The 276,119-nt window shown below is 49.3% G+C and overlaps 11 protein-coding genes across 34 annotated transcripts in view; 6 read left to right on the top strand and 5 right to left on the bottom strand.

The window, feature by feature from the left end:
• Window positions 1–10,269, top strand: part of LOC310889675 (adenylate cyclase type 10-like) — an 18,297-nt gene extending 8,028 nt beyond the window's left edge. Inside the window, exons 4-18 of the mRNA XM_083817510.1 lie at window positions 543–745; window positions 1,209–1,302; window positions 1,618–1,706; window positions 2,267–2,458; window positions 2,674–2,795; window positions 3,422–3,498; window positions 4,383–4,572; window positions 5,515–5,567; window positions 6,307–6,460; window positions 6,691–6,883; window positions 7,207–7,293; window positions 7,747–8,030; window positions 8,706–8,842; window positions 9,484–9,615; window positions 10,040–10,269. Of these exons, the coding sequence (XP_083673636.1) occupies window positions 543–745; window positions 1,209–1,302; window positions 1,618–1,706; window positions 2,267–2,458; window positions 2,674–2,795; window positions 3,422–3,498; window positions 4,383–4,572; window positions 5,515–5,567; window positions 6,307–6,460; window positions 6,691–6,883; window positions 7,207–7,293; window positions 7,747–8,030; window positions 8,706–8,842; window positions 9,484–9,615; window positions 10,040–10,131 (2,099 nt within the window). The 3' untranslated portion in view covers window positions 10,132–10,269. The remainder of the gene's footprint in view (window positions 1–542; window positions 746–1,208; window positions 1,303–1,617; window positions 1,707–2,266; window positions 2,459–2,673; window positions 2,796–3,421; window positions 3,499–4,382; window positions 4,573–5,514; window positions 5,568–6,306; window positions 6,461–6,690; window positions 6,884–7,206; window positions 7,294–7,746; window positions 8,031–8,705; window positions 8,843–9,483; window positions 9,616–10,039) is intronic.
• A 2,886-nt stretch (window positions 10,270–13,155) lies between these two features.
• On the bottom strand, window positions 13,156–17,639 carry LOC310889687 (maestro heat-like repeat-containing protein family member 7). Of its 2 annotated transcripts, XM_083817551.1 has the most exons (6): window positions 17,530–17,639; window positions 16,829–17,005; window positions 16,174–16,329; window positions 15,227–15,328; window positions 14,712–14,814; window positions 13,156–14,398 (listed from the first exon to the last, which is right to left on the bottom strand). In XM_083817551.1, exons 1-6 carry the CDS (start codon window positions 17,602–17,604, stop codon window positions 14,331–14,333), a joined length of 681 nt encoding a protein of 226 aa, XP_083673677.1. In that variant the 5' UTR covers window positions 17,605–17,639; the 3' UTR covers window positions 13,156–14,330. The 2 variants fall into 2 exon arrangements, with proteins under 2 accessions (XP_083673677.1, XP_083673676.1); XM_083817550.1 differs by having other exon boundaries at window positions 13,156–14,814.
• Window positions 17,640–18,960: 1,321 nt separating this feature from the next.
• On the bottom strand, window positions 18,961–20,349 carry LOC310889690 (uncharacterized protein; the record flags this gene model as incomplete). Of its 2 annotated transcripts, XM_083817555.1 has the most annotated exons (3): window positions 18,961–19,102; window positions 19,191–19,378; window positions 19,957–20,349. In XM_083817555.1, 3 exons carry the CDS (start codon window positions 20,347–20,349, stop codon window positions 18,961–18,963), a joined length of 723 nt encoding a protein of 240 aa, XP_083673681.1. The 2 variants fall into 2 exon arrangements, with proteins under 2 accessions (XP_083673681.1, XP_083673680.1); XM_083817554.1 differs by having other exon boundaries at window positions 19,043–19,378.
• Window positions 20,350–21,651: 1,302 nt separating this feature from the next.
• LOC310889682 (uncharacterized protein) lies at window positions 21,652–23,344 on the bottom strand (the record flags this gene model as incomplete). The annotated part of the gene is made up of 3 exons (XM_083817533.1): window positions 21,652–22,458; window positions 22,704–22,815; window positions 23,259–23,344. The coding sequence occupies 3 exons, from the start codon at window positions 23,342–23,344 to the stop codon at window positions 21,652–21,654; spliced, it is 1,005 nt and encodes a 334-aa protein (XP_083673659.1).
• A 14,092-nt stretch (window positions 23,345–37,436) lies between these two features.
• LOC310889669 (adenylate cyclase type 10-like) lies at window positions 37,437–106,642 on the top strand. Of its 8 annotated transcripts, XM_083817485.1 has the most exons (36): window positions 37,437–39,491; window positions 39,746–39,978; window positions 41,754–41,841; window positions 43,668–43,776; window positions 46,780–46,959; window positions 48,002–48,179; window positions 49,214–49,258; window positions 49,349–49,467; window positions 49,875–50,122; window positions 50,965–52,288; window positions 66,403–66,532; window positions 68,271–68,361; window positions 91,455–91,559; window positions 92,495–92,533; window positions 92,867–93,010; window positions 93,766–93,968; window positions 94,432–94,525; window positions 94,841–94,929; window positions 95,502–95,693; window positions 95,906–96,027; window positions 96,654–96,730; window positions 97,615–97,804; window positions 98,747–98,799; window positions 99,531–99,684; window positions 99,915–100,107; window positions 100,431–100,517; window positions 100,971–101,254; window positions 101,930–102,066; window positions 102,704–102,835; window positions 103,431–103,685; window positions 103,830–104,168; window positions 104,387–104,438; window positions 104,687–104,909; window positions 105,280–105,387; window positions 105,561–105,742; window positions 106,410–106,642. In XM_083817485.1, the coding sequence occupies exons 13-36, from the start codon at window positions 91,541–91,543 to the stop codon at window positions 106,621–106,623; spliced, it is 3,582 nt and encodes a 1,193-aa protein (XP_083673611.1). In that variant the 5' UTR covers window positions 37,437–39,491; window positions 39,746–39,978; window positions 41,754–41,841; window positions 43,668–43,776; window positions 46,780–46,959; window positions 48,002–48,179; window positions 49,214–49,258; window positions 49,349–49,467; window positions 49,875–50,122; window positions 50,965–52,288; window positions 66,403–66,532; window positions 68,271–68,361; window positions 91,455–91,540; the 3' UTR covers window positions 106,624–106,642. The 8 variants fall into 8 exon arrangements, with proteins under 8 accessions (XP_083673611.1, XP_083673613.1, XP_083673612.1 ...); XM_083817487.1 differs by lacking the exons at window positions 37,437–39,491; window positions 39,746–39,978; window positions 41,754–41,841; window positions 43,668–43,776 and having other exon boundaries at window positions 49,875–49,962; window positions 50,055–50,122; window positions 52,117–52,288; XM_083817486.1 differs by lacking the exons at window positions 37,437–39,491; window positions 39,746–39,978; window positions 41,754–41,841; window positions 43,668–43,776 and having other exon boundaries at window positions 52,117–52,288.
• A 1,866-nt stretch (window positions 106,643–108,508) lies between these two features.
• LOC310889673 (maestro heat-like repeat-containing protein family member 6) lies at window positions 108,509–118,808 on the bottom strand. 6 transcript variants are annotated; one of them, XM_083817506.1, is made up of 19 exons: window positions 118,154–118,808; window positions 117,803–117,948; window positions 117,248–117,359; window positions 116,916–117,002; window positions 116,646–116,750; window positions 116,357–116,537; window positions 115,712–115,803; window positions 115,151–115,243; window positions 114,510–114,914; window positions 113,744–113,931; window positions 113,518–113,655; window positions 112,640–112,754; window positions 112,083–112,223; window positions 111,373–111,549; window positions 110,718–110,873; window positions 109,771–109,872; window positions 109,256–109,358; window positions 108,883–108,942; window positions 108,509–108,705 (listed from the first exon to the last, which is right to left on the bottom strand). In XM_083817506.1, the coding sequence occupies exons 1-19, from the start codon at window positions 118,154–118,156 to the stop codon at window positions 108,515–108,517; spliced, it is 2,595 nt and encodes an 864-aa protein (XP_083673632.1). In that variant the 5' UTR covers window positions 118,157–118,808; the 3' UTR covers window positions 108,509–108,514. The 6 variants fall into 6 exon arrangements, with proteins under 6 accessions (XP_083673632.1, XP_083673631.1, XP_083673629.1 ...); XM_083817505.1 differs by having other exon boundaries at window positions 116,357–116,750; XM_083817503.1 differs by having other exon boundaries at window positions 116,646–117,002.
• A 4,656-nt stretch (window positions 118,809–123,464) lies between these two features.
• Window positions 123,465–142,681, top strand: LOC310889685 (fatty acyl-CoA reductase 1-like). 3 transcript variants are annotated; one of them, XM_083817546.1, is made up of 9 exons: window positions 123,465–125,343; window positions 130,507–130,739; window positions 131,921–131,997; window positions 134,131–134,306; window positions 136,939–137,118; window positions 138,161–138,338; window positions 139,368–139,412; window positions 140,197–140,264; window positions 142,260–142,681. In XM_083817546.1, the coding sequence occupies exons 2-8, from the start codon at window positions 130,541–130,543 to the stop codon at window positions 140,257–140,259; spliced, it is 918 nt and encodes a 305-aa protein (XP_083673672.1). In that variant the 5' UTR covers window positions 123,465–125,343; window positions 130,507–130,540; the 3' UTR covers window positions 140,260–140,264; window positions 142,260–142,681. The 3 variants fall into 3 exon arrangements, 2 of the variants coding, with proteins under 2 accessions (XP_083673672.1, XP_083673673.1); XM_083817547.1 differs by lacking the exons at window positions 139,368–139,412; window positions 140,197–140,264; window positions 142,260–142,681 and adding an exon at window positions 138,646–139,239 and having other exon boundaries at window positions 123,468–125,343; XR_014576711.1 differs by lacking the exons at window positions 123,465–125,343; window positions 136,939–137,118; window positions 138,161–138,338; ... (1 more) ...; window positions 140,197–140,264; window positions 142,260–142,681 and adding an exon at window positions 134,679–134,813 and having other exon boundaries at window positions 130,603–130,739; window positions 131,921–132,008.
• A 7,775-nt stretch (window positions 142,682–150,456) lies between these two features.
• LOC310889671 (adenylate cyclase type 10-like) lies at window positions 150,457–191,369 on the top strand. Of its 3 annotated transcripts, none has more exons than XM_083817495.1 (25): window positions 150,457–150,584; window positions 176,189–176,293; window positions 177,229–177,267; window positions 177,601–177,744; window positions 178,490–178,692; window positions 179,156–179,249; window positions 179,565–179,653; window positions 180,226–180,417; window positions 180,633–180,754; window positions 181,381–181,457; window positions 182,342–182,531; window positions 183,474–183,526; window positions 184,266–184,419; window positions 184,650–184,842; window positions 185,166–185,252; window positions 185,706–185,989; window positions 186,657–186,793; window positions 187,431–187,562; window positions 188,158–188,412; window positions 188,557–188,895; window positions 189,114–189,165; window positions 189,414–189,636; window positions 190,007–190,114; window positions 190,288–190,469; window positions 191,137–191,369. In XM_083817495.1, exons 2-25 carry the CDS (start codon window positions 176,275–176,277, stop codon window positions 191,348–191,350), a joined length of 3,582 nt encoding a protein of 1,193 aa, XP_083673621.1. In that variant the 5' UTR covers window positions 150,457–150,584; window positions 176,189–176,274; the 3' UTR covers window positions 191,351–191,369. The 3 variants fall into 3 exon arrangements, with proteins under 3 accessions (XP_083673621.1, XP_083673622.1, XP_083673623.1); XM_083817496.1 differs by lacking the exon at window positions 150,457–150,584 and adding an exon at window positions 154,275–155,459; XM_083817497.1 differs by lacking the exons at window positions 150,457–150,584; window positions 176,189–176,293; window positions 177,229–177,267 and adding an exon at window positions 178,092–178,328 and having other exon boundaries at window positions 177,609–177,744.
• Window positions 191,370–193,235: 1,866 nt separating this feature from the next.
• LOC310889674 (maestro heat-like repeat-containing protein family member 6) lies at window positions 193,236–208,190 on the bottom strand. Of its 3 annotated transcripts, none has more exons than XM_083817507.1 (19): window positions 203,213–208,190; window positions 202,881–202,985; window positions 202,530–202,615; window positions 201,975–202,086; window positions 201,643–201,729; window positions 201,084–201,477; window positions 200,439–200,530; window positions 199,878–199,970; window positions 199,237–199,641; window positions 198,471–198,658; window positions 198,245–198,382; window positions 197,367–197,481; window positions 196,810–196,950; window positions 196,100–196,276; window positions 195,445–195,600; window positions 194,498–194,599; window positions 193,983–194,085; window positions 193,610–193,669; window positions 193,236–193,432 (listed from the first exon to the last, which is right to left on the bottom strand). In XM_083817507.1, exons 2-19 carry the CDS (start codon window positions 202,881–202,883, stop codon window positions 193,242–193,244), a joined length of 2,643 nt encoding a protein of 880 aa, XP_083673633.1. In that variant the 5' UTR covers window positions 202,884–202,985; window positions 203,213–208,190; the 3' UTR covers window positions 193,236–193,241. The 3 variants fall into 3 exon arrangements, with proteins under 3 accessions (XP_083673633.1, XP_083673634.1, XP_083673635.1); XM_083817508.1 differs by having other exon boundaries at window positions 201,084–201,264; window positions 201,373–201,477; window positions 202,530–202,675; window positions 202,881–208,190; XM_083817509.1 differs by having other exon boundaries at window positions 199,237–199,375; window positions 199,487–199,641; window positions 202,530–202,675; window positions 202,881–208,190.
• Window positions 208,191–208,235: 45 nt separating this feature from the next.
• LOC310889686 (fatty acyl-CoA reductase 1-like) lies at window positions 208,236–227,130 on the top strand. Of its 2 annotated transcripts, XM_083817548.1 has the most exons (9): window positions 208,236–210,070; window positions 215,233–215,465; window positions 216,647–216,723; window positions 218,857–219,032; window positions 221,665–221,844; window positions 222,887–223,064; window positions 224,096–224,140; window positions 224,925–224,992; window positions 225,836–227,130. In XM_083817548.1, the coding sequence occupies exons 2-8, from the start codon at window positions 215,267–215,269 to the stop codon at window positions 224,985–224,987; spliced, it is 918 nt and encodes a 305-aa protein (XP_083673674.1). In that variant the 5' UTR covers window positions 208,236–210,070; window positions 215,233–215,266; the 3' UTR covers window positions 224,988–224,992; window positions 225,836–227,130. The 2 variants fall into 2 exon arrangements, with proteins under 2 accessions (XP_083673674.1, XP_083673675.1); XM_083817549.1 differs by lacking the exons at window positions 224,096–224,140; window positions 224,925–224,992; window positions 225,836–227,130 and adding an exon at window positions 223,372–223,969 and having other exon boundaries at window positions 208,238–210,070.
• An 8,053-nt stretch (window positions 227,131–235,183) lies between these two features.
• LOC310889670 (adenylate cyclase type 10-like) overlaps window positions 235,184–276,119 on the top strand; it is a 41,726-nt gene continuing 790 nt past the window's right edge. Inside the window, exons 1-24 of one of the 3 annotated variants that reach the window (XM_083817492.1) lie at window positions 235,184–235,311; window positions 261,729–261,833; window positions 262,769–262,807; window positions 263,141–263,284; window positions 264,030–264,232; window positions 264,696–264,789; window positions 265,105–265,193; window positions 265,766–265,957; window positions 266,173–266,294; window positions 266,921–266,997; window positions 267,882–268,071; window positions 269,014–269,066; window positions 269,806–269,959; window positions 270,190–270,382; window positions 270,706–270,792; window positions 271,246–271,529; window positions 272,197–272,333; window positions 272,971–273,102; window positions 273,698–273,952; window positions 274,097–274,435; window positions 274,654–274,705; window positions 274,954–275,176; window positions 275,547–275,654; window positions 275,828–276,009. In XM_083817492.1, the coding sequence (XP_083673618.1) occupies window positions 261,815–261,833; window positions 262,769–262,807; window positions 263,141–263,284; window positions 264,030–264,232; window positions 264,696–264,789; window positions 265,105–265,193; window positions 265,766–265,957; window positions 266,173–266,294; window positions 266,921–266,997; window positions 267,882–268,071; window positions 269,014–269,066; window positions 269,806–269,959; window positions 270,190–270,382; window positions 270,706–270,792; window positions 271,246–271,529; window positions 272,197–272,333; window positions 272,971–273,102; window positions 273,698–273,952; window positions 274,097–274,435; window positions 274,654–274,705; window positions 274,954–275,176; window positions 275,547–275,654; window positions 275,828–276,009 (3,368 nt within the window). In that variant the 5' untranslated portion in view covers window positions 235,184–235,311; window positions 261,729–261,814. Of the gene's footprint in view, window positions 235,312–239,348; window positions 240,187–261,728; window positions 261,834–262,768; window positions 262,808–263,140; window positions 263,285–263,631; window positions 263,869–264,029; window positions 264,233–264,695; window positions 264,790–265,104; window positions 265,194–265,765; window positions 265,958–266,172; window positions 266,295–266,920; window positions 266,998–267,881; window positions 268,072–269,013; window positions 269,067–269,805; window positions 269,960–270,189; window positions 270,383–270,705; window positions 270,793–271,245; window positions 271,530–272,196; window positions 272,334–272,970; window positions 273,103–273,697; window positions 273,953–274,096; window positions 274,436–274,653; window positions 274,706–274,953; window positions 275,177–275,546; window positions 275,655–275,827; window positions 276,010–276,119 lie in introns of those variants that run through there. The other 2 variants (XM_083817493.1, XM_083817494.1) reach the window with 2 other exon arrangements.

Consider the following 276,119-nt stretch of genomic DNA (forward strand, 5'->3'; position numbering starts at 1 on the left):
GCCTCTGGGAAGCTGCCTCATGTTCCGGCAGCCAAGCAGCCAAGGGTTGGTGTTGCTGAGAAGGATTGTCGCAAATGAGCAGGCGACAGCAGCGGACTGCAGCCTTCCTTACATCACCTGCGTCTCCCTGCTTGTTTTTCTTCCCACCTCTTCACCTCAAGCTCCACCCTTCCCCGCTATCTGAGAGCCTCCCATCTTTCCTTAAGCAGACAACTACAACCTGCGTGCCAGCAAAGAGAGCAGGCACTGATCAAACCTGCTGTTCTGCTGGGCTGGTGGCACAGGCAGCAGGGTGAGATGCCCGGCAGTGCCAACACATCGTCAGCGTCGACTTCTTTGGTGTCTTTGCAGACGCCAATTCTAATTTACAGTAGAATATCTAATGTAAATCTACTTCTTAGTCTAAAACCATTACTCCTCCCCCTCCCTAATGCCTGTCTCCAGGCTGGGTTTCAGCTGAGCTGCTGGCCAGCTGAGGTGCTGGGGGGCCATAGAGGTCAAAAGCTCCCTGGTGTCAGTGCTTCTTCTCGCTCTCTCCCCAGGGATCTCCGCAGGGCAAATGACCTTGCTGACTGCCGGAGACAGGGAGCAGCATTACTTCATCTGCAGCCAGGCCCTGGATGAAGTTATGGAGGCCCAAAGCCTTGCAGTTAAAAGTGAAGTGGTCCTCTCACCCACCTGCTGGGAGCTGTGTGAGCAGGAACAGATCCAGACCAAGCTTCTTGGTGGCAAACGGTCTCTGAAGGTAGGTGGACGGGTTGGCCTCTAGAGCCTTTCTGAAGACCCGCACCCGGAAGGGAAGGAGGCAGGTGCTAGAAGGCTGAGGCGCTGGACGTGGAGAGAGTTGTAGCCGTAAGGGTTGGTGGAGAGCTGAAGCAGTTGCCCCACCACCTCAGGGGTATCTCTGGGTTGTGCTTGCTTGGCGTGAGGGGCCGAGGGAAGCACGGGAAGGGTCTGGGCCCCACCAGCAATGTCCCCCGTGGGTCGCCGCAGCTGTCCTTGAGAGCTGGGGCATGCTTGGGTGATGCCTGCGTGGCTCTGGTCCTTCTGAGTAGGCACTTCTGTCCCAGCTGAAAATCCAGAGAAGTGGGCTTGCTGCACCAAGAGCTTCTGCCCTTCTCTGGAAAGCGAGAGTGGAGGGGCCGGCTGTGTCTCCTGGGGCTCCTTGGGGCGGCCAGTGGCAGTACTTTCCTTCTGCGTGTCTGCAGGTTCTGAAGATGGATCACAGGTCTGGATCAGAACGCCAAGATGCTGCAGGCCGCTTTGACCAACACGCGAAGATGCGGCATTTGGAAAGGATAAGTGAGTCCCTGCTTCACCGTGTTCCGGGACTGGCGGGAAAAATGGGGCCTGCCTGCTTCAGAGTTCCAGGGAGGAACTCCCTCTGCCCTCTTCCACCTTTCAGTCAACGTTCGTGCCTTTGGCCCTCCTGTGCTTCAGCTGAGGCTGTCGCTGCCGCCCCCTCCTGCCAGGGTACGGCTCCGGCCGAGCAGCTGCAGAGGGGAGCAGGAGGAAACACCAAAGAATCTTTGCTCTGCTTTGCCCAGCGCTAGCCCCGTCTTTCAGCCCCCTTCTAGTCCCGTCCTGCTAGTGAAGGCCTGCGTTTGCTTCCCTTAGGGCACCGAAGGCCAGCTCTTATCATGTCCAGTGATCCTACAGTGGCAGCAAGGCTGAAGAAGCACATACCGGCAGCCGCTCTCAGGAAGGTAAGGCCACCGCTGCTGGAGGCTGCATTTTGGGAGGGCAGAAGAAGGTGTGCATTGCAGGGGTGGAGCTCTCGTGAAAACAGACAAAGGAAAGGAAAAGCAGCCTGAGGCGGGAACCCAGGGGAACTGATGCCAGGGCTACTGGTGCTGCATGTGCCAGGAAATTGCCCATTTTGTGCTGCTCCTCAAAGAGGCGCGGGTGGCGGGAGGTGGCCTTCCCTCTGCCTTTTCCAGGACTCTTGTTCTGGACGTGCTGTGGGCACGAGGCAAGGACAAGGGGGCGAGTCTGCTCAAGTCCCTGGGACGTGCCAGAGGGTCGCCCCTCGCGTCCGTACTTGTCACAAGATGGGCTGTTGCTGGAACATTCCCCTCCTTTGTCGTTTGTGCTATGACCTGCCTGCCGCGGGCTGGCCTGCGACTGGCACCGAGCAGAGGACTTACCCTTCCTCCAGTAGTACCTGGTATTGCGAGCACGCCTGCTCTCCCTTGGTACATGGCACGGGCCCAGAGGAACCCCCGGGAGAACAGGCTGGCAAAGCTGTCGTGCTCTTCCCTTCCAGATGGATGAGGATATGCCGCTGCACCTGTGGTCTGAGCTACGGCCAGTCACCAGCCTCTTTGTCCAGCTGCAGTTTTCTGCAGAGGCCAACTTACTGGATCTTAGGAGGGGCCTCTCTAATGCCAACAGGATCATTTCAGCAATCCTCAGTCCTCACAAGGGCGAAATCAACAAAAGCCTCCTGTTTGATAAGGTGAGCGTGGGGGAGCAATCCCACCCCCAGAGGGTGGCCTGTGTCTGTTTAGTGGAGAGGGACTGAGAAGCAGCTCTGCCTTGCCGGTGGGATCAGTCCTCTGTGGCTTTGTGTTGACCTGCAGCTGTGCTGGTCTCCCTGGCGACTGCAGCGGAACGACATTAGCTGCTGGCCACGGGCACTGTAACCAGATGTGTTGCATCCGCCCTCTGCAGGGCTGCACATTCCTCTGTGTGTTGGGACTGTCTGGAGCAAAGCTGCAGCACGAGAGCATCCATGCCTTGGAAAGCGCTCTTCAGATCGTCAGCATGTGCTCCGCGTCGCTGAGGAAACTTGAGTGAGTGTGTGGCAGCGTTGCAGGGCGTGCGTGCTGCCTGGGACAGCGCAAGGGGGCTGACCAGCAAGAGACGTGGCCTCCTGGCTTGGCCTCCTTTGTCCCTGGCAGGATTGAGGCAGCACCCTGAGAGGCAGCAGGCGGCCCCTGGGCTTAGCTCAGGGCAGCCAGGCGCAGGCCCTCCAAGCAGAGCCTGCCAGTCGTGGTGCTGGAGCGAGCCCTCACCAGGGCACGAGGCTCCTTGGTGCCAGAGGCAGGCCCCTCTGGGCAACAGGGCCAGGAACAGGGCTCGGGCCCAGCCCCGTGATCTCAAGTCGCTGGCATTGTAGGTGCTCTGTGGGCAGCACCTGCTTTCCTCCACTAATGAGAGGGGCTGTGGCCTGCTGCAGGTCGCAGCCATCGTGCCTCAGGGGAAGGGTCCAAGCCATCTTGCGTGCGCCCTCCCCGTGTCCCTTGTGAGCGGGGTGTGTTGCGCCCCGAGCTCTCCAAGTCCCCAAGACGCGCCCTGGCTGTGGGACAGCAGGTGGCCCTGGCTGGCGCCAAGGGGAGATGTGGGAAGGGGCGGAGCGGGGCGAGCAGGACTGCGCCTGGGGCGCCACTGACTTTGCGCTTCTCTCCCTGCGTGCCAGGGCAGTGTCCGTCGGGGTCACCAGCGGGACGGTGTTCTGCGGCCTCTGTGGCCACCCTGAGAGGGCCGAACATACAGGTACCGCACCTTAGTCTGAAGAGTGGGAGGCTGGCGTGGGTGCGCTTAAGGATGTCAGTCATGAAGAGATGGGCAGGCTGGGGCAAGCACATATGCCACAGCCTGCCGGTGGCGGCCCAGATGGCACCGGTCTCCACCTGAGGTGGGAGAATGGGCTCAGAGACTTGTGGTTCCCGCTGGGTCCGCTTGCCCTGCCGCTGGGTTGACCTGTGCCTGAGGGTGTAGTCCCAAAGCTGGGGAAAAAAAAAACAAGGAAACCTTGAAGAATATAGGGAGGCCCATAGCTTGTGTAGTCTTTTCTATAGCTCGTATAGTCTTTTAGCTGAGAAAATAAGGGAGCAGAGAGACAGGCAGCCTTGAGCTAGCAGAAGCAAGGAAGATATGGGATAAAAGGTAAAAACAAGAAGGAGAGCAACAGCTCCAGACTGATCTATAGTAACCTTTTGCTCATTAAGGGTCATAAACATATTAAAAAACATACCCATCAAAATGCTAATGTATGCTGATGTGGGATTTGGTGTCCCCTCCTCCCCCGCTCTTCCTCTGTAATGTGCAAACTCAGTAGACATAAGTTAGGTGAGCTGTAATAGCCAATCGAAAGTAGCCAAAGAGATAGCTTTTGCAAGTTTGCTGTGTATAAATAACGGTGATTCAAGTCTGAAGTGTGCTGGCTTTGCAAAAGATCGCCAAGCACCTGACTCTGCAGAGTTATATAATTAGTTAATTAATTAAAAGACCTTCGTGTGGATTTCAGCTCTGTGTGCTTATTGGTGCAGTCCACTGGGCATGCACCTATGGACAACAAGGGGAAGTAGCCCTTGGCCTTGAAGGGTGGGGCAAGGCTGCTTTCCTAACCATGTCAACGTGTTCTCTCTCTGTGGCAGTGATTGGCCATAAGGTGAACTTGGCTGCCCGCTTGATGGTGCACTACCCTAGGCTGGTGTCCTGTGATGAAGCCACCTACGCAGCCTCTCGCCTGCCCGGTTACTTCTTCAAGGAGTTGCCGGAGACAAAGCTGAAAGGCGTTACCAATCCCGGCCATATCTATCAATATGTGGGGATCACCGAGAAGTGGTGAGTGTCTTCCGAGCCATCTGGATGGGGGCACAGGGACCCCAAGGGTGCAACCTTGGCCGGCAAAAAGGAGCTGTGCAGCAAAAGACCAGCCTGGTCTCCCACAGACATCCCTTCCCCGTGGCCAAGAAGATCCAAAGGCCTGGCACGGGTCTGCTTTGTACCTCTCTGCCCTTCTGTCTCCTGCTGCTAAGAGAGCCAGGAGTGATGCCAGTGGGGTGGGGAAGGTTGTCCTGCTTTGGAGACGCACGCTAGCCATGCAGGCTTTGTCCAAGCGGCTTTCCGCTGGGCTCCCTGCGCTGTGCTTGCTCCACTACGTGCAAGGCTATGGCAGAGGTCATTCTGACGCAAGGAGGAATTTTTTCCCAGCTCCTTCTGCGCAGGAAGCTTTGGGTCAGTCATGTCGCCCTGGGGAAAGGTGGGCCACTGGGCCACTCTTCCTCCTGTCTGCCTGCTCAGTTCTCAGGTGTCCCTCTGGGCCAGGGTTGGAGGACCTTCTGAATGTTAACGTTGCTGTCTCTTGAAAACTATCAAAAGACTTGAGCCAAAGGTGCCAGATGCTTGGTGTCCTGAGCCACTAAGTGACACAGGTCCTCCTTTCCAAGAGGCTGCTTTTGCTTGTCCAGGGTGACAAAGCAGTCTACTAGCCTACAGCACACCCTGGCTTCTTTGCCCCATCTGGGTTTTCTTTGATTTCGGCCTCTGGCGGGGGACTCCCAACACCTTCTGCTGTCCCGCCACGGCTGCTGGCCTTCTTTGTGCTTGAAGCTGTCCTGGCATGTCCACTCGAACTTTGGCCGGGGAGCACGCTCCGGATAGCGTGCTGCTGGAAAGAAAAGCAGTTACCTGCGGAGGGTCTCCTCCCCTAACACAGCAGGCTCTATATTCCCTGGCTTCCGACCAACTAAGTGAGACGCATGTTTTGTCTTCTCCCCCTTCTAGCATCTTTGACATGGGTCTCACCAAGGAGAGGTCGGACTATGGCCCCTTGCTGGGTAAGTAGAGAAGTCCTCGCTCTTCAGAACCCCAGCTGCTTCCCTTTGCCCAAAGCTGTGCGCCTTGCTGGAGGTTAACCCCGGCAGGCAGCTGAGCCCAACACAGCCGCTCGCTCCCTTCCTCCCTTCCTCCCTCCTCTAGCCTGCTGGCTGGTGGGGCAGCATGAGAAAGTGCAGAGGCCTTGACACTGTGCCAGCACTGCTCGGCAAGGGTTCAGTGTGTTCTCAGCATTCCTTTGGTGGCAAGTCCACCACATCACAGCTCGATCCAAGCTCCTGTGAAGACAAGGAGCTGTATCGCAGTCAAAACCAGAACAGGCCCGAAGACGCTGCCTTAGCTACAGGGTGCTGGCAAGAGCTCTGGAGCTCAGGGTGCAGTGAGATGTTTGGCATGCCTTTTGGGCGCAGCTTCCTGCAGTGCCTCAAAGTGTGCCCTCCAGTCTTGGGCTGGATCAGTGTGGGGAGCTGCGTCCAGCTGGCTGAATCTCGTTGCCTCTGGGAGGAGAAGCCGAGGTGAAAGAGGTCCTAGGAGCTGCGCCGTGTGGCCAGCGGGCAGGCGGGTCTGTTAGTGCTCTAAGGAAGGCAGTGGTGCCAAAGCTGAGATGAGGGGCTTGGAAGGAGGCCTGGGTGTAGGCAGGCTTGCTGACATGGTGGGGGGAAGCCGCCGTGCCAGCAAAAGGGAATGCCGCCCTGCTTTTCAGCATGCTGCAGCAGCTTGTTTCCTGGTTGGTCTTCACAGGTCGCGAGGTGGAGATTGACCTCTTTGAACGCAGCTTGAAGGCCTATGAGGCTTTGGGACAGCCGCACATCCTGGCGTATGTAGGCATCCTGGGCTCTGGAAAGAGCCACTTACTTACCGAGCTGGCCTTTCTAGGCCAGGCCGCCAGGCACAGGTACGTGGGTTTTTTGAGACCCTTCCCGTGCCCGTCCCCTGACGTTCGTGGAAGACTGCGATGCTTCTGCCCTGTGCCTGGCCCTCCTCCCCCACCCCCGGGACTGCGCACCCTGCGTTCCTTTGCAGTAAGAACCAGGCGGCGTGAATCTCTAGCTCTCCTGTCTTGGCAGGCGTGGGCTACTGGGGGCCTTTTCTGCAGCTCAGGTGCCTTTTGCTTTTGCACCGCAGGGTTGTCACCGTGGAACTGACCGAGGCCAACGTGAGGCAGCCCTTCTCTGCCATCCGTATGCTGGTGGCCAGGGCTCTGGGCCTGCAGGCGGGTGAAACGTGCGAGGACAGGCAGCGCACCCTGCAGGCCAAGCTCCAAGGGGCGATAGAAGAGAGCAGATATTGCCTCCTCAATGACATTTTCCTCGTCAAGGTGAGAGCCAGAGGGAGGCCTCCTGAGGTAGTCTGGTTGTTGTCTGGGTGTTCCGCTGGGCAGGCTTAGCTCCGGGCTGGGAGCTGCGGGGCTCATGGCACCGCGTTCTGATTCCTGGGTCCGGGGAGGCTCCCTGCCTGTGGTGACTTCATGTCCTGTGCATGAGCCAGGTGTCTTGGTCAGCACCCTGGAAAGGCCAGTGAAGAGAGGCTCGTGCTGACCTCATGCAAAAGCAGAGGCGCTTTGCTCTGCCGTCTAGCTTGGTGGATAGGCATGCCTGGTCCCAGGATGATGTTTCTTTCTGACTCCGCTTTCCTGTCCAGTTTGCCATCCCGGACGAGATTCGCAAGATGCATGACACTCCAAGGAAAAGGGAGTTGCACCTGACTTGTACGCAAGTGCTACAGAAGGTGAGCGTTCCTCCTTCCACCTGGGTCAGAGAAAGAAAACAACCCTGCCCGCTGCAGGCTCCACATCAGAGCGGCCTGAGTGGGCAGCAGGACGATGTGCCAGGGTCATCGCCCTTCAGGGCCCAGGAGCCCCTCCTCCCAGAAGCCCCTCTCGAGCCCTCCCCATATGCCTAGTAGCTCGCCTCCTGTTAAGTTGGAGGGTATGTGCCCTGGAGGAGGATTGACGCCTTCTGCGTTCCTTTGCCCAAGTTCCCTCCTTCAGAAGGGCAAGTGATGTCTGAGGAGACCCTAAAGTCTCGCAGAAATGAACAGCCAGTAAGCTTCTGAAGAGGGAAGCGGCTGGGGAGAGACTTCTGAGTATTCTCTGTCTCCGGAGAGAGGGGCTACATTTCCTCCCCTAGAAGACGCTTGAGAATCCGCCAGACCCCACACAGACCCATCTGCTTTTTTCAGACCCTTGGAGGAGAATTCGGCATATTTGTCATCGACAACGCCCACTTCATCGACCCTGCCTCCTGGATTATCATGTGGCCCGTGCTCCAAAGCGTCACGCTCTTTATGGTCATGAGCTTAGCTCCTGGCCACGAGAGAACGGAGAGCTTTTTCAAAGCTGCAGCAGACAGCACAATGTCCCAGAGAATCAGCTGTCTTCATCTGGAAGAGCTGAAACCTGCAGCTGTGGTGCAGAAAGCCTGCCAGGACCTTGGAGTGGTCAGCATCCCCAGGGATCTAGCAAGGTATGTTGCAGGCCAGGGAGTTCTTCCGGAGGGGCTGGACCTACGCCGCCCACGGAAGGAAGTCGCCCCGCAGGAAAGGAAGCACGGGGCCTTCTGGCAGCATCCTTGACTCCAGCAAGGACCTGGGTTTCTCCTTAAGACTCACCACAGCAGGCGTGAGCTAAGAATAGGCAGCTCCCAAGATGCAGCACGTGGGCAGTGACAGCCCTTTGCTGTTGCAGAGGAGGGAGGGCAAGGCAGGGAGGAAAGGGGAGAGAAGAGGAGAGAGGAGAGCAGAGGGAGGTGGGTGCCCAAGCCTTAGCGTGGCTGAGGTGTGAAAAAGGCTTTGACCTATGCGGCCAGGCTGCAGGAGGGATTCCCAGGAGCAGGGGACCAGCCAGCTGCCAGAGCAGATCTGGGCTCCTGAGGACAGGGAAGGTCAGGCTTGCTGTGTTGTGCCTGGGACATTGTCCACGACCATTTCCCCACGGACTCCAGCAAACGGTGTAGGGTCAGGGGGTCCCAAACCAAGGGGGTCCAAGCCAGTGGGAGGACCGCCCCCTTCTGAAGTGCGCCGTAGCTGTGACGAAGAGGCTGGTTACCCTGTGAGGCTGAGTGACTCGCCGCCCGCCCATCAGAACTGTGTCGCACCATACTTCCCTGGTGTTGGTCACTGCTGGCTCTGCTCCTGCCCAGGTTCCTGATCCAAAGAAGCTCTGGCATCCCATATTACTGCGAGGAACTGCTGCGCTGCCTGCGTTGCAACAACATGCTCTTGTTCCACACTGGGAGGCAGGACAAAGAAGCAGAGGATGACTGGGAGGGCTTGGTCGGTAAGCACTCTTGTTGCGCACTGGCTAGACGCTGTTGCACCTCCCTCCCCCGGGCACGACCGTGTCCTGTGGCTCTCCAGTGAGTCTGGGCAGAGTCCGATCTGGCAGCAGGACAGAACTTGATCTGGCTGAGGTGTGGGCTCCTGCACACCTTGCTGTCACCTTGGCAAGCCACCAGCTCCCTTGAGAAGAAAGCCGTTCTGCAGGAGAGGGACAGACCTGGGAAACTGTAATCCAAAACCATAAATGCCTGCAAAGGCGCTGGGAACTGAGGAGCTTGGCAGTAATGCAAGAGCAGTAATTGCAAGAGCAATGCCAAGCAGAGTGCTGTCACCCTGGGGACAGCCTGCATGGGCTTTGCCTTTTGGATTATCACCGGCAATTTCCCTGGCTGTGGGAGGTAGCGCGGTCAAAGGCAGCAACTGCTGCGTTCTGTCGCGGGACGTTCATTCAGTACAGCTGGGCAGCTGGTCTGAAGGCGGAAAAAGAGTTGCAAGGGCGATGCAAACAAAAACACTGCAGTGGAAACCGGTTTGCCCCGCTCACTGACCGCATTCGGTGCGGGCCATGAAGCGCACCCGACCGTGACAGGTTGGACTTGCCCCACCTTGTTCATGCTCTCCCTCTCTCTCTCTACCCAGCTTCTGCAGTCAAGGCTTCACACCTCGTCTCAGCCACCTCAAGCTCCAGTGCTGGGAATAACAGCGGCAGGGTCTGCACCATCAGACCAGACGTCAGCCTGGAGACCACCGTGCTGCCGGCCACCTTGAAAGGTGAGGGGCTGGGTTCGCGGCTGTGCTGGGGTCCTTTCCTGGGGTGCACATGAGAGAGGGGCTGGGCATCGGCATGCTGCGGAGTCACCCGCTCAGCCGGGGGGTCCCTGCCAGGAAAGCGACTCCGGTCTGAGCAGAAAGAGCTCTGTGCTTAAGGGCACAGATGTCCCCCTCCGGGCTGTGGACCAGCTGTGAGCCTACCTGTGAGGCGCACAGCAGTTGCGGGGAGCTCCAAGTCCAGCTCTGAGGTGGTGAAAGCGCTCTCTGTTCTCTGTGTGCACTGCTGGGCGTCAGCCTAGTTCAGCTCTGCTAGGTCGCATCGCGGGTCGCATGTACCCGCAGGATCGTGCCCTCCCCATCCTTGGTGGAGGAGCGCTTGTCTGGGTCTCTCTTATCCCTGGGCCTTGTGGCCTGTGGTTGCCAGAGGAGTGGAGCCATCCTGAAGACATTCCCCTGGGATGCGATTGCCCAGCAGGTGCCATCTTGAGGAAGAGAGGCCAAAGTCTAGCAGTCTAGTCCAGCCCAGCAGGACCGAAGAGAAGGAAGGTGGCGAGTGTTCCTGCAAATGCGAAGCCATCATCGAATCAGTGCTTGTGCCTTTGGCTCGCCACTATGTGGCCATAGGCAACGCTCCCCGAGCCTTCTATTACCTGCTGGAGTGTGCGGCTGCCTACCTGCACGTCTCCAACAGCTACATGGTGAGTGGCCCTGCTTACCAGCACGCACCGCTCCTGGAGTCCACTGCAACAGGACACGCCCGCTAAGGGGCCTCCCAAAAGAAACAGCGGGGGCAGAGCCGGACTGTTTCCTGCGCTTTGCCTCTCCCGCAGCAAGAGACACGGGGCACTGAAGCAGGCCCGTCAGCACAAGCTGCTTTACCTGGGAGGCGGTCTGAAGGCTCCCTTGGTGCCTGAGCTCCGAGCCCACGGGCCACTGTGCTAGGGCAGGGATCGCGTGGGGAGATGCGGGCCCTCCTAAGGCAGGTGCCACAGGAGGCAAGAGGGAAGGACGGAGCTGGCCAGGGGCTCTGCACCGATGCTCACCTGCTGCCTGTGTGCTTGCTCAAAGGCCCTTATGAAGCTCAACGAAGCGGAGGCCCTGAGGAACTCCATGGAGAAGACAGCAACTGCGTTAGACTGCTTTGAGGAGGCGACCTTCTTCAGCCTCAAAGGGGAGGTAAAGCGGCAGGGTGACGCAGAGGGGTGTCCTGGAGGATGGAGCCGGATGCTTTCCCTTCTTGCAGGGGGCGTCCCTGCTATAGCCAGCCCCTGGTACATTTCTGCAGCCTCTGCAGGAGGAGAGGCTTGGGAAAGCGGTCCATGTCTGCCCGTCTCCCTCTTCCTGTGCAGGTCTGCTGTAATCTAGGACGCGTGAAGCTGGCCAAGAAAATGAGCAGGCGGGCGCTGAACCTTCTGAAAAAGCGATTCCCTCAGACGCGCGCTGGAGCCTTTGTCAAGTCTCTGTGGGAAAGGTTTCAGGGTTCTCTTTGTGCCCCAAACAGAAGAACACCCTCCCTTCCGCCAGAGGCTCGGTAAGCAGAAGGGAGCACATGGGAAAGGAAGAGTATTCTGGTGCCAGGCATTCAGGCCCAGGCCTGCCTGGACTTCTGGCCATACCTATGCTGTCCCATAGCTCATTAGCAGGACCGAGGCATTAAGGCACGACGTGTGGGTCAAACAGCGGGCAGTGCAGCCTCACGCTGCCCCCCTGTGCGGTCCCTGGGCCTTTGGGTAGAAAGCAGCTTGTGCCAAGGGATGCACCTGCTGGCACGTTTCAGATGAGGCCAGGGGTGCCTGGGAACAGAGAGATGTGAACAGGGAGGACGGGCTTAACAGGGGAAGGAAGGCAGTCTGGAGTGACCTCCAGGGACGGGATGGGGTTGGGTTAAGGTGTGCGTGCGGGGCGGGGAGCGTGATGATGAGGAGGCGCAGAGTTGCGATAGTCCGTCTGCTGGTGCCTGGCATCACTTCCCCCCCCCCGGTGCCGTAGTGCCAGCACACCCTCTGTAGCGGTCGGCTGCCCCTGGCAGCACTTCTTCATTTGCCCACTTCCATGCCGGCAGCCCTTCCAGCACCAGCTCCCTTCCTCTGAGGAGGCGGACGTGTCTCAGCCGCCACCCCACTTTCCCCTGCCCAGCCTGATTTGGTGCTCTACAGCCGTGCCTCTGGGCTCAGCAGTTTCTCTTGTGTGCCAGGAGGAAGAAGCTCGCCTGGATGCTTCAGCAGACCCGCTGCCTCTCCTTACTGGGGCACCTCTACAGCCTGGAGGGCACATCAGGAGGACGGAGGTTCTCCCGCCTGGCAGCTCTCATGAAAGCCAACACAGACAGGAGAATGGACTCCGCTCAGGAAGAAGACTCCCACTCCGCCAACTGCCTTTGTATCCCTCCTCTTCTTAGCGTGTCTTAATAAAACATCTGCTCTCTTATGGTGGTGGTTGTCGGGGCTCGCCAGGGGAGGTTCAGGTTGGAAATAAGAAGAAAGTTCTTCTCAGAAAGGGAGAGCTCGCTCCCACAGCGAGAGATGCGGGGCACTGAAGAAGGCCCGTCAGCACATTGCTGCACATTGCACACACAGCTGCATTGCCGGGGAGGCGGTCTGAAGGCTCCCTTGGGGCCCGTGTGGGCACCTGGAGGGAGACGGCATGGTCAGGGTGGGACACGGGCAGCTGCCAGGGGCTGGCACCGGTCTGCAGGGCAGGCAGGGCGCTGCTGCCACCGTGCCAGCATTGGCCTCAAGACCGGGTGGGCACGGGCCAGGCTGCTCTGTGCCCACAGAGGCCCGTCCCACCCCCACTGGGGGGCACAGAACCCCCAGCGCTGTTGCGACCGCTGGGCTGGTGCCCGGGCAGCTCAGCCTTCCCCCCCTCCCCGCCCCACTGGGTGTCCCCTCGCCTTCTTCTCCGCTCCCAGTTTGCCATCGGGCAGGTGCCTCCCCTCCAGCCTTGCTCAGGGCAGGTATTTCCTCCCCGAGACGGCGTGGGGTGCGTTTTTCTGCCGTTTTCCTTTGCGGGTCTCCGGGAAAACGGTTTGGGAAGCCGAGGACCCGAGGACCGGCGCGGTTGCGGCCCCCTGCCGCCACCTGCTGGCCGAAAGCCGGTACTGCAGGCTAAGCGGCCCCGCGCATGCGCGGTGGCGCCTGCGCCGCCGGCACTCTCGTCGGTGCCCCTGCCCGCGGCAAAATGGCGGCGCCCTGCTCCGGGGCAGAAGGCGCGTCGGCTCGGCTCGGCTCGGCTCGGCTCGGCTCGGCTCGGCTCGGCTCGGCTCGGCTCGGCTCGGGACGGGACGGGACGGGACGGGACGGGACGAGACACCACACCACACCACAACGGGTTTGGTGGTTGGGGCCGCCCCGGGACGGCGCGCGGGGCGAGGCGGCGGGCGGTCGGGGCGCCGCACGGTCAGCAGCAGTTCCTGGGGCAACGGCCCTTGTGCGGGGCGGGGGGCGCGCCGCGCCGCGCCGCGCCGGACCCGTGCTCCGCGGGGCTGTGGGGTCTGGCGGCGGCGAGCCCGGCTGAAAAGGGGCGGGGGAGGGAGGGAGGGAGAGCGAGGAGAGGGAGAGGAGAGGAGAGGCGGGGAACGGCCCCGGGGGGGGCGTTCTGGAGTCCCCGCGGGGTCACGTGGGCTGCTCCGTCCCGAGGCATGCTGGGAGCTGTAGTCCTGCGCTGCCGGGCGGCCGCCTCGGTCGCTGCGCCGCGACTGACCCCGTCGTCACCGTCGCTTTGGCCCGCGTAAGGCGTGTCACACCCCGGTGTGTGCTCCGGGGGGGTGACAGCTCAGCCTATGTTCCTGCTTTTAGGTAGCGAGTGACTCTAGTCATATGCGTCTTCGTTGTGATTGGTATAAATTTTTCTCGCTTTTGCGTTCGCTCAGGGAAATTCGGAGCGCGTGCTCAGTGAGAGGGAGTTGCACCTTGGAGGCAGGTAGCCTTTGGAACGGAGGTGTATCTGGGCATTTTAATGAGATTATAATGAGCAAAGTTCATGCAGGGGACGTGAGTAGGCTGTCAGCCAGCCTCAGGGCTGGCCATGCAATCTATCGGCTCCGTACCATCGGGCTCGCTCTAAAATTGTGCTGTTCCTAGCCAAATGGCCCGAGGCCCAGGAAGGCCGAGGCGGTGGGTTGCTCTAACACGCTGCGGCCAGGGAAGCAAAAGCTTTCCTTCTCCTTTCTTGGTTTCGCAGCCTAGCAGAGCAGCTTGGTGCCGTGGAGTTTTCTAACCGTCCGGTTTTCGCAGAAAAAATGACACGTTCAAGCGGTGAAGAAAGAGGGCTGTTTCTTTGGGGAAAGCCCAGCAGAGGGCGCAACGAAGGGAGCACACGAAGGGGCAGGCAGGGCCCGAGGGCTGCAGCTGGGCTCAGCGCTGAGCACAGCTGCAGCAGCACAGCCAGCCAGCTCTCGGGACGCGGGGCCTCCTCTCCCACACTCTCCGGAGCCGGTAACGTAGCGCTTGCAGGCTGAATTCAGAGGGAGCTCGCAGGACCAGGATGGTTTCAGCCACCAGGGAGGAGACCGAAGGGCTGCTGTAGCCCTCCGTGCTTCTGAGTGCTGACGTGGAAAGGAAGAGAGCGGAGGTCAGAGCCCGTATCAGTGGGAAGCAAGCCCAGGAACCCCTCCTGCCAAGGCCGCCCCACCTCCTCGGCTGGGGCAGGGGTTGCAGCTCACTGCCCAGGGTCTTTTCTCCTCCCAGCCAGTTCCTGCTGATACCCCACTGCCCTCACTCACCCTCAGTGATGTTCTTCAGCTTCTCCTCGCGCCCATCCACCAAGTGCTGCCCGGCAAGCCCTAGGTACACACAGCCCATCACAGATCCCGCTGGCCAGCTCGGCCCAGACACAGTCCCCCCTCAGCATCCCCGCCGGCTTGGCCACGTGTGCCCAAGCGTGACGACACCCAAGGAGGCTGCGAGGCACCCGCTAAGCTTCCCACCACAACCGCTGCGTGGGCAGGGGTGGGCGAGGGCGGCAGGGAGCCCCACAGGCACTCCAGGCCCACTCTGAGCAGGCAGTGCTCTGCAGCCGCGTGGCTGATTCCACAGCAGCTGGGGCTGGGGCCGAGCTGCTGTGCGGCACAGAGGGCCCGTGGGGTTGTGACTCACCAATGAACCTGACGGCCGCCTCTTGCAGGGGCTCCTGGGGGCTCCACAGGTACGGCAGGCTCTGGCACAGGTAATCATCCACTCTGCTGCTGTGCCTCAGCAGCTGGAAGAGAGCAGTACATGTGGATGCGGCTGGTGCAGCCTCTCCCCTTGGCCAGGCAGGCCCTGTGCCCGGGACTGGCTTCCCCTGCCGGGACACCTGATGCCCAGCCAGCAGCCAGCTGGTGCTGGGGCGAGGCTTTGGAGGGAGCAGGGGGCAGGGTGCTGAGGTGCCACCCCGCTGCCAGGGGTCAGCTGTCGGCATGCCTGGGACCTGGGAGAGCGACGAGGCTGTCGAAGAGCCTGTACTGCTATGTGCTGGGGGGTGGGGGTGGGGGCGCGTGCGTGGCTGCAAGCTGGGGGCTCTGGCCTGCAGCAGTGGCTAGAGGCAAGGGTTACCCACCCCACACCCTGGGCCAGGGCTGGCAGGCCTCGCCTGGGCCAGGTTTTGGGAGCCCTCGGGCAGTTGTCCTTACCAGGCACTTGCCAACCCTCTGTGGCTGCGCTGTCTCCAGCAGGTTCCTGAGCTGCTTCCACTTGAGGAGCTTGGCAGCACCAAGGAGGGCTTCCCGAGAGGCCTGCAGAGCAGCAGAGAGCGGGAGATGAAACAAGTGCGCGTGGGACAGGACCTGGTTGTCCCGCACGTCGTCAAGGCTCGGGGGCTTTCCCGGCCCTTGCTGGGGAGGTGCAGCAGCCGGGGAAGGCGTCTGCCAGAGGGTTCAGTGCTCGAGCAGAGGTGTGGGGCAAGCACCAGGCTTGGCAGTTTGTGCTGCTGGGGCTGCAGGACAGAGGTCCCCCAGAGCTGCTCATCTGCAGCCAAGGCCAGGAGGCAGCCGAAGCGCTGCAGTCACCGAGGCGCCGCGGCAGGAGGCAGCCGGGGGCACCACCCACGGGGACCCCAGCAGGCTGTTCCCTAGGGCCTGGGCTCCAGAGCCCGCCACCGCGGACACAGGGCCAGAGCCCTGCCCTGGCTGCAGCTCCCTTCCCAGGCCGGTGCCCGTGAAAACTCTAGTGCCTAGGTATCCGTGGCTACGCACCACTGCTGAGCACTGCTGGGAGCAGGCAGGGCGGGCCTGGAAAACGCCCGTGCCCACCTTCTCGGCCCCTGACAGCTCTAGGGCTGCAGGAAGCCTCCCAGCGGGCTGTTCTGTGGAGGGCGGCGTGTGGGGCTGGATGTGGGGCAGGGAGAGGCCCCTCCGCTCTGGCCCTTTGTGTGGGTGGAGGCGCAGCAAGGGCAAAACGGCTGTGGTGGGCCTGGTGCACGCACGGAGGGGCTCTGCACCTTTCTTCTGGATTCAGGAGCTTCGGCCCCAGGGTGAGGCACGTTCAGAGGGAGCCTTGCTAACAGCCCGTGCCCCTGATGCGCAGGCCCTCCTGAGGGGTGTTGCCCCCTCAAGCGACCGCTCAGCTTAGAAATCCCCACCTGAGCCACACACTGGTTCTGGTCGTGCAGGTGGAAGAAGAGGGGGAGGAGGGTGCTCTGCACTTGCTTCTTCATCTCCGTTTCATGGGTGCCCTCTGCCACCTCCATGGCGTCCTTGCAGAGAAGGATGGAGAGCTCTCTCACGCAGCTGGACTCCTGGCGAGACAGAACAAGTGAGGACCTCAGTCCAGGCTCTTCCGAGCTCACAGTGAGCAAGGGGTCGGTGTGGCTCATAGGGAGACACGCTCCTGGCTCTCACGCTGCAGTGAGCTGTGGTAGGTAAGGCCAAGCGTGCAGGCAGTGCAAAATGGCTCAGGACGCAGGAAGGGCAAGGCAGTGGGTTGCAGATGCTCCACCCTGGGGCTGGCAAGGGGACACGTGGCAAGGGGAGAAGCTGCCACGGGCAGCGAGGGGCCGAGGAGAAGTTGCCGTTGTGGAGCACACGTCTGCAGGGCTCTGCACAGGGAGGGACTGCCCCAGCAGGAGAGCCCAAGAAGCACCAAGCAAAACGTTTCCAGCACGTGGCCAGGGGTCGTGGTGGGAGAAGAATTCGCAGGCCAGTGAGACACGCGGAGAGGGACGCACCACCCCCAGGCCACGTTCACGTGCCCCGTGGCCACGCTGGCCAAACCTCCCGCTTGCCCACCAGCCTTACGTTTTCAAAGAGGGGCAGGAGCCTCTCCGGCAGCTGCAGAGCGATGGGGCCAGCCACCTGCCCATCTGCCAGCCGGAGTGCGTTGCGGAGGACAGTCAGGGCCTTCATACTGATGTCGCCGTCGGCATCCTGCAGTTGCTGCATGACCTCTGGCAGCAGGCCTTGCAGAGTTACTGCCTGCATGAAACACAGCAGTTCTTTTTCAGAAACACCGAGGACCACTCCAGCAGAAGCCCTTTGCTCACAGCGGGCGCAGCCCAGGGCAGAGGTCTGTCTCCAGGCCAGCACGGAGCATGCTGAGGCCCCTCGGGACAGAAGGCTGCTGCCTTGGGTTGCAGAAGCAGCCACTTGTGTCAGCCTGGCCCCGTGTGGGGGCTCATCTTCCCAACCTCAGCAGGATGACTGCTCTGGGTAGAGTGCTCCTGCAGCTGAGGCAGCCCCGCGCTGGCCGGCCTGGGGCCTGGCATTGACCTCTTCCTGGCACAGCAGGAGGTGCCTTTGAGCGGACACCGGTGCCGCTCTCCTCGTGCTGCACGGTCCAGGGGCTGGCCAGAAGCGCTCAGGGGCCGATGAAGAAGGCAGTGAGAGCAGTGGCGCCCCTCCCGATTCCTGGCAAAGTCCAAGCAAGCCTCTGCGGGCAACAGCGCCTGCAGCCCCGCCCCAGGTGGATGCCGCCACTTGGCCCAGATGCCCCCACTCACTGTCTTGGGTCTCGTAGACAGCACGACGAGGCTTGTGACCGCCATCCTACGCAGCACCAAGGACTGACTGTGCATGTGTGACTGAAGAAGGGTCAGGATGCAGTCGTCGATGTGCTGCTCAAAGTCGACGCAGTCCAGCAACTGAAAGACACCCAGCAGCCCCGTGAGGGCCTGGCCCAGCCGGCAGGACTCCTGGCAGTACGCTGAATCACCCCTCCCACACAGCTCGGGGCAAGGGCCCCGGAGCCAGTCACAGCTCTGCCTCGCGGCACACAGTGCAGCTCCCTCGCCCGCTGCTTCTGCCCGCTGAACCACTTGCAGCCTTTTGCTCCCTGCACTTTCGGAAGAGGTTGTGTGCAGGGAGCTGTCCCCCAGGACGGACAAAATGCAAATGCTTCAGGCTCGGTCCCTCAGTGGAAAAGGCCTCAGTGACTGGGAGGAGAGCGCAGTCACCAGCCCAGCTCCATCAGACTGGCAACTTGGCCCCTCCCCTATCTGCCAGACAGCCCGGAGTTTCAAGACACCTTGGAGAGGCACCACTTGCCGCTAGGCCCTACCTCCGTGAAGACAGCCATGGCGACGATCTCCTTGTGCTTCCGTCTCTGGCAGAGACCCGTGACTGCCTCTTCAAACATCGAGGCGCAGTAGAGTGGTGCTTCGCTTCGCAGAGCCCTGGCCAGGGGAAGAACACATTGGTAGCACCAAGCTGGGCAAACGAACCTCCTTGGGACTGCGCTGCCAGCGCTAGCTGCTATCCCATGGGCCAGGCCAGGGCAAGGCTTGCATTTCTGCGCTCTGCTTCAGCAGCTGGTGCTATCCGCTTGAGGAGAGGCCGCCCGCCCTTCGCCATACACCTTGCCTTTGCAAGCATGGAGGGTGACGAGCATAGATGTGCTCGGTTTACTGAGAGACGCCCCGCCTACACGCAAGTTGTGGCCTTCCAACAGATGCCATTTCCTGACCGCTTTCGATCCCCAGGCCCCCGGGCCTTCCCATGCTCGCTGGCCACCCTTCCGGCTGCTCTGCCACACAGCTGCAGCGCAGGCTGTGGCACTGCCTGCAGAGCCAGCCCCAGCACTCTCCTGTCCCGCTGGTCCCCGAGGAAGGGGCGCTTTGGAAGGTGACAGGTCCTGCGAGTCCTCCTCGTGCACCGGGCAACAGCAGCCCTTCTCCCAGGAACTCTCAGAGGCAGCGGCGTGGAAATCACAGAATGGACCGTAGGATGGCTCGGGTCGGAAGGGACCTTAAAGATCAAAGCGGCCACTCCCCCTGTCGGTCTCTTCTGAGATCCCTCCGTCACCAGCACTCAGGGTCAGCGTTGTCCCTCAGACCCCTGGGCACACCCCAGCAGCCACGAGGAAGGGGATCACGTGGGGCCCTCCACCTCCGGGAGAAGAATGCCAGGGGAGACAAGGACAACTGATGAGGCGCTCACCTAGTCAGCACAGCGACACCTGTGTGGAAGGTCTCAGGGCTTAAAAGCATGTCCCAGCCACCCTGCGTCTGGATGTCTTCAACCAAAGCGGCACCCTTCAGGTGTTGGAAAAGCGCTCTCATGGTCATCACAGCAGTCCTGCATGCAGAGCACAGCGTGCGTCACATGTGGAGCCCCGGCCCTGGCTCTGGCCTGGGGCACAGACCTGGCAGTGGGGATGGAGCACCTGAGAAAGCTGCCCGGGGGCCACATGCGCTCCCCCGTCTGACTGCTGCTCATGCTGAAGTCCTGCAGCGTGCACTCGTGGGTGAAGGAGATCTGGAAGAGCACGGCAACGTAGGACTTGTGGAACAGGGACTGCGCAACGCCTTTGCTGGAGGGCAGCTGGAAGATCTTGTGCATGGCACTGGTTACCTGCAGAAAACAGCCAGGCGCAGCTCTCAGTGCACGGATGTCCCTGCAGCACTGTCAGAGCTTGCGGGTTGGGGGGTGGGGGAGGTGAGGGCGAGGCGCCGCTCTGAGCTGACGGAGACACCAGGGCAGAGCCTGCTGCCTGGCTGCCTGGCCTGGGGCCCAGCCCCAGCGACTCTCTGGGGTCGGCTCTGCTTTGTGTCACGGGCAAGCCAGCTTTTCGTATCCAGAGCAAAGGCCCCAGCAGTCCCCGGGGGTCCTGCCAGCTGCCCTGGGCTCCCTGGGCCACACCTTGCAGCCTGCTTGGGCCAGGGAGCCGCCCTGCCCCGGGCTGCCCAGCAAGGCAGGAGCAGGTGGGGAGGGAGGAGGACGGAGAGTGGCAGCGCCGGGGCGGGCTGCGTGCCTGTGCGCAGTGGGGCCCCAGCAGTGCACGTGGCCCTGCTGGGCTCTGGCTCCCGGGCCCCCTGACTGGGGAGCCCCAGGGGAGGCTGTCGTTCGGGAACAGGGGAAGAGTGGAGGAGGGGACGGGGAGGGGAGTGCAGCCCCGCTGGGGGTGAGCGAGGCCTGCTCCAGGAACTCACAGCCCAGGAGCGGACGCAGCTGTGGTGTGGGCCGAAGCCATCGTGCTCAGGCCCTGTGCGTTGCATCAGCAGGCTTCTCAGCACGTCCTCTGCAACGCGGGGCTCGGAGACCATCGTCTGCCACATGGCCGTGGCAACCCTGCAGAGACAAAGCATGCTGTCGGTGGGGCCACCCCAGCCACCGCCCCTCGGCCTGTGCCGGCCCTGGGCGTCCTGAGCTGTGCCAGAGGTGGATGGGTGGGCCCCATACCTATCGCACCACGGGAAGGCCTCCAGCAGGCCCTGGACCGCATGCTCGGGGTCCAAGGAGGTGATCTGGAAAAGGGTCCTGTTCAGGCTGTCCAGGAGTGACTCCTTGCTGACCGACACCAGGCAGTCGTGGATGATCTGCATGACCCATGGCACCTGGACGAGAGACGAGGGAGAATGGAGCAGAGCACAGCCATGGCCCCAGCTGCCACCAGCAAATGCTTCCCTCCTGTGGCTCTTTGCCAGCCCGAATGGCTGTCGGGGGCTCCCAAGCCCTGGACGCAGACCAGGGGGAACAGCCCCCAAGAGGGAAAAAGCACAGGGAAAAAGCAATCCGTCTGCAGACTGCTAACCTCCTCCATCTGTGAGTCTGTGATCACATCCAACACACGGGCAACCACCTTTGTGTCGGCGACCCTGGGCTGTGTCATGCCCTCCAAGACGGTGAGGACGAAGGCCCTCCTCTCGATGGGGAGGAGGAAGCTGCCAAAGACCTGTGGGAGGGAAGACATGTCACACAGCCTGCCCTGGTGGCGGGGCGCAGCTGAGCGGTGGGGGCAGCTCTGGAGAGGGAGCCAGGGCAGTGCTGGCACTGTGCCCCCAGCACAGGCAGGAGCAAGGGCTGGCCTCGGCTGGGGTGACTGTAGCCTCAGTGGCTGCAGAGAGGGAACCGCCGCGCAGGGTGAAGGCAGGTGGTGGAGGTCAGGGTCGGGGCACACTTGGCTGTGTGTGGGCAACCAGGCCTTGCGGGTGGCCAGGACAGCTGGAGCTGCGGTGCTGATGCTGGCCACTGACCCCAGCCTTTGGCTACTCCCTGCTGAGACATGGTGGGACCCCGCAGCCGGCTTGCTGGTAGGCCGTGACGGACCCTGCCTCCTGCCTACAGTTCCTGGGGCGCTGGTTCATCCAGGTCTCCTGTCAACCTCACAGCCGAGAATCCCAGCGAGGGAGGGGCTGATTACCGTCATCTCGTTAGCAGTCTCCTTGGGCAGGAAGGTGCTTGGGCATTCCTCCTCCAGCCTGAGCTTTGGATGGGCAGGTGTCATCATGTAGCCTGGGCAGCAAGGGAAACAGAGGGTGGGTGAGTGGTAGGAATGACGGAGAAGCTGCTGCTTGGAGAAGACAGCTGAGAACATCAAGGAGAGCTCTGTTTGTGGCAGGGCCCTGTGTCTGGCAAAGAGGGGCACTCTGCGTTGGGTGGGGGTGGGGACAGGAGACATGCCGGGGAGGAAATGGGTCTTCTGTTGCAAGGGGGAGAAGGGCAAACCGCCTCGTAGTCTGCAGAAAGGCCAGAGAGTTTGGTCCGGCTTTCTGCTCTGAAGCAGGAGAGAAGCCCCGCGATGCTGCTACTGCTACAGGCTCTCCAGTCCGCTGGTTCTCAGGAGTGCCACTAAGCCACTGCCCCAGGGGACATCCTGCTGCTCCGACAGGGGCTGTGGGAGCCCCCTAGGGTTGGTGCAGCACAGCTGCTCCCCTGCTCCGCCGTTGGAGGAATTTGCCGCTCCTTCCTCTAGCTGGGGAGGGCGGACAAAGCGGCACAGCACCGTGCCTGGTGTTGACTGGGCCCTTGTGTCTGGAAGGTGCCGGCCCGCCCCAGCCTCTCTTACTCTGTCGCACCATCATGATCCTGTGGATGGCGTGCAGAGCCTCTGCAGACGCGCAGCTGATGTCGTGGTCCTCCTCGGCACAGCACAGGGTGAGGCACCCCATCAGCTGCCCGAGGAGTGGCACAGGCTTCGTCTGGAAGGGGCAAAGGTTGACCGTGCCCGCTCTGTGTCTGGACAAGTCCTGGGGGTGAGAGGATGGACAGCGGTAGCTTGGCTGAGCTGGTGCGCTTGAGACACCAGGAAAGGGTGAGGGGGTGCTCAGAGTTTGCCTGAACCACCAGCTCCTTACCTGCACCAGAGAAGCGGGGACCAGGACCTCGCTCAGTCTGGCAATCCTCCCCACGGCACACCGACGCGCTGCCACTTTCTGGGATTCTGTGAAGGGCAGCAGGGCCTGAGAAGAGAAAAGCTGCTGGTCTGCCTTGGGATGCGGTGGCAGCTCCCATAGCAGCAGTTCTGCGAAACGCCGGGCAGGGTTTACGCAAGGCGCCCAGGCTTCTCCTGAGCAAGAGAAGAGCCTGGAAAGCGGGGCTGCCCCGTCGCGGCCTTGGGGACAGACCTGCAAGATGATCTCCAGGGTGGTGGCAGTGTAGCCTGGCGAAGCACACACCAGCACTTCCAGCACGCTGTCCAGAGATTTCAGAATCTGTAAGGAGGATAGAGCGGGTGGGGCTCTCTTGCTGGTCTTTCCTCATGGGAAGCTGGCTTGAATGCCTGCTGCCTGAGGCAGGCCTCAGCTGCCCAGTGGTGCCAGCAACCTGCCCGGTGGTGTTTCAGGATCTCTGTTGTCTCTCTGCTTCTCCTGTGGTCTTCCAGCAGCCAAAGCTAACTAGGAAGAAGTGCGCGGGAACTGACTGGCAGCAGGCTCTCTGTAGCTCACTCAGTGCTTACCTGAGCATAAACTGAAGCATCCAACTTGCCCCTCTCCCTCTCTGGAGCAAGAGAGCAGATGGTGTTGATGCAGGGGCCGAGGTGCTGTGACAGCACTGCTAGGTTCTCTTTGCTGCAAGGAGAGGAGAGAAGGCGCCCGTTGGATGCTGGCACTAGGAGCAGTGCCCGGATGCCCTGGAAGGGTGACCGTAGATGTCAGGGCCTGGAGTCACCAGGTGGGACCCGTACTGGGTGGGCAAGGCTTGTGTGGAAGCATCTTCTCCCTCTCCCGTGCTGCTGAGCCAGGGACAGAGGGCAGTCATGGCACGCAGTGCCCAAAGCCCTTTCCAGCTCCTGCCTCTCCCTTCAGGGAAAAAAGCCGGGAAGGGAGACGATGGAGAGCCCCTGGGCACGGCACCCTCTGCCCTCCCATCTGTCCCACTGATGGGCAGAGCGCAGGGGAGAGCAGAGGCCCTAAGACAGAGCACCGAAGTCCTGCCGGGAAGGGGGAAGCCTGCTGCTGTCAGGCCCATGCTGTGGAGAGGCCCTGGCCAAGCCAGCGTCTGGGGAAGGTACCTCCTTTCAGTGATGGCGTACGCAGCTTGCCAGCCCAGGAACATCACGGCGCGCAGGTGGGCAGAGGATGACTTAGGCAGTTGCATCTGGAGGGAGACAGCATGGTCAGGATGGGACACGGGAAGCTGCCAGGGGGTGGCACCGATCTGCAGGGCAGGCAGAGCGCTGCTGTCACTATGCCAGCATTGGCGTCAAGACCGAGGGGGGGCACAGGCCAGGCTGCTCTGTGCCCACAGAGGCCCGTCCCACCCTCCCCTGTGCACAGAAACCCCAGTGCTGTTCTGACCGCTGGGCTGGTGCCCGGGCAGCTCAGCCTTCCCCCCCTCCCCGTCCCACTGGGTGTCCCCTCACCATCTTCTCCGCTCCCAGTTTGCCATCGGGCAGGTACCTCCCCTCCAGCCTGGCGCCGCAGAGGGTGCAGATCGAGGCCAGAAACTTCAGCTTCGAGTCCTCTTCCTGACAGTCAGGGAGCAGAGAGACAAACAGGGAGGGTGAGAGGGCGGCAACGTGGCCGGCAGGGCCACTGCACCGCGGGGCGTGCAGTGATGGCACGAGGGGCCAGGAGGGCAGCAGCTCAGCACAGCCAGCAGCCCTCCAAGAGCCTGTGCGTGGGCAGCAAACACGGCGGCTCCCAGCTGGGAGCAGCAGGCTGAGCCTCGCGCACTGACAAAGTCTGCAGTTACCTTTTGGGTGCCAGTGAGAAACGCCCAGAAGTAGTCACAGGCTTCCTTGTCCTTGCCCTCCAGCGGCCTGCTGGAGGCAGCAGAAGCAGCATCTGATTAAGATAGAGTGGGCAGAGCTGTAGGCGGGGCAGGAGGCAGAGGGAAGAGCCGTGCCCTCTCTTCAGCCCTGTGCCCACTGCCCTGCCAACTGCAAGCCCTGGGTCACAGCACCGATGCCCCCTCTCCTCAAGGTTGCCGCTGGCAGCAGAGCAGGAAAGGTGCCTGTCCTGCAGCACCGCAGCCTCCTGCCAGGTGAGCAGCCTTCTGCTGCCTGTCCCCGCAGCAGGAGCTGGGTCCCCTCCCCTCTCTCCCGCTGGGAGCCTCCCCTCCTGCCAGGGGAGGCTGTGCTGGGGCTGGCTCCTGGCTCACAGCCGCCCTGCCCTTCAGGAACCGGCATGCCCCCCGCCGGCTGTACCCCACTGCTGATGTTCCAGGGAAACGGGCTCGTGCTGCAGAACAGGGTGCACTCGCTGACTTTGGTCCCGCCCGGCCCGCTGCGGACCCTCGCTCGCTTGGCTTCCTCAGTGGTGGCAGTGGCATGGCAGTGCCATGCTGCGGCACTCGTCCCTGGCGAAGCCCCGACTGCAGCCTGCTGGGGAGCCTTGGCAACTGGGGCCAGGCTGGACGGGCCCAGTGGTGCCTGCGTACTTACCCTCCTGGAGCAGATGGGTTTCCCCCAGAGAATCGGCAGGAGACCTGCCATCCTTCTCAGCCACCAGGATCCTGGGGGCAACTAATAGCAGCCCTGCCAGGGCAAGATCTTCAATGCCCTTTTGGGCATCTTCAGGAGCCTCACAACTCTTGCCTTGTCCCATTGTGATCCTCCTGGGAACTGTGGGGCTGCCCTGCTGGTGCTGGGTAGTCATGGCTGTCCCAGGGACGAGTCACAAAGGGCCCTGCTGTGACTTGTCACCCGGGTCAGAAGGGGGAAGGCGTCTCCAGGGCGGAGGGCGTGAGGCCCGGGCACCTGAGTCCTCTTGGATGCCCCAAGGCCTCTGTGTGCCCTCACAGCCTCTTGGGACCTCCCCGTGGCTCTGTGGTGCGTCCCAGAGTGCCAGTGTGCCCGAAGGACCTCCCTTTGTCTTCATGGGCACACCAGAGCCTTGCCTCTCCCTCTCAGTGGCCAGAGCGGCCATGGAGGTAACCTGGCAATCCTGGGAGACGTTCTGACAGAAAAGGTCTGCTAAAACACCGGCAGATGCAACTGCCAGGCAGCCTGCAAACTGCTAATCCTTCAGAAGGCCCAGGTGGCCTCTTGGAACTTTAGCTGCGTACCTAAGAAGCAGAAACCTCCCTAGCGACCACTGATAAGGGCAAAAAGGAGGAACTCTAACAGCAGTTTATTGTCTGAAAAGGTGAAAAATACTTTGGGAAAGGGGGAAAGTAGGAATGTCAGCCCCTCTTGGCTCTTTAAGAAAAAGCAAGAAAAGAAAGCAGTTTGGCAAATGTAAGATTTTTCTCTGAGAGAATAGGAAACGTCACTGGTTGTCGCCAGTGAAAGATCACAGAAATTAGCAGCATCTCTTGGCTGATCTAATAGGAGGTGTCCTACACCCTCTTACATCTCTGTGACACAGAAATGACCTGGTCTGGACCAAAAAGGAAGCCTCTCTCTTATAAGAACTTCTCGTGCCATACAAACTCTTGCCGAGGCGACCGGCTCCGGGGCAGACGCGTGCTGCAGCGGAGCGTGGGATCGGGACAGGCAGGGCTATTTTTCGGGCATCGAGCCTACGTGAGGGAGCCGCCAGGCACCGGCAGCCCTCGTGAGGGAGGCTGACGAGGCGTAGGCGGAGCCAGCAGCGTCAGCGACAGCTCCTCCCCCCGGCCGTTCAAAGGCAGCCCTTAGGGAGCGCGAGCGACCAGGAGCGCCACAAACAGGGCCGGCAAACAGGGAGTGACGCGGCAGTTAGCGAGGCAGTTAGCGAGGCAGTTAGCGAGGCAGTTAGCGCGGGCAGGGCGGGCAGGAAGGGCAGACCGCTCACACCCGCCCATAGGGACAACTCCTCCAACGGCACTCTCCCGTCAGCTGGGCTGCGATGGTCTCCACCAGGCACGGTGCTTTCTCTAGGAAGTCAGTGCACACCCAGACCGACTGCCCGTCCAAACATGCGGCAGTTCAGGTCTCCGGATGCGGGGAGTGTCTGAGCCTCTTGCTGCCATCGGCGGGAGGCAGAGAGACTGCTTGCGTGAGGTGCGAGCAGGTGGACGACCTGGTCCGCATGGTGGCGGAACTCAAGGAGGAGGTGCAGAGGTTGAGGGATATCAGGGAGTGCGAGCGGGAGATAGACTGGTGGAGCGACTCCCTGCAGGACCGGAGGGAGGGGGACCAGGGTGAGACGCTCCAAAGGGGGGTGGACCCCCTGCCCTGCCGCCATCGGGCAGAGGGAGGGGACCTGCGAGTTGAGGAGGAATGGAGACAGGTCCTTGCTCGACCTCGCAGGAGATGCCCTCCCCTTCCGGTGCCGCCTTCCCAGGTGCCCTTGAACAATAGGTTTGAGGCCCTGGAGCTTGAGAGACCGGCGGGTGAGGATGAGGTAGGAAGCCTACCCAGGAGGATGCCTGAGGTGAGGAAGTTGACTCCATGCCTCAGGACTGCCTCCACCAAGAAGGAAAGAAGGGTGACTGTTGTGGGCAACTCCCTCCTCAGGGGAACGGAGGGCCCTATTTGTCGGCCTGACCCCACACATAGGGAAGTCTGCTGCCTCCCTGGGGCCAGGGTCAGAGACGTTACCAGGAAGCTTCCCAACCTGGTTCACCCCTCTGACTATTACCCGCTTTTGATAGTCCAGGCTGGCAGTGACGATGTTGAAAAGAGAAGCCTCAAGGCTATCAAACAGGACTATAGGGGGCTGGGACGATTGGTGGAGGGAGCGGGAGTGCAGGTGGTGTTTTCGTCTATCCCTACGGGGGAAGGGAGAGGCACGGAGAGGACACGGAAAGCTCGCGTGGTTAATAGGTGGCTCAGAGGCTGGTGCCAGCACAGAAATTTTGGGTTTTTTCACCATGGGGAGCTTTACTCGGCACCCGGCCTGATGGCCCCAGACGGGTCCCTATCTCCAAGGGGAAAACGGATCCTAGGCCAGGAGCTGGCGGGGCTCGTAGAGAGCGCTTTAAACTAGGTAAGAAGGGGGACGGGGCTCAAACAAGGCTTGTTGGAGCTGTGCCGGGGGAAACAATGGCCCAGCTGAAGTGCATCTACACTAATGCACGCAGCATGGGTAACAAACAGGAGGAGCTGGAAGCCATCGTGCAGCAGGCAGGCTATGACTTGGTTGCCATCACGGAGACGTGGTGGGACCGCTCCCACGACTGGAGTGCTGCAATGCCTGGCTATCGGCTCTTCAGGAGGGACAGGCAGCACAGAGGGGGTGGTGGCGTGGCTCTCTACATTAGAGAATCTTTTGATGTTGTGGAACTCCAGGCTGGGAATGATAAGGTTGAATCCCTGTGGGTTAGGATCCGCGGGAAGGCCAGCAAGGCTAGCATCCTGGTCGGGGTCTGTTATAGACCGCCGAACCAGGATGAGGAGACGGATGAGGAGTTTTATAGGCAACTGACAGAAGTTGCAAAATCGTCGGCGCTTGTCCTCGTGGGGGACTTCAACTTCCCGGACATATCCTGGAAGCACAACACGGCACAGAGAAAGCAGTCTAGGAGGTTTCTGGAGAGCGTGGGAGATAGCTTCCTGACGCAGCTGGTCAGTGAACCTACCAGGGGTGGTGCCCCGCTAGACCTTCTCTTCACAAACAGAGAAGGACTGGTGGGAGATGTGGTGGTCGGAAACTGTCTTGGGCAGAGTGACCACGAAATGGTAGAGTTCTCTATTCTTGGCGAGGCCAGGAAGGGGACCAGTAAAACTGCTGTCTTGGACTTCCGGAGGGCTGACTTTGAGCTGCTCAGGACGCTGGTTGGCCGAGTCCCTTGGGAGGCGGTTCTGAAGGGCAGAGGAGTCCAGGAAGGCTGGGCGCTCCTCAAGAAGGAAATCGTGATGGCACAGGAGCGGTCCGTCCCCACGTGCCCAAAGACGAGCCGGCGTGGAAGAAGACCGGCCTGGCTCAACAGAGAGTTGCGGCTTGTGCTTAGCAGAAAAAAGAGGGTTTATAATCTTTGGAAAAAAGGGCGGGCCACTGAGGAGGACTACAAGGATGTAGCGAGGCTGTGCAGGGAGAAAATTAGAAAGGCCAAAGCTCATCTGGAGCTCAACCTGGCTACTGCCGTTAAAGACAACAAAAAATCCTTTTACAAATATATCAACGCGAAACGGAGGACTAAGGAGAATCTCCATCCTTTACTGGATGCGAGGGGGAACCTAGTTACTAAGGATGAGGAAAAGGCTGAGGTGCTTAATGCCGCCTTTGCCTCAGTCTTTAGCGGCAATACCGGTTGTTCTCTGGATACCCAGTGCCTTGAGCTGGTGGAAGGGGATGGGGAGCAGGATGTGGCCTTCGCTATCCATGAGGAAATGGTTGGCGACCTGCTACGGAGCTTGGATGTGCGCAAGTCGATGGAGCCGGATGGGATGCACCCGAGGGTACTGAAAGAACTGGCGGAGGAGCTGGCCGAGCCGCTTTCCATCATTTATCGGCAGTCCTGGCTATCGGGGGAGGTCCCAGTTGACTGGCGGCTAGCAAATGTGACGCCCATCTGTAAGAAGGGCCGCAGGGCAGACCCGGGGAACTATAGGCCTGTCAGTTTGACCTCAGTGCCAGGAAAGCTCATGGAGCAGCTTATCTTGAGGGTCATCACGCGGCACTTGCAGGGCAAGCAGGCGATCAGGCCCAGTCAGCATGGGTTTATGAAAGGCAGGTCCTGCTTGACGAACCTGATCTCCTTCTATGACCAAGTGACGCGCTTGGTGGATGAGGGAAAGGCTGTGGATGTGGTCTACCTTGACCTCAGTAAGGCTTTTGACACCGTTCCCCACAACATTCTCCTCAAGAAACTGGCTGCTCGGGGCTTGGACTGGCGTACGCTTCGCTGGGTTAGAAACTGGCTGGATAGCCGGGCCCAGAGAGTTGTGGTGAATGGAGTCAAATCTGGTTGGAGGCCGGTCACTAGTGGTGTCCCCCAGGCCTCGGTACTGGGGCCGGTCCTCTTTAATATCTTTATCGATGATCTGGATGAGGGCGTCCAGTGCACCCTCAGTAAGTTTGCAGATGACACCAAGCTAAGTGCGTGTGTCGATCTGCTCGAGGGCAGGAAGGCTCTGCAGGAGGATCTGGATAGGCTGGAGCGATGGGCTGAGGTCAACTGTATGAAGTTCAACAAGGCCAAGTGCCGGGTCCTGCACCTGGGGCGCAACAACCCCAAGCAGAGCTACAGGCTGGGAGATGAGTGGCTGGAAAGCTGCCTGGCCGAGAAGGACCTGGGAGTATTGGTTGATAGTCGGCTGAATATGAGCCAGCAGTGTGCCCAGGTGGCCAAGAAGGCCAACAGCATCCTGGCCTGTATAAGAAGCAGTATGGCCAGCAGGTCTAGGGAAGTGATTGTGCCCCTGTACTCGGCTCTGGTGAGGCCGCACCTTGAGTACTGTGTTCAGTTTTGGGCCCCTCGCTACAGGAAGGACATGGAGGTGCTCGAGCGAGTCCAGAGAAGGGCGACCAAGCTGGTGAGGGGTCTGGAGAACAAGTCTTACGAGGAGCGGCTGAGGGAGCTGGGGTTGTTCAGCCTGGAGAAGAGGAGGCTCAGGGGCGACCTTATCGCTCTCTACAGTTACCTTAAAGGAGGCTGTAAAGAGGTGGGGGTTGGTCTGTTCTCCCACGTGCCTGGTGACAGGACGAGGGGGAATGGGCGAAAGTTGCGACAGGGGAGTTTTAGGTTGGATGTTAGGAAGTACTTCTTTACCGAAAGGGTTATTAAGCATTGGAACGGGCTGCCCAGGGAGGTGGTTGAGTCACCATCCCTGGAGGTCTTTAAAAGACGTTTAGATGTAGAGCTTAGCGATATGGTTTAGTGGAGTACTTAGTGTTAGGTCGGAGGTTGGACTCGATGATCTTGAGGTCTCTTCCAACCTAGAAATCTGTGATACTGTGATACTGTGAAACCTTCCCTTTTCCTCCAGGACTTCCTAAACAAACTGGACCTTCGCTAGGGACACCTGGCTGACTCTGAACTCCCTAAGGCAGGTCATCTTCAAAATGAGACTTGTTATTTTAAGAGGGCCACACCTGGGCCCTCTTTGGGGGGGATGCAGGGGGGGGTTGTGCCTTATGAAGTCCATTTTCCTCATTGACCCTTTTCTGCGGTTGTTTTTCTCAATTAGGCTGTTTTTGAGGTCGGTTTGAGGGATCAGTTTGATCACACCTGATACCGGTAACATTTGGAATACGTGTATATACATGCACGTATAGGGAACCAATCGTAAGTACATTCGCTTCTTTACTAAGGATAGGTTTGTAGTAACCTTTAATATTGATCCTTGAGTATTTTCTCGGGTATTACTACTGATTGCTGCTACCGTTGATTGCTGCTTCTATTGATAATAGAGATGTATATGTGTGCTTCCCTGTTAATAATTCGTAAGAGGTTGAAGTATACCTGCTTTCTTAATCATTGGTATGCTCGTGATTTGTAGTAACTTGTAGTGAAGTAAGGAAGCTCAGGAAAGAAAGCTCCCGTGTGCTTGTGTCCTACAGAATCCTGAAAACTCACCGCTGCAGTCTCTGCACACACGCAGGCCAGGTAACCCTTTAGGCTGTGACGCTTGGCAAAGGTTGCTGTCTAAGATTTACTCAAGCTTAACAGAAATCGTATGTGTATCACTTCATTGTGAGTATGAAAAGCTTTATCAGGAGAAGAGTAAATTCAGTTTGATTTTGAGCAGCATGAGCTCTTCTTAATTCAGTTTGTCTAATGTAAAATCGGTTTAAGAAAAAAGGAAGTAGGTGAAAGCCTAAATGACAGCCAAGCCTCAAGCCAGAGCAGGACATTTAGAGACTTGATTTGCTATTGTTTCTTAGACACTTCTCTAATTTTAGAATGTAAGGAAATTCCGGGCAAGACATTGTGTTGACCTGCTAGAGTCTGCAAGTCAGAAAACGACAAAGGGAATGGAACATCTTTAGTCCAAACTTCTAGTGCTTCTGGCTACAGATTTTAAACAGTCTCGAATTAGATGTGCAGACCTAAAAAAAAAAATTTGGAATTTACTAAATAAAATCATGCTGTACGTTGCACTGCAAGATACATGGGAAATATTTATCGACACAGTAGGGATTGTAAGGAATGGTCCAGCAATTCGTGTCACTAAGGGATTTGAAGAGTTAACATTGAGGCCCGAGTCTAGGTGATAAGAGAAAGGGAGTTTTTAGAGAAAACTGCTGACTACTGCACGAGATGTTGCGAGAGTTTCTGAAATCCAGCCCAGAGGCTGCCAAATAAGGAGGAAGGGGGAGCTGAAGGACGACTGAAGAACAAAAGGGAGGAAGACCACCAGCCTTCAGCCCGAGCGACCCCCGAGAGACCACCAGAGACTGATACGCAGGCGCCCCTGGGAGGGTTTTGGATTCCAGAAAGCAATTACAATAACCCTGCCTCTTCTAGAAGCAGTAATGAATATGTATTAGCCTGGGAGCATCAAAACCAGCCGCCTTACGTAACAGGTGCGCGTCCTGGTGGAGCAGAGACTCCCGGCGCACCCAGCGCTGTTTGCTTGCCTCTATTCGTTTAATAAATGGTAAACTTTGATTGCAATCCTATTTGGGACTCAGTCATTTATAACAGTATTTAAAAATAGTCATCTGTGGAGGCAACTGCTAGCTGTGAACAACAACTTCTCTTCCGCCTACAGTTAAGTTACTTTCTTAGCTAGGCCATCAAAAAAAAGCACTTGTTAAAAAAAGACACACTTCTTTGGCACAGCAGTTGTATCCATGCAGTTTATCGCAGTCTAACAAAACACACTGCTTAACAGGCATCTTACTAGCATAGCTATGTTACTGAAAATAATCATGAGAAGCTGCCAGGGGCTGGCACTGATCTGCAGGGCAGGCAGAGCGCTGCTGTCACTATGCCAGCATTGGCGTCAAGACCCGGGGGGGGGCACGGGCCAGGCTGCTCTGTGAGCACAGAGGCCGGTCCCACCCTCCCCTTTGCACAGAAAGCCCACTGCTGTTCTGACCGCTGGGCTGGTGCCCGGGCAGCTCAGCCTTCCCACCCCTCCTCAGGGGCTGCCTTTGTATGACAGAGGGGGGCACTCCTGGCTGCAGCAAAGCCCCCTCGTGAGGGCTGCTGGCTTCTGGTGGCTCCCTCAGCTGCTTTGAGGGCTGCACGCTGTGATCTCCAGTCCACTGCAGAATACATCTGCCCCGGAGCCCATCGCCTCGGGCGAGTGACTGCTGAATGGCAGTTAACAGTGCTGCCAACAGAAGGCTTTTCATAGTCCACAAATTCCTTTAGCTGCCATTTCACAGCCCCACTTACAAAGGGAGCCCGAGCTTTCTCTCTCCCCAAAACATAACCCTAACCATACCAGAAACCCTGACCTTAACATTAAACCTAATCCTAGTCAACACCCGGGTATTGTTCCAACCCCACCTAAGGCTTACATGAAAAATTGCTCACAAGGGAAGTTTTTTGGTAGACCTCAACTTCATTTTCAGCCCTTTCACAGCCCCATGCATAAGGGTAGTCTGTGCTTTAGCTTTCTCCAAACTCACAAGAGTGGTATGAGCTTTATTTTTCTCCAAACCCTACCCCTGCCTCTAAGTCTAACCCTGGAGAGCAGCCAGTTCCAACACCCACCCCACCCTAGGCCTCCCATGAAACAGCGCTCACATGGGAAAACTTCTGTTAGCTCTCAACTGTCTTTAGAAGCCCTTTCAAAACCCCACTAATAAAGGGAGTCTGCACTTTCTCTCTCTCCAAACCTAACTCTTACCCTAACCCTAACCATGACCCTATGTCCAACACCCACCCCATCTATGGCTCCCAGGAAACAGTGTTCACAATGGAAATCTTTTGGAAGCCCTCAGCCTCCTTTGTCAAACCTTTCACATCCCCATTCCACAAGGCGGTCAGCACTTTCTCCAAACGTGTAAGAAACTAAGTTGTGTTTTTGTGGTAGAGAACTAATTTTCTGTATTCCGAGGTAGCGTGTAGTCATAATAAGGAGAAATGCTAAGTAGATAAGTGGACAGTAGAAGGCCTCACTGTTCCAAAATAAGGCAGAAGCTTGAGAAAAACAGGATGAGCGGTGTGAGAACAGTAAAACAAAGATCACAAGTTCTCAAAACATAAGAAAGGAGAAATTAAAGGGTTGAAAAAAAGAAAACTTGTACATATATGGTATAGAGGAGCGTCGAGTAGCTTGTGAACCTGTAGTACTCAGCCAATGAGGAAACAGGGGAGGTGATCAGGCGTCGGGTAATTGGGAATAAAAGGTTATGATTTGTTTACTAAACTGTGCTCCTAATTGACAGGATGCCCGCCATTGCAATCACAAATAAAATAGCTTCGCAGAAGATCCTGTCTGAAGAAAATTATTTGAGATGTTTCTCACAATCTGGGGGCTCGTCTGGGATCTTGTCACCTGCCAAAGCTTTCTTGCCACCACAGAGAGGAAGGGGCACCCTGCTGACTTCAGCGGTCCCGTCGGGGGTGGTGGGTTGTCTCGGTACGGCCGGCAAAGGACCGAGACCGTTAATCTGAAGACAGGCTCTGCGAAGCTCTGGGGAGAAGGGAGGCCAGCACTGACATACACAGACACAGCCCAGACATAGTCCAGCCCAGATCGGGAACAGGCACAGGCATTACTGCTGATAACCCGGACCGGGAAGCCGTGCACGGACCGCGGTAAGGGCAACTTTACCGTGCCTTGCCTCGAGCTGGGTTCGGGGAGACTCTTGTGTGGAGTGTGAATGAGACGCACTTTTAGTGCGAGGCGAGTGTGGAGTCCCGATCCGCGAGGTTCTGTAGTCCTGCAAGGGGACGAACGAGGTCCCCTCGGCTGGAGAGGGATGAAGCGAAAGAGAGAAGAGCGAAAGAGAGTCTCGGGGGTTTGGGCCCTTAGGTGTATGGTACCCCGAGCACAGTGAAGTGAGGTGCTCGGCAGTACACCCCACCTCTGTCCTAATCCTAGGTGAAGGCGTGTGGTACCCTGTGGGTGGTAAAGTCCACAGCAGCACGTCAGGAAGAGCTGGGGACTAAGGGTTCCAAGAGTCAGCAGGGTGGGGTTGGAGACCCTGGGACTGTGCCTAAAGATAGGCCTTTGGAGAGAATGGTAAGGATTTGGAAAAACAACCCAAAAACTAGGGAAAAAGATTTTTAAAAATATAATTAAAAAATGGTTAAATATTGTGCAATTGTCTGGCCTAAAAAGCTAATAAAAGGAGCTTCGGTATTTTGGCCAAAATACGGGTCTGATGAAAATTCAGGCTTGAAATTTATATGCAAACAATAAGGTTCCTTTTCCAGAGGAGGAATCAAGTTATGCTCCCTATAATGCTAATATTGCACCGGAGGCAGCGGCAGCTGCTCCAGGAGGGGAGACAGGGACTGCAATTGACGCTGTCCCTGGAGAAGTCGCGCCAGGGAGCGAGGAGCGGCAGGAGCGGAGCCGGGGGGGGGTCCCGGTGGGGCCTCGGGGCCGTGCAGGGCCGACCCGGGGCCGGTGCCACTCCCCCCTTACCAGCAGACAGGTTAGGAGTTTTAAGAAGGAAATGAAGCCTTTAAGTGAGGGCCTAGCAGAACAGTCAAATCCGCTTCTAAGGCCTAATTTGTATTCCTGAGAGGGAAATGTCAATCTTGAGTATGTTATTCACTGGAGAGGAATGTTTAGGAGGGAAATGATTTGCCAGGCAGCTATGCAAGAATAGGAAAGAAGTAACACCCCCCCAGACCACGAGTAATTCCGATAGAGCAGAAATATCCGCTTATCCAACTGAAACAGTAACAACCCACAACATAGAAATCATATGAGAGACTCGGGGTCAGAATTAGAAAGTACTCGGGGATGAACCCTGAGGACCCAGTGGCCCAAGGGTTGATACCTGTCCCCTGCTGGTGGTTCTGCGGAGTCCTGCTTTTAGGCACAAAGACCTAGGACCAGCCCTTCAGAAACCCACGCTGGCTGCTTCTGATCCCTCCATTGTCCCGCATGTCAGCTGCAGCGCCTTCCCTGGCCCTGGCTCAGTGCTCATCGCAGCAATGGCTGACATCGCAGGAGAAGCCAGCCCACTCTCTTTGGGCACTCCCTCAATGCATGACTTTTCTCCCTTTGGACCCTCCAGCTCTCTCCCTACTCCCGGTGCAAGGACGGAGTAAGAGAACAGCTGTGTGGTGCTCAGCTGCCTGCTGGGGTTCTAACACGCTGTGGCCAGGGAAGCAAAAGCTTTCCTTCTCCTTTCTTCTTGGTGTGTTCTCCCGGGGGGTGACAGCTCAGCCTCCGGATCCTTACCGAGGAGGAAGCCGGGGGAGAGAGCGAGCAAGATGCACCTGAACCGTGAAATCGTCCCGGCAGCACGCAGAGCGGGAGCTGCGGTGAGTGTCCTGCTGCCTGGCCCCTTTCTTAACCTGTCCCGTGGAACGGTGGAGAACAGGATGGCGGGGGGTGGGGGGGGACCGCTGCTCGGGGAGGGCTGGGCGTCAGTCAGCAGGTGGTGAGCAATAGCATCACGCATCGCTTGCTTTGCAACGTTCCCTCCTCATCGTTGTTATGATTTCCCTGCCTTCTTTGTCCTATTAAACCGTCTTTATCCGACCCCACGAGCTTTGACTACTTTTTCTTCCCGAGTCTCCCACGGTGGGGAGAAAAGCACCACTCAGCCATTCGCTCTGGCTGCCTGCCGGGTTAAGCTGGAACGAGAACACGGATGGGAAAGAGTAGAACGCGCGCCTCCTCGTTTGGCTTTCAAAAGGAAACGGACTAACAAGTTACTCTAGCGAACGGTTTGGGGTTGATTGGGCAAGTTCTCCTGGCTTCGGGAACTTGTCAGGAACCGGTCTTCTCTTTCTAATGTTATTTTTCATAATACCCACCGCAAACCGTTGCCGAATTTGAAAAAGCTACAGGGAGGTCGCCTGTGACGTCTTTGCATGTCTCTGGAAAGGGGGATGCGTTGCGCAGAGGTGCGACTCTTTTTCTGTAATCTCTTGTCAAAACTTTCCGGGTAACCGGATCCTTCAGGCTGTTGGGTACGGACGACCTGCGGGGTTGTCTGCCATTCCCACAATAGGGATAGCTGCAGAGAGGGTACCGAGCAGCGACCCGAGAGGACCAAAATCAGCAGGGGAAGGTGGGATCGGGGAGGTGGGGGGATGTTAGGAATGTTAGGAGGAGCAGCCGACAGGAGCGACTTTTCCCTTTCCTGCGGAGGCAGATGATGGTGGAAAACCTGCCCTGAGGAAACGCTTGCCATTTCCCACTCAGGCTGTAAAGCCACGCGTGCCTCTTCCTGAGAATGGCTGCACGCGCGTGGCGTCGCAGGCCGTGAGCTGCTTGGGCAGGGATCTCTCCGTGCGGGGCGGCGAGTCCCCAGGAAAGCCATCGTCTGGCGGAAGAAAGCCCGGGGGGAACTTCTCAGAGGTAAGAAGCCTTCAAATGTATGGGGACCCCTAACTCGTGCGCCGAGCTTGCGAGACAAACGTCCGTGGCACGAAGATCGAGGACGACTTGTCAGAGGTAAGCAGCTTTCCCTTTGTTCCCCCGTCCTCTCAGGAGCCCTCCTTACGCTCTTTGCGCACGCTTGAGGCCCACAACATTCATTTTCTCCTCTACTTAGCATTCCTAGTCCCTGCCGTGGGGAATAATTGCCTCAGGTGACCTGAAAATTAAACTGATATTCCCATTTTAAAGAAAAGGTACAGTGCTGAAGAAGCTTCCAGGGTGGAGTGTAGCTGCTCTGCATAAAAGATCCCGAGGCCTCCAGCCTTAGATGTTGATCACACTGGGGGAACCTGGCGTGCTGACTCTAAGAGGAACAGAAGTACGGAGTGTAGAGCGGAGCAGAGGCGCCATGGCTAAGCTCTGTGATGAGACGGTGTTATAAATGACTGAGTCCCAAAGAGGATTACAGTCAAAGTTTACAATTTATTAAACGAATAGAGGCAAGCAAACAGCGCTGGGTGCACCAGGAGTCTCTGCTCCACCAGGACGCACACCCGTTACGTAAGGCGACTGTTTTTTATGCTCCTAGGCTAATACATATTCATTACTACTTCTAGAAGAGGCAGGGTTATTATAATTGGTTTCCCGAAAACGAAGTCCTCCCAGGTGCGCCTGCTTATCAGTCTCTATTAGTCCATCGGGGGCCGCTCGGATGGGGAGGCTCATATTCTTCCTCCTTATCTAGTGGTCTCTTGGCCAGATGTCAGAAGTTACTGCACGTCCGTGCAGAGTCAGCGGTTTTTCTCTGAAGAAATCCCTTTGTTCTCTTCTCACCTAAACCCAGGCCTCAATGTTAACCCTTCAAATCCCTTAGTGGCACGAATTGCTGGACCATTCCTTACAACGGGAGCTCGGTTGTTCTTGTGCATAACCGAGACTGATTTCCAGCGGAATAACAGTGCTATTAATGGGGTGCTCTTTTTTCGAGCAATGCCAGCCTCCAGAGGAGGTGTTCGTGTTCCTCTTGCAATATGCAATGAGAGAGGACCAAGCACACCCGGACCTTCTTAATTAAAAAAAAAAAAAAAAAAAAAAAGGGGCAACACAGGGGCAACCTCTGCACTAAGTTGTGTAAACGCATAAAGCTGTGAGTGGCGGTTTTTTTTTGTTAGCTTGTTTGGTTGGTTGGTTTTTGTGGCTCGCACATCAGCGCTGCTCCGGGAAGCCCTGCCTGCGACTCTGCCGCTCTCGCCTGGGGAGGGGGAGCCGGGCGGCACCGCAGGACCCCTGCCCGCGGCAAAATGGAGGCGCCCTTCTCCGGAGCGGGAGCCGGGACGGGCCGTACGCGCCGGGAGGCGCAGGTTGATGCAAGATGCTTGCTCGAGGCACGGGCTCACCAGCTGATTAAATAACTGTCCTGGGGCAGGAGCGTGTGGGACAAAATACTGCAGACAGCACAATCCACGCGTTTGGTTGCGTAATGCCAGTGAGCTATGCTTTCGTAGCAGGAATGTGTCAGAAGTAGTAATCCAGGGAAATGATGCAAACCTGGAGGTAGGCAGTCGGCTTTGTGAGCAGGGAGTGCTGGCGTGGCCCTGCTCCCCTGACTACACCTGTGTGAATCAAGTAGGGGAAGTGAGTATGGGCGCGGTATTTCAGCCCTTTCAGGGAGCTGAACATCACCTGAAAAGATGACGACATCCCTGCCCTGAAGGACCTGCCCACTGCAGTCTGTAGCATTGTGTGCATTTGTAGCTTGATGGGCCTGAGAGTAGGGGACTGTGGGATGCTGGGGCTGGGATTTGATTTGGGGGTTCCCGCCGCAGCCCCACGAGCTTATGTGTTAAGTTTAAGCTTGGAAATGAAGGGGGAGTGAGGGAAGAAAAAAAGCAAAGCCTTGCAGAGCCTCAGCTCCACCGAGGAACGAATAACAGTCTGTTTGCTTCTGGAAGAACTTCCCACTGCTGAGGACGGATGGGGCGGACCCCAAAAGGTAGATGGGGTTGTGTGAGAGCTGGTGATACTGCCAGCAGGACTCCACAGCTGACGAGAGACATCGCTGGTTTTGACGTCCATCACAACGGAAAACGCTCGTTTCATTCAATTGGGGGAAGTCGTATGAAACTCTCAGACAGAAACAGTATCAGTGAGACTCTGTTATGCAGTCATGGTGAAAGCTTAGCATAGCGAAGAAACAGTGTGTATTAGGTAAGGTGAAAAATGGAGTCGCACCTCCAAGAAGTCCCAGTTTGTGATCTTTAAGTTTTTTTTTTGGTGGTGGTGGGGGAAGGGGGAGAGAGACGAATATTACCCACCAGGAAGGTGACCAGATCCATGCCTTAAAAGGTCAGCTGCTAAAAGCTTTTATAAATGATCTTTGCACTGCAAGTTTCAGTTTTCATGAAGCCGAGTTGAGATAAATCCGAAAAGTTCTACGGGTTTAAAAGAACGCTTACTAAAATATTCTTATCATTCACAATAATAATGGAGTGAGTGAACTTGTTCCACACAGTGACCTTACTTTTTTTTTTTTTTTTGTATTCCAGCAAACTGTGTACAATCCCAGGAGCATAGGTACAGTCTTGTGTAGCATTGTCATTCTGCCCCACCACTCTGATATCTAACAAAGTAATACTTTCTGGATGTTGTCTACGAATTCTTTCCTTCCTTATGTATGAGGTCGATGCACGTATCGCCTAGTTTGTCAGAGAGCATTGCTGAAGTACTGTTTTCTTTGTATTTGTGAAGACAGCAGAATGAAAGATAGCAGCTCAGCGACTCCCATCGAGATGGTCATTAGGATAAAACAGTGAAGTTTCTAGCATATATTAAAAAGTCTGGAGGAATTAGCATAGCTTGCAGGAAAGTGTGCTGGAAAGAGATGATATTTGAGAGCAAGCGTGAAAATGTTGTCCTTTTACCAAGAACAATGAGAACTGATGCATCTGCCCGGTGTTTGGATAGGTGAGTGAGTTAAGAGGAGCTGAGCATAGAGTTTGCAGGGGAATTGGGAAATGAGAGATAATTTGACCTCCTTTCCATGCAAGCGTGTGTTTGTTTTTTTTTTAATCCCATACTTTTGTTACTATCCAGAATTTTTAACATAACTCTCCATTTTAACTGGTTTGGTTTTATGGATAGCAGCTAACTATAAAAAGAACTAGGATCCTGAAGTGTCCTTGGAGCCGCTGACTCTACCTCTTTATCTGTTCCCTAAGGAGACGCCCCGGATTTAAAGACGCTATGTATTAAATGAAGTATGAGAAGAAACAGCTTCTTCCGACCCTTGGGCTCCTTTTCTTCAGCTCGTGCAGAAGGCTGACAGCCGGTCTCACTCTCATCAGTGCTATCCCACCAGCTCCTTTAGGAGCTCAGCACCACATTTGGCCTGTTGTGATCTTCCCGATCCCCTCATTTCTGTGCTGCAACACCACCATCCACGAGAAGTCAGGTAGGATCTGAACACATTTGACATTGCTAAAGAATCAAACCTCAGCTGTCAGTTTTAGCCCTTTGTATTCCAGATGTTTGTTTTGCTGGACGATGGTTTCATTTCTGATTTTGTAATATGTTCTTTGTGGAGGTTGTTTTAAGCAGACAAGTAGGTAGCCTCCTTCCTTCAGTGGAATTGCACAGGTTTTAGCTGAGCTTTGCACATTTGAGCGATTGCCCAGTGGTTGTTCTGGTCTTGACGCGTCTCTAAAAACCTTTGTCGCCTCGCCCCTCCTCCTTGTGTATTAAGATGCACATTTGTGCAAAAATTATGTACGCTGTGCATAAGATGCCCAGCGGTTATGGGGCATTCCCAGCGTTTCACAGATAAGGCTCCATGTTTACTTAATCACTTAAGTGTAGTCCTGGCTTTAAGCGTAGGTGTAGCTAACGGTTGTTACTCAAGTGGTTATAAAGTTTAAACTGTTTGTTTGTTATATAAATATATATATACATACATATGTATATGTCTGTATATATATAATGAACTGAGTCCGTGGAGTAAAAGACTTCTCTGCTTGTTGCATATACTCCTGTATGAGCAGACTCATATGCAAACTGATCCAAACTGGGTGCCAAGCTGTGCCTTTTTTGTTGCCTGGGATATGCAATCTGTGCACCTCAGGTGTACCTGGTCTATTAACTATCTCTTACACTGTGCCACCCCGTTAATATCAGTGGATGTACCCAGCACCACCTTGGGGCTACACAGAACGTGGAAGTTTCAAGTCTGTTAATGTAACTCTGTTAACAAAACTGACGTACTGGCCGCTTGCTGTTTCTGTATTTTTTGTTTTTCTTTTCAGTAGTCTCCCCAAAAGTTTTAGTGGACACGTTGTGTATCTTTTCTGTTCTTCCAGGATTCGTTTGTCAGGAAAGGCGACCATGAAATCCGAGGGCTGTGGACAACCATCTACCAGATGGTTGTTGTGTTGGTAATGGAAGATGAAATATACAATATTGCTTAATATGTGTTACATTTGCGATGTGCTGTTCCGGGGCTGCGCTTGGAAGATACAAAATTTATGTGGAAGGATAGCATGAGAGAATGCACCGATTCATGATGAGGAGTAAGGAGGAGGACTAAAAGAATGCCCAATTTGCAAGACACCTAGATAACTGGGGCCTCTCGGACCCTGGGAACTGGATCAAACCAACCTTGCGGTTTGGACTGAGACCGAGGGCTCAGAGAACATGCGTAAGAAGAAAAGGTTAAAAAGTTCAACTCTGATGAAGACATCTTACTTCATCCCAACGACCACAAGAGAGTACTACGCAAGCGCAGAAGAACTGATAAGATAATTAGCATACAAAGCAGGGCTAGGCGGAGCTAGGAGATGAATATGCATAGATGTGTTTTGAAACTTAATGCATATGTAATATCTTAGGAGATAAAAGAGAACTAAGAGAACAAATCAGACGAAGTTAGATATGGGCAGGCATGCCCCTAGCTTCCGGCGCCTAATAGAAGCACCTTCATATAATCACTTTGTGGATTATGTGTCTTTATGAACGCTAACACTTGCAGATGACTTTGGTCACGTTATTTGTCCTTTTAGCTCGCCCTTTTCTTTCTCTTGAGTTGAATTTTTTTGCAGCGCTATGTTTGCAGTGGTAACATTGCTGCCAAAGTGTTTTTGATTAAAAACGATCTTAACTGTAATAGTGAATTCACCGAGCGTGGCTTTGTATAATGACTCCCACGATCATAGCATTTTTTTTCCTTTGTCACAGAGAGGAGAAAAGCTCTTTCCAGCGAGATGGAGAAGGAATTAATGATACCTCTGCCTCATCCTGTGAGACCAGAAGACGTGGAGTAACTGTAAGCTGCGATTCTCAGGAGACACTAAGAGTCTCGGATTCCTTCTCTGCCTGTCTCCCAAGGCCTCAGGGATGAGAAATCTTAGGCTTTATGTTTTTCCCTATGAAATACTGTCGTGTTAAGGGGCGTAGCTGACTAACTGTTACGGGTCTGGTTGGATTCAGGTTACTGAACTATGACGGTCACGGATTCACCAATAATGTAGCACGTCCTTGATGTAGTCGCATTCAATGAGAACTATCACAGCTAGGAACAATGCAATGAAGGGCAGTTTATTACAGCAACAGGGACACAGGTTCTTTGGAGTGCCAGAGATAAATTCACTGTCCGCAAAAGCAAGTGAGCATGCGTGAAATACACAGGCACTCGTCCTGGCTATTAATGCGTTAAAAGGCACAAAGGCTCTAGAGATTTCTAAGTTTCCATGGAGACACCTGGTACAACCAAGCGTTCAAATCTTACCCCATGACATCCCAACGCGGGGGGAAAAGAGGCTCAGCCCGTCGACTGATCCCGGAAGTCAGAAACGTATCCTTCGTGATGGTATCTTCCCTAACATCCCCTTTCACTTAAGCCAATTTACGTTGTCCGCTGATCTGTTCTCTTTAGTGACCAGTGATAGGACCCGCAGGAATGGTGTCAAGCTGCGGCAGGAGAAGTTCAGGCTAGACATCAGGAAGAGGTTCTTCACTGAGAGGGTTGTCGTGCACTGGAACAGTCTCCCCAGGGCGGTAGTCACTGCACCAAGCCTGTTGGAGTTCAAGAAGCGTTTGGACCGTGCGCTTAGTGACATGGTCTGAATTTTTGGGTTGACCTGTGTGGTTCCAGGAGTTGGACTTGACGATCCTTGTGGGTCCCTTCCAACTCAGGATATTCTATGACTCTTTTCTGTCCTTTTAGGTGGAGCTTGAGTGACTCTAGTCAGGCATATCTTGGTTATGATTGGTAGAAAGTTTTCTTGCTTTTGTTTAAAGAAGAAATTCAGAGCGCGTGCTCAGTGAGGGGTGGTCGCACCTTGGAGGCATGGAGCTTTTGGGGTGGAGGTGTGTTTTGATATTATAATGATGATATAATGAGCAAAAGTTCACTAGAGTACAGCGTTTTGTCAAAACCGTGACAGGTCGTTGGCTCAGGGTAGCAAACGTGCAGCTTATCGGTCTCAGTGTGCACAAGAGCATCGGGTCCCCATCTCGTCACAGGGCCTATCCATGATGTCTCCACTCCGCTCTACGCTCTGTACTGTTCCTTAGAGTTAGCACACCGAGTTCCCCTAGTGCGACAGCATGTAAAGTTAGAGGCCTAGGTAACGCTTAGGTAGCGCAGCTACCCTCCACCCTGAAAGCTTCTTCAATGCTGTACATTTTCTTTAAAATGTGAATATTAGTTTAATTTGCCTAGTTACTTCAGGCAATTATTCCACGAGTACCAAAAGTGATACTGAGAAGCCTACTTCCAGCATCTCTGTTGGTAATGATAGCTTCATACTTCTGTGCTTATCCTCGTGGCTTTTCCTTTCGCATACTGGAAAGGCAGAGACTGTTCAACAGAGTCATCTCTGATCCAAAAACTAAAACTCTGATTTCATCCCAAACCAACACTCTCTGATGTCAGTAAGAGTAAAATTGCTATTATTACTCTTGGTCATCCTGGCAGTTGTGTCTCTGTTGGGCTCTCTGTCCAACCCTGTCGGTCACACCTGTCCTACTCCCTGCCCCTGGGTGGTTCTTCTGTCCCTCTGCCCCGCTGGCTGTCCATCCACCCAGTTCCTCTCTTGCTGCTTGTGTCCCGCTTGTAGCCTTTTCCTTTGTTTTCTTCCTCCTTTTCAGAAGTATACATCGAAATCTCACTGCTTTCTGTGCAACGCATGCAATACTTCTGTTTTCACCACTTGGGTTAAAAAGTATACGAACAACTTCATCACTGAATATGTTCATGGTAAGTCAGTAACGTGTTGTAGGACTCCTAAAACACTATCTTAACACTACTGATTTTGAGAAATAAGGCAATATAGTTATATATGGGCAGAAAATGTGTTTTATCTTCACTTATAAAACGTGTCTTTTGTCTTCACTGGCCATTAGTTTGAATTTTTAGTCCTGTTTTTTTTTTTGACAGCTCTTTGACAGGTTGAGAGAGGAGCAGCCTGACTTCAAAGAAAAAATAATAGTAATTACAAGTGAACTTACACAGCCTGAACTGGACCGTAGTAGCCCAATCCAACCAAAACTTATAGACTGTATTAATATCATATTTCATTGTGCTGCTACAGTCAGATTCAATGAAATGCTAAGGGGAGTTTAAAATACTGTATTCTCTAGTTTGGTAAGCTGATGGTATTCAGAGGGAAGGGGTGAATCAGGTGTCTGCAAAATCTTGCAAATATTCAGGCTGTCTGACTACTAATCTCATTTGTTTTTTGTGTGTCTGGTCAATTTAATGATTCCCCCTTGGGTGTTAAACTTTTCTCCCTACCTAAAACTCGCTATTGGGTGTTCATTTGCTTTTCATAGACGGACAGAAGATACGTTATTTAAACCTGCTTTGCCAGCAGTTAGAATACACGATTTGACATGAAAGAAATCACATCTTTTTCAAGCTTTAGGCAAAAAGACATCCATTTTTGGTGCTTAGAAGCAAAACATGACTTTTGTACTGTGTTATAGGCCCCTTGGTGTTTTTACTGAATTCCGGTACCTGAATTTCAAAGGCCTTTTTGAAGGGAAGCTGTTGAGAGAGACTTGAGAACATACTGCTTTTCCAAGTCTTCCTAACATCACGTGTTGCTCTGATTTCTGGGATGGCTGAAGAGGGTATAAATAATCTGAAGCAGTATGTACTGTGCTCACTACTCATATCGGAGCTTCTTTTGTGTAAGAGAACACAAACTATTCCTTTAGCTCCCCTTGTTAGAAAGCAAGTGTATCTTTTCAGAGGATAACTTTTCCCCAAAACTGGGATGGGGCAGAAGCTCTAGTGCTTGCTTTCTTTACTTGATGAACCAACAGCGAATTAAATGTTGCCCAGCCTTCAGAAAGTCCTCCAGTAAGAAGAATGCAAGTTTGCATTGGAGGGTGTAGGGAGAATTAGGTGCAGAGGGAGAAAGCTTAAAACTCAAAATTGAATAACTTCCATCTTGTACAGAGTTTATTAAGGAAATAAAAATAATAAAAAGGGATTCCCAAAAGCAAGAAAAGATATTTGCTTTCTAGAGAAAATGACCTGATTCAGTGTTGAAACACTGGAATAAATAAACAATTTGGAGAAATGACTGTGAAAAATAACTCCAATTTTTATGAATGTAAAGCAACTCTTAGGTAAAGAAAATCTGAGTTGAGAAATATTTTGAGTTGTTAAAATGTTGGCACTACTTCTCTGAGAGTGCTGTACTGTATACTGAAATGACATAAGGTAGCCCCTATTTATCGCTATTTCATGGACCTTCACTGCTAGGGAACTGCCAACCTGTGAAAAGTCTAGAGGAACTTCAATGTGATTGGAAAAACTGGTGGAAAGGTCTTGATACAGCAAGCTTCTGGCAGTTTGCACTTTCCTGGAGGGCCTAGTGCATTGCTTAGCAAAATAGAAAATTAGTTTCTTAGGAAGGATTTGAGGCCGGAGCACAGAGTGCTAGAATGGCGCTTTTTTTTTTTTTTTTTTTTTTTTTTTTTTTTTTTTTTTTGGAGGAACCTGGCAAATCTGAGTATACCTTCCAGCAGCCTTCACATATTTATTACTGGGATTAGTTGATGTAAAGTTCAAAGTATTTAGCTCAGAGTCAGTGGTAGGAATAAAGCCAAGAAAGCAAAATACTTTGGCTTATTTTGGAACCCTTCCTGATTTGTATTGGCTGTGTGTTTCTATATCTTAAAACAATGCTTACAGCTATGATTATGAACCTCTTTCCTTTGACCTCTTTGAAAGAAGCACTGAAGACTTAAAAACCGTTATTTTAGATAAAGTAACTTTTTCCGAGGTAACACTTTCTAGACTTAATTGCCTTGGGACGGGGGTTCCTTGTCCATTGCCCACCTAATGTTTTAGTAATAATGTGCGATAAAGAAGCCTTAAACTGTAACACCAATTACAAAGATTTTGATGAAGTTCTTTTTAGCAGTATTCTTACAGCTTAGTTGATTTGTACATTGTAAACAAGGCTAGTGCTTGTAATAAGTTTTTAGAGGCTGGAGAGAAGATCTGAAATACATAAAAATCATCGTAGCAGTTGGGCCATAAGCTGTGTTCTGATACAGTGCAAAATGTAGAGATATACCTTGCCTCCTACAGTGTACTTAAGGACTCTGTTTTAATGAGAAGCAGTCAGGTTGGAGGGATGAAAGTGTGGATCTTGATTTATTTATTTTTTCCTCCTTTCACTTTTTCTTCCTTCCTGTAATCCTGTTGCACTATTGAGTCTTGTGCTATCTTACATGAAGATGATAATCACTTCCAACTTACTAGCCCCCCCTAAACCTTCATTCTGAGGTCTTGACCTAGGAAGCTCAAAGCTGCTGTTAAAATTGACTGGCATTTATATCATTTGGCAGCTAGGTGTCCTGTTGCAGTTGTTCCATCACATTTTAGGAAAAACTTACTGGATTAGAATTTAGCTTGAGCAGATCGAAGGTACGCTGTCTTTGCCTGTTTAGTAACAGAGCACGAGGATGCCAGTAAGAACAAGGGGAAACTTAGGAAAATTATCCTGAAGACAGAGAGAAATTTCTAGATGGAATGTGTCATGTTGTTCTGAGTAGAAGGTTAGGATACTAACTTCCATAGTGTTTTTGGGGGGTGGAGGAAGGGGTCCAGAATGTTAGAATTACTCTATAAACAGCCACCACTGAAGCATTTAGGAAAGAATTAGGGGATTGACTGGTTATTTCTTTTTGCTTGCTGTTTTCGTTTTGCTTTCTACTAATCAAGTTTCTGTTTAATCAACAGAGATGCTGTTCAGTTAAATGTGCTTTCCGCGAAACAGCTCCTCTCATTGGCACACCGAATGACGAATCTAGAAGTATTCATACGTGTTTCGACTGCGTATGCATATTGCAATCGAAAACACATTGAGGAAATTGTTTATCCACCTCCTGTTGATCCCAAGAAACTGATGGATTCTCTTGAGTATGTGTTATTTTATCAAGTTACTTCAGTAATCTGTAACCACGTGCCTTCCTAGTAATGAAGTACCAACCAATGATTAAGAAACAAAGATGAAGAAACTGGCTGATGGTGTTCTGTTAGTCTAATACATGGCTGATGCTACCCTTTCCTGTAAGGGAAATAGGCTAAGGTTTCATGGTCGCTTTTAAGCTGAGCTAGGTGTGGAGCAGTGCTGAAAGAGGGAGATGCTCCAGGCCATTCCTGAAGCCTCCTGTATGCTGAGACTGGTGGCTCTTCGGCTGTATGAGGAGCTAGATCAGGAGCTATTAAAAACAAACAGAAGAAAGCTGCACTGTTCCAGATGTACTGGTGCTGGTACTGTGAAGGACAGAGAGAACTAAGACAGCAGCTCACCTTTAGCAGCAACCTTCACTACTTCTACCTAAGTCCATTGCAAGATCAGTCTGATATACTGAAATACTTTTAACTGCTCAGAAACAAAAATGTACAAGCAGTTCTGTTAGGTCTTTAATGTTGGTGCTTTCTGAATACCCGTGTTCTATACATTTTTACTCTTAAATTGGATATTACTAGGGGAAAGTTACTTGTTCTGTATTGCCTGTGTACGTTTGCTGTCCTGAGGCCTTATCTAGTAGTCTTATTTAGTAGCTGTCAAGCCCTAAGTGAAATGGGACAAGTATGAGATGAGTCATATACAATGTAATTAATAATAATAATCATATCTCTAAATCAGTCTATCCCTTCCTCCATGTCATAGAAAATCTTACCTTTTGTAAGGTAATCATTTTTAGTTTCATAATTATCAAGGTAAGGAAGACATTTTACTACTTATTATAGATATAACAGCAGTAGCATTAAAAATGAACTGAGGTAATGATAATACTTCCGCGTTTGTTTTCCTGGGTGGTATTTTGAAGAAAAGATTGTATTTTAGTTTTACTTGCAGAATTATTTTTGATTTATCTAGTTATCCTTTTTTCTTCGCTTCCCCAGTAGAATAGTACGCGGTAACTTACACTTGCCTCTTATTTTGTTTTTGTAGGTGGATGGATGATGGCCTGGTGAACGATCTTACACCTAAACTGATTGGCGATAGGCCTAACACTTACACTTATGCAAAAGCCTTAGCCGAATATGTAGTACAGCAAGAAGCTGCAAAAATAAACATAGCCGTTATAAGGCCATCTGTTGTTGGTGCTAGCTGGAAGGAGCCTTTTCCTGTACGTTGAGTTTTCACATGACTCACGCCTGTAAACTGTAGCACGTACTGACAGCTTGTGTATGTAGTGACCTTCATAGAGGAAAATCTTTTAAACTTAAAGCTGTGGCTTGACTGCTTCTGAATAACAACTCTCATACAAAAGATATCAAATACAGCATTCGTATGTGGGAAGCTTAGGGGATAAATTACTTCTAAGCATAGAACAATACACATCTGTCACAATGGGAGATACTGTTTTACACACAAAATAGTTATACAGAATCGTGAAGTAAGAAAGGTAATTTCATCTGTTTTCCCTCTTCGAGGTGCTTTGGTGTGTCAATAGCTGAATAGTATCATTAATGAAACTGGGGTCTGCAGGACGTAAAACTGTTTGGACTCCACTTGTTTTAGCCAAGGCAGGGGATGGCAGAAGCTTTATGAACTCTGTTACATTGATGTATAGTATATATGCTATATGCTTCTTCCAGTATGGGAGATAGCGCTGGAACGGCTTTTCCAGTTCAACGCTGAATATTTCGTAAGCACTTAAAAATACATCAACATCACATGCCTTTTTGAGTAGGTACAATATACATAGATGTCAGACAGTAAGTATATAAATTTTAATTAAGTATGTAATGTTTAAACACTGGCATTGAAGTTGAGTGAAAATGTCTATGTGAAAATTCAAAAAAAAAAAAAAACAACACAAAAGACAGATAAGCAGTTTTGCTATTGACTGTTAAACTGAGTTGATATAAGCTAGTGAAATATTTTCAACAAAATGTATTTATGTAGGAAATACTTTGCGGTTTATTAGCTAAGAAATAACAAGCTAGCTACTCACCTGGAGGGGCCAGTGAAACTACAGGTCGATCTCATGTTTGAGTTGTAGCAAAATCTGATGATATAACAAGTTACTATGGAAGAACTTCATTTAGACACATGGAAATTAGTATTGCTCTCCTGGGTTAACTTGTCAAATTTCCACTTTAAACTGTTGTTGACTTCACTACACGAAAACCTTTCCTTCCTACCTGCTTGTGATAGGGATGGATTGATAACTTCAGTGGACCTAGTGGCCTCTTCATTGCTGTAAGTAATGAAAAAAAATGTTTCTTCCTTTTGGAGACAGCAAAGCTTCTTGCGTTTTACTGGTGCACCTTGTCTTTTTTCTCTTTTAAGGCAGGAAAAGGAATTCTTTGAACAATGAGAGCTACCAATGGTGCAGTAGAAGGTCTTGTTCCAGTAGAGGTTGTTGTCAGTATGACACTGTCTGCAGCCTAGTATTCTGGAGTTAATAGGTACAGCAGGTGACAATTGAAAGCACTGAGTACTTTGAAGTGATGGTACTGTGCATTTTGATAAATCAGTCTTCTGTTGAACTTCTAATCGGTGTCCTGCTATTCATCTAGGACAAAAGGGTTCTAAGGTTTTAACAGCTTTAGTCCAGCAGAGTGTAACTTAGGATAATGGCCAACATTTGACGATGACGAGGACATCACCTATGATACTATTGTATAAGCTATACCTGATTTTTTTTTCCTGGGCCTCAGTGCAATCAGTATGACTTAGAATAATGTAGGCAAAGCCTTCTCTGGGGAAAAATATATACTTTTTTTGTCATGTATATATGTATATACATATATGTATATATACACACAGTTTTATATATATACATAGTTATAATTATAAACTATCATATATACAGATGTTAAAGATGGATTAAAATACTGGAAGGATTCAGGAAGCAAAAAACCTAACGTGAGGCTGACAACTTTTGCTTTATGTAAATGATGGTGAGGGCAAAGATAACTTTAGATATGGCTTTTGATGTGTTTTGTGTGTTTTTTTGTCTTCTGATGTGCTCTTTGGTCTTTTTCCCCTCCAGACCAAGAAATATCATGGTATACAACTGTACAACATGTGGTACCAACGCTTTCCACTGGAGTGAAGTTGGTATGTCATATTTCTTTTTTTATGAGCTTTAATAGAAAAATAAGATCAGTAATAAAAGCACAGGCTATAGTCTGCAGGTCAAATTTTATTTTTATACTTGAAATTAGTATAACAGCCATAACTCAATTTGCAGTGCCTCATGTTTTTTTGTTCTCTTCCGTTGATTTTCTCTCCTTGTAGAGTTATCGCTTCCATTTTGTTCCTGTTTTTTTAATTCAATTTTCTTAAAGTATGGCAGAACTGATTTTTCTGCTTGATGCTTCAACGGCTTAATCTGTAGAGCGTGGGTAGTGTGCAGAGAAAAGCATTGCCGAGAGGAGCAGTACTAATGTTGGGTTTAATGCCAACCTTCCTGTAAATATATGAGTAAAGAGCTCAACATTGGGATTACTTTATACAGCTGCATAACGGAGGGTGTACGACAAGTTTTGCACTTGAAGCTTTTTTGTCGTGTCTAGCTTCAGTTAATTGTCGATTGAGGTGGCTCTTAGTCTTCAGATGGTTACATGAGACTTCCTCTATTCCCGCTGAGGGAAAAGTAATCTCTAAGTATGGCCACTTCTTTTCATCTTAGATATCCCGACTAAAATGTAACCCGCATCTTAAGAGCTCTGTAATAGGCTTAAGAGCTCTGTAATAAATAGCAACGCAAGCTGGCTGGTATGGTAAAGCTGTTAATTAGCTCTACATTTTTTTAGAAATAATTTCTCAGTAAAGATTATTAGTTTTCTTCTTTATCTTAAATACTTAAATCCATATTATATCTCTTGACTACTTTCTTCACCCTTTTTACTTGCTTTTGCTGTTTTATGTATCTATATTTATAAGCCTTATCATTTCAGCTGAAGTTGGAAAGTTGCTGGCTTCATTTATATTACGATTCTAATTGAGGTATTTAAAGGCTTCCTGTAAGCAATGGAATGAAGTTACAAGAGATGACTACAAAGATAAAGTGAATTCTGATGTAGTTTTTTAAGATGTACGTGTCTGCCATGTGAAGAACTTTCAGTTGTCAACGAGAGTTTGACCTGGAGTCCAATCCTAACAATGTTTTTTAAAAAAGCTTGAATATGGGTAATTTGAAATGCACTTCAGATGCTTGCAAAGTCCTCGGCCTACTTTTTTTAAAGTGTTCTTCATTTTAAAGATTAGAATAGCCTTCTTTATGAAATACAGATGGATATTTAAATAGCTTTACATGCTATGTAAACTGAAATTGCTCTGAATTCTCAAAATCAACTGACGGTAGGGAAGAGGACCAGAAAGAGAAGCTACAGTAAAATATTCTGAAGATAAAGGTTTAAAAAACTTCGATATAATAAGAACCAGTTTAACAGTATCTTAGGTTTAAAGCTTATAGCTGTTTTAGTTTTTGTGGTTATTAGAAGAGCTAGGATGGTTACTTAAATAGCATACTAAAGTAAATACTGCACGCTGCAATGTACTTTGAAAACCATTGAACTTTACATATCAAAGCTGTTACGCAGCTTTTCTTTCTCAGAGTACCATGTAATTTCTGCTTTCAAGAGGAATCCTCTTGAACAGGCCTTCAGACGGCCCAGTGTTAATCTAACTTCCGATCACCTTTTATATCATTACTGGATTGCTGTAAGCCATAAGGCCCCAGCATTCCTGTAGGATATCTACCTCAGGATTACTGGAAGAAGCCCAAGGTAATGGTGACTAGCTCTGCCTCTTCTGTTCCTCTTAGATTTAAACAACAAAGCTATGCTTCCACTGTGATGTATATTGATTTCTTCTTCCCCTGAATGCTGTGTGACTAAAACTCACCTTTTCTACTTTTTTCTCTGAGAATAGGTCATTGAATTTGAAGCGAGTTTAAACTTTCTAGCAAAAATGAGGATGTTTTTTGTTGGATATTTTGTTTGGGGGGTTGAGTAATCAAGGTAAACAGAATACAAGATCTAGCAAATTATGTTCATTCTTGAATGATAAATAATTAAAATATGTTGATCCTTATTTTTCTCCTACAGCAAAGCACCTATATTTGAACTACACAACAAATCCGTTAAGCAGTGCAGTAAGGCACCGTAGCATGAGTCTTTGTTCAAACCCCCTTCTGCATCACTGTCGGACCACAGCCTCCCATATATCGCCTGCATTTTTTCACGATGTTTTGCTCAGATTGACAGGTCATAAGCCATGGTAAGAAGGACAGGGCTAAAAATATTTTGATAAGGTGGTGGAGATGAAGACGACACGACAAGGGTACTATTTAGATTTACTAACTATAAGCAATAACAATCCATTGACTGCATTTCTAAGAGATTAATGTCTGACTCACCAACGTTGTCCACGATGTGTCTCGGGTCAGAATCCTAGTCAGTCAGTAAACTCGGGGAAGCGGTTGGCATTAAGATTGTTGTTGCTATTATAAACTGAAAGTGGAAGGGAGGCAGAGTAAATAACTGTGGGTTATTCCTGTAGATGATACAGCTCCATCTGGTATGCTTTGTATCATCTCAACATTCCATTCAGTTTATGATAATTACACCACTAGCTGGCTAACTTCTGAAGTGGTAAAAATTGCATAATTCTGCTAACTAGGCCAAACTAGATTGCATAGAAGGAATATAAGATGTCACTGCAATTTGTTTCAGATCTGCCAAGCCACATGATCTTAACTCATTGCATATATTATGTTTTCAAAAGTATTCATCATCAGACTCTAAAATCTCCACTATGGTGACAGTGTATTAATACAAGTGAGCATTCATTCGTTGTCCTGTAGTCTCGGTCTGTCTTACAAGGAGGGGAAAAATTCTTTAATGCTTAGCACCGGATCAATAAAAGGAAGCAATGTAGGTAGTTCGTAGGCAAAAACTTCTAAACTGCCTTGGGTTCCATTGTTCCAAGCCTACTCAATAGCGTAGCACTCATAGCAACAGTAGGGACAGAGATCTCTGCCTGAGCAGTCATCTCTCCACATTGAAAAGATTTAAGCTCTGTGTATCACAGGAAGGTATTAAGCATGAATTCCTAGCTTTTTAGGTTCTTTTGCAATATAAAATGTTCTTAATAAAAATTAATAGAAATTCCCTGATATACGTCAAGATTCCATCACTTGCTAAAAATAATTATACTACAAATATCAACCTGCTGTCTTCCAAACGGGAAATGATGCTGCCAGAGTCGTGTCAGTCTTTGGAAGTCCAGTCTTTTAAGTATTTGACCTATGGGAGTAAAACAAGGCTATAAATAAACACATTGTTTAGAACGCTCTTACAGGTGTATAACATTGGAAACATTGAATCTTGTTTTTTTGCTTTTTCTGGAGTTCCTGTTTAGTGTTCAAACACAGAATTTAAACCTTAATCGGTACTAGTACAAGAGGTCACGTTAAATGTGTATCTTCTGGCCTGTGAAGTATAAATTATTTGAGTATTCCTAATTAGTTTTCTGTAGTAGTGACTGGATAGGTTTCCTGTCATGCACAAGATTTCAAGTTTGGAGGAAAGATGGGAGGTTCAACTAAATCAAAAAGTGATTCTTCAGTTGCTAAGGTAGCAAACTGTAGCACACTTTATTCAGTTGCTTGGAATTAAAACTTTTTAAGTTTGATGCCCAGCACACTTACAGCAATATAGCTTTCATTATACAGGGATTCTTTAATTTTAAGCCCTTTTAAAAAGAGGGCATTTTTTTCTTTAAAGCGTAATAGAAGGGAACTCTAATCGAGATGCAAAGCAGGCATGCAGTTTTAAATCCTAATGGGTTTCATGCATTATTTAATAATAGCAGAGAAATGAGCCAGATCTTTATTCTTCTGCTTTTTTCTAGTTGTCTGGCTCAAAGTACTTTGAAACCTACTTTAACTGAGGGGCTGGAGATGGCACTAGTATAGGGGTGTACTACTGTTGCTGTTGTCCTTCTGTCTGGTTGACCTCTGGTTTTAATTACCAGGTAGCGTGCACTAGGGAACTTCTAGAGCCTTGGAAAATTAATTGCAGATTTTTAAGCTTGTTATTAGGCTCTTCTGAGTGAAGGGCTAGCTTAATCTAAAATGTGACCTCTCTGCACCACAATTTAGCAAGAAAAACTTGACCAGTGTAGTTGTGGTTTAACCCGGCTGGCAGCTAAACACCACACAGCCGTTCGCTCACCCTCCCCCCTCCCTCTCTGGGATGGGGGAGAGAAACGGGAAAGTGAAGCCTGTGAGTTGAGATAAAGACCGTTTATTAAGACAGGAAAATAATAATAACAATAATAATAATAATAGTGATAATGGTAATAGTATTAACAATAATAATGTGTAAGAAAACAAGTGATGCACAATGCAATTGCTCACCACCCGCTGACCGATGCCCAGCCTATTCCCGAGCAGCCGGCCCCCCCACCCCGGCCAGCCACCCCTATATATTGTTTAGCATGACGTCAGATGGTATGGAATACCCCTTTGGCCAGTTTGGGTCAGCTGTCCTGGGTCTGTCCCCTCCCAGCTCCTGCTGCACCCCCAGCCTGCTCGCTGGCAGGACAGAGCGAGAAGCCGAAAAGTCCTTGGCCTGGTGTAAACACTGCTCTGCAACAATTAAAACATCAGCATGTTATCAGCGCTCTTCTCATCCTAATCCAAAACATAGCACCCTACCAGCTACTATGAGCTACTTAACTCTGTCCTAACTGGAACCAGGACAGATATCCACCCCTTATTCCATACCATTTATGTCATGCTCAGGTTACACTCTGTCCAATACATTCTAATTAATCACCATTTTCATCTATGATATATAGCAATCATGGTAGTGATGACATACATTATTATATAATAATTAACATACTACAATTCAACTCATGGGCTATTCTCACCCAGTATCAAATCCCCTTGAGGTACACACCGGACCTCCCCATTCTTTTGCATTACCCACCAAGTGCATCCAGGTCCCTGAGCAAAAGCAATTCCACGAATGGGTTTGCCTTTTCCTGAGGCAGGAGTAGCCCAGACTGTTTTACCCAGCATGTTTCTTACGTGCACTACAGGAACTTTATCCCCTTCTACAGTGCGTAACAGGTTTGATTGGGCAGGTCCAGCTCGGTTGGCAGATCCCCTGGTATTGACTAACCAGGTGGCCTTTGCCAAATGTGTATCCCAATTTTTGAATGTCCCAGCACCCATTGCTTTCAGTGTAGTCTTCAACAGTCCATTGTATCGTTCAACTTTTCCAGAGGCTGGTGCACGATAGGGGATGTGATACACCCACTCAATACCATGTTCTTTGGCCCAAGTGTCTATAAGGTTGTTTCGGAAATGAGTCCCGTTGTCTGACTCAATTCTCTCTGGGGTGCCATGTCGCCATAAGACTTGCTTTTCAAGGCCCAGGATAGTGTTCCGGGCGGTGGCATGGGGCACAGGATATGTTTCCAGCCATCCGGTGGTTGCTTCCACCATTGTAAGTACGTGGCGCTTGCCGTTGCGGGTTTGAGGGAGTGTGATGTAATCAATCTGCCAGGCCTCTCCATATTTATATTTCAGCCATCGTCCTCCATACCAAAGAGGTTTTGACCATTTGGCTTGCTTGATTGCAGCACATGTTTCACAGTCATGAATAACCTGTGCTATAGTGTCCATGGTCAGGTCCACCCCTCGATCACGAGCCCATCTTTAGGTTGCATCTCTACCTTGATGGCCTGAGGTGTCATGGGCCCATCGGGCTATAAATAATTCACCTTTATGTTGCCAGTCCAGGTCCACCTGAGCCACTTCAATCTTAGCAGCCTGATCCACCTGCTGGTTGTTTTGGTGTTCTTCAGTAGCCCGATTCTTGGGCACATGAGCATCTACATGGCGTACCTTTACAACCAGGTTCTCTACCCGGGCAGCAATATCTTGCCACAATGCCGCAGCCCAGATGGGCTTGCCCCTGCGCTGCCAGTTGTTCTGCTTCCATTGCTGTAACCACCCCCACAGAGCATTTGCTACCATCCATGAATCAGTATAGAGATAGAGAACTGGCCACTTTTCTCGTTCAGCAATATCTAAAGCCAGCTGAATGGCTTTTACTTCTGCAAACTGACTCGATTCACCTTCTCCCTCAGCAGCTTCTGCAACTCGTCGTGTAGGACTCCATACAGCAGCTTTCCATCTCCGATGCTTTCCCACAATACGACAGGACCCGTCAGTGAACAAGGCATATTTCTTCTCATTTTCCGGTAGCTTGTTGTACAGGGGGGCTTCTTCAGCACGAACCACCTCCTCCTCTGATGATATCCCAAAGTATTTGCCTTCTGGCCAGTCCATAATCACCTCCAAGATTCCTGGGCGACTGGGGTTTCCTATTCAAGCCCGCTGAGTAATCAGTGCAACCCACTTGCTCCATGTAGCATCAGTTGCATGATGCGTAGAGGGGACCCTTCCTTTGAACATCCAGCCTAGTACCGGCAGTCGGGGTGCCAGGAGGAGCTGCGCTTCAGTACCGACCACTTCCGAAGCAGATCGAACTCCTTCATATGCTGCCAATATCTCCTTTTCAGTTGGAGTATAGCGGGCTTCAGATCCTCTGTATCCCCGACTCCAAAACCCCAGGGGTCGACCTCGAGTTTCCCCAGGTTCTTTCTGCCAGAGGCTCCAGGTGGGACCATTCTCTCCGGCTGCGGTGTAGAGCACATTCTTTACATCTGGTCCTGTTCGGACTGGCCCGAGGGCTACTGCATGAACTATTTCCTGCTTAATTTGTTCAAAGGCTTGTCGTTGCTCAGGGCCCCATTCAAAAGCATTCTTCTTACGGGTTACTTGGTAGAGCGGGTTTACAATCAGACTGTAATTTGGAATATGCATTCTCCAAAACCCCACGACACCTAGGAAAGTTTGTGTTTCTTTTTTGCTAGTTGGTGGAGACATAGCTGTTATCTTGTTGATCACATCCATTGGGATTTGACGACGTCCATCTTGCCATTTAATTCCTAAAAACTGGATCTCTCGTGCAGGTCCTTTAACTTTATTCTGTTTTATGGCAAAACCGGCCTTCAGAAGGATTTGGACTATTTTCTTCCCTTTCTCGAAAACTTCTTCTGCAGTGTCACCCCACACAATGATGTCATCGATGTACTGCAGGTGTTCAGGAGCTTCCCCCTGCTCCAGCGCAGACTGGATCAGTCCATGGCAAATGGTAGGGCTGTGTTTCCACCCCTGGGGCAGCCGATTCCAAGTATATTGGACTCCCCTCCAAGTGAAAGCAAACTGTGGCCTGCACTGTGCTGCTAGAGGGATGGAGAAAAATGCATTAGCGATATCAATTGTGGCATACCACTTGGCTGCCTTTGATTCCAGTTCATACTGGAGTTCTGGCATGTCCGGCACTGCAGCACTCAGTGGTGGCGTGACTTCGTTCAGGCCACGATAGTCCACTGTTAGTCTCCACTCACCATTAGACTTTCACACTGGCCATATGGGACTATTAAAAGGTGAATGAGTCTTGCTGATCACTCCTTGGCTCTCCAGTTGACGAATCAGCTTATGGATGGGACTCAGGGAGTCTCGGTTGGTGCGATATTGCCGCCGGTGCACAGTTGTGGTAGCGATCGGCACTTGCTGTTCTTCAACCCTCAGCAACCCCACAACAGAAGGGTCCTCTGAGAGACCAGGCAAGGTAGACAACTGTTTAATGTCCTCTGTCTCCAAAGCAGCTATGCCAAAAGCCCAGCGGAACCCTTTTGGGTCCTTGAAATATCCTCTTCTAAGATAGTCTATGCCAAGGATGCACGGAGCATCTGGGCCAGTCACAATACGGTGCTTTTGCCACTCATTACCGGTTAGACTCACTTCAGCCTCCAATACAGTTAACTGCTGGGATCCCCCCGTCACACCATAAATACAGATGGGCTCTGGCCCTTTATAGCTTGATGGCATTAGAGTACATTGTGCACCGGTGTCTACCAAAGCCTTATACTTCTGTGCGTCTGACGTGCCAGGCCACCGAATCCACACAGTCCAATAAACTCGATTGTCCCTTTCCTCCCCCTGGCTGGAGGCAGGGCCCCTCTAGTCCTGGTCAGAATCTTCATTTCTGTGTTTAAAGGACTGCCTGCTGGAAGTTGGAGCAGCAAACCTTTCAGAGAACTCCTTTTTCCCACTTGTTTTCCTTTGCAATTCACGTACCCGTGCCTCTAGGGTCGCAGTAGATTTTCCATCCCATTTTCTCATGTCCTCTCCATGGTCACGTAGGTAAAACCACAGGGTGGCGCGGTGTGTGTGCCCACCATATTGTCTTCCTTGCATAGATGAACGTTTACCCCTAATAGCTGAGACACTGGTTTGTACAGGTGGGGAGGAAAATAATCTCTCTTCAAGTTGGTGGATCTTTTCAGAAAGTTTCTCCAAGGTATTCTCTTTTAGCTGGTGGACACTGGTTCGTTCAGGTGAAGGGGAAGATAATCTTTCTTCAAGTTGGTGGATCTTTTCAGAAAGTTTCTCCAAAGCATTCTCTTTTAGCTGGTGGACACTGGTTCGTTCAGGTGAAGGGGAAGATAATCTTTCTTCAAGTTGGTGGATCTTTTCAGAAAGTTTCTCTAAAGCATTCTCTTTTAGCTGGTGGACACTGGTTCGTTCAGGTGGAGGGGAAGATAAATTCTCTTTAAGTTGGTGGACCTCTTCAGAGAGTTTCTCCACAGCTGAGACACAGGCCTTTAGGGAAGAGGAGAGATTTCCTTCGTACTGCCGGAGTATTTTAGTCACTTCATTCACTGTGGGATTCTCCTCCGCTTTCCAGGCTAGTATTGCCAATGAGCTGGCATATGATGATGGGGCACTCTGTACAAAATTCCGCCACATGGGTAGTGTACACCGGACTGCATCTGGATCTGCGGATGTTTGTGCGTCGTCTAGGTCCTTATAAATTACTTCCCGTACGGCCAATTCCCTCAGGTACTGAATTCCCTTCTCCATGGTGGTGCATTTGCTTGGTAAACATACAAGTTCTTCCTTGAAGGGATACCTTTCCTTCACAGCTGACAGGAGACGCCTCCAGAGGCTGCGAGATTGTGCTCCATCTCCAATTGCTTTGTCAATGCATGCGTCCCTAGCAAGGGATCCCAGCCGCCTGGCTTCCTTGCCCTCCAATTCCACATAATTGGCTCCCGTGTCCCAGCACCGGAGCAGCCAGGTGACAAGCTGCTCGCCTATACAGCGACCAAAATCTTTTCGCACATCTCGTAGCTCACGCTGGTATAGAGTCCGGGTAATTACTGTTGATTTTTCGACATCCTCATCCTCATCTTCAGTCTTCTGCACCTTTGATGGCCGGCGTAGAGTCCGGGTAGTTACTGTTGATTTTCCGACATCCTCATCCTCATCTTCAGTCTCCTGCACCTTTGATGGCTGGTATGGAGTCCGGGTAGTTACTGTTGATTTTTCGCCATTCTCATCCTCATCTTCAGTCTCCTGCACCTTTGATGGCCCAGCCTCGTCTTCACTACGCCCAGACTTAGCAGAAGACTGTCTGCGTTTTAAACGACCTGAGCCTCTATACCATTTTTTCACCTTGTCTACAGGGGCAACTTGCACTGCTACAGCTCGTTTCTCTGACCCAGACACAGGGTCTGCCACAGGGGTTGGAATACCCTCTGCGGGGGCAACTTGCACTGCTACAGCTCGTTTCTCTGACCCAGACACAGGGTCTGCCACAGGGGTTGGAATACCCTCTGCGGGGTCAACTTGCACTGCTACAGCTCGTTTCTCTGACCCAGCCACAGGAGTGGGAGCAGCTGCACGAGCTGGGGCAGCTGCAGGAGCTGGAGCGGCTGCAGGGGCTGGAGCTGGAGCGGCTGCAGGAGCTGGAGCTGGAGCGGCTGCAGGAGCCGGAACGGCTGCAGGAGCTGGAGCGGCTGCAGGAGCTGGAACTGGAACGGCTGCAGGAGCTGGAGCTGGAGCGGCTGCAGGAGCTGGAGCGGCTGCAGTAGCTGGAGCTGGAGCGGCTGCAGGAGCCGGAACGGCTGCAGGAGCCGGAACGGCTGCAGGAGCTGGAGCGGCTGCAGGAGCTGGAGCTGGAGCGGCTGCAGGAGCTGGAGCTGGAGCGGCTGCAGGAGCTGGAGCGGCTGCAGGAGCTGGAGCTGGAGCGGCTGCAGGAGCTGGAGCTGGAGCGGCTGCAGGAGCCGGAACGGCTGCAGGAGCTGGAGCGGCTGCAGGAGCTGGAACTGGAACGGCTGCAGGAGCTGGAGCTGGAGCGGCTGCAGGAGCTGGAGCTGGAGCGGCTGCAGGAGCTGGAGCTAGGTTGCTAGTAGCATCAATTGCAGCTCGATAGGCACAAGCCAGACCCCAGCACGCTACAGTGATTTGTGTCACTTTGGAAGTGCCAGAGTCATGACACCTTTTTTTCAAGCATTCTGCCAGCTTTTTAGGATTTTGCAGTTGTTCAGGGGTGAATGTCCAAAACACTGGAGGTGACCACTGCTCTAGAAACCTGCCCATATCCTCCCACACTCCCTGCCACTCGCAACTATCCCGCCTCAAGACAGATCTCCGGATGAGATTCCTAAGTAGTTGTTTAACCCTCCACAAAATCTGAAGCGCATTCAGGAGACATAGCAACAAGAGCAGGCTGGTCTGAGTATCCCAAGGATATTCAACATCTCGGAGAACCACCGTAACTAACTCGGGGGATAAGAGGGTGGTGAAGGAGAAAGGGAGAGTGAACAGGTAGGGAAACATGTCTTCCCCTGTCCCCTTCACAGATTGGCTCCCTAACGAAAACAGGCAATAGGTGTAATTGCTAATAGTTTCCGAGATATGGGTTCCAAAGTATAGAGTCGACGTCAGTGCTGAGTACAAATACCAGGTTAAAGTCGTGACCAGATATTTCATCATTTCATAAGCCATTGCTACACCGCACAGTACCATAACAATCTTAAACCAGGGCCCGGAAAGGATAAACAGTGCAACAGGGAGCACATACAGAAAGTAACGCACCATAAAACTCAGTTTGGAATACAGGTACAGCAGACTGGAGATTAAGGCAATCAACATCGTGACTAGCAACTATTAAGCAGGTCCAATACTTATACCAATTTTAGTTTAACACACTCTGGTCAGATTTGTCAATATCTCAACCCTTCGGGCCCCACGTTGGGCGCCAAAAGGACTGTTGTGGTTTAACCCGGCTGGCAGCTAAACACCACACAGCCGTTCGCTCACCCTCCCCCCTCCCTCTCTGGGATGGGGGAGAGAAACGGGAAAGTGAAGCCTGTGAGTTGAGATAAAGACCGTTTATTAAGACAGGAAAATAATAATAACAATAATAATAGTGATAATGGTAATAGTATTAACAATAATAATGTGTAAGAAAACAAGTGATGCACAATGCAATTGCTCACCACCCGCTGACCGATGCCCAGCCTATCCCTGAGCAGCCGGCCCCCCCACCCCGGCCAGCCACCCCTATATATTGTTTAGCATGATGTCAGATGGTATGGAATACCCCTTTGGCCAGTTTGGGTCAGCTGTCCTGGGTCTGTCCCCTCCCAGCTCCTGCTGCACCCCCAGCCTGCTCGCTGGCAGGACAGAGCGAGAAGCCGAAAAGTCCTTGGCCTGGTGTAAACACTGCTCTGCAACAATTAAAACATCAGCATGTTATCAGCGCTCTTCTCATCCTAATCCAAAACATAGCACCCTACCAGCTACTATGAGCTACTTAACTCTGTCCTAACTGGAACCAGGACAATTTCTAGGCTCTTTATTGCATATAATGTAGGAAAAACTGATCAGTGAAATTGCCGCGTAGGTTGAACTGCACTATTGTCATACTGTCAGGATATTGTACCGTCACTATATGAGAAATTCCTAGCAAATAGAACTAATTGGTTTTTATAACCCTTTAGGACTAAATGAATGTGCTCATAATTATAAAAAACAAACAAGCAAACAAAAGTCCCTTCTATTGAAGGGTTTGGATTTTTTGAAGCCGTAACCAATTGAAATCTTTATGCAATATGAAATTGTTCTGGTACACTGTACTCGTGGAAGTAGATAAAACTTCTAGTGAGATGGAGAACTTATTTTTCACTGCTTTTGCATCTAGTGAAACACTCTTGAAATTAACAATTCTCTGAGTAAGAGTTAAGGAAAATGAAGGAAGAAAAAATGCATGTAATTCTTCTGAGCTTTGTAGATGGAACAAGTACAATAAGGATCGACTGTCATAATGAGGATTGAATATTTTAAACTACTTAAGTAGACTTTTGTAGTATTGTGCCTCTGTATAAACAGTGGTGATAATTCTCACTGTACAAGTTTGACAGTGTTGTCAGTAGCTTGCTATATGTACTTAGTTGCATAGCAAAGCTTATTAATTGTCTAATATAAGGCATAGTTCTTGCCTGTAACTTTGCACAGGACTTATCACAGCAGAACCATCTCTTCTCAAAAGCAGCTCAGTACGTTTGAAATCTTAAAGCCATTGAAAACACACACCCGGCAGGTCTTTCCAATTACTCTGGAAGAACAAGCACAGGGAGTACTACCTGAATATGACAGGGCCCTTCTTTACTGTGAGGGTGACAGAGCACTGGCACAGGTTGCCCAGAGAGGTTGTAGAGTCTCCTTCTCTGGAGATATTCAAAACCTACCTGGGTGCCATCCTGCACAATGTGCTCTAGGTGATCCTGCTTGGCAGGGGGGTTGGACTGGATGACCTTCAGAAGTCCCTTCCAACCTCAACCATTCTGTGATTCTGTAACAGAAAGTAGCATGAAATATTGAAGCTGTAATTCACGTGTTTCTCCAGCAATGCATTTTCTGCTACTGCTTCTTAGAAAGCTAAAGAGGAGGTAGAGCTGATAAGCGCAGGGAGGCATGAAGAGATCACTTTAGTTAAAGCTTCTTAAAGCTTTACACGAAGCACCCTTGACATAGTCTCTGTCTTACAAACCAGAAATGCGTAAACAGTATGCTTTCATTGAGTAGATGACTGTGGTTTTTCCCCTTGCAAATACTTTGAAAAAAAATTCTGCACTTACAGGAACAACAGAGCTGCTAGAAACAAAGAATTCCTCTTGTCTTACACTTCAACACTTACAGCTAAATAAAAACTTACCATTTTACAAATGTGAATACTTGTATCATATACCTTAGGAGGAATCTTTAATATTTTTTTTTCCAACTGTCTCCAATGCTTATGCAGAGACTTGCGTACTAACGACACAGATCCTCTGAAGGATGTCTTGTATTGGCTTCAGAACTTTTTAGCCTAGAGACAATAGATGGTGTAAGACTTGAAAATGTGGTGACAACCTTAAGCCAGGTTATTTTTTGTCTGCTACAGAAACATGCCCACCTAATTTATGGATACTTGATTCGTCTAACTGTTGCTTAAAACTTAATTTCTGTGATGTGCTTCTTGATCGGTTGTGTTTTGTGTGTATTTTGTGCTAATGACAATAAGGGCTGGCTAGTAGAGGCAAAATTATACCTAGCGTAAGTGAAAGCCTTGCATATTGTCACACCGACTGGCTGACTGCAGCTAGTGTTCAGCTCCTTACGATCAGCAGGTCTGATTTTTCTGTCCTAAGGTTATGAAGGGGTGATGCAGTGTTTGATATTACGCTGACTGGTTATATATAGTTTTGATATTAAAGAATTGTAGCTAACTGCCATCAAGTGTATACATCAATTTCAGGCTGAGAAAGAAAGCTTCATTACATACTTTACACATTCTCCTTTGTCATCTGTATTCCCATTTGCAGGAGGAATGTGGTGCTATTGAAGTCAGAAGATCTCTCTAACAAAGCTTAGTCTGCCAGAATAAGTGTCCAGTAAATGACACTTATTGCTGACATCTCTGAATATAAGAGGTTGTCACCATAATTCCTTTTCTTTTGCCAGGCGGGTGGGAGAGGGAAACATAGTTTCAGGTTGATTTAGTGCAGGCTACCAAGTTGTCACTGGGGAAGCTCCCATCCCTTAGCCACATGTTCACTTCCTTCGAGTCGGATCGAGCAGTTAAGAGAATGTAGAGGCATTTGATTGTTTTGGCTGATATAATGAGAAGCTAATCCTAAAAAAAAATCACACCCAATCAAAATCACGTCCCAATCAATTAGCTGGTTCTGTTGCCAGTCACTAAATGCAATGTGAGACAGAATCTGCAGCTGAGCTAAAAGAATTGTCTTTAGCCACTTGTTTTGAGTGTGTTTGTTTTATTTTTCAAATCAGCTTATCTGTGTTCTAAAACCATCCCCATAAGTAGAGACAGCAGGATTCCCTGCAAATGTTAGAGACTCTTCTTAGAAAACGAAGAGCTAAAAATAATGTCAGGGGCCGGTAGCAAGCTCCAAATCTACACTTACTCAGATTTTTCATTTACACCATTTAGTTTTTTGCAGGGACGCAAGTTTTCTTGTACTGAAGCAGTCTAGGCACTCTAACTAGAATCCAGCTATTCTTCCGGTTTAGCAGAACAAACCGGAGTGGCACAATAAGTTCAACTACATTAAATAAACTTAAGACTGTCAGTGGACAGGCATCCACAGAAGAGTCTAAGCATGTAGCTGCCTTGTCCTGTTTTGCATTATTGTTATCCAGGGCATTTTGCTAAGTGGTCTTTCTGGCTCTTCTGACCAGTGAGCTCTTTGCTTTCCGAGTTTATCTTTTTCTGACTATTTTGGACTTATATCTGTTAAGACAGTTGCTGGAGGATCATTCCTTTTTTTTTGTTTTGGATGTTTAGTTCAGCCTTGTTAGCGCAGGACATGTATTGGACACAGTCTATATTCTTAATTATTTTTTGAATCAGAGGAACTCCAAGTCAGCTCCCATACAGCCAACTTGCCCAGCTGGGGAAACTGTAAATGGGTGTTAGTAGACATTCCTAGATTCTTTCAGATGAAATTAACTGATGGTCTAAAATTGGAATACAGTTCTATAAGTATGCTCCTGTGGAAGGTTTTAAGGAAGTGTTCATATTTTTTGCACTTCAAATACATTTTTCTTTTTCAATGGTCTCGACCGTTTGTAATACTCCGTTTCGTGAGACTTAGAGGCAATTTCACTATTCCCTTAGATAGTGAGATAGCAGTCATTAATGTTAGTCAATATGTTGTAATGGAAGAGTTTCTGGGATTGTGCTGTGTCTCCCCTACAAGTATGAATGTACCAAGGCAACTTTCAGAGAAAAATCGGGGGGTTATATTGCTGCTATGTATTTTACTGAACAAAACTTAGCTTCAGAAAGCCATTTCCTGTTACTGCTGGGTTGTTCTGCTTTCTTTGCTTTTCCTATGTGCCCCTCTGCTTTGCTTAAAATGACCATTGTGCCCTGCTGTGAGGATCAAATTGGAAGCAATTCTGTGAGATGGAAATAGCTCAAGCCCCGTAAGCGGAAATGTAATAGCATTTCATGTCAGTACTAGCTAGTACTTACTAAAGCTGAGGGATCATCTGTAGTTCTGCAACGCTTGCAAAGTTCCCACCTTCACAACAAGGAAATTCTTTCATTTAAGAGTGGATAACTCATGGTTTTTGGGTCTACTTCAGGTATTCTGATCAAAGGGAAACTTGCCCAAATTGATCCTTCTAACAAAATTTCTCTGTACTCCAAGTGATATTTTTACAGAGTTGTCACCCCTGCGTAATAAAGGATAACAGAAGGTATTTCTGCATATTTTGAAGTAGCCTGGCACTGATCACCCAACTAGCAGGATCTATGGTTTACCTGCCCCACTGAATAGGTCCTGCTCTTTGCTGCAGTAACAGTAGGGACAATGGGGCAAAGCTGTATTTCTGGTGCTTCTAAGCCTTGGTCTCTTACCGACCGTAATAAATGGGTTTTCTTTTCTTAGAGATGTGGCCTTGCACAGTGTGCCAGAAGGTTAGGGAAACTTACTCCCTTGCTGTGTTCTGCACTGTGTAACTCTATTTTAAACAAGTTCATCAAGTTAAATTGTTCGGTACAGCTAGATGCTTCAGTTATGCTGAAGTGAAAAGCATTAAGTATCACTGTCCTAAATTACAAAGAAAGGATGGTAAAATGCTGTCTTCTGTTGGCCGCTCTTTTCAGAGAGGAAACTTACTGTTCCATGGGGAAGTAGAATTTAAAAAAAAAAAAGCTGTCCGGTAAGCTCTGCTTTCATATCAGGATTGGACAGCTAAAGTCCAGTAACGTCTCGCTTTAGACTGATAGGATAGTTCTGTATCTGAATAACTTTTTTCATGGTTTGGGTACAGAGTAGGATGGGTTATGTTGAAGTAGAGGTGTGGGGTTATAAAACTTATTGTTTTACTTGTTTGAACTAATACTTACCACTGTAACCTGTTCATTCTATTCCTTGGCCTGTAGGATGTTGAAAACAATATCATGTCTTCATAAGGCCATGATGTTATTAGAATATTTTACGAGCAATTCTTGGGTCTGGAATACCGAAAATATGACTATGCTAATGAATCAGCTAACCCCTGAAGACAAAAAGGTAAGTAGCTGTGTGATATGGAGACTGAAAGTGAAATACAAACTTACTGTTCTAAGATGACACGAGTCAGTAATGCTGCTTACCGCAACGCAGAACTAAGTGTGGTACTAACTCAGTTCTGGATAGTCCTGCCACAGCCATTTGAATGTACCGAGGTGTCTGTACAGGGCTGTGTTGTAAGCCGGATCAGTGATCTGATCGGAGATGAAGAAAGACAGGACCCCTTGAAGGAGGCTGTATACAAAAGATGGTTGTTAGGGTGGCTTGATCGCACATGATCAGGTGTTGCCCTATATGTCAGCCAAGTAGCCAAGCTGTTACTGGTTTTACCTGCATCATGAGTAAAACAAGGCTTTATTTCTTGACCACTGTCTCCTTTTTCTGAGGAACAGGAGGTAGGTTTTGAGGGGCTTTCTTGTTTGCTCTTTGTGTTTCAAACTAGTGACAACTTCTGTGTGTGCTTTTCACGCTTTGGCAATACAGCTACATGTCCTCAAATTCTCTCACTCACTGTGAACTAAAACTGCCCCATGCAGTGGGGAAGTTTACCTAGAAGCAGGATGACGAAAGTCCTGAAGGTGGTTGAGGAAGAACAAAAACTGTTGTTGAACAGAGGACCTGAGTAAGAGTGAACGAAATGTCTCATAAGAAATACCTCACTCTTCCTCCTGTTCCATCCCCTCCCCTCCCAGATTTTGATAGTTTTTCCAGAATTAGGTATGTTATTTTCTGAAGCACAGTGGAACTGTGTATTCATTGTTACTAACTACATTTCATAGCACGAGCTGTAATCGATTTCTGACTTGCCCTGTTTGGTGAAATTTCACTATCGGCTTGTTCAAATGTCATTAAATACAGTATTTTTAGTAGTTAAGCATCAGATTTCCCATTTCTGCTCAATGGATTATTTTTTTCTGCTCTTTTAACGTGTCAAAGCTGATCACTGTGAGCACTGCAAGACGTTTAGTGGGAACATGCAAGCTAGGAGGGATTGGGAACAACAGAGGAGTGAAACTTGCAGAACCAGTAAACAAGCTGTTGTATTAGCTTGCGATTTCATAGAATGGTCGTATTAGGCAGGTTCTTACAGAGCAACGTTTAAATATTTTGTTCAGAAGCTGTGAGCTAGAGGTTTTATTGTCCTCATCGGGACTTAACTGGCTGCTGTAGTATCGTTTGGGATGAAGTAATGGACATCAGTGAGAAAGTGAAGTTGTGAATGTACTGTAGTAACTTCTGCAGTAGATATCCTTATGACTCTTTTTAAAACATAGTGGTACAACTATAAGCACAGTTAAACGAACCGCATCTCTGTCAGTGAACTCGGTACAGAGCAGTGTGCTTATTCTATAGCATGTGAGAATTATTTCCTGGCTGGAAAGGAAACAACACAAAATTGTTACTTCTAGAGTAGAGTTCTTTACAGACAGATGAAATGTGAAACTAGTGCACTTGGAAGCTGAGGGAAGAATATTACTGAAGAGGACAAAATAAGGCATGGAATGGTTGAAACTTGCAGGAGATTGATTGTACGAGGTCACAGATGGATCTAAATGTGAATCATTCTTATGATTAAGGACAAAAAATAATTGTCATTGCAATGAAATTGATCTGATAGAAAGGTAGTTACTTTCTTTACATCTTTATCAGAAATGACTTACTTTCTTGGCAGTTAATAATGAAAGCTTTTATTTTATGCCGGCTTTTAATTTTGATGTTCAACAACTACATTGGGCAGAATACATGGAAAACTACTGCATGGGAACAAAGAAATACGTGCTGAATGAAGAAACGTCTGGCCTCCCTGCAGCTTGGAAACACTTGAATAAGTAAGTGTGCATCTTATTTTTGTTTCTCTGTCCTTGTCAAGTTTTACTTTTCCATTTTATACTATACTGTTCTTAATAGCACTTGTTTAGTTCCACCAGAGTTCTTCTATTCCAGGCATGTCATCTAAAGCGTTTTCTAATGCTTTAGTCAGATGCCATCTTTCTTCTTTCATTTGTAGATCTTGCTTCGTTCTCTGTATTAGTAGTCCTAGTATGTCTGGGTTTATGGCTATAGCTCTGATCACTAGTGTATACTGGAATCCAGGTTTCTGATGTTACTTGTGTATCCTTTTTGGAACATCAAAAAGGTACACAGTAATACAGGGTCAGAATGGTTTGTTCGACTACGGTGGTTTAATACAACAATAATTGTTTCTTTTGGGAACATGACTGCTGGAAGCAGGCAAGTAAACAGGCATGGACTTTCCACCTCAGCGCAGGAAACTTTGATGTTGGTGCTGTAAGACGAAGTCTCTTAGCGTCTTATCTGTGGTTTAACTCCTCCAATTTGAATGCATTGTAATTATTCAGAACTTTACTGGCATAGTTCCATTTGTTTTATTCTTGGGCGATTCATAAAGACAGTTGATAGTCTTTTTGATTTTTCTCTTTAAAGAAAGAAAAAAGAACAATTTATCTTGTTCTGCAATATTGCTTATCTGTTATGCTGACAACCTGAGGGAAAGTGGTCTAGGCCGTCTTCAAAAGAGATTGGCATGGCACAATCTCAGTGAGAATTTTGGCCAAACTTGCCAGTGTTAACCTTACAATAGCACATTCAGAGACACAGCTGTGATACATGCTTGTAATATACACATGGTATAGCAACAAAGTAATCTGAATTTGTGAGAAATTATGGGTTTCAGCTAGATATGTTGTAAGCCTGAATTACACATTTGCAGGCAATTTTTAATGGGAATGAGGGCTTTCTGGATTTTCAGAGAATAATTCTGAATCTTGACCAGGACTTGACCGACAGAATTAAGGCTGATAGCAGAAAAGACTGAAAAAAGTGAGGGATCTAGAGGACTAAGTGAATATCCTTGTATGTTTACTTTTGACTACATTTTTCCTGAATTCTCTTATGATGTGGCTCTTGTCAAAAAAAAAGAAAAAAAGATGAATAAATTTAAAATCTCAAATATACTCTTTAAAGACGGTAATCTTTGATAATGGCGGCCATAGCTGAAGAGGTGTCCCCTTCTAGTTTTGGACTTAGATGCAGTTCAGAAATGCGCTGAACACAAGTGACATTCTTTGTACAAAGGATCGTGCCAAAATAACATGAGAAATAGTCTTATATTGGAACGGCATCTGGTCATCCTATGTTAAGGAAGGCCTGCCGGTAATAACACCCAGTATGCCTGTACAGCAACATAAGGCCAGTGAGTATTTTCTTAAAAAGAGCCGCCTTTCAAATACAAATTGTTATGGTCTACTGAACCAAAGATGTCATGCTCTTTTTAATAAATCTGAGCAAATGCTGGTTTCAAGTCATCTTGCAGCTTCCATTTTTACATGAGAATATGGCTAAAAATCAGAGAGACTCTAAAACAGCACTTCCATTTTCCCCACTTCCTTTCTCCTCATCCTTAAAGGATTAAGAAGGAAGTTCTCTGAGAAGGAGGGAGTTTCCAATTGCCATGGAGACTATGAACTTTGTGGCTGGAAAAATCTTAAACTTTTTTGTCAGCAGTAATAGAAGTTTCTACAAATACATAATTTTAAATACATAATTTTAAATGCTTGGAAGGGAGCTAGGGTGAAATTAGCCTTGTTTTAGGTGAGTGGCTGTCTTGAGGTGAGCCAATGGGTGTGACCTTGGCATTCAAAGGTTTTACCAAGCAACTATGAAGCAGTTGTATATGTAGTTAGCTACAAGGCTGGTTCTATTCCTGAATTTTCACGTTTCTCTTTGAGCAGCAAACAATCAAAAAGGCCTTCTCTGCTTGTTCTTCAACTTACTAGCTTACTTAATACACTAACTTAATACCATTTTAATACAGTATCTTGAGATGAGTAGATGAACAAGTTAAATTCTACATTAGAAGTTATTTTAATGTTCTTTTCCCTGTAGTTCTTCGTACCTTGGCTTTTACATTTTATTTTTCCTTTTTCCCCACTTAAGTTAAGGAATATACGCTATGGATTCAATACAGTTCTTGTGATCCTGATCTGACTTATCTTTATTGCAAGATCACAAATGGCAAGAAATATCTGATACTTTGTGGTTAGTCTGTGTTACAAGTTCCTCCCATACTTCAGAGCCTCCAGTACTATGAGATACTGAAGAAGAGAATTGAGCACTAGGGCATCTATGCATATGGTGGTCTAACTACACAAAGCCTGTAACATAGTCATCTCGCCTTTTGTAAAAGCATAATTTCATCTTAAATTGGAGTGCAAAATATATGGTATGGTATATGTAATGTTAGTTGTCTATCTTCCAGAAGACACAGAAAATAAAACGGTCAAGTGCCGGTCTGAATTGGCGTTAGACAAGCATTTAAATAACTTTAATTCATTGACCTGGGGAGAGAATGTTTTAGACCACTGACCAACATAACTGTGCAATTTGGCACATTTTGATTGAAATCTGCCTTAACATACTTATTTTTTTTCTTTTAATTTTTACACCACATTGAGGAAGGTAAATATTGTCATAGTAATTGCTAGTTTATTGACCTATTTATTTGAAATCCTAAAACTGCAAAGGATTCTGAGTTTCAGAAGTGTACAAATGCTGGTGGATCTCCTGGAAAAACTACTGGAGGACTTCTATAACTTGTCTTTACTTCTGCCGATGCTTCACTTCTCAAAGTAGGGTCATAATGGTGACTACTTTGCTTTTAAAAGGAAAAAAAAATCTCCCTTCTTCATTATGGAAAAGCCTTTTGTCCTGCCTGGTTTTCAGAACGCACTCAGTGATTCAGTTCTGTGCTCAAAATTGGCCCCGTTCTATTTGCGTTTGTCAGCATGAGCGATTTGCTTTTCCAAAAGCAGAACTGATCCTATCGTTGAAAAGATAAAAGGGAACATTACCATGAGGGGGGAGAATAGTCATTGACCATCCTCTTTTTTAATGATTTTTGTTGGGAATACAGAGCCAGCACTTGATAGTTACATTTCTGACTTCAAAAGCTAAATGTATTTAAAAAAAATTTATTATGCCTAGTTGATACTTACATTACTGGTAACTGTAGTTGGATGAAATGTAGGCTTTCATTAAGAGAGACACCCGTTCTTAAGTTCTAAGTAATGTTACAAATACTTCACGAATTAATAGCTTTTTAAAAACTCTGAGCTATGAAATTTGATGCATGGATAGACCAATGCATAAGCACGCTCTCATCTCTGCCCCAATAAAACCCTTTTGTTTCACTGGACAAGCAGAGCAAGAGGCATCTTGCTTCAAAATTTGAAACATGTTAACAGTTTTTTCATCTATTCCTTAGATTTCTTCAGATTTAAACCTAATAATTTAAACTGTTTTTTTCTGTGTAATTTGTTTTGGTAGGTAAAACTCAGACAAACAACAAGTTGTAAGAAAAGCCTGAGTCCCAGTTTAAGGCAATACATAAAGATTCCTTGAAACTCTGGTTGCACAGAATTCTATCTGCGAACACTGTGATGTTGCTCTTACTGATGCACTGACCAGCACCCTTGTCCAGTGTTTGTTCATTAAAATCAGTTTATACTGTATGTGAATACGTTCTTGAATCTGCTTGGAAAGGCAAATAATGACTTAATTACACAGTATAATACATTATACTTGCCCTTGGTAGTTTTTTGTCCGACTTGAATTAAGTATGTAAAGAACTTATTTTGCCATTCTTGTGGAAACTTACTTTAAAGAGAACACCTTTCATGCAGGTGTATATCGTTTTGAAAAGACAATGGCTTCCTTGTTGAAGCTTAGGTATTCTGTAGTAAGTAGTTAAGCTGTAATTCCTTTTTAAAATGACCTGTGTATATATATATATAAAGCTAGAGATGGAAAGCCTAAATGGTCTAGGACCACACCTCGTGTGAGAGACCTGACTGTGGCTGAAAATAAATTATGGCTTCTGTGACTGAAGATGGTATACTTTAACAAATACATTAGATATGTTGCATTTTTAGTTACCTCCGCAAGCATCTTACTAGATCTGAAAGTATGCTTAAGCATTCCTGCACTGCAGGCTTTTTTTCAGAGGTACCTACAATCCAATGATGTCCCTCTTCCCGTGTTGGCATGTGACTGAAGTTTGCAATAAGACATGCACCATAGTCTGAAAATTATTTCTGTGAAGCAATTCACTTAGAAGTTTTGTTCTTTATCACCATTACACGTGATACTTTTAATGTTGATTTGTTAATGCTGGGAACTATGAAGCCAATTAATTGATTATTTCTGATCCATGCTACTTAGGAATCTATTCTGTTGAATATGTAACAGAAGAAAAGGATTGCTTCAAATGTAAGGATACTTAACCTCTACTCTTTCAACACTTGGCAGTTTAGAAAACCACCTTTCTCTTTGGAGGCTGTGGTTATCTGTTGACTATTGGTATCTTAGACTCATAGAATCATAGAATATCCCGAGTTGGAAGGGGCCCATAAGGATCATCGAGTCCAACTCCTGGCACCGCACAGGTCTACCCAAAAGTATAGACCACGTGACTAAGTGCACAGTCCCATCGCTTCTTAAATTCAGACAGGCTTGGTGCAGTGACTACTTCACTGGGGAGCTTGTTCCAGTGTGCGACCAACCTCTCAGTGAAGAACCTCTTCCTGATGTCCAGCCTAAACTTCCCCTGCCTCAGCTTAACACGGTTCCCGCGGGTTCTGTCACTGGTGATTACGGAGAATAGCTCATCTGCCTCTCCACTCCCCCTCGCGAGGAAGTTGTAGACTGCCATGAGGTCCCCCCTCAGCCTCCTCTTCTCCAGGCTGAACGGGCTTCACAGGTGCTTGGCATGCAGGTTTAGTAATTAACCTTTTTATGTCTTCCATCTCTTGGAGTAAACTGGATATGAAGCTGGATGTCATGGTAAGATAGCTTGCCTGAAAAGGCCATCTCTGTCAGTCACCTGTGGTGGGGAGAGCAGAAAAACCCAAAACACCTAGAATAGCCATGCAAGGTGGAAAGCCAGTGTCAATGCAGTGTCACTCACTGTATACTTAAAGTAGTAGCCTTTGTAACTCCTGAGGCGGTGTTACCACCCATGAATGTTTTTGTATTTGAATGTTTTGCTCCGAGACCTGTTAAAACATAAGTGAGGATGATGACTTGCATCTCGATTATAAGATTTAAAGCATGAAATCTCTTTCAGGACATCTATCTCTTAATTCTTCTTCCCACCAATGAAAGCATTGGATGGCTCCTATGTTAGGACAGATTGCCTTAGAAACCCAGGTGGGAGAGTTTAGAAGAGGTACTTAGCATCTGTTTTTGTAAAAAGACACAGGCATTGCACATAATTAACTGCCTGGGGCTCTGATATGGAACAAGAAGCCCACCTGGGCCTCGAGTCCTGGTGAAAGAATGGGCTGCCACTGCTTTCAGCCGAAAGTATCTGTTGTTAGTCTTTCTGCACAGTTTGCTTCCCATTCCTTTCATTCCTTGATCTTCAAGGTTGTTTGCTGCTGCCTCTTCTCAATCACTTTTAGAAGCTTTTGCTTGCCGTCTTCTTCAGCAGTTTCATAAGGTTCCATAGGGATGGACACAGGCTTTCAGGTAAGGCAGAAGCACAAATGAGTGTTGTCTCTCCACAAGGAGAGAACAGAGAAAGGCTGAGATGTTCTTCTGAATAGCAGCTTGGTTGAACTGACCCACGGTGAACTCCTTGCCGATCTGCCTCTTTTATCTTCTCCACGTAATGGACATGCCTCTCCATGCTGGCTTGTAAACAGTTGCTTCCAGAATGGCTGTTTGCTTCCTCTACTTCACTGCATGTAATTAAAGCATTTGTTCTCAAATGCAGGCCTTTTGGCAAGCATAGCTCTTTTGAGATGACAGCATTTTTTTTCTGTTGGAATATATATTGTGTTAGCTGGCATTCAAATTTATTTAATGGATTTTGGGTTTTGTAGAGCTTCTCAACTGTCCTAATAGATAGACTGCAAATGACTTCCTTTATGTAGTCCTTTATCAGTTCAGTGCTTCAGCGTCCTTAGCTTGACTGGCCGTGGAGATGTAGTTCACCAGAAAAACACTGATGGGATTTCTTGTGCACAGTCAGCCATCTGTAAGGTAAAACAGATTTTTTTTAACGTGAAAAGTTGTGTACTGAGAAATGACTCTTTGACTTCTTTCTTCCAGAAAGAAGTGCGCTATTTCTTAATTGTTAGGTTTTATGTGACATGCAGTACATATAGTTTCTGTTGTCCAGCCTTCTGGATTATTGCTCTTCTATTTACACTCCTTGGAAATAGTCTTTGGCAGAAAATAGTCTTTGGCAGAACTTGATTTGGAACAGATATATCCAGAGCAGATTTGAGTTGTCTTGTTTCTTTGAAGTATTACTCACCTGCGTTAATTACAATGCAGAAACTAATACTAATTTGCGCGCATAGTATAGTAATATAAGAAATTTCCAAAATGTGAAATGTGTGCGTGTCTCATCTCAATATTCATGCGCGTGCATATAAAGAACAACATATATATGGCCAGTTTTTCTCTGCTCTGTTTTTATTCAGAGCTTCTGTTTTGCTGTTCTATCAGGGACCATTTTTGGCAATAAGGGAGGAAACAAACGTTTTCAAAACCTAGTTGCTTGACTAGAAGGCTGCTTATACAATGCCTATGGTAACTCGTGTGAACTGTTGGATACCCGGCTTGTGTCAAAACCGCTAGTCTGTGTTGTATGAAAGAGCACCCTCTGGTCTGAGGAGAAAACACAAAGTCGGCCTGGGCACGGCATTACTTGAAACTTCTGGGCTGCTGACTTGATGGTGCGATGTAGAATTAAACACTCTTAAGCACGTGTCTGCCAGGAATCTTCTAAAGAAGGCCTTTGAAGCATACACAATTAATAGCTGTTAAAATGTTAATGGGTTTGTTTAACTGTTAGTTTACTGGGGGCAGGAGGACTGAAGTGTGAGGGAAGCACAGATTGTCACCTGGTATCTCCAGTATGTTGATGTAAAGCGAAGGAAGGGAAAGAAGCCTTTTACCTTTATTGCAGAAATTACTTCCCAAGACTCCTGTAAAGCCTTCTGCCCTGCCACCTTTTGAAAGTAAGAAGCACGGGAGCTTAAAAGAAAAAATCGGGAAGTGGTTAGAAAGTGTGTTATTTTATACAACTGGATTAATACAACTTGTATAGCTCGCGGTAATATCTTCACTTGTCCAAAGGAGAAGTGGAAAATGCAAGTTAAAATGGAAGCTGGATGATGAATCAGCTCTTACAGTATTTCTACTGTTGTTCTTTTAGGGTGGACAATATGAGATTTCTTTTGAAAGTAAATACTCGTACTAAGTTATTTCGAACACTGATTTTGCTCAATCGTAGTTCATTACTAAAATTGCTGTTGGATGATTTTTCTTGGGCTTTTTAATTCTGTTCTGCCAAAATAAGGTATCTGTTGGAAGAGAAAACTTTAAAAGGCTGTAGTTGAAATTTGGATTGTACGGTCGGTTTTGATCAACAGACTTCTGGGCACTGGCTGGGATTGCTTGGAGCTAAAGTAACTTGCGTACGTGTGGTGTTAATTGGTACACTCTGCTTAGATTTAACCGCTGTATCAGTATCAGCGTGCATTAATAAGCATACCAGAAGAGCAATGGTCAGTGTTCTAAGGAAGCAACACAATAATTGTCGTTATGAACTCGCACTGTAAGATTATCACAGTAGATTTTCTGACATCCCTGTTCTTTCACCTTTTTTTCTGTTAGAATAAAAGAATGACTGTGAAGATTAGTTGTTGGAAACTGTAAGAAACAGATCCCAGATCTCTCTTACCTGGCAGTTAACTTCTTTAGGAAAGAGTCTTGCTTCAGAAGACTGTAAGTGATGCATGTCTGCCCTTACAAGGTTTTTAAAAGTACTGCAATAAGTCATCTATACCGTCAGTATTTTTTTCAAATAAATTGAAATTTAGCGCTGTATGGACAATACCTGCCGTATTGTGATTTTGGCAGAAAGCTCTAACTTTATTTCAATTAAACAACTTCCATGTCATTAGTGACTAAAATAGTAGCCCAAACTTAAGTATTTCCACATAAAACTCATCCTCTAAAATTCATGACTTCCTTATTTTTGTCCGAACTCTAAGCATGCGTATCCATATAGGAACGGCTTTTCAGTGTTGATCTCTAGCAAAGTCTTAAATGTTTGCAGCGCAAGGTGTATGAGAGGATTTTCACCGCTTTACAGAACTGAGGTTTATCATTATAGGTATATTAAATGTAGTATGCAGTTTAGACCCATATCATTGTATTTTTATGATATATTATTAGCTATTGCATATAGAGACAGTGGCGCATATTGTTGATAAGTTCTGCTCCAAAACAATTGAATTTTGAATAACAAAGTATCAATAGAGCCTGGAAATATTAAAAGCTGCAAGTAATAAGAACTACTTTTTTTGACTGCAGTAAGATATGTAGGCCCTAGTTTATTTACCGTTGGGTTTGAATGTTTGATGACTAGTAAATAAACCTGCACGGAGGCTATCAGAATTTTAAAAACACTTGCTACATGCTTAAGCAGGTAGCAGTAAATGGAAAGGTGAGAGAAGAATAGCAAGTTCAGCTGCAATCCACGAAAGGCACTTTCCTGCTGCCAGTTAATGAAAACAACCTGGGAGCTTGTAACTAACTGCACATGCACACCTTGCTTGTGTGTATCATTTTAGTTTTATTTTTTCCTACAGCTCTGTAGAAGCTGTATTCTAGGATTAATTTTTAGAGCAATTGAAGTATACATCTAAGCAGAAGCTGAGTGAAAGTGCTGATACACCAATAATGATATAGCAGAGGCTGCTGCTTCAGTGAGTTTGTGGACTGGCAATTCATTCGAATTGAGACAGCATGCCAAAGGAGGAGGTTTTAAAACAGGGATCATACAGTGGACTGTTGTTGCACTGCAAACTGTCAGGTAAGCAGTGATAAATAGACTGAGTGCATGTCAACGGCAATTACTGTGTGCCGTTTTGAAAATGTGTGTTAAAATCAGCCCGGTTAAATCAGCCACTGCAGTAGTAATGCTGTATTAGACTGTTGTCTGACTTCCCTGGCATAACAGAATTCCCTGATGTTGGATACCTTGAGACAGGTATTTAATTTTTTGTTTCATATACCTGTTCATCTCTTGTTACCTGGTAATGCTTACACTCTTAACAGCTGGCATGGCTGTGAACGTCGTGCTCTGCAGAGATGAGAAATTCGGATGTCTGGCTCCAAGTTGCTGATGTTTTTGCGACGTCGCTCCAAGCCCCCTGTTGTTACAAAACTGTTTCTACAGTAAACTCCAGGTCTGCTGCCTGCCTTCAGGGTGGAACTTGGCCAGGCCTGATTTTGCTGCCACTGATATCAACTGCAGGATCGTGAACCAAAAGAGGGAGTAGGGTCTTCTGAGAGGTTTGACACAGATTCTGCATCACGGATACTTTACACGGCAAAGCCAACCCTTTCCAAGGTTTTGTGTGCATGCACATGCGCACACAAAACATCTTTCTGGGGAAGAGGATTGTTCTGATTAAAGGTAATTTTCCCAACAGAGGGGGGAGGAAAAATGACCAAGCAGGCAAACAGCGCAGCTCAAATGCTGTTTGAGGCTGACGGCTGATTAAAGCCACAGTGCAGCAGATGACTTTGCCTAGCAAACAGTGAGTCTACAAGTATCTTCCGTGACTCGAGGAATCATAAGCTACTGTAGAGAACTTCATGTTAGTGAAGACTGCAGTGCTTGCTGGGAGTTTGTGTACACAAAGTATTCCAGCTGTGACAAAATGGAGCTTTCTGTGGGCTTGATTGTTCTGATAAGAAGTCAAGAGTTTGGGATATTGACACTTCTGGGTGATCAAATGGTCAATGTGTGTAAAATGACGTGCAACGTAAGAGTGATGTTACAGTGTTTCTGAATTTGTTTTTTTCTTCTCTCTGATTCTAAGTTAATTTAGCCATTTGTGCTGTTCTAACCTTTGCAGTGGCCACTTGTGCAAAGTTAATTCTGAGAGATGAAATTCTGGCTGTATTTAATTGTATCCTTTAATAATAGGGTTTTGTACAGGAAACTGGATATTTCAACATGAGTATGTGAGGAACGACAGAGGGTAACTAAAAAAAAAAAAATCTCAATTTTAAGAAGTCTTTAAGCTGAAGTGTTTCTAGATCCTGTTCTCAAGGTTTTTCCACATTTGTGAAGTTTAAACAGTTGCTTTGTGCATTTCAAGCTTATTTTTTTCTAGGAAGTAGAAGAATCTAGGCTAAACACAGCTCACAAGTGAAGGTCTGTGAAAGCACCGAAAACTGGAATGTAAGTGGAAGCTTCTTGTTCTCAGTGTTACATCCAGTCCATAGGATAGGCTTTGTGGCACAGCAGTGTCAAACACACTGATTTATCTTGGGTTTAGAAATGACTCACAGTGAACACATCTGTTAAGTAACTGAGAGAGGGAGTTAGGAGAATCTTATCAAGTAGAGAGAGAGCGCTGACGGCATTAAACTAGGATGCTACTTAGTGTCTTTGCTAACTATGGTGCGTTGTGCAAATTACCTAAAGCAAGAAGCCTTGGGCCCCTTACCAAGGTCAGTCTCCTAATAAGAGAGTGAGCCTGTCTTAAGAAACTGGGAGAAACTGGTCCTGCAGATGGACAAGAGCCAAGGAGCCACTGAGTCTGTGCAAAGACAAGAGGTCAACTAGCGGTGACGAGGAAGAGTCATCAATCTTCATCCCCATGACCCCCGACGACCACCACCAGAATACACTGCGCAAGCGCAGATGGGAGGAGCTTATGGAAATGACTCCTTGGAACTAATTTTAATATGAAGCGGGGACAGGTTAGGAATATGTATAGGCGTATTGTGAAACTTCATGCGTATGTAACTCTTTGCTGCATATAACCAAGGCAAGTTGTCGCGTCAGGCGCGCACGACTTTGGTGGGACTACCCCCCGTGCTGCCCAGCGCTGAATAAACATACCTACTTCACAATCTTACTGATTGTGAGTCCGTTTTCCTCAAGTCATAACCAGTAGTTTCTTGCATGATTCTTTACTGCCTGTAACAATGAAAATGCTGGACACCAGTTGAATTATTAACTCTTCATGGTCTTAAATCTGGAATCCTTCTGGCAAGGTGAGATGGGGGCTGAAACTACAGAAACCTTTTGGTTTGCTTTCTTGCACATGGCAACAGTTCAGGACTCCAAAGAATGTATTAGGTGCGTGGAAGAACTCTAAAATAGTCAAAACAGTGTGGGAAGAAAATGGCTCTGTTTGTTTTGGTGGAGAAAAGCATGCAAAATCGGCTATCCTGATGGGGTTGTCTATTTGTAATATCTACTTGAATGTCAATGGTAGTGCTTCCGTTGGCTGTCTTCTGATGTTTAGCCCACAGCCCTGGTACATCTCCTGCTGTTTTCAACTCCATACGATCTCAGTGTCAGGAAAATTTTTTTTTTTTTTTGCTTACTCTGCAGCTTAAGATGTGCCTCACTGAAATTTGCTATACTTAGGTTACAGGTTTATCTAGCCTATCCCATTTCCTTTCATCCATCCGTTCCCACGTGTGTACACACAGTTTGAGTGATACATAGATACACACATTTTGTTGAATGAGAAAATAACAAAAGCTATAGTTTACCTCTGACCTCTGTGCTGAAGAAGGCAGAAAGTTCATGACCCATGAATTAGTGATCTAACCCTATGCATATTGCATTAGGGCAAGGAACAGTGCAGCAAGTGATGTACTGTAATTCAATATAACCTAGCACGTAGTGGCACAAAACTACAGTATTCTGCAGTATTTGTGAGCTGCAGTGTTCTAGGGGCTTGACATAGCACTTTTCTACACAAAAAGGGTTGCACTGTGTACAAAGTTGTGAAAGAAACACTGCCACTCAGTGTTCTTCAGCTGTTTATCTGTAGGGAGTTAGTAGTGGCTGTCTAGTTTTTTTTGTGGAACTGGCCAGAGATCTTGCATGATCAGCATGGTGCTGCTCACAAATGTGTGGCAGACCCCTGTGGCAATGTAGTGTAAGTCAAGCACGTACAGAATTCGTGGGTGTTTTTGTTCTGTCTCCTCTTCTAGTTTTTATTTCCTTAAGATCAACTTAAGAATAAAAGTCGCGTATTCTAATTGAAAACTGCTTCTGTATTGGTTGAATTCACATCGTTTTGAGCTTGTAATAAATACGAACTGCCAACATAGCATTATTCCAGAAATCTTGTAAGTTGAAGAAAGAGTTGACATGAAACCTTAGGTGGCCTATATTTCAGTTGTTCTGCGTAGAAAGAATTTCGCTGCTTCGACTATTGCTGATTGTGTGGAATATCACGCATATGCTGATTAAAGGCAAATGCCTCTTTGAACGTAATGTGTTTTTTTGTAGCGTTGTGATGTTCATTAAAGGCCTTCAGTTTCTGACTGTAGTGCTTTAACAGAATTGACCAGTGATGTGGTTCAATTTTCATCATACTAAGGTCTCATATCAGCACTGGAACTCGTTTAAAATTAATTTTCTTTAGCTATTAAGAATCTCCTATGATCATTTTGTTGCCATGTGCTGCCTGGAGCTTGTTCTGGCCTGTCATTGCAGATATGATGGCAGTAATTTAAACCCTCAAACTCTGTCATCTGCCAAATCTTGCTGAGACAGCTGAAATTCACCCCCTCCAAAGCGCGGTTGAGAGGGAATGAATGGCCGTACATCCATGTCATCTCTTCACAGCATGCACGATCACACTTCTGGTGTACAAAACATTTTAGTAGCTGCATTATTTAGCTCTTTCATATTGCACCCAGAGTATTTGATGGAAGCTCTCTGCATTTACTGGCTGTTCAGCGGCCTCAGCGTACTCGAATGCTTCTTCTAGTGTTTCCTAAGCTCCTCTTTCCAAAGAAAGACCACTGTTTGTCGTGAATTCATTAAGACACTTACCCAGCGTGTAACAGACCTGAAGTCTCAGCTCCGCCTGTTTTAAAAGCGGGGACCTGGACTTCATCCCAGATACCAGTTCTTGCTGCTGGTTGTTCTTGCCTCGTCTCTCCACAATTCTTTTTGCAAAAACCTCAGTTGTTGTGTTTACATATCCAAAACACTTAAAACGCTTAATATCTTGCAAGACAGACTTCTAAGTTCCTTCTTTGTACTCATAGCTACATCTACTACTGCAGAGACAGGGAATGTGTCTCCTTGGCTTCATTAGAAGGGTTTCGTACTTCCCCTCTTTAATCCTCCTGTGTGGTATGTACTGCCGCAGAGCATGCGCAGTAAGTTTCGCTAAAAGGGAGAACTAGTAGTTCCATTGCTGGTTGATAATACCTAAGCAGTGAGTGCCCTGTGGCAGAAAATACCACTGCAGGTGGTTGTAGTGGTAGAAGCAGCTTGCCACTGCTTTGCTTCCTGGAGGCAGAGGGCTAGTTATGGAAGTGGGAAAGAAGTGGGAAAGTAGGCATGTTAATCCAGTTAGGAAATTTTAAGCTAGCTAAAAATGAAACAATTCCAGAAAACTTGGACAATGCTGTATCAGTGCATATTCACATGCTAGGATTATCCACGTGCTAGGATGAATCCTGCTTAGATTTGTCAAGGGGAGAAACGATTCAGAAATGACTGTCGCTGCAGTCAGCATGGGTAAGATACAAATGGCAAAGCCATACAAAAATCATGTAGGAAGAGCTGCGTTGATTGTGTCACTGTTATTTTCCTTCTGATTAGATAGCATTTTAGGCTTCTTGGTTTTCTTCAAGCTCTCTCTGCTGTCACGGAAACAGTTTAGAACTGACTCTTTGAAAGTCTGTTAAGAGGATTATGAACAAGACTTTTGATCAGTCTTTCATACTTTCATAGCTGCGTGCTATGAAATAATAAGCTACAATACTTTCATAGCTGCGTGTTTGCAGCAACTGTCAGACTGTGAGCTGTAGCTCAACTACACCTATGACAGAAATGGTGTTGCTCTGCCACCTTACGGCAGAGCTGAAGCCAGAACACACCACTTCCTACTTCAGTTTCAATGGAGATTACTGTGTGTGTATTGATGTGTGGAAGCTAGAGCAATAAATATGAGTGCAGATGCTTCTGAAAGGGGCTGTGTCTTAATTATAAATAAACAATTTTATATTTTGTCTTATCAGTGTTCTTACTAACTTTTCCCATCTCTACTAAATGGCCTGCTCTGTGGGCTTGGGCTGACCTTCCTGGTACTTCCTGTATTCCTGTGTTACTATGATAGTGTGAGATAAGAACAGAACTGTCTACTGGCTCTGTTAAAGATTTCTTCTCTGGCTTTTCTGTCTCTGTTTCCCTGTTTAAAGATAGGGACTGTAATTTCTGCTATCTTTCACCAAACATAAAAAAAAAAAACAACAAATAAAAACCTACTGCACCCCCTGCGCCCCCCCCCCCCCCCCCCCCAAACAAGAACAAACAAAACCACCACCCTGCTCTGATTTCAGTCTGAAAATTACCCCTAAAATTTTAAAATCTGCCTTTCTACAGTTCTGGCACAAAAACTTTTCTGGGCATGCTTCTTTCGCCTTTCTCTTCTTTTCTTGCTGGACCTCTTGGTCTAAACCAGTAGCTGCAGGCTGTTACCCAGCTCTCTGCTTCTTCCTGGGCTGACTGCATTGCATACTGGGTCCCGAAAATAAGCTATTAAGCCACAGAGACCAAGTGTGGTCAAGAGCATGTAGACCATGGTTATGTGCCACTTTTCTGTGATAGTGGAAGCTGTCTCATCAACTGCTCAAGAGCAAATACATGGATTACTTTAGGATCTCTTGCTCCTGGAATTTTAATCTACTTTGACAAATCTTTCATCTCTAATACCATCTCATTTGGACTTGGTTTCACCTCTGCACTAGTAAAGCAGTGATACCCTCACTGAGATCAGCTGCACAATGATACTGAGTTTTAGACTTAGTATGTTGGACTTAACGGGACCATGGAGTGTGGTCCTTTTGTGTCCTCATGTTGATGTGATGTGAAGTACAGACATCACACTGGCAGCATATCCACACTAATGTGCTACACATTTATCTTTAGTATGTTTCTGAAAGAATATGCAAGAATTTATCTAATTGCTGTTTGACCGAGATGGAACGGTCATGTATTTTGAGCATATTTCTTAGCACTGTAGTGCTGTAACTGCTTTTCCCACGTGTTAAAATCAGACATTAGAATGTGTGTTCACTATGGTCTCTGAAAATCAAGTCATTTGTTGGCTTTATTTTGGATGATATGTCTGTCATGCATCAGTTTAATAAGAGATGTGCAATTTAATGAGAGATGTTCTCCTTTTAGGCCTCGCTCTCTTGTATGTGTGCAAAACCGCAGACTGAGACAGCTGGTGGGAATGGAGGGCCTGTTTCTTCAGTGTCAACCATTTATCTTTTGCAGCTGAGATGCCTGCTGAGTGGGGAGATGCCCCGTGCCCTTTGTGCTCATAATAACTGCAGTACAAGGCCTCGTGAGCTCAGGTTCATTGCGTTTCAGGCTTTGTCCTTCTGGATTTGAGAGGGTGCTAAGTATAAGTTCTAGATGCCTGCAGAGGAGGAAACAAAAACAAAACCAATAAAAGCTAGTATGTTAGCTCAGCATGCGGTAGCACAGTTGCATGAAAGTAATGCTTTAGTGTTCCTACATTTGTTCTTGGACTATGTATTTCATTAGTAACAATACATTCCTGAGGAGATACTATATGTCTGGGAGCTAAGCAACCAGGGTACTTCTGACCAGCACTGATTTCCTTAGTAGATACGGCAGTCTTTCCTTAGCTAAAAAAGGGTAGTATTCATCTTCTCTTACGAAGCGTGTTGAGATACTCTGGCCAAATACTTAAGCTAAGCCCAATTTTGTTCCCTTTCTCTTTCTTCATTTGTCCTTTACCAATTAATCAGTTATGCTCTAGGTCTAAGGCTGGACTTTATCCAAGGAAAGCTTTGGCCTCTTTCTTAACATGTCATGCTTTTTATAGTCTGCAGTGTTTTTGCATTTGTTGACATCGTTCATCTTGATTGGTTTTGATCTTGTTTGCTCGGAAGGGTAAAATCATCATCAGTTAGAAGGCTTAGCCACTGAGGGAAAATGTATTTCACGGCATTATCCATTACAGATACAAGTAACTGAGCGTACATCTACGATACCCATATACTGCTGAGTTCTGAAAGCAGGAATAACAGAGCTACTGTGAAAAGTGGGAAAATGCTAGCAGGTGTTGTTTCTTTTGGTTTCTGGTCACTTTTGGCTAGTATAGCAACTATTCCGCTTTGCTTTGCATAATGAAAAAGAGCTTAATGCGTTTTCTTTTGAAGTTGCACTATTCCTTTGCACAGGAAACTCAAATAGATTTTGATGTATATCCAGAAGTTTGAAATAAAGATTAAATGTCCCGAGGAAAGAAAGTTTTGGGGCACTTCTGTGGGTTTTTGTTCCACCAAGCACTCATTTGAACATTCTTGCTATTGTGCGCTTTGTTTTGTGCCTTGACAGGTCAACTTAAGAATTTAGAAGGATGTATCAAGTTAAAGTAAAAACGCTATCAAAAGCCAGCCTTTCTTGTTTTACCGCTCCCTCCGAGTCCTTGCCTTAGTTAATTAGAAGCAATAAAACATAACTAAATGCCTCTCTGTGAGGCAAGAACACTGGCCCTTTCAGTTGTGCTTAAGGCTGTAATGGGAGCACAGTGGTAGCGGGGGAGGAAAGGATGAAAGCACAAAGTCTTAGAAAGTCGTCTGTATCTAAGGGAATTTGATATACTGGGCTGACTAATACTTGGGAGGATGAGGAGTGGGTGTAAGCTGTGCAGGGGTGGTAGCAACTATCCTGTTGGAGCTATGGAGATACGGGGTGACCGTGCCCTTTAACTTTTGTTACGCTACTAAAAATTTATTAGGATGCTTTGTCCTTTCAGGAATCTTCATGCTCTAAGAAAAAGAACTTTTTAGTTAAAGAACTTTTTAGTTCCCAGAGTGTGGTAGTTGAGAGTTAAATATCGCCGAATGTTCAGCTCAGATGTGTTTGCTAACCAGAACCAGATAGGAGGTCGTGGCAAAGCTTAGAACAGAACTGAAAGCTCTAAGTCTGGTTTTAGGACAATATCACGTCTAAAGTCCAGTCTGGCTTCAGTTTCATGGTTGGTTTAAGTATTCTTAATTATGGAGGTTGCAATCAAAAGTGGAGGCTGCAATCCAAAAGAATGAACTGATCTGTTCAATGCATGCATTCATTCCTCCTCCTTTGAACGCTTGTGCCAACGCAATTTTTGAGTAACAGTTTTAATCAAGAAGCCAATCCAGCTACGTCAAAAAAGAAGAGTATTCAGCTCTCCACACAGCCTGACCAGAACTGGGGCTAGCGCAAGGGGAATAGCAGCAACAGGGGCTTTTTTTGGAGATTGGCACAGCTGTCTTTTTGGTAGCAGCCTGAACTTGGGTTCGTTTAAAGCAACTGTGAACCTACAAGCACAATGGGAACATACTTACCACTTGTGAAGAATTTACCTTGTGTGTTTTTAACAGTTTGTCCTTGGTAGAGTAGCAATCCATCACCAGCACTGTTTTTGTTAATAGATTTAGGATGGTCCTTGCTGAACACTTTTATCTCTGGCCATTTTTTATAAATATTTCTGTGATAAGTTTTCAGTCAAAATCTGGCTTCCTAAAAATGTTCTAACTGAAAAAACATGGGTATGAATCTTTCTGGAAAATGAGTTGATAGCATTATGAGCATTATTTAGCAAAATTTTAGTTTGTAGATCTTTTCAGCAATGTTTGCCAAGCTTAGCTATAATCATAAACCATAAAATAGCTGAACTAGGAGCTGCAGGATTGATGTGGGAATGTTGAGGTGAAACTCTGTGGTTTGCAGTATGCAGGAGGTCAAAAGAATTTATTGAATGATCTCTGCTGGTCTAAAAGTAATCTCAACCCTTGAGCCCTTTTCATTGTATTTTCTCCCTGTTCCTCTTTGAGGAGGGGGAGTGAGAGAGTAGTTGTGGTGGAGCTCGGCCGCCCACCTGAGTAAAAGCACCACAGTCCTTTTTGGTGCCCAACGTGGGGCTCGAGGAATTTGAGATGATGATAGTTGAGAGAATTAACGGGCAAAACATGGACTGGATGATTGTTATGAATGTAATAATTGTGAAGAGTCTAAGAAAGCAGTAATTGTGAAGGAATATGTTTCATGTTAGTGTGGTGAAGGGACGAGGGGTGGTGTGTATGTAAATTGTCCACCTCGTCGGTGTTGTGATGTTATGCTTATTTTGGTGTGGGGAATTCTTCTTCTTTTTTAATGTAAGTCAAGTTTGAGAAGATTGTGATGATTGTAAAGTGAGAGAATATTGTGATTATTCTTAAATATGCTTTTCACAGAAGCGAGGGGTGGAATGTAGTGGGTTTACATGGCAAGGCTTTGGTAGCAGGGGGCCATAGGCGTGGCTTCCGTGAGAAGAATCTAGAAGCTGCCCCATGTTAGGTAAGGGCCCCACTGCTGTCCAGAGCCGAGCCAGTAAGCGATGTTGTTTTGCGCCTCTGTGAGAGCATATTTAAGACAGGGGAAAAAAAAAACGCTGGGCCACACAGCAGCTGGGAGAGTGAGAGGAGTGAGGAACAGCCTTGCTGTGTGCTTGCTCACTTCTCTAGCTCGTTAGTAATCAGCAATAAATCTTACTATCTCCCTATGCTGAGTCTGTTTTGCCCGTCACAATAATTCCTGCGCGATCTCTCTGTCCTTATCTCAACCCTTGAGCCCTTTTCATTGTATTTTCTCCCTGTTCCTCTTTGAGGAGGGGGAGTGAGAGAGTAGTTGTGGTGGAGCTCGGCCGCCCACCTGAGTAAAAGCACCACAGTCCTTTTTGGTGCCCAACGTGGGGCTCGAGGAATTTGAGATGATGATAGTTGAGAGAATTAACGGGCAAAACATGGACTGGATGATTGTTATGAATGTAATAATTGTGAAGAGTCTAAGAAAGCAGTAATTGTGAAGGAATATGTTTCATGTTAGTGTGGTGAAGGGACGAGGGGTGGTGTGTATGTAAATTGTCCACCTCGTCGGTGTTGTGATGTTATGCTTATTTTGGTGTGGGGAATTCTTCTTCTTTTTTAATGTAAGTCAAGTTTGAGAAGATTGTGATGATTGTAAAGTGAGAGAATATTGTGATTATTCTTAAATATGCTTTTCACAGAAGCGAGGGGTGGAATGTAGTGGGTTTACATGGCAAGGCTTTGGTAGCAGGGGGCCATAGGCGTGGCTTCCGTGAGAAGCATCTAGAAGCTGCCCCATGTTAGGTAAGGGCCCCACTGCTGTCCAGAGCCGAGCCAGTAAGCGATGTTGTTTTGCGCCTCTGTGAGAGCATATTTAAGACAGGGGAAAAAAAAAACGCTGGGCCACACAGCAGCTGGGAGAGTGAGAGGAGTGAGGAACAGCCTTGCTGTGTGCTTGCTCACTTCTCTAGCTCGTTAGTAATCAGCAATAAATCTTACTATCGCCCTATGCTGAGTCTGTTTTGCCCGTCACAATAATTCCTGCGCGATCTCTCTGTCCTTATCTCAACCCTTGAGCCCTTTTCATCGTATTTTCTCCCTGTTCCTCTTTGAGGAGGGGGAGTGAGAGAGTAGTTGTGGTGGAGCTCGGCCGCCCACCTGAGTAAAAGCACCACAGTCCTTTTTGGTGCCCAACGTGGGGCTCGAGGAATTTGAGATGATGATAGTTGAGAGAATTAACGGGCAAAACATGGACTGGATGATTGTTATGAATGTAATAATTGTGAAGAGTCTAAGAAAGCAGTAATTGTGAAGGAATATGTTTCATGTTAGTGTGGTGAAGGGACGAGGGGTGGTGTGTATGTAAATTGTCCACCTCGTCGGTGTTGTGATGTTATGCTTATTTTGGTGTGGGGAATTCTTCTTCTTTTTTAATGTAAGTCAAGTTTGAGAAGATTGTGATGATTGTAAAGTGAGAGAATATTGTGATTATTCTTAAATATGCTTTTCACAGAAGCGAGGGGTGGAATGTAGTGGGTTTACATGGCAAGGCTTTGGTAGCAGGGGGCCATAGGCGTGGCTTCCGTGAGAAGCATCTAGAAGCTGCCCCATGTTAGGTAAGGGCCCCACTGCTGTCCAGAGCCGAGCCAGTAAGCGATGTTGTTTTGCGCCTCTGTGAGAGCATATTTAAGACAGGGGAAAAAAAAAACGCTGGGCCACACAGCAGCTGGGAGAGTGAGAGGAGTGAGGAACAGCCTTGCTGTGTGCTTGCTCACTTCTCTAGCTCGTTAGTAATCAGCAATAAATCTTACTATCGCCCTATGCTGAGTCTGTTTTGCCCGTCACAATAATTCCTGCGCGATCTCTCTGTCCTTATCTCAACCCTTGAGCCCTTTTCATCGTATTTTCTCCCTGTTCCTCTTTGAGGAGGGGGAGTGAGAGAGTAGTTGTGGTGGAGCTCGGCCGCCCACCTGAGTAAAAGCACCACAGTCCTTTTTGGTGCCCAACGTGGGGCTCGAGGAATTTGAGATGATGATAGTTGAGAGAATTAACGGGCAAAACATGGACTGGATGATTGTTATGAATGTAATAATTGTGAAGAGTCTAAGAAAGCAGTAATTGTGAAGGAATATGTTTCATGTTAGTGTGGTGAAGGGACGAGGGGTGGTGTGTATGTAAATTGTCCACCTCGTCGGTGTTGTGATGTTATGCTTATTTTGGTGTGGGGAATTCTTCTTCTTTTTTAATGTAAGTCAAGTTTGAGAAGATTGTGATGATTGTAAAGTGAGAGAATATTGTGATTATTCTTAAATATGCTTTTCACAGAAGCGAGGGGTGGAATGTAGTGGGTTTACATGGCAAGGCTTTGGTAGCAGGGGGCCATAGGCGTGGCTTCCGTGAGAAGAATCTAGAAGCTGCCCCATGTTAGGTAAGGGCCCCACTGCTGTCCAGAGCCGAGCCAGTAAGCGATGTTGTTTTGCGCCTCTGTGAGAGCATATTTAAGACAGGGGAAAAAAAAAACGCTGGGCCACACAGCAGCTGGGAGAGTGAGAGGAGTGAGGAACAGCCTTGCTGTGTGCTTGCTCACTTCTCTAGCTCGTTAGTAATCAGCAATAAATCTTACTATCTCCCTATGCTGAGTCTGTTTTGCCCGTCACAATAATTCCTGCGCGATCTCTCTGTCCTTATCTCAACCCTTGAGCCTTTTCATCATATTTTCTCCCTGTTCCTCTTTGAGGAGGGGAGTGAGAGAGTAGTTGTGGTGGAGCTCGGCCGTCCACCTGAGTAAAAGCACCACACTGCTAAAATGGGGATCAACTCTAGATTTCTAGCACACAGTAATTTTGGAAAACTTGGGTAGTCCCACCAAAGTCGTGCACACCTGACGCAGCAACTTGCCATGGTTATATGCAGCAAAGAGTTACATATGCATGAAGTTTCACAATGCGCCTATACATAGTCATAACCTGTCCCCTCTTCATCTTAAAATTAGTTCAAGAAGTCATTTCCATAAGCTCCTCCCATCTGCGCTTGCGCAGTGTCTCCTGGTGGTGGTCGCCAGGGTTCATGGGGATGGAGGTTGGTGACTCTTCCTCGTCACCGCTAGCTGACCTCTTGTCTTTGCGCAGACTCAGTTGCTCCTTGGCTCTTGTCCACCCTCAGGACCGGCTTCTGCCAATTCTTTAAGATAGGCTCACACTTTTATCAAGAGACTAACCTTGGTAAGGGGCCCAAAGCTTCTTGCTTTAATTAATTTGCACAATGCACAATAGTTAGCAAAGACATTAAGTAGCATCCACTAGTTTAATCCTATCAGCGCTCTAACTCTACCTGATAAGATTCTCCTAACTCCCTCTCTCACAGGAGCCGAGGTGCTGTGACAGCAGTGCTAGGTTCTCTTCATGCATATGTAACTCTTTGCGGCATATAACCATGGCAAGTTGCTGCGTCAGGTGCGCATGACTTTGGTGGAACTACCCCCCTGTGCTGCCCAGAGCCGAATAAACATACCTACTTTACAGTCTTACTGGTTGTGGAGTCTGTTTTCCGCAAGTCAGAAGGAGCCACCATGCTGGGAAGGTGGCAACAGGCTGTGCAACTGCAGGGGTGGGACTGGTGTTAGCAAATGGGTGTGCGTGGGGGAGGCAGTGTGTGAGGCCCTGGGAGCCGGGAAATGGCAACTGGCTGTGTGCAGAGGCTATGCAAGCTCAGCACTGCCTTGAGTAAGTGAGGCCACGGAGTCCTTGGAGGCCATGGCTCGGCGTAAACGAGAACGCCTGGGTCACAGGGTCACAATGGCTGCTGCTCAGCAGGCAGTGAGCTGTGGAGGATGGCACTGTTAGCCCACGGTGTTGCTGGAGGGCAGCCAATAAGTAAGCGATGACCTATGAACGACATCACAGCCAGGTGATTGTGATGACCCATGGCGGCAGAGACTAAACTGTCCTTCAAGAAAGCCCCAGGCTCACTGCACCATCCGGTGCTGAGGGGTCTTCATCTCCTCCCTCCCAGCTGGGCATGGTCATCTTCTGCTGAGGTACCCCGGTACCACAGGGCGCTGACCATGGCATCTGCCGGGGAGAGGAAATACCGCTACTCTGAGCTGGGGAAAAGAACCGTGCTCCTCCCCGATCTCCTTCTTTCTGAGGACTTCATCTGGGACAACTTGGTCCCCACGGTTATCGGGGGAGTGCTGTTCTTAGCGGATTTTGCAGGTGGGCTGGGCACGGTGGAGCCTCCACAGAAACGAGCCACCAGGCCCTCGGGAGCCCTGGCCCGTAGATGGCACAGCTGTTTTGTCACTGTTGAGGACTCCTGCTGTGATGGCTAAAGAGAGCATGGGTTGGCTTCTCTTGTGACGCAGCGACTGACGGGCGCTTGGGCTTGGCAGAACGGGACTGGCTGCCAGGTCCTTTGGCCCACGTAGACATGTCCTGATTTCTGTGTGTCCTTCCTGCAGGTTTCACTGCGTTTTCAGAGAAGTGCGTCCAGCAGAGCGGCGCAGACAGAGGTGCTGACGAGCTGGCGCAAACGCTCAATGACTACATGTGTGACATTTTGGAGGGTAAGAGCCATGCTGCCAGGCTGTTGGACATCGGGCCCTGAGGGTGCTTGCCGAGGGCAGAGGCAGCCTTGCTGCTCCGCCTGCTCCTGCCTCCTTGGAAGGGCTGTGGAGCTCACTGTGGCCTGGGGGGACAGTGGGAGCCGTGGGGCTGCCGTGGCGAGGCAGGAGCGCAGCAGGTCTCTTCTGCTGCCCACTGTGACCAGGGAGGCCCCAGCGGACTGGAGGCTGGCAGACGTGCCTCCAGGCGACAGGAAGGGCTGGAAGGACTTTCCAGGGAATTACAGGCCTGTCAGTCTGACGTCGGTATCAGATACTGGCCTACTGAGTCGATATGGACATCCAGGTGGATGGTCGGACTTGATGATCTTGAAGGCCTTTTCCAACCTAGATCATTCTCTGATAGCATGAGCAAGGGGACACCCTCTTTCTCAGCATCTGCCTCTGTGCTTGCAGAGAGACAGTTCCAGTTCCACGATGGAACACCGCTTTGGTGCCATTAGGATCCCGGGCAGGCTGGGGGCATCCAGTGAGTGCCAGCGTGCCAGTGACCTAGGGATGCTGGCACTGACATCTGTGTGTGGCCCTCATGAGCCCCTTATGCTGGGGGATGTCTCTGACCGCGAGCATGTGGTGGCCACCACTTTGGCAGCATTTGCAAGTGTCCCCGCTCAGAGATATTCACCAGGCATCTGGACGTGGCCCCAGGCAGGTGGCTCTTGGTGGCTCGGCTTGAGTGGAGACGGGGGTGCGGGACTGGAGCAGATAATCTCCAGAGGTGCCTTCCAGCTTGCAGCGTACTGTGCTTGTGTAGCATCCCACGGCACTGCCTCCCAACTCGCTGTGCAGGGGCCAGGGCTGTGGCCACAGTGGCTTGCCCCATGGCTTCCAGAAGAAGGCACCCCCATAACTCTGCCTCCCCTTCTCTTTCTCCGCAGATGTGCTGAATTTTGGAGGAGACATCCTGAAGTTTGGAGGTGTGTCCTTAGGAGGAGGCTGCCTCCGTGTCCTGCTGCTGTGCAGTGTTTCCCGCGGGAGCCGCTTGCTCTGTGCTCTGGCGTGATGGAGCAGCTCTCTGGCCGCTGCAGCTGCAGAGGAGTGCCGGGCAGAGGGTCCCCCCGCCACCCACCCTCTTCCTCTGCCGCCCTGGCTGGTGCTGTGGCTGGCCCGGCAGAGGGGAGGGGTCCCTGTGGCCAGGGTGCCGTCCCTCAGGAGGATGCCCTCCCACAAGCCCATCTTCCTCTGCACGCCGGCTGGCCGCTTGCTGCTGTCCCTCAGGAGAGCCTTCACCTTCCCCTCCCTTTCCCCAGGGGATGCTGTGCTGGTGCTGTGGAGAGCATCGGAAGCTCAGCTGCCTCAGACCATCGGCCTGGTGCTGCAGTGTTGCCAGCAAATCCAGAAGAAGCATGGCACTCGTGACACGCACGTGGGTGTGAAGCTCCAACTGAAGATAGGTATGGGCGCTGCTGGGTCAGCTGTGCCACGTGCACAGCCCTGGCACTCTCCAGTGCTGCTGGCTGCTTCTTGCCTCCAGAGCAAGGCTGGCACCTCTGCAGGGGCCAGCGCCAATGGAAAGCCTCCCCTGCCAGCATTCCACACCGAGTCCCTGCACAGGCACTTTTGCCCTGCCTGCCGCTTGGGTAAGGCACGCGTCGCCTCTGGGAAGCTGCCTCATGTTCCGGCAGCCAAGCAGCCAAGGGTTGGTGTTGCTGAGAAGGATTGTCGCAAATGAGCAGGCGACAGCAGCGGACTGCAGCCTTCCTTACATCACCTGTGTCTCCCTGCTTGCTTTTGTTCCACCTCTTCACCACCTCTTCACCTCAAGCTCCACCCTTCCCCGCTATCTGAGAGCCTCCCATCTTTCCTTAAGCAGACAACTACAACCTGCGTGCCAGCAAAAAGAGCAGGCACTGATCAAACCTGCTGTTCTGCTGGGCTGGTGGCACAGGCAGCAGGGTGAGATGCCCGGCAGTGCCAACACATCGTCAGCGTCGACTTCTTTGGTGTCTTTGCAGACGCCAATTCTAATTTACAGTAGAATATCTAATGTAAATCTACTTCTTCTTAGTCTAAAACCATTACTCCTCCCCCTCCCTAATGCCTGTCTCCAGGCTGGGTTTCAGCTGAGCTGCTGGCCAGCTGAGGTGCTGGGGGGCCATAGAGGTCAAAAGCTCCCCGGTGTCAGTGCTTCTTCTCGCTCTCTCCCCAGGGATCTCCGCAGGGCAAATGACCTTACTGACTGCCGGAGACATGGAGCAGCATTACTTCATCTGCAGCCAGGCCCTGGATGAAGTTATGGAGGCCCAAAGCCTTGCAGTTAAAAGTGAAGTGGTCCTCTCACCCACCTGCTGGGAGCTGTGTGAGCAGGAACAGATCCAGACCAAGCTTCTTGGTGGCAAACGGTCTCTGAAGGTAGGTGGACGGGTTGGCCTCTAGAGCCTTTCTGAAGACCCGCACCCGGAAGGGAAGGAGGCAGGTGCTAGAAGGCTGAGGCGCTGGACGTGGAGAGAGTTGTAGCCGTAAGGGTTGGTGGAGAGCTGAAGCAGTTGCCCTTCCACCTCAGGGGTATCTCTGGGTTGTGTTTGCTTGGCGTGAGGGGCCGAGGGAAGCACGGGAAGGGTCTGGGCCCCACCAGCAATGTCCCCCGTGGGTCGCCGCAGCTGTCCTTGAGAGCTGGGGCATGCTTGGGTGATGCCTGCGTGGCTCTGGTCCTTCTGAGGAGGCACTTCTGTCCCAGCTGAAAATCCAGAGAAGTGGGCTTGCTGCACCAAGAGCTTCTGCCCTTCTCTGGAAAGCGAGAGTGGAGGGGCCAGCTGTGTCTCCTGGGGCTCCTTGGGGCGGCCAGTGGCAGTACTTTCCCTCTGCGTGTCTGCAGGTTCTGAGGATGGAGCACAGGTCTGGATCGGAACGCCAAGATGCTGCAGGCCGCTTTGACCAACACGCGAAGATGCGGCATTTGGAAAGGATAAGTGAGTCCCTGCTTCACCGTGTTCTGGGACTGGCGGGAAAAATGGGGCCTGCCTGCTTCAGAGTTCCAGGGAGGAACTCCCTCTGCCCTCTTCCACCTTTCAGTCAACGTTCGTACCTTTGGCCCTCCTGTGCTTCAGCTGAGGCTGTCGCTGCCGCCCCCTCCTGCCAGGGGACGTCTCCGGCCGAGCAGCTGCAGAGGGGAGCAGGAGGAAACACCAAAGAATCTTTGCTCTGCTTTGCCCAGCGCTAGCCCCGTCTTTCAGCCCCCTTCTAGTCCCGTCCTGCTAGTGAAGGCCTGTGTTTGCTTCCCTTAGGGCACCGAAGGCCAGCTCTTATCATGTCCAGTGATCCTACAGTGGCAGCAAGGCTGAAGAAGCACATACCGGCAGCCGCTCTCAGGAAGGTAAGGCCACCGCTGCTGGAGGCTGCATTTTGGGAGGGCAGAAGAAGGTGTGCATTGCAGGGGTGGAGCTCTCGTGAAAACAGACAAATGAAAGGAAAAGCAGCCTGAGGCGGGAACCCAGGGGAACTGATGCCAGGGCTACTGGTGCTGCATGTGCCAGGAAACTGCCCATTTTGTGCTGCTCCTCAAAGAGGCGCGGGTGGCGGGAGGTGGCCTTCCCTCTGTCTTTTCCACGACTCTTGTTCTGGGACGTGCTGTGGGCACGAGGCGAGGACAAGGGGGCGAGTCTGCTCAAGTCCCTGGGACATGCCAGAGGGTCGCCCCTCGCGTCCGTACTTGTCACAAGATGGGGTGTTGCTGGAACATTCCCCTCCTTTGTCGTTTGTGCTATGACTGTGCTATGACCTGCCTGCCGCGGGCTGGCCTGCGATTGGCACCGAGCAGAGGACTTACCCTTCCTCCAGTAGTACCTGGTATTGCGAGCACGCCTGCTCTCCCTTGGTACATGGCACGGGCCCAGAGGAACCCCCGGGAGAACAGGCTGGCAAAGCTGTCGTGCTCTTCCCTTCCAGATGGATGAGGATGTGCCGCTGCACCTGTGGTCTGAGCTACGGCCAGTCACCAGCCTCTTTGTCCAGCTGCAGTTTTCTGCAGAGGCCAGCTTACTGGATCTTAGGAGGGGCCTCTCTAATGCCAACAGGATCATTTCAGCAATCCTCAGTCCTCACAAGGGCGAAATCAACAAAAGCCTCCTGTTTGATAAGGTGAGCGTGGGGGAGCAATCCCACCCCCGGAGGGTGGCCTGTGTCTGTTTAGTGGAGAGGGACTGAGAAGCAGCTCTGCCTTGCCGGTGGGATCAGTCCTCTGTGGCTTTGTGTTGACCTGTAGCTGTGCTGGTCTCCCTGGCGACTGCAGCGGAACGACAGCTGCTGGCCACAGGCACTGTAACCAGATGTGTTGCATCCGTCCTCTGCAGGGCTGCACGTTCCTCTGTGTGTTGGGACTGTCTGGAGCAAAGCTGCAGCACGAGAGCATCCATGCATTGGAAAGCGCTCTTCAGATCGTCAGCATGTGCTCCGCGTCGCTGAGGAAACTTGAGTGAGTGTGTGGCAGCGTTGCAGGGCGTGCGTGCTGCCTGGGACAGCGCAAGGGGGCTGACCAGCAAGAGACGTGGCCTCCTGGCTTGGCCTCCTTTGTCCCTGGCAGGATTGAGGCAGCACCCTGAGAGGCAGCAGGCGGCCCCTGGGCTTAGCTCAGGGCAGCCAGGCGCAGGCCCTCCAAGCAGAGCCTGCCAGTCGTGGTGCTGGAGCGAGCCCTCACCAGGGCACGAGGCTCCTTGGTGCCAGAGGCAGGCCCCTCTGGGCAACAGGGCCAGGAACAGGGCTCGGGCCCAGCCCCGTGATCTCAAGTCGCTGGCATTGTAGGTGCTCTGTGGGCAGCACCTGCTTTCCTCCACTAATGAGAGGGGCTGTGGCCTGCTGCAGGTCGCAGCCATCGTGCCTCAGGGGAAGGGTCCAAGCCATCTTGCGTGCGCCCTCCCCGTGTCCCTTGTGAGCGGGGTGTGTTGCGCCCCGAGCTCTCCAAGTCCCCAAGACACGCACTGGCTGTGGGACAGCAGGTGGCCCTGGCTGGCGCCAAGGGGAGATGTGGGAAGGGGCGGAGCGGGGCGAGCAGGACTGCGCCTGGGGCGCCACTGACTTTGCGCTTCTCTCCCCGTGTGCCAGGGCAGTGTCCGTCGGGGTCACCAGCGGGACGGTGTTCTGCGGCCTCTGTGGCCACCCTGAGAGGGCCGAACATACAGGTACCGCACCTTAGTCTGAAGAGTGGGAGGCTGGCGTGGGTGCGCTTAAGGATGTCAGTCATGAAGAGATGGGCAGGCTGGGGCAAGCACATATGCCACAGCCTGCCGGTGGCGGCCCAGATGGCACCGGTCTCCACCTGAGGTGGGAGAATGGGCTCAGAGACTTGTGGTTCCCGCTGGGTCCGCTTGCCCTGCCGCTGGGTTGACCTGTGCCTGAGGGTGTAGTCCCAAAGCTGGGGAAAAAAAAAACAAGGAAACCTTGAAGAATATAGGGAGGCCCGTAGCTTGTGTAGTCTTTTCTATAGCTCGTATAGTCTTTTAGCTGAGAAAATAAGGGAGCAGAGAGACAGGCAGCCTTGAGCTAGCAGAAGCAAGGAAGATATGGGATAAAAGGTAAAAACAAGAAGGAGAGCAACAGCTCCAGACTGATCTATAGTAACCTTTTGCTCATTAAGGGTCATAAACATATTAAAAAACATACCCATCAAAATGCTAATGTATGCTGATGTGGGATTTGGTGTCCCCTCCTCCCCCGCTCTTCCTCTGTAATGTGCAAACTCAGTAGACATAAGTTAGGTGAGCTGTAATAGCCAATCGAAAGTAGCCAAAGAGATAGCTTTCGCAAGTTTGCTGTGTATAAATAACGGTGATTCAAGTCTGAAGTGTGCTGGCTTTGCAAAAGATCGCCAAGCACCTGACTCTGCAGAGTTATATAATTAGTTATTTAATTAAAAGACCTTCGTGTGGATTTCAGCTCTGTGTGCTTATTGGTGCAGTCCACTGGGCATGCACCTATGGACAACAAGGGGAAGTAGCCCTTGGCCTTGAAGGGTGGGGCAAGGCTGCTTTCCTAACCATGTCAACGTGTTCTCTCTCTGTGGCAGTGATTGGCCATAAGGTGAACTTGGCTGCCCGCTTGATGGTGCACTACCCTAGGCTGGTGTCCTGTGATGAAGCCACCTACGCAGCCTCTCGCCTGCCCGGTTGCTTCTTCAAGGAGTTGCCGGAGACAAAGCTGAAAGGCGTTACCAATCCCGGCCATATCTATCAATATGTGGGGATCACCGAGAAGTGGTGAGTGTCTTCCGAGCCATCTGGATGGGGGCACAGGGACCCCAAGGGTGCAACCTTGGCCGGCAAAAAGGAGCTGTGCAGCAAGAGACCAGCCTGGTCTCCCACAGACATCCCTTCCCCGTGGCCAAGAAGATCCAAAGGCCTGGCACGGGTCTGCTTTGTACCTCTCTGCCCTTCTGTCTCCTGCTGCTAAGAGAGCCGGGAGTGATGCCAGTGGGGTGGGGAAGGTTGTCCTGCTTTGGAGACGCACGCTAGCCATGCAGGCTTTGTCCAAGCGGCTTTCCGCTGGGCTCCCTGCGCTGTGCTTGCTCCACTACGTGCAAGGCTACGGCAGAGGTCATTCTGACGCAAGGAGGAATTTTTTCCCAGCTCCTTCTGCGCAGGACGCTTTGGGTCAGTCATGTCGCCCTGGGGAAAGGTGGGCCACTGGGCCACTCTTCCTCCTGTCTGCCTGCTCAGTTCTCAGGTGTCCCTCTGGGCCAGGGTTGGAGGACCTTCTGAATGTTAACGTTGCTGTCTCTTGAAAACTATCAAAAGACTTGAGCCAAAGGTGCCAGATGCTTGGTGTCCTGAGCCACTAAGTGACACAGGTCCTCCTTTCCAAGAGGCTTCTTTTGCTTGTCCAGGGTGGCAAAGCAGTCTACTAGCCTACAGCACACCCTGGCTTCTTTGCCCCATCTGGGTTTTCTTTGGTTTTGGCCTCTGGCGAGGGACTCCCAACACCTTCTGCTGTCCCGCCACGGCTGCTGGCCTTCTTTGTGCTTGAAGCTGTCCTGGCATGTCCACTCGAACTTTGGCCGGGGAGCACGCTCCGGATAGCGTGCTGCTGGAAAGAAAAGCAGTTACCTGCGGAGGGTCTCCTCCCCTAACACAGCAGGCTCTATATTCCCTGGCTTCCGACCAGCTAAGTGAGACGCATGTTTTGTCTTCTCCCCCTTCTAGCATCTTTGACATGGGTCTCACCAAGGAGAGGTCGGACTATGGCCCCTTGCTGGGTAAGTAGAGAAGTCCTCGCTCTTCAGAACCCCAGCTGCTTCCCTTTGCCCAAAGCTGTGCGCCTTGCTGGAGGTTAACCCCGGCAGGCAGCTGAGCCCAACACAGCCGCTCGCTCCCTTCCTCCCTCCTCTAGCCTGCTGGCTGGTGGGGCAGCATGAGAAAGTGCAGAGGCCTTGACACTGTGCCAGCACTGCTCGGCAAGGGTTCAGTGTGTTCTCAGCATTCCTTTGGTGGCAAGTCCACCACATCACAGCTCGCTCCAAGCTCCTGTGAAGACAAGGAGCTGTATCGCAGCCAAAACCAGAACAGGCCCGAAGACGCTGCCTTAGCTACAGGGTGCTGGCAAGAGCTCTGGAGCTCAGGGTGCAGTGAGATGTTTGGCATGCCTTTTGGGCGCAGCTGCCTGCAGTGCCTCAAAGTGTGCCCTCCAGTCTTGGGCTGGATCAGTGTGGGGAGCTGCGTCCAGCTGGCTGAATCTCGTTGCCTCTGGGAGGAGAAGCCGAGGTGAAAGAGGTCCTAGGAGCTGCGCCGTGTGGCCAGCGGGCAGGCGGGTCTGTTAGTGCTCTAAGGAAGGCAGTGGTGCCAAAGCTGAGATGAGGGGCTTGGAAGGAGGCCTGGGTGTAGGCAGGCTTGCTGACATGGTGGGGGGAAGCCGCCGCGCCAGCAAAAGGGAATGCCGCCCTGCTTTTCAGCATGCTGCAGCAGCTTGTTTCCTGGTTGGTCTTCACAGGTCGCGAGGTGGAGATTGACCTCTTTGAACGCAGCTTGAAGGCCTATGAGGCTTTGGGACAGCCGCACATCCTGGCGTATGTAGGCATCCTGGGCTCTGGAAAGAGCCACTTACTTACCGAGCTGGCCTTTCTAGGCCAGGCCGCCAGGCACAGGTAAGTGGGTTTTTTGAGACCCTTCCCGTGCCTGTCCCCTGACGTTCGTGGAAGACTGCGATGCCTCTGCCCTGTGCCTGGCCCTCCTCCCCCACCCCCGGGACTGCGCACCCTGCGTTCCTTTGCAGTAAGAACCAGGCGGCGTGAATCTCTAGCTCTCCTGTCTTGGCAGGCGTGGGCTACTGGGGGCCTTTTCTGCAGCTCAGGTGCCTTTTGCTTTTGCACCGCAGGGTTGTCACCGTGGAACTGACCGAGGCCAACGTGAGGCAGCCCTTCTCTGCCATCCGTATGCTGGTGGCCAGGGCTCTGGGCCTGCAGGCGGGTGAAACGTGCGAGGACAGGCAGCGCACCCTGCAGGCCAAGCTCCAAGGGGCGATAGAAGAGAGCAGATATTGCCTCCTCAATGACATTTTCCTCGTCAAGGTGAGAGCCAGAGGGAGGCCTCCTGAGGTAGTCTGGTTGTTGTTTGGGTGTTCTGCTGGGCAGGCTTAGCTCCGGGCTGGGAGCTGCGGGGCTCATGGCACCACGTTCTGATTCCTGGGTCCGGGGAGGCTCCCTGCCTGTGGTGACTTCATGTCCTGTGCATGAGCCAGGTGTCTTGGTCAGCACCCTGGAAAGGCCAGTGAAGAGAGGCTCGTGCTGACCTCATGCAAAAGCAGAGGCGCTTTGCTCTGCCGTCTAGCTTGGTGGATAGGCATGCCTGGTCCCAGGATGATGTTTCTTTCTGACTCCGCTTTCCTGTCCAGTTTGCCATCCCGGACAAGATTCGCAAGATGCATGACACTCCAAGGAAAAGGGAGTTGCACCTGACTTGTACGCAAGTGCTACAGAAGGTGAGCGTTCCTCCTTCCACCTGGGTCAGAGAAAGAAAACAACCCTGCCCGCTGCAGGCTCCACATCAGAGCGGCCTGAGTGGGCAGCAGGACGACGTGCCAGGGTCATCGCCCTTCAGGGCCCAGGAGCCCCTCCTCCCAGAAGCCCCTCTCGAGCCCTCCCCATATGCCTAGTAGCTCGCCTCCTGTTAAGTTGGAGGGTATGTGCCCTGGAGGAGGATTGACGCCTTCTGCGTTCCTTTGCCCAAGTTCCCTCCTTCAGAAGGGCAAGTGATGTCTGAGGAGACCCTAAAGTCTCGCAGAAATGAACAGCCAGTAAGCTTCTGAAGAGGGAAGCGGCTGGGGAGAGACTTCTGAGTATTCTCTGTCTCCGGAGAGAGGGGCTACATTTCCTCCCCTAGAAGACGCTTGAGAATCCGCCAGACCCCACACAGACCCATCTGCTTTTTTCAGACCCTTGGAGGAGAATTCGGCATATTTGTCATCGACAACGCCCACTTCATCGACCCTGCCTCCTGGATTATCATGTGGCCCGTGCTCCAAAGCGTCACGCTCTTTATGGTCATGAGCTTAGCTCCTGGCCACGAGAGAACGGAGAGCTTTTTCAAAGCTGCAGCAGACAGCACAATGTCCCAGAGAATCAGCTGCCTTCATCTGGAAGAGCTGAAACCTGCAGCTGTGGTGCAGAAAGCCTGCCAGGACCTTGGAGTGGTCAGCATCCCCAGGGATCTAGCAAGGTATGTTGCAGGCCAGGGAGTTCTTCCGGAGGGGCTGGACCTACGCCGCCCACGGAAGGAAGTCGCCCCGCAGGAAAGGAAGCACGGGGCCTTCTGGCAGCATCCTTGACTCCAGCAAGGACCTGGGTTTCTCCTTAAGACTCACCACAGCAGGCGTGAGCTAAGAATAGGCAGCTCCCAAGATGCAGCACGTGGGCAGTGACAGCCCTTTGCTGTTGCAGAGGAGGGAGGGCAAGGCAGGGAGGAAAGGGGAGAGAAGAGGAGAGAGGAGAGCAGAGGGAGGTGGGTGCCCAAGCCTTAGCGTGGCTGAGGTGTGAAAAAGGCTTTGACCTATGCGGCCAGGCTGCAGGAGGGATTCCCAGGAGCAGGGGACCAGCCAGCTGCCAGAGCAGATCTGGGCTCCTGAGGACAGGGAAGGTCAGGCTTGCTGTGTTGTGCCTGGGACATTGTCCACGACCATTTCCCCACGGACTCCAGCAAACGGTGTAGGGTCAGGGGGTCCCAAACCAAGGGGGTCCAAGCCAGTGGGAGGACCGCCCCCTTCTGAAGTGCGCCGTAGCTGTGACGAAGAGGCTGGTTACCCTGTGAGGCTGAGTGACTCGCCGCCCGCCCATCAGAACTGTGTCGCACCATACTTCCCTGGTGTTGGTCACTGCTGGCTCTGCTCCTGCCCAGGTTCCTGATCCAAAGAAGCTCTGGCATCCCATATTACTGCGAGGAACTGCTGCGCTGCCTGCGTTGCAACAACATGCTCTTGTTCCACACTGGGAGGCAGGACAAAGAAGCAGAGGATGACTGGGAGGGCTTGGTCGGTAAGCACTCTTGTTGCGCACTGGCTAGACGCTGTTGCACCTCCCTCCCCCGGGCACGACCGTGTCCTGTGGCTCTCCAGTGAGTCTGGGCAGAGTCCGATCTGGCAGCAGGACAGAACTTGATCTGGCTGAGGTGTGGGCTCCCGCACACCTTGCTGTCACCTTGGCAAGCCACCAGCTCCCTTGAGAAGAAAGCCCTTCTGCAGGAGAGGGACAGACCTGGGAAACTGTAATCCAAAACCATAAATGCCCGCAAAGGCGCTGGGAACTGAGGAGCTTGGCAGTAATGCAAGAGCAGTAATTGCAAGAGCAATGCCAAGCAGAGTGCTGTTGCCCTGGGGACAGCCTGCATGGGCTTTGCCTTTTGGATTATCACCAGCAATTTCCCTGGCTGTGGGAGGTAGCACTGTCAAAGGCAGCAACTGCTGTGTTCTGTCGCGGGACTTTCATTCAGTACAGCTGGGCAGCTGGTCTGAAGGCGGAAAAAGAGTTGCAAGGGCGATGCAGACAAAAACACTGCAGTGGAAACCGGTTTGCCCCGCTCACTGACCGCATTCGGTGCGGGCCATGAAGCGCACCCGACCGTGACAGGTTGGACTTGCCCCACCTTGTTCATGCTCTCTCTTTCTCTCCCCAGCTTCTGCAGTCGAGGCTTCACACCTCGTCTCAGCCACCTCAAGCTCCAGTGCTGGGAATAACAGCGGCAGGGTCTGCACCATCAGACCAGACGTCAGCCTGGAGACCACCGTGCTGCCGGCCACCTTGAAAGGTGAGGGGCTGGGTTCGCGGCTGTGCTGGGGTCCTTTCCTGGGGTGCACATGAGAGAGGGGCTGGGCATCGGCATGCTGCGGAGTCACCCGCTCAGCCGGGGGGTCCCTGCCAGGAAAGCGACTCTGGTCTGAGCAGAAAGAGCTCTGTGCTTAAGGGCACAGATGTCCCCCTCCGGGCTGTGGACCAGCTGTGAGCCTACCTGTGAGGCGCACAGCAGTTGCGGGGAGCTCCAAGTCCAGCTCTGAGGTGGTGAAAGCGCTCTCTGTTCTCTGTGTGCACTGCTGGGCGTCAGCCTAGTTCAGCTCTGCTAGGTCGCATCGCGGGTCGCATGTACCCGCAGGATCGTGCCCTCCCCATCCTTGGTGGAGGAGCTCTTGTCTGGGTCTCTCTTATCCCTGGGCCTTGTGGCCTGTGGTTGCCAGAGGAGTGGAGCCATCCTGAAGACATTCCCCTGGGATGCGATTGCCCAGCAGGTGCCATCTTGAGGAAGAGAGGCCAAAGTCTACCCTGTTTCCCGTGGTGGAAATGTCCAGCCTCTCCAAGCTCAGGCTGTGGGACACAAAAGAGAGAGACGTTTTGCTTCTTCTTGACAGAGATTGCGCTGGCTGAGCTGGACCGGATCACGCTGATGAAGCAGACGGTTTTGAAGTTTGCGGCCATCATAGGGCCGGTGTTTACCACCCAGCTGCTGGCTCACATCCTTCCCACCTGCATCAGGCAGCAGATGAATTACTTGTTGGACGTGCTGGTGGGCGACAACATCATTAAGTGGCTGAAGAACACAGGGGTGCCCAGAGACGTCCAAGATGCTAGAGAGGGGCCGGCCACCTCTCAGCAGGCAGGGAGCGGTAAGTGGTGGCAGTAACGTAGACCCAGGAGCGCTGTAGCTGAAAGGGGCCTTCCCCCACCAGCTTTGCGCAGAGGGAAATTCCCAGCGGCTGTTGAGAATGCCTTTACCACTCTGTCTGAGGCCACGATCCATTGCCTTGCAGGGGCGGAGAGGCCGTCTATGAGCGAGGAGCCCACGGAGTGGCGGGCTGGCGTCCTGGCCTTCTGTGCCCCGCTGCTGCGGGAGGCAGCCTACGAGCTGTGGCCGGAGAGGCAGAGGGCCAACGCGCAGCGCAAGTGTGCTGCGTTCCTGGAGAAGCACGCGCACAAATGCCGGAGCTGCCACGGAGGGGACTTTGTGGCCTTCCACCGCTTTGCCGTCCCCAGTCCCCAGGATGGGGAAGACTGCCAGGGCTCTGCTGACGAGGATGACTGGCACAGCTGGGAGGCCTTGGTGCTCGCTGGAGAACAGCTGAAGAAGGACAGGACTCACACCCCTGAGGGTAGGCTGTGTGCGTGCTGCGGAGCCCCCTCCCTCTGGAAGCCCAGGCCCATGTGCTGGGGACCTGGTGGGCCCCAGCTTGCCAGGGATGAGCCAGGGGACGAGGATGATCACCGCAGCTCTTGTGCCCTGGGTCTGCTCGGCAGGAGCCTTGCAAGCCCGCAGCTCTTAGCCCGGGCTACGTGGGGAGGCCCTTGACACGCTCTCTCTTCTTCCCAGGTAGTGCAAATGTCCTGCAGCAGCAGCAGGCTTTCTCGGAGGAGGAGTTGAGGTGAGGAGACAAGGTTCTGATGATTGTGGAAACCAGTGAGCTCCAGAGCAGACAGATGGAGCTCTACCGTTTGGCTGCTGGCTGGGACTCCAGCTCTGGGAGGAGGAGGCTGGCTGTGGGGTGGGAGCTGGGATGAGACAGCAGGAAACTGGGCTTTTGTTGCTACCTGTAGGGAGAGCAGGGTCATCTCAGGTGATGCTCATCCGCTCTTTGCTCTCTTCTTTTCCTGGCATCCTGCCGCTGACCAGAGCGTCAGAGCAGTTTCCACCAGAGGGCGAAGGGACAACTGCGCAGCCCAGCAGGACCGAAGAGAAGGAAGGTGGCGAGTGTTCCTGCAAATGCGAAGCCATCATCGAATCAGTGCTTGTGCCTTTGGCTCGCCACTATGTGGCCATAGGCAACGCTCCCCGAGCCTTCTATTACCTGCTGGAGTGTGCGGCTGCCTACCTGCACGTCTCCAACAGCTACATGGTGAGTGGCCCTGCTTGCCAGCACGCACCGCACCTGGAGTCCACTGCAACAGGACACGCCCGCTAAGGGGCCTCCCAAAAGAAACAGCGGGGGCAGAGCCGGACTGTTTCCTGCGCTTTGCCTCTCCCGCAGCAAGAGACACGGGGCACTGAAGCAGGCCCGTCAGCACAAGCTGCTTTACCTGGGAGGCGGTCTGAAGGCTCCCTTGGTGCCTGAGCTCCGAGCCCACGGGCCACTGTGCTAGGGCAGGGATCGCGTGGGGAGATGCGGGCCCTCCTAAGGCAGGTGCCACAGGAGGCAAGTGGGAAGGACGGAGCTGGCCAGGGGCTCTGCACCGATGCTCACCTGCTGCCTGTGTGCTTGCTCGAAGGCCCTTATGAAGCTCAACGAAGCGGAGGCCCTGAGGAACTCCATGGAGAAGACAGCAACTGCGTTAGACTGCTTTGAGGAGGCGACCTTCTTCAGCCTCAAAGGGGAGGTAAAGCGGCAGGGTGACGCAGAGAGGTGTCCTGGAGGATGGAGCCGGATGCTTTCCCTTCTTGCAGGGGGCGTCCCTGCTATAGCCAGCCCCTGGTACATTTCTGCAGCCTCTGCAGGAGGAGAGGCTTGGGAAAGCGGTCCATGTCTGCCCGTCTCCCTCTTCCTGTGCAGGTCTGCTGTAATCTAGGACGCGTGAAGCTGGCCAAGAAAATGACCAGGCGGGCGCTGAGCCTTCTGAAAAAGCGATTCCCTCAGACGCGCGCCGGAGCCTTTGTCAAGTCTCTGTGGGAAAGGTTTCAGGGTGCTCTTTGTGCCCCAAACAGAAGAACACCCTCCCTTCCGCCAGAGGCTCGGTAAGCAGCAGAAGGGAGCACATGGGAAAGGAAGAGTATTCTGGTGCCAGGCATTCAGGCCCAGGCCTGCCTGGACTTCAGGCCATACCTACGCTGTCCCATAGCTCATTAGCAGGACCGAGGCATTAAGGCACGACGTGTGGGTCAAACAGTGGGCAGTGCAGCCTCACGCTGCCCCCCTGTGCGGTCCCTGGGCCTTTGGGTAGAAAGCAGCTTGTGCCGAGGGATGCACCTGCTGGCACGTTTCAGATGAGGCCAGGGGTGCCTGGGAACAGAGAGGTGTGAACAGGGAGGACGGGCTTAACAAGGGAAGGAAGGCAGTCTGGAGTGACCTCCAGGGACGGGATGGGGTTGGGTTAAGGTGTGCGTGCGGGGCGGGGAGCGTGATGAGGAGGCGCAGAGTTGCGATAGTCCTTCTCCTGCTGGTGCCTGGCATCACTTCCCCCCCCCTCGGTGCCGTAGTGCCAGCACACCCTCTGTAGCGGTCGGCTGCCCCTGGCAGCACTTCTTCATTTGCCCACTTCCATGCCGGCAGCCCTTCCAGCACCAGCTCCCTTCCTCTGAGGAGGTGGACGTGTCTCAGCCGCCACCCCACTTTCCCCTGCCCAGCCTGATTTGGTGCTCTACAGCCGTGCCTCTGGGCTCAGCAGTTTCTCTTGTGTGCCAGGAGGAAGAAGCTCGCCTGGAAGCTTCAGCAGACCCGCTGCCTCTCCTTACTGGGGCACCTCTACAGCCTGGAGGGCACATCAGGAGGACGGAGGTTCTCCCGCCTGGCAGCTCTCATGAAAGCCAACACGGACAGGAGAATGGACTCCGCTCGGGAAGAAGACTCCCACTCCGCCAACTGCCTTTGTATCCCTCCTCTTCTTAGCGTGTCTTAATAAAACATCTGCTCTCTTATGGTGGTGGTTGTCGGGGCTCGCCAGGGGAGGTTCAGGTTGGAAATAAGAAGAAAGTTCTTCTCAGAAAGGGAGAGCTCGCTCCCACAGCGAGAGATGCGGGGCACTGAAGAAGGCCCGTCAGCACAAGCTGCATTGCCGGGGAGGCGGTCTGAAGGCTCCCTTGGGGCCCGTGTGGGCACCTGGAGGGAGACGGCATGGTCAGGGTGGGACACGGGCAGCTGCCAGGGGCTGGCACCGGTCTGCAGGGCAGGCAGAGCGCTGCTGCCACCGTGCCAGCATTGGCCTCAAGACCGGGGCGGGGAGCCACGGGCCAGGCTGCTCTGTGCCCACAGAGGCCCGTCCCACCCCCACTGGGGGGCACAGAACCCCCAGCGCTGTTGCGACCGCTGGGCTGGTGCCCGGGCAGCTCAGCCTTCCCCCCCTCCCCGCCCCACTGGGTGTCCCCTCGCCTTCCTCTCCGCTCCCAGTTTGCCATCGGGCAGGTGCCTCCCCTCCAGCCTTGCTCAGGGCAGGTATTTCCTCCCCGAGACGGCGTGGGGTGCGTTTTTCTGCCGTTTTCCTTTGCGGGTCTCCGGGAAAACGGTTTGGGAAGCCGAGGACCCGAGCACCCGAGGACCGGCGCGGTTGCGGCCCCCTGCCGCCACCTGCTGGCCAAAAGCCGGTACTGCAGGCTAAGCGGCCCCGCGCATGCGCGGTGGCGCCCGCGCCGCCGCCACTCTCGTCGGTGCCCCTGCCCGCGGCGAAGTGGCGGCGCCCTGCTCCGGGGCAGAAGCCGCGTCGCCTCGGCTCGGCTCGGTTCGGGACGGGACGGGACACCACACCACACCACACCACACCACACCACAACGGGCTTGGTGGTTGGGGCCGCCCCGGGACGGCGCGCGGGGCGAGGCGGCGGGCGGTCGGGGCGCCGCACCGTCAGCAGCAGTTCCTGGGGCAACGGCCCTTGTGCGGGGCGGGGGGCGCGCCGCGCCGCGCCGGACCCGTGCTCCGCGGGGCTGTGGGGTCTGGCGGCGGCGAGCCCGGCTGAAAAGGGGCGGGGGAGGGAGGGAGGGAGAGCGAGGAGAGGGAGAGGAGAGGAGAGGCGGGGAACGGCCCCGGGGGGGGGCGTTGCGGAGTCCCCGCGGGGTCACGTGGGCTGCTCCGTCCCGAGGCATGCTGGGAGCTGTAGTCCTGCGCTGCCGGGCGGCCGCCTCGGTCGCTGCGCCGCGACTGACCCCGTCGTCACCGTCGCTTTGGCCCGCGTAAGGCGTGTCACACCCCGGTGTGTGCTCCGGGGGGGTGACAGCTCAGCCTATGTTCCTGCTTTTAGGTAGCGAGTGACTCTAGTCATATGCGTCTTCGTTGTGATTGGTATAAATTTTTCTCGCTTTTGCGTTCGCTCAGGGAAATTCGGAGCGCGTGCTCAGTGAGAGGGAGTTGCACCTTGGAGGCAGGTAGCCTTTGGAACGGAGGTGTATCTGGGCATTTTAATGAGATTATAATGAGCAAAGTTCATCCAGGGGACGTGAGTAGGCTGTCAGCCAGCCTCAGGGCTGGCCATGCAATCTATCGGCTCCGTACCATCGGGCTCGCTCTAAAATTGTGCTGTTCCTAGCCAAATGGCCCGAGGCCCAGGAAGGCCGAGGCGGTGGGTTGCTCTAACACGCTGCGGCCAGGGAAGCAGAAGCTTTCCTTCTCCTTTCTTGGTTTCGCAGCCTAGCAGAGCAGCTTGGTGCCGTGGAGTTTTCTAACCGTCCGGTTTTCGCAGAAAAAATGACACGTTCAAGCGGTGAAGAAAGAGGGCTGTTTCTTTGGGGAAAGCCCAGCAGAGGGCGCAACGAAGGGAGCACACGAAGGGGCAGGCAGGGCCCGAGGGCTGCAGCTGGGCTCAGCGCTGAGCACAGCTGCAGCAGCACAGCCAGCCAGCTCTCGGGACGCGGGGCCTCCTCTCCCACACTCTCCGGAGCCGGTAACGTAGCGCTTGCAGGCTGAACTCAGAGGGAGCTCGCAGGACCAGGATGGTTTCAGCCACCAGGGAGGAGACCGAAGGGCTGCTGTAGCCCTCCGTGCTTCTGAGTGCTGACGTGGAAAGGAAGAGAGCGGAGGTCAGAGCCCGTATCAGTGGGAAGCAAGCCCAGGAACCCCTCCTGCCAAGGCCGCCCCACCTCCTCGGCTGGGGCAGGGGTCGCAGCTCACTGCCCAGGGTCTTTTCTCCTCCCAGCCAGTTCCTGCTGATAGCCCACTGCCCTCACTCACCCTCGATGATGTTCTTCAGCTTCTCCTCGCGCCCATCCACCAAGTGCTGCCCGGCAAGCCCTAGGTACACACAGCCCATCACAGATCCCGCTGGCCAGCTCGGCCCAGACACAGTCCCCCCTCAGCATCCCCGCCGGCTTGGCCACGTGTGCCCAAGCGTGACGACACCCAAGGAGGCTGCGAGGCACCCGCTAAGCTTCCCACCACAACCGCTGCGTGGGCAGGGGTGGGCGAGGGCGGCAGGGAGCCCCACAGGCACTCCAGGCCCACTCTGAGCAGGCAGTGCTCTGCAGCCACGTGGCTGATTCCGCAGCAGCTGGGGCTGGGGCCGAGCTGCTGTGCGGCACAGAGGGCCCGTGGGGTTGTGACTCACCAATGAACCTGACGGCCGCCTCTTGCAGGGGCTCCTGGGGGCTCCACAGGTACGGCAGGCTCTGGCACAGGTAATCATCCACTCTGCTGCTGTGCCTCAGCAGCTGGAAGAGAGCAGTACATGTGGATGGGGCTGGTGCAGCCTCTCCCCTTGGCCAGGCAGGCCCTGTGCCCGGGACTGGCTTCCCCTGCCGGGACACCTGATGCCCAGCCAGCAGCCAGCTGGTGCTGGGGCGAGGCTTTGGAGGGAGCAGGGGGCAGGGTGCTGAGGTGCCACCCCGCTGCCAGGGGTCAGCTGTCGGCATGCCTGGGACCTGGGAGAGCGACGAGGCTGTCGAAGAGCCTGTACTGCTATGTGCTGGGGGGTGGGGGTGGGGGCGCGTGCGTGGCTGCAAGCTGGGGGCTCTGGCCTGCAGCAGTGGCTAGAGGCAAGGGTTACCCACCCCACACCCTGGGCCAGGGCTGGCAGGCCTCGCCTGGGCCAGGTTTTGGGAGCCCTCGGGCAGTTGTCCTTACCAGGCACTTGCCAACCCTCTGTGGCTGCGCTGTCTCCAGCAGGTTCCTGAGCTGCTTCCACTTGAGGAGCTTGGCAGCACCAAGGAGGGCTTCCCGAGAGGCCTGCAGAGCAGCAGAGAGCGGGAGATGAAACAAGTGCGCGTGGGACAGGACCTGGTTGTCCCGCACGTCGTCAAGGCTCGGGGGCTTTCCCGGCCCTTGCTGGGGAGGTGCAGCAGCCGGGGAAGGCGTCTGCCAGAGGGTTCAGTGCTCGAGCAGAGGTGTGGGGCAAGCACCAGGCTTGGCAGTTTGTGCTGCTGGGGCTGCAGGACAGAGGTCCCCCAGAGCTGCTCATCTGCAGCCAAGGCCAGGAGGCAGCCGAAGCGCTGCAGTCACCGAGGCGCCGCGGCAGGAGGCAGCCGGGGGCACCACCCACGGGGACCCCAGCAGGCTGTTCCCTAGGGCCTGGGCTCCAGAGCCCGCCACCGCGGACACAGGGCCAGAGCCCTGCCCTGGCTGCAGCTCCCTTCCCAGGCCGGTGCCCGTGAAAACTCTAGTGCCTAGGTATCCGTGGCTACGCACCACTGCTGAGCACTGCTGGGAGCAGGCAGGGCGGGCCTGGAAAACGCCCGTGCCCACCTTCTCGGCCCCTGACAGCTCTAGGGCTGCAGGAAGCCTCCCAGCGGGCTGTTCTGTGGAGGGCGGCGTGTGGGGCTGGATGTGGGGCAGGGAGAGGCCCCTCCGCTCTGGCCCTTTGTGTGGGTGGAGGCGCAGCAAGGGCAAAACGGCTGTGGTGGGCCTGGTGCACGCACGGAGGGGCTCTGCACCTTTCTTCTGGATTCAGGAGCTTCGGCCCCAGGGTGAGGCACGTTCAGAGGGAGCCTTGCTAACAGCCCGTGCCCCTGATGCGCAGGCCCTCCTGAGGGGTGTTGCCCCCTCAAGCGACCGCTCAGCTTAGAAATCCCCACCTGAGCCACACACTGGTTCTGGTCGTGCAGGTGGAAGAAGAGGGGGAGGAGGGTGCTCTGCACTTGCTTCTTCATCTCCGTTTCATGGGTGCCCTCTGCCACCTCCATGGCGTCCTTGCAGAGAAGGATGGAGAGCTCTCTCACGCAGCTGGACTCCTGGCGAGACAGAACAAGTGAGGACCTCAGTCCAGGCTCTTCCGAGCTCACAGTGAGCAAGGGGTCGGTGTGGCTCATAGGGAGACACGCTCCTGGCTCTCACGCTGCAGTGAGCTGTGGTAGGTAAGGCCAAGCGTGCAGGCAGTGCAAAATGGCTCAGGACGCAGGAAGGGCAAGGCAGTGGGTTGCAGATGCTCCACCCTGGGGCTGGCAAGGGGACACGTGGCAAGGGGAGAAGCTGCCACGGGCAGCGAGGGGCCGAGGAGAAGTTGCCGTTGTGGAGCACACGTCTGCAGGGCTCTGCACAGGGAGGGACTGCCCCAGCAGGAGAGCCCAAGAAGCACCAAGCAAAACGTTTCCAGCACGTGGCCAGGGGTCGTGGTGGGAGAAGAATTCGCAGGCCAGTGAGACACGCGGAGAGGGACGCACCACCCCCAGGCCACGTTCACGTGCCCCGTGGCCACGCTGGCCAAACCTCCGGCTTGCCCACCAGCCTTACGTTTTCAAAGAGGGGCAGGAGCCTCTCCGGTAGCTGCAGAGCGATGGGGCCAGCCACCTGCCCATCTGCCAGCCGGAGTGCGTTGCGGAGGACAGTCAGGGCCTTCATACTGATGTCGCCGTCGGCATCCTGCAGTTGCTGCATGACCTCTGGCAGCAGGCCTTGCAGAGTTACTGCCTGCATGAAACACAGCAGTTCTTTTTCAGAAACACCGAGGACCACTCCAGCAGAAGCCCTTTGCTCACAGCGGGCGCAGCCCAGGGCAGAGGTCTGTCTCTAGGCCAGCACGGAGCATGCTGAGGCCCCTCGGGACAGAAGGCTGCTGCCTTGGGTTGCCGAAGCAGCCACTTGTGTCAGCCTGGCCCCGTGTGGGGGCTCATCTTCCCAACCTCAGCAGGATGACTGCTCTGGGTAGAGTGCTCCTGCAGCGGAGGCAGCCCCGCGCTGGCCGGCCTGGGGCCTGGCATTGACCTCTTCCTGGCACAGCAGGAGGTGCCTTTGAGCGGACACCGGTGCCGCTCTCCTCGTGCTGCACGGTCCAGGGGCTGGCCAGAAGCGCTCAGGGGCCGATGAAGAAGGCAGTGAGAGCAGTGGAGCCACTACCGCCCCTCCCGATTCCTGGCAAAGTCCAAGCAAGCCTCTGCGGGCAACAGCGCCTGCAGCCCCGCCCCAGGTGGATGCCGCCACTTGGCCCAGATGCCCCCACTCACTGTCTTGGGTCTCGTAGACAGCACGACGAGGCTTGTGACCGCCATCCTACGCAGCACCAAGGACTGACTGTGCATGTGTGACTGAAGAAGGTTCAGGATGCAGTCGTCGATGTGCTGCTCAAAGTCGACGCAGTCCAGCAACTGAAAGACACCCAGCAGCCCCGTGAGGGCCTGGCCCAGCCGGCAGGACTCCTGGCAGTACGCTGAATCACCCCTCCCACACAGCTCGGGGCAAGGGCCCCGGAGCCAGTCACAGCTCTGCCTCGCGGCACGCAGCGCAGCTCCCTCGCCTGCTGCTTCTGCCCGCTGAACCACTTGCAGCCTTTTGCTCCCTGCACTTTCGGAAGAGGTTGTGTGCAGGGAGCTGTCCACGAGGACGGACAAAATGCAAATGCTCCAGGCCCGGTCCCTCAGTGGAAAAGGCCTCAGTGACTGGGAGGAGAGCGCAGTCACCAGCCCAGCTCCATCAGACTGGCAACTTGGCCCCTCCCCTATCTGCCAGACAGCCCGGAGTTTCAAGGCACCTCGGAAAGGCACCACTTGCCGCTAGGCCCTACCTCCGTGAAGACAGCCATGGCGACGATCTCCTTGTGCTTCCGTCTCTGGCAGAGACCCGTGACTGCCTCTTCAAACGTCGAGGTGCAGTAGAGTGGCGCTTTGCTTCGCAGAGCCCTGGCCAGGGGAAGAACGCATTGGTAGCACCAAGCTGGGCAAACGAACCTCCTTGGGACTGCGCAGCCAGCGCTAGCTGCTATCCCATGGGCCAGGCCAGGGCAAGGCTTGCATTTCTGCCCTCTGCTTCAGCAGCTGGTGCTATCCGCTTGAGGAGAGGCCGCCCGCCCTTCGCCATACACCTTGCTTTTGCAAGCATGGAGGGTGACGAGCATAGATGTGCTCGGTTTACTGAGAGACGCCCCGCCTACACGCAAGTTGTGGCCTTCCAACAGATGCCATTTCCTGACCGCTTCGGATCCCCAGGCCCCCGGGCCTTCCCGTGCTTGCTGGCCACCCTTCCGGCTGCTCTGCCACACAGCTGCAGCGCAGGCTGCGGCACTGCCTGCAGAGCCAGCCCCAGCACTCTCCTGTCCCGCTGGTCCCCGAGGAAGGGGCGCTTTGGAAGGTGACAGGTCCTGCGAGTCCTCCTCGTGCACCGGGCAACAGCAGCCCTTCTCCCAGGAACTCTCAGAGGCAGCGGCGTGGAAATCACAGAATGGACCGTAGGATGGCTCGGGTCGGAAGGGACCTTAAAGATCAAAGCGGCCACTCCCCCTGTCGGTCTCTTCTGAGATCCCTCCGTCACCAGCACTCAGGGTCAGCGTTGTCCCTCAGACCCCTGGGCACACCCCAGCAGCCACGAGGAAGGGGATCACGTGGGGCCCTCCACCTCCGGGAGAAGAATGCCAGGGGAGACAAGGACAACTGATGAGGCGCTCACCTAGTCAGCACAGCGACACCTGTGTGGAAGGTCTCAGGGCTTAAAAGCATGTCCCAGCCACCCTGCGTCTGGATGTCTTCAACCAAAGCGGCACCCTTCAGGTGTTGGAAAAGCGCTCTCATGGTCATCACAGCAGTCCTGCATGCAGAGCACAGCGTGCGTCACATGTGGAGCCCCGGCCCTGGCTCTGGCCTGGGGCACAGACCTGGCAGTGGGGATGGAGCACCTGAGAAAGCTGCCCGGGGGCCACATGCGCTCCCCCGTCTGACTGCTGCTCATGCTGAAGTCCTGCAGCGTGCACTCGTGGGTGAAGGAGATCTGGAAGAGCACGGCAACGTAGGACTTGTGGAACAGGGACTGCGCAACGCCTTTGCTGGAGGGCAGCTGGAAGATCTTGTGCATGGCACTGGTTACCTGCAGAAAACAGCCAGGCGCAGCTCTCAGTGCACGGATGTCCCTGCAGCACTGTCAGAGCTTGCGGGTTGGGGGGTGGGGGAGGTGAGGGCGAGGCGCCGCTCTGAGCTGACGGAGACACCAGGGCAGAGCCTGCTGCCTGGCTGCCTGGCCTGGGGCCCAGCCCCAGCGACTCTCTGGGGTCGGCTCTGCTTTGTGTCACGGGCAAGCCAGCTTTTCGTATCCAGAGCAAAGGCCCCAGCAGTCCCCGGGGGTCCTGCCAGCTGCCCTGGGCTCCCTGGGCCACACCTTGCAGCCTGCTTGGGCCAGGGAGCCGCCCGGCCCCGGGCTGCCCAGCAAGGCAGGAGCAGGTGGGGAGGGAGGAGGACGGAGAGTGGCAGCGCCGGGGCGGGCTGCGTGCCTGTGCGCAGTGGGGACCCAGCAGTGCACGTGGCCCTGCTGGGCTCTGGCTCCCGGGCCCCCTGACTGGGGAGCCCCAGGGGAGGCTGTCGTTCGGGAACAGGGGAAGAGTGGAGGAGGGGACGGGGAGGGGAGTGCAGCCCCGCTGGGGGTGAGCGAGGCCTGCTCCAGGAACTCACAGCCCAGGAGCGGACGCAGCTGTGGTGTGGGCCGAAGCCATCGTGCTCAGGCCCTGTGCGTTGCATCAGCAGGCTTCTCAGCACGTCCTCTGCAACGCGGGGCTCGGAGACCATCGTCTGCCACATGGCCGTGGCAACCCTGCAGAGACAAAGCATGCTGTCGGTGGGGCCACCCCAGCCACCGCCCCTCGGCCTGTGCCGGCCCTGGGCGTCCTGAGCTGTGCCAGAGGTGGATGGGTGGGCCCCATACCTATCGCACCACGGGAAGGCCTCCAGCAGGCCCTGGACCGCATGCTCAGGGTCCAAGGAGGTGATCTGGAAAAGGGTCCTGTTCAGGCTGTCCAGGAGTGACTCCTTGCTGACTGACACCAGGCAGTCGTGGATGATCTGCATGACCCATGGCACCTGGACGAGAGACGAGGGAGAATGGAGCAGAGCACAGCCATGGCCCCAGCTGCCACCAGCAAATGCTTCCCTCCTGTGGCTCTTTGCCAGCCCGAATGGCTGTCGGGGGCTCCCAAGCCCTGGACGCAGGCCAGGGGGAACAGCCCCCAAGAGGGCAAAAGCACAGGGCAATCTGTCTGCAAACTGCTAACTTCCATCTCTGAGTCTGTGATCATATGCAACACATGGGCAATCACCTTTGTGTCAGCGACCCTGGGCTGTGTCATGCCCTCCAAGACGGTGAGGATGAAGGCCCTCCTCTCGATGGGGAGGAGGAAGCTGCCAAATACCTGTGGGAGGGAAGACATGTCACACAGCCTGCCCTGGTGGCGGGGCGCAGCTGAGCGGTGGGGGCAGCTCTGGAGAGGGAGCCAGGGCAGTGCTGGCACTGTGCCCCCAGCACAGGCAGGAGCAAGGGCTGGCCTGGGCTGGGGTGACTGTAGCCTCAGTGGCTGCGGAGAGGGAACCGCCGCGCAGGGTGAAGGCAGGTGGTGGAGGTCAGGGTCGGGGCACACTTGGCTGTGTGTGGGCAGCCAGGCCTTGCGGGTGGCCAGGACAGCTGGAGCTGCGGTGCTGATGCTGGCCACTGACCCCAGCCTTTGGCTACTCCCTGCTGAGACATGGTGGGACCCCGCAGCCGGCTTGCTGGTAGGCCGTGACGGACCCTGCCTCCTGCCTACAGTTCTTGGGGCGCTGGTTCATCCAGGTCTCCTGTCAACCTCACAGCCGAGAATCCCAGCGAGGGAGGGGCTGATTACCGTCATCTCGTTAGCAGTCTCCTTGGGCAGGAAGGTGCTTGGGCATTCCTCCTCCAGCCTGAGCTTTGGATGGGCAGGTGTCATCATGTAGCCTGGGCAGCAAGGGAAACAGAGGGTGGGTGAGTGGTAGGAATGACGGAGAAGCTGCTGCTTGGAGAAGACAGCTGAGAACATCAAGGAGAGCTCTGTTTGTGGCAGGGCCCTGTGTCTGGCAAAGAGGGGCACTCTGCGTTGGGTGGGGGTGGGGACAGGAGACATGCCGGGGAGGAAATGGGTCTTCTGTTGCAAGGGGGAGAAGGGCAAACCGCCTCGTAGTCTGCAGAAAGGCCAGAGAGTTTGGTCCGGCTTTCTGCTCTGAAGCAGGAGCGAAGCCCCGCGATGCTGCTACTGCTACAGGCTCTCCAGTCCGCTGGTTCTCAGGAGTGCCACTAAGCCACTGCCCCAGGGGACATCCTGCTGCTCCGACAGGGGCTGTGGGAGCCCCCTAGGGTTGGTGCAGCACGGCTGCTCCCCTGCTCCGCCGTTGGAGGAATTTGCCGCTCCTTCCTCTAGCTGGGGAGGGCGGACAAAGCGGCACAGCACCGTGCCTGGTGTTGACTGGGCCCTTGTGTCTGGAAGGTGCCGGCCCGCCCCAGCCTCTCTTACTCTGTCGCACCATCATGATCCTGTGGATGGCGTGCAGAGCCTCTGCAGACGCGCAGCTGATGTCGTGGTCCTCCTCGGCACAGCACAGGGCGAGGCACCCCATCAGCTGCCCGAGGAGTGGCACAGGCTTCGTCTGGAAGGGGCAAAGGTTGACCGTGCCCGCTCTGTGTCTGGACAAGTCCTGGGGGTGAGAGGATGGACAGCGGTAGCTTGGCTGAGCTGGTGCGCTTGAGACACCAGGAAAGGGTGAGGGGGTGCTTAGAGTTTGCCTGAACCACCAGCTCCTTACCTGCACCAGAGAAGCGGGGACCAGGACCTCGCTCAGTCTGGCAATCCTCCCCACGGCACACCGACGCGCTGCCGCTTTCTGGGATTCTGTGAAGGGCAGCAGGGCCTGAGAGGAGAAAAGCTGCTGGTCTGCCTTGGGATGCGGTGGCAGCTCCCGTAGCGGCAGTTCTGCGAAACGCCGGGCAGGGTTTACGCAAGGTGCCCAGGCTTCTCCTGAGCAAGAGAAGAGCCTGGAAAGCGGGGCTGCCCCGTCGCGGCCTTGGGGACAGACCTGCAAGATGATCTCCAGGGTGGTGGCAGTGTAGCCTGGCGAAGCACACACCAGCACTTCCAGCACGCTGTCCAGAGATTTCAGAATCTGCAAGGAGGATAGAGCGGGTGGGGCTCTCTTGCTGGTCTTTCCTCATGGGAAGCTGGCTTGAATGCCTGCTGCCTGAGGCAGGCCTCAGCTGCCCAGTGGTGCCAGCAACCTGCCCGGTGGTGTTTCAGGATCTCTGTTGTCTCTCTGCTTCTCCTGTGGTCTTCCAGCAGCCAAAGCTAACTAGGAAGAAGTGCGCGGGAACTGACTGGCAGCAGGCTCTCTGTAGCTCACTCAGTGCTTACCTGAGCATAAACTGAAGCATCCAACTTGCCCCTCTCCCTCTCTGGAGCAAGAGAGCAGATGGTGTTGATGCAGGGGCCGAGGTGCTGTGACAGCACTGCTAGGTTCTCTTTGCTGCAAGGAGAGGAGAGAAGGCGCCCGTTGGATGCTGGCACTAGGAGCAGTGCCCGGATGCCCTGGAAGGGTGACCGTAGATGTCAGGGCCTGGAGTCACCAGGTGGGACCCGTACTGGGTGGGCAAGGCTTGTGTGGAAGCATCTTCTCCCTCTCCCGTGCTGCTGAGCCAGGGACAGAGGGCAGTCATGGCATGCAGTGCCCAAAGCCCTTTCCAGCTCCTGCCTCTCCCTTCAGGGAAAAAAGCCGGGAAGGGAGACGATGGAGAGCCCCTGGGCACGGCACCCTCTGCCCTCCCATCTGTCCCACTGATGGGCAGAGCGCAGGGGAAAGCAGAGGCCCTAAGACAGAGCACCGAAGTCCTGCCGGGACGGGGGAAGCCTGCTGCTGTCAGGCCCATGCTGTGGAGAGGCCCTGGCCAAGCCAAGGTCTGGGGAAGGTACCTCCTTTCAGTGATGGCGTACGCAGCTTGCCAGCCCAGGAACATCACGGCGCGCAGGTGGGCAGAGGATGACTTAGGCAGTGGCATCTGGAGGGAGACAGCATGGTCAGGATGGGACACGGGAAGCTGCCAGGGGGTGGCACCGATCTGCAGGGCAGGCAGAGCGCTGCTGTCACTATGCCAGCATTGGCGTCAAGACCGAGGGGGGGCACAGGCCAAGCTGCTCTGTGCTCACAGAGGCCCGTCCCACCCTCCCCTGTGCACAGAAACCCCAGTGCTGTTCTGACCGCTGGGCTGGTGCCCGGACAGCTCAGCCTTCCCCCCCTCCCCGCCCCACTGGGTGTCCCCTCACCATCTTCTCCGCTCCCAGTTTGCCATCGGGCAGGTACCTCCCCTCCAGCCTGGTGCCGCAGAGGGTGCAGATCGAGGCCAGAAACTTCAGCTTCGAGTCCTCTTCCTGACAGTCAGGGAGCAGAGAGACAAACAGGGAGGGTGAGAGGGCGGCAACATGGCCAGCAGGGCCACTGCACCGCGGGGCGTGCAGTGATGGCACGAGGGGCCAGGAGGGCAGCAGCTCAGCACAGCCAGCAGCCCTCCAAGAGCCTGTGCGTGGGCAGCAAACACGGCGGCTCCCAGCTGGGAGCAGCAGGCTGAGCCTCACGCACTGACAAGGTCTGCAGTTACCTTTTGGGTGCCAGTGAGAAACGCCCAGAAGTAGTCACAGGCTTCCTTGTCCTTGCCCTCCAGCGGCCTGCTGGAGGCAGCAGAAGCAGCATCTGATTAAGAAAGAGTGGGCAGAGCTGTAGGCCGGGCAGGAGGCAGAGGGAAGAGCCGTGCCCTCTCTTCAGCCCTGTGCCCACTGCCCTGCCAACTGCAAGCCCTGGGTCAGAACACCGATGCCCCCTCTCCTCAAGGTTGCCGCTGGCAGCAGAGCAGGAAAGGTGCCTGTCCTGCAGCACCGCAGCCTCCTGCCAGGTGAGCAGCCTTCTGCTGCCTGTCCCCGCAGCAGGAGCTGGGTCCCCTCCACTCTCTCCCGCTGGGAGCCTCCCCTCCTGCCAGGGGAGGCTGTGCTGGGGCTGGCTCCTGGCTCACAGCCGCCCTGCCCTTCAGGAACCGGCATGCCCCCCGCCGGCTGTACCCCACTGCTGATGTTCCAGGGAAACGGGCTCGCGCTGCAGAACAGGGTGCACTCGCTGACTTTGGTCCCGCCCGGCCCGCTGCGGACCCTCGCTCGCTTGGCTTCCTCAGTGGTGGCAGTAGCATGGCAGTGCCATGCTGCGGCACTCGTCCCTGGCGAAGCCCCGACTCCAGCCTGCTGGGGAGCCTTGGCAACTGGGGCCAGGCTGGACGGGCCCAGTGGTGCATGCGGGTGTGAGGCCCGGGCACCTGAGTCCTCTTGGATGCCCCAAGGCCCCTGTGTGCCCTCACAGCCTCTTGGGACCTCCCCGTGGCTCTGTGGTGCGTCCCAGAGTGCCAGTGTGCCCGAAGGACCTCCCTTTGTCTTCATGGGCACACCAGAGCCTTGCCTCTCCCTCTCAGTGGCCAGAGCGGCCATGGAGGTAACCTGGCAATCCTGGGAGACGTTCTGACAGAAAAGGTCTGCTAAAACACCGGCAGATGCAACTGCCAGGCAGCCTGCAAACTGCTAATCCTTCAGAAGGCCCAGGTGGCCTCTTGGAACTTTAGCTGCGTACCTAAGAAGCAGAAACCTCCCTAGCGACCACTGATAAGGGCAAAAAGGAGGAACTCTAACAGCAGTTTATTGTCTGAAAAGGTGAAAAATACTTTGGGAAAGGGGGAAAGTAGGAATGTCAGCCCCTCTTGGCTCTTTAAGCTGCAAGAAAAGAAAGCAGTTTGGCAAATGTAAGATTTTTCTCTGAGAGAACAGGAAACGTCACTGGTTGTCGCCAGTGAAAGATCACAGAAAGTAGCAGCATCTCTTGGCCGATCTAATAGGAGGTGTCCTACACCCTCTTACATCTCTGTGACACAAAAATGACCTGGTCTGGACCAGAAAGGAAGCCCCTCTCTCTCTCTAAGAACTTCTCGTGCCACACAAACTTTCCCTTTTCCTCCAGGACTTCCTAAACAAACTGGACCTTCGCTAGGGACACCTGGCTGACTCTGAACTCCCTAAGGCAGGTCATCTTCAAAATGAGACTTGTTATTTTAAGAGGGCCACACCTGGGCCCTCTTTGGGGGGGGGGGGCGGGTTGCCTTCTGAAGTCCATTTTCTTCATTGACCCTTTTCTGTGGTTGTTTTTCTCAATTAGGCTGTTTTTGAGGTCGGTTTGAGGGATCAGTTTGATCACACCTGATACCGGTAACATTTGGAATACGTGTATATACATGCACGTATAGGTAACCAATCGTAAATACATTCGCTTCTTTACTAAGGATAGGTTTGTAGTAACCTTTAATATTGATCCTTGAGTATTTTCTCGGGTATTACTACTGATTGCTGCTACCGTTGATTGCTGCTTCTATTGATAATAGAGATGTATATGTGTGCTTCCCTGTTAATAATTCATAAGAGGTTGATGTATACCTGCTTTCTTAATCATTGGTATGCTCGTGATTTGTAGTAACTTGTAGTGAAGTAAGGAAGCTCAGGAAAGAAAGCTCCCGTGTGCTTGTGTCCTACAGAATCCCGAAAACTCACCGCTGCAGTCTCTGCACACTCGCAGGCCAGGTAACCCTTTAGGCTGTGACGCTTGGCAAAGGTTGCTGTCTAAGATTTACTCAAGCTTAACAGAAATCGTATGTGTATCACTTCATTGTGAGTATGAAAAGCTTTATCAGGAGAAGAGTAAATTCAGTTTGATTTTGAGCAGCATGAGCTCTTTTTAATTCAGTTTATCTAATGTAAAATCAGTTTAAGAAAAAAGGAAGTAGGTGAAAGTCTAAATGACAGCCAAGCCTCAAGCCAGAGCAGGACATTTAGAGACTTGATTTGCTATTGTTTCTTAGATCCTTCTCTAATTTTAGAGTGTAAGGAAATTCCAGGCAAGACATTGTGTTGACCTGCTAGTCTGCAAGTCAGAAAACAACAAAGGGAATGGAACATCTATAGTCCAAACTTCTAGTGCTTCTGGCTACAGATTTTAAACAGTCTCAAATTAGATGTGCAGACTTCAAAAAAAAAATTAAATTTACTAAATAAAATCATGCTGTACGTTGCACTGCAAGATACATGGGAAGTATTTATTGACACAGTAGGGATTTAAAAATAGTCATCGGTGGAGGGAACTGCTAGTGGAGGGAACTGCTGTGAACAACGACTTCTCTTTCGCCTACAGGGGTGGTGGGGTGGGCATGGGCGAGGCTGCTCTGTGCCCACAGAGGCCGGTCCCACCCTCCCCTTTGCACGGAAACCCCAGTGCTGTTCTGACCGCTGGGCTGGTGTCCGGACACCTCAGCCTTCCTACCCCTCCACCCCCACTCAGGGGCTGCCTTTGTATGACAGAGGGGGGCACTCCTGGCTCCAGCAAAGCCCCCTCGTGAGGGCTGCTGGCTTCTGGTGGCTCCCTCAGCTGCTTTGAGGGCTGCACGCTGTGATCTCCACTCCACTGCAGAATACATCTGCCCCGGAGCCCATCGCCTCGGGCGAGTGACTGCTGAATGGCAGTTAACAGTGCTGCCAACAGAAGGCGTTTCATAGTCCACAAATTCCTTTAGCTGCCATTTCACAGCCCCACTTACAAAGGGAGCCCAAGCTTTCTCTCTCTCCAAACCATAACCCTAACCATACCAGAAACCCTGACCTTAACATTAAACCTAATCCTAGTCAACACCCGGGTATTGTTCCAACCCCACCTAAGGCTTACATGAAAAACTGCTCACAAGGGAAGTCTTTTAGTAGACCTCAACTTCATTTTCAGCCCTTTCACAGCCCCATGCATCAGGGTAGTCTGTGCTTTAGCTTTCTCCAAACTCACAAGAGTGGTATGAGCTTTATTTTTCTCCAAACCCTACCCCTGCCTCTAAGTCTAACCCTGGAGAGCAGCCAGTTCCAACACCCACCCCACCGTAGGCCTCCCATGAAACGGCGCTCACATGGGAAAACTTCTGTTAGCTCTCAACTGTCTTTAGAAGCCCTTTCAAAACCCCACTAATAAAGGGAGTCCGCACTTTCTCTCTCTCCAAACCTAACTCTTACCCTAACCCTAACCATGACCCTACGTCCAACACCCACCCCACCTATGGCTCCCAGGAAACAGTGTTCACAATGGAAATCTTTTGGAAGCCCTCAGCCTCCTTTGTCAAACCTTTCACATCCCCATTCCACAAGGCGGTCTGCACTTTCTCTCCCTCCAAACATGTAAGAAACTAAGTTGTGTTTTTGCGGTAGAGAACTAATTTTCTGTATTCAAAGGTAGCTGTGTAGTCATAATAAGGAGAAATGCTAAGTAGATAAGTGGACAGTAGAAGGCCTCACTGTTCCAAAATAAGGTAGAAGCTTGAGAAAAACAGGATGAGCAGTGTGAGAACAGTAAAACAAAGATCACAAGTTCTCAAAACATAAGAAAGGAGAAATTAAAGGGTTGAAAAAAAGAAAACTTGTACATATATGGTATAGAGGAGCGTCGAGTAGCTTGTGAACCTGTAGTACTCAGCCAATGAGGAAACAGGGGAGGTGATCAGGCGTCGGGTAATTGGGAATAAAAGGAGCCGGGGGGGGGTCCCGGTGGGGCCTCGGGGCCGTGCAGGGCCGACCCGGGGCCGGTGCCACTCCCCCCTTACCAGCAGAGAGGTTAGGAGTTTTAAGAAGGAAATGAAGCCTTTAAGTGAGGGCCTAGCAGAACAGTCAAATCCACTTCTAAGGCCTAATTTGTATTCCTGAGAGGGAAATGTCAATCTTGAGTACGTTATTCACTGGAGAGGAATGTTTAGGAGGGAAATGATTTGCCAGGCAGCTATGCAAGAATGGGAAAGAACTAACACCCCCCCAGACCAAGAGTAATTCCGATAGAGCAGAAATATCCGCTTATCCAACTGAAACAGTAACAGCCCACAACACAGAACTCATATGAGAGACTCGGGGTCAGAATTAGAAAGTACTCGGGGATGAACCCTGAGGACCCAGTGGCCCAAGGGTTGATACCTGTCCCCTGCTGCTGGTTCTGCGGAGTCCTGCTTTTAGGCACAAAGACCTAGGACCAGCCCTTCAGAAACCCACGCTGGCTGCTTCTGATCCCTCCATTGTCCCGCATGTCAGCTGCAGCGCCTTCCCTGGCCCTGGCTCAGTGCTCATCGCAGCAATGGCTGACATCGCAGGAGAAGCCAGCCCACTCTCTTTGGGCACTCCCTCAATGCATGACTTTTCTCCCTTTGGACCCTCCAGCTCTCTCCCTACTCCCGGTGCAAGGACGGAGTAAGAGAACAGCTGTGTGGTGCTCAGCTGCCTGCTGGGGTTCTAACACGCTGTGGCCAGGGAAGCAAAAGCTTTCCTTCTCCTTTCTTCTTGGTGTGTTCTCCCGGGGCGTGACAGCTCAGCCTCCGGATCCTTACCGAGGAGGAAGCCGGGGGAGAGAGCGAGCAAGATGCGCCTGAACCGTGAAATCGTCCCGGCAGCACGCAGAGCAGGAGCTGCGGTGAGTGTCCTGCTGCCTGGCCCCTTTCTTAACCTGTCCGGTGGAACGGTGGAGAACAGGATGGCGGGGGGTGGGGGGGGACCGCTGCTCGGGGAGGGCTGGGCGTCAGTCAGCAGGTGGTGAGCAATAGCATCATGCATCGCTTGCTTTGCAACGTTCCCTCCTCATCGTTGTTATGATTTCCCTGCCTTCTTTGTCCTATTAAACTGTCTTTATCCGAACCCACGAGCTTTAACTACTTTTTCTTCCCGAGTCTCCCACGGTGGGGAGAAAAGCACCACTCAGCCATTCGCTCTGGCCGCCTGCCGGGTTAAGCTGGAACGAGAACACAGATGGGAAAGAGTAGAACGCGCGCCTCCTCGTTTGGCTTTCAAAAGGAAACGGACTAACAAGTTACTCTAGCGAACGGTTTGGGGTTGATTGGGCAAGTTCTCCTGGCTTCGGGAACTTGTCAGGAACCGGTCTTCTCTTTCTAATGTTATTTTTCATAATACCCACTGCAAACCGTTGCCGAATTTGAAAAAGTTACAGGGAGGTCGCCTGTGACGTCTTCTCGTCTCTCTGGAAAGGGGGATGCGTTGCGCAGAGGTGCGACTCTTTCTGTAATCTCTCGTCAAAACTTTTCGGGTAACCGGATCCTTCAGGCCTTTGGGTACGGACGACCTGCGGGGTTGTCTGCCATTCCCACAATAGGGATAGCTGCAGAGAGGGTACCGAGCAGCGACCCGAGAGGACCAAAATCAGCAGGGGAAGGTGGGATCGGGGAGGTGGGGGGATGTTAGGAATGTTAGGAGGAGCAGCCGACAGGAGCGACTTTTCCCTTTCCTGCGGAGGCAGATGATGGTGGAAAACCTGCCCCGAGGAAACGCTTGCCATTTCCCACTCAGGCTGTAAAGCCGCGCGTGCCTCTTCCTGAGAATGGCTGCACGCGCGTGGCGTCGCAGGCCGTGAGCTGCTTGGGCAGGGATCTCTCCGTGCGGGGCGGCGAGTCCCCGGGAAAGCCATCGTCTGGCGGAAGAAAGCCCGGGGGAACTTCTCAGAGGTAAGAAGCCTTCAAATGTACGGGGACCCCTAACTCGTGCGCCGAGCGTGTGGGACAAACGTCCGTGGCACGAAGATCGAGGACGACTTGTCAGAAGTAAGCAGCTTTCCCCTTGTTCCCCCGTCCTCAGGAGCCCTCCTTATGCTCTTTGCGCACGCTTGAGGCCCACAACACTCGTTTTCTCCTCTACTTAGCATTCCTAGTCCCTGCCGTGGGGAATAATTGCCTTAGGTGACCTGAAAATAAAACTGATATTCCCATTTTAAAGAAAAGGTACAGTGCTGAAGAAGCTTCCAGGGTGGAGCGTAGCTGCTCTGCATAAAAGATCCCGAGGCCTCCAGCCTTAGATGTTGATCACACTGGGGGAACCTGGCGTGCTGACTCTAAGAGGAACAGCAGTACGGAGCGTAGAGCGGAGCAGAGGCGCCGTGGCTAAGCTCTGTGAGGAGACGGGAACTCTGTTGTTCTTGTGCATAACCAAGACTGATTTCCAGCCGAATAACTGTGTTATTAATGGGGTGCTCTTTTTTTGAGCAATTCCAGCCTCCGGAGGAGGTTTTCTTGTTCCTCTTGCAATATGCAATGAGAGAGGACAAAGCACACCCGACCTTCTTAACAACAACAAAAAAAAAGGGCAACACGGGCAATCTCTGCCCTAAGTTGCGTAAACGCATAAAGCTGTGAGTGGCATGCTTTTTTTTTTTTTTTTTTTTTTGTGGCTCGCACATCAGCGCTGCTCCGGGAAGCCCTGCCTGCGACTCTGCCGCTCTCGCCTAGGGAGGGGGAGCCGGGCGGCGCCGCAGGACCCCTGCCCGCGGCAAAATGGAGGCGCCCTTCTCCGGAGCGGGAGCCGGGACGGGCCCGGACGGGACGGGCCGGGCCGCCGAGGCGCGGTGCCGCAACGAGGTTGGTGGTCGGTGCTGCCCCCAGAAAGGACGGGGCAGGGCGGGCGGTCGGGGCGCCACGCGGTCGGCGGCTTCTGCGGAAAGGCCGTTCCGCGGGGCGGGGGCGGCGCCGCGCCGCGGCACACCGGACCGGGCCGAGTGTGCTGCGGGGTCTGCGCTGCGCGGGGCTTCGGGGGGCTGGGGGAGAGGGAGGCGGAGCGGCGGGGGGGGGGTTGTGTATGCTTGGCCGACTTTCCTCTGGGTTGGATGGACTGCTCCGTCCCGCGGCATGCTGGGAGCTGTAGTTCTGTGGTGCCGGGCGGCCACGTGGGCTCCGGGGCGCGCGGCCGGTCGTTCCCCGAGCCGGGGCCGGGGCCGGGGCCGGGGCCGGGCCGTGCGCGCCGGGAGGCGCAGGTTGCCGCTGGCTGCGAGCGCGGCTGCCGGCGGTGAGGCGAGCCAGAGCCTTCGGGGGCGCTTCCCCGGAGCGTCGGGCCGGGAGGGGTGGGGGCTGCGGCGGCCGGGCGCGGGTCCTCGCCGCGCTTGATCGTTGGACTGCGCCTCGGAGGTTTTCCTCTCCCTGCGTTCTGACAACCGGTTCTCTAAGCGATCTTGTATTTCTCTAAGCGATATTGTATATTTCATCTTCCATTACCAACGCTACCGAAGATCCCATCGGTTACAAACGGCAGTAGTAACCTTGCAGTTTCTACGTTCTGTAGCAAAATATACTGGCAGATGAATAAATGAGCAGGTACACATACACGTGACTCTACAGCTGAGATTATATAACGTGTAGTTTTTTCTGTGTTTCATCTTTCAAAGCACATTGTTGCCGAGCGCCTGAGCTTTTTGCTCACGTTACCGACGAAAGGAATGGCTGCGCTTCTCCCCCACCTCTTTTTTTTCTCTCCTCTTCTCCCTCAGTGACGGGGACTTGAAATGTTTTTCTTGGATGTCCATGTGAAAATTCAAAAAAAATGCTGATGGTGAACACTGACAGAATTGGGTGACTTTTTCAAGGTAGAGGGCAAATAACGTGGAAATTTCTGGTACGTTAGTGTTACTCTGTTAACAAAACCAACGTACTAGCCGCTTGCTGTTCCTAGTTTTTTGGTTTGCCTTGGTTTTCCTTTCAGTAGTCTTCCCAAAGGCCTTTGTGGACAAAACTTTGTCCCGCTTCAGCTTTAAGAATTATCCTAGAAATAATGAACAAGTGCTTGCAGGGCTTTCCAGAATGCTAGTTGTGGTTGGTCAAAAAAGACTTGGGAGGCAATTCCTTTCACGGAATCGTAGAGTGGTTTGGGTTGGAAGGGACACTTGAAGATCATCTAGTCCATCTCCCTTGCCTCGATCAGCATCGTCTTTCACTAGGTCAGGTTGCTCAAAGCCCAGTCCAGCCCAGCTTTGAGCGCCTCCAGTAATGGGGCCTCCACAACTTCTCTGGGCAGCCCGTTCCAGTGTCTTACTACCCTCATCGTGAAGAATTTCTTCCTTTTGTCCGATCTAAATCTGTCCTCTTTCAGTTTATAGCTGTTGCCTTGCCCTGTCACTACAGGCCCTGGTAAAAAGTCCTTGCCTGTCTTTTTTTGTGAGTCCATTATACGTGTTTAAAAGTAGTAATGAGGTCTCCCCAGAGCCTCCTCTTCTCCGGGCCGAAGCGTGACAGAGCCCTGCTGCTGGTGCTGGCTTGCAGGTCAGTGCCGAGATACCAGAAGGAGGCTTTTATGTACTTTTCCACTTCCTTCAAAGGGAAGCTGAAGCACAGACAAGCTGACTGAGAGCCCCCCAAAGTGGTAGACGTGAGACTTCTTGTAGGACGCCAGGTCTTTTCCCCTGTGAGCGGAAGGAAAGCTTGTTTGGGCACAGGTATCTATCACAGAGGGATGCAGCTCTCTCGTTACCACTTCTGCTGACTCCTGAAGCGATCCTCTGCGCTGGTCTGATATCCCTGCCCGTCTGTGGCAAAAGAGTTTGACCCTCAGATTGCAGAAGCAGCATTGTGGAATTCAGGTTTTGGTAGGTATCGAGGTTGTATCCCTGAAATCTCATCTATCTCAAGGTACTACCTATCCTTGCAAACCTTGCTTCTCTGAAATCCAAGTCATTGTCCTTACCCCAGTAATACCGAAGGGAGAAATGCTCCATTGAGAAATTATCAGAGAGACAGAATCTGTTTTGGCAAGCCTCCCTCCCTTGGAACCCGTGGATTCCTTAAACTGGCCCTGGCATGAGTATTTGAAGCAAACGCTATCCAAGAAAGAAAAATTATTTTATCTCTCATTTATCATTCTGTTATAGTTCCAGCTGACTTTGGTGACAGCATAATAGCGAAAGTGATTTCGCTCTCTACCAAATAAAACCATAAATTACTTCTTTTGACTGTCTTGAAAGAATGGTACTAATAATAAATAGGTGGGAAAACCAGAACTGTTGCATTTCAGGAATTTTAGGTGGCCTGAGAAACACACAGCATGCACTAGGGTAGCAGCACAAAAGTATCTGAAAAACGGGCTCCTGCAAACAGAAAGACCTTTGGGAGGTCACTGACATTTGGTCAGAGTGGGCTGACTGAGCCATCCTTCTGCCTTCGTAATATTTCATAGCAGTTTTGCGATATTGCAGGTCTTCAGCTTAAGGAAGACTTTTCTTCCAGGGGTTTTCCCTACTGCTTTTACTTCAACCATTACCAGGAAACAAAGTTGGAAGTTCTCACGTGTCCCCTCAAGGCTAGGAGCTGGTTACCCAGCAAGATGCTTGCTCGAGGCACGGGCTCACCAGCTGATTAAATAACTGTCCTGGGGCAGGAGCGTGTGGGACAAAATACTGCAGACAGCACAATCCACGCGTTTGGTTGCGTAATGCCAGTGAGCTATGCTTTCGTAGCAGGAATGTGTCAGAAGCAGCAGTAATCCAGGGAAATGATGCAAACCTGGAGGTAGGCAGTCGGCTTTGTGAGCAGGGAGTGCTGGCGTGGCCCTGCTCCCCTGACTACACCTGTGTGAATCAAGTAGGGGAAGTGAGTATGGGCGCGGTATTTCAGCCCTTTCAGGGAGCTGAACATCACCTGAAAAGATGACGACATCCCTGCCCTGAAGGACCTGCCCACTGCAGTCTGTAGCATTGTGTGCATTTGTAGCTTGATGGGCCTGAGAGTAGGGGTGATTAGGGAAGCTGAGGCGATTCCAGATAAGAAAGGGTTAAGAATGTAACTATTAAAGGAGAACAGAACATTAGGTGTAGGGCAGGAAACAGATGTATGGACAATGTATCTCGAAAGAGGACATATACGGGCAATATATCTCGAACAAGACATTGGAATCCAAGATAAGAAAATAACAAGCAGAAGAATCGAAGAAAAAAAAACAGTCCTTGCGGTTAGGAAGAAAGCTAACTCAGCAGAATCCTGACCAAGGGTGAAAAGTACACTGTGAGGAAGACTTATGGCCTTCCTCTCTGAGACCACCGACCACAGCTCGACGACCCCTGCCCAAGACCACCGAGAGGATCTGCGCAGGCGCAGGACACAAAAAACTGATTAGCATGAGAAGCGAGAGTAGGCGGGGTTAGATAATGAATATGTATAGGCGTTAATAAAATATTATTCACTGTGATGTATAAATTTGGGACGGCTTTTCACTTCGGGATGCACGATAGGCGGAAAGATCCCCCGTGCATCCGGCGCCGTCAATAAAGAATAAATCACTTAAAGAAATTGGATTTATGATCTTTGAATCAGGGGACTGTGGGATGCTGGGGCTGGGATTTGATTTGGGGGTTCCCGCCGCAGCCCCACGAGCTTATGTGTTAAGTTTAAGCTTGGAAATGAAGGGGGAGTGAGGGAAGAAAAAAAGCAAAGCCTTGCAGAGCCTCAGCTCCACCGAGGAACGAATAACAGTCTGTTTGCTTCTGGAAGAACTTCCCACTGCTGAGGACGGATGGGGCGGACCCCAAAAGGTAGATGGGGTTGTGTGAGAGCTGGTGATACTGCCAGCAGGACTCCACAGCTGACGAGAGACATCGCTGGTTTTGACGTCCATCACAACGGAAAACGCTCGTTTCATTCAACTGGGGGAAGTCGTATGAAACTCTCAGACAGAAACAGTATCAGTGAGACTCTGTTATGCAGTCATGGTGAAAGCTTAGCATAGCGAAGAAACAGTGTGTATTAGGTAAGGTGAAAAATGGAGTCGCACCTCCAAGAAGTCCCAGTTTGTGATCTTTAAGCTTTCTTTTTGGTGGTGGGGGGCAAAGGGGGAGAGAGACGAATATTACCCACCAGGAAGGTGACCAAATCCATGCCTTAAAAGGTCAGCTGCTAAAAGCTTTTATAAATGATCTTTGCACTGCAAGTTTCAGTTTTCATGAAGCCGAGTTGAGATAAATCCGAAAAGTTCTACGGGTTTAAAAGAACGCTTACTAAAATATTCTTATCATTCACAATAATAATGGAGTGAGTGAACTTGTTCCACACAGTGACCTTACTTTTTTTTTTTTTTTTGTATTCCAGCAAACTGTGTACAATCCCAGGAGCATAGGTACAGTCTTGTGTAGCATTGTCATTCTGCCCCACCACTCTGATATCTAACAAAGTAATACTTTCTGGATGTTGTCTACGAATTCTTTCCTTCCTTATGTATGAGGTCGATGCACGTATCGCCTAGTTTGTCAGAGAGCATTGCTGAAGTACTGTTTTCTTTGTATTTGTGAAGACAGCAGAATGAAAGATAGCAGCTCGGCGACTCCCATCGAGATGGTCATTAGGATAAAACAGTGAAGTTTCTAGCATATATTAAAAAGTCTGGAGGAATTAGCATAGCTTGCAGGAAAGTGGGCTGGAAAGAGATGATATTTGAGAGCAAGCGTGAAAATGTTGTCTTTTTACCAAGAACAATGAGAACTGATGCATCTGCCCGGTGTTTGGATAGGTGAGTGAGTTAAGAGGAGCTGAGCATAGAGTTTGCAGGGGAATTGGGAAATGAAAGAGATAATTTGACCTCCTTTCCATGCAAACGTGTGTTTGTTTTTTTTTTTTTTAATCCCATACTTTTGTTATTATCCAGAATTTTTAACATAACTCTCCATTTTAACTGGTGTGATTTTATGGATAGCAGCTAACTACAAAAAGAACTAAGATCCTGAAGTGTCCTTGGAGCCGCTGGCTCTACCTCTTTATCTGTTCCCTAAGGAGACGCCCCGGATTTAAAGACGCTATGTATTAAATGAAGTATGAGAAGAAACAGCTTCTTCCGACACTTGGGCTCCTTTTCTTCAGCTCGTGCAGAAGGCTGACAGCCTGTCTCACTCTCATCAGTGCTATCCCACCAGCTCCTTTAGGAGCTCAGCACCACATTTGGCCTGTTGTGATCTTCCCGATCCCCTCATTTCTGTGCTGCAACACCACCATCCACGAGAAGTCAGGTAGGATCTGAACACATTTGACATTGCTAAAGAATCAAACCTCAGCTGTCAGTTTTAGCCCTTTGTATTCCAGATGTTTGTTTTGCTGGACGATGGTTTCATTTCTGATTTTGTAATATGTTCTTTGTGGAGGTTGTTTTAAGCAGACAAGTAGGTAGCCTCCTTCCTTCAGTGGAATTGCGCAGGTTTTAGCTGAGCTTTGCACATTTGAGCGATTGCCCAGTGGTTGTTCTGGTCTTGACGCGTCTCTAAAAACCTTTGTCGCCTCGCCCCTCCTCCTTGTGTATTAAGATGCACATTTGTGCAAAAATTATGTACGCTGTGCATAAGATGCCCAGCGGTTATGGGGCATTCCCAGCGTTTCACAGATAAGGCTCCATGTTTACTTAATCACGTAAGTGTAGTCCTGGCTTTAAGCGTAGGTGTAGCTAACGGTTGTTACTCAAGTGGTTATAAAGTTTAAACTGTTTGTTTGTTATATAAATATATATATACATACATATGTATATGTCTGTATATACGTAATGAAACTGAGTCTGTGGAGTAAAAGACTTCTCTGCTTGTTGCATATACTCCTGTATCAGCAGACTCATATGCAAACTGATCCAAACTGGGTGCCAAGCTGTGCCTTTTTTGTCGCCTGGAATATGCAATCTGTGCACCTCAGGTGTACCTGGTCTATTAACTATCTCTTACATTGTGCCACCCCGTTAATATCAGTGGATGTACCCAGCACCACCTTGGGGCTACACAGAACGTGGAAATTTCTAGTATTTTAATGTTACTCTGTTAACAAAACTGACGTACTGGCCGCTTGCTGTTTCTATTTTTTTTGTTTTTCTTTTCAGTAGTCTCCCCAAAAGTTTTAGTGGACACGTTGTGTATCTTTTCTGTTCTTCCAGGATTCGTTTGTCAGGAAAGGCGACCATGAAATCCGAGGGCTACGGACAACCATCTACCAGATGGTTGTTGCAGATGCCTTTGGTCACGTTATTTGTCCTTTTAGCTCGCCCTTTTCTTTCTCTTGAGTTGAATTTTTTTGCAGCGCTATGTTTGCAGTGGTAACATTGCTGCCAAGGTGTTTTTGATTAAAAACGATCTTAACTGTAATAGTGAATTCACCGAGCGTGGCTTTGTATAATGACTCCCACGATCATAGCATTTTTTTTCCTTTGTCACAGAGAGGAGAAAAGCTCTTTCCAGCGAGATGGAGAAGGAATTAATGATACCTCTGCCTCATCCTGTGAGACCAGAAGACGTGGAGTAACTGTAAGCTGCGATTCTCAGGAGACACTAAGAGTCTCGGATTCCTTCTCTGCCTGTCTCCCAAGGCCTCAGGGATGAGAAATCTTAGGCTTTATGTTTTTCCCTATGAAATACTGTCCTGTTAAGGGGCGTAGCTGACTAACTGTTACGGGTCTGGTTGGATTCAGGTTACTGAACTATGACGGTCACGGATTCACCAATAATGTAGCACGTCCTTGATGTAGTCGCATTCAATGAGAACTATCACAGCTAGGAACAATGCAATGAAGGGCAGTTTATTACAGCAACAGGGACACAGGTTCTTTGGATTGCCAGAGATAAATTCACTGTCCGCAAAAGCAAGTGAGCATGCGTGAAATACACAGGCACTCGTCCTGGCTATTAATGCGTTAAAAGGCACAAAGGCTCTAGAGATTTCTAAGTTTCCATGGAGACACCTGGTACAACCAAGCGTTCAAATCTTACCCCATGACATCCCAACGCGGGGGGAAAAGAGGCTCAGCCCGTCGACTGATCCCAGAAGTCAGAAAGGTATCCTTCGTGATGGTATCTTCCCTAACATCCCCTTTCACTTAAGCCAATTTACGTTGTCCGCTGATCTGTTCTCTTTAGTGACCAGTGATAGGACCCGCAGGAATGGTGTCAAGCTGCGGCAGGAGAAGTTCAGGCTAGACATCAGGAAGAGGTTCTTCACTGAGAGGGTTGTCGTGCACTGGAACAGTCTCCCCAGGGCGGTAGTCACTGCACCAAGCCTGTTGGAGTTCAAGAAGCGTTTGGACCGTGCGCTTAGTGACATGGTCTGAATTTTTGGGTTGACCTGTGTGGTTCCAGGAGTTGGACTTGACGATCCTTGTGGGTCCCTTCCAACTCAGGATATTCTATGACTATTTTCTGTCCTTTTAGGTGGAGCTTGAGTGACTCTAGTCAGGCATATCTTGGTTATGATTGGTAGAAAGTTTTCTTGCTTTTGTTTAAAGGAGAAATTCAGATTGCACGCTCAGTGAGGGGTGGTCGCACCTTGGAGGCATGGAGCTTTTGGGGTGGAGGTGTGTTTCGGTATTATAATGATGATATAATGAGCAAAAGTTCACTAGAGTACAGCGTTTTGTCAAAACCGTGACAGGTCGTTGGCTCAGGGTAGCAAACGTGCAGCTTATCGGTCTCAGTGTGCACAAGAGCATCGGGTCCCCATCTCGTCACAGGGCCTATCCGTGATGTCTCCACTCCGCTCTACGCTCTGTACTGTTCCTTAGAGTTAGCACACCAAGTTCCCCTAGTGCGACAGCATGTAAAGTTAGAGGCCTAGGTAACGCTTAGGTAGCGCAGCTACCCTCCACCCTGAAAGCTTCTTCAATGCTGTACATTTTCTTTAAAATGTGAATATTAGTTTAATTTGCCTAGTTACTTCAGGCAATTATTCCACGAGTACCAAAAGTGATACTGAGAAGCCTACTTCCAGCATCTCTGTTGGTAATGATAGCTTCATACTTCTGTGCTTATCCTCGTGGCTTTTCCTTTCGCATACTGGAAAGGCAGAGACTGTTCAACAGAGTCATCTCTGATCCAAAAACTAAAACTCTGATTTCATCCCAAACCAACACTCTTTGATGTCAGTAAGAGTAAAATTGCTATCATTACTCTTGGTCATCCTGGCTGTCGCAGTTGTGTCTCTGTTGGGCTCTCTGTCCAACCCTGTCGATCACATCTGTCCTACTCCCTGCCCCTGGGTGGTTCTTCTGTCCCTCTGCCCCGCTGGCTGTCCGTCCACCCAGTTCCTCTCTTGCTGCTTGTGTCCCGCTTGTAGCCTTTTCCTTTGTTTTCTTCCTCCTTTTTAGAAGTATACATCGAAATCTCACTGCTTTCTGTGCAACGCATGCAATACTTCTGTTTTCACCACTTGGGTTAAAAAGTATACGAACAACTTCATCACTGAATATGTTCATGGTAAGTCAGTAACGTGTTGTAGGACTCCTAAAACACTATCTTAACACTACTGATTTTGAGAAATAAGGCAATGTAGTTATATATGGGCAGAAAATGTGTTTTATCTTCACTTATAAAACATGCGTCTTTTATCTTCACTGGCTATTAGTTTGAATTTTTAGTCCTGGTATTTTTTTGACAGCTCTTTGACAGGTTGAGAGAGGAGCAGCCTGACTTCAAAGAAAAAATAATAGTAATTGCAAGTGAACTTACACAGCCCGAACTGGACCGTAGTAGCCCAATCCAACCAAAACTTACAGACTGCATCAGTATTATATTTCATTGTGCTGCAACAGTCAGATTCAATGAAATGCTAAGGTGAGTTTAAAATACTGTATTCTCTAGTTTGGTAAGCTGATGGTATTCAGAGGGAAGGGGTGAATCAGGTGTCTGCAAAATCTTGCAAATATTCAGGCTGTCTGACTACTAATCTCATTTGTTTTTTGTGTGTCTGGTCAATTTAATGATTCCCCCTTGGGTGTTAAACTTTTCTCCCTACCTAAAACTCGCTATTGGGTGTTCATTTGCTTTTCATAGACGGACAGAAGATACGTTATTTAAACCTGCTTTGCCAGCAGTTAGAATACACGATTTGACATGAAAGAAATCACATCTTTTTCAAGCTTTAGGCAAAAAGACATCCATTTTTGGTGCTTAGAAGCAAAACATGATTTTTGTACTGTGTTATAGGCCCCTTGGTGTTTTTACTGAATTCCGGTACCTGAATTTCAAAGGCATTTTGAAGGGAAAAAATTGAGAGAGACTCGAGAACATACTGCTTTTCCAAGTCTTCCTAACATCACGTGTTGCTCTGATTTCTGGGATGGCTGAAGAGGGTATAAATAATCTGAAGCAGTACGTACTGTGCTCACTACTCATATCGGAGCTTCTTTTGTGTAAGAGAACACAAACTATTCCTTTAGCTCCCCTTGTTAGAAAGCAAGTGTATCTTTTCAGAGGATAACTTTTCCCCAAAACTGGGATGGGGCGGAAGCTCTAGTACTTGCTTTCTTTAGTTGATGAACCAACAGCGAATTAAATGTTGCCCAGCCTTCAGAAAGTCCTCCAGTAAGAAGAATGCAAGTTTGCGTTGGAGGGTGTAGGGAGAATTAGGTGCGGAGGGAGAAAGCTTAAAACTCAAAATTGAATAACTTCCATCTTGTACAGAGTTTATTAAGGAAATAATAATAATAAAAAAAGGATTCCCAAAAGCAAGAAAAGATATTTGCTTTCTAGAAAAAATGACCTGATTCAGTGTTGAAACACTGGAATAAATAAACAATTTGGAGAAATGACTTTGTGAAAAATAACTCCAATTTTTATGAATGTAAAGCAACTCTTAGGTAAAGAAAATCTGAGTTGAGAAATATTTTGAGTTGTTAAAATGTTGGCACTACTTCTGTGAGAATGCTGAACTGTATACTGAAATGACATAAGGTAGCCCCTATTTATCGCTATTTCATGGACCTGCACTGCTAGGGAACTGCCAACCTATGAAAAGTCTAGAGGGACTTCAATGTGATTGGAAAAACTGGTGGAAAGGTCTTGATACAGCAAGCTTCTGGCAGTTTACACTTTCCTGGAGGGCCTAGTGCATTGCTTAGCAAAATAGAAAATTAGCTTCTTAGGAAGGATTTGAGGCCGGAGCACATAGCAGATGTGCTAGAATGGCATTTTTTTTGTTTTTCTGAGGAACATGACAAATCTGAGTATCACTTCCAGCAGCCTTCACATATTTATTACTGGGATTAGTTGATGTAAAGTTCAAAGTATTTAGCTCAGGGTCAGTGGTAGGAATAAAGCCAAGAAAGCAAAATACTTTGGCTTATTTTGGAACCCTTCCTGATTTGTATTGGCTGTGTGTTTCTATATCTTAAAACAATGCTTACAGCTATGATTATGAACCTCTTTCCTTTGACCTCTTGAAAGAAGCACTGAAGACTTAAAACCCGTTATTTTAGATAAAGTAACTTTTTCCGAGGTAACACTTTCTGGACTTAATTGCTTTGGGACGGGGGTTCCTTGTCCATTGCCCACCTAATGTTTTAGTAATAATGTGTGATAAAGAATCCTTAAACTGTAACACCAATGCAAAGATTTTGATTTGATTTGATTTTTTTTTAGCAGTACTCTTAAAACTTAATTGATTTGTACATTGTAAACAAGGCTAGTGCTTGTAATAAGTTTTTAGAGGCTGGAGAGAAGATCTGAAATACATAAAAATCATCGTAGCAGTTGGGCCATAAGCTGTGTTCTGATACAGTGCAAAATGTAGAGATATACCTTGCCTGCTACAGTGTACTTAAGGACTCTATTTTAATGAGAAGCAGTCAGGTTGGAGCGATGAAAGTGTGGATCTTGATTTATTTATTTTTTCCTCCTTTCACTTTTTCTTCCTTCCTGTAATCCTGTTGCACTATTGAGTCTTGTGCTATCTTACATGAAGATGATAATCACTTCCAACTTACTAGCCCCCCTAAACCTTCATTCTGAGGTCTTGACCTAGGAAGCTCAAAGCTGCTGTTAAAATTGACTGGCATTTATATCATTTGGCAGCTAGGTGTCCTGTTGCAGTTGTTCCATCACATTTTAGGAAAAACTTACTGGATTAGAATTTAGCTTGAGCAGATCAAAGGTACGCTGACTTTGCCTGTTTAGTAACAGAGCACGAGGATGCCAGTAAGAACAAGGGGAAACTTAGGAAAACTATCCTGAAGACAGAGAGAAATTTCTAGATGGAATGTGTCATGTTGTTCTGAGTAGAAGGTTAGGATACTAACTTCCATAGTGTTTTTGGGGGGTGGAGGAAGGGGTCCAGAATGTTAGAATTACTGTATAAACAGCCACCACTGAAGCATTTAGGAAAGAATTAGGGGATTGACTGGTTATTTCTTTTTGCTTGCTGTTTTCGTTTTGCTTTCTACTAATCAAGTTTCTGTTTAATCAACAGAGATGCTGTTCAGTTAAATGTGCTTTCCGCGAAACAGCTCCTCTCATTGGCACACCGAATGACGAATCTAGAAGTATTCATACGTGTTTCGACTGCGTATGCATATTGCAGTCGAAAACACATTGAGGAAATTGTTTATCCACCTCCTGTTGATCCCAAGAAACTGATGGATTCTCTTGAGTATGTGTTATTTTATCAAGTTACTTCAGTAATCTGTAACCACGTGCCTTCCTAGTAATGAAGTACCAACCAATGATTAAGAAACAAAGATGAAGAAACTGGCTGATGGTGTTCTGTTAGTCTAATACATGGCTGATGCTACCCTTTCCTGTAAGGGAAATAGGCTAAGGTTTCATGGTCGCTTTTAAGCTGAGCTAGGTGTGGAGCAGTGCTGAAAGAGGGAGATGCTCCAGGCCATTCCTGAAGCCTCCTGTATGCTGAGACTGGTGGCTCTTCGGCTGTATGAGGAGCTAGATCAGGAGCTATTAAAAACAAACAGAAGAAAGCTGCACTGTTCCAGATGTACTGGTGCTGGTACTGTGAAGGACAGAGAGAACTAAGACAGCAGCTCACCTTTAGCAGCAACCTTCACTACTTCCACCTAAGGCCATTGCAAGATCGGTCTGATATACTGAAATACTTTTAACTGCTCAGAAACAAAAATGTACAAGCAGTTCTGTTAGGTCTTTAATGTTGGTGCTTTCTGAATACCCGTGTTCTATAGATTTTTACTCTTAAATTGGATGTTACTAGGGGAAAGTTACTTGTTCTGTATTGCCTGTGTACATTTGCTGTCCTGAGGTCTTATCTAGTAGTCTTATTTAGTAGCTGTCAAGCCCTAAGTGAAATGGGACAAGTATGAGATGAGTCATATACAATGTAATTAATAATAATAATCATATCTCTAAATCAGTCTATCCCTTCCTCCATGTCATAGAAAATCTTACCTTTTGTAAGGTAATCATTTTTAGTTTCATAATTATCAAGGTAAGGAAGACATTTTACTACTTATTATAGATATAACAGCAGTAGCATTAAAAATGAACTGAGGTAATGATAATACTTCCGCGTTTGTTTTCCTGGGTGGTATTTTGAAGAAAAGATTGTATTTTAATTTTACTTGCAGAATTATTTTTGATTTATCTAGTTATCCTTTTTTCTTCGCTTCCCCAGTAGAATAGTACGCGGTAACTTACACTTGCCTCTTATTTTGTTTTTGTAGGTGGATGGATGATGGCCTGGTGAACGATCTTACACCTAAACTGATTGGCGATAGGCCTAACACTTACACTTATGCAAAAGCCTTAGCCGAATATGTAGTACAGCAAGAAGCTGCAAAAATAAACATAGCCGTTATAAGGCCATCTGTTGTTGGTGCTAGCTGGAAGGAGCCTTTTCCTGTACGTTGAGTTTTCACATGACTCACGCCTGTAAACTGTAGCACGTACTGACAGCTTGTGTATGTAGTGACCTTCATAGAGGAAAATCTTTTAAACTTAAAGCTGTGGCTTGACTGCTTCTGAATAACAACTCTCATACAAAAGATATCAAATACAGCATTCGTATGTGGGAAGCTTAGGGGATAAATTACTTCTAAGCATAGAACAATACACATCTGTCACAATGGGAGATACTGTTTTACACACAAAATAGTTATACAGAATCGTGAAGTAAGAAAGGTAATTTCATCTGTTTTCCCTCTTCGAGGTGCTTTGGTGTGTCAATAGCTGAATAGTATCATTAATGAAACTGGGGTCTGCAGGACGTAAAACTGTTTGGACTCCACTTGTTTTAGCCAAGGCAGGGGATGGCAGAAGCTTTATGAACTCTGTTACATTGATGTATAGTATATATGCTATATGCTTCTTCCAGTATGGGAGATAGCGCTGGAACGGCTTTTCCAGTTCAACGCTGAATATTTCGTAAGCACTTAAAAATACATCAACATCACATGCCTTTTTGAGTAGGTACAATATACATAGATGTCAGACAGTAAGTATATAAATTTTAATTAAGCATGTAATGTTTAAACACTGGCATTGAAGTTGAGTGAAAATGTCTATGTGAAAATTCAAAAAAAAAAAACCAACACAAAAGACAGATAAGCAGTTTTGCTATTGACTGTTAAACTGAGTTGATATAAGCTAGTGAAATATTTTCAACAAAATGTATTTATGTAGGAAATACTTTGCGGTTTATTAGCTAAGAAATAACAAGCTAGCTACTCACCTGGAGGGGCCAGTGAAACTACAGGTCGATCTCATGTCTGAGTTGTAGCAAAATCTGATGATATAACAAGTTACTATGGAAGAACTTCATTTAGACACATGGAAATTAGTATTGCTCTCCTGGGTTAACTTGTCAAATTTCCACTTTAAACTGTTGACTTCACTAGACGAAAACCTTTCCTTCCTACCTGCTTGTGATAGGGATGGATTGATAACTTCAGTGGACCTAGTGGCCTCTTCATTGCTGTAAGTAATGAAAAAATGTTTCTTCCTTTTGGAGACAGCAAAGCTTCTTGCGTTTTACTGGTGCGTCTTGTCTTTTTTCTCTTTTAAGGCAGGAAAAGGAATTCTTTGAACAATGAGAGCTACCAATGGTGCAGTAGCAGGTCTTGTTCCAGTAGAGGTTGTTGTCAGTATGACACTGTCTGCAGCCTAGTATTCTGGAGTTAATAGGTACAGCAGGTGACAATTGAAAGCACTGAGTACTTTGAAGTGATGGTACTGTGCATTTTGATAAATCAGTCTTCTGTTGAACTTCTGATCGGTGTCCTGCTATTCATCTAGGACAAAAGGGTTCTAAGGTTTTAACAGCTTTAGTCCAGCAGAGTGTAACTTAGGATAATGGCCAACATTTGACGATGAGGAGGAAGACATCACCTATGATACTATTGTATAAGCTATACCTGATTTTTTTTTTCCTGGGCCTCAGTGCAATCAGTATGACTTAGAATAATGTAGGCAAAGCCTTCTCTGGGGAAAAATATATACTTTTTTTGTCATTTATGTATGTATATATACACACAGTTTTATATATATACATAGTTATAATTATAAACTATCATATATACAGATGTTAAAGATGGATTAAAATACTGGAAGGATTCAGGAAGCAAAAAACCTAACGTGAGGCTGACAACTTTTGCTTTATGTAAATGATGGTGAGGGCAAAGATAACTTTAGATATGGCTTTTGATGTGTTTTGTGTGTTTTTTTGTCTTCTGATGTGCTCTTTGGTCTTTTTCCCCTCCAGACCAAGAAATATCATGGTATACAACTGTACAACATGTGGTACCAACGCTTTCCACTGGAGTGAAGTTGGTATGTCATATTTCTTTTTTTATGAGCTTTAATAGAAAAATAAGATCAGTAATAAAAGCACAGGCTATAGTCTGTAGGTCAAATTTTATTTTTATACTTGAAATTAGTATAACAGCCATAACTCAATTTTGCAGTGCCTCATGTTTTTTTGTTCTCTTCCGTTGATTTTCTCTCCTTGTAGAGTTATCGCTTCCATTTTGTTCCTGTTTTTTTAATTCAATTTTCTTAAAGTATGGCAGAACTGATTTTTCTGCTTGATGCTTCAACGGCTTAATCTGTAGAGCGTGGGTAGTGTGCAGAGAAAAGCATTGCCGAGAGGAGCAGTACTAATGTTGGGTTTAATGCCAACCTTCCTGTAAATATATGAGTAAAGAGCTCAACATTGGGATTACTTTATACAGCTGCATAACGGAGGGTGTACGACAAGTTTTGCACTTGAAGCTTTTTTGTCGTGTCTAGCTTCAGTTAATTGTCGATTGAGGTGGCTCTTAGTCTTCAGATGGTTACATGAGACTTCCTCTATTCCCGCTGAGGGAAAAGTAATCTCTAAGTATGGCCACTTCTTTTCATCTTAGATATCCCGACTAAAATGTAACCCGCATCTTAAGAGCTCTGTAATAGGCTTAAGAGCTCTGTAATAAATAGCAACGCAAGCTGGCTGGTATGGTAAAGCTGTTAATTAGCTCTACATGTTTTTAGAAATAATTTCTCAGTAAAGATTGTTAGTTTTCTTCTTTATCTTAAATACTTAAATCCATATTATATCTCTTGACTACTTTCTTCACCCTTTTTACTTGCTTTTGCTGTTTTATGTATCTATATTTATAAGCCTTATCATTTCAGCTGAAGTTGGAAAGTTGCTGGCTTCATTTATATTACGATTCTAATTGAGGTATTTAAAGGCTTCCTGTAAGCAATGGAATGAAGTTACAAGAGATGACTACAAAGATAAAGTGAATTCTGATGTAGTTTTTTAAGATGTACGTGTCTACCATGTGAAGAACTTTCAGTTGTCAACGAGAGTTTGACCTGGAGTCCAATCCTAACAATGTTTTTTAAAAAAGCTTGAATATGGGTAATTTGAAATGCACTTCAGATGCTTGCAAAGTCCTCGGCCTACTTTTTTTAAAGTGTTCTTCATTTTAAAGATTAGAATAGCCTTCTTTATGAAATACAGATGGATATTTAAATAGCTTTACATGCTATGTAAACTGAAATTGCTCTGAATTCTCAAAATCAACTGACGGTAGGGAAGAGGACCAGAAAGAGAAGCTACAGTAAAATATTCTGAAGATAAAGGTTTAAAAAACTTCGATATAATAAGAACCAGTTTAACAGTATCTTAGGTTTAAAGCTTATAGCTGTTTTAGTTTTTGTGGTTATTAGAAGAGCTAGGATGGTTACTTAAATAGCATACTAAAGTAAATACTGCACGCTGCAATGTACTTTGAAAACCATTGAACTTTACATATCAAAGCTGTTACGCAGCTTTTCTTTCTCAGAGTACCATGTAATTTCTGCTTTCAAGAGGAATCCTCTTGAACAGGCCTTCAGACGGCCCAGTGTTAATCTAACTTCCGATCACCTTTTATATCATTACTGGATTGCTGTAAGCCATAAGGCCCCAGCATTCCTGTAGGATATCTACCTCAGGATTACTGGAAGAAGCCCAAGGTAATGGTGACTAGCTCTGCCTCTTCTGTTCCTCTTAGATTTAAACAACAAAGCTATGCTTCCACTGTGATGTATATTGATTTCTTCTTCCCCTGAATGCTGTGTGACTAAAACTCACCTTTTCTACTTTTTTCTCTGAGAATAGGTCATTGAATTTGAAGCGAGTTTAAACTTTCTAGCGAAAATGAGGATGTTTTTTGTTGGATATTTTGTTTGGGGGGTTGAGTAATCAAGGTAAACAGAATACAAGATCTAGCAAATTATGTTCATTCTTGAATGATAAATAATTAAAATATGTTGATCCTTATTTTTCTCCTACAGCAAAGCACCTATATTTGAACTACACAACAAATCCGTTAAGCAGTGCAGTAAGGCACCGTAGCATGAGTCTTTGTTCAAACCCCCTTCTGCATCACTGTCGGACCACAGCCTCCCATATATCGCCTGCATTTTTTCACGATGTTTTGCTCAGATTGACAGGTCATAAGCCATGGTAAGAAGGACAGGGCTAAAAATATTTTGATAAGGTGGTGGAGATGAAGACGACACGACAAGGGTACTATTTAGATTTACTAACTATAAGCAATAACAATCCATTGACTGCATTTCTAAGAGATTAATGTCTGACTCACCAACGCTGTCCACGATGTGTCTCGGGTCAGAATCCTAGTCAGTCAGTAAACTCGGGGAAGCGGTTGGCATTAAGATTGTTGTTGCTATTATAAACTGAAAGTGGAAGGGAGGCAGAGTAAATAACTGTGGGTTATTCCTGTAGATGATACAGCTCCATCTGGTATGCTTTGTATCATCTCAACATTCCATTCAGTTTATGATAATTACACCACTAGCTGGCTAACTTCTGAAGTGGTAAAAATTGCATAATTCTGCTAACTAGGCCAAACTAGATTACATAGAAGGAATATAAGATGTCACTGCAATTTGTTTCAGATCTGCCAAGCCATATGATCTTAACTCATTGCATATATTATGTTTTCAAAAGTATTCATCATCAGACTCTAAAATCTCCACTATGGTGACAGTGTTTTAATACAAGTGAGCATTCATTCGTTGTCCTGTAGTCTCGGTCTGTCTTACAAGGAGGGGAAAAATTCTTTAATGCTTAGCACCGGATCAATAAAAGGAAGCAATGTAGGTAGTTCGTAGGCAAAAACTTCTAAACTGCCTTGGGTTCCATTGTTCCAAGCCTATTCAATAGTGTAGCACTCACAGCAACAGTAGGGACAGAGATCTCTGCCTGAGCAGTCATCTCTCCACATTGAAAAGATTTAAGCTCTGTGTATCACAGGAAGGTATTAAGCATGAATTCCTAGCTTTTTAGGTTCTTTTGCAATATAAAATGTTCTTAATAAAAATTAATAGAAATTCCCTGATATACGTCAAGATTCCATCACTTGCTAAAAATAATTATACTACAAATATCAACCTGCTGTCTTCCAAACGGGAAATGATGCTGCCAGAGTCGTGTCAGTCTTTGGAAGTCCAGTCTTTTAAGTATTTGACCTATGGGAGTAAAACAAGGCTATAAATAAACACATTGTTTAGAACGCTCTTACAGGTGTATAACATTGGAAACATTGAATCTTGTTTTTTTGCTTTTTCTGGAGTTCCTGTTTAGTGTTCAAACACAGAATTTAAACCTTAATCGGTACTAGTACAAGAGGTGACGTTAAACGTGTATCTTCTGGCCTGTGAAGTATAAATTATTTGAGTATTCCTAATTAGTTTTCTGTAGTAGTGACTGGATAGGTTTCCTATCATGCACAAGATTTCAAGTTTGGAGGAAAGATGGGAGGTTCAACTAAATCAAAAAGTGATTCTTCAGTTGCTAAGGTAGCAAACTGTAGCACACTTTATTCAGTTGCTTGGAATTAAAACTTTTTAAGTTTGATGCCCAGCACACTTACAGGAATATAGCTTTCATTATACAGGGATTCTTTTCTTTAATTTTAAGCCCTTTTAAAAAGAGGGCATTTTTTTCTTTAAAGCGTAATAAACTCTGATCGAGATGCAAAGGAGACATGCAGTTTTAAATCCTAATGGATTTCATGCATTATTTAATAATAGCAGAGAAATGAGCCAGATCTTTATTCTTCTGCTTTTTTCTAGTTGTCTGGCTCAAAGTACTTTGAAACCTACTTTAACTGAGGGGCTGGAGATGGCACTAGTATAGGGGTGTACTACTGTTGCTGTTGTCCTTCTGTCTGGTTGACCTCTGGTTTTAATTACCAGGTAGCGTGCACTAGGGAACTTCTAGAGCCTTGGAAACTTAATTGCAGATTTTTAAGCTTGTTATTAGGCTCTTCTGAGTGAAGGGCTAGCTTAATCTAAAATGTGACCTCTCTGCACCACAATTTAGCAAGAAAAACTTGACCAGTGTAGTAAAAAAATGATGAAATCAGCACAAGCAAATCCGAACATTGTGCTAACTTGACTTCACCTGGTCTACAGCCTGCCCTCTGTGAAGAATCTGAATACATTTCTAGGCTCTTTATTGCATATAATGTAGGAAAAACTGATCAGTGAAATTGCCGCGTAGGTTGAACTGCACTATTGTCATACTGTCAGGATATTGTACCGTCACTATATGAGAAATTCTTAGCAAATAGAACTAATTGGTTTTTATAACCCTTTAGGACTAAATGAATATGCTCATAATTATAACAAAGAAACAAGCAAACAAAAGTCCCTTCTATTGAAGGGTTTGGATTTTTTGAAGCCGTAACCAATTGAAATCTTTATGCAATATGAAATTGTTCTGGTACACTGTACTCGTGGAAGTAGATAAAACTTCTAGTGAGATGGAGAACTTATTTTTCACTGCTTTTGCATCTAGTGAAACATTCTTGAAATTAACAATTCTCTGAGTAAGAGTTAAGGAAAATGAAGGAAAAAGTAATGCATGTAATTCTTCTGAGCTTTGTAGATGGAACAAGTACAATAAGGATCGACTGTCATAATGAGGATTGAATATTTTAAACTACTTAAGTAGACTTTTGTAGTATTGTGCCTCTATATAAATAGCGGTGATAATTCTCACTGTACAAGTTTGACAGTGTTGTCAGTAGCTTGCTATATGTACTTAGTTGCATAGCAAAGCTTATTAATTGTCTAATATAAGGCATAGTTCTTGCCTGTAACTTTGCACAGGACTTATCACGGCAGAACCATCTCTTCTCAAAAGCAGCTCAGTACGTTTGAAATCTTAAAGCCATTGAAAACACACACCCGGCAGGTCTTTCCAATTACTCTGGAAGAACAAGCACAGGGAGTACTACCTGAATATGACAGGGCCCTTCTTTACTGTGAGGGTGACAGAGCACTGGCACAGGTTGCCCAGAGAGGTTGTAGAGTCTCCTTCTCTGGAGATATTCAAAACCTACCTGGGTGCCATCCTGCACAATGTGCTCTAGGTGATCCTGCTTGGCAGGGGGGTTGGACTGGATGACCTTCAGAAGTCCCTTCCAACCTCAAGCATTCTGTGATTCTGTAACAGAAAGTAGCATGAAATATTGAAGCTGTAATTCACGTGTTTCTCCAGCAATGCATTTTCTGCTACTGCTTCTTAGAAAGCTAAAGAGGAGGTAGAGCTGATAAGCGCAGGGAGGCATGAAGAAATCACTTTAGTTAAAGCTTCTTAAAGCTTTACACGAAGCACCCTTGACATAGTCTCTGTCTTACAAACCAGAAATGCGTAAACAGTATGCTTTCATTGAGTAGATGACTGTGGTTTTTCCCCTTGCAAATACTTTGAAAAAAAATTCTGCACTTACAGGAACAACAGAGCTGCTAGAAACAAAGAATTCCTCTTGTCTTACACTTCAACACTTACAGCTAAATAAAAACTTACCATTTTACAAATGTGAATACTTGTATCATATACCTTAGGAGGAATCTTTAATATTGATATTAAAGAATTATTGATATTAAGGAATCTTTGATATTAAAGAATTGTAGCTAACTGCCATCAAGTGTATATATCAATTTCAGGCTGAGAGAGAAAGCTTCATTACATACTTTTCACATTCTCCTTTGTCATCTGTACTCCCATTTGCAGGAGGAATGTGGTGCTACTGAAGTCAGAAAATCTCTCTAACAAAACTTAGTCTGCCAGAATAAGTGTCCAGTAAATGACACTTATTGCTGACATCTCTGAATATAAGAGGTTGTCACCATAATTCCTTTTCTTTTGCCAGGCGGGTGGGAGAGGGAAACATAGTTTCAGGTTCATTTAGTGCAGGCTACCAAGCTGTCACTGGGGAAGCTGCCATCCCTTAGCCACATGTTCACTTCCTTCGAGTCGGATCGAGCAGTTAAGAGAATGTAGAGGCATTTGATTGTTTTGGCTGATATAATGAGAAGCTAATCCTAAAAAAAAAAATCACACCGCAAACAACACTGTTTTCTGATGATGAACTCAATTAGCTGGTTCTGTTGCCAGTCACTAAATGCAATGAGAGACAGAATCTGCAGCTGAGCTAAAAGAATTGTCTTTAGCCACTTGTTTTGAGTGTGTTTGTTTTATTTTTCAAATCAGCTTATCTGTGTTCTAAAACCATCCCCATAAGTAGAGACAGCAGGATTCCCTGCAAATGTTAGAGACTCTTCTTAGAAAACGAAGAGCTAAAAATAATGTCAGGGGCCGGTAGCAAGCTCCAAATCTACACTTACTCAGATTTTTCATTTACACCATTTAGTTTTTTGCAGGGACGCAAGTTTTCTTGTACTGAAGCAGTCTAGGCACTCTAACTAGAATCCAGCTATTCTTCCGGTTTAGCAGAACAAACCGGAGTGGCACAATAAGTTCAACTACATTAAATAAACTTAAGACTGTCAGTGGACAGGCATCCACAGAAGAGTCTAAGCATGTAGCTGCCTTGTCCTGTTTTGCATTATTGTTATCCAGGGCATTTTGCTAAGTGGTCTTTCTGGCTCTTCTGACCAGTGAGCTCTTTGCTTTCCGAGTTTATCTTTTTCTGACTATTTTGGACTTATATCTGTTAAGACAGTTGCTGGAGGATCATTCCTTTTTTTTTGTTTTGGATGTTTAGTTCAGCCTTGTTAGCGCAGGACATGTATTGGACACAGTCTATATTCTTAATTATTTTTTGAATCAGAGGAACTCCAAGTCAGCTCCCATACAGCCAACTTGCCCAGCTGGGGAAACTGTAAATGGGTGTTAGTAGACATTCCTAGATTCTTTCAGATGAAATTAACTGATGGTCTAAAATTGGAATACAGTTCTATAAGTATGCTCCTGTGGAAGGTTTTAAGGAAGTGTTCATATTTTTTGCACTTCAAATACATTTTTCTTTTTCAATGGTCTCGACCGTTTGTAATACTCCGTTTCGTGAGACTTAGAGGCAATTTCACTATTCCCTTAGATAGTGAGATAGCAGTCATTAATGTTAGTCAATATGTTGTAATGGAAGAGTTTCTGGGATTGTGCTGTGTCTCCCCTACAAGTATGAATGTACCAAGGCAACTTTCAGAGAAAAATCGGGGGGTTATATTGCTGCTATGTATTTTACTGAACAAAACTTAGCTTCAGAAAGCCATTTCCTGTTACTGCTGGGTTGTTCTGCTTTCTTTGCTTTTCCTATGTGCCCCTCTGCTTTGCTTAAAATGACCATTGTGCCCTGCTGTGAGGATCAAATTGGAAGCAATTCTGTGAGATGGAAATAGCTCAAGCCCCGTAAGCGGAAATGTAATAGCATTTCATGTGAGTACTAGCTAGTACTTACTAAAGCTGAGGGATCGTCTGTAGTTCTGCAACGCTTGCAAAGTTCCCACCTTCACAACAAGGAAATTCTTTCATCTAAGAGTGGATAACTCATGGTTTTTGGGTCTACTTCAGGTATTCTGATCAAAGGGAAACTTGCCCAAATTGATCCTTCTAACAAAATTTCTCTGTACTCCAAGTGATATTTTTACAGAGTTGTCACCCCTGCGTAATAAAGGATAACAGAAGGTATTTCTGCATATTTTGAAGTAGCCTGGCACTGATCACCCAACTAGCAGGATCTATGGTTTACCTGCCCCACTGAATAGGTCCTGCTCTTTGCTGCAGTAACAGTAGGGACAATGGGGCAAAGCTGTATTTCTGGTGCTTCTAAGCCTTGGTCTCTTACCGACCGTAATAAATGGGTTTTCTTTTCTTAGAGATGTGGCCTTGCACAGTGTGCCAGAAGGTTAGGGAAACTTACTCCCTTGCTGTGTTCTGCACTGTGTAACTCTATTTTAAACAAGTTCATCAAGTTAAATTGTTCGGTACAGCTAGATGCTTCAGTTATGCTGAAGTGAAAAGCATTAAGTATCACTGTCCTAAATTACAAAGAAAGGATGGTAAAATGCTGTCTTCTGTTGGCCGCTCTTTTCAGAGAGGAAACTTACTGTTCCATGGGGAAGTAGAATTTAAAAAAAAAAAAGCTGTCCGGTAAGCTCTGCTTTCATATCAGGATTGGACAGCTAAAGTCCAGTAACGTCTCGCTTTAGACTGATAGGATAGTTCTGTATCTGAATAACTTTTTTCATGGTTTGGGTACAGAGTAGGATGGGTTATGTTGAAGTAGAGGTGTGGGGTTATAAAACTTATTGTTTTACTTGTTTGAACTAATACTTACCACTGTAACCTGTTCATTCTATTCCTTGGCCTGTAGGATGTTGAAAACAATATCATGTCTTCATAAGGCCATGATGTTATTAGAATATTTTACGAGCAATTCTTGGGTCTGGAATACCGAAAATATGACTATGCTAATGAATCAGCTAACCCCTGAAGACAAAAAGGTAAGTAGCTGTGTGATATGGAGACTGAAAGTGAAATACAAACTTACTGTTCTAAGATGACACGAGTCAGTAATGCTGCTTACCGCAACGCAGAACTAAGTGTGGTACTAACTCAGTTCTGGATAGTCCTGCCACAGCCATTTGAATGTACCGAGGTGTCTGTACAGGGCTGTGTTGTAAGCCGGATCAGTGATCTGATCGGAGATGAAGAAAGACAGGACCCCTTGAAGGAGGCTGTATACAAAAGATGGTTGTTAGCGTGGCTTGATCGCACATGATCAGGTGTTGCCCTATATGTCAGCCAAGTAGCCAAGCTGTTACTGGTTTTACCTGCATCATGAGTAAAACAAGGCTTTATTTCTTGACCACTGTCTCCTTTTTCTGAGGAACAGGAGGTAGGTTTTGAGGGGCTTTTTTGTTTGCTCTTTGTGTTTCAAACTAGTGACAACTTCTGTGTGTGCTTTTCACGCTTTGGCAATACAGCTACATGTCCTCAAATTCTCTCACTCACTGTGAACTAAAACTGCCCCATGCAGTGGGGAAGTTTACCTAGAAGCACGGTGACGAAAGTCCTGAAGGTGGTTGAGGAAGAACAAAAACTGTTGTTGAACAGAGGACCTGAGTAAGAGTGAACGAAATGTCTCATAAGAAATACCTCACTCTTCCTCCTGTTCCATCCCCTCCCCTCCCAGATTTTGATAGTTTTTCCAGAATTAGGTATGTTATTTTCTGAAGCACAGTGGAACTGTGTATTCATTGTTACTAACTACATTTCATAGCACGAGCTGTAATCGATTTCTGACTTGCCCTGTTTGGTGAAATTTCACTATCGGCTTGTTCAAATGTCATTAAATACAGTATTTTTAGTAGTTAAGCATCAGATTTCCCATCTCTGCTCAATGGATTTTTTTTTTCTGCTCCTTTAACGTGTCAAAGCTGATCACTGTGAGCACTGCAAGACGTTTAGTGGGAACATGCAAGCTAGGAGGGATTGGGAACTACAGAGGAGTGAAACTTGCAGAACCAGTAAACAAGCTGTTGTATTAGCTTGTGATTTCATAGAACGGTCGTATTAGGCAGGTTCTTACAGAGCAACGTTTAAATATTTTGTTCAGAAGCTGTGAGCTAGAGGTTTTATTGTCCTTATCGGGACTTAACTGGCTGCTGTAGTATCGTTTGGGATGAAGTAATGGACATCAGTGAGAAAGTGAAGTTGTGAATGTACTGTAGTAACTTCTGCAGTAGATATTCTTATGACTCCTTTTAAAACATAGTGGTACAACTATAAGCACAGTTAAACGAACCGCATCTCTGTCAGTGAACTCGGTACAGAGCAGTGTGCTTATTCTATAGGATGTGAGAATTATTTCCTGGCTGGAAAGGAAACAACACAAAATTGTTACTTCTAGAGTAGAGTTCTTTACAGACAGATGAAATGTGAAACTAGTGCACTTGGAAGCTGAGGGAAGAATATTACTGAAGAGGACAAAATAAGGCATGGAATGGTTGAAATTTGCAGGAGATTGATTGTACGAGAAGCTGGTTGGGTCACAGATGGATCTAAACGTGAATCATTCTTATGATTAAGGACAAAAAAAATTGTCATTGCAATGAAATTAATCTGATAGAAGGGTAGTTACTTTCTTTACATCTTTATCAGAAATGACTGACTTTCTTGGCAGTTAATAATGAAAGCTTTTATTTTATGCAGGCCTTTAATTTTGATGTTCGACAACTACACTGGGCAGAATACATGGAAAACTACTGCATGGGAACAAAGAAATACGTGCTGAATGAAGAAATGTCTGGCCTCCCTGCAGCTCGGAAACACTTGAATAAGTAAGTGTGCATCTTATTTTTGTTTCTCTGTCCATGTCAAGTTTTACTTTTTCCATTTTATACTATACTGTTCTTTATAGCACTTGTTTAGTTCCACCAGAGTTCTTCTATTCCAGGCATGTCGTCTAAAGCGTTTTCTAATGCTTTAGTCAGATGCCATCTTTCTTCTTTCATTTGTAGATCTTGCTTTGTTCCCTGTATTAGTAATCCTAGTAGGTCTGTTTTTATGGCTATAGCTCTGATCACTAGTGTATACTGGAATCCAGGTTTCTGATGTTACTTGTGTATCCTTTTTGGAACATCAAAAAGGTACACAGTAATACAGGGTCAGAATGGTTTGTTCGACTACGGTGGTTTAATACAACAATAATTGTTTCTTTTGGGAACATGACTGCTGGAAGCAGGCAAGTAAACAGGCATGGACTTTCCACCTCAGCGCAGGAAACTTTGATGTTGGTGCTGTAAGACGAAGTCTCTTAGCGTCTTATCTGTGGCTGAACTCCTCCAGTTTGAATGCGTTGTAATTATTCAGAACTTTACTGGCATAGTTCCATTTGTTTTATTCTTGGGCGATTCATAAAGACAGTTGATAGTCTTTTTGATTTTTCCCTTTAAAGAAAGAAAAAAGAACAATTTATCTTGTTCTGCAATATTGCTTATCTGTTATGCTGTCAACCTGAGGGAAAGTGGTCTAGGCCGTCTTCAAAAGAGATTGGCATGGCACAATCTCAGTGAGAATTTTGGCCAAACTTGCCAGTGTTAACCTTACAATAGCATATTCAGAGACACAGCTGTGATACATGCTTGTAATATACACATGGTATAGCAACGAAGTAATCTGAATTTGTGAGAAATTAAGCGTTTCAGCTAGATGTGTCGTAAGCCTGAATTACACATTTGCAGGCAATTTTTAATGGGAATGAGGGCTTTCTGGATTTTCAGAGATTAATTCTGAATCTTGACGAGGACTTGACCAACAGAATTAAGGCTGATAGCAGAAAAGACTGAAAAAAGTGAGGGATCTAGAGGACTAAGTGAATATCCTTGTATGTTTACTTTGACTACATTTTTCCTGAATTCTCTTATGATGTGGCTCTTGTCAAAAAAAAGAAAAAAAGAAGAAGAAATTTAAAATCTCAAATGTACTCTTTAAAGATGGTAATCTTTCTTTGATAATGGCGGCCATAGCTGAAGAGGTGTCCCCTTCTAGTTTTGGACTTAGATGCAGTTCGGAAATGCGCTGAACACAAGTGACATTCTTTGTACAAAGGATCGTGCCAAAATAACATGAGAAATAGTCTTATATTGGAATGGCATCTGGTCATCCTATGTAAAGGAAGGCCTGGCTGTAATAACACCCACTATGCCTGTACAGCAAGATAAGGCCAGTGAGTATTTTCTTAAAAAGAGCTACCTTTCAAATACAAATTGTTATGGTCTACTGAACCAAAGATGTCATGCTCTTTTTAATGAATCTGAGCAAATTCTGGTTTCAAGTCATCTTGCAGCTTCCATTTTTACATGAGAAGATGGCTAAAAATCAGAGAGACTCTAAAACAGCACTTCCTTTTTCCACACTTCCTTTCTCCTAATCCTTAAAGGATTAAGAAGGAAGTTCTCTGAGAAGGAGGGAGTTTCCAATTGCCATGGAGACTATGAACTTTGTGGCTGGAAAAATCTTAAACTTTTTTGTCAGCAGTAATAGAAGTTTCTACAAATACATAATTTTAAATACATAATTTTAAATGCTTGGAAGGGAGCTAGGGTGAAATTAGCCCGGTTTTAGGTGAGTGGCTGTCTTGAGGTGAGCCAATGGGTGTGACCTTGGCATTCAAAGGTTTTACCAAGCAACTATGAAGCAGTTGTATATGTAGTTAGCTACAAGGCTGGTTCTATTCCTGAATTTTCACGTTTCTCTTTGAGCAGCAAACAATCAAAAAGGCCTTCTCTGCTCATTCTTCAACTTACTGGCTTACTTAATGCACTAACTTAATACCATTTTAATAAAGTATCTTGAGATGAGTAGATGAACAAGTTAAATTCTACATTAGAAGTTATTTTAATGTTCTTTTCCCTGTAGTTCTTGGTACCTTGGCTTTTACTTTTTTTTTTTTTTTTTCCCTTTTTCCCCACTTAACTTAAGGAATATACGCTATGGATTCAATACAGTTCTTGTGATCCTGGTCTGACTTATCTTTATTGCAAGATCACAAATGGCAAGAAATACCTGGTACTTTGTGGTTAGTCTGTGTTACAAATTCCTCTTGTACTTCAGAGCCTCCAGTACTATGAGATACTGAAGAAGACAATTGAGCACTAGGCATCTATGCATATGGTGGTCTAACTACACAAAGCCTGTAACATAGTCATCTCACCTTTTGTAAAAGCATAATTTCATCTTAAATTGGAGTGCAAAATATATGGTATGGTATATGTAATGTTAGTTGTCTATCTTCCAGAAGACATAGAAAATAAAACGGTCAAGTGCCGGTCTGAATTGGCGTTAGACAAGCATTTAAATAACTTTAATTCATTGACCTGGGGAGAGAATGTTTTAGACCACTGACCAACATAACTGTGCAATTTGGAACATTTTGATTGAAATCTGCCTTAACATACTTATTTTTTTTCTTTTAATTTTTACACCACATTGAGGAAGGTAAATATTGTCATCGTAATTGCTAGTTTATTGACCTATTTATTTGAAATCCTAAAACTGCAAAGGATTCTGAGTTTCAGAAGTGTACAAATGCTGGTGGATCTCCTGGAAAAACTATTGCAGGACTTCTATAATTTGTCTTTACTTCTGCCGATTCTTCACTTCTCAAAGTAGGGTCATAATGGTGACTACTTTGCTTTTAAAAGGAAAAAAAAAAATCTTAATTACAGAGACTTAATAGACTTAATTACGCAGGAGCTACATTATACTTGCCCTTGGTAGTTTTTTGTCCGACTTGAATTAAGTATGTAAAGAACTTATTTTGCCATTCTTGTGGAAACTTACTTTAAAGAGAACACCTTTCATGCAGGTGTGTATCATTTTGAAAAGACAATGGTTTCCTTGTTGAAGCTTAAGTATTCTGTAGTAAGTAGTTAAGCTGTAATTCCTTTTTAAAACGACCTGTGTATATATATATATAAAGCTAGAGATGGAAAGCCTAAATGGTCTAGGACCACATCTCGTGTGAGAGACCTGACTGTGGCTGAAAATAAATTATGGCTTCTGTGACTGAAGATGGTATACTTTAACAAATACATTAGATATGTTGCATTTTTAGTTACCTCCGCAAGCATCTTACTAGATCTGAAAGTATGCTTAAGCATTCCTGCACTGCAGGCTTTTTTTCAGAGGTACCTACAATCCAATGATGTCCCTCTTCCCGTGTTGGCATGTGACTGAAGTTTGCAGTAAGACATGCACCATAGTCTGAAAATTATTTCTGTGAAGCAATTCACTTAGAAGTTTTGTTCTTTATCACCATTACACGTGATACTTTTAAGGTTGATTTGTTAATGCTGGGAACTATGAAGCCAATTAATTGATTATTTCTGATCCATGCTACTTAGGAATCTATTCTGTTGAATATGTAACAGAAGAAAAGGATTGCTTCAAATGTAAGGATACTTAACCTCTACTCTTTCAACACTTGGCAGTTTAGAAAACCACCTTTCTCTTTGGAGGCTGTGGTTATCTGTTGACTATTGGTATCTTAGACTCATAGAATCATAGAATATCCCGAGTTGGAAGGGACCCATAAGGATCATCAAGTCCAACTCCTGGCACCGCACAGGTCTACCCAAAAGTATAGACCACGTGACTAAGTGCACAGTCCCATCGCTTCTTAAATTCAGACAGGCTTGGTGCAGTGACTACTTCACTGGGGAGCTTGTTCCAGTGTGCGACCAACCTCTCAGTGAAGAACCTCTTCCTGATGTCCAGCCTAAACTTCCCCTGCCTCAGCTTAACACGGTTCCCGCGGGTTCTGTCACTGGTGATTACGGAGAATAGCTCATCTGCCTCTCCACTCCCCCTCGCGAGGAAGTTGTAGACTGCCATGAGGTCCCCCCTCAGCCTCCTCTTCTCCAGGCTGAACGGGCTTCACAGGTGCTTGGCATGCAGGTTTAGTAATTAACCTTTTTATGTCTTCCATCTCTTGGAGTAAACTGGATATGAAGCTGGATGTCATGGTAAGATAGCTTGCCTGAAAAGGCCATCTCTGTCAGTCACCTGTGGTGGGGAGAGCAGAAAAACCCAAAACACCTAGAATAGCCATGCAAGGTGGAAAGCCAGTGTCAATGCAGTGTCACTCACTGTATACTTAAAGTAGTAGCCTTTGTAACTCCTGAGGCGGTGTTACCACCCATGAATGTTTTTGTATTTGAATGTTTTGCTCCGAGACCTGTTAAAACAAAAGTGAGGATGATGACTTGCATCTCGATTATAAGATTTAAAGCATGAAATTTCTTTCAGGACATCTATCTCTTAATTCTTCTTCCCACCAATGAAAGCATTGGATGGCTCCTATGTTAGGACAGATTGCCTTAGAAACCCAGGTGGGAGAGTTTAGAAGAGGTACTTAGCATCTGTTTTTGTAAAAAGACACAGGCATTGCACATAATTAACTGCCTGGGGCTCTGATATGGAACAAGAAGCCCACCTGGGCCTCGAGTCCTGGTGAAAGAATGGGCTGCCACTGCTTTCAGCCGAAAGTATCTGTTGTTAGTCTTTCTGCACAGTTTGCTTCCCATTCCTTTCATTCCTTGATCTTCAAGGTTGTTTGCTGCTGCCTCTTCTCAATCACTTTTAGAAGCTTTTGCTTGCCGTCTTCTTCAGCAGTTTCATAAGGTTCCATAGGGATGGACACAGGCTTTCAGGTAAGGCAGAAGCACAAATGAGTGTTGTCTCTCCACGAGGAGAGAACAGAGAAAGGCTGAGATGTTCTTCTGAATAGCAGCTTGGTTGAACTGACCCACGGTGAACTCCTTGCTGATCTGCCTCTTTTATCTTCTCCACATAATGGACATGCCTCTCCATGCTGGCTTGTAAACAGTTGCTTCCAGAATGGCTGTTTGCTTCCTCTACTTCACTGCATGTAATTAAAGCATTTGTTCTCAAATGCAGGCCTTTTGGCAAGCATAGCTCTTTTGAGATGACAGCATTTTTTTTCTGTTGGAATATATATTGTGTTAGCTGGCATTCAAATTTATTTAATGGATTTTGGGTTTTGTAGAGCTTCTCAACTGTCCTAATAGATAGACTGCAAATGACTTCCTTTATGTAGTCCTTTATCAGTTCAGTGCTTCAGCGTCCTTAGCTTGACTGGCCGTGGAGATGTAGTTCACCAGAAAAACACTGATGGGATTTCTTGTGCACAGTCAGCCATCTGTAAGGTAAAACAGATTTTTTTTAACGTGAAAAGTTGTGTACTGAAAAATGACTCTCTGACTTCTTTCTTCCAGAAAGAAGTGCGCTATTTCTTAATTGTTAGGTTTTATGTGACATGCAGTACATATAGTTTCTGTTGTCCAGCCTTCTGGATTATTGCTCTTCTATTTACACTCCTTGGAAATAGTCTTTGGCAGAAAATAGTCTTTGGCAGAACTTGATTTGGAACAGATATATCCAGAGCAGATTTGAGTTGTCTTGTTTCTTTGAAGTATTACTCACCTGCGTTAATTACAATGCAGAAACTAATACTAATTTGCGCGCATAGTATAGTAATATAAGAAATTTCCAAAATGTGAAATGTGTGCGTGTCTCATCTCAATATTCATGCACGTGCATATAAAGAACAACATATATATGGCCAGTTTTTCTCTGCTCTGTTTTTATTCAGAGCTTCTGTTTTGCTGTTCTATCAGGGACCATTTTTGGCAATAAGGGAGGAAACAAACGTTTTCAAAACCTAGTTGCTTGACTAGAAGGCTGCTTATACAATGCCTATGGTAACTCGTGTGAACTGTTGGATACCCGGCTTGTGTCAAAACTGCTAGTCTGTGTTGTATGAAAGAGCACCCTCTGGTCTGAGGAGAAAACACAAAGTCGGCCTGGGCACGGCATTACTTGAAACTTCTGGGCTGCTGACTTGATGGTGCGATGTAGAATTAAACACTCTTAAGCACGTGTCTGCCAGGAATCTTCTAAAGAAGGCCTTTGAAGCATACACAATTAATAGCTGTTAAAATGTTAATGGGTTTGTTTAACTGTTAGTTTACTGGGGGCAGGAGGACTGAAGTGTGAGGGAAGCACAGATTGTCACCTGGTATCTGCAGTATGTTGATGTAAAGCGAAGGAAGGGAAAGAAGCCTTTTACCTTTATTGCAGAAATTACTTCCCAAGACTCCTGTAAAGCCTTCTGCCCTGCCACCTTTTGAAAGTAAGAAGCACGGGAGCTTAAAAGAAAAAATTGGGAAGTGGTTAGAAAGTGTGTTATTTTATACAACTGGATTAATACAACTTGTATAGCTCGCGGTAATATCTTCACTTGTCCAAAGGAGAAGTGGAAAATGCAAGTTAAAATGGAAGCTGGATGATGAATCAGCTCTTACAGTATTTCTACTGTTGTTCTTTGAGGGTGGACAATATGAGATTTCTTTTGAAAGTAAATACTCGTACTAAGTTATTTCGAACACTGATTTTGCTCAATCGTAGTTCATTACTAAAATTGCTGTTGGATGATTTTTCTTGGGCTTTTTAATTCTGTTCTGCCAAAATAAGGTATCTGTTGGAAGAGAAAACTTTAAAAGGCTGTAGTTGAAATTTGGATTGTACGGTCGGTTTTGATCAACAGACTTCTGGGCACTGGCTGGGATTGCTTGGAGCTAAAGTAACTTGCGTACGTGTGGTGTTAATTGGTACGCTCTGCTTAGATTTAACCGCTGTATCAGTATCAGCGTGCATTAATAAGCATACCAGAAGAGCAATGGTCAGTGTTCTAAGGAAGCAACACAATAATTGTCGTTATGAACTCGCACTGTAAGATTATCACAGTAGATTTTCTGACATCCCTGTTCTTCCACCTTTTTTTCTGTTAGAATAAAAGAATGACTGTGAAGATTAGTTGTTGGAAACTGTAAGAAACAGATCCCAGATCTCTCTTACCTGGCAGTTAACTTCTTTAGGAAAGAGTCTTGCTTCAGAAGACTGTAAGTGATGCATGTCTGCCCTTACAAGGTTTTTAAAAGTACTGCAATAAGTCATCTATACCGTCAGTATTTTTTTCAAATAAATTGAAATTTAGCGCTGTATGGACAATACCTGCCGTATTGTGATTTTGGCAGAAAGCTCTAACTTTATTTCAATTAAACAACTTCCATGTCATTAGTGACTAAAATAGTAGCCCAAACTTAAGTATTTCCACATAAAACTCATCCTCTAAAATACATGACTTCCTTATTTTTGTCCGAACTCTAAGCATGCGTATCCATATAGGAACGGCTTTTCAGTGTTGATCTCTAGCAAAGTCTTAAATGTTTGCAGCGCAAGGTGTATGAGAGGATTTTCACCGCTTTACAGAACTGAGGTTTATCATTATAGGTATATTAAATGTAGTATGCAGTTTAGACCCATATCATTGTATTTTTATGATATATTATTAGCTATTGCATATAGAGACAGTGGCGCATATAATGTTGATAAGTTCTGCTCCAAAACAATTGAATTTTGAATAACAAAGTATCAATAGAGCCTGGAAATATTAAAAGCTGCAAGTAATAAGAACTACTTTTTTTGACTGCAGTAAGATATGTAGGCCCTAGTTTATTTACCGTTGGGTTTGAATGTTTGATGACTAGTAAATAAACCTGCACGGAGGCTATCAGAATTTTAAAAACACTTGCTACATGCTTAAGCAGGTAGCAGTAAATGGAAAGGTGAGAGAAGAATAGCAAGTTCAGCTGCAATCCACGAAAGGCACTTTCCTGCTGCCAGTTAATGAAAACAACCTGGGAGCTTGTAACTAACTGCACATGCACACCTTGCTTGTGTGTATCATTTTAGTTTTATTTTTTCCTACAGCTCTGTAGAAGCTGTATTCTAGGATTAATTTTTAGAGCAATTGAAGTATACATCTAAGCAGAAGCTGAGTGAAAGTGCTGATACACCAATAATGATATAGCAGAGGCTGCTGCTTCAGTGAGTTTGTGGACTGGCAATTCATTCGAATTGAGACAGCATGCCAAAGGAGGAGGTTTTAAAACAGGGATCATACAGTGGACTGTTGTTGCACTGCAAACTGTCAGGTAAGCAGTGATAAATAGACTGAGTGCATGTCAACGGCAATTACTGTGTGCCGTTTTGAAAATGTGTGTTAAAATCAGCCCGGTTAAATCAGCCACTGCAGTAGTAATGCTGTATTAGACTGTTGTCTGACTTCCCTGGCATAACAGAATTCCCTGATGTTGGATACCTTGAGACAGGTATTTAATTTTTTGTTTCATATACCTGTTCATCTCTTGTTACCTGGTAATGCTTACACTCTTAACAGCTGGCATGGCTGTGAACGTCGTGCTCTGCAGAGATGAGAAATTCGGATGTCTGGCTCCAAGTTGCTGATGTTTTTGCGACGTCGCTCCAAGCCCCCTGTTGTTACAAAACTGTTTCTACAGTAAACTCCAGGTCTGCTGCCTGCCTTCAGGGTGGAACTTGGCCAGGCCTGATTTTGCTGCCACTGATATCAACTGCAGGATCGTGAACCAAAAGAGGGAGTAGGGTCTTCTGAGAGGTTTGACACAGATTCTGCATCACGGATACTTTACACAGCAAAGCCAACCCTTTCCAAGGTTTTGTGTGCATGCACATGCGCACACGAAACATCTTTCTGGGGAAGAGGATTGTTCTGATTAAAGGTAATTTTCCCAACAGAGAGGGGAGGAAAAATGACCAAGCGGGCAAACAGCGCAGCTCAAATGCTGTTTGAGGCTGACGGCTGATTAAAGCCACAGTGCAGCAGATGACTTTGCCTAGCAAACAGTGAGTCTACAAGTATCTTCCGTGACTCGAGGAATCATAAGCTACTGTAGAGAACTTCATGTTAGTGAAGACTGCAGTGCTTGCTGGGAGTTTGTGTACACAAAGTATTCCAGCTGTGACAAAATGGAGCTTTCTGTGGGCTTGATTGTTCTGATAAGAAGTCAAGAGTTTGGGATATTGACACTTCTGGGTGATCAAATGGTCAATGTGTGTAAAATGACGTGCAACGTAAGAGTGATGTTACAGTGTTTCTGAATTTGTTTTTTTCTTCTCTCTGATTCTAAGTTAATTTAGCCATTTGTGCTGTTCTAACCTTTGCAGTGGCCACTTGTGCAAAGTTAATTCTGAGAGATGAAATTCTGGCTGTATTTAATTGTATCCTTTAATAATAGGGTTTTGTACAGGAAACTTTGGATATTTCAACATGAGTATGTGAGGAACGAAAGAGGGTAACTAAAAAAAAAATCTCAATTTTAAGAAGTCTTTAAGCTGAAGTGTTTCTAGATCCTGTTCTCAAGGTTTTTCCACATTTGTGAAGTTTAAACAGTTGCTTTGTGCATTTCAAGCTTATTTTTTTCTAGGAAGTAGAAGAATCTAGGCTAAACACAGCTCACAAGTGAAGGTCTGTGAAAGCACCGAAAACTGGAATGTAAGTGGAAGCTTCTTGTTCTCAGTGTTACATCCAGTCCATAGGATAGGCTTTGTGGCACAGCAGTGTCAAACACACTGATTTATCTTGGGTTTAGAAATGACTCACAGTGAACACATCTGTTAAGTAACTGAGAGAGGGAGTTAGGAGAATCTTATCAAGTAGAGAGAGAGCGCTGACGGCATTAAACTAGGAAGCTACTTAGTGTCTTTGCTAACTATGGTGCGTTGTGCAAATTACCTAAAGCAAGAAGCCTTGGGCCCCTTACCAAGGTCAGTCTCCTAATAAGAGAGTGAGCCTGTCTTAAGAAACTGGGAGAAACTGGTCCTGCAGATGGACAAGAGCCAAGGAGCCACTGAGTCTGTGCAAAGACAAGAGGTCAACTAGCGGTGACGAGGAAGAGTCATCAATCTTCATCCCCATGACCCCCCGACGACCACCACCAGAATACACTGCGCAAGCGCAGATGGGAGGAGCTTATGGAAATGACTCCTTGGAACTAATTTTAATATGAAGCGGGGACAGGTTAGGAATATGTATAGGCGTATTGTGAAACTTCATGCATATGTAACTCTTTCCTGCATATAACCAAGGCAAGTTGTCGCGTCAGGCGCGCACGACTTTGGTGGGACTACCCCCCGTGCTGCCCAGCGCTGAATAAACATACCTACTTTACAATCTTACTGATTGTGAGTCCGTTTTCCGCAAGTCATAACCAGTAGTTTCTTGCATGATTCTTTACTGCCTGTAACAATGAAAATGCTGGACACCAGTTGAATTATTAACTCTTCATGGTCTTAAATCTGGAATCCTTCTGGCAAGGTGAGATGGGGGGCTGAAACTACAGAAACCTTTTGGTTTGCTTTCTTGCACATGGCAACAGTTCAGGACTCCAAAGAATGTATTAGGTGCGTGGAAGAACTCTAAAATAGTCAAAACAGTGTGGGAAGAAAATGGCTCTGTTTGTTTTGGTGGAGAAAAGCATGCAAAATCGGCTATCCTGATGGGGTTGTCTATTTGTAATATCTACTTGAATGTCAATGGTAGTGCTTCCGTTGGCTGGCTTCTGATGTTTAGCCCACAGCCCTGGTACATCTCCTGCTGTTTTCAACTCCATACGATCTCAGTGTCAGGAAACTTTTTTTTTTTTTTTTGCTTACTCTGCAGCTTAAGATGTGCCTCACTGAAATTTGCTATACTTAGGTTACAGGTTTATCTAGCCTATCCCATTTCCTTTCATCCATCTGTTCCCACGTGTGTACACACAGTTTGAGTGATACATAGATACACACATTTTGTTGAATGAGAAAATAACAAAAGCTATAGTTTACCTCTGACCTCTGTGCTGAAGAAGGCAGAAAGTTCATGACCCATGAATTAGTGATCTAACCCTACGCATATTGCATTAGGGCAAGGAACAGTGCAGCAAGTGATGTACTGTAATTCAATATAACCTAGCACGTAGTGGCACAAAACTACAGTATTCTGCAGTATTTGTGAGCTGCAGTGTTCTAGGGGCTTGACATAGCACTTTTCTACACAAAAAGGGTTGCACTGTGTGCAAAGTTGTGAAAGAAACACTGCCACTCAGTGTTCTTCAGCTGTTTATCTGTAGGGAGTTAGTAGTGGCTGTCTAGTTTTTTTTGTGGAACTGGCCAGAGATCTTGCATGATCAGCATGGTGCTGCTCACAAATGTGTGGCAGACCCCTGTGGCAATGTAGTGTAAGTCAAGCACGTACAGAATTCGTGGGTGTTTTTGTTCTGTCTCCTCTTCTAGTTTTTATTTCCTTAAGATCAACTTAAGAATAAAAGTTGCGTATTCTAATTGAAAACTGCTTCTGTATTGGTTGAATTCACATCATTTTGAGCTTGTAATAAATACGAACTGCCAACATAGCATTATTCCAGAAATCTTGTAAGTTGAAGAAAGAGTTGACATGAAACCTTAGGTGGCCTATATTTCAGTTGTTCTGCGTAGAAAGAATTTCGCTGCTTCGACTATTGCTGATTGTGTGGAATATCACGCATATGCTGATTAAAGGCAAATGCCTCTTTGAACGTAATGTGTTTTTTTGTAGCGTTGTGATGTTCATTAAAGGCCTTCAGTTTCTGACTGTAGTGCTTTAACAGAATTGACCAGTGATGTGGTTCAATTTTCATCATACTAAGGTCTCATATCAGCACTGGAACTCGTTTAAAATTAATTTTCTTTAGCTATTAAGAATCTCCTATGATCATTTTGTTGCCATGTGCTGCCTGGAGCTTGTTCTGGCCTGTCATTGCAGATATGATGGCAGTAATTTAAACCCTCAAACTCTGTCATCTGCCAAATCTTGCTGAGACAGCTGAAATTCACCCCCTCCAAAGCGCGGTTGAGAGGGAATGAATGGCCGTACATCCATGTCATCTCTTCACAGCATGCACGATCACACTTCTGGTGTACAAAACATTTTAGTAGCTGCACTATTTAGCTCTTTCATATTGCACCCAGAGTATTTGATGGAAGCTCTCTGCATTTACTGGCTGTTCAGCGGCCTCAGCGTACTCGAATGCTTCTTCTAGTGTTTCCTAAGCTCCTCTTTCCAAAGAAAGACCACTGTTTGTCGTGAATTCATTAAGACACTTACCCAGCGTGTAACAGACCTGAAGTCTCAGCTCCACCTGTTTTAAAAGCGGGGACCTGGACTTCATCCCAGATACCAGTTCTTGCTGCTGGTTGTTCTTGCCTCGTCTCTCCACAATTCTTTTTGCAAAAACCTCAGTTGTTGTGTTTACATATCCAAAACACTTAAAACGCTTAATATCTTGCAAGACAGACTTCTAAGTTCCTTCTTTGTACTCATAGCTACATCTACTACTGCAGAGACAGGGAATGTGTCTCCTTGGCTTCATTAGAAGGGTTTCGTACTTCCCCTCTTTAATCCTCCTGTGTGGTATGTACTGCCGCAGAGCATGCGCAATAAGTTTCACTAAAAGGGGGAACTAGTAGTTCCATTGCTGGTTGATAATACCTAAGCAGTGAGTGCCCTGTGGCAGAAAATACCACTGCAGGTGGTTGTAGTGGTAGAAGCAGCTTGCCACTGCTTTGCTTCCTGGAGGCAGAGGGCTAGTTATGGAAGTGGGAAAGAAGTGGGAAAGTAGGCATGTTAATCCAGTTAGGAAATTTTAAGCTAGCTAAAATTGAAACAATTCCAGAAAACTTGGACAATGCTGTATCAGTGCATATTCACATGCTAGGATTATCCACGTGCTAGGATGAATCCTGCTTAGATTTGTCAAGGGGAGAAACGATTCAGAAATGACTGTCGCTGCAGTCAGCATGGGTAAGATACAAATGGCAAAGCCATACAAAAATCATGTAGGAAGAGCTGTGTTGATTGTGTCACTGTTATTTGTAGTCATTTTCCTTCTGATTAGATAGCATTTTAGGCTTCTTGGTTTTCTTCAAGCTCTCTCTGCTGTCACGGAAACAGTTTAGAACTGACTCTTTGAAAGTCTGTTAAGAGGATTATGAACAAGACTTTTGATCAGTCTTTCATACTTTCATAGCTGCGTGCTATGAAATAATAAGTTACAATACTTTCATAGCTGCGTGTTTGCAGCAACTATCAGACTGTGAGCTGTAGCTCAACTACACCTATGACAGAAATGGTGTTGCTCTGCCACCTTATGGCAGAGCTGAAGCCAGAACACACCACTTCCTACTTCAGTTTCAATGGAGATTACTGTGTGTGTATTGATTTGTGGAAGCTAGAGCAATAAATATGAGTGCAGATGCTTCTGAAAGGGGCTGTGTCTTAATTATAAATAAACAATTTTATATTTTGTCTTATCAGTGTTCTTACTAACTTTTCCCATCTCTACTAAATGGCCTGCTCTGTGGGCTTGGGCTGACCTTCCTGGTACTTCCTGTATTCCTGTGTTACTATGATAGTGTGAGATAAGAACAGAACTGTCTACTGGCTCTGTTAAAGATTTCTTCTCTGGCTTTTCTGTCTCTGTTTCCCTGTTTAAAGATAGGGACTGTAATTTCTGCTATCTGTCACCAAACATAAAAAAAAACCAACAAATAAAAACCTACTGCACCCCCTGCGTGCCCCCCCCCCCCAAACAACAACAAACAAAACCACCACCCTGCTCTGATTTCAGTCTGAAAATTACCCCTAAAATTTTAAAATCTGCCTTTCTACAGTTCTGGCACAAAAACTTTTCTGGGCATGCTTCTTTCGCCTTTCTCTTCTTTTCTTGCTGGACCTCTTGGTCTAAACCAGTAGCTGCAGGCTGTTACCCAGCTCTCTGCTTCTTCCTGGGCTGACTGCATTGCATACTGGGTCCTGAAAATAAGCTATTAAGCCACAGAGACCAAGTGTGGTCAAGAGCATGTAGACCATGGTTATGTGCCACTTTTCTGTGATAGTGGAAGCTGTCTCATCAACTGCTCAAGAGCAAATACATGGATTACTTTAGGATCTCTTGCTCCTGGAATTTTAATCTACTTTGACAAATCTTTCATCTCTAATACCATCTCATTTGGACTTGGTTTCACCTCTGCACTAGTAAAGCAGTGATACCCTCACTGAGATCAGCTGCACAATGATACTGAGTTTTAGACTTAGTATGTTGGACTTAACGGGACCATGGAGTGTGGTCCTTTTGTGTCCTCATGTTGATGTGATGTGAAGTACAGACATCACACTGGCAGCATATCCACACTAATGTGCTACACATTTATCTTTAGTATGTTTCTGAAAGAATATGCAAGAATTTATCTAATTGCTGTTTGACCGAGATGGAACGGTCATGTATTTTGAGCATATTTCTTAGCACTGTAGTGCTGTAACTGCTTTTCCCACGTGTTAAAATCAGACATTAGAATGTGTGTTCACTATGGTCTCTGAAAATCAAGTCATTTGTTGGCTTTATTTTGGATGATATGTCTGTCATGCATCAGTTTAATAAGAGATGTGCAATTTAATGAGAGATGTTCTCCTTTTAGGCCTCGCTCTCTTGTATGTGTGCAAAACCGCAGACTGAGACAGCTGGTGGGAATGGAGGGCCTGTTTCTTCAGTGTCAACCATTTATCTTTTGCAGCTGAGATGCCTGCTGAGTGGGGAGATGCCCCGTGCCCTTTGTGCTCATAATAACTGCAGTACAAGGCCTCGTGAGCTCAGGTTCATTGCGTTTCAGGCTTTGTCCTTCTGGATGTGAGAGGGTGCTAAGTATAAGTTCTAGATGCCTGCAGAGGAGGAAACAAAAACAAAACCAATAAAAGCTAGTATGTTAGCTCAGCATGCGGTAGCACAGTTGCATGAAAGTAATGCTTTAGTGTTCCTACATTTGTTCTTGGACTATGTATTTCATTAGTAACAATACATTCCTGAGGAGATACTATATGTCTGGGAGCTAAGCAACCAGGGTACTTCTGACCAGCACTGATTTCCTTAGTAGATACGGCAGTCTTTCCTTAGCTAAAAAAGGGTAGTATTCATCTTCTCTTACGAAGCGTGTTGAGATACTCTGGCCAAATACTTAAGCTAAGCCCAATTTTGTTCCCTTTCTCTGTCTTCATTTGTCCTTTACCAATTAATCAGTTATGCTCTAGGTCTAAGGCTGGACTTTATCCAAGGAAAGCTTTGGCCTCTTTCTTAACATGTCATGCTTTTTATAGTCTGCAGTGTTTTTGCATTTGTTGACATCGTTCATCTTGATTGGTTTTGATCTTGTTTGCTCGGAAGGGTAAAATCATCATCAGTTAGAAGGCTTAGCCACTGAGGGAAAATGTATTTCACGGCATTATCCATTACAGATACAAGTAACTGAGCGTACATCTACGATACCCATATACTGCTGAGTTCTGAAAGCAGGAATAACAGAGCTACTGTGAAAAGTGGGAAAATGCTAGCAGGTGTTGTTTCTTTTGGTTTCTGGTCACTTTTGGCTAGTATAGCAACTATTCCGCTTTGCTTTGCATAATGAAAAAGAGCTTAATGCGTTTTCTTTTGAAGTTGCACTATTCCTTTGCACAGGAAACTCAAATAGATTTTGATGTATATCCAGAAGTTTGAAATAAAGATTAAATGTCCCGAGGAAAGAAAGTTTTGGGGCACTTCTGTGGGTTTTTGTTCCACCAAGCACTCATTTGAACATTCTTGCTATTGTGCGCTTTGTTTTGTGCCTTGACAGGTCAACTTAAGAATTTAGAAGGATGTATCAAGTTAAAGTAAAAACGCTATCAAAAGCCAGCCTTTCTTGTTTTACCGCTCCCTCCGAGTCCTTGCCTTAGTTAATTAGAAGCAATAAAACATAACTAAATGCCTCTCTGTGAGGCAAGAACACTGGCCCTTTCAGTTGTGCTTAAGGCTGTAATGGGAGCACAGTGGTAGCGGGGGAGGAAAGGATGAAAGCACAAAGTCTTAGAAAGTCGTCTGTATCTAAGGGAATTTGATATACTGGGCTGACTAATACTTGGGAGGATGAGGAGTGGGTGTAAGCTGTGCAGGGGTGGTAGCAACTATCCTGTTGGAGCTATGGAGATACGGGGTGACCGTGCCCTTTAACTTTTGTTACGCTACTAAAAATTTATTAGGATGCTTTGTCCTTTCAGGAATCTTCATGCTCTAAGAAAAAGAACTTTTTAGTTAAAGAACTTTTTAGTTCCCAGAGTGTGGTAGTTGAGAGTTAAATATCGCCGAATGTTCAGCTCAGATGTGTTTGCTAACCAGAACCAGATAGGAGGTCGTGGCAAAGCTTAGAACAGAACTGAAAGCTCTAAGTCTGGTTTTAGGACAATATCACGTCTAAAGTCCAGTCTGGCTTCAGTTTCATGGTTGGTTTAAGTATTCTTAATTATGGAGGTTGCAATCAAAAGTGGAGGCTGCAATCCAAAAGAATGAACTGATCTGTTCAATGCATGCATTCATTCCTCCTCCTTTGAACGCTTGTGCCAACGCAATTTTTGAGTAACAGTTTTAATCAAGAAGCCAATCCAGCTACGTCAAAAAAGAAGAGTATTCAGCTCTCCACACAGCCTGACCAGAACTGGGGCTAGCGCAAGGGGAATAGCAGCAACAGGGGCTTTTTTTTGGAGATTGGCACAGCTGTCTTTTTGGTAGCAGCCTGAACTTGGGTTGGTTTAAAGCAATTGTGAACCTACAAGCACAATGGGAACATACTTACCACTTGTGAAGAATTTACCTTGTGTGTTTTTAACAGTTTGTTCTTGGTAGAGTAGCAATCCATCACCAGCACTGTTTTTGTTAATAGATTTAGGATGATCCATGCTGAACACTTTTATCTCTGGCCATTTTTTATAAATATTTCTTTGATAAGTTTTCAGTCAAAATCTGGCTTCCTAAAAATGTTCTAACTGAAAAAACATGGGTATGAATCTTTCTGGAAAATGAGTTGATAGCATTATGAGCATTATTTAGCAAAATTTTAGTTTGTAGATCTTTTCAGCAATGTTTGCCAAGCTTAGCTATAATCATAAACCATAAAATAGCTGAACTAGGAGCTGCAGGATTGATGTGGGAATGTTGAGGTGAAACTCTGTGGTTTGCATTATGCAGGAGGTCAAACGAATTTATTGAATGATCTCTGCTGGTCTAAAAGTACACGAATCCCAGCCATGTAAATCCCAGCTGAAGGTATAATAACATGGCAGAGTAGCATGGTTCTGCTCTGAGATGAGACGTAATTTGTGGAGGAAGAGGAGAAAAGGTGTTTGTGAGTAGATGAATTACTGAACGTTTTGACTCTAGGAATGGGTGATTTCAAGGAGGGAGCTCCTTCAGCTTTTCAATACATTGCTCTCTGAAGTAAGATGAAGGTTTTGTCTGAAAAAAAAGTGAACAAAAAGTTAACCATTCATGTGTGTGGGTTTGTGTGTGTGGTTTGTTTGTTTTTATGCACATTAAAAATGAAGTGACTGGTTTTGTGCTGGTTACGTGCGGTGTCTTTTATATGCATCTAAATTACTTTTACTTTGGGAAAATGTTAGGCAATAATGGAATAATGAGAGTTAAACTTGATTTTGTTGTTACATCAGACTGAAGCATGATTTGAATGAAGTAATTGGAATTACAGTAGGCTAAAATTGCTGAAAAATGAGTTTGGAAAGTTGAAATACATTTATTTTCTATTGAACCTTAATTAAGACATTTGGTTCTGTTTTCAGTTAAGAACTACTGGATTCATAAACGTAATACACAAATTATAACGTTTATGAAGTTTAGTATTTAAACGGTATCATTTTCAAAATACAGAATTGTTAATTTTATTGAACAAGTTTTCCAGTTTTCAGGCAGTGACCTTGCAAACAGTTCAGATGATCGGTGACCCTTAAAAGCACAAGCCAGTGTTTTCAAAACAAAACAAAACAAAACAAATCTCCTATTTAAATATCTCTTTTCTAGTGATCTTCTAAGAGGTTAATTACTAACCAGCATTTGCTGCTTATGTTACCATCCTCATCCTCCATCCTTCACTCCTTATCTCTTCTTCTCTTAAACTTCACGTTGTCACTGTTATTTTCCACCTTTCTTCTTGGATGGATGGAACAACATGAAACAACTTTTCTAGCCAGAATAGAATAATTTCTGAATTTTATTTATGTATTTGCATTTTTCAGTCTGGTCGTGTCAGTGGTCCACTGACCTTAACTGAACAGCAGCCTGCATTCCCTGCCCCCAGCCCCCAGCCGCCCCCCCAGACCAGAAGAACTGAGCAACCATTCTGGAAGGTTCTGGTGATGAATGTTATCTATATTCTTTGCCTTCTTCCAGTCTTAAACTTATTTCTACTTTTTTTTTTTATTTTTTTTTTATAACCTCATAGGAAGAAGTAGCTATATACATTTCTACAGCATTAAGCTGTATCCTATGGAGAATAAAATATTTGTAAATCAAATGTACAGCAAAAGAAGAGACAGGACAGACCGACTGTTATTGATTCGCGCTGTTACTCTGTGGCTAGGGACTGGATCTACCTGCTTGTAGCGGGTTTACGTGGCAAGGCTTTGGTAGCAGGGGGCCATAGGCGTGGCTTCCGTGAGAAGCATCTAGAAGCTGCCCCATGTTAGGTAAGGGCCCCACTGCTGTCCAGAGCCGAGCCAGTAAGCGATGTTGTTTTGCGCCTCTGTGAGAGCATATTTAAGACAGGGGAAAAAAAAAACGCTGGGCCACACAGCAGCTGGGAGAGTGAGAGGAGTGAGGAACAGCCTTGCTGTGTGCTTGCTCACTTCTCTAGCTCGTTAGTAATCAGCAATAAATCTTACTATCTCCCTATGCTGAGTCTGTTTTGCCCGTCACAATAATTCCTGCGCGATCTCTCTGTCCTTATCTCAACCCTTGAGCCCTTTTCATTGTATTTTCTCCCTGTTCCTCTTTGAGGAGGGGGAGTGAGAGAGTAGTTGTGGTGGAGCTCGGCCGCCCACCTGAGTAAAAGCACCACAGTCCTTTTTGGTGCCCAACGTGGGGCTCGAGGAATTTGAGATGATGATAGTTGAGAGAATTAACGGGCAAAACATGGACTGGATGATTGTTATGAATGTAATAATTGTGAAGAGTCTAAGAAAGCAGTAATTGTGAAGGAATATGTTTCATGTTAGTGTGGTGAAGGGACGAGGGGTGGTGTGTATGTAAATTGTCCACCTCGTCGGTGTTGTGATGTTATGCTTATTTTGGTGTGGGGAATTCTTCTTCTTTTTTAATGTAAGTCAAGTTTGAGAAGATTGTGATGATTGTAAAGTGAGAGAATATTGTGATTATTCTTAAATATGCTTTTCACAGAAGCGAGGGGTGGAATGTAGTGGGTTTACATGGCAAGGCTTTGGTAGCAGGGGGCCATAGGCGTGGCTTCCGTGAGAAGAATCTAGAAGCTGCCCCATGTTAGGTAAGGGCCCCACTGCTGTCCAGAGCCGAGCCAGTAAGCGATGTTGTTTTGCGCCTCTGTGAGAGCATATTTAAGACAGGGGAAAAAAAAAACGCTGGGCCACACAGCAGCTGGGAGAGTGAGAGGAGTGAGGAACAGCCTTGCTGTGTGCTTGCTCACTTCTCTAGCTCGTTAGTAATCAGCAATAAATCTTACTATCTCCCTATGCTGAGTCTGTTTTGCCCGTCACAATAATTCCTGCGCGATCTCTCTGTCCTTATCTCAACCCTTGAGCCCTTTTCATCCTATTTTCTCCCTGTTCCTCTTTGAGGAGGGGGAGTGAGAGAGTAGTTGTGGTGGAGCTCGGCCGCCCACCTGAGTAAAAGCACCACAGTCCTTTTTGGTGCCCAACGTGGGGCTCGAGGAATTTGAGATGATGATAGTTGAGAGAATTAACGGGCAAAACATGGACTGGATGATTGTTATGAATGTAATAATTGTGAAGAGTCTAAGAAAGCAGTAATTGTGAAGGAATATGTTTCATGTTAGTGTGGTGAAGGGACGAGGGGTGGTGTGTATGTAAATTGTCCACCTCGTCGGTGTTGTGATGTTATGCTTATTTTGGTGTGGGGAATTCTTCTTCTTTTTTAATGTAAGTCAAGTTTGAGAAGATTGTGATGATTGTAAAGTGAGAGAATATTGTGATTATTCTTAAATATGCTTTTCACAGAAGCGAGGGGTGGAATGTAGTGGGTTTACATGGCAAGGCTTTGGTAGCAGGGGGCCATAGGCGTGGCTTCCGTGAGAAGCATCTAGAAGCTGCCCCATGTTAGGTAAGGGCCCCACTGCTGTCCAGAGCCGAGCCAGTAAGCGATGTTGTTTTGCGCCTCTGTGAGAGCATATTTAAGACAGGGGAAAAAAAAAACGCTGGGCCACACAGCAGCTGGGAGAGTGAGAGGAGTGAGGAACAGCCTTGCTGTGTGCTTGCTCACTTCTCTAGCTCGTTAGTAATCAGCAATAAATCTTACTATCTCCCTATGCTGAGTCTGTTTTGCCCGTCACAATAATTCCTGCGCGATCTCTCTGTCCTTATCTCAACCCTTGAGCCCTTTTCATCGTATTTTCTCCCTGTTCCTCTTTGAGGAGGGGGAGTGAGAGAGTAGTTGTGGTGGAGCTCGGCCGCCCACCTGAGTAAAAGCACCACAGTCCTTTTTGGTGCCCAACGTGGGGCTCGAGGAATTTGAGATGATGATAGTTGAGAGAATTAACGGGCAAAACATGGACTGGATGATTGTTATGAATGTAATAATTGTGAAGAGTCTAAGAAAGCAGTAATTGTGAAGGAATATGTTTCATGTTAGTGTGGTGACGGGACGAGGGGTGGTGTGTATGTAAATTGTCCACCTCGTCGGTGTTGTGATGTTATGCTTATTTTGGTGTGGGGAATTCTTCTTCTTTTTTAATGTAAGTCAAGTTTGAGAAGATTGTGATGATTGTAAAGTGAGAGAATATTGTGATTATTCTTAAATATGCTTTTCACAGAAGCGAGGGGTGGAATGTAGTGGGTTTACATGGCAAGGCTTTGGTAGCAGGGGGCCATAGGCGTGGCTTCCGTGAGAAGAATCTAGAAGCTGCCCCATGTTAGGTAAGGGCCCCATTGCTGTCCAGAGCCGAGCCAGTAAGCGATGTTGTTTTGCGCCTCTGTGAGAGCATATTTAAGACAGGGGAAAAAAAAAACGCTGGGCCACACAGCAGCTGGGAGAGTGAGAGGAGTGAGGAACAGCCTTGCTGTGTGCTTGCTCACTTCTCTAGCTCGTTAGTAATCAGCAATAAATCTTACTATCTCCCTATGCTGAGTCTGTTTTGCCCGTCACAATAATTCCTGCGCGATCTCTCTGTCCTTATCTCAACCCTTGAGCCCTTTTCATCCTATTTTCTCCCTGTTCCTCTTTGAGGAGGGGGAGTGAGAGAGTAGTTGTGGTGGAGCTCGGCCGCCCACCTGAGTAAAAGCACCACAGTCCTTTTTGGTGCCCAACGTGGGGCTCGAGGAATTTGAGATGATGATAGTTGAGAGAATTAACGGGCAAAACATGGACTGGATGATTGTTATGAATGTAATAATTGTGAAGAGTCTAAGAAAGCAGTAATTGTGAAGGAATATGTTTCATGTTAGTGTGGTGAAGGGACAAGGGGTGGTGTGTATGTAAATTGTCCACCTCGTCGGTGTTGTGATGTTATGCTTATTTTGGTGTGGGGAATTCTTCTTCTTTTTTAATGTAAGTCAAGTTTGAGAAGATTGTGATGATTGTAAAGTGAGAGAATATTGTGATTATTCTTAAATATGCTTTTCACAGAAGCGAGGGGTGGAATGTAGTGGGTTTACATGGCAAGGCTTTGGTAGCAGGGGGCCATAGGCGTGGCTTCCGTGAGAAGAATCTAGAAGCTGCCCCATGTTAGGTAAGGGCCCCACTGCTGTCCAGAGCCGAGCCAGTAAGCGATGTTGTTTTGCGCCTCTGTGAGAGCATATTTAAGACAGGGGAAAAAAAAAACGCTGGGCCACACAGCAGCTGGGAGAGTGAGAGGAGTGAGGAACAGCCTTGCTGTGTGCTTGCTCACTTCTCTAGCTCGTTAGTAATCAGCAATAAATCTTACTATCTCCCTATGCTGAGTCTGTTTTGCCCGTCACAATAATTCCTGCGCGATCTCTCTGTCCTTATCTCAACCCTTGAGCCCTTTTCATCATATTTTCTCCCTGTTCCTCTTTGAGGAGGGGGAGTGAGAGAGTAGTTGTGGTGGAGCTCGGCCGCCCACCTGAGTAAAAGCACCACAGTCCTTTTTGGTGCCCAACGTGGGGCTCGAGGAATTTGAGATGATGATAGTTGAGAGAATTAACGGGCAAAACATGGACTGGATGATTGTTATGAATGTAATAATTGTGAAGAGTCTAAGAAAGCAGTAATTGTGAAGGAATATGTTTCATGTTAGTGTGGTGAAGGGACGAGGGGTGGTGTGTATGTAAATTGTCCACCTCGTCGGTGTTGTGATGTTATGCTTATTTTGGTGTGGGGAATTCTTCTTCTTTTTTAATGTAAGTCAAGTTTGAGAAGATTGTGATGATTGTAAAGTGAGAGAATATTGTGATTATTCTTAAATATGCTTTTCACAGAAGCGAGGGGTGGAATGTAGTGGGTTTACATGGCAAGGCTTTGGTAGCAGGGGGCCATAGGCGTGGCTTCCGTGAGAAGAATCTAGAAGCTGCCCCATGTTAGGTAAGGGCCCCACTGCTGTCCAGAGCCGAGCCAGTAAGCGATGTTGTTTTGCGCCTCTGTGAGAGCATATTTAAGACAGGGGAAAAAAAAAACGCTGGGCCACACAGCAGCTGGGAGAGTGAGAGGAGTGAGGAACAGCCTTGCTGTGTGCTTGCTCACTTCTCTAGCTCGTTAGTAATCAGCAATAAATCTTACTATCTCCCTATGCTGAGTCTGTTTTGCCCGTCACAATAATTCCTGCGCGATCTCTCTGTCCTTATCTCAACCCTTGAGCCCTTTTCATCGTATTTTCTCCCTGTTCCTCTTTGAGGAGGGGGAGTGAGAGAGTAGTTGTGGTGGAGCTCGGCCGCCCACCTGAGTAAAAGCACCACAGTCCTTTTTGGTGCCCAACGTGGGGCTCGAGGAATTTGAGATGATGATAGTTGAGAGAATTAACGGGCAAAACATGGACTGGATGATTGTTATGAATGTAATAATTGTGAAGAGTCTAAGAAAGCAGTAATTGTGAAGGAATATGTTTCATGTTAGTGTGGTGAAGGGACGAGGGGTGGTGTGTATGTAAATTGTCCACCTCGTCGGTGTTGTGATGTTATGCTTATTTTGGTGTGGGGAATTCTTCTTCTTTTTTAATGTAAGTCAAGTTTGAGAAGATTGTGATGATTGTAAAGTGAGAGAATATTGTGATTATTCTTAAATATGCTTTTCACAGAAGCGAGGGGTGGAATGTAGTGGGTTTACATGGCAAGGCTTTGGTAGCAGGGGGCCATAGGCGTGGCTTCCGTGAGAAGAATCTAGAAGCTGCCCCATGTTAGGTAAGGGCCCCACTGCTGTCCAGAGCCGAGCCAGTAAGCGATGTTGTTTTGCGCCTCTGTGAGAGCATATTTAAGACAGGGGAAAAAAAAAACGCTGGGCCACACAGCAGCTGGGAGAGTGAGAGGAGTGAGGAACAGCCTTGCTGTGTGCTTGCTCACTTCTCTAGCTCGTTAGTAATCAGCAATAAATCTTACTATCTCCCTATGCTGAGTCTGTTTTGCCCGTCACAATAATTCCTGCGCGATCTCTCTGTCCTTATCTCAACCCTTGAGCCTTTTCATCGTATTTTCTCCCTGTTCCTCTTTGAGGAGGGGAGTGAGAGAGTAGTTGTGGTGGAGCTCGGCCGTCCACCTGAGTAAAAGCACCACACTGCTAAAATGGGGATCAACTCTAGATTTCTAGCACACAGTAATTTTGGAAAACTTGGGTAGTCCCACCAAAGTCGTGCACACCTGACGCAGCAACTTGCCATGGTTATATGCAGCAAAGAGTTACATATGCATGAAGTTTCACAATGCGCCTATACATAGTCATAACCTGTCCCCTCTTCATCTTAAAATTAGTTCAAGAAGTCATTTCCATAAGCTCCTCCCATCTGCGCTTGCGCAGTGTCTCCTGGTGGTGGTCGCCAGGGTTCATGGGGATGGAGGTTGGTGACTCTTCCTCGTCACCGCTAGCTGACCTCTTGTCTTTGCGCAGACTCAGTTGCTCCTTGGCTCTTGTCCACCCTCAGGACCGGCTTCTGCCAATTCTTTAAGATAGGCTCACACTTTTATCAAGAGACTAACCTTGGTAAGGGGCCCAAAGCTTCTTGCTTTAATTAATTTGCACAATGCACAATAGTTAGCAAAGACATTAAGTAGCATCCACTAGTTTAATCCTATCAGCGCTCTAACTCTACCTGGTAAGATTCTCCTAACTCCCTCTCTCACAGGAGCCGAGGTGCTGTGACAGCAGTGCTAGGTTCTCTTCATGCATATGTAACTCTTTGCGGCATATAACCATGGCAAGTTGCTGCGTCAGGTGCGCATGACTTTGGTGGAACTACCCCCCTGTGCTGCCCAGCGCCGAATAAACATACCTACTTTACAATCTTACTGGTTGTGGAGTCTGTTTTCCGCAAGTCAGAAGGAGCCACCATGCTGGGAAGGTGGCAACAGGCTGTGCAACTGCAGGGGTGGGACTGGTGTTAGCAAATGGGTGTGCGTGGGGGAGGCAGTGTGTGAGGCCCTGGGAGCCGGGAAATGGCAACTGGCTGTGTGCAGAGACTATGCAAGCTCAGCACTGCCTTGAGTAAGTGAGGCCACGGAGTCCTTGGAGGCCATGGCTCGGCGTAAACGAGAACGCCTGGGTCACAGGGTCACAATGGCTGCTGCTCAGCAGGCAGTGAGCTGTGGAGGATGGCACTGTTAGCCCACGGTGTTGCTGGAGGGCAGCCAATAAGTAAGCGATGACCTATGAACGACATCACAGCCAGGTGATTGTGATGACCCATGGCGGCAGAGACTAAACTGTCCTTCAAGAAAGCCCCAGGCTCACTGCACCATCCGGTGCTGAGGGGTCTTCATCTCCTCCCTCCCAGCTGGGCATGGTCATCTTCTGCTGAGGTACCCCGGTACCACAGGGCGCTGACCATGGCATCTGCCGGGGAGAGGAAATACCGCTACTCTGAGCTGGGGAAAAGAACCGTGCTCCTCCCCGATCTCCTTCTTTCTGAGGACTTCATCTGGGACAACTTGGTCCCCACGGTTATCGGGGGAGTGCTGTTCTTAGCGGATTTTGCAGGTGGGCTGGGCACGGTGGAGCCTCCACAGAAACGAGCCACCAGGCCCTCGGGAGCCCTGGCCCGTAGATGGCACAGCTGTTTTGTCACTGTTGAGGACTCCTGCTGTGATGGCTAAAGAGAGCATGGGTTGGCTTCTCTTGTGACGCAGCGACTGACGGGCGCTTGGGCTTGGCAGAACGGGACTGGCTGCCAGGTCCTTTGGCCCACGTAGACATGTCCTGATTTCTGTGTGTCCTTCCTGCAGGTTTCACTGCGTTTTCAGAGAAGTGCGTCCAGCAGAGCGGCGCAGACAGAGGTGCTGACGAGCTGGCGCAAACGCTCAATGACTACATGTGTGACATTTTGGAGGGTAAGAGCCATGCTGCCAGGCTGTTGGACATCGGGCCCTGAGGCTGCTTGCCGAGGGCAGAGGCAGCCTTGCTGCTCCGCCTGCTCCTGCCTCCTTGGAAGGGCTGTGGAGCTCACTGTGGCCTGGGGGGACAGTGGGAGCCGTGGGGCTGCCGTGGCGAGGCAGGAGCGCAGCAGGTCTCTTCTGCTGCCCACTGTGACCAGGGAGGCCCCAGCGGACTGGAGGCTGGCAGACGTGCCTCCAGGCGACAGGAAGGGCTGGAAGGACTTTCCAGGGAATTACAGGCCTGTCAGTCTGACGTCGGTATCAGATACTGGCCTACTGAGTCGATATGGACATCCAGGTGGATGGTCGGACTTGATGATCTTGAAGGCCTTTTCCAACCTAGATCATTCTCTGATAGCATGAGCAAGGGGACACCCTCTTTCTCAGCATCTGCCTCTGTGCTTGCAGAGAGACAGTTCCAGTTCCACGATGGAACACCGCTTTGGTGCCATTAGGATCCCGGGCAGGCTGGGGGCATCCAGTGAGTGCCAGCGTGCCAGTGACCTAGGGATGCTGGCACTGACATCTGTGTGTGGCCCTCATGAGCCCCTTATGCTGGGGGATGTCTCTGACCGCGAGCATGTGGTGGCCACCACTTTGGCAGCATTTGCAAGTGTCCCCGCTCAGAGATATTCACCAGGCATCTGGACGTGGCCCCAGGCAGGTGGCTCTTGGTGGCTCGGCTTGAGTGGAGACGGGGGTGCGGGACTGGAGCAGATAATCTCCAGAGGTGCCTTCCAGCTTGCAGCGTACTGTGCTTGTGTAGCATCCCACGGCACTGCCTCCCAACTCGCTGTGCAGGGGCCAGGGCTGTGGCCACAGTGGCTTGCCCCACGGCTTCCAGAAGAAGGCACCCCCATAACTCTGCCTTCCCTTCTCTTTCTCCGCAGATGTGCTGGATTTTGGAGGAGACATCCTGAAGTTTGGAGGTGTGTCCTTAGGAGGAGGCTGCCTCCGTGTCCTGCTGCTGTGCAGTGTTTCCCGCGGGAGCCGCTTGCTCTGTGCTCTGGCGTGATGGAGCAGCTCTCTGGCCGCTGCAGCTGCAGAGGAGTGCCGGGCAGAGGGTCCCCCCGCCACCCACCCTCTTCCTCTGCCGCCCTGGCTGGTGCTGTGGCTGGCCCGGCAGAGGGGAGGGGTCCCTGTGGACTGGGTGCCGTCCCTCAGGAGGATGCCCTCCCACAAGCCCATCTTCCTCTGCACGCCGGCTGGCCGCTTGCTGCTGTCCCTCAGGAGAGCCTTCACCTTCCCCTCCCTTTCCCCAGGGGATGCTGTGCTGGTGCTGTGGAGAGCATCGGAAGCTCAGCTGCCTCAGACCATCGGCCTGGTGCTGCAGTGTTGCCAGCAAATCCAGAAGAAGCATGGCACTCGTGACACGCACGTGGGTGTGAAGCTCCAACTGAAGATAGGTATGGGCGCTGCTGGGTCAGCTGTGCCACGTGCACAGCCCTGGCACTCTCCAGTGCTGCTGGCTGCTTCTTGCCTCCAGAGCAAGGCTGGCACCTCTGCAGGGGCCAGCGCCAATGGAAAGCCTCCCCTGCCAGCATTCCACACCGAGTCCCTGCACAGGCACTTTTGCCCTGCCTGCCGCTTGGGTAAGGCACGCGTCGCCTCTGGGAAGCTGCCTCATGTTCCGGCAGCCAAGCAGCCAAGGGTTGGTGTTGCTGAGAAGGATTGTCGCAAATGAGCAGGCGACAGCAGCGGACTGCAGCCTTCCTTACATCACCTGTGTCTCCCTGCTTGCTTTTCTTCCCAGCTCTTCACCTCAAGCTCCACCCTTCCCCGCTATCTGAGAGCCTCCCATCTTTCCTTAAGCAGACAACTACAACCTGCGTGCCAGCAAAGAGAGCAGGCACTGATCAAACCTGCTGTTCTGCTGGGCTGGTGGCACAGGCAGCAGGGTGAGATGCCCGGCAGTGCCAACACATCGTCAGCGTCGACTTCTTTGGTGTCTTTGCAGACGCCAATTCTAATTTACAGTAGAATATCTAATGTAAATCTACTTCTTCTTAGTCTAAAACCATTACTCCTCCCCCTCCCTAATGCCTGTCTCCAGGCTGGGTTTCAGCTGAGCTGCTGGCCAGCTGAGGTGCTGGGGGGCCATAGAGGTCAAAAGCTCCCCGGTGTCAGTGCTTCTTCTCGCTCTCTCCCCAGGGATCTCCGCAGGGCAAATGACCTTACTGACTGCCGGAGACAGGGAGCAGCATTACTTCATCTGCAGCCAGGCCCTGGATGAAGTTATGGAGGCCCAAAGCCTTGCAGTTAAAAGTGAAGTGGTCCTCTCACCCACCTGCTGGGAGCTGTGTGAGCAGGAACAGATCCAGACCAAGCTTCTTGGTGGCAAACGGTCTCTGAAGGTAGGTGGACGGGTTGGCCTCTAGAGCCTTTCTGAAGACCTGCACCCGGAAGGGAAGGAGGCAGGTGCTAGAAGGCTGAGGCGCTGGACATGGAGAGAGTTGTAGCCGTAAGGGTTGGTGGAGAGCTGAAGCAGTTGCCCTTCCACCTCAGGGGTATCTCTGGGTTGTGTTTGCTTGGCGTGAGGGGCCGAGGGAAGCACGGGAAGGGTCTGGGCCCCACCAGCAATGTCCCCCGTGGGTCGCCGCAGCTGTCCTTGAGAGCTGGGGCATGCTTGGGTGATGCCTGCGTGGCTCTGGTCCTTCTGAGGAGGCACTTCTGTCCCAGCTGAAAATCCAGAGAAGTGGGCTTGCTGCACCAAGAGCTTCTGCCCTTCTCTGGAAAGCGAGAGTGGAGGGGCCAGCTGTGTCTCCTGGGGCTCCTTGGGGCGGCCAGTGGCAGTACTTTCCCTCTGCGTGTCTGCAGGTTCTGAGGATGGAGCACAGGTCTGGATCGGAACGCCAAGATGCTGCAGGCCGCTTTGACCAACACGCGAAGATGCGGCATTTGGAAAGGATAAGTGAGTCCCTGCTTCACCGTGTTCTGGGACTGGCGGGAAAAATGGGGCCTGCCTGCTTCAGAGTTCCAGGGAGGAACTCCCTCTGCCCTCTTCCACCTTTCAGTCAACGTTCGTACCTTTGGCCCTCCTGTGCTTCAGCTGAGGCTGTCGCTGCCGCCCCCTCCTGCCAGGGGACGTCTCCGGCCGAGCAGCTGCAGAGGGGAGCAGGAGGAAACACCAAAGAATCTTTGCTCTGCTTTGCCCAGCGCTAGCCCCGTCTTTCAGCCCCCTTCTAGTCCCGTCCTGCTAGTGAAGGCCTGTGTTTGCTTCCCTTAGGGCACCGAAGGCCAGCTCTTATCATGTCCAGTGATCCTACAGTGGCAGCAAGGCTGAAGAAGCACATACCGGCAGCCGCTCTCAGGAAGGTAAGGCCACCGCTGCTGGAGGCTGCATTTTGGGAGGGCAGAAGAAGGTGTGCATTGCAGGGGTGGAGCTCTCGTGAAAACAGACAAATGAAAGGAAAAGCAGCCTGAGGCGGGAACCCAGGGGAACTGATGCCAGGGCTACTGGTGCTGCATGTGCCAGGAAACTGCCCATTTTGTGCTGCTCCTCAAAGAGGCGCGGGTGGCGGGAGGTGGCCTTCCCTCTGTCTTTTCCACGACTCTTGTTCTGGGACGTGCTGTGGGCACGAGGCGAGGACAAGGGGGCGAGTCTGCTCAAGTCCCTGGGACGTGCCAGAGGGTCGCCCCTCGCGTCCGTACTTGTCACAAGATGGGGTGTTGCTGGAACATTCCCCTCCTTTGTCGTTTGTGCTATGACTGTGCTATGACCTGCCTGCCGCGGGCTGGCCTGCGATTGGCACCGAGCAGAGGACTTACCCTTCCTCCAGTAGTACCTGGTATTGCGAGCACGCCTGCTCTCCCTTGGTACATGGCACGGGCCCAGAGGAACCCCCGGGAGAACAGGCTGGCAAAGCTGTCGTGCTCTTCCCTTCCAGATGGATGAGGATGTGCCGCTGCACCTGTGGTCTGAGCTACGGCCAGTCACCAGCCTCTTTGTCCAGCTGCAGTTTTCTGCAGAGGCCAGCTTACTGGATCTTAGGAGGGGCCTCTCTAATGCCAACAGGATCATTTCAGCAATCCTCAGTCCTCACAAGGGCGAAATCAACAAAAGCCTCCTGTTTGATAAGGTGAGCGTGGGGGAGCAATCCCACCCCCAGAGGGTGGCCTGTGTCTGTTTAGTGGAGAGGGACTGAGAAGCAGCTCTGCCTTGCCGGTGGGATCAGTCCTCTGTGGCTTTGTGTTGACCTGCAGCTGTGCTGGTCTCCCTGGCGACTGCAGCGGAACGACATTAGCTGCTGGCCACAGGCACTGTAACCAGATGTGTTGCATCCGTCCTCTGCAGGGCTGCACGTTCCTCTGTGTGTTGGGACTGTCTGGAGCAAAGCTGCAGCACGAGAGCATCCATGCATTGGAAAGCGCTCTTCAGATCGTCAGCATGTGCTCCGCGTCGCTGAGGAAACTTGAGTGAGTGTGTGGCAGCGTTGCAGGGCGTGCGTGCTGCCTGGGACAGCGCAAGGGGGCTGACCAGCAAGAGATGTGGCCTCCTGGCTTGGCCTCCTTTGTCCCTGGCAGGATTGAGGCAGCACCCTGAGAGGCAGCAGGCGGCCCCTGGGCTTAGCTCAGGGCAGCCAGGCGCAGGCCCTCCAAGCAGAGCCTGCCAGTCGTGGTGCTGGAGCGAGCCCTCACCAGGGCACGAGGCTCCTTGGTGCCAGAGGCAGGCCCCTCTGGGCAACAGGGCCAGGAACAGGGCTCGGGCCCAGCCCTGTGATCTCAAGTCGCTGGCATTGTAGGTGCTCTGTGGGCAGCACCTGCTTTCCTCCACTAATGAGAGGGGCTGTGGCCTGCTGCAGGTCGCAGCCATCGTGCCTCAGGGGAAGGGTCCAAGCCATCTTGCGTGCGCCCTCCCCGTGTCCCTTGTGAGCGGGGTGTGTTGCGCCCCGAGCTCTCCAAGTCCCCAAGACGCGCCCTGGCTGTGGGACAGCAGGTGGCCCTGGCTGGCGCCAAGGGGAGATGTGGGAAGGGGCGGAGCGGGGCGAGCAGGACTGCGCCTGGGGCGCCACTGACTTTGCGCTTCTCTCCCTGCGTGCCAGGGCAGTGTCCGTCGGGGTCACCAGCGGGACGGTGTTCTGCGGCCTCTGTGGCCACCCTGAGAGGGCCGAACATACAGGTACCGCACCTTAGTCTGAAGAGTGGGAGGCTGGCGTGGGTGCGCTTAAGGATGTCAGTCATGAAGAGATGGGCAGGCTGGGGCAAGCACATATGCCACAGCCTGCCGGTGGCGGCCCAGATGGCACCGGTCTCCACCTGAGGTGGGAGAATGGGCTCAGAGACTTGTGGTTCCCGCTGGGTCCGCTTGCCCTGCCGCTGGGTTGACCTGTGCCTGAGGGTGTAGTCCCAAAGCTGGGGAAAAAAAAAACAAGGAAACCTTGAAGAATATAGGGAGGCCCGTAGCTTGTGTAGTCTTTTCTATAGCTCGTATAGTCTTTTAGCTGAGAAAATAAGGGAGCAGAGAGACAGGCAGCCTTGAGCTAGCAGAAGCAAGGAAGATATGGGATAAAAGGTAAAAACAAGAAGGAGAGCAACAGCTCCAGACTGATCTATAGTAACCTTTTGCTCATTAAGGGTCATAAACATATTAAAAAACATACCCATCAAAATGCTAATGTATGCTGATGTGGGATTTGGTGTCCCCTCCTCCCCCGCTCTTCCTCTGTAATGTGCAAACTCAGTAGACATAAGTTAGGTGAGCTGTAATAGCCAATCGAAAGTAGCCAAAGAGATAGCTTTTGCAAGTTTGCTGTGTATAAATAACGGTGATTCAAGTCTGAAGTGTGCTGGCTTTGCAAAAGATCGCCAAGCACCTGACTCTGCAGAGTTATATAATTAGTTAATTAATTAAAAGACCTTCGTGTGGATTTCAGCTCTGTGTGCTTATTGGTGCAGTCCACTGGGCATGCACCTATGGACAACAAGGGGAAGTAGCCCTTGGCCTTGAAGGGTGGGGCAAGGCTGCTTTCCTAACCATGTCAACGTGTTCTCTCTCTGTGGCAGTGATTGGCCATAAGGTGAACTTGGCTGCCCGCTTGATGGTGCACTACCCTAGGCTGGTGTCCTGTGATGAAGCCACCTACGCAGCCTCTCGCCTGCCCGGTTACTTCTTCAAGGAGTTGCCGGAGACAAAGCTGAAAGGCGTTACCAATCCCGGCCATATCTATCAATATGTGGGGATCACCGAGAAGTGGTGAGTGTCTTCCGAGCCATCTGGATGGGGGCACAGGGACCCCAAGGGTGCAACCTTGGCCGGCAAAAAGGAGCTGTGCAGCAAAAGACCAGCCTGGTCTCCCACAGACATCCCTTCCCCGTGGCCAAGAAGATCCAAAGGCCTGGCACGGGTCTGCTTTGTACCTCTCTGCCCTTCTGTCTCCTGCTGCTAAGAGAGCCGGGAGTGATGCCAGTGGGGTGGGGAAGGTTGTCCTGCTTTGGAGACGCACGCTAGCCATGCAGGCTTTGTCCAAGCGGCTTTCCGCTGGGCTCCCTGCGCTGTGCTTGCTCCACTACGTGCAAGGCTATGGCAGAGGTCATTCTGACGCAAGGAGGAATTTTTTCCCAGCTCCTTCTGCGCAGGAAGCTTTGGGTCAGTCATGTCGCCCTGGGGAAAGGTGGGCCACTGGGCCACTCTTCCTCCTGTCTGCCTGCTCAGTTCTCAGGTGTCCCTCTGGGCCAGAGTTGGAGGACCTTCTGAATGTTAACGTTGCTGTCTCTTGAAAACTATCAAAAGACTTGAGCCAAAGGTGCCAGATGCTTGGTGTCCTGAGCCACTAAGTGACACAGGTCCTCCTTTCCAAGAGGCTGCTTTTGCTTGTCCAGGGTGACAAAGCAGTCTACTAGCCTACAGCACACCCTGGCTTCTTTGCCCCATCTGGGTTTTCTTTGGTTTTGGCCTCTGGCGAGGGACTCCCAACACCTTCTGCTGTCCCGCCACGGCTGCTGGCCTTCTTTGTGCTTGAAGCTGTCCTGGCATGTCCACTCGAACTTTGGCCGGGGAGCACGCTCCGGATAGCGTGCTGCTGGAAAGAAAAGCAGTTACCTGCGGAGAGTCTCCTCCCCTAACACAGCAGGCTCTATATTCCCTGGCTTCCGACCAGCTAAGTGAGACGCATGTTTTGTCTTCTCCCCCTTCTAGCATCTTTGACATGGGTCTCACCAAGGAGAGGTCGGACTATGGCCCCTTGCTGGGTAAGTAGAGAAGTCCTCGCTCTTCAGAACCCCAGCTGCTTCCCTTTGCCCAAAGGTGTGCGCCTTGCTAGAGGTTAACCCCGGCAGGCAGCTGAGCCCAACACAGCCGCTCGCTCCCTTCCTCCCTTCCTCCCTCCTCTAGCCTGCTGGCTGGTGGGGCAGCATGAGAAAGTGCAGAGGCCTTGACACTGTGCCAGCACTGCTCGGCAAGGGTTCAGTGTGTTCTCAGCATTCCTTTGGTGGCAAGTCCACCACATCACAGCTCGCTCCAAGCTCCTGTGAAGACAAGGAGCTGTATCGCAGTCAAAACCAGAACAGGCCCGAAGACGCTGCCTTAGCTACAGGGTGCTGGCAAGAGCTCTGGAGCTCAGGGTGCAGTGAGATGTTTGGCATGCCTTTTGGGCGCAGCTGCCTGCAGTGCCTCAAAGTGTGCCCTCCAGTCTTGGGCTGGATCAGTGTGGGGAGCTGCGTCCAGCTGGCTGAATCTCGTTGCCTCTGGGAGGAGAAGCCGAGGTGAAAGAGGTCCTAGGAGCTGCGCCGTGTGGCCAGCGGGCAGGCGGGTCTGTTAGTGCTCTAAGGAAGGCAGTGGTGCCAAAGCTGAGATGAGGGGCTTGGAAGGAGGCCTGGGTGTAGGCAGGCTTGCTGACATGGTGGGGGGAAGCCGCCGTGCCAGCAAAAGGGAATGCCGCCCTGCTTTTCAGCATGCTGCAGCAGCTTGTTTCCTGGTTGGTCTTCACAGGTCGCGAGGTGGAGATTGACCTCTTTGAACGCAGCTTGAAGGCCTATGAGGCTTTGGGACAGCCGCACATCCTGGCGTATGTAGGCGTCCTGGGCTCTGGAAAGAGCCACTTACTTACCGAGCTGGCCTTTCTAGGCCAGGCCGCCAGGCACAGGTACGTGGGTTTTTTGAGACCCTTCCCGTGCCCGTCCCCTGACGTTCGTGGAAGACTGCGATGCCTCTGCCCTGTGCCTGGCCCTCCTCCCCCACCCCCGGGACTGCGCACCCTGCGTTCCTTTGCAGTAAGAACCAGGCGGCGTGAATCTCTAGCTCTCCTGTCTTGGCAGGCGTGGGCTACTGGGGGCCTTTTCTGCAGCTCAGGTGCCTTTTGCTTTTGCACCGCAGGGTTGTCACCGTGGAACTGACCGAGGCCAACGTGAGGCAGCCCTTCTCTGCCATCCGTATGCTGGTGGCCAGGGCTCTGGGCCTGCAGGCGGGTGAAACGTGCGAGGACAGGCAGCGCACCCTGCAGGCCAAGCTCCAAGGGGCGATAGAAGAGAGCAGATATTGCCTCCTCAATGACATTTTCCTCGTCAAGGTGAGAGCCAGAGGGAGGCCTCCTGAGGTAGTCTGGTTGTTGTCTGGGTGTTCCGCTGGGCAGGCTTAGCTGCGGGCTGGGAGCTGCGGGGCTCATGGCACCGCGTTCTGATTCCTGGGTCCGGGGAGGCTCCCTGCCTGTGGTGACTTCATGTCCTGTGCATGAGCCAGGTGTCTTGGTCAGCACCCTGGAAAGGCCAGTGAAGAGAGGCTCGTGCTGACCTCATGCAAAAGCAGAGGCGCTTTGCTCTGCCGTCTAGCTTGGTGGATAGGCATGCCTGGTCCCAGGATGATGTTTCTTTCTGACTCCGCTTTCCTGTCCAGTTTGCCATCCCGGACAAGATTCGCAAGATGCATGACACTCCAAGGAAAAGGGAGTTGCACCTGACTTGTACGCAAGTGCTACAGAAGGTGAGCGTTCCTCCTTCCACCTGGGTCAGAGAAAGAAAACAACCCTGCCCGCTGCAGGCTCCACATCAGAGCGGCCTGAGTGGGCAGCAGGACGACGTGCCAGGGTCATCGCCCTTCAGGGCCCAGGAGACCCTCCTCCCAGAAGCCCCTCTCGAGCCCTCCCCATATGCCTAGTAGCTCGCCTCCTGTTAAGTTGGAGGGTATGTGCCCTGGAGGAGGATTGACGCCTTCTGCGTTCCTTTGCCCAAGTTCCCTCCTTCAGAAGGGCAAGTGATGTCTGAGGAGACCCTAAAGTCTCGCAGAAATGAACAGCCAGTAAGCTTCTGAAGAGGGAAGCGGCTGGGGAGAGACTTCTGAGTATTCTCTGTCTCCGGAGAGAGGGGCTACATTTCCTCCCCTAGAAGACGCTTGAGAATCCGCCAGACCCCACACAGAACCGTCTGCTTTTTTCAGACCCTTGGAGGAGAATTCGGCATATTTGTCATCGACAACGCCCACTTCATCGACCCTGCCTCCTGGATTATCATGTGGCCCGTGCTCCAAAGCGTCACGCTCTTTATGGTCATGAGCTTAGCTCCTGGCCACGAGAGAACGGAGAGCTTTTTCAAAGCTGCAGCAGACAGCACAATGTCCCAGAGAATCAGCTGCCTTCATCTGGAAGAGCTGAAACCTGCAGCTGTGGTGCAGAAAGCCTGCCAGGACCTTGGAGTGGTCAGCATCCCCAGGGATCTAGCAAGGTATGTTGCAGGCCAGGGAGTTCTTCCGGAGGGGCTGGACCTACGCCGCCCACGGAAGGAAGTCGCCCCGCAGGAAAGGAAGCACGGGGCCTTCTGGCAGCATCCTTGACTCCAGCAAGGACCTGGGTTTCTCCTTAAGACTCACCACAGCAGGCGTGAGCTAAGAATAGGCAGCTCCCAAGATGCAGCACGTGGGCAGTGACAGCCCTTTGCTGTTGCAGAGGAGGGAGGGCAAGGCAGGGAGGAAAGGGGAGAGAAGAGGAGAGCAGAGGGAGTGGGTGCCCAAGCCTTAGCATGGCTGAGGCGTGCAAAAGGCTTTGACCTATGTGGCCAGGCTGCAGGAGGGATTCCCAGGAGCAGGGGTCCAGCCAGCTGCCAGAGCAGATCTGGGCTCCTGAGGACAGGGAAGGTCAGGCTTGCTGTGTTGTGCTTGGGACATTGTCCACGACCATTTCCCCACGGACTCCAGCAAACGGTGTAGGGTCAGGGGGTCCCAAACCAAGGGGGTCCAAGCCAGTGGGAGGACCGCCCCCTTCTGAAGTGCGCCGTAGCTGTGACAAAGAGGCTGGTTACCCTGTGAGGCTGAGTGACTCGCCGCCCGCCCATCAGAACTGTGTCGCACCGTACTTCCCTGGTGTTGGTCACTGCTGGCTCTGCTCCTGCCCAGGTTCCTGATCCAAAGAAGCTCTGGCATCCCATATTACTGCGAGGAACTGCTGCGCTGCCTGCGTTGCAACAACATGCTCTTGTTCCGCACTGGGAGGCAGGACAAAGAAACAGAGGACGACTGGGAGGGCTTGGTCGGTAAGCACTCTTGTTGCGCACTGGCTAGACGCTGTTGCACCTCCGTCCCCCCGGCACAACCGTGTCCTGTGGCTCTCCAGTGAGTCTGGGCAGAGTCCGATCTGGCAGCAGGACAGAACTTGATCTGGCTGAGGTGTGGGCTCCCGCACACCTTGCTGTCACCTTGGCAAGCCACCAGCTCCCTTGAGAAGAAAGCCCTTCTGCAGGAGAGGGACAGACCTGGGAAACTGTAATCCAAAACCATAAATGCCCGCAAAGGCGCTGGGAACTGAGGAGCTTGGCAGTAATGCAAGAGCAGTAATTGCAAGAGCAATGCCAAGCAGAGTGCTGTTGCCCTGGGGACAGCCTGCATGGGCTTTGCCTTTTGGATTATCACCAGCAATTTCCCTGGCTGTGGGAGGTAGCGCTGTCAAAGGCAGCAACTGCTGTGTTCTGTCGCGGGACTTTCATTCAGTACAGCTGGGCAGCTGGTCTGAAGGCGGAAAAAGAGTTGCAAGGGTGATGCAGACAAAAACACTGCAGTGGAAACCGGTTTGCCCCGCTCACTGACCGCATTCGGTGCGGGCCATGAAGCGCACCCGACCGTGACAGGTTGGACTTGCCCCACCTTGTTCATGCTCTCTCTCTCTCTCCCCAGCTTCTGCAGTCGAGGCTTCACACCTCGTCTCAGCCACCTCAAGCTCCAGTGCTGGGAATAACAGCGGCAGGGTCTGCACCATCAGACCAGATGTCAGCCTGGAGACCACCGTGCTGCCGGCCACCTTGAAAGGTGAGGGGCTGGGTTCGCGGCTGTGCTGGGGTCCTTTCCTGGGGTGCACATGAGAGAGGGGCTGGGCATCGGCATGCTGCGGAGTCACCCGCTCAGCCGGGGGGTCCCTGCCAGGAAAGCGACTCCGGTCTGAGCAGAAAGAGCTCTGTGCTTAAGGGCACAGATGTCCCCCTCCGGGCTGTGGACCAGCTGTGAGCCTACCTGTGAGGCGCACAGCAGTTGCGGGGAGCTCCAAGTCCAGCTCTGAGGTGGTGAAAGCGCTCTCTGTTCTCTGTGTGCACTGCTGGGCGTCAGCCTAGTTCAGCTCTGCTAGGTCGCATCGCGGGTCGCATGTACCCGCAGGATCGTGCCCTCCCCATCCTTGGTGGAGGAGCTCTTGTCTGGGTCTCTCTTATCCCTGGGCCTTGTGGCCAGGGGTTGCCAGAGGAGTGGAGCCATCCTGAAGACATTCCCCTGGGATGCGATTGCCCAGCAGGTGCCATCTTGAGGAAGAGAGGCCAAAGTCTACCCTGTTTCCCGTGGTGGAAATGTCCAGCCTCTCCAAGCTCAGGCTGTGGGACACAAAAGAGAGAGACGTTTTGCTTCTTCTTGACAGAGATTGCGCTGGCTGAGCTGGACCGGATCACGCTGATGAAGCAGACGGTTTTGAAGTTTGCGGCCATCATAGGGCCGGTGTTTACCACCCAGCTGCTGGCTCACATCCTTCCCACCTGCATCAGGCAGCAGATGAATTACTTGTTGGACGTGCTGGTGGGCGACAACATCATTAAGTGGCTGAAGAACACAGGGGTGCCCAGAGACGTCCAAGATGCTAGAGAGGGGCCGGCCACCTCTCAGCAGGCAGGGAGCGGTAAGTGGTGGCAGTAACGTAGACCCAGGAGCGCTGTAGCTGAAAGGGGCCTTCCCCCACCAGCTTTGCGCAGAGGGAAATTCCCAGCGGCTGTTGAGAATGCCTCTACCACTCTGTCTGAGGCCACGATCCATTGCCTTGCAGGGGCGGAGAGGCCGTCTATGAGCGAGGAGCCCATGGAGTGGCGGGCTGGCGTCCTGGCCTTCTGTGCCCCGCTGCTGCGGGAGGCAGCCTACGAGCTGTGGCCGGAGAGGCAGAGGGCCAACGCGCAGCGCAAGTGTGCTGCGTTCCTGGAGAAGCACGCGCACAAATGCCGGAGCTGCCACGGAGGGGACTTTGTGGCCTTCCACCGCTTTGCCGTCCCCAGTCCCCAGGATGGGGAAGACTGCCAGGGCTCTGCTGACGAGGATGACTGGCACAGCTGGGAGGCCTTGGTGCTCGCTGGAGAACAGCTGAAGAAGGACAGGACTCACACCCCTGAGGGTAGGCTGTGTGCGTGCTGCGGAGCCCCCTCCCTCTGGAAGCCCAGGCCCATGTGCTGGGGACCTGGTGGGCCCCAGCTTGCCAGGGATGAGCCAGGGGACGAGGATGATCACCGCAGCTCTTGTGCCCTGGGTCTGCTCGGCAGGAGCCTTGCAAGCCCGCAGCTCTTAGCCCGGGCTACGTGGGGAGGCCCTTGACACGCTCTCTCTTCTTCCCAGGTAGTGCAAATGCCCTGCAGCAGCAGCAGGCTTTCTCGGAGGAGGAGTTGAGGTGAGGAGACAAGGTTCTGATGATTGTGGAAACCAGTGAGCTCCAGAGGAGACAGATGGAGCTCTGCCGTTTGGCTGCTGGCTGGGACTCCAGCTCTGGGAGGAGGAGGCTGGCTGTGGGGTGGGAGCTGGGATGAGACAGCAGGAAACTGGGCTTTTGTTGCTACCTGTAGGGAGAGCAGGGTCATCTCAGGTGATGCTCATCCGCTCTTTGCTCTCTTCTTTTCCTGGCATCCTGCCGCTGACCAGAGCGTCAGAGCGGTTTCCACCAGAGGGCGAAGGGACAACTGCGCAGCCCAGCAGGACCGAAGAGGAGGACGGTGGCGAGTGTTCCTGCAAATGCGAAGCCATCATCGAATCAGTGCTTGTGCCTTTGGCTCGCCACTATGTGGCCATAGGCAACGCTCCCCGAGCCTTCTATTACCTGCTGGAGTGTGCGGCTGCCTACCTGCACGTCTCCAACAGCTACATGGTGAGTGGCCCTGCTTACCAGCACGCACCGCACCTGGAGTCCACTGCAACAGGACACGCCCGCTAAGGGGCCTCCCAAAAGAAACAGCGGGGGCAGAGCCGGACTGTTTCCTGCGCTTTGCCTCTCCCGCAGCAAGAGACACGGGGCACTGAAGCAGGCCCGTCAGCACAAGCTGCTTTACCTGGGAGGCGGTCTGAAGGCTCCCTTGGTGCCTGAGCTCCGAGCCCACGGGCCACTGTGCTAGGGCAGGGATCGCGTGGGGAGATGCGGGCCCTCCTAAGGCAGGTGCCACAGGAGGCAAGTGGGAAGGACGGAGCTGGCCAGGGGCTCTGCACCGATGCTCACCTGCTGCCTGTGTGCTTGCTCGAAGGCCCTTATGAAGCTCAACGAAGCGGAGGCCCTGAGGAACTCCATGGAGAAGACAGCAACTGCGTTAGACTGCTTTGAGGAGGCGACCTTCTTCAGCCTCAAAGGGGAGGTAAAGCGGCAGGGTGACGCAGAGGGGTGTCCTGGAGGATGGAGCCGGATGCTTTCCCTTCTTGCAGGGGGCGTCCCTGCTATAGCCAGCCCCTGGTACATTTCTGCAGCCTCTGCAGGAGGAGAGGCTTGGGAAAGCGGTCCATGTCTGCCCGTCTCCCTCTTCCTGTGCAGGTCTGCTGTAATCTAGGACGCGTGAAGCTGGCCAAGAAAATGAGCAGGCGGGCGCTGAGCCTTCTGAAAAAGCGATTCCCTCAGACGCGCGCCGGAGCCTTTGTCAAGTCTCTGTGGGAAAGGTTTCAGGGTGCTCTTTGTGCCCCAAACAGAAGAACACCCTCCCTTCCGCCAGAGGCTCGGTAAGCAGCAGAAGGGAGCACATGGGAAAGGAAGAGTATTCTGGTGCCAGGCATTCAGGCCCAGGCCTGCCTGGACTTCAGGCCATACCTACGCTGTCCCATAGCTCATTAGCAGGACCGAGGCATTAAGGCACGACGTGTGGGTCAAACAGCGGGCAGTGCAGCCTCACGCTGCCCCCCTGTGCGGTCCCTGGGCCTTTGGGTAGAAAGCAGCTTGTGCCGAGGGATGCACCTGCTGGCACGTTTCAGATGAGGCCAGGGGTGCCTGGGAACAGAGAGGTGTGAACAGGGAGGACGGGCTTAACAAGGGAAGGAAGGCAGTCTGGAGTGACCTCCAGGGACGGGATGGGGTTGGGTTAAGGTGTGCGTGCGGGGCGGGGAGCGTGATGAGGAGGCGCAGAGTTGCGATAGTCCTTCTCCTGCTGGTGCCTGGCATCACTTCCCCCCCCCTCGGTGCCGTAGTGCCAGCACACCCTCTGTAGCGGTCGGCTGCCCCTGGCAGCACTTCTTCATTTGCCCACTTCCATGCCGGCAGCCCTTCCAGCACCAGCTCCCTTCCTCTGAGGAGGCGGACGTGTCTCAGCCGCCACCCCACTTTCCCCTGCCCAGCCTGATTTGGTGCTCTACAGCCGTGCCTCTGGGCTCAGCAGTTTCTCTTGTGTGCCAGGAGGAAGAAGCTCGCCTGGAAGCTTCAGCAGACCCGCTGCCTCTCCTTACTGGGGCACCTCTACAGCCTGGAGGGCACATCAGGAGGACGGAGGTTCTCCCGCCTGGCAGCTCTCATGAAAGCCAACACGGACAGGAGAATGGACTCCGCTCGGGAAGAAGACTCCCACTCCGCCAACTGCCTTTGTATCCCTCCTCTTCTTAGCGTGTCTTAATAAAACATCTGCTCTCTTATGGTGGTGGTTGTCGGGGCTCGCCAGGGGAGGTTCAGGTTGGAAATAAGAAGAAAGTTCTTCTCAGAAAGGGAGAGCTCGCTCCCACAGCGAGAGATGCGGGGCACTGAAGAAGGCCCGTCAGCACAAGCTGCATTGCCGGGGAGGCGGTCTGAAGGCTCCCTTGGGGCCCGTGTGGGCACCTGGAGGGAGACGGCATGGTCAGGGTGGGACACGGGCAGCTGCCAGGGGCTGGCACCGGTCTGCAGGGCAGGCAGAGCGCTGCTGCCACCGTGCCAGCATTGGCCTCAAGACCGGGGCGGGGAGCCACGGGCCAGGCTGCTCTGTGCCCACAGAGGCCCGTCCCACCCCCACTGGGGGGCACAGAACCCCCAGCGCTGTTGCGACCGCTGGGCTGGTGCCCGGGCAGCTCAGCCTTCCCCCCCTCCCCGCCCCACTGGGTGTCCCCTCGCCTTCCTCTCCGCTCCCAGTTTGCCATCGGGCAGGTGCCTCCCCTCCAGCCTTGCTCAGGGCAGGTATTTCCTCCCCGAGACGGCGTGGGGTGCGTTTTTCTGCCGTTTTCCTTTGCGGGTCTCCGGGAAAACGGTTTGGGAAGCCGAGGACCCGAGCACCCGAGGACCGGCGCGGTTGCGGCCCCCTGCCGCCACCTGCTGGCCAAAAGCCGGTACTGCAGGCTAAGCGGCCCCGCGCATGCGCGGTGGCGCCCGCGCCGCCGCCACTCTCGTCGGTGCCCCTGCCCGCGGCGAAGTGGCGGCGCCCTGCTCCGGGGCAGAAGCCGCGTCGCCTCGGCTCGGCTCGGTTCGGGACGGGACGGGACACCACACCACACCACACCACACCACACCACAACGGGCTTGGTGGTTGGGGCCGCCCCGGGACGGCGCGCGGGGCGAGGCGGCGGGCGGTCGGGGCGCCGCACCGTCAGCAGCAGTTCCTGGGGCAACGGCCCTTGTGCGGGGCGGGGGGCGCGCCGCGCCGCGCCGGACCCGTGCTCCGCGGGGCTGTGGGGTCTGGCGGCGGCGAGCCCGGCTGAAAAGGGGCGGGGGAGGGAGGGAGGGAGAGCGAGGAGAGGGAGAGGAGAGGAGAGGCGGGGAACGGCCCCGGGGGGGGGCGTTGCGGAGTCCCCGCGGGGTCACGTGGGCTGCTCCGTCCCGAGGCATGCTGGGAGCTGTAGTCCTGCGCTGCCGGGCGGCCGCCTCGGTCGCTGCGCCGCGACTGACCCCGTCGTCACCGTCGCTTTGGCCCGCGTAAGGCGTGTCACACCCCGGTGTGTGCTCCGGGGGGGTGACAGCTCAGCCTATGTTCCTGCTTTTAGGTAGCGAGTGACTCTAGTCATATGCGTCTTCGTTGTGATTGGTATAAATTTTTCTCGCTTTTGCGTTCGCTCAGGGAAATTCGGAGCGCGTGCTCAGTGAGAGGGAGTTGCACCTTGGAGGCAGGTAGCCTTTGGAACGGAGGTGTATCTGGGCATTTTAATGAGATTATAATGAGCAAAGTTCATCCAGGGGACGTGAGTAGGCTGTCAGCCAGCCTCAGGGCTGGCCATGCAATCTATCGGCTCCGTACCATCGGGCTCGCTCTAAAATTGTGCTGTTCCTAGCCAAATGGCCCGAGGCCCAGGAAGGCCGAGGCGGTGGGTTGCTCTAACACGCTGCGGCCAGGGAAGCAGAAGCTTTCCTTCTCCTTTCTTGGTTTCGCAGCCTAGCAGAGCAGCTTGGTGCCGTGGAGTTTTCTAACCGTCCGGTTTTCGCAGAAAAAATGACACGTTCAAGCGGTGAAGAAAGAGGGCTGTTTCTTTGGGGAAAGCCCAGCAGAGGGCGCAACGAAGGGAGCACACGAAGGGGCAGGCAGGGCCCGAGGGCTGCAGCTGGGCTCAGCGCTGAGCACAGCTGCAGCAGCACAGCCAGCCAGCTCTCGGGACGCGGGGCCTCCTCTCCCACACTCTCCGGAGCCGGTAACGTAGCGCTTGCAGGCTGAACTCAGAGGGAGCTCGCAGGACCAGGATGGTTTCAGCCACCAGGGAGGAGACCGAAGGGCTGCTGTAGCCCTCCGTGCTTCTGAGTGCTGACGTGGAAAGGAAGAGAGCGGAGGTCAGAGCCCGTATCAGTGGGAAGCAAGCCCAGGAACCCCTCCTGCCAAGGCCGCCCCACCTCCTCGGCTGGGGCAGGGGTCGCAGCTCACTGCCCAGGGTCTTTTCTCCTCCCAGCCAGTTCCTGCTGATAGCCCACTGCCCTCACTCACCCTCGATGATGTTCTTCAGCTTCTCCTCGCGCCCATCCACCAAGTGCTGCCCGGCAAGCCCTAGGTACACACAGCCCATCACAGATCCCGCTGGCCAGCTCGGCCCAGACACAGTCCCCCCTCAGCATCCCCGCCGGCTTGGCCACGTGTGCCCAAGCGTGACGACACCCAAGGAGGCTGCGAGGCACCCGCTAAGCTTCCCACCACAACCGCTGCGTGGGCAGGGGTGGGCGAGGGCGGCAGGGAGCCCCACAGGCACTCCAGGCCCACTCTGAGCAGGCAGTGCTCTGCAGCCACGTGGCTGATTCCGCAGCAGCTGGGGCTGGGGCCGAGCTGCTGTGCGGCACAGAGGGCCCGTGGGGTTGTGACTCACCAATGAACCTGACGGCCGCCTCTTGCAGGGGCTCCTGGGGGCTCCACAGGTACGGCAGGCTCTGGCACAGGTAATCATCCACTCTGCTGCTGTGCCTCAGCAGCTGGAAGAGAGCAGTACATGTGGATGGGGCTGGTGCAGCCTCTCCCCTTGGCCAGGCAGGCCCTGTGCCCGGGACTGGCTTCCCCTGCCGGGACACCTGATGCCCAGCCAGCAGCCAGCTGGTGCTGGGGCGAGGCTTTGGAGGGAGCAGGGGGCAGGGTGCTGAGGTGCCACCCCGCTGCCAGGGGTCAGCTGTCGGCATGCCTGGGACCTGGGAGAGCGACGAGGCTGTCGAAGAGCCTGTACTGCTATGTGCTGGGGGGTGGGGGTGGGGGCGCGTGCGTGGCTGCAAGCTGGGGGCTCTGGCCTGCAGCAGTGGCTAGAGGCAAGGGTTACCCACCCCACACCCTGGGCCAGGGCTGGCAGGCCTCGCCTGGGCCAGGTTTTGGGAGCCCTCGGGCAGTTGTCCTTACCAGGCACTTGCCAACCCTCTGTGGCTGCGCTGTCTCCAGCAGGTTCCTGAGCTGCTTCCACTTGAGGAGCTTGGCAGCACCAAGGAGGGCTTCCCGAGAGGCCTGCAGAGCAGCAGAGAGCGGGAGATGAAACAAGTGCGCGTGGGACAGGACCTGGTTGTCCCGCACGTCGTCAAGGCTCGGGGGCTTTCCCGGCCCTTGCTGGGGAGGTGCAGCAGCCGGGGAAGGCGTCTGCCAGAGGGTTCAGTGCTCGAGCAGAGGTGTGGGGCAAGCACCAGGCTTGGCAGTTTGTGCTGCTGGGGCTGCAGGACAGAGGTCCCCCAGAGCTGCTCATCTGCAGCCAAGGCCAGGAGGCAGCCGAAGCGCTGCAGTCACCGAGGCGCCGCGGCAGGAGGCAGCCGGGGGCACCACCCACGGGGACCCCAGCAGGCTGTTCCCTAGGGCCTGGGCTCCAGAGCCCGCCACCGCGGACACAGGGCCAGAGCCCTGCCCTGGCTGCAGCTCCCTTCCCAGGCCGGTGCCCGTGAAAACTCTAGTGCCTAGGTATCCGTGGCTACGCACCACTGCTGAGCACTGCTGGGAGCAGGCAGGGCGGGCCTGGAAAACGCCCGTGCCCACCTTCTCGGCCCCTGACAGCTCTAGGGCTGCAGGAAGCCTCCCAGCGGGCTGTTCTGTGGAGGGCGGCGTGTGGGGCTGGATGTGGGGCAGGGAGAGGCCCCTCCGCTCTGGCCCTTTGTGTGGGTGGAGGCGCAGCAAGGGCAAAACGGCTGTGGTGGGCCTGGTGCACGCACGGAGGGGCTCTGCACCTTTCTTCTGGATTCAGGAGCTTCGGCCCCAGGGTGAGGCACGTTCAGAGGGAGCCTTGCTAACAGCCCGTGCCCCTGATGCGCAGGCCCTCCTGAGGGGTGTTGCCCCCTCAAGCGACCGCTCAGCTTAGAAATCCCCACCTGAGCCACACACTGGTTCTGGTCGTGCAGGTGGAAGAAGAGGGGGAGGAGGGTGCTCTGCACTTGCTTCTTCATCTCCGTTTCATGGGTGCCCTCTGCCACCTCCATGGCGTCCTTGCAGAGAAGGATGGAGAGCTCTCTCACGCAGCTGGACTCCTGGCGAGACAGAACAAGTGAGGACCTCAGTCCAGGCTCTTCCGAGCTCACAGTGAGCAAGGGGTCGGTGTGGCTCATAGGGAGACACGCTCCTGGCTCTCACGCTGCAGTGAGCTGTGGTAGGTAAGGCCAAGCGTGCAGGCAGTGCAAAATGGCTCAGGACGCAGGAAGGGCAAGGCAGTGGGTTGCAGATGCTCCACCCTGGGGCTGGCAAGGGGACACGTGGCAAGGGGAGAAGCTGCCACGGGCAGCGAGGGGCCGAGGAGAAGTTGCCGTTGTGGAGCACACGTCTGCAGGGCTCTGCACAGGGAGGGACTGCCCCAGCAGGAGAGCCCAAGAAGCACCAAGCAAAACGTTTCCAGCACGTGGCCAGGGGTCGTGGTGGGAGAAGAATTCGCAGGCCAGTGAGACACGCGGAGAGGGACGCACCACCCCCAGGCCACGTTCACGTGCCCCGTGGCCACGCTGGCCAAACCTCCGGCTTGCCCACCAGCCTTACGTTTTCAAAGAGGGGCAGGAGCCTCTCCGGCAGCTGCAGAGCGATGGGGCCAGCCACCTGCCCATCTGCCAGCCGGAGTGCGTTGCGGAGGACAGTCAGGGCCTTCATACTGATGTCGCCGTCGGCATCCTGCAGTTGCTGCATGACCTCTGGCAGCAGGCCTTGCAGAGTTACTGCCTGCATGAAACACAGCAGTTCTTTTTCAGAAACACCGAGGACCACTCCAGCAGAAGCCCTTTGCTCACAGCGGGCGCAGCCCAGGGCAGAGGTCTGTCTCTAGGCCAGCACGGAGCATGCTGAGGCCCCTCGGGACAGAAGGCTGCTGCCTTGGGTTGCCGAAGCAGCCACTTGTGTCAGCCTGGCCCCGTGTGGGGGCTCATCTTCCCAACCTCAGCAGGATGACTGCTCTGGGTAGAGTGCTCCTGCAGCGGAGGCAGCCCCGCGCTGGCCGGCCTGGGGCCTGGCATTGACCTCTTCCTGGCACAGCAGGAGGTGCCTTTGAGCGGACACCGGTGCCGCTCTCCTCGTGCTGCACGGTCCAGGGGCTGGCCAGAAGCGCTCAGGGGCCGATGAAGAAGGCAGTGAGAGCAGTGGAGCCACTACCGCCCCTCCCGATTCCTGGCAAAGTCCAAGCAAGCCTCTGCGGGCAACAGCGCCTGCAGCCCCGCCCCAGGTGGATGCCGCCACTTGGCCCAGATGCCCCCACTCACTGTCTTGGGTCTCGTAGACAGCACGACGAGGCTTGTGACCGCCATCCTACGCAGCACCAAGGACTGACTGTGCATGTGTGACTGAAGAAGGTTCAGGATGCAGTCGTCGATGTGCTGCTCAAAGTCGACGCAGTCCAGCAACTGAAAGACACCCAGCAGCCCCGTGAGGGCCTGGCCCAGCCGGCAGGACTCCTGGCAGTACGCTGAATCACCCCTCCCACACAGCTCGGGGCAAGGGCCCCGGAGCCAGTCACAGCTCTGCCTCGCGGCACGCAGCGCAGCTCCCTCGCCTGCTGCTTCTGCCCGCTGAACCACTTGCAGCCTTTTGCTCCCTGCACTTTCGGAAGAGGTTGTGTGCAGGGAGCTGTCCACGAGGACGGACAAAATGCAAATGCTCCAGGCCCGGTCCCTCAGTGGAAAAGGCCTCAGTGACTGGGAGGAGAGCGCAGTCACCAGCCCAGCTCCATCAGACTGGCAACTTGGCCCCTCCCCTATCTGCCAGACAGCCCGGAGTTTCAAGGCACCTCGGAAAGGCACCACTTGCCGCTAGGCCCTACCTCCGTGAAGACAGCCATGGCGACGATCTCCTTGTGCTTCCGTCTCTGGCAGAGACCCGTGACTGCCTCTTCAAACGTCGAGGTGCAGTAGAGTGGCGCTTTGCTTCGCAGAGCCCTGGCCAGGGGAAGAACGCATTGGTAGCACCAAGCTGGGCAAACGAACCTCCTTGGGACTGCGCAGCCAGCGCTAGCTGCTATCCCATGGGCCAGGCCAGGGCAAGGCTTGCATTTCTGCCCTCTGCTTCAGCAGCTGGTGCTATCCGCTTGAGGAGAGGCCGCCCGCCCTTCGCCATACACCTTGCTTTTGCAAGCATGGAGGGTGACGAGCATAGATGTGCTCGGTTTACTGAGAGACGCCCCGCCTACACGCAAGTTGTGGCCTTCCAACAGATGCCATTTCCTGACCGCTTCGGATCCCCAGGCCCCCGGGCCTTCCCGTGCTTGCTGGCCACCCTTCCGGCTGCTCTGCCACACAGCTGCAGCGCAGGCTGCGGCACTGCCTGCAGAGCCAGCCCCAGCACTCTCCTGTCCCGCTGGTCCCCGAGGAAGGGGCGCTTTGGAAGGTGACAGGTCCTGCGAGTCCTCCTCGTGCACCGGGCAACAGCAGCCCTTCTCCCAGGAACTCTCAGAGGCAGCGGCGTGGAAATCACAGAATGGACCGTAGGATGGCTCGGGTCGGAAGGGACCTTAAAGATCAAAGCGGCCACTCCCCCTGTCGGTCTCTTCTGAGATCCCTCCGTCACCAGCACTCAGGGTCAGCGTTGTCCCTCAGACCCCTGGGCACACCCCAGCAGCCACGAGGAAGGGGATCACGTGGGGCCCTCCACCTCCGGGAGAAGAATGCCAGGGGAGACAAGGACAACTGATGAGGCGCTCACCTAGTCAGCACAGCGACACCTGTGTGGAAGGTCTCAGGGCTTAAAAGCATGTCCCAGCCACCCTGCGTCTGGATGTCTTCAACCAAAGCGGCACCCTTCAGGTGTTGGAAAAGCGCTCTCATGGTCATCACAGCAGTCCTGCATGCAGAGCACAGCGTGCGTCACATGTGGAGCCCCGGCCCTGGCTCTGGCCTGGGGCACAGACCTGGCAGTGGGGATGGAGCACCTGAGAAAGCTGCCCGGGGGCCACATGCGCTCCCCCGTCTGACTGCTGCTCATGCTGAAGTCCTGCAGCGTGCACTCGTGGGTGAAGGAGATCTGGAAGAGCACGGCAACGTAGGACTTGTGGAACAGGGACTGCGCAACGCCTTTGCTGGAGGGCAGCTGGAAGATCTTGTGCATGGCACTGGTTACCTGCAGAAAACAGCCAGGCGCAGCTCTCAGTGCACGGATGTCCCTGCAGCACTGTCAGAGCTTGCGGGTTGGGGGGTGGGGGAGGTGAGGGCGAGGCGCCGCTCTGAGCTGACGGAGACACCAGGGCAGAGCCTGCTGCCTGGCTGCCTGGCCTGGGGCCCAGCCCCAGCGACTCTCTGGGGTCGGCTCTGCTTTGTGTCACGGGCAAGCCAGCTTTTCGTATCCAGAGCAAAGGCCCCAGCAGTCCCCGGGGGTCCTGCCAGCTGCCCTGGGCTCCCTGGGCCACACCTTGCAGCCTGCTTGGGCCAGGGAGCCGCCCGGCCCCGGGCTGCCCAGCAAGGCAGGAGCAGGTGGGGAGGGAGGAGGACGGAGAGTGGCAGCGCCGGGGCGGGCTGCGTGCCTGTGCGCAGTGGGGACCCAGCAGTGCACGTGGCCCTGCTGGGCTCTGGCTCCCGGGCCCCCTGACTGGGGAGCCCCAGGGGAGGCTGTCGTTCGGGAACAGGGGAAGAGTGGAGGAGGGGACGGGGAGGGGAGTGCAGCCCCGCTGGGGGTGAGCGAGGCCTGCTCCAGGAACTCACAGCCCAGGAGCGGACGCAGCTGTGGTGTGGGCCGAAGCCATCGTGCTCAGGCCCTGTGCGTTGCATCAGCAGGCTTCTCAGCACGTCCTCTGCAACGCGGGGCTCGGAGACCATCGTCTGCCACATGGCCGTGGCAACCCTGCAGAGACAAAGCATGCTGTCGGTGGGGCCACCCCAGCCACCGCCCCTCGGCCTGTGCCGGCCCTGGGCGTCCTGAGCTGTGCCAGAGGTGGATGGGTGGGCCCCATACCTATCGCACCACGGGAAGGCCTCCAGCAGGCCCTGGACCGCATGCTCAGGGTCCAAGGAGGTGATCTGGAAAAGGGTCCTGTTCAGGCTGTCCAGGAGTGACTCCTTGCTGACTGACACCAGGCAGTCGTGGATGATCTGCATGACCCATGGCACCTGGACGAGAGACGAGGGAGAATGGAGCAGAGCACAGCCATGGCCCCAGCTGCCACCAGCAAATGCTTCCCTCCTGTGGCTCTTTGCCAGCCCGAATGGCTGTCGGGGGCTCCCAAGCCCTGGACGCAGGCCAGGGGGAACAGCCCCCAAGAGGGCAAAAGCACAGGGCAATCTGTCTGCAAACTGCTAACTTCCATCTCTGAGTCTGTGATCATATGCAACACATGGGCAATCACCTTTGTGTCAGCGACCCTGGGCTGTGTCATGCCCTCCAAGACGGTGAGGATGAAGGCCCTCCTCTCGATGGGGAGGAGGAAGCTGCCAAATACCTGTGGGAGGGAAGACATGTCACACAGCCTGCCCTGGTGGCGGGGCGCAGCTGAGCGGTGGGGGCAGCTCTGGAGAGGGAGCCAGGGCAGTGCTGGCACTGTGCCCCCAGCACAGGCAGGAGCAAGGGCTGGCCTGGGCTGGGGTGACTGTAGCCTCAGTGGCTGCGGAGAGGGAACCGCCGCGCAGGGTGAAGGCAGGTGGTGGAGGTCAGGGTCGGGGCACACTTGGCTGTGTGTGGGCAGCCAGGCCTTGCGGGTGGCCAGGACAGCTGGAGCTGCGGTGCTGATGCTGGCCACTGACCCCAGCCTTTGGCTACTCCCTGCTGAGACATGGTGGGACCCCGCAGCCGGCTTGCTGGTAGGCCGTGACGGACCCTGCCTCCTGCCTACAGTTCTTGGGGCGCTGGTTCATCCAGGTCTCCTGTCAACCTCACAGCCGAGAATCCCAGCGAGGGAGGGGCTGATTACCGTCATCTCGTTAGCAGTCTCCTTGGGCAGGAAGGTGCTTGGGCATTCCTCCTCCAGCCTGAGCTTTGGATGGGCAGGTGTCATCATGTAGCCTGGGCAGCAAGGGAAACAGAGGGTGGGTGAGTGGTAGGAATGACGGAGAAGCTGCTGCTTGGAGAAGACAGCTGAGAACATCAAGGAGAGCTCTGTTTGTGGCAGGGCCCTGTGTCTGGCAAAGAGGGGCACTCTGCGTTGGGTGGGGGTGGGGACAGGAGACATGCCGGGGAGGAAATGGGTCTTCTGTTGCAAGGGGGAGAAGGGCAAACCGCCTCGTAGTCTGCAGAAAGGCCAGAGAGTTTGGTCCGGCTTTCTGCTCTGAAGCAGGAGAGAAGCCCCGCGATGCTGCTACTGCTACAGGCTCTCCAGTCCGCTGGTTCTCAGGAGTGCCACTAAGCCACTGCCCCAGGGGACATCCTGCTGCTCCGACAGGGGCTGTGGGAGCCCCCTAGGGTTGGTGCAGCACGGCTGCTCCCCTGCTCCGCTGTTGGAGGAATTTGCCGCTCCTTCCTCTAGCTGGGGAGGGCGGACAAAGCGGCACAGCACCGTGCCTGGTGTTGACTGGGCCCTTGTGTCTGGAAGGTGCCGGCCCGCCCCAGCCTCTCTTACTCTGTCGCACCATCATGATCCTGTGGATGGCGTGCAGAGCCTCTGCAGACGCGCAGCTGATGTCGTGGTCCTCCTCGGCACAGCACAGGGCGAGGCACCCCATCAGCTGCCCGAGGAGTGGCACAGGCTTCGTCTGGAAGGGGCAAAGGTTGACCGTGCCCGCTCTGTGTCTGGACAAGTCCTGGGGGTGAGAGGATGGACAGCGGTAGCTTGGCTGAGCTGGTGCGCTTGAGACACCAGGAAAGGGTGAGGGGGTGCTTAGAGTTTGCCTGAACCACCAGCTCCTTACCTGCACCAGAGAAGCGGGGACCAGGACCTCGCTCAGTCTGGCAATCCTCCCCACGGCACACCGACGCGCTGCCGCTTTCTGGGATTCTGTGAAGGGCAGCAGGGCCTGAGAGGAGAAAAGCTGCTGGTCTGCCTTGGGATGCGGTGGCAGCTCCCGTAGCGGCAGTTCTGCGAAATGCCGGGCAGGGTTTACGCAAGGTGCCCAGGCTTCTCCTGAGCAAGAGAAGAGCCTGGAAAGCGGGGCTGCCCCGTCGCGGCCTTGGGGACAGACCTGCAAGATGATCTCCAGGGTGGTGGCAGTGTAGCCTGGCGAAGCACACACCAGCACTTCCAGCACGCTGTCCAGAGATTTCAGAATCTGCAAGGAGGATAGAGCGGGTGGGGCTCTCTTGCTGGTCTTTCCTCATGGGAAGCTGGCTTGAATGCCTGCTGCCTGAGGCAGGCCTCAGCTGCCCAGTGGTGCCAGCAACCTGCCCGGTGGTGTTTCAGGATCTCTGTTGTCTCTCTGCTTCTCCTGTGGTCTTCCAGCAGCCAAAGCTAACTAGGAAGAAGTGCGCGGGAACTGACTGGCAGCAGGCTCTCTGTAGCTCACTCAGTGCTTACCTGAGCATAAACTGAAGCATCCAACTTGCCCCTCTCCCTCTCTGGAGCAAGAGAGCAGATGGTGTTGATGCAGGGGCCGAGGTGCTGTGACAGCACTGCTAGGTTCTCTTTGCTGCAAGGAGAGGAGAGAAGGCGCCCGTTGGATGCTGGCACTAGGAGCAGTGCCCGGATGCCCTGGAAGGGTGACCGTAGATGTCAGGGCCTGGAGTCACCAGGTGGGACCCGTACTGGGTGGGCAAGGCTTGTGTGGAAGCATCTTCTCCCTCTCCCGTGCTGCTGAGCCAGGGACAGAGGGCAGTCATGGCATGCAGTGCCCAAAGCCCTTTCCAGCTCCTGCCTCTCCCTTCAGGGAAAAAAGCCAGGAAGGGAGACAATGGAGAGCCCCTGGGCACGGCACCCTCTGCCCTCCCATCTGTCCCACTGATGGGCAGAGCGCAGGGGAGAGCAGAGGCCCTAAGACAGAGCACCGAAGTCCTGCCGGGACGGGGGAAGCCTGCTGCTGTCAGGCCCATGCTGTGGAGAGGCCCTGGCCAAGCCAAGGTCTGGGGAAGGTACCTCCTTTCAGTGATGGCGTACGCAGCTTGCCAGCCCAGGAACATCACGGCGCGCAGGTGGGCAGAGGATGACTTAGGCAGTGGCATCTGGAGGGAGACAGCATGGTCAGGATGGGACACGGGAAGCTGCCAGGGGGTGGCACCGATCTGCAGGGCAGGCAGAGCGCTGCTGTCACTATGCCAGCATTGGCGTCAAGACCGAGGGGGGGCACAGGCCAGGCTGCTCTGTGCCCACAGAGGCCCGTCCCACCCTCCCCTGTGCACAGAAACCCCAGTGCTGTTCTGACCGCTGGGCTGGTGCCCGGGCAGCTCAGCCTTCCCCCCCTCCCCGTCCCACTGGGTGTCCCCTCACCATCTTCTCCGCTCCCAGTTTGCCATCGGGCAGGTACCTCCCCTCCAGCCTGGTGCCGCAGAGGGTGCAGATCGAGGCCAGAAACTTCAGCTTCGAGTCCTCTTCCTGACAGTGAGGGAGCAGAGAGACAAACAGGGAGGGTGAGAGGGCGGCAACATGGCCAGCAGGGCCACTGCACCGCGGGGCGTGCAGTGATGGCACGAGGGGCCAGGAGGGCAGCAGCTCAGCACAGCCAGCAGCCCTCCAAGAGCCTGTGTGTGGGCAGCAAACACGGCGGCTCCCAGCTGGGAGCAGCAGGCTGAGCCTCACGCACTGACAAGGTCTGCAGTTACCTTTTGGGTGCCAGTGAGAAACGCCCAGAAGTAGTCACAGGCTTCCTTGTCCTTGCCCTCCAGCGGCCTGCTGGAGGCAGCAGAAGCAGCATCTGATTAAGAAAGAGTGGGCAGAGCTGTAGGCCGGGCAGGAGGCAGAGGGAAGAGCCGTGCCCTCTCTTCAGCCCTGTGCCCACTGCCCTGCCAACTGCAAGCCCTGGGTCAGAACACCGATGCCCCCTCTCCTCAAGGTTGCCGCTGGCAGCAGAGCAGGAAAGGTGCCTGTCCTGCAGCACCGCAGCCTCCTGCCAGGTGAGCAGCCTTCTGCTGCCTGTCCCCGCAGCAGGAGCTGGGTCCCCTCCACTCTCTCCCGCTGGGAGCCTCCCCTCCTGCCAGGGGAGGCTGTGCTGGGGCTGGCTCCTGGCTCACAGCCGCCCTGCCCTTCAGGAACCGGCATGCCCCCCGCCGGCTGTACCCCACTGCTGATGTTCCAGGGAAACGGGCTCGCGCTGCAGAACAGGGTGCACTCGCTGACTTTGGTCCCGCCCGGCCCGCTGCGGACCCTCGCTCGCTTGGCTTCCTCAGTGGTGGCAGTAGCATGGCAGTGCCATGCTGCGGCACTCGTCCCTGGCGAAGCCCCGACTCCAGCCTGCTGGGGAGCCTTGGCAACTGGGGCCAGGCTGGACGGGCCCAGTGGTGCATGCGGGTGTGAGGCCCGGGCACCTGAGTCCTCTTGGATGCCCCAAGGCCCCTGTGTGCCCTCACAGCCTCTTGGGACCTCCCCGTGGCTCTGTGGTGCGTCCCAGAGTGCCAGTGTGCCCGAAGGACCTCCCTTTGTCTTCATGGGCACACCAGAGCCTTGCCTCTCCCTCTCAGTGGCCAGAGCGGCCATGGAGGTAACCTGGCAATCCTGGGAGACGTTCTGACAGAAAAGGTCTGCTAAAACACCGGCAGATGCAACTGCCAGGCAGCCTGCAAACTGCTAATCCTTCAGAAGGCCCAGGTGGCCTCTTGGAACTTTAGCTGCGTACCTAAGAAGCAGAAACCTCCCTAGCGACCACTGATAAGGGCAAAAAGGAGGAACTCTAACAGCAGTTTATTGTCTGAAAAGGTGAAAAATACTTTGGGAAAGGGGGAAAGTAGGAATGTCAGCCCCTCTTGGCTCTTTAAGCTGCAAGAAAAGAAAGCAGTTTGGCAAATGTAAGATTTTTCTCTGAGAGAACAGGAAACGTCACTGGTTGTCGCCAGTGAAAGATCACAGAAAGTAGCAGCATCTCTTGGCCGATCTAATAGGAGGTGTCCTACACCCTCTTACATCTCTGTGACACAAAAATGACCTGGTCTGGACCAGAAAGGAAGCCCCTCTCTCTCTCTAAGAACTTCTCGTGCCACACAAACTTTCCCTTTTCCTCCAGGACTTCCTAAACAAACTGGACCTTCGCTAGGGACACCTGGCTGACTCTGAACTCCCTAAGGCAGGTCATCTTCAAAATGAGACTTGTTATTTTAAGAGGGCCACACCTGGGCCCTCTTTGGGGGGGGGGGGCGGGTTGCCTTCTGAAGTCCATTTTCTTCATTGACCCTTTTCTGTGGTTGTTTTTCTCAATTAGGCTGTTTTTGAGGTCGGTTTGAGGGATCAGTTTGATCACACCTGATACCGGTAACATTTGGAATACGTGTATATACATGCACGTATAGGTAACCAATCGTAAATACATTCGCTTCTTTACTAAGGATAGGTTTGTAGTAACCTTTAATATTGATCCTTGAGTATTTTCTCGGGTATTACTACTGATTGCTGCTACCGTTGATTGCTGCTTCTATTGATAATAGAGATGTATATGTGTGCTTCCCTGTTAATAATTCATAAGAGGTTGATGTATACCTGCTTTCTTAATCATTGGTATGCTCGTGATTTGTAGTAACTTGTAGTGAAGTAAGGAAGCTCAGGAAAGAAAGCTCCCGTGTGCTTGTGTCCTACAGAATCCCGAAAACTCACCGCTGCAGTCTCTGCACACTCGCAGGCCAGGTAACCCTTTAGGCTGTGACGCTTGGCAAAGGTTGCTGTCTAAGATTTACTCAAGCTTAACAGAAATCGTATGTGTATCACTTCATTGTGAGTATGAAAAGCTTTATCAGGAGAAGAGTAAATTCAGTTTGATTTTGAGCAGCATGAGCTCTTTTTAATTCAGTTTATCTAATGTAAAATCAGTTTAAGAAAAAAGGAAGTAGGTGAAAGCCTAAATGACAGCCAAGCCTCAAGCCAGAGCAGGACATTTAGAGACTTGATTTGCTATTGTTTCTTAGATCCTTCTCTAATTTTAGAATGTAAGGAAATTCCAGGCAAGACATTGTGTTGACCTGCTAGTCTGCAAGTCAGAAAACAACAAAGGGAATGGAACATCTTTAGTCCAAACTTCTAGTGCTTCTGGCTACAGATTTTAAACAGTCTCAAATTAGATGTGCAGACTTCAAAAAAAAAATTAAATTTACTAAATAAAATCATGCTGTACGTTGCACTGCAAGATACATGGGAAGTATTTATTGACACAGTAGGGATTTAAAAATAGTCATCGGTGGAGGGAACTGCTAGTGGAGGGAACTGCTGTGAACAACGACTTCTCTTTCGCCTACAGGGGTGGTGGGGTGGGCATGGGCGAGGCTGCTCTGTGCCCACAGAGGCCGGTCCCACCCTCCCCTTTGCACGGAAACCCCAGTGCTGTTCTGACCGCTGGGCTGGTGTCCGGACACCTCAGCCTTCCTACCCCTCCACCCCCACTCAGGGGCTGCCTTTGTATGACAGAGGGGGGCACTCCTGGCTCCAGCAAAGCCCCCTCGTGAGGGCTGCTGGCTTCTGGTGGCTCCCTCAGCTGCTTTGAGGGCTGCACGCTGTGATCTCCACTCCACTGCAGAATACATCTGCCCCGGAGCCCATCGCCTCGGGCGAGTGACTGCTGAATGGCAGTTAACAGTGCTGCCAACAGAAGGCGTTTCATAGTCCACAAATTCCTTTAGCTGCCATTTCACAGCCCCACTTACAAAGGGAGCCCAAGCTTTCTCTCTCTCCAAACCATAACCCTAACCATACCAGAAACCCTGACCTTAACATTAAACCTAATCCTAGTCAACACCCGGGTATTGTTCCAACCCCACCTAAGGCTTACATGAAAAACTGCTCACAAGGGAAGTCTTTTAGTAGACCTCAACTTCATTTTCAGCCCTTTCACAGCCCCATGCATCAGGGTAGTCTGTGCTTTAGCTTTCTCCAAACTCACAAGAGTGGTATGAGCTTTATTTTTCTCCAAACCCTACCCCTGCCTCTAAGTCTAACCCTGGAGAGCAGCCAGTTCCAACACCCACCCCACCGTAGGCCTCCCATGAAACGGCGCTCACATGGGAAAACTTCTGTTAGCTCTCAACTGTCTTTAGAAGCCCTTTCAAAACCCCACTAATAAAGGGAGTCCGCACTTTCTCTCTCTCCAAACCTAACGCTTACCCTAACCCTAACCATGACCCTACGTCCAACACCCACCCCACCTATGGCTCCCAGGAAACAGTGTTCACAATGGAAATCTTTTGGAAGCCCTCAGCCTCCTTTGTCAAACCTTTCACATCCCCATTCCACAAGGCGGTCTGCACTTTCTCTCCCTCCAAACATGTAAGAAACTAAGTTGTGTTTTTGCGGTAGAGAACTAATTTTCTGTATTCAAAGGTAGCTGTGTAGTCATAATAAGGAGAAATGCTAAGTAGATAAGTGGACAGTAGAAGGCCTCACTGTTCCAAAATAAGGTAGAAGCTTGAGAAAAACAGGATGAGCAGTGTGAGAACAGTAAAACAAAGATCACAAGTTCTCAAAACATAAGAAAGGAGAAATTAAAGGGTTGAAAAAAAGAAAACTTGTACATATATGGTATAGAGGAGCGTCGAGTAGCTTGTGAACCTGTAGTACTCAGCCAATGAGGAAACAGGGGAGGTGATCAGGCGTCGGGTAATTGGGAATAAAAGGAGCCGGGGGGGGGTCCCGGTGGGGCCTCGGGGCCGTGCAGGGCCGACCCGGGGCCGGTGCCACTCCCCCCTTACCAGCAGAGAGGTTAGGAGTTTTAAGAAGGAAATGAAGCCTTTAAGTGAGGGCCTAGCAGAACAGTCAAATCCACTTCTAAGGCCTAATTTGTATTCCTGAGAGGGAAATGTCAATCTTGAGTACGTTATTCACTGGAGAGGAATGTTTAGGAGGGAAATGATTTGCCAGGCAGCTATGCAAGAATGGGAAAGAACTAACACCCCCCCAGACCAAGAGTAATTCCGATAGAGCAGAAATATCCGCTTATCCAACTGAAACAGTAACAGCCCACAACACAGAACTCATATGAGAGACTCGGGGTCAGAATTAGAAAGTACTCGGGGATGAACCCTGAGGACCCAGTGGCCCAAGGGTTGATACCTGTCCCCTGCTGCTGGTTCTGCGGAGTCCTGCTTTTAGGCACAAAGACCTAGGACCAGCCCTTCAGAAACCCACGCTGGCTGCTTCTGATCCCTCCATTGTCCCGCATGTCAGCTGCAGCGCCTTCCCTGGCCCTGGCTCAGTGCTCATCGCAGCAATGGCTGACATCGCAGGAGAAGCCAGCCCACTCTCTTTGGGCACTCCCTCAATGCATGACTTTTCTCCCTTTGGACCCTCCAGCTCTCTCCCTACTCCCGGTGCAAGGACGGAGTAAGAGAACAGCTGTGTGGTGCTCAGCTGCCTGCTGGGGTTCTAACACGCTGTGGCCAGGGAAGCAAAAGCTTTCCTTCTCCTTTCTTCTTGGTGTGTTCTCCCGGGGGGTGACAGCTCAGCCTCCGGATCCTTACCGAGGAGGAAGCCGGGGGAGAGAGCGAGCAAGATGCACCTGAACCGTGAAATCGTCCCGGCAGCACGCAGAGCGGGAGCTGCGGTGAGTGTCCTGCTGCCTGGCCCCTTTCTTAACCTGTCCCGTGGAACGGTGGAGAACAGGATGGCGGGGGGTGGGGGGGGACCGCTGCTCGGGGAGGGCTGGGCGTCAGTCAGCAGGTGGTGAGCAATAGCATCATGCATCGCTTGCTTTGCAACGTTCCCTCCTCATCGTTGTTATGATTTCCCTGCCTTCTTTGTCCTATTAAACTGTCTTTATCCGAACCCACGAGCTTTAACTACTTTTTCTTCCCGAGTCTCCCACGGTGGGGAGAAAAGCACCACTCAGCCATTCGCTCTGGCCGCCTGCCGGGTTAAGCTGGAACGAGAACACAGATGGGAAAGAGTAGAACGCGCGCCTCCTCGTTTGGCTTTCAAAAGGAAACGGACTAACAAGTTACTCTAGCGAACGGTTTGGGGTTGATTGGGCAAGTTCTCCTGGCTTCGGGAACTTGTCAGGAACCGGTCTTCTCTTTCTAATGTTATTTTTCATAATACCCACTGCAAACCGTTGCCGAATTTGAAAAAGTTACAGGGAGGTCGCCTGTGACGTCTTCTCGTCTCTCTGGAAAGGGGGATGCGTTGCGCAGAGGTGCGACTCTTTCTGTAATCTCTCGTCAAAACTTTTCGGGTAACCGGATCCTTCAGGCCTTTGGGTACGGACGACCTGCGGGGTTGTCTGCCATTCCCACAATAGGGATAGCTGCAGAGAGGGTACCGAGCAGCGACCCGAGAGGACCAAAATCAGCAGGGGAAGGTGGGATCGGGGAGGTGGGGGGATGTTAGGAATGTTAGGAGGAGCAGCCGACAGGAGCGACTTTTCCCTTTCCTGCGGAGGCAGATGATGGTGGAAAACCTGCCCCGAGGAAACGCTTGCCATTTCCCACTCAGGCTGTAAAGCCGCGCGTGCCTCTTCCTGAGAATGGCTGCACGCGCGTGGCGTCGCAGGCCGTGAGCTGCTTGGGCAGGGATCTCTCCGTGCGGGGCGGCGAGTCCCCGGGAAAGCCATCGTCTGGCGGAAGAAAGCCCGGGGGAACTTCTCAGAGGTAAGAAGCCTTCAAATGTACGGGGACCCCTAACTCGTGCGCCGAGCGTGTGGGACAAACGTCCGTGGCACGAAGATCGAGGACGACTTGTCAGAAGTAAGCAGCTTTCCCCTTGTTCCCCCGTCCTCAGGAGCCCTCCTTATGCTCTTTGCGCACGCTTGAGGCCCACAACACTCGTTTTCTCCTCTACTTAGCATTCCTAGTCCCTGCCGTGGGGAATAATTGCCTTAGGTGACCTGAAAATAAAACTGATATTCCCATTTTAAAGAAAAGGTACAGTGCTGAAGAAGCTTCCAGGGTGGAGCGTAGCTGCTCTGCATAAAAGATCCCGAGGCCTCCAGCCTTAGATGTTGATCACACTGGGGGAACCTGGCGTGCTGACTCTAAGAGGAACAGCAGTACGGAGCGTAGAGCGGAGCAGAGGCGCCGTGGCTAAGCTCTGTGAGGAGACGGGAACTCTGTTGTTCTTGTGCATAACCAAGACTGATTTCCAGCCGAATAACTGTGTTATTAATGGGGTGCTCTTTTTTTGAGCAATTCCAGCCTCCGGAGGAGGTTTTCTTGTTCCTCTTGCAATATGCAATGAGAGAGGACAAAGCACACCCGACCTTCTTAACAACAACAAAAAAAAAGGGCAACACGGGCAATCTCTGCCCTAAGTTGCGTAAACGCATAAAGCTGTGAGTGGCATGCTTTTTTTTTTTTTTTTTTTTTTGTGGCTCGCACATCAGCGCTGCTCCGGGAAGCCCTGCCTGCGACTCTGCCGCTCTCGCCTAGGGAGGGGGAGCCGGGCGGCGCCGCAGGACCCCTGCCCGCGGCAAAATGGAGGCGCCCTTCTCCGGAGCGGGAGCCGGGACGGGCCCGGACGGGACGGGCCGGGCCGCCGAGGCGCGGTGCCGCAACGAGGTTGGTGGTCGGTGCTGCCCCCAGAAAGGACGGGGCAGGGCGGGCGGTCGGGGCGCCACGCGGTCGGCGGCTTCTGCGGAAAGGCCGTTCCGCGGGGCGGGGGCGGCGCCGCGCCGCGGCACACCGGACCGGGCCGAGTGTGCTGCGGGGTCTGCGCTGCGCGGGGCTTCGGGGGGCTGGGGGAGAGGGAGGCGGAGCGGCGGGGGGGGGGTTGTGTATGCTTGGCCGACTTTCCTCTGGGTTGGATGGACTGCTCCGTCCCGCGGCATGCTGGGAGCTGTAGTTCTGTGGTGCCGGGCGGCCACGTGGGCTCCGGGGCGCGCGGCCGGTCGTTCCCCGAGCCGGGGCCGGGGCCGGGGCCGGGGCCGGGCCGTGCGCGCCGGGAGGCGCAGGTTGCCGCTGGCTGCGAGCGCGGCTGCCGGCGGTGAGGCGAGCCAGAGCCTTCGGGGGCGCTTCCCCGGAGCGTCGGGCCGGGAGGGGTGGGGGCTGCGGCGGCCGGGCGCGGGTCCTCGCCGCGCTTGATCGTTGGACTGCGCCTCGGAGGTTTTCCTCTCCCTGCGTTCTGACAACCGGTTCTCTAAGCGATCTTGTATTTCTCTAAGCGATATTGTATATTTCATCTTCCATTACCAACGCTACCGAAGATCCCATCGGTTACAAACGGCAGTAGTAACCTTGCAGTTTCTACGTTCTGTAGCAAAATATACTGGCAGATGAATAAATGAGCAGGTACACATACACGTGACTCTACAGCTGAGATTATATAACGTGTAGTTTTTTCTGTGTTTCATCTTTCAAAGCACATTGTTGCCGAGCGCCTGAGCTTTTTGCTCACGTTACCGACGAAAGGAATGGCTGCGCTTCTCCCCCACCTCTTTTTTTTCTCTCCTCTTCTCCCTCAGTGACGGGGACTTGAAATGTTTTTCTTGGATGTCCATGTGAAAATTCAAAAAAAATGCTGATGGTGAACACTGACAGAATTGGGTGACTTTTTCAAGGTAGAGGGCAAATAACGTGGAAATTTCTGGTACGTTAGTGTTACTCTGTTAACAAAACCAACGTACTAGCCGCTTGCTGTTCCTAGTTTTTTGGTTTGCCTTGGTTTTCCTTTCAGTAGTCTTCCCAAAGGCCTTTGTGGACAAAACTTTGTCCCGCTTCAGCTTTAAGAATTATCCTAGAAATAATGAACAAGTGCTTGCAGGGCTTTCCAGAATGCTAGTTGTGGTTGGTCAAAAAAGACTTGGGAGGCAATTCCTTTCACGGAATCGTAGAGTGGTTTGGGTTGGAAGGGACACTTGAAGATCATCTAGTCCATCTCCCTTGCCTCGATCAGCATCGTCTTTCACTAGGTCAGGTTGCTCAAAGCCCAGTCCAGCCCAGCTTTGAGCGCCTCCAGTAATGGGGCCTCCACAACTTCTCTGGGCAGCCCGTTCCAGTGTCTTACTACCCTCATCGTGAAGAATTTCTTCCTTTTGTCCGATCTAAATCTGTCCTCTTTCAGTTTATAGCTGTTGCCTTGCCCTGTCACTACAGGCCCTGGTAAAAAGTCCTTGCCTGTCTTTTTTTGTGAGTCCATTATACGTGTTTAAAAGTAGTAATGAGGTCTCCCCAGAGCCTCCTCTTCTCCGGGCCGAAGCGTGACAGAGCCCTGCTGCTGGTGCTGGCTTGCAGGTCAGTGCCGAGATACCAGAAGGAGGCTTTTATGTACTTTTCCACTTCCTTCAAAGGGAAGCTGAAGCACAGACAAGCTGACTGAGAGCCCCCCAAAGTGGTAGACGTGAGACTTCTTGTAGGACGCCAGGTCTTTTCCCCTGTGAGCGGAAGGAAAGCTTGTTTGGGCACAGGTATCTATCACAGAGGGATGCAGCTCTCTCGTTACCACTTCTGCTGACTCCTGAAGCGATCCTCTGCGCTGGTCTGATATCCCTGCCCGTCTGTGGCAAAAGAGTTTGACCCTCAGATTGCAGAAGCAGCATTGTGGAATTCAGGTTTTGGTAGGTATCGAGGTTGTATCCCTGAAATCTCATCTATCTCAAGGTACTACCTATCCTTGCAAACCTTGCTTCTCTGAAATCCAAGTCATTGTCCTTACCCCAGTAATACCGAAGGGAGAAATGCTCCATTGAGAAATTATCAGAGAGACAGAATCTGTTTTGGCAAGCCTCCCTCCCTTGGAACCCGTGGATTCCTTAAACTGGCCCTGGCATGAGTATTTGAAGCAAACGCTATCCAAGAAAGAAAAATTATTTTATCTCTCATTTATCATTCTGTTATAGTTCCAGCTGACTTTGGTGACAGCATAATAGCGAAAGTGATTTCGCTCTCTACCAAATAAAACCATAAATTACTTCTTTTGACTGTCTTGAAAGAATGGTACTAATAATAAATAGGTGGGAAAACCAGAACTGTTGCATTTCAGGAATTTTAGGTGGCCTGAGAAACACACAGCATGCACTAGGGTAGCAGCACAAAAGTATCTGAAAAACGGGCTCCTGCAAACAGAAAGACCTTTGGGAGGTCACTGACATTTGGTCAGAGTGGGCTGACTGAGCCATCCTTCTGCCTTCGTAATATTTCATAGCAGTTTTGCGATATTGCAGGTCTTCAGCTTAAGGAAGACTTTTCTTCCAGGGGTTTTCCCTACTGCTTTTACTTCAACCATTACCAGGAAACAAAGTTGGAAGTTCTCACGTGTCCCCTCAAGGCTAGGAGCTGGTTACCCAGCAAGATGCTTGCTCGAGGCACGGGCTCACCAGCTGATTAAATAACTGTCCTGGGGCAGGAGCGTGTGGGACAAAATACTGCAGACAGCACAATCCACGCGTTTGGTTGCGTAATGCCAGTGAGCTATGCTTTCGTAGCAGGAATGTGTCAGAAGCAGCAGTAATCCAGGGAAATGATGCAAACCTGGAGGTAGGCAGTCGGCTTTGTGAGCAGGGAGTGCTGGCGTGGCCCTGCTCCCCTGACTACACCTGTGTGAATCAAGTAGGGGAAGTGAGTATGGGCGCGGTATTTCAGCCCTTTCAGGGAGCTGAACATCACCTGAAAAGATGACGACATCCCTGCCCTGAAGGACCTGCCCACTGCAGTCTGTAGCATTGTGTGCATTTGTAGCTTGATGGGCCTGAGAGTAGGGGTGATTAGGGAAGCTGAGGCGATTCCAGATAAGAAAGGGTTAAGAATGTAACTATTAAAGGAGAACAGAACATTAGGTGTAGGGCAGGAAACAGATGTATGGACAATGTATCTCGAAAGAGGACATATACGGGCAATATGTCTCGAACAAGACATTGGAATCCAAGATAAGAAAATAACAAGCAGAAGAATCGAAGAAAAAAAAACAGTCCTTGCGGTTAGGAAGAAAGCTAACTCAGCAGAATCCTGACCAAGGGTGAAAAGTACACTGTGAGGAAGACTTATGGCCTTCCTCTCTGAGACCACCGACCACAGCTTGACGACCCCTGCCCAAGACCACCGAGAGGATCTGCGCAGGCGCAGGACACAAAAAACTGATTAGCATGAGAAGCGAGAGTAGGCGGGGTTAGATAATGAATATGTATAGGCGTTAATAAAATATTATTCACTGTGATGTATAAATTTGGGACGGCTTTTCACTTCGGGATGCACGATAGGCGGAAAGATCCCCCGTGCATCCGGCGCCGTCAATAAAGAATAAATCACTTAAAGAAATTGGATTTATGATCTTTGAATCAGGGGACTGTGGGATGCTGGGGCTGGGATTTGATTTGGGGGTTCCCGCCGCAGCCCCACGAGCTTATGTGTTAAGTTTAAGCTTGGAAATGAAGGGGGAGTGAGGGAAGAAAAAAAGCAAAGCCTTGCAGAGCCTCAGCTCCACCGAGGAACGAATAACAGTCTGTTTGCTTCTGGAAGAACTTCCCACTGCTGAGGACGGATGGGGCGGACCCCAAAAGGTAGATGGGGTTGTGTGAGAGCTGGTGATACTGCCAGCAGGACTCCACAGCTGACGAGAGACATCGCTGGTTTTGACGTCCATCACAACGGAAAACGCTCGTTTCATTCAACTGGGGGAAGTCGTATGAAACTCACAGACAGAAACAGTATCAGTGAGACTCTGTTATGCAGTCATGGTGAAAGCTTAGCATAGCGAAGAAACAGTGTGTATTAGGTAAGGTGAAAAATGGAGTCGCACCTCCAAGAAGTCCCAGTTTGTGATCTTTAAGCTTTCTTTTTGGTGGTGGGGGGCAAAGGGGGAGAGAGACGAATATTACCCACCAGGAAGGTGACCAAATCCATGCCTTAAAAGGTCAGCTGCTAAAAGCTTTTATAAATGATCTTTGCACTGCAAGTTTCAGTTTTCATGAAGCCGAGTTGAGATAAATCCGAAAAGTTCTACGGCTTTAAAAGAACGCTTACTAAAATATTCTTATCATTCACAATAATAATGGAGTGAGTGAACTTGTTCCACACAGTGACCTTACTTTTTTTTTTTTTTTGTATTCCAGCAAACTGTGTACAATCCCAGGAGCATAGGTACAGTCTTGTGTAGCATTGTCATTCTGCCCCACCACTCTGATATCTAACAAAGTAATACTTTCTGGATGTTGTCTACGAATTCTTTCCTTCCTTATGTATGAGGTCGATGCACGTATCGCCTAGTTTGTCAGAGAGCATTGCTGAAGTACTGTTTTCTTTGTATTTGTGAAGACAGCAGAATGAAAGATAGCAGCTCGGCGACTCCCATCGAGATGGTCATTAGGATAAAACAGTGAAGTTTCTAGCATATATTAAAAAGTCTGGAGGAATTAGCATAGCTTGCAGGAAAGTGGGCTGGAAAGAGATGATATTTGAGAGCAAGCGTGAAAATGTTGTCTTTTTACCAAGAACAATGAGAACTGATGCATCTGCCCGGTGTTTGGATAGGTGAGTGAGTTAAGAGGAGCTGAGCATAGAGTTTGCAGGGGAATTGGGAAATGAAAGAGATAATTTGACCTCCTTTCCATGCAAACGTGTGTTTGTTTTTTTTTTTTTTAATCCCATACTTTTGTTATTATCCAGAATTTTTAACATAACTCTCCATTTTAACTGGTGTGATTTTATGGATAGCAGCTAACTACAAAAAGAACTAAGATCCTGAAGTGTCCTTGGAGCCGCTGGCTCTACCTCTTTATCTGTTCCCTAAGGAGACGCCCCGGATTTAAAGACGCTATGTATTAAATGAAGTATGAGAAGAAACAGCTTCTTCCGACACTTGGGCTCCTTTTCTTCAGCTCGTGCAGAAGGCTGACAGCCTGTCTCACTCTCATCAGTGCTATCCCACCAGCTCCTTTAGGAGCTCAGCACCACATTTGGCCTGTTGTGATCTTCCCGATCCCCTCATTTCTGTGCTGCAACACCACCATCCACGAGAAGTCAGGTAGGATCTGAACACATTTGACATTGCTAAAGAATCAAACCTCAGCTGTCAGTTTTAGCCCTTTGTATTCCAGATGTTTGTTTTGCTGGACGATGGTTTCATTTCTGATTTTGTAATATGTTCTTTGTGGAGGTTGTTTTAAGCAGACAAGTAGGTAGCCTCCTTCCTTCAGTGGAATTGCGCAGGTTTTAGCTGAGCTTTGCACATTTGAGCGATTGCCCAGTGGTTGTTCTGGTCTTGACGCGTCTCTAAAAACCTTTGTCGCCTCGCCCCTCCTCCTTGTGTATTAAGATGCACATTTGTGCAAAAATTATGTACGCTGTGCATAAGATGCCCAGCGGTTATGGGGCATTCCCAGCGTTTCACAGATAAGGCTCCATGTTTACTTAATCACGTAAGTGTAGTCCTGGCTTTAAGCGTAGGTGTAGCTAACGGTTGTTACTCAAGTGGTTATAAAGTTTAAACTGTTTGTTTGTTATATAAATATATATATACATACATATGTATATGTCTGTATATACGTAATGAAACTGAGTCTGTGGAGTAAAAGACTTCTCTGCTTGTTGCATATACTCCTGTATCAGCAGACTCATATGCAAACTGATCCAAACTGGGTGCCAAGCTGTGCCTTTTTTGTCGCCTGGAATATGCAATCTGTGCACCTCAGGTGTACCTGGTCTATTAACTATCTCTTACATTGTGCCACCCCGTTAATATCAGTGGATGTACCCAGCACCACCTTGGGGCTACACAGAACGTGGAAATTTCTAGTATTTTAATGTTACTCTGTTAACAAAACTGACGTACTGGCCGCTTGCTGTTTCTATTTTTTTTGTTTTTCTTTTCAGTAGTCTCCCCAAAAGTTTTAGTGGACACGTTGTGTATCTTTTCTGTTCTTCCAGGATTCGTTTGTCAGGAAAGGCGACCATGAAATCCGAGGGCTACGGACAACCATCTACCAGATGGTTGTTGCAGATGCCTTTGGTCACGTTATTTGTCCTTTTAGCTCGCCCTTTTCTTTCTCTTGAGTTGAATTTTTTTGCAGCGCTATGTTTGCAGTGGTAACATTGCTGCCAAGGTGTTTTTGATTAAAAACGATCTTAACTGTAATAGTGAATTCACCGAGCGTGGCTTTGTATAATGACTCCCACGATCATAGCATTTTTTTTCCTTTGTCACAGAGAGGAGAAAAGCTCTTTCCAGCGAGATGGAGAAGGAATTAATGATACCTCTGCCTCATCCTGTGAGACCAGAAGACGTGGAGTAACTGTAAGCTGCGATTCTCAGGAGACACTAAGAGTCTCGGATTCCTTCTCTGCCTGTCTCCCAAGGCCTCAGGGATGAGAAATCTTAGGCTTTATGTTTTTCCCTATGAAATACTGTCGTGTTAAGGGGCGTAGCTGACTAACTGTTACGGGTCTGGTTGGATTCAGGTTACTGAACTATGACGGTCACGGATTCACCAATAATGTAGCACGTCCTTGATGTAGTCGCATTCAATGAGAACTATCACAGCTAGGAACAATGCAATGAAGGGCAGTTTATTACAGCAACAGGGACACAGGTTCTTTGGATTGCCAGAGATAAATTCACTGTCCGCAAAAGCAAGTGAGCATGCGTGAAATACACAGGCACTCGTCCTGGCTATTAATGCGTTAAAAGGCACAAAGGCTCTAGAGATTTCTAAGTTTCCATGGAGACACCTGGTACAACCAAGCGTTCAAATCTTACCCCATGACATCCCAACGCGGGGGGAAAAGAGGCTCAGCCCGTCGACTGATCCCAGAAGTCAGAAAGGTATCCTTCGTGATGGTATCTTCCCTAACATCCCCTTTCACTTAAGCCAATTTACGTTGTCCGCTGATCTGTTCTCTTTAGTGACCAGTGATAGGACCCGCAGGAATGGTGTCAAGCTGCGGCAGGAGAAGTTCAGGCTAGACATCAGGAAGAGGTTCTTCACTGAGAGGGTTGTCGTGCACTGGAACAGTCTCCCCAGGGCGGTAGTCACTGCACCAAGCCTGTTGGAGTTCAAGAAGCGTTTGGACCGTGCGCTTAGTGACATGGTCTGAATTTTTGGGTTGACCTGTGTGGTTCCAGGAGTTGGACTTGACGATCCTTGTGGGTCCCTTCCAACTCAGGATATTCTATGACTATTTTCTGTCCTTTTAGGTGGAGCTTGAGTGACTCTAGTCAGGCATATCTTGGTTATGATTGGTAGAAAGTTTTCTTGCTTTTGTTTAAAGGAGAAATTCAGATTGCACGCTCAGTGAGGGGTGGTCGCACCTTGGAGGCATGGAGCTTTTGGGGTGGAGGTGTGTTTCGGTATTATAATGATGATATAATGAGCAAAAGTTCACTAGAGTACAGCGTTTTGTCAAAACCATGACAGGTCGTTGGCTCAGGGTAGCAAACGTGCAGCTTATCGGTCTCAGTGTGCACAAGAGCATCGGGTCCCCATCTCGTCACAGGGCCTATCCGTGATGTCTCCACTCCGCTCTACGCTCTGTACTGTTCCTTAGAGTTAGCACACCAAGTTCCCCTAGTGCGACAGCATGTAAAGTTAGAGGCCTAGGTAACGCTTAGGTAGCGCAGCTACCCTCCACCCTGAAAGCTTCTTCAATGCTGTACATTTTCTTTAAAATGTGAATATTAGTTTAATTTGCCTAGTTACTTCAGGCAATTATTCCACGAGTACCAAAAGTGATACTGAGAAGCCTACTTCCAGCATCTCTGTTGGTAATGATAGCTTCATACTTCTGTGCTTATCCTCGTGGCTTTTCCTTTCGCATACTGGAAAGGCAGAGACTGTTCAACAGAGTCATCTCTGATCCAAAAACTAAAACTCTGATTTCATCCCAAACCAACACTCTCTGATGTCAGTAAGAGTAAAATTGCTATTATTACTCTTGGTCATCCTGGCTGTCGCAGTTGTGTCTCTGTTGGGCTCTCTGTCCAACCCTGTCGATCACATCTGTCCTACTCCCTGCCCCTGGGTGGTTCTTCTGTCCCTCTGCCCCGCTGGCTGTCCGTCCACCCAGTTCCTCTCTTGCTGCTTGTGTCCCGCTTGTAGCCTTTTCCTTTGTTTTCTTCCTCCTTTTTAGAAGTATACATCGAAATCTCACTGCTTTCTGTGCAACGCATGCAATACTTCTGTTTTCACCACTTGGGTTAAAAAGTATACGAACAACTTCATCACTGAATATGTTCATGGTAAGTCAGTAACGTGTTGTAGGACTCCTAAAACACTATCTTAACACTACTGATTTTGAGAAATAAGGCAATGTAGTTATATATGGGCAGAAAATGTGTTTTATCTTCACTTATAAAACATGCGTCTTTTATCTTCACTGGCTATTAGTTTGAATTTTTAGTCCTGGTATTTTTTTGACAGCTCTTTGACAGGTTGAGAGAGGAGCAGCCTGACTTCAAAGAAAAAATAATAGTAATTGCAAGTGAACTTACACAGCCCGAACTGGACCGTAGTAGCCCAATCCAACCAAAACTTACAGACTGCATCAGTATTATATTTCATTGTGCTGCAACAGTCAGATTCAATGAAATGCTAAGGTGAGTTTAAAATACTGTATTCTCTAGTTTGGTAAGCTGATGGTATTCAGAGGGAAGGGGTGAATCAGGTGTCTGCAAAATCTTGCAAATATTCAGGCTGTCTGACTACTAATCTCATTTGTTTTTTGTGTGTCTGGTCAATTTAATGATTCCCCCTTGGGTGTTAAACTTTTCTCCCTACCTAAAACTCGCTATTGGGTGTTCATTTGCTTTTCATAGACGGACAGAAGATACGTTATTTAAACCTGCTTTGCCAGCAGTTAGAATACACGATTTGACATGAAAGAAATCACATCTTTTTCAAGCTTTAGGCAAAAAGACATCCATTTTTGGTGCTTAGAAGCAAAACATGATTTTTGTACTGTGTTATAGGCCCCTTGGTGTTTTTACTGAATTCCGGTACCTGAATTTCAAAGGCATTTTGAAGGGAAAAAATTGAGAGAGACTCGAGAACATACTGCTTTTCCAAGTCTTCCTAACATCACGTGTTGCTCTGATTTCTGGGATGGCTGAAGAGGGTATAAATAATCTGAAGCAGTACGTACTGTGCTCACTACTCATATCGGAGCTTCTTTTGTGTAAGAGAACACAAACTATTCCTTTAGCTCCCCTTGTTAGAAAGCAAGTGTATCTTTTCAGAGGATAACTTTTCCCCAAAACTGGGATGGGGCGGAAGCTCTAGTACTTGCTTTCTTTAGTTGATGAACCAACAGCGAATTAAATGTTGCCCAGCCTTCAGAAAGTCCTCCAGTAAGAAGAATGCAAGTTTGCGTTGGAGGGTGTAGGGAGAATTAGGTGCGGAGGGAGAAAGCTTAAAACTCAAAATTGAATAACTTCCATCTTGTACAGAGTTTATTAAGGAAATAATAATAATAAAAAAAGGATTCCCAAAAGCAAGAAAAGATATTTGCTTTCTAGAAAAAATGACCTGATTCAGTGTTGAAACACTGGAATAAATAAACAATTTGGAGAAATGACTTTGTGAAAAATAACTCCAATTTTTATGAATGTAAAGCAACTCTTAGGTAAAGAAAATCTGAGTTGAGAAATATTTTGAGTTGTTAAAATGTTGGCACTACTTCTGTGAGAATGCTGAACTGTATACTGAAATGACATAAGGTAGCCCCTATTTATCGCTATTTCATGGACCTGCACTGCTAGGGAACTGCCAACCTATGAAAAGTCTAGAGGGACTTCAATGTGATTGGAAAAACTGGTGGAAAGGTCTTGATACAGCAAGCTTCTGGCAGTTTACACTTTCCTGGAGGGCCTAGTGCATTGCTTAGCAAAATAGAAAATTAGCTTCTTAGGAAGGATTTGAGGCCGGAGCACATAGCAGATGTGCTAGAATGGCATTTTTTTTGTTTTTCTGAGGAACATGACAAATCTGAGTATCACTTCCAGCAGCCTTCACATATTTATTACTGGGATTAGTTGATGTAAAGTTCAAAGTATTTAGCTCAGGGTCAGTGGTAGGAATAAAGCCAAGAAAGCAAAATACTTTGGCTTATTTTGGAACCCTTCCTGATTTGTATTGGCTGTGTGTTTCTATATCTTAAAACAATGCTTACAGCTATGATTATGAACCTCTTTCCTTTGACCTCTTGAAAGAAGCACTGAAGACTTAAAACCCGTTATTTTAGATAAAGTAACTTTTTCCGAGGTAACACTTTCTGGACTTAATTGCTTTGGGACGGGGGTTCCTTGTCCATTGCCCACCTAATGTTTTAGTAATAATGTGTGATAAAGAATCCTTAAACTGTAACACCAATGCAAAGATTTTGATTTGATTTGATTTTTTTTTAGCAGTACTCTTAAAACTTAATTGATTTGTACATTGTAAACAAGGCTAGTGCTTGTAATAAGTTTTTAGAGGCTGGAGAGAAGATCTGAAATACATAAAAATCATCGTAGCAGTTGGGCCATAAGCTGTGTTCTGATACAGTGCAAAATGTAGAGATATACCTTGCCTGCTACAGTGTACTTAAGGACTCTATTTTAATGAGAAGCAGTCAGGTTGGAGCGATGAAAGTGTGGATCTTGATTTATTTATTTTTTCCTCCTTTCACTTTTTCTTCCTTCCTGTAATCCTGTTGCACTATTGAGTCTTGTGCTATCTTACATGAAGATGATAATCACTTCCAACTTACTAGCCCCCCTAAACCTTCATTCTGAGGTCTTGACCTAGGAAGCTCAAAGCTGCTGTTAAAATTGACTGGCATTTATATCATTTGGCAGCTAGGTGTCCTGTTGCAGTTGTTCCATCACATTTTAGGAAAAACTTACTGGATTAGAATTTAGCTTGAGCAGATCAAAGGTACGCTGACTTTGCCTGTTTAGTAACAGAGCACGAGGATGCCAGTAAGAACAAGGGGAAACTTAGGAAAACTATCCTGAAGACAGAGAGAAATTTCTAGATGGAATGTGTCATGTTGTTCTGAGTAGAAGGTTAGGATACTAACTTCCATAGTGTTTTTGGGGGGTGGAGGAAGGGGTCCAGAATGTTAGAATTACTGTATAAACAGCCACCACTGAAGCATTTAGGAAAGAATTAGGGGATTGACTGGTTATTTCTTTTTGCTTGCTGTTTTCGTTTTGCTTTCTACTAATCAAGTTTCTGTTTAATCAACAGAGATGCTGTTCAGTTAAATGTGCTTTCCGCGAAACAGCTCCTCTCATTGGCACACCGAATGACGAATCTAGAAGTATTCATACGTGTTTCGACTGCGTATGCATATTGCAGTCGAAAACACATTGAGGAAATTGTTTATCCACCTCCTGTTGATCCCAAGAAACTGATGGATTCTCTTGAGTATGTGTTATTTTATCAAGTTACTTCAGTAATCTGTAACCACGTGCCTTCCTAGTAATGAAGTACCAACCAATGATTAAGAAACAAAGATGAAGAAACTGGCTGATGGTGTTCTGTTAGTCTAATACATGGCTGATGCTACCCTTTCCTGTAAGGGAAATAGGCTAAGGTTTCATGGTCGCTTTTAAGCTGAGCTAGGTGTGGAGCAGTGCTGAAAGAGGGAGATGCTCCAGGCCATTCCTGAAGCCTCCTGTATGCTGAGACTGGTGGCTCTTCGGCTGTATGAGGAGCTAGATCAGGAGCTATTAAAAACAAACAGAAGAAAGCTGCACTGTTCCAGATGTACTGGTGCTGGTACTGTGAAGGACAGAGAGAACTAAGACAGCAGCTCACCTTTAGCAGCAACCTTCACTACTTCCACCTAAGGCCATTGCAAGATCGGTCTGATATACTGAAATACTTTTAACTGCTCAGAAACAAAAATGTACAAGCAGTTCTGTTAGGTCTTTAATGTTGGTGCTTTCTGAATACCCGTGTTCTATAGATTTTTACTCTTAAATTGGATGTTACTAGGGGAAAGTTACTTGTTCTGTATTGCCTGTGTACATTTGCTGTCCTGAGGTCTTATCTAGTAGTCTTATTTAGTAGCTGTCAAGCCCTAAGTGAAATGGGACAAGTATGAGATGAGTCATATACAATGTAATTAATAATAATAATCATATCTCTAAATCAGTCTATCCCTTCCTCCATGTCATAGAAAATCTTACCTTTTGTAAGGTAATCATTTTTAGTTTCATAATTATCAAGGTAAGGAAGACATTTTACTACTTATTATAGATATAACAGCAGTAGCATTAAAAATGAACTGAGGTAATGATAATACTTCCGCGTTTGTTTTCCTGGGTGGTATTTTGAAGAAAAGATTGTATTTTAATTTTACTTGCAGAATTATTTTTGATTTATCTAGTTATCCTTTTTTCTTCGCTTCCCCAGTAGAATAGTACGCGGTAACTTACACTTGCCTCTTATTTTGTTTTTGTAGGTGGATGGATGATGGCCTGGTGAACGATCTTACACCTAAACTGATTGGCGATAGGCCTAACACTTACACTTATGCAAAAGCCTTAGCCGAATATGTAGTACAGCAAGAAGCTGCAAAAATAAACATAGCCGTTATAAGGCCATCTGTTGTTGGTGCTAGCTGGAAGGAGCCTTTTCCTGTACGTTGAGTTTTCACATGACTCACGCCTGTAAACTGTAGCACGTACTGACAGCTTGTGTATGTAGTGACCTTCATAGAGGAAAATCTTTTAAACTTAAAGCTGTGGCTTGACTGCTTCTGAATAACAACTCTCATACAAAAGATATCAAATACAGCATTCGTATGTGGGAAGCTTAGGGGATAAATTACTTCTAAGCATAGAACAATACACATCTGTCACAATGGGAGATACTGTTTTACACACAAAATAGTTATACAGAATCGTGAAGTAAGAAAGGTAATTTCATCTGTTTTCCCTCTTCGAGGTGCTTTGGTGTGTCAATAGCTGAATAGTATCATTAATGAAACTGGGGTCTGCAGGACGTAAAACTGTTTGGACTCCACTTGTTTTAGCCAAGGCAGGGGATGGCAGAAGCTTTATGAACTCTGTTACATTGATGTATAGTATATATGCTATATGCTTCTTCCAGTATGGGAGATAGCGCTGGAACGGCTTTTCCAGTTCAACGCTGAATATTTCGTAAGCACTTAAAAATACATCAACATCACATGCCTTTTTGAGTAGGTACAATATACATAGATGTCAGACAGTAAGTATATAAATTTTAATTAAGTATGTAATGTTTAAACACTGGCATTGAAGTTGAGTGAAAATGTCTATGTGAAAATTCAAAAAAAAAAAAAACCAACACAAAAGACAGATAAGCAGTTTTGCTATTGACTGTTAAACTGAGTTGATATAAGCTAGTGAAATATTTTCAACAAAATGTATTTATGTAGGAAATACTTTGCGGTTTATTAGCTAAGAAATAACAAGCTAGCTACTCACCTGGAGGGGCCAGTGAAACTACAGGTCGATCTCATGTCTGAGTTGTAGCAAAATCTGATGATATAACAAGTTACTATGGAAGAACTTCATTTAGACACATGGAAATTAGTATTGCTCTCCTGGGTTAACTTGTCAAATTTCCACTTTAAACTGTTGACTTCACTAGACGAAAACCTTTCCTTCCTACCTGCTTGTGATAGGGATGGATTGATAACTTCAGTGGACCTAGTGGCCTCTTCATTGCTGTAAGTAATGAAAAAATGTTTCTTCCTTTTGGAGACAGCAAAGCTTCTTGCGTTTTACTGGTGCGTCTTGTCTTTTTTCTCTTTTAAGGCAGGAAAAGGAATTCTTTGAACAATGAGAGCTACCAATGGTGCAGTAGCAGGTCTTGTTCCAGTAGAGGTTGTTGTCAGTATGACACTGTCTGCAGCCTAGTATTCTGGAGTTAATAGGTACAGCAGGTGACAATTGAAAGCACTGAGTACTTTGAAGTGATGGTACTGTGCATTTTGATAAATCAGTCTTCTGTTGAACTTCTGATCGGTGTCCTGCTATTCATCTAGGACAAAAGGGTTCTAAGGTTTTAACAGCTTTAGTCCAGCAGAGTGTAACTTAGGATAATGGCCAACATTTGACGATGAGGAGGAAGACATCACCTATGATACTATTGTATAAGCTATACCTGATTTTTTTTTTCCTGGGCCTCAGTGCAATCAGTATGACTTAGAATAATGTAGGCAAAGCCTTCTCTGGGGAAAAATATATACTTTTTTTGTCATTTATGTATGTATATATACACACAGTTTTATATATATACATAGTTATAATTATAAACTATCATATATACAGATGTTAAAGATGGATTAAAATACTGGAAGGATTCAGGAAGCAAAAAACCTAACGTGAGGCTGACAACTTTTGCTTTATGTAAATGATGGTGAGGGCAAAGATAACTTTAGATATGGCTTTTGATGTGTTTTGTGTGTTTTTTTGTCTTCTGATGTGCTCTTTGGTCTTTTTCCCCTCCAGACCAAGAAATATCATGGTATACAACTGTACAACATGTGGTACCAACGCTTTCTACTGGAGTGAAGTTGGTATGTCATATTTCTTTTTTTATGAGCTTTAATAGAAAAATAAGATCAGTAATAAAAGCACAGGCTATAGTCTGTAGGTCAAATTTTATTTTTATACTTGAAATTAGTATAACAGCCATAACTCAATTTTGCAGTGCCTCATGTTTTTTTGTTCTCTTCCGTTGATTTTCTCTCCTTGTAGAGTTATCGCTTCCATTTTGTTCCTGTTTTTTTAATTCAATTTTCTTAAAGTATGGCAGAACTGATTTTTCTGCTTGATGCTTCAACGGCTTAATCTGTAGAGCGTGGGTAGTGTGCAGAGAAAAGCATTGCCGAGAGGAGCAGTACTAATGTTGGGTTTAATGCCAACCTTCCTGTAAATATATGAGTAAAGAGCTCAACATTGGGATTACTTTATACAGCTGCATAACGGAGGGTGTACGACAAGTTTTGCACTTGAAGCTTTTTTGTCGTGTCTAGCTTCAGTTAATTGTCGATTGAGGTGGCTCTTAGTCTTCAGATGGTTACATGAGACTTCCTCTATTCCCGCTGAGGGAAAAGTAATCTCTAAGTATGGCCACTTCTTTTCATCTTAGATATCCCGACTAAAATGTAACCCGCATCTTAAGAGCTCTGTAATAGGCTTAAGAGCTCTGTAATAAATAGCAACGCAAGCTGGCTGGTATGGTAAAGCTGTTAATTAGCTCTACATGTTTTTAGAAATAATTTCTCAGTAAAGATTATTAGTTTTCTTCTTTATCTTAAATACTTAAATCCATATTATATCTCTTGACTACTTTCTTCACCCTTTTTACTTGCTTTTGCTGTTTTATGTATCTATATTTATAAGCCTTATCATTTCAGCTGAAGTTGGAAAGTTGCTGGCTTCATTTATATTACGATTCTAATTGAGGTATTTAAAGGCTTCCTGTAAGCAATGGAATGAAGTTACAAGAGATGACTACAAAGATAAAGTGAATTCTGATGTAGTTTTTTAAGATGTACGTGTCTGCCATGTGAAGAACTTTCAGTTGTCAACGAGAGTTTGACCTGGAGTCCAATCCTAACAATGTTTTTTAAAAAAGCTTGAATATGGGTAATTTGAAATGCACTTCAGATGCTTGCAAAGTCCTCGGCCTACTTTTTTTAAAGTGTTCTTCATTTTAAAGATTAGAATAGCCTTCTTTATGAAATACAGATGGATATTTAAATAGCTTTACATGCTATGTAAACTGAAATTGCTCTGAATTCTCAAAATCAACTGACGGTAGGGAAGAGGACCAGAAAGAGAAGCTACAGTAAAATATTCTGAAGATAAAGGTTTAAAAAACTTCGATATAATAAGAACCAGTTTAACAGTATCTTAGGTTTAAAGCTTATAGCTGTTTTAGTTTTTGTGGTTATTAGAAGAGCTAGGATGGTTACTTAAATAGCATACTAAAGTAAATACTGCACGCTGCAATGTACTTTGAAAACCATTGAACTTTACATATCAAAGCTGTTACGCAGCTTTTCTTTCTCAGAGTACCATGTAATTTCTGCTTTCAAGAGGAATCCTCTTGAACAGGCCTTCAGACGGCCCAGTGTTAATCTAACTTCCGATCACCTTTTATATCATTACTGGATTGCTGTAAGCCATAAGGCCCCAGCATTCCTGTAGGATATCTACCTCAGGATTACTGGAAGAAGCCCAAGGTAATGGTGACTAGCTCTGCCTCTTCTGTTCCTCTTAGATTTAAACAACAAAGCTATGCTTCCACTGTGATGTATATTGATTTCTTCTTCCCCTGAATGCTGTGTGACTAAAACTCACCTTTTCTACTTTTTTCTCTGAGAATAGGTCATTGAATTTGAAGCGAGTTTAAACTTTCTAGCGAAAATGAGGATGTTTTTTGTTGGATATTTTGTTTGGGGGGTTGAGTAATCAAGGTAAACAGAATACAAGATCTAGCAAATTATGTTCATTCTTGAATGATAAATAATTAAAATATGTTGATCCTTATTTTTCTCCTACAGCAAAGCACCTATATTTGAACTACACAACAAATCCGTTAAGCAGTGCAGTAAGGCACCGTAGCATGAGTCTTTGTTCAAACCCCCTTCTGCATCACTGTCGGACCACAGCCTCCCATATATCGCCTGCATTTTTTCACGATGTTTTGCTCAGATTGACAGGTCATAAGCCATGGTAAGAAGGACAGGGCTAAAAATATTTTGATAAGGTGGTGGAGATGAAGACGACACGACAAGGGTACTATTTAGATTTGCTAACTATAAGCAATAACAATCCATTGACTGCATTTCTAAGAGATTAATGTCTGACTCACCAACGCTGTCCACGATGTGTCTCGGGTCAGAATCCTAGTCAGTCAGTAAACTCGGGGAAGCGGTTGGCATTAAGATTGTTGTTGCTATTATAAACTGAAAGTGGAAGGGAGGCAGAGTAAATAACTGTGGGTTATTCCTGTAGATGATACAGCTCCATCTGGTATGCTTTGTATCATCTCAACATTCCATTCAGTTTATGATAATTACACCACTAGCTGGCTAACTTCTGAAGTGGTAAAAATTGCATAATTCTGCTAACTAGGCCAAACTAGATTACATAGAAGGAATATAAGATGTCACTGCAATTTGTTTCAGATCTGCCAAGCCATATGATCTTAACTCATTGCATATATTATGTTTTCAAAAGTATTCATCATCAGACTCTAAAATCTCCACTATGGTGACAGTGTTTTAATACAAGTGAGCATTCATTCGTTGTCCTGTAGTCTCGGTCTGTCTTACAAGGAGGGGAAAAATTCTTTAATGCTTAGCACCGGATCAATAAAAGGAAGCAATGTAGGTAGTTCGTAGGCAAAAACTTCTAAACTGCCTTGGGTTCCATTGTTCCAAGCCTATTCAATAGTGTAGCACTCACAGCAACAGTAGGGACAGAGATCTCTGCCTGAGCAGTCATCTCTCCACATTGAAAAGATTTAAGCTCTGTGTATCACAGGAAGGTATTAAGCATGAATTCCTAGCTTTTTAGGTTCTTTTGCAATATAAAATGTTCTTAATAAAAATTAATAGAAATTCCCTGATATACGTCAAGATTCCATCACTTGCTAAAAATAATTATACTACAAATATCAACCTGCTGTCTTCCAAACGGGAAATGATGCTGCCAGAGTCGTGTCAGTCTTTGGAAGTCCAGTCTTTTAAGTATTTGACCTATGGGAGTAAAACAAGGCTATAAATAAACACATTGTTTAGAACGCTCTTACAGGTGTATAACATTGGAAACATTGAATCTTGTTTTTTTGCTTTTTCTGGAGTTCCTGTTTAGTGTTCAAACACAGAATTTAAACCTTAATCGGTACTAGTACAAGAGGTGACGTTAAACGTGTATCTTCTGGCCTGTGAAGTATAAATTATTTGAGTATTCCTAATTAGTTTTCTGTAGTAGTGACTGGATAGGTTTCCTATCATGCACAAGATTTCAAGTTTGGAGGAAAGATGGGAGGTTCAACTAAATCAAAAAGTGATTCTTCAGTTGCTAAGGTAGCAAACTGTAGCACACTTTATTCAGTTGCTTGGAATTAAAACTTTTTAAGTTTGATGCCCAGCACACTTACAGGAATATAGCTTTCATTATACAGGGATTCTTTTCTTTAATTTTAAGCCCTTTTAAAAAGAGGGCATTTTTTTCTTTAAAGCGTAATAAACTCTGATCGAGATGCAAAGGAGACATGCAGTTTTAAATCCTAATGGATTTCATGCATTATTTAATAATAGCAGAGAAATGAGCCAGATCTTTATTCTTCTGCTTTTTTCTAGTTGTCTGGCTCAAAGTACTTTGAAACCTACTTTAACTGAGGGGCTGGAGATGGCACTAGTATAGGGGTGTACTACTGTTGCTGTTGTCCTTCTGTCTGGTTGACCTCTGGTTTTAATTACCAGGTAGCGTGCACTAGGGAACTTCTAGAGCCTTGGAAACTTAATTGCAGATTTTTAAGCTTGTTATTAGGCTCTTCTGAGTGAAGGGCTAGCTTAATCTAAAATGTGACCTCTCTGCACCACAATTTAGCAAGAAAAACTTGACCAGTGTAGTAAAAAAATGATGAAATCAGCACAAGCAAATCCGAATATTGTGCTAACTTGACTTCACCTGGTCTACAGCCTGCCCTCTGTGAAGAATCTGAATACATTTCTAGGCTCTTTATTGCATATAATGTAGGAAAAACTGATCAGTGAAATTGCCGCGTAGGTTGAACTGCACTATTGTCATACTGTCAGGATATTGTACCGTCACTATATGAGAAATTCTTAGCAAATAGAACTAATTGGTTTTTATAACCCTTTAGGACTAAATGAATATGCTCATAATTATAACAAAGAAACAAGCAAACAAAAGTCCCTTCTATTGAAGGGTTTGGATTTTTTGAAGCCGTAACCAATTGAAATCTTTATGCAATATGAAATTGTTCTGGTACACTGTACTCGTGGAAGTAGATAAAACTTCTAGTGAGATGGAGAACTTATTTTTCACTGCTTTTGCATCTAGTGAAACATTCTTGAAATTAACAATTCTCTGAGTAAGAGTTAAGGAAAATGAAGGAAAAAGTAATGCATGTAATTCTTCTGAGCTTTGTAGATGGAACAAGTACAATAAGGATCGACTGTCATAATGAGGATTGAATATTTTAAACTACTTAAGTAGACTTTTGTAGTATTGTGCCTCTATATAAATAGCGGTGATAATTCTCACTGTACAAGTTTGACAGTGTTGTCAGTAGCTTGCTATATGTACTTAGTTGCATAGCAAAGCTTATTAATTGTCTAATATAAGGCATAGTTCTTGCCTGTAACTTTGCACAGGACTTATCACGGCAGAACCATCTCTTCTCAAAAGCAGCTCAGTACGTTTGAAATCTTAAAGCCATTGAAAACACACACCCGGCAGGTCTTTCCAATTACTCTGGAAGAACAAGCACAGGGAGTACTACCTGAATATGACAGGGCCCTTCTTTACTGTGAGGGTGACAGAGCACTGGCACAGGTTGCCCAGAGAGGTTGTAGAGTCTCCTTCTCTGGAGATATTCAAAACCTACCTGGGTGCCATCCTGCACAATGTGCTCTAGGTGATCCTGCTTGGCAGGGGGGTTGGACTGGATGACCTTCAGAAGTCCCTTCCAACCTCAAGCATTCTGTGATTCTGTAACAGAAAGTAGCATGAAATATTGAAGCTGTAATTCACGTGTTTCTCCAGCAATGCATTTTCTGCTACTGCTTCTTAGAAAGCTAAAGAGGAGGTAGAGCTGATAAGCGCAGGGAGGCATGAAGAGATCACTTTAGTTAAAGCTTCTTAAAGCTTTACACGAAGCACCCTTGACATAGTCTCTGTCTTACAAACCAGAAATGCGTAAACAGTATGCTTTCATTGAGTAGATGACTGTGGTTTTTCCCCTTGCAAATACTTTGAAAAAAAATTCTGCACTTACAGGAACAACAGAGCTGCTAGAAACAAAGAATTCCTCTTGTCTTACACTTCAACACTTACAGCTAAATAAAAACTTACCATTTTACAAATGTGAATACTTGTATCATATACCTTAGGAGGAATCTTTAATATTGATATTAAAGAATTATTGATATTAAGGAATCTTTGATATTAAAGAATTGTAGCTAACTGCCATCAAGTGTATATATCAATTTCAGGCTGAGAGAGAAAGCTTCATTACATACTTTTCACATTCTCCTTTGTCATCTGTACTCCCATTTGCAGGAGGAATGTGGTGCTACTGAAGTCAGAAAATCTCTCTAACAAAACTTAGTCTGCCAGAATAAGTGTCCAGTAAATGACACTTATTGCTGACATCTCTGAATATAAGAGGTTGTCACCATAATTCCTTTTCTTTTGCCAGGCGGGTGGGAGAGGGAAACATAGTTTCAGGTTCATTTAGTGCAGGCTACCAAGCTGTCACTGGGGAAGCTGCCATCCCTTAGCCACATGTTCACTTCCTTCGAGTCGGATCGAGCAGTTAAGAGAATGTAGAGGCATTTGATTGTTTTGGCTGATATAATGAGAAGCTAATCCTAAAAAAAAAAATCACACCGCAAACAACACTGTTTTCTGATGATGAACTCAATTAGCTGGTTCTGTTGCCAGTCACTAAATGCAATGAGAGACAGAATCTGCAGCTGAGCTAAAAGAATTGTCTTTAGCCACTTGTTTTGAGTGTGTTTGTTTTATTTTTCAAATCAGCTTATCTGTGTTCTAAAACCATCCCCATAAGTAGAGACAGCAGGATTCCCTGCAAATGTTAGAGACTCTTCTTAGAAAACGAAGAGCTAAAAATAATGTCAGGGGCCGGTAGCAAGCTCCAAATCTACACTTACTCAGATTTTTCATTTACACCATTTAGTTTTTTGCAGGGACGCAAGTTTTCTTGTACTGAAGCAGTCTAGGCACTCTAACTAGAATCCAGCTATTCTTCCGGTTTAGCAGAACAAACCGGAGTGGCACAATAAGTTCAACTACATTAAATAAACTTAAGACTGTCAGTGGACAGGCATCCACAGAAGAGTCTAAGCATGTAGCTGCCTTGTCCTGTTTTGCATTATTGTTATCCAGGGCATTTTGCTAAGTGGTCTTTCTGGCTCTTCTGACCAGTGAGCTCTTTGCTTTCCGAGTTTATCTTTTTCTGACTATTTTGGACTTATATCTGTTAAGACAGTTGCTGGAGGATCATTCCTTTTTTTTTGTTTTGGATGTTTAGTTCAGCCTTGTTAGCGCAGGACATGTATTGGACACAGTCTATATTCTTAATTATTTTTTGAATCAGAGGAACTCCAAGTCAGCTCCCATACAGCCAACTTGCCCAGCTGGGGAAACTGTAAATGGGTGTTAGTAGACATTCCTAGATTCTTTCAGATGAAATTAACTGATGGTCTAAAATTGGAATACAGTTCTATAAGTATGCTCCTGTGGAAGGTTTTAAGGAAGTGTTCATATTTTTTGCACTTCAAATACATTTTTCTTTTTCAATGGTCTCGACCGTTTGTAATACTCCGTTTCGTGAGACTTAGAGGCAATTTCACTATTCCCTTAGATAGTGAGATAGCAGTCATTAATGTTAGTCAATATGTTGTAATGGAAGAGTTTCTGGGATTGTGCTGTGTCTCCCCTACAAGTATGAATGTACCAAGGCAACTTTCAGAGAAAAATCGGGGGGTTATATTGCTGCTATGTATTTTACTGAACAAAACTTAGCTTCAGAAAGCCATTTCCTGTTACTGCTGGGTTGTTCTGCTTTCTTTGCTTTTCCTATGTGCCCCTCTGCTTTGCTTAAAATGACCATTGTGCCCTGCTGTGAGGATCAAATTGGAAGCAATTCTGTGAGATGGAAATAGCTCAAGCCCCGTAAGCGGAAATGTAATAGCATTTCATGTGAGTACTAGCTAGTACTTACTAAAGCTGAGGGATCGTCTGTAGTTCTGCAACGCTTGCAAAGTTCCCACCTTCACAACAAGGAAATTCTTTCATCTAAGAGTGGATAACTCATGGTTTTTGGGTCTACTTCAGGTATTCTGATCAAAGGGAAACTTGCCCAAATTGATCCTTCTAACAAAATTTCTCTGTACTCCAAGTGATATTTTTACAGAGTTGTCACCCCTGCGTAATAAAGGATAACAGAAGGTATTTCTGCATATTTTGAAGTAGCCTGGCACTGATCACCCAACTAGCAGGATCTATGGTTTATCTGCCCCACTGAATAGGTCCTGCTCTTTGCTGCAGTAACAGTAGGGACAATGGGGCAAAGCTGTATTTCTGGTGCTTCTAAGCCTTGGTCTCTTACCGACCGTAATAAATGGGTTTTCTTTTCTTAGAGATGTGGCCTTGCACAGTGTGCCAGAAGGTTAGGGAAACTTACTCCCTTGCTGTGTTCTGCACTGTGTAACTCTATTTTAAACAAGTTCATCAAGTTAAATTGTTCGGTACAGCTAGATGCTTCAGTTATGCTGAAGTGAAAAGCATTAAGTATCACTGTCCTAAATTACAAAGAAAGGATGGTAAAATGCTGTCTTCTGTTGGCCGCTCTTTTCAGAGAGGAAACTTACTGTTCCATGGGGAAGTAGAATTTAAAAAAAAAAAAGCTGTCCGGTAAGCTCTGCTTTCATATCAGGATTGGACAGCTAAAGTCCAGTAACGTCTCACTTTAGACTGATAGGATAGTTCTGTATCTGAATAACTTTTTTCATGGTTTGGGTACAGAGTAGGATGGGTTATGTTGAAGTAGAGGTGTGGGGTTATAAAACTTATTGTTTTACTTGTTTGAACTAATACTTACCACTGTAACCTGTTCATTCTATTCCTTGGCCTGTAGGATGTTGAAAACAATATCATGTCTTCATAAGGCCATGATGTTATTAGAATATTTTACGAGCAATTCTTGGGTCTGGAATACCGAAAATATGACTATGCTAATGAATCAGCTAACCCCTGAAGACAAAAAGGTAAGTAGCTGTGTGATATGGAGACTGAAAGTGAAATACAAACTTACTGTTCTAAGATGACACGAGTCAGTAATGCTGCTTACCGCAACGCAGAACTAAGTGTGGTACTAACTCAGTTCTGGATAGTCCTGCCACAGCCATTTGAATGTACCGAGGTGTCTGTACAGGGCTGTGTTGTAAGCCGGATCAGTGATCTGATCGGAGATGAAGAAAGACAGGACCCCTTGAAGGAGGCTGTATACAAAAGATGGTTGTTAGCGTGGCTTGATCGCACATGATCAGGTGTTGCCCTATATGTCAGCCAAGTAGCCAAGCTGTTACTGGTTTTACCTGCATCATGAGTAAAACAAGGCTTTATTTCTTGACCACTGTCTCCTTTTTCTGAGGAACAGGAGGTAGGTTTTGAGGGGCTTTTTTGTTTGCTCTTTGTGTTTCAAACTAGTGACAACTTCTGTGTGTGCTTTTCACGCTTTGGCAATACAGCTACATGTCCTCAAATTCTCTCACTCACTGTGAACTAAAACTGCCCCATGCAGTGGGGAAGTTTACCTAGAAGCACGGTGACGAAAGTCCTGAAGGTGGTTGAGGAAGAACAAAAACTGTTGTTGAACAGAGGACCTGAGTAAGAGTGAACGAAATGTCTCATAAGAAATACCTCACTCTTCCTCCTGTTCCATCCCCTCCCCTCCCAGATTTTGATAGTTTTTCCAGAATTAGGTATGTTATTTTCTGAAGCACAGTGGAACTGTGTATTCATTGTTACTAACTACATTTCATAGCACGAGCTGTAATCGATTTCTGACTTGCCCTGTTTGGTGAAATTTCACTATCGGCTTGTTCAAATGTCATTAAATACAGTATTTTTAGTAGTTAAGCATCAGATTTCCCATCTCTGCTCAATGGATTTTTTTTTCTGCTCCTTTAACGTGTCAAAGCTGATCACTGTGAGCACTGCAAGACGTTTAGTGGGAACATGCAAGCTAGGAGGGATTGGGAACTACAGAGGAGTGAAACTTGCAGAACCAGTAAACAAGCTGTTGTATTAGCTTGCGATTTCATAGAATGGTCGTATTAGGCAGGTTCTTACAGAGCAACGTTTAAATATTTTGTTCAGAAGCTGTGAGCTAGAGGTTTTATTGTCCTTATCGGGACTTAACTGGCTGCTGTAGTATCGTTTGGGATGAAGTAATGGACATCAGTGAGAAAGTGAAGTTGTGAATGTACTGTAGTAACTTCTGCAGTAGATATTCTTATGACTCCTTTTAAAACATAGTGGTACAACTATAAGCACAGTTAAACGAACCGCATCTCTGTCAGTGAACTCGGTACAGAGCAGTGTGCTTATTCTATAGGATGTGAGAATTATTTCCTGGCTGGAAAGGAAACAACACAAAATTGTTACTTCTAGAGTAGAGTTCTTTACAGACAGATGAAATGTGAAACTAGTGCACTTGGAAGCTGAGGGAAGAATATTACTGAAGAGGACAAAATAAGGCATGGAATGGTTGAAATTTGCAGGAGATTGATTGTACGAGAAGCTGGTTGGGTCACAGATGGATCTAAACGTGAATCATTCTTATGATTAAGGACAAAAAAAATTGTCATTGCAATGAAATTAATCTGATAGAAGGGTAGTTACTTTCTTTACATCTTTATCAGAAATGACTGACTTTCTTGGCAGTTAATAATGAAAGCTTTTATTTTATGCAGGCCTTTAATTTTGATGTTCGACAACTACACTGGGCAGAATACATGGAAAACTACTGCATGGGAACAAAGAAATACGTGCTGAATGAAGAAATGTCTGGCCTCCCTGCAGCTCGGAAACACTTGAATAAGTAAGTGTGCATCTTATTTTTGTTTCTCTGTCCATGTCAAGTTTTACTTTTTCCATTTTATACTATACTGTTCTTTATAGCACTTGTTTAGTTCCACCAGAGTTCTTCTATTCCAGGCATGTCGTCTAAAGCGTTTTCTAATGCTTTAGTCAGATGCCATCTTTCTTCTTTCATTTGTAGATCTTGCTTTGTTCCCTGTATTAGTAATCCTAGTAGGTCTGTTTTTATGGCTATAGCTCTGATCACTAGTGTATACTGGAATCCAGGTTTCTGATGTTACTTGTGTATCCTTTTTGGAACATCAAAAAGGTACACAGTAATACAGGGTCAGAATGGTTTGTTCGACTACGGTGGTTTAATACAACAATAATTGTTTCTTTTGGGAACATGACTGCTGGAAGCAGGCAAGTAAACAGGCATGGACTTTCCACCTCAGCGCAGGAAACTTTGATGTTGGTGCTGTAAGACGAAGTCTCTTAGCGTCTTATCTGTGGCTGAACTCCTCCAGTTTGAATGCGTTGTAATTATTCAGAACTTTACTGGCATAGTTCCATTTGTTTTATTCTTGGGCGATTCATAAAGACAGTTGATAGTCTTTTTGATTTTTCCCTTTAAAGAAAGAAAAAAGAACAATTTATCTTGTTCTGCAATATTGCTTATCTGTTATGCTGTCAACCTGAGGGAAAGTGGTCTAGGCCGTCTTCAAAAGAGATTGGCATGGCACAATCTCAGTGAGAATTTTGGCCAAACTTGCCAGTGTTAACCTTACAATAGCATATTCAGAGACACAGCTGTGATACATGCTTGTAATATACACATGGTATAGCAACGAAGTAATCTGAATTTGTGAGAAATTAAGCGTTTCAGCTAGATGTGTCGTAAGCCTGAATTACACATTTGCAGGCAATTTTTAATGGGAATGAGGGCTTTCTGGATTTTCAGAGATTAATTCTGAATCTTGACGAGGACTTGACCGACAGAATTAAGGCTGATAGCAGAAAAGACTGAAAAAAGTGAGGGATCTAGAGGACTAAGTGAATATCCTTGTATGTTTACTTTGACTACATTTTTCCTGAATTCTCTTATGATGTGGCTCTTGTCAAAAAAAAGAAAAAAAGAAGAAGAAATTTAAAATCTCAAATGTACTCTTTAAAGATGGTAATCTTTCTTTGATAATGGCGGCCATAGCTGAAGAGGTGTCCCCTTCTAGTTTTGGACTTAGATGCAGTTCGGAAATGCGCTGAACACAAGTGACATTCTTTGTACAAAGGATCGTGCCAAAATAACATGAGAAATAGTCTTATATTGGAATGGCATCTGGTCATCCTATGTAAAGGAAGGCCTGGCTGTAATAACACCCACTATGCCTGTACAGCAAGATAAGGCCAGTGAGTATTTTCTTAAAAAGAGCTACCTTTCAAATACAAATTGTTATGGTCTACTGAACCAAAGATGTCATGCTCTTTTTAATGAATCTGAGCAAATTCTGGTTTCAAGTCATCTTGCAGCTTCCATTTTTACATGAGAAGATGGCTAAAAATCAGAGAGACTCTAAAACAGCACTTCCTTTTTCCACACTTCCTTTCTCCTAATCCTTAAAGGATTAAGAAGGAAGTTCTCTGAGAAGGAGGGAGTTTCCAATTGCCATGGAGACTATGAACTTTGTGGCTGGAAAAATCTTAAACTTTTTTTGTCAGCAGTAATAGAAGTTTCTACAAATACATAATTTTAAATACATAATTTTAAATGCTTGGAAGGGAGCTAGGGTGAAATTAGCCCGGTTTTAGGTGAGTGGCTGTCTTGAGGTGAGCCAATGGGTGTGACCTTGGCATTCAAAGGTTTTACCAAGCAACTATGAAGCAGTTGTATATGTAGTTAGCTACAAGGCTGGTTCTATTCCTGAATTTTCACGTTTCTCTTTGAGCAGCAAACAATCAAAAAGGCCTTCTCTGCTCATTCTTCAACTTACTGGCTTACTTAATGCACTAACTTAATACCATTTTAATAAAGTATCTTGAGATGAGTAGATGAACAAGTTAAATTCTACATTAGAAGTTATTTTAATGTTCTTTTCCCTGTAGTTCTTGGTACCTTGGCTTTTACTTTTTTTTTTTTTTTCCCTTTTTCCCCACTTAAGTTAAGGAATATACGCTATGGATTCAATACAGTTCTTGTGATCCTGGTCTGACTTATCTTTATTGCAAGATCACAAATGGCAAGAAATACCTGGTACTTTGTGGTTAGTCTGTGTTACAAATTCCTCTTGTACTTCAGAGCCTCCAGTACTATGAGATACTGAAGAAGACAATTGAGCACTAGGGCATCTATGCATATGGTGGTCTAACTACACAAAGCCTGTAACATAGTCATCTCACCTTTTGTAAAAGCATAATTTCATCTTAAATTGGAGTGCAAAATATATGGTATGGTATATGTAATGTTAGTTGTCTATCTTCCAGAAGACATAGAAAATAAAACGGTCAAGTGCCGGTCTGAATTGGCGTTAGACAAGCATTTAAATAACTTTAATTCATTGACCTGGGGAGAGAATGTTTTAGACCACTGACCAACATAACTGTGCAATTTGGAACATTCTGATTGAAATCTGCCTTAACATACTTATTTTTTTTCTTTTAATTTTTACACCACATTGAGGAAGGTAAATATTGTCATCGTAATTGCTAGTTTATTGACCTATTTATTTGAAATCCTAAAACTGCAAAGGATTCTGAGTTTCAGAAGTGTACAAATGCTGGTGGATCTCCTGGAAAAACTATTGCAGGACTTCTATAATTTGTCTTTACTTCTGCCGATTCTTCACTTCTCAAAGTAGGGTCATAATGGTGACTACTTTGCTTTTAAAAGGAAAAAAAAAAATCTTAATTACAGAGACTTAATAGACTTAATTACGCAGGAGCTACATTATACTTGCCCTTGGTAGTTTTTTGTCCGACTTGAATTAAGTATGTAAAGAACTTATTTTGCCATTCTTGTGGAAACTTACTTTAAAGAGAACACCTTTCATGCAGGTGTGTATCATTTTGAAAAGACAATGGTTTCCTTGTTGAAGCTTAAGTATTCTGTAGTAAGTAGTTAAGCTGTAATTCCTTTTTAAAACGACCTGTGTATATATATATATAAAGCTAGAGATGGAAAGCCTAAATGGTCTAGGACCACATCTCGTGTGAGAGACCTGACTGTGGCTGAAAATAAATTATGGCTTCTGTGACTGAAGATGGTATACTTTAACAAATACATTAGATATGTTGCATTTTTAGTTACCTCCGCAAGCATCTTACTAGATCTGAAAGTATGCTTAAGCATTCCTGCACTGCAGGCTTTTTTTCAGAGGTACCTACAATCCAATGATGTCCCTCTTCCCGTGTTGGCATGTGACTGAAGTTTGCAGTAAGACATGCACCATAGTCTGAAAATTATTTCTGTGAAGCAATTCACTTAGAAGTTTTGTTCTTTATCACCATTACACGTGATACTTTTAAGGTTGATTTGTTAATGCTGGGAACTATGAAGCCAATTAATTGATTATTTCTGATCCATGCTACTTAGGAATCTATTCTGTTGAATATGTAACAGAAGAAAAGGATTGCTTCAAATGTAAGGATACTTAACCTCTACTCTTTCAACACTTGGCAGTTTAGAAAACCACCTTTCTCTTTGGAGGCTGTGGTTATCTGTTGACTATTGGTATCTTAGACTCATAGAATCATAGAATATCCCGAGTTGGAAGGGACCCATAAGGATCATCAAGTCCAACTCCTGGCACCGCACAGGTCTACCCAAAAGTATAGACCACGTGACTAAGTGCACAGTCCCATCGCTTCTTAAATTCAGACAGGCTTGGTGCAGTGACTACTTCACTGGGGAGCTTGTTCCAGTGTGCGACCAACCTCTCAGTGAAGAACCTCTTCCTGATGTCCAGCCTAAACTTCCCCTGCCTCAGCTTAACACGGTTCCCGCCCGTTCTGTCACTGGTGATTACGGAGAATAGCTCATCTGCCTCTCCACTCCCCCTCGCGAGGAAGTTGTAGACTGCCATGAGGTCCCCCCTCAGCCTCCTCTTCTCCAGGCTGAACGGGCTTCACAGGTGCTTGGCATGCAGGTTTAGTAATTAACCTTTTTATGTCTTCCATCTCTTGGAGTAAACTGGATATGAAGCTGGATGTCATGGTAAGATAGCTTGCCTGAAAAGGCCATCTCTGTCAGTCACCTGTGGTGGGGAGAGCAGAAAAACCCAAAACACCTAGAATAGCCATGCAAGGTGGAAAGCCAGTGTCAATGCAGTGTCACTCACTGTATACTTAAAGTAGTAGCCTTTGTAACTCCTGAGGCGGTGTTACCACCCATGAATGTTTTTGTATTTGAATGTTTTGCTCCGAGACCTGTTAAAACAAAAGTGAGGATGATGACTTGCATCTCGATTATAAGATTTAAAGCATGAAATTTCTTTCAGGACATCTATCTCTTAATTCTTCTTCCCACCAATGAAAGCATTGGATGGCTCCTATGTTAGGACAGATTGCCTTAGAAACCCAGGTGGGAGAGTTTAGAAGAGGTACTTAGCATCTGTTTTTGTAAAAAGACACAGGCATTGCACATAATTAACTGCCTGGGGCTCTGATATGGAACAAGAAGCCCACCTGGGCCTCGAGTCCTGGTGAAAGAATGGGCTGCCACTGCTTTCAGCCGAAAGTATCTGTTGTTAGTCTTTCTGCACAGTTTGCTTCCCATTCCTTTCATTCCTTGATCTTCAAGGTTGTTTGCTGCTGCCTCTTCTCAATCACTTTTAGAAGCTTTTGCTTGCCGTCTTCTTCAGCAGTTTCATAAGGTTCCATAGGGATGGACACAGGCTTTCAGGTAAGGCAGAAGCACAAATGAGTGTTGTCTCTCCACGAGGAGAGAACAGAGAAAGGCTGAGATGTTCTTCTGAATAGCAGCTTGGTTGAACTGACCCACGGTGAACTCCTTGCTGATCTGCCTCTTTTATCTTCTCCACATAATGGACATGCCTCTCCATGCTGGCTTGTAAACAGTTGCTTCCAGAATGGCTGTTTGCTTCCTCTACTTCACTGCATGTAATTAAAGCATTTGTTCTCAAATGCAGGCCTTTTGGCAAGCATAGCTCTTTTGAGATGACAGCATTTTTTTTCTGTTGGAATATATATTGTGTTAGCTGGCATTCAAATTTATTTAATGGATTTTGGGTTTTGTAGAGCTTCTCAACTGTCCTAATAGATAGACTGCAAATGACTTCCTTTATGTAGTCCTTTATCAGTTCAGTGCGTCAGCGTCCTTAGCTTGACTGGCCGTGGAGATGTAGTTCACCAGAAAAACACTGATGGGATTTCTTGTGCACAGTCAGCCATCTGTAAGGTAAAACAGATTTTTTTTAACGTGAAAAGTTGTGTACTGAAAAATGACTCTCTGACTTCTTTCTTCCAGAAAGAAGTGCGCTATTTCTTAATTGTTAGGTTTTATGTGACATGCAGTACATATAGTTTCTGTTGTCCAGCCTTCTGGATTATTGCTCTTCTATTTACACTCCTTGGAAATAGTCTTTGGCAGAAAATAGTCTTTGGCAGAACTTGATTTGGAACAGATATATCCAGAGCAGATTTGAGTTGTCTTGTTTCTTTGAAGTATTACTCACCTGCGTTAATTACAATGCAGAAACTAATACTAATTTGCGCGCATAGTATAGTAATATAAGAAATTTCCAAAATGTGAAATGTGTGCGTGTCTCATCTCAATATTCATGCACGTGCATATAAAGAACAACATATATATGGCCAGTTTTTCTCTGCTCTGTTTTTATTCAGAGCTTCTGTTTTGCTGTTCTATCAGGGACCATTTTTGGCAATAAGGGAGGAAACAAACGTTTTCAAAACCTAGTTGCTTGACTAGAAGGCTGCTTATACAATGCCTATGGTAACTCGTGTGAACTGTTGGATACCCGGCTTGTGTCAAAACCGCTAGTCTGTGTTGTATGAAAGAGCACCCTCTGGTCTGAGGAGAAAACACAAAGTCGGCCTGGGCACGGCATTACTTGAAACTTCTGGGCTGCTGACTTGATGGTGCGATGTAGAATTAAACACTCTTAAGCACGTGTCTGCCAGGAATCTTCTAAAGAAGGCCTTTGAAGCATACACAATTAATAGCTGTTAAAATGTTAATGGGTTTGTTTAACTGTTAGTTTACTGGGGGCAGGAGGACTGAAGTGTGAGGGAAGCACAGATTGTCACCTGGTATCTGCAGTATGTTGATGTAAAGCGAAGGAAGGGAAAGAAGCCTTTTACCTTTATTGCAGAAATTACTTCCCAAGACTCCTGTAAAGCCTTCTGCCCTGCCACCTTTTGAAAGTAAGAAGCACGGGAGCTTAAAAGAAAAAATTGGGAAGTGGTTAGAAAGTGTGTTATTTTATACAACTGGATTAATACAACTTGTATAGCTCGCGGTAATATCTTCACTTGTCCAAAGGAGAAGTGGAAAATGCAAGTTAAAATGGAAGCTGGATGATGAATCAGCTCTTACAGTATTTCTACTGTTGTTCTTTGAGGGTGGACAATATGAGATTTCTTTTGAAAGTAAATACTCGTACTAAGTTATTTCGAACACTGATTTTGCTCAATCGTAGTTCATTACTAAAATTGCTGTTGGATGATTTTTCTTGGGCTTTTTAATTCTGTTCTGCCAAAATAAGGTATCTGTTGGAAGAGAAAACTTTAAAAGGCTGTAGTTGAAATTTGGATTGTACGGTCGGTTTTGATCAACAGACTTCTGGGCACTGGCTGGGATTGCTTGGAGCTAAAGTAACTTGCGTACGTGTGGTGTTAATTGGTACGCTCTGCTTAGATTTAACCGCTGTATCAGTATCAGCGTGCATTAATAAGCATACCAGAAGAGCAATGGTCAGTGTTCTAAGGAAGCAACACAATAATTGTCGTTATGAACTCGCACTGTAAGATTATCACAGTAGATTTTCTGACATCCCTGTTCTTCCACCTTTTTTTCTGTTAGAATAAAAGAATGACTGTGAAGATTAGTTGTTGGAAACTGTAAGAAACAGATCCCAGATCTCTCTTACCTGGCAGTTAACTTCTTTAGGAAAGAGTCTTGCTTCAGAAGACTGTAAGTGATGCATGTCTGCCCTTACAAGGTTTTTAAAAGTACTGCAATAAGTCATCTATACCGTCAGTATTTTTTTCAAATAAATTGAAATTTAGCGCTGTATGGACAATACCTGCCGTATTGTGATTTTGGCAGAAAGCTCTAACTTTATTTCAATTAAACAACTTCCATGTCATTAGTGACTAAAATAGTAGCCCAAACTTAAGTATTTCCACATAAAACTCATCCTCTAAAATACATGACTTCCTTATTTTTGTCCGAACTCTAAGCATGCGTATCCATATAGGAACGGCTTTTCAGTGTTGATCTCTAGCAAAGTCTTAAATGTTTGCAGCGCAAGGTGTATGAGAGGATTTTCACCGCTTTACAGAACTGAGGTTTATCATTATAGGTATATTAAATGTAGTATGCAGTTTAGACCCATATCATTGTATTTTTATGATATATTATTAGCTATTGCATATAGAGACAGTGGCGCATATAATGTTGATAAGTTCTGCTCCAAAACAATTGAATTTTGAATAACAAAGTATCAATAGAGCCTGGAAATATTAAAAGCTGCAAGTAATAAGAACTACTTTTTTTGACTGCAGTAAGATATGTAGGCCCTAGTTTATTTACCGTTGGGTTTGAATGTTTGATGACTAGTAAATAAACCTGCACGGAGGCTATCAGAATTTTAAAAACACTTGCTACATGCTTAAGCAGGTAGCAGTAAATGGAAAGGTGAGAGAAGAATAGCAAGTTCAGCTGCAATCCACGAAAGGCACTTTCCTGCTGCCAGTTAATGAAAACAACCTGGGAGCTTGTAACTAACTGCACATGCACACCTTGCTTGTGTGTATCATTTTAGTTTTATTTTTTCCTACAGCTCTGTAGAAGCTGTATTCTAGGATTAATTTTTAGAGCAATTGAAGTATACATCTAAGCAGAAGCTGAGTGAAAGTGCTGATACACCAATAATGATATAGCAGAGGCTGCTGCTTCAGTGAGTTTGTGGACTGGCAATTCATTCGAATTGAGACAGCATGCCAAAGGAGGAGGTTTTAAAACAGGGATCATACAGTGGACTGTTGTTGCACTGCAAACTGTCAGGTAAGCAGTGATAAATAGACTGAGTGCATGTCAACGGCAATTACTGTGTGCCGTTTTGAAAATGTGTGTTAAAATCAGCCCGGTTAAATCAGCCACTGCAGTAGTAATGCTGTATTAGACTGTTGTCTGACTTCCCTGGCATAACAGAATTCCCTGATGTTGGATACCTTGAGACAGGTATTTAATTTTTTGTTTCATATACCTGTTCATCTCTTGTTACCTGGTAATGCTTACACTCTTAACAGCTGGCATGGCTGTGAACGTCGTGCTCTGCAGAGATGAGAAATTCGGATGTCTGGCTCCAAGTTGCTGATGTTTTTGCGACGTCGCTCCAAGCCCCCTGTTGTTACAAAACTGTTTCTACAGTAAACTCCAGGTCTGCTGCCTGCCTTCAGGGTGGAACTTGGCCAGGCCTGATTTTGCTGCCACTGATATCAACTGCAGGATCGTGAACCAAAAGAGGGAGTAGGGTCTTCTGAGAGGTTTGACACAGATTCTGCATCACGGATACTTTACACAGCAAAGCCAACCCTTTCCAAGGTTTTGTGTGCATGCACATGCGCACACGAAACATCTTTCTGGGGAAGAGGATTGTTCTGATTAAAGGTAATTTTCCCAACAGAGGGGGGAGGAAAAATGACCAAGCAGGCAAACAGCGCAGCTCAAATGCTGTTTGAGGCTGACGGCTGATTAAAGCCACAGTGCAGCAGATGACTTTGCCTAGCAAACAGTGAGTCTACAAGTATCTTCCGTGACTCGAGGAATCATAAGCTACTGTAGAGAACTTCATGTTAGTGAAGACTGCAGTGCTTGCTGGGAGTTTGTGTACACAAAGTATTCCAGCTGTGACAAAATGGAGCTTTCTGTGGGCTTGATTGTTCTGATAAGAAGTCAAGAGTTTGGGATATTGACACTTCTGGGTGATCAAATGGTCAATGTGTGTAAAATGACGTGCAACGTAAGAGTGATGTTACAGTGCTTCTGAATTTGTTTTTTTCTTCTCTCTGATTCTAAGTTAATTTAGCCATTTGTGCTGTTCTAACCTTTGCAGTGGCCACTTGTGCAAAGTTAATTCTGAGAGATGAAATTCTGGCTGTATTTAATTGTATCCTTTAATAATAGGGTTTTGTACAGGAAACTTTGGATATTTCAACATGAGTATGTGAGGAACGAAAGAGGGTAACTAAAAAAAAAATCTCAATTTTAAGAAGTCTTTAAGCTGAAGTGTTTCTAGATCCTGTTCTCAAGGTTTTTCCACATTTGTGAAGTTTAAACAGTTGCTTTGTGCATTTCAAGCTTATTTTTTTCTAGGAAGTAGAAGAATCTAGGCTAAACACAGCTCACAAGTGAAGGTCTGTGAAAGCACCGAAAACTGGAATGTAAGTGGAAGCTTCTTGTTCTCAGTGTTACATCCAGTCCATAGGATAGGCTTTGTGGCACAGCAGTGTCAAACACACTGATTTATCTTGGGTTTAGAAATGACTCACAGTGAACACATCTGTTAAGTAACTGAGAGAGGGAGTTAGGAGAATCTTATCAAGTAGAGAGAGAGCGCTGACGGCATTAAACTAGGAAGCTACTTAGTGTCTTTGCTAACTATGGTGCGTTGTGCAAATTACCTAAAGCAAGAAGCCTTGGGCCCCTTACCAAGGTCAGTCTCCTAATAAGAGAGTGAGCCTGTCTTAAGAAACTGGGAGAAACTGGTCCTGCAGATGGACAAGAGCCAAGGAGCCACTGAGTCTGTGCAAAGACAAGAGGTCAACTAGCGGTGACGAGGAAGAGTCATCAATCTTCATCCCCATGACCCCCCGACGACCACCACCAGAATACACTGCGCAAGCGCAGATGGGAGGAGCTTATGGAAATGACTCCTTGGAACTAATTTTAATATGAAGCGGGGACAGGTTAGGAATATGTATAGGCGTATTGTGAAACTTCATGCATATGTAACTCTTTCCTGCATATAACCAAGGCAAGTTGTCGCGTCAGGCGCGCACGACTTTGGTGGGACTACCCCCCGTGCTGCCCAGCGCTGAATAAACATACCTACTTTACAATCTTACTGATTGTGAGTCCGTTTTCCGCAAGTCATAACCAGTAGTTTCTTGCATGATTCTTTACTGCCTGTAACAATGAAAATGCTGGACACCAGTTGAATTATTAACTCTTCATGGTCTTAAATCTGGAATCCTTCTGGCAAGGTGAGATGGGGGGCTGAAACTACAGAAACCTTTTGGTTTGCTTTCTTGCACATGGCAACAGTTCAGGACTCCAAAGAATGTATTAGGTGCGTGGAAGAACTCTAAAATAGTCAAAACAGTGTGGGAAGAAAATGGCTCTGTTTGTTTTGGTGGAGAAAAGCATGCAAAATCGGCTATCCTGATGGGGTTGTCTATTTGTAATATCTACTTGAATGTCAATGGTAGTGCTTCCGTTGGCTGTCTTCTGATGTTTAGCCCACAGCCCTGGTACATCTCCTGCTGTTTTCAACTCCATACGATCTCAGTGTCAGGAAACTTTTTTTTTTTTTTTGCTTACTCTGCAGCTTAAGATGTGCCTCACTGAAATTTGCTATACTTAGGTTACAGGTTTATCTAGCCTATCCCATTTCCTTTCATCCATCTGTTCCCACGTGTGTACACACAGTTTGAGTGATACATAGATACACACATTTTGTTGAATGAGAAAATAACAAAAGCTATAGTTTACCTCTGACCTCTGTGCTGAAGAAGGCAGAAAGTTCATGACCCATGAATTAGTGATCTAACCCTACGCATATTGCATTAGGGCAAGGAACAGTGCAGCAAGTGATGTACTGTAATTCAATATAACCTAGCACGTAGTGGCACAAAACTACAGTATTCTGCAGTATTTGTGAGCTGCAGTGTTCTAGGGGCTTGACATAGCACTTTTCTACACAAAAAGGGTTGCACTGTGTGCAAAGTTGTGAAAGAAACACTGCCACTCAGTGTTCTTCAGCTGTTTATCTGTAGGGAGTTAGTAGTGGCTGTCTAGTTTTTTTTGTGGAACTGGCCAGAGATCTTGCATGATCAGCATGGTGCTGCTCACAAATGTGTGGCAGACCCCTGTGGCAATGTAGTGTAAGTCAAGCACGTACAGAATTCGTGGGTGTTTTTGTTCTGTCTCCTCTTCTAGTTTTTATTTCCTTAAGATCAACTTAAGAATAAAAGTTGCGTATTCTAATTGAAAACTGCTTCTGTATTGGTTGAATTCACATCATTTTGAGCTTGTAATAAATACGAACTGCCAACATAGCATTATTCCAGAAATCTTGTAAGTTGAAGAAAGAGTTGACATGAAACCTTAGGTGGCCTATATTTCAGTTGTTCTGCGTAGAAAGAATTTCGCTGCTTCGACTATTGCTGATTGTGTGGAATATCACGCATATGCTGATTAAAGGCAAATGCCTCTTTGAACGTAATGTGTTTTTTTGTAGCGTTGTGATGTTCATTAAAGGCCTTCAGTTTCTGACTGTAGTGCTTTAACAGAATTGACCAGTGATGTGGTTCAATTTTCATCATACTAAGGTCTCATATCAGCACTGGAACTCGTTTAAAATTAATTTTCTTTAGCTATTAAGAATCTCCTATGATCATTTTGTTGCCATGTGCTGCCTGGAGCTTGTTCTGGCCTGTCATTGCAGATATGATGGCAGTAATTTAAACCCTCAAACTCTGTCATCTGCCAAATCTTGCTGAGACAGCTGAAATTCACCCCCTCCAAAGCGCGGTTGAGAGGGAATGAATGGCCGTACATCCATGTCATCTCTTCACAGCATGCACGATCACACTTCTGGTGTACAAAACATTTTAGTAGCTGCACTATTTAGCTCTTTCATATTGCACCCAGAGTATTTGATGGAAGCTCTCTGCATTTACTGGCTGTTCAGCGGCCTCAGCGTACTCGAATGCTTCTTCTAGTGTTTCCTAAGCTCCTCTTTCCAAAGAAAGACCACTGTTTGTCGTGAATTCATTAAGACACTTACCCAGCGTGTAACAGACCTGAAGTCTCAGCTCCACCTGTTTTAAAAGCGGGGACCTGGACTTCATCCCAGATACCAGTTCTTGCTGCTGGTTGTTCTTGCCTCGTCTCTCCACAATTCTTTTTGCAAAAACCTCAGTTGTTGTGTTTACATATCCAAAACACTTAAAACGCTTAATATCTTGCAAGACAGACTTCTAAGTTCCTTCTTTGTACTCATAGCTACATCTACTACTGCAGAGACAGGGAATGTGTCTCCTTGGCTTCATTAGAAGGGTTTCGTACTTCCCCTCTTTAATCCTCCTGTGTGGTATGTACTGCCGCAGAGCATGCGCAATAAGTTTCACTAAAAGGGGGAACTAGTAGTTCCATTGCTGGTTGATAATACCTAAGCAGTGAGTGCCCTGTGGCAGAAAATACCACTGCAGGTGGTTGTAGTGGTAGAAGCAGCTTGCCACTGCTTTGCTTCCTGGAGGCAGAGGGCTAGTTATGGAAGTGGGAAAGAAGTGGGAAAGTAGGCATGTTAATCCAGTTAGGAAATTTTAAGCTAGCTAAAATTGAAACAATTCCAGAAAACTTGGACAATGCTGTATCAGTGCATATTCACATGCTAGGATTATCCACGTGCTAGGATGAATCCTGCTTAGATTTGTCAAGGGGAGAAACGATTCAGAAATGACTGTCGCTGCAGTCAGCATGGGTAAGATACAAATGGCAAAGCCATACAAAAATCATGTAGGAAGAGCTGCGTTGATTGTGTCACTGTTATTTGTAGTCATTTTCCTTCTGATTAGATAGCATTTTAGGCTTCTTGGTTTTCTTCAAGCTCTCTCTGCTGTCACGGAAACAGTTTAGAACTGACTCTTTGAAAGTCTGTTAAGAGGATTATGAACAAGACTTTTGATCAGTCTTTCATACTTTCATAGCTGCGTGCTATGAAATAATAAGTTACAATACTTTCATAGCTGCGTGTTTGCAGCAACTATCAGACTGTGAGCTGTAGCTCAACTACACCTATGACAGAAATGGTGTTGCTCTGCCACCTTATGGCAGAGCTGAAGCCAGAACACACCACTTCCTACTTCAGTTTCAATGGAGATTACTGTGTGTGTATTGATTTGTGGAAGCTAGAGCAATAAATATGAGTGCAGATGCTTCTGAAAGGGGCTGTGTCTTAATTATAAATAAACAATTTTATATTTTGTCTTATCAGTGTTCTTACTAACTTTTCCCATCTCTACTAAATGGCCTGCTCTGTGGGCTTGGGCTGACCTTCCTGGTACTTCCTGTATTCCTGTGTTACTATGATAGTGTGAGATAAGAACAGAACTGTCTACTGGCTCTGTTAAAGATTTCTTCTCTGGCTTTTCTGTCTCTGTTTCCCTGTTTAAAGATAGGGACTGTAATTTCTGCTATCTGTCACCAAACATAAAAAAAAACCAACAAATAAAAACCTACTGCACCCCCTGCGTGCCCCCCCCCCCCAAACAACAACAAACAAAACCACCACCCTGCTCTGATTTCAGTCTGAAAATTACCCCTAAAATTTTAAAATCTGCCTTTCTACAGTTCTGGCACAAAAACTTTTCTGGGCATGCTTCTTTCGCCTTTCTCTTCTTTTCTTGCTGGACCTCTTGGTCTAAACCAGTAGCTGCAGGCTGTTACCCAGCTCTCTGCTTCTTCCTGGGCTGACTGCATTGCATACTGGGTCCTGAAAATAAGCTATTAAGCCACAGAGACCAAGTGTGGTCAAGAGCATGTAGACCATGGTTATGTGCCACTTTTCTGTGATAGTGGAAGCTGTCTCATCAACTGCTCAAGAGCAAATACATGGATTACTTTAGGATCTCTTGCTCCTGGAATTTTAATCTACTTTGACAAATCTTTCATCTCTAATACCATCTCATTTGGACTTGGTTTCACCTCTGCACTAGTAAAGCAGTGATACCCTCACTGAGATCAGCTGCACAATGATACTGAGTTTTAGACTTAGTATGTTGGACTTAACGGGACCATGGAGTGTGGTCCTTTTGTGTCCTCATGTTGATGTGATGTGAAGTACAGACATCACACTGGCAGCATATCCACACTAATGTGCTACACATTTATCTTTAGTATGTTTCTGAAAGAATATGCAAGAATTTATCTAATTGCTGTTTGACCGAGATGGAACGGTCATGTATTTTGAGCATATTTCTTAGCACTGTAGTGCTGTAACTGCTTTTCCCACGTGTTAAAATCAGACATTAGAATGTGTGTTCACTATGGTCTCTGAAAATCAAGTCATTTGTTGGCTTTATTTTGGATGATATGTCTGTCATGCATCAGTTTAATAAGAGATGTGCAATTTAATGAGAGATGTTCTCCTTTTAGGCCTCGCTCTCTTGTATGTGTGCAAAACCGCAGACTGAGACAGCTGGTGGGAATGGAGGGCCTGTTTCTTCAGTGTCAACCATTTATCTTTTGCAGCTGAGATGCCTGCTGAGTGGGGAGATGCCCCGTGCCCTTTGTGCTCATAATAACTGCAGTACAAGGCCTCGTGAGCTCAGGTTCATTGCGTTTCAGGCTTTGTCCTTCTGGATGTGAGAGGGTGCTAAGTATAAGTTCTAGATGCCTGCAGAGGAGGAAACAAAAACAAAACCAATAAAAGCTAGTATGTTAGCTCAGCATGCGGTAGCACAGTTGCATGAAAGTAATGCTTTAGTGTTCCTACATTTGTTCTTGGACTATGTATTTCATTAGTAACAATACATTCCTGAGGAGATACTATATGTCTGGGAGCTAAGCAACCAGGGTACTTCTGACCAGCACTGATTTCCTTAGTAGATACGGCAGTCTTTCCTTAGCTAAAAAAGGGTAGTATTCATCTTCTCTTACGAAGCGTGTTGAGATACTCTGGCCAAATACTTAAGCTAAGCCCAATTTTGTTCCCTTTCTCTGTCTTCATTTGTCCTTTACCAATTAATCAGTTATGCTCTAGGTCTAAGGCTGGACTTTATCCAAGGAAAGCTTTGGCCTCTTTCTTAACATGTCATGCTTTTTATAGTCTGCAGTGTTTTTGCATTTGTTGACATCGTTCATCTTGATTGGTTTTGATCTTGTTTGCTCGGAAGGGTAAAATCATCATCAGTTAGAAGGCTTAGCCACTGAGGGAAAATGTATTTCACGGCATTATCCATTACAGATACAAGTAACTGAGCGTACATCTACGATACCCATATACTGCTGAGTTCTGAAAGCAGGAATAACAGAGCTACTGTGAAAAGTGGGAAAATGCTAGCAGGTGTTGTTTCTTTTGGTTTCTGGTCACTTTTGGCTAGTATAGCAACTATTCCGCTTTGCTTTGCATAATGAAAAAGAGCTTAATGCGTTTTCTTTTGAAGTTGCACTATTCCTTTGCACAGGAAACTCAAATAGATTTTGATGTATATCCAGAAGTTTGAAATAAAGATTAAATGTCCCGAGGAAAGAAAGTTTTGGGGCACTTCTGTGGGTTTTTGTTCCACCAAGCACTCATTTGAACATTCTTGCTATTGTGCGCTTTGTTTTGTGCCTTGACAGGTCAACTTAAGAATTTAGAAGGATGTATCAAGTTAAAGTAAAAACGCTATCAAAAGCCAGCCTTTCTTGTTTTACCGCTCCCTCCGAGTCCTTGCCTTAGTTAATTAGAAGCAATAAAACATAACTAAATGCCTCTCTGTGAGGCAAGAACACTGGCCCTTTCAGTTGTGCTTAAGGCTGTAATGGGAGCACAGTGGTAGCGGGGGAGGAAAGGATGAAAGCACAAAGTCTTAGAAAGTCGTCTGTATCTAAGGGAATTTGATATACTGGGCTGACTAATACTTGGGAGGATGAGGAGTGGGTGTAAGCTGTGCAGGGGTGGTAGCAACTATCCTGTTGGAGCTATGGAGATACGGGGTGACCGTGCCCTTTAACTTTTGTTACGCTACTAAAAATTTATTAGGATGCTTTGTCCTTTCAGGAATCTTCATGCTCTAAGAAAAAGAACTTTTTAGTTAAAGAACTTTTTAGTTCCCAGAGTGTGGTAGTTGAGAGTTAAATATCGCCGAATGTTCAGCTCAGATGTGTTTGCTAACCAGAACCAGATAGGAGGTCGTGGCAAAGCTTAGAACAGAACTGAAAGCTCTAAGTCTGGTTTTAGGACAATATCACGTCTAAAGTCCAGTCTGGCTTCAGTTTCATGGTTGGTTTAAGTATTCTTAATTATGGAGGTTGCAATCAAAAGTGGAGGCTGCAATCCAAAAGAATGAACTGATCTGTTCAATGCATGCATTCATTCCTCCTCCTTTGAACGCTTGTGCCAACGCAATTTTTGAGTAACAGTTTTAATCAAGAAGCCAATCCAGCTACGTCAAAAAAGAAGAGTATTCAGCTCTCCACACAGCCTGACCAGAACTGGGGCTAGCGCAAGGGGAATAGCAGCAACAGGGGCTTTTTTTTGGAGATTGGCACAGCTGTCTTTTTGGTAGCAGCCTGAACTTGGGTTGGTTTAAAGCAATTGTGAACCTACAAGCACAATGGGAACATACTTACCACTTGTGAAGAATTTACCTTGTGTGTTTTTAACAGTTTGTTCTTGGTAGAGTAGCAATCCATCACCAGCACTGTTTTTGTTAATAGATTTAGGATGATCCATGCTGAACACTTTTATCTCTGGCCATTTTTTATAAATATTTCTTTGATAAGTTTTCAGTCAAAATCTGGCTTCCTAAAAATGTTCTAACTGAAAAAACATGGGTATGAATCTTTCTGGAAAATGAGTTGATAGCATTATGAGCATTATTTAGCAAAATTTTAGTTTGTAGATCTTTTCAGCAATGTTTGCCAAGCTTAGCTATAATCATAAACCATAAAATAGCTGAACTAGGAGCTGCAGGATTGATGTGGGAATGTTGAGGTGAAACTCTGTGGTTTGCATTATGCAGGAGGTCAAACGAATTTATTGAATGATCTCTGCTGGTCTAAAAGTACACGAATCCCAGCCATGTAAATCCCAGCTGAAGGTATAATAACATGGCAGAGTAGCATGGTTCTGCTCTGAGATGAGACGTAATTTGTGGAGGAAGAGGAGAAAAGGTGTTTGTGAGTAGATGAATTACTGAACGTTTTGACTCTAGGAATGGGTGATTTCAAGGAGGGAGCTCCTTCAGCTTTTCAATACATTGCTCTCTGAAGTAAGATGAAGGTTTTGTCTGAAAAAAAAGTGAACAAAAAGTTAACCATTCATGTGTGTGGGTTTGTGTGTGTGGTTTGTTTGTTTTTATGCACATTAAAAATGAAGTGACTGGTTTTGTGCTGGTTACGTGCGGTGTCTTTTATATGCATCTAAATTACTTTTACTTTGGGAAAATGTTAGGCAATAATGGAATAATGAGAGTTAAACTTGATTTTGTTGTTACATCAGACTGAAGCATGATTTGAATGAAGTAATTGGAATTACAGTAGGCTAAAATTGCTGAAAAATGAGTTTGGAAAGTTGAAATACATTTATTTTCTATTGAACCTTAATTAAGACATTTGGTTCTGTTTTCAGTTAAGAACTACTGGATTCATAAACGTAATACACAAATTATAACGTTTATGAAGTTTAGTATTTAAACGGTATCATTTTCAAAATACAGAATTGTTAATTTTATTGAACAAGTTTTCCAGTTTTCAGGCAGTGACCTTGCAAACAGTTCAGATGATCGGTGACCCTTAAAAGCACAAGCCAGTGTTTTCAAAACAAAACAAAACAAAACAAATCTCCTATTTAAATATCTCTTTTCTAGTGATCTTCTAAGAGGTTAATTACTAACCAGCATTTGCTGCTTATGTTACCATCCTCATCCTCCATCCTTCACTCCTTATCTCTTCTTCTCTTAAACTTCACGTTGTCACTGTTATTTTCCACCTTTCTTCTTGGATGGATGGAACAACATGAAACAACTTTTCTAGCCAGAATAGAATAATTTCTGAATTTTATTTATGTATTTGCATTTTTCAGTCTGGTCGTGTCAGTGGTCCACTGACCTTAACTGAACAGCAGCCTGCATTCCCTGCCCCCAGCCCCCAGCCGCCCCCCCAGACCAGAAGAACTGAGCAACCATTCTGGAAGGTTCTGGTGATGAATGTTATCTATATTCTTTGCCTTCTTCCAGTCTTAAACTTATTTCTACTTTTTTTTTTTATTTTTTTTTTATAACCTCATAGGAAGAAGTAGCTATATACATTTCTACAGCATTAAGCTGTATCCTATGGAGAATAAAATATTTGTAAATCAAATGTACAGCAAAAGAAGAGACAGGACAGACCGACTGTTATTGATTCGCGCTGTTACTCTGTGGCTAGGGACTGGATCTACCTGCTTGTAGCGGGTTTACGTGGCAAGGCTTTGGTAGCAGGGGGCCATAGGCGTGGCTTCCGTGAGAAGCATCTAGAAGCTGCCCCATGTTAGGTAAGGGCCCCACTGCTGTCCAGAGCCGAGCCAGTAAGCGATGTTGTTTTGCGCCTCTGTGAGAGCATATTTAAGACAGGGGAAAAAAAAAACGCTGGGCCACACAGCAGCTGGGAGAGTGAGAGGAGTGAGGAACAGCCTTGCTGTGTGCTTGCTCACTTCTCTAGCTCGTTAGTAATCAGCAATAAATCTTACTATCTCCCTATGCTGAGTCTGTTTTGCCCGTCACAATAATTCCTGCGCGATCTCTCTGTCCTTATCTCAACCCTTGAGCCCTTTTCATTGTATTTTCTCCCTGTTCCTCTTTGAGGAGGGGGAGTGAGAGAGTAGTTGTGGTGGAGCTCGGCCGCCCACCTGAGTAAAAGCACCACAGTCCTTTTTGGTGCCCAACGTGGGGCTCGAGGAATTTGAGATGATGATAGTTGAGAGAATTAACGGGCAAAACATGGACTGGATGATTGTTATGAATGTAATAATTGTGAAGAGTCTAAGAAAGCAGTAATTGTGAAGGAATATGTTTCATGTTAGTGTGGTGACGGGACGAGGGGTGGTGTGTATGTAAATTGTCCACCTCGTCGGTGTTGTGATGTTATGCTTATTTTGGTGTGGGGAATTCTTCTTCTTTTTTAATGTAAGTCAAGTTTGAGAAGATTGTGATGATTGTAAAGTGAGAGAATATTGTGATTATTCTTAAATATGCTTTTCACAGAAGCGAGGGGTGGAATGTAGTGGGTTTACATGGCAAGGCTTTGGTAGCAGGGGGCCATAGGCGTGGCTTCCGTGAGAAGAATCTAGAAGCTGCCCCATGTTAGGTAAGGGCCCCACTGCTGTCCAGAGCCGAGCCAGTAAGCGATGTTGTTTTGCGCCTCTGTGAGAGCATATTTAAGACAGGGGAAAAAAAAAACGCTGGGCCACACAGCAGCTGGGAGAGTGAGAGGAGTGAGGAACAGCCTTGCTGTGTGCTTGCTCACTTCTCTAGCTCGTTAGTAATCAGCAATAAATCTTACTATCGCCCTATGCTGAGTCTGTTTTGCCCGTCACAATAATTCCTGCGCGATCTCTCTGTCCTTATCTCAACCCTTGAGCCCTTTTCATTGTATTTTCTCCCTGTTCCTCTTTGAGGAGGGGGAGTGAGAGAGTAGTTGTGGTGGAGCTCGGCCGCCCACCTGAGTAAAAGCACCACAGTCCTTTTTGGTGCCCAACGTGGGGCTCGAGGAATTTGAGATGATGATAGTTGAGAGAATTAACGGGCAAAACATGGACTGGATGATTGTTATGAATGTAATAATTGTGAAGAGTCTAAGAAAGCAGTAATTGTGAAGGAATATGTTTCATGTTAGTGTGGTGAAGGGACGAGGGGTGGTGTGTATGTAAATTGTCCACCTCGTCGGTGTTGTGATGTTATGCTTATTTTGGTGTGGGGAATTCTTCTTCTTTTTTAATGTAAGTCAAGTTTGAGAAGATTGTGATGATTGTAAAGTGAGAGAATATTGTGATTATTCTTAAATATGCTTTTCACAGAAGCGAGGGGTGGAATGTAGTGGGTTTACATGGCAAGGCTTTGGTAGCAGGGGGCCATAGGCGTGGCTTCCGTGAGAAGAATCTAGAAGCTGCCCCATGTTAGGTAAGGGCCCCATTGCTGTCCAGAGCCGAGCCAGTAAGCGATGTTGTTTTGCGCCTCTGTGAGAGCATATTTAAGACAGGGGAAAAAAAAAACGCTGGGCCACACAGCAGCTGGGAGAGTGAGAGGAGTGAGGAACAGCCTTGCTGTGTGCTTGCTCACTTCTCTAGCTCGTTAGTAATCAGCAATAAATCTTACTATCTCCCTATGCTGAGTCTGTTTTGCCCGTCACAATAATTCCTGCGCGATCTCTCTGTCCTTATCTCAACCCTTGAGCCCTTTTCATTGTATTTTCTCCCTGTTCCTCTTTGAGGAGGGGGAGTGAGAGAGTAGTTGTGGTGGAGCTCGGCCGCCCACCTGAGTAAAAGCACCACAGTCCTTTTTGGTGCCCAACGTGGGGCTCGAGGAATTTGAGATGATGATAGTTGAGAGAATTAACGGGCAAAACATGGACTGGATGATTGTTATGAATGTAATAATTGTGAAGAGTCTAAGAAAGCAGTAATTGTGAAGGAATATGTTTCATGTTAGTGTGGTGAAGGGACGAGGGGTGGTGTGTATGTAAATTGTCCACCTCGTCGGTGTTGTGATGTTATGCTTATTTTGGTGTGGGGAATTCTTCTTCTTTTTTAATGTAAGTCAAGTTTGAGAAGATTGTGATGATTGTAAAGTGAGAGAATATTGTGATTATTCTTAAATATGCTTTTCACAGAAGCGAGGGGTGGAATGTAGTGGGTTTACATGGCAAGGCTTTGGTAGCAGGGGGCCATAGGCGTGGCTTCCGTGAGAAGAATCTAGAAGCTGCCCCATGTTAGGTAAGGGCCCCATTGCTGTCCAGAGCCGAGCCAGTAAGCGATGTTGTTTTGCGCCTCTGTGAGAGCATATTTAAGACAGGGGAAAAAAAAAACGCTGGGCCACACAGCAGCTGGGAGAGTGAGAGGAGTGAGGAACAGCCTTGCTGTGTGCTTGCTCACTTCTCTAGCTCGTTAGTAATCAGCAATAAATCTTACTATCTCCCTATGCTGAGTCTGTTTTGCCCGTCACAATAATTCCTGCGCGATCTCTCTGTCCTTATCTCAACCCTTGAGCCCTTTTCATCATATTTTCTCCCTGTTCCTCTTTGAGGAGGGGGAGTGAGAGAGTAGTTGTGGTGGAGCTCGGCCGCCCACCTGAGTAAAAGCACCACAGTCCTTTTTGGTGCCCAACGTGGGGCTCGAGGAATTTGAGATGATGATAGTTGAGAGAATTAACGGGCAAAACATGGACTGGATGATTGTTGTGAATGTAATAATTGTGAAGAGTCTAAGAAAGCAGTAATTGTGAAGGAATATGTTTCATGTTAGTGTGGTGAAGGGACGAGGGGTGGTGTGTATGTAAATTGTCCACCTCGTCGGTGTTGTGATGTTATGCTTATTTTGGTGTGGGGAATTCTTCTTCTTTTTTAATGTAAGTCAAGTTTGAGAAGATTGTGATGATTGTAAAGTGAGAGAATATTGTGATTATTCTTAAATATGCTTTTCACAGAAGCGAGGGGTGGAATGTAGTGGGTTTACATGGCAAGGCTTTGGTAGCAGGGGGCCATAGGCGTGGCTTCCGTGAGAAGAATCTAGAAGCTGCCCCATGTTAGGTAAGGGCCCCACTGCTGTCCAGAGCCGAGCCAGTAAGCGATGTTGTTTTGCGCCTCTGTGAGAGCATATTTAAGACAGGGGAAAAAAAAAACGCTGGGCCACACAGCAGCTGGGAGAGTGAGAGGAGTGAGGAACAGCCTTGCTGTGTGCTTGCTCACTTCTCTAGCTCGTTAGTAATCAGCAATAAATCTTACTATCTCCCTATGCTGAGTCTGTTTTGCCCGTCACAATAATTCCTGCGCGATCTCTCTGTCCTTATCTCAACCCTTGAGCCCTTTTCATCGTATTTTCTCCCTGTTCCTCTTTGAGGAGGGGGAGTGAGAGAGTAGTTGTGGTGGAGCTCGGCCGCCCACCTGAGTAAAAGCACCACAGTCCTTTTTGGTGCCCAACGTGGGGCTCGAGGAATTTGAGATGATGATAGTTGAGAGAATTAACGGGCAAAACATGGACTGGATGATTGTTATGAATGTAATAATTGTGAAGAGTCTAAGAAAGCAGTAATTGTGAAGGAATATGTTTCATGTTAGTGTGGTGAAGGGACGAGGGGTGGTGTGTATGTAAATTGTCCACCTCGTCGGTGTTGTGATGTTATGCTTATTTTGGTGTGGGGAATTCTTCTTCTTTTTTAATGTAAGTCAAGTTTGAGAAGATTGTGATGATTGTAAAGTGAGAGAATATTGTGATTATTCTTAAATATGCTTTTCACAGAAGCGAGGGGTGGAATGTAGTGGGTTTACATGGCAAGGCTTTGGTAGCAGGGGGCCATAGGCGTGGCTTCCGTGAGAAGAATCTAGAAGCTGCCCCATGTTAGGTAAGGGCCCCACTGCTGTCCAGAGCCGAGCCAGTAAGCGATGTTGTTTTGCGCCTCTGTGAGAGCATATTTAAGACAGGGGAAAAAAAAAACGCTGGGCCACACAGCAGCTGGGAGAGTGAGAGGAGTGAGGAACAGCCTTGCTGTGTGCTTGCTCACTTCTCTAGCTCGTTAGTAATCAGCAATAAATCTTACTATCTCCCTATGCTGAGTCTGTTTTGCCCGTCACAATAATTCCTGCGTGATCTCTCTGTCCTTATCTCAACCCTTGAGCCCTTTTCATCGTATTTTCTCCCTGTTCCTCTTTGAGGAGGGGGAGTGAGAGAGTAGTTGTGGTGGAGCTCGGCCGCCCACCTGAGTAAAAGCACCACAGTCCTTTTTGGTGCCCAACGTGGGGCTCGAGGAATTTGAGATGATGATAGTTGAGAGAATTAACGGGCAAAACATGGACTGGATGATTGTTATGAATGTAATAATTGTGAAGAGTCTAAGAAAGCAGTAATTGTGAAGGAATATGTTTCATGTTAGTGTGGTGAAGGGACGAGGGGTGGTGTGTATGTAAATTGTCCACCTCGTCGGTGTTGTGATGTTATGCTTATTTTGGTGTGGGGAATTCTTCTTCTTTTTTAATGTAAGTCAAGTTTGAGAAGATTGTGATGATTGTAAAGTGAGAGAATATTGTGATTATTCTTAAATATGCTTTTCACAGAAGCGAGGGGTGGAATGTAGTGGGTTTACATGGCAAGGCTTTGGTAGCAGGGGGCCATAGGCGTGGCTTCCGTGAGAAGAATCTAGAAGCTGCCCCATGTTAGGTAAGGGCCCCATTGCTGTCCAGAGCCGAGCCAGTAAGCGATGTTGTTTTGCGCCTCTGTGAGAGCATATTTAAGACAGGGGAAAAAAAAAACGCTGGGCCACACAGCAGCTGGGAGAGTGAGAGGAGTGAGGAACAGCCTTGCTGTGTGCTTGCTCACTTCTCTAGCTCGTTAGTAATCAGCAATAAATCTTACTATCTCCCTATGCTGAGTCTGTTTTGCCCGTCACAATAATTCCTGCGCGATCTCTCTGTCCTTATCTCAACCCTTGAGCCCTTTTCATCGTATTTTCTCCCTGTTCCTCTTTGAGGAGGGGGAGTGAGAGAGTAGTTGTGGTGGAGCTCGGCCGCCCACCTGAGTAAAAGCACCACAGTCCTTTTTGGTGCCCAACGTGGGGCTCGAGGAATTTGAGATGATGATAGTTGAGAGAATTAACGGGCAAAACATGGACTGGATGATTGTTGTGAATGTAATAATTGTGAAGAGTCTAAGAAAGCAGTAATTGTGAAGGAATATGTTTCATGTTAGTGTGGTGAAGGGACGAGGGGTGGTGTGTATGTAAATTGTCCACCTCGTCGGTGTTGTGATGTTATGCTTATTTTGGTGTGGGGAATTCTTCTTCTTTTTTAATGTAAGTCAAGTTTGAGAAGATTGTGATGATTGTAAAGTGAGAGAATATTGTGATTATTCTTAAATATGCTTTTCACAGAAGCGAGGGGTGGAATGTAGTGGGTTTACATGGCAAGGCTTTGGTAGCAGGGGGCCATAGGCGTGGCTTCCGTGAGAAGAATCTAGAAGCTGCCCCATGTTAGGTAAGGGCCCCACTGCTGTCCAGAGCCGAGCCAGTAAGCGATGTTGTTTTGCGCCTCTGTGAGAGCATATTTAAGACAGGGGAAAAAAAAAACGCTGGGCCACACAGCAGCTGGGAGAGTGAGAGGAGTGAGGAACAGCCTTGCTGTGTGCTTGCTCACTTCTCTAGCTCGTTAGTAATCAGCAATAAATCTTACTATCTCCCTATGCTGAGTCTGTTTTGCCCGTCACAATAATTCCTGCGCGATCTCTCTGTCCTTATCTCAACCCTTGAGCCCTTTTCATCGTATTTTCTCCCTGTTCCTCTTTGAGGAGGGGGAGTGAGAGAGTAGTTGTGGTGGAGCTCGGCCGTCCACCTGAGTAAAAGCACCACACTGCTAAAATGGGGATCAACTCTAGATTTCTAGCACACAGTAATTTTGGAAAACTTGGGTAGTCCCACCAAAGTCGTGCACACCTGACGCAGCAACTTGCCATGGTTATATGCAGCAAAGAGTTACATATGCATGAAGTTTCACAATGCGCCTATACATAGTCATAACCTGTCCCCTCTTCATCTTAAAATTAGTTCAAGAAGTCATTTCCATAAGCTCCTCCCATCTGCGCTTGCGCAGTGTCTCCTGGTGGTGGTCGCCAGGGTTCATGGGGATGGAGGTTGGTGACTCTTCCTCGTCACCGCTAGCTGACCTCTTGTCTTTGCGCAGACTCAGTTGCTCCTTGGCTCTTGTCCACCCTCAGGACCGGCTTCTGCCAATTCTTTAAGATAGGCTCACACTTTTATCAAGAGACTAACCTTGGTAAGGGGCCCAAAGCTTCTTGCTTTAATTAATTTGCACAATGCACAATAGTTAGCAAAGACATTAAGTAGCATCCACTAGTTTAATCCTATCAGCGCTCTAACTCTACCTGGTAAGATTCTCCTAACTCCCTCTCTCACAGGAGCCGAGGTGCTGTGACAGCAGTGCTAGGTTCTCTTCATGCATATGTAACTCTTTGCGGCATATAACCATGGCAAGTTGCTGCGTCAGGTGCGCATGACTTTGGTGGAACTACCCCCCTGTGCTGCCCAGCGCCGAATAAACATACCTACTTTACAATCTTACTGGTTGTGGAGTCTGTTTTCCGCAAGTCAGAAGGAGCCACCATGCTGGGAAGGTGGCAACAGGCTGTGCAACTGCAGGGGTGGGACTGGTGTTAGCAAATGGGTGTGCGTGGGGGAGGCAGTGTGTGAGGCCCTGGGAGCCGGGAAATGGCAACTGGCTGTGTGCAGAGGCTATGCAAGCTCAGCACTGCCTTGAGTAAGTGAGGCCACGGAGTCCTTGGAGGCCATGGCTCGGCGTAAACGAGAACGCCTGGGTCACAGGGTCACAATGGCTGCTGCTCAGCAGGCAGTGAGCTGTGGAGGATGGCACTGTTAGCCCACGGTGTTGCTGGAGGGCAGCCAATAAGTAAGCGATGACCTATGAACGACATCACAGCCAGGTGATTGTGATGACCCATGGCGGCAGAGACTAAACTGTCCTTCAAGAAAGCCCCAGGCTCACTGCACCATCCGGTGCTGAGGGGTCTTCATCTCCTCCCTCCCAGCTGGGCATGGTCATCTTCTGCTGAGGTACCCCGGTACCACAGGGCGCTGACCATGGCATCTGCCGGGGAGAGGAAATACCGCTACTCTGAGCTGGGGAAAAGAACCGTGCTCCTCCCCGATCTCCTTCTTTCTGAGGACTTCATCTGGGACAACTTGGTCCCCACGGTTATCGGGGGAGTGCTGTTCTTAGCGGATTTTGCAGGTGGGCTGGGCACGGTGGAGCCTCCACAGAAACGAGCCACCAGGCCCTCGGGAGCCCTGGCCCGTAGATGGCACAGCTGTTTTGTCACTGTTGAGGACTCCTGCTGTGATGGCTAAAGAGAGCATGGGTTGGCTTCTCTTGTGACGCAGCGACTGACGGGCGCTTGGGCTTGGCAGAACGGGACTGGCTGCCAGGTCCTTTGGCCCACGTAGACATGTCCTGATTTCTGTGTGTCCTTCCTGCAGGTTTCACTGCGTTTTCAGAGAAGTGCGTCCAGCAGAGCGGCGCAGACAGAGGTGCTGACGAGCTGGCGCAAACGCTCAATGACTACATGTGTGACATTTTGGAGGGTAAGAGCCATGCTGCCAGGCTGTTGGACATCGGGCCCTGAGGCTGCTTGCCGAGGGCAGAGGCAGCCTTGCTGCTCCGCCTGCTCCTGCCTCCTTGGAAGGGCTGTGGAGCTCACTGTGGCCTGGGGGGACAGTGGGAGCCGTGGGGCTGCCGTGGCGAGGCAGGAGCGCAGCAGGTCTCTTCTGCTGCCCACTGTGACCAGGGAGGCCCCAGCGGACTGGAGGCTGGCAGACGTGCCTCCAGGCGACAGGAAGGGCTGGAAGGACTTTCCAGGGAATTACAGGCCTGTCAGTCTGACGTCGGTATCAGATACTGGCCTACTGAGTCGATATGGACATCCAGGTGGATGGTCGGACTTGATGATCTTGAAGGCCTTTTCCAACCTAGATCATTCTCTGATAGCATGAGCAAGGGGACACCCTCTTTCTCAGCATCTGCCTCTGTGCTTGCAGAGAGACAGTTCCAGTTCCACGATGGAACACCGCTTTGGTGCCATTAGGATCCCGGGCAGGCTGGGGGCATCCAGTGAGTGCCAGCGTGCCAGTGACCTAGGGATGCTGGCACTGACATCTGTGTGTGGCCCTCATGAGCCCCTTATGCTGGGGGATGTCTCTGACCGCGAGCATGTGGTGGCCACCACTTTGGCAGCATTTGCAAGTGTCCCCGCTCAGAGATATTCACCAGGCATCTGGACGTGGCCCCAGGCAGGTGGCTCTTGGTGGCTCGGCTTGAGTGGAGACGGGGGTGCGGGACTGGAGCAGATAATCTCCAGAGGTGCCTTCCAGCTTGCAGCGTACTGTGCTTGTGTAGCATCCCACGGCACTGCCTCCCAACTCGCTGTGCAGGGGCCAGGGCTGTGGCCACAGTGGCTTGCCCCACGGCTTCCAGAAGAAGGCACCCCCATAACTCTGCCTTCCCTTCTCTTTCTCCGCAGATGTGCTGGATTTTGGAGGAGACATCCTGAAGTTTGGAGGTGTGTCCTTAGGAGGAGGCTGCCTCCGTGTCCTGCTGCTGTGCAGTGTTTCCCGCGGGAGCCGCTTGCTCTGTGCTCTGGCGTGATGGAGCAGCTCTCTGGCCGCTGCAGCTGCAGAGGAGTGCCGGGCAGAGGGTCCCCCCGCCACCCACCCTCTTCCTCTGCCGCCCTGGCTGGTGCTGTGGCTGGCCCGGCAGAGGGGAGGGGTCCCTGTGGACTGGGTGCCGTCCCTCAGGAGGATGCCCTCCCACAAGCCCATCTTCCTCTGCACGCCGGCTGGCCGCTTGCTGCTGTCCCTCAGGAGAGCCTTCACCTTCCCCTCCCTTTCCCCAGGGGATGCTGTGCTGGTGCTGTGGAGAGCATCGGAAGCTCAGCTGCCTCAGACCATCGGCCTGGTGCTGCAGTGTTGCCAGCAAATCCAGAAGAAGCATGGCACTCGTGACACGCACGTGGGTGTGAAGCTCCAACTGAAGATAGGTATGGGCGCTGCTGGGTCAGCTGTGCCACGTGCACAGCCCTGGCACTCTCCAGTGCTGCTGGCTGCTTCTTGCCTCCAGAGCAAGGCTGGCACCTCTGCAGGGGCCGGCGCCAATGGAAAGCCTCCCCTGCCAGCATTCCACACCGAGTCCCTGCACAGGCACTTTTGCCCTGCCTGCCGCTTGGGTAAGGCACGCGTCGCCTCTGGGAAGCTGCCTCATGTTCCGGCAGCCAAGCAGCCAAGGGTTGGTGTTGCTGAGAAGGATTGTCGCAAATGAGCAGGCGACAGCAGCGGACTGCAGCCTTCCTTACATCACCTGTGTCTCCCTGCTTGCTTTTCTTCCCAGCTCTTCACCTCAAGCTCCACCCTTCCCCGCTATCTGAGAGCCTCCCATCTTTCCTTAAGCAGACAACTACAACCTGCGTGCCAGCAAAGAGAGCAGGCACTGATCAAACCTGCTGTTCTGCTGGGCTGGTGGCACAGGCAGCAGGGTGAGATGCCCGGCAGTGCCAACACATCGTCAGCGTCGACTTCTTTGGTGTCTTTGCAGACGCCAATTCTAATTTACAGTAGAATATCTAATGTAAATCTACTTCTTCTTAGTCTAAAACCATTACTCCTCCCCCTCCCTAATGCCTGTCTCCAGGCTGGGTTTCAGCTGAGCTGCTGGCCAGCTGAGGTGCTGGGGGGCCATAGAGGTCAAAAGCTCCCCGGTGTCAGTGCTTCTTCTCGCTCTCTCCCCAGGGATCTCCGCAGGGCAAATGACCTTACTGACTGCCGGAGACAGGGAGCAGCATTACTTCATCTGCAGCCAGGCCCTGGATGAAGTTATGGAGGCCCAAAGCCTTGCAGTTAAAAGTGAAGTGGTCCTCTCACCCACCTGCTGGGAGCTGTGTGAGCAGGAACAGATCCAGACCAAGCTTCTTGGTGGCAAACGGTCTCTGAAGGTAGGTGGACGGGTTGGCCTCTAGAGCCTTTCTGAAGACCTGCACCCGGAAGGGAAGGAGGCAGGTGCTAGAAGGCTGAGGCGCTGGACATGGAGAGAGTTGTAGCCGTAAGGGTTGGTGGAGAGCTGAAGCAGTTGCCCTTCCACCTCAGGGGTATCTCTGGGTTGTGTTTGCTTGGCGTGAGGGGCCGAGGGAAGCACGGGAAGGGTCTGGGCCCCACCAGCAATGTCCCCCGTGGGTCGCCGCAGCTGTCCTTGAGAGCTGGGGCATGCTTGGGTGATGCCTGCGTGGCTCTGGTCCTTCTGAGGAGGCACTTCTGTCCCAGCTGAAAATCCAGAGAAGTGGGCTTGCTGCACCAAGAGCTTCTGCCCTTCTCTGGAAAGCGAGAGTGGAGGGGCCAGCTGTGTCTCCTGGGGCTCCTTGGGGCGGCCAGTGGCAGTACTTTCCCTCTGCGTGTCTGCAGGTTCTGAGGATGGAGCACAGGTCTGGATCGGAACGCCAAGATGCTGCAGGCCGCTTTGACCAACACGCGAAGATGCGGCATTTGGAAAGGATAAGTGAGTCCCTGCTTCACCGTGTTCTGGGACTGGCGGGAAAAATGGGGCCTGCCTGCTTCAGAGTTCCAGGGAGGAACTCCCTCTGCCCTCTTCCACCTTTCAGTCAACGTTCGTACCTTTGGCCCTCCTGTGCTTCAGCTGAGGCTGTCGCTGCCGCCCCCTCCTGCCAGGGGACGTCTCCGGCCGAGCAGCTGCAGAGGGGAGCAGGAGGAAACACCAAAGAATCTTTGCTCTGCTTTGCCCAGCGCTAGCCCCGTCTTTCAGCCCCCTTCTAGTCCCGTCCTGCTAGTGAAGGCCTGTGTTTGCTTCCCTTAGGGCACCGAAGGCCAGCTCTTATCATGTCCAGTGATCCTACAGTGGCAGCAAGGCTGAAGAAGCACATACCGGCAGCCGCTCTCAGGAAGGTAAGGCCACCGCTGCTGGAGGCTGCATTTTGGGAGGGCAGAAGAAGGTGTGCATTGCAGGGGTGGAGCTCTCGTGAAAACAGACAAATGAAAGGAAAAGCAGCCTGAGGCGGGAACCCAGGGGAACTGATGCCAGGGCTACTGGTGCTGCATGTGCCAGGAAACTGCCCATTTTGTGCTGCTCCTCAAAGAGGCGCGGGTGGCGGGAGGTGGCCTTCCCTCTGTCTTTTCCACGACTCTTGTTCTGGGACGTGCTGTGGGCACGAGGCGAGGACAAGGGGGCGAGTCTGCTCAAGTCCCTGGGACGTGCCAGAGGGTCGCCCCTCGCGTCCGTACTTGTCACAAGATGGGGTGTTGCTGGAACATTCCCCTCCTTTGTCGTTTGTGCTATGACTGTGCTATGACCTGCCTGCCGCGGGCTGGCCTGCGATTGGCACCGAGCAGAGGACTTACCCTTCCTCCAGTAGTACCTGGTATTGCGAGCACGCCTGCTCTCCCTTGGTACATGGCACGGGCCCAGAGGAACCCCCGGGAGAACAGGCTGGCAAAGCTGTCGTGCTCTTCCCTTCCAGATGGATGAGGATGTGCCGCTGCACCTGTGGTCTGAGCTACGGCCAGTCACCAGCCTCTTTGTCCAGCTGCAGTTTTCTGCAGAGGCCAGCTTACTGGATCTTAGGAGGGGCCTCTCTAATGCCAACAGGATCATTTCAGCAATCCTCAGTCCTCACAAGGGCGAAATCAACAAAAGCCTCCTGTTTGATAAGGTGAGCGTGGGGGAGCAATCCCACCCCCAGAGGGTGGCCTGTGTCTGTTTAGTGGAGAGGGACTGAGAAGCAGCTCTGCCTTGCCGGTGGGATCAGTCCTCTGTGGCTTTGTGTTGACCTGCAGCTGTGCTGGTCTCCCTGGCGACTGCAGCGGAACGACATTAGCTGCTGGCCACAGGCACTGTAACCAGATGTGTTGCATCCGTCCTCTGCAGGGCTGCACGTTCCTCTGTGTGTTGGGACTGTCTGGAGCAAAGCTGCAGCACGAGAGCATCCATGCATTGGAAAGCGCTCTTCAGATCGTCAGCATGTGCTCCGCGTCGCTGAGGAAACTTGAGTGAGTGTGTGGCAGCGTTGCAGGGCGTGCGTGCTGCCTGGGACAGCGCAAGGGGGCTGACCAGCAAGAGACGTGGCCTCCTGGCTTGGCCTCCTTTGTCCCTGGCAGGATTGAGGCAGCACCCTGAGAGGCAGCAGGCGGCCCCTGGGCTTAGCTCAGGGCAGCCAGGCGCAGGCCCTCCAAGCAGAGCCTGCCAGTCGTGGTGCTGGAGCGAGCCCTCACCAGGGCACGAGGCTCCTTGGTGCCAGAGGCAGGCCCCTCTGGGCAACAGGGCCAGGAACAGGGCTCGGGCCCAGCCCCGTGATCTCAAGTCGCTGGCATTGTAGGTGCTCTGTGGGCAGCACCTGCTTTCCTCCACTAATGAGAGGGGCTGTGGCCTGCTGCAGGTCACAGCCATCGTGCCTCAGGGGAAGGGTCCAAGCCATCTTGCGTGCGCCCTCCCCGTGTCCCTTGTGAGCGGGGTGTGTTGCGCCCCGAGCTCTCCAAGTCCCCAAGACGCGCCCTGGCTGTGGGACAGCAGGTGGCCCTGGCTGGCGCCAAGGGGAGATGTGGGAAGGGGCGGAGCGGGGCGAGCAGGACTGCGCCTGGGGCGCCACTGACTTTGCGCTTCTCTCCCTGCGTGCCAGGGCAGTGTCCGTCGGGGTCACCAGCGGGACGGTGTTCTGCGGCCTCTGTGGCCACCCTGAGAGGGCCGAACATACAGGTACCGCACCTTAGTCTGAAGAGTGGGAGGCTGGCGTGGGTGCGCTTAAGGATGTCAGTCATGAAGAGATGGGCAGGCTGGGGCAAGCACATATGCCACAGCCTGCCGGTGGCGGCCCAGATGGCACCGGTCTCCACCTGAGGTGGGAGAATGGGCTCAGAGACTTGTGGTTCCCGCTGGGTCCGCTTGCCCTGCCGCTGGGTTGACCTGTGCCTGAGGGTGTAGTCCCAAAGCTGGGGAAAAAAAAAACAAGGAAACCTTGAAGAATATAGGGAGGCCCGTAGCTTGTGTAGTCTTTTCTATAGCTCGTATAGTCTTTTAGCTGAGAAAATAAGGGAGCAGAGAGACAGGCAGCCTTGAGCTAGCAGAAGCAAGGAAGATATGGGATAAAAGGTAAAAACAAGAAGGAGAGCAACAGCTCCAGACTGATCTATAGTAACCTTTTGCTCATTAAGGGTCATAAACATATTAAAAAACATACCCATCAAAATGCTAATGTATGCTGATGTGGGATTTGGTGTCCCCTCCTCCCCCGCTCTTCCTCTGTAATGTGCAAACTCAGTAGACATAAGTTAGGTGAGCTGTAATAGCCAATCGAAAGTAGCCAAAGAGATAGCTTTTGCAAGTTTGCTGTGTATAAATAACGGTGATTCAAGTCTGAAGTGTGCTGGCTTTGCAAAAGATCGCCAAGCACCTGACTCTGCAGAGTTATATAATTAGTTAATTAATTAAAAGACCTTCGTGTGGATTTCAGCTCTGTGTGCTTATTGGTGCAGTCCACTGGGCATGCACCTATGGACAACAAGGGGAAGTAGCCCTTGGCCTTGAAGGGTGGGGCAAGGCCGCTTTCCTAACCATGTCAACGTGTTCTCTCTCTGTGGCAGTGATTGGCCATAAGGTGAACTTGGCTGCCCGCTTGATGGTGCACTACCCTAGGCTGGTGTCCTGTGATGAAGCCACCTACGCAGCCTCTCGCCTGCCCGGTTACTTCTTCAAGGAGTTGCCGGAGACAAAGCTGAAAGGCGTTACCAATCCCGGCCATATCTATCAATATGTGGGGATCACCGAGAAGTGGTGAGTGTCTTCCGAGCCATCTGGATGGGGGCACAGGGACCCCAAGGGTGCAACCTTGGCCGGCAAAAAGGAGCTGTGCAGCAAAAGACCAGCCTGGTCTCCCACAGACATCCCTTCCCCGTGGCCAAGAAGATCCAAAGGCCTGGCACGGGTCTGCTTTGTACCTCTCTGCCCTTCTGTCTCCTGCTGCTAAGAGAGCCGGGAGTGATGCCAGTGGGGTGGGGAAGGTTGTCCTGCTTTGGAGACGCACGCTAGCCATGCAGGCTTTGTCCAAGCGGCTTTCCGCTGGGCTCCCTGCGCTGTGCTTGCTCCACTACGTGCAAGGCTATGGCAGAGGTCATTCTGACGCAAGGAGGAATTTTTTCCCAGCTCCTTCTGCGCAGGAAGCTTTGGGTCAGTCATGTCGCCCTGGGGAAAGGTGGGCCACTGGGCCACTCTTCCTCCTGTCTGCCTGCTCAGTTCTCAGGTGTCCCTCTGGGCCAGGGTTGGAGGACCTTCTGAATGTTAACGTTGCTGTCTCTTGAAAACTATCAAAAGACTTGAGCCAAAGGTGCCAGATGCTTGGTGTCCTGAGCCACTAAGTGACACAGGTCCTCCTTTCCAAGAGGCTGCTTTTGCTTGTCCAGGGTGACAAAGCAGTCTACTAGCCTACAGCACACCCTGGCTTCTTTGCCCCATCTGGGTTTTCTTTGGTTTTGGCCTCTGGCGAGGGACTCCCAACACCTTCTGCTGTCCCGCCACGGCTGCTGGCCTTCTTTGTGCTTGAAGCTGTCCTGGCATGTCCACTCGAACTTTGGCCGGGGAGCACGCTCCGGATAGCGTGCTGCTGGAAAGAAAAGCAGTTACCTGCGGAGAGTCTCCTCCCCTAACACAGCAGGCTCTATATTCCCTGGCTTCCGACCAGCTAAGTGAGACGCATGTTTTGTCTTCTCCCCCTTCTAGCATCTTTGACATGGGTCTCACCAAGGAGAGGTCGGACTATGGCCCCTTGCTGGGTAAGTAGAGAAGTCCTCGCTCTTCAGAACCCCAGCTGCTTCCCTTTGCCCAAAGGTGTGCGCCTTGCTGGAGGTTAACCCCGGCAGGCAGCTGAGCCCAACACAGCCGCTCGCTCCCTTCCTCCCTTCCTCCCTCCTCTAGCCTGCTGGCTGGTGGGGCAGCATGAGAAAGTGCAGAGGCCTTGACACTGTGCCAGCACTGCTCGGCAAGGGTTCAGTGTGTTCTCAGCATTCCTTTGGTGGCAAGTCCACCACATCACAGCTCGCTCCAAGCTCCTGTGAAGACAAGGAGCTGTATCGCAGTCAAAACCAGAACAGGCCCGAAGACGCTGCCTTAGCTACAGGGTGCTGGCAAGAGCTCTGGAGCTCAGGGTGCAGTGAGATGTTTGGCATGCCTTTTGGGCGCAGCTTCCTGCAGTGCCTCAAAGTGTGCCCTCCAGTCTTGGGCTGGATCAGTGTGGGGAGCTGCGTCCAGCTGGCTGAATCTCGTTGCCTCTGGGAGGAGAAGCCGAGGTGAAAGAGGTCCTAGGAGCTGCGCCGTGTGGCCAGCGGGCAGGCGGGTCTGTTAGTGCTCTAAGGAAGGCAGTGGTGCCAAAGCTGAGATGAGGGGCTTGGAAGGAGGCCTGGGTGTAGGCAGGCTTGCTGACATGGTGGGGGGAAGCCGCCGTGCCAGCAAAAGGGAATGCCGCCCTGCTTTTCAGCATGCTGCAGCAGCTTGTTTCCTGGTTGGTCTTCACAGGTCGCGAGGTGGAGATTGACCTCTTTGAACGCAGCTTGAAGGCCTATGAGGCTTTGGGACAGCCGCACATCCTGGCGTATGTAGGCATCCTGGGCTCTGGAAAGAGCCACTTACTTACCGAGCTGGCCTTTCTAGGCCAGGCCGCCAGGCACAGGTAAGTGGGTTTTTTGAGACCCTTCCCGTGCCCGTCCCCTGACGTTCGTGGAAGACTGCGATGCCTCTGCCCTGTGCCTGGCCCTCCTCCCCCACCCCCGGGACTGCGCACCCTGCGTTCCTTTGCAGTAAGAACCAGGCGGCGTGAATCTCTAGCTCTCCTGTCTTGGCAGGCGTGGGCTACTGGGGGCCTTTTCTGCAGCTCAGGTGCCTTTTGCTTTTGCACCGCAGGGTTGTCACCGTGGAACTGACCGAGGCCAACGTGAGGCAGCCCTTCTCTGCCATCCGTATGCTGGTGGCCAGGGCTCTGGGCCTGCAGGCGGGTGAAACGTGCGAGGACAGGCAGCGCACCCTGCAGGCCAAGCTCCAAGGGGCGATAGAAGAGAGCAGATATTGCCTCCTCAATGACATTTTCCTCGTCAAGGTGAGAGCCAGAGGGAGGCCTCCTGAGGTAGTCTGGTTGTTGTCTGGGTGTTCCGCTGGGCAGGCTTAGCTGCGGGCTGGGAGCTGCGGGGCTCATGGCACCGCGTTCTGATTCCTGGGTCCGGGGAGGCTCCCTGCCTGTGGTGACTTCATGTCCTGTGCATGAGCCAGGTGTCTTGGTCAGCACCCTGGAAAGGCCAGTGAAGAGAGGCTCGTGCTGACCTCATGCAAAAGCAGAGGCGCTTTGCTCTGCCGTCTAGCTTGGTGGATAGGCATGCCTGGTCCCAGGATGATGTTTCTTTCTGACTCCGCTTTCCTGTCCAGTTTGCCATCCCGGACAAGATTCGCAAGATGCATGACACTCCAAGGAAAAGGGAGTTGCACCTGACTTGTACGCAAGTGCTACAGAAGGTGAGCGTTCCTCCTTCCACCTGGGTCAGAGAAAGAAAACAACCCTGCCCGCTGCAGGCTCCACATCAGAGCGGCCTGAGTGGGCAGCAGGACGACGTGCCAGGGTCATCGCCCTTCAGGGCCCAGGAGACCCTCCTCCCAGAAGCCCCTCTCGAGCCCTCCCCATATGCCTAGTAGCTCGCCTCCTGTTAAGTTGGAGGGTATGTGCCCTGGAGGAGGATTGACGCCTTCTGCGTTCCTTTGCCCAAGTTCCCTCCTTCAGAAGGGCAAGTGATGTCTGAGGAGACCCTAAAGTCTCGCAGAAATGAACAGCCAGTAAGCTTCTGAAGAGGGAAGCGGCTGGGGAGAGACTTCTGAGTATTCTCTGTCTCCGGAGAGAGGGGCTACATTTCCTCCCCTAGAAGACGCTTGAGAATCCGCCAGACCCCACACAGAACCGTCTGCTTTTTTCAGACCCTTGGAGGAGAATTCGGCATATTTGTCATCGACAACGCCCACTTCATCGACCCTGCCTCCTGGATTATCATGTGGCCCGTGCTCCAAAGCGTCACGCTCTTTATGGTCATGAGCTTAGCTCCTGGCCACGAGAGAACGGAGAGCTTTTTCAAAGCTGCAGCAGACAGCACAATGTCCCAGAGAATCAGCTGCCTTCATCTGGAAGAGCTGAAACCTGCAGCTGTGGTGCAGAAAGCCTGCCAGGACCTTGGAGTGGTCAGCATCCCCAGGGATCTAGCAAGGTATGTTGCAGGCCAGGGAGTTCTTCCGGAGGGGCTGGACCTACGCCGCCCACGGAAGGAAGTCGCCCCGCAGGAAAGGAAGCACGGGGCCTTCTGGCAGCATCCTTGACTCCAGCAAGGACCTGGGTTTCTCCTTAAGACTCACCACAGCAGGCGTGAGCTAAGAATAGGCAGCTCCCAAGATGCAGCACGTGGGCAGTGACAGCCCTTTGCTGTTGCAGAGGAGGGAGGGCAAGGCAGGGAGGAAAGGGGAGAGAAGAGGAGAGCAGAGGGAGTGGGTGCCCAAGCCTTAGCATGGCTGAGGCGTGCAAAAGGCTTTGACCTATGTGGCCAGGCTGCAGGAGGGATTCCCAGGAGCAGGGGTCCAGCCAGCTGCCAGAGCAGATCTGGGCTCCTGAGGACAGGGAAGGTCAGGCTTGCTGTGTTGTGCTTGGGACATTGTCCACGACCATTTCCCCACGGACTCCAGCAAACGGTGTAGGGTCAGGGGGTCCCAAACCAAGGGGGTCCAAGCCAGTGGGAGGACCGCCCCCTTCTGAAGTGCGCCGTAGCTGTGACAAAGAGGCTGGTTACCCTGTGAGGCTGAGTGACTCGCCGCCCGCCCATCAGAACTGTGTCGCACCGTACTTCCCTGGTGTTGGTCACTGCTGGCTCTGCTCCTGCCCAGGTTCCTGATCCAAAGAAGCTCTGGCATCCCATATTACTGCGAGGAACTGCTGCGCTGCCTGCGTTGCAACAACATGCTCTTGTTCCGCACTGGGAGGCAGGACAAAGAAACAGAGGACGACTGGGAGGGCTTGGTCGGTAAGCACTCTTGTTGCGCACTGGCTAGACGCTGTTGCACCTCCGTCCCCCCGGCACAACCGTGTCCTGTGGCTCTCCAGTGAGTCTGGGCAGAGTCCGATCTGGCAGCAGGACAGAACTTGATCTGGCTGAGGTGTGGGCTCCCGCACACCTTGCTGTCACCTTGGCAAGCCACCAGCTCCCTTGAGAAGAAAGCCCTTCTGCAGGAGAGGGACAGACCTGGGAAACTGTAATCCAAAACCATAAATGCCCGCAAAGGCGCTGGGAACTGAGGAGCTTGGCAGTAATGCAAGAGCAGTAATTGCAAGAGCAATGCCAAGCAGAGTGCTGTTGCCCTGGGGACAGCCTGCATGGGCTTTGCCTTTTGGATTATCACCAGCAATTTCCCTGGCTGTGGGAGGTAGCGCTGTCAAAGGCAGCAACTGCTGTGTTCTGTCGCGGGACTTTCATTCAGTACAGCTGGGCAGCTGGTCTGAAGGCGGAAAAAGAGTTGCAAGGGTGATGCAGACAAAAACACTGCAGTGGAAACCGGTTTGCCCCGCTCACTGACCGCATTCGGTGCGGGCCATGAAGCGCACCCGACCGTGACAGGTTGGACTTGCCCCACCTTGTTCATGCTCTCTCTCTCTCTCCCCAGCTTCTGCAGTCGAGGCTTCACACCTCGTCTCAGCCACCTCAAGCTCCAGTGCTGGGAATAACAGCGGCAGGGTCTGCACCATCAGACCAGACGTCAGCCTGGAGACCACCGTGCTGCCGGCCACCTTGAAAGGTGAGGGGCTGGGTTCGCGGCTGTGCTGGGGTCCTTTCCTGGGGTGCACATGAGAGAGGGGCTGGGCATCGGCATGCTGCGGAGTCACCCGCTCAGCCGGGGGGTCCCTGCCAGGAAAGCGACTCCGGTCTGAGCAGAAAGAGCTCTGTGCTTAAGGGCACAGATGTCCCCCTCCGGGCTGTGGACCAGCTGTGAGCCTACCTGTGAGGCGCACAGCAGTTGCGGGGAGCTCCAAGTCCAGCTCTGAGGTGGTGAAAGCGCTCTCTGTTCTCTGTGTGCACTGCTGGGCGTCAGCCTAGTTCAGCTCTGCTAGGTCGCATCGCGGGTCGCATGTACCCGCAGGATCGTGCCCTCCCCATCCTTGGTGGAGGAGCTCTTGTCTGGGTCTCTCTTATCCCTGGGCCTTGTGGCCAGGGGTTGCCAGAGGAGTGGAGCCATCCTGAAGACATTCCCCTGGGATGCGATTGCCCAGCAGGTGCCATCTTGAGGAAGAGAGGCCAAAGTCTACCCTGTTTCCCGTGGTGGAAATGTCCAGCCTCTCCAAGCTCAGGCTGTGGGACACAAAAGAGAGAGACGTTTTGCTTCTTCTTGACAGAGATTGCGCTGGCTGAGCTGGACCGGATCACGCTGATGAAGCAGACGGTTTTGAAGTTTGCGGCCATCATAGGGCCGGTGTTTACCACCCAGCTGCTGGCTCACATCCTTCCCACCTGCATCAGGCAGCAGATGAATTACTTGTTGGACGTGCTGGTGGGCGACAACATCATTAAGTGGCTGAAGAACACAGGGGTGCCCAGAGACGTCCAAGATGCTAGAGAGGGGCCGGCCACCTCTCAGCAGGCAGGGAGCGGTAAGTGGTGGCAGTAACGTAGACCCAGGAGCGCTGTAGCTGAAAGGGGCCTTCCCCCACCAGCTTTGCGCAGAGGGAAATTCCCAGCGGCTGTTGAGAATGCCTCTACCACTCTGTCTGAGGCCACGATCCATTGCCTTGCAGGGGCGGAGAGGCCGTCTATGAGCGAGGAGCCCACGGAGTGGCGGGCTGGCGTCCTGGCCTTCTGTGCCCCGCTGCTGCGGGAGGCAGCCTACGAGCTGTGGCCGGAGAGGCAGAGGGCCAACGCGCAGCGCAAGTGTGCTGCGTTCCTGGAGAAGCACGCGCACAAATGCCGGAGCTGCCACGGAGGGGACTTTGTGGCCTTCCACCGCTTTGCCGTCCCCAGTCCCCAGGATGGGGAAGACTGCCAGGGCTCTGCTGACGAGGATGACTGGCACAGCTGGGAGGCCTTGGTGCTCGCTGGAGAACAGCTGAAGAAGGACAGGACTCACACCCCTGAGGGTAGGCTGTGTGCGTGCTGCGGAGCCCCCTCCCTCTGGAAGCCCAGGCCCATGTGCTGGGGACCTGGTGGGCCCCAGCTTGCCAGGGATGAGCCAGGGGACGAGGATGATCACCGCAGCTCTTGTGCCCTGGGTCTGCTCGGCAGGAGCCTTGCAAGCCCGCAGCTCTTAGCCCGGGCTACGTGGGGAGGCCCTTGACACGCTCTCTCTTCTTCCCAGGTAGTGCAAATGCCCTGCAGCAGCAGCAGGCTTTCTCGGAGGAGGAGTTGAGGTGAGGAGACAAGGTTCTGATGATTGTGGAAACCAGTGAGCTCCAGAGGAGACAGATGGAGCTCTGCCGTTTGGCTGCTGGCTGGGACTCCAGCTCTGGGAGGAGGAGGCTGGCTGTGGGGTGGGAGCTGGGATGAGACAGCAGGAAACTGGGCTTTTGTTGCTACCTGTAGGGAGAGCAGGGTCATCTCAGGTGATGCTCATCCGCTCTTTGCTCTCTTCTTTTCCTGGCATCCTGCCACTGACCAGAGCGTCAGAGCGGTTTCCACCAGAGGGTGAAGGGACAACTGCGCAGCCCAGCAGGACCGAAGAGAAGGAAGGTGGCGAGTGTTCCTGCAAATGCGAAGCCATCATCGAATCAGTGCTTGTGCCTTTGGCTCGCCACTATGTGGCCATAGGCAACGCTCCCCGAGCCTTCTATTACCTGCTGGAGTGTGCGGCTGCCTACCTGCACGTCTCCAACAGCTACATGGTGAGTGGCCCTGCTTGCCAGCACGCACCGCACCTGGAGTCCACTGCAACAGGACACGCCCGCTAAGGGGCCTCCCAAAAGAAACAGCGGGGGCAGAGCCGGACTGTTTCCTGCGCTTTGCCTCTCCCGCAGCAAGAGACACGGGGCACTGAAGCAGGCCCGTCAGCACAAGCTGCTTTACCTGGGAGGCGGTCTGAAGGCTCCCTTGGTGCCTGAGCTCCGAGCCCACGGGCCACTGTGCTAGGGCAGGGATCGCGTGGGGAGATGCGGGCCCTCCTAAGGCAGGTGCCACAGGAGGCAAGAGGGAAGGACGGAGCTGGCCAGGGGCTCTGCACCGATGCTCACCTGTTGCCTGTGTGCTTGCTCGAAGGCCCTTATGAAGCTGAACGAAGCGGAGGCCCTGAGGAACTCCATGGAGAAGACAGCAACTGCGTTAGACTGCTTTGAGGAGGCGACCTTCTTCAGCCTCAAAGGGGAGGTAAAGCGGCAGGGTGACGCAGAGGGGTGTCCTGGAGGATGGAGCCGGATGCTTTCCCTTCTTGCAGGGGGCGTCCCTGCTATAGCCAGCCCCTGGTACATTTCTGCAGCCTCTGCAGGAGGAGAGGCTTGGGAAAGCGGTCCATGTCTGCCCGTCTCCCTCTTCCTGTGCAGGTCTGCTGTAATCTAGGACGCGTGAAGCTGGCCAAGAAAATGAGCAGGCGGGCGCTGAGCCTTCTGAAAAAGCGATTCCCTCAGACGCGCGCCGGAGCCTTTGTCAAGTCTCTGTGGGAAAGGTTTCAGGGTGCTCTTTGTGCCCCAAACAGAAGAACACCCTCCCTTCCGCCAGAGGCTCGGTAAGCAGCAGAAGGGAGCACATGGGAAAGGAAGAGTATTCTGGTGCCAGGCATTCAGGCCCAGGCCTGCCTGGACTTCAGGCCATACCTACGCTGTCCCATAGCTCATT

This window comes from Anser anser, assembly GCF_964211835.1.
Source record: "Anser anser genome assembly, chromosome: Z".
Lineage (NCBI taxonomy): Eukaryota > Metazoa > Chordata > Aves > Anseriformes > Anatidae > Anser > Anser anser.

What these genes read in the sequence shown, in the direction of transcription:
- LOC310889687 (XM_083817550.1), bottom strand. Translation starts at nt 17,604, where the DNA reads ATGCACAGTCAGTCCTTGGTGCTGCGTAGGATGGCGGTCACAAGCCTC. An exon ending in TGTCTACGAGACCCAAGACA is followed by an intron (nt 17,006 to 17,529) that starts GTGAGTGGGGGC and finishes TGTTTCATGCAG; the next exon opens with GCAGTAACTCTGCAAGGCCT. An exon ending in AGAACCAGTGTGTGGCTCAG is followed by an intron (nt 15,329 to 16,173) that starts GTGGGGATTTCT and finishes GCTGCTCTGCAG; the next exon opens with GCCTCTCGGGAAGCCCTCCT.
- LOC310889673 (XM_083817501.1), bottom strand. An exon ending in GGTGTCGCTGTGCTGACTAG is followed by an intron (nt 112,755 to 113,517) that starts GTGAGCGCCTCA and finishes TCCCCTGGCCAG; the next exon opens with GGCTCTGCGAAGCAAAGCGC. An exon ending in TCCTGCCCCTCTTTGAAAAC is followed by an intron (nt 110,874 to 111,372) that starts GTAAGGCTGGTG and finishes CTGTCTCGCCAG; the next exon opens with GAGTCCAGCTGCGTGAGAGA.
- LOC310889671 (XM_083817495.1), top strand. An exon ending in CGACTGGGAGGGCTTGGTCG is followed by an intron (nt 186,794 to 187,430) that starts GTAAGCACTCTT and finishes CTCTCTCCCCAG; the next exon opens with CTTCTGCAGTCGAGGCTTCA. An exon ending in ACGTCTCCAACAGCTACATG is followed by an intron (nt 189,637 to 190,006) that starts GTGAGTGGCCCT and finishes GCTTGCTCGAAG; the next exon opens with GCCCTTATGAAGCTCAACGA.
- LOC310889686 (XM_083817548.1), top strand. Translation starts at nt 215,267, where the DNA reads ATGAAGTATGAGAAGAAACAGCTTCTTCCGACACTTGGGCTCCTTTTC. An exon ending in CACCATCCACGAGAAGTCAG is followed by an intron (nt 215,466 to 216,646) that starts GTAGGATCTGAA and finishes CCTTTGTCACAG; the next exon opens with AGAGGAGAAAAGCTCTTTCC. An exon ending in AGATTCAATGAAATGCTAAG is followed by an intron (nt 219,033 to 221,664) that starts GTGAGTTTAAAA and finishes TTTAATCAACAG; the next exon opens with AGATGCTGTTCAGTTAAATG.
- LOC310889685 (XM_083817546.1), top strand. Translation starts at nt 130,541, where the DNA reads ATGAAGTATGAGAAGAAACAGCTTCTTCCGACACTTGGGCTCCTTTTC. An exon ending in AAACTGATGGATTCTCTTGA is followed by an intron (nt 137,119 to 138,160) that starts GTATGTGTTATT and finishes TTGTTTTTGTAG; the next exon opens with GTGGATGGATGATGGCCTGG. An exon ending in GCTGGAAGGAGCCTTTTCCT is followed by an intron (nt 138,339 to 139,367) that starts GTACGTTGAGTT and finishes TGCTTGTGATAG; the next exon opens with GGATGGATTGATAACTTCAG.
- LOC310889674 (XM_083817507.1), bottom strand. An exon ending in CCCCCGGGCAGCTTTCTCAG is followed by an intron (nt 198,383 to 198,470) that starts GTGCTCCATCCC and finishes CTCTGCATGCAG; the next exon opens with GACTGCTGTGATGACCATGA. An exon ending in AGAGGGTTGGCAAGTGCCTG is followed by an intron (nt 194,086 to 194,497) that starts GTAAGGACAACT and finishes GCTCTCTTCCAG; the next exon opens with CTGCTGAGGCACAGCAGCAG.
- LOC310889669 (XM_083817484.1), top strand. Translation starts at nt 92,773, where the DNA reads ATGCCCTCCCACAAGCCCATCTTCCTCTGCACGCCGGCTGGCCGCTTG. An exon ending in ATGACATTTTCCTCGTCAAG is followed by an intron (nt 100,108 to 100,430) that starts GTGAGAGCCAGA and finishes TTTCCTGTCCAG; the next exon opens with TTTGCCATCCCGGACAAGAT. An exon ending in TTCTCGGAGGAGGAGTTGAG is followed by an intron (nt 104,439 to 104,686) that starts GTGAGGAGACAA and finishes GCCGCTGACCAG; the next exon opens with AGCGTCAGAGCAGTTTCCAC.